The following is a 284,783-nucleotide window of genomic DNA, read 5'->3' on the forward strand; positions in this document are numbered from 1 at the left end:
CAGAAACAATATCAGATTAAGTTAAAAATAATACATATTTAATTGATTTCCTACTTTAATAGTCTACTCCTACTTCAAATATTGATTTTTACCTTTTACTATACTACTCGCCGCGGGACTTCTTTCATGAAACAAGATGTGAGGCGGGGAGTCACTGTCATGTACTCGGGCATTACTGACTTTTGACAAATTAATTCTCTTTGGCCAATAAGGCGTTAGCATCATAGTAGTCTGTGGGCATGCAAAAATGGGAAAGTTATGAAATAGGTAGGTAACCTATTTCATAACTTTTTTAGCCATAGGACAATCTTATAATTTTTTTCTTTGTTGAATTAGTTTAAATTTAAATCTCCGAATACAATGATTCCTTTTCTTTGGTAAAATGGCTTGCGTATGTGTCAAAGTTTTAGCACGTTTGATGCTGGTCGCTTATACCTCCTATGTCGATTGACAGTTTTTTTTAAAGTACTCATAAGTAATGATTGCTATCTTCACATCTTTGTCTGCACACTGGGTATCCTAAAACTCATGTTTTAGGTTCTTGTGAACATTTTTATTGTAACTCCACCACCTCTTGATGATGTTCTGTAGTTATAATAATGCGTGTAATTTGATAGACTTAATCTTACCGCTTGATTATTATCTTTGATCCAGGTTTCGTTCAAGACAATTATATGTACAATGGTTTTTAACGTTTCTATAATGCATCTTAACTCATCAAGTTTTCCGGGTTTCGCAATATTTTGAATATTGGCCTAAGAAATGGTATTTATTTTGTTGTATTTATTGTTATTTCGATTGTTGTTTGAGTCGTCTAATTGATGTTTTTTTCTGTATTTCTTAGTATTTTGCTTTCTGTTCTATAATATTAGCGTCAGTGGTAACGTCCGTCTGCATATTCCGATTCTATTCTCTGCATTTGATTTCAGAGAATTGGAGGAAGCCTGCGGCGACGACAGCTACAGCCAGAATGACCTTCCACACAAGCTTAGTGTATATAGCATAAGATATTATTATGATTGCCAACAATGTTTTCTCCGAGCACCAGCCTCGCTCTGTCAAGTGCCTGGCTAACCATGGCACTCGTGAATTCACACGACCCGCCCAAAGTGCAAGCCGAAGGCCACACTGCGAGGCTCTCAGAATTAGGAGCCCGCCTCGTTGCTGACAGGCATCAGCTCGAGGCACAGGCCTTCTACTCGGGCCCTCCACTCAAGACGTGGAAAAACCCTCCTCTGCGAACTGCGGTCTCAGTAACTAGTCGACATCTCACCACCGCGCCCGGCCTGAGAAAGTCGCACGCCCTGCACCACCAGTGCCTAAGCTGTCAAGCAGGGATACAGCCTACAAAGACAGTGTGTTGTTTCATGGAGCATGAGGTCTTGGTCCACAAGCTTAGCGACCGCGGAGCCGCAAGCATATATACAACTTTTAGGAATTATAACGTGTTTTGCATTTTAATGTCCACTTAGTTCCCCGACGTGTCATCCTATTCTTAGTATTTTCTTTGATTTACATTGTGTTACACATTAACATAAAGCAGATTTAAATAAAACGCGTGTAGTTTTAACTGTATTTTTACAGTACGTTTTTGCTTAAAGGTCACATTATTATTATTTTATTTAACCCAACGTTTCCTGACCTTTGCAGAGCACGTTTACAAGGGGACTGCGGTTGACAGAGGTCGAAATAGTATTTGTTATATTGAAATTCAGCGTTATTTCAAGACATATAGTAATTAATTGCCTTATGTCAAGTTATAAATAAAATACATAATTGAATAAAAGACATCATTTATACACGCAAGTACAGGAAATAAAAACTCATTTAAAACAATATTTAAACAAAATGTTTATTGATAAGATTTATTTTTATGAACTTCGAACAAAAGGCTTTTTTTTTGGAGCATAGCCTATTCTGGTTTGTGTTTCTTCTACAGACTTAGCTCCACCAGATGTTTTAGGTGTTTCTTCTTGCATTTCTGGTGCTGCAGATAAATTGTTAGTTTGCCCTCGGCGAAATTCTTCGTATTCTTGCAAATCTTCAAGTTTTAATTTTATTTCTGTAAGGGGTCTTCGAATCATTTTCTGAAAATAATTTTAACATAAAAATATGATTGTTCGACTACATTTTAACAATATTTTTTTCACTTAAGTCGTAAAATTACACTTATGAACAATGACATTCTATACACATATTTCCCAGTTTGATAGAGGAACGGCTAAAGTGTACTTAAAGACGATGTAAGCACAATTTTCTCCTTCGTCGTGTGTTAACTCTAACTGTCCGAATCAAACCTGAACTGCATAAATGTTTTACATTGCTGTTTCTTTAACAAGACTATTTTAAACAACTGGAGTAAATGCCGCACTGTATAGAAGACGAAGCTTATTATGGTGTAATTTAGGGCATGTTCCATATTTCAGTTTTGTTTTTACATGACGTGAACATTCGAACTTTAATGAAAAGAAAGTGAAAAGAAACTCATTGTCACTTTTTTAAATAAATTTCCTACCACTTACCAATGAGGCATTTCAAATTATATTTATACAACATGATGCAACAAAATTAGATATTAAAATGTTTCGCCTTAGTTGTGTAAATTACAAAATATTTAATTCATAAAAAAGTCGTCAATCTGCATACACTCTAAATAAATAAAAGAACTTTGCGAGTATTTAAAAAAAATTCCAATAAAGGTTGAGAAGGCACTAAAAGTGGCGGCCATTTATGAACATGGCGAATGGACCTGCAATCGCTTTTCTCATGCATACAGCTTAACGAGGTAAATTAGGTTTTCATAATAATACTATTATTTTACTTGTGTATTTTCAAATGAAGCAATTTCTCTTTTTCATAGAATATGCTTTAAGGAAGATTACTCCAAAGCAATATTAGAAAAGATAAAGCAGCTCCAGTTAAAGGTTGTACAAGAAATAAAGGAAGGATTAATTATAAGAAGAAAAAAAGAAGTTTCAGGAGCGCCAATTTCATATAATCAAAACAATACTTTAAACCGATAAAACAACACTCTATTTTTAGGTAAAGACGTTAGCAGACCCAATATCTATACAAAACTTCGTAGAACAGGGAAGGTCAACTTTTCTCTATAAATCCCAAAAAACTTATACATTGCATTAACACCTCGAACACCCCAACTTTAACAAAACAATTTTTTTCTAAAAACAAGCTAATCCTTGGGCTATTTTGGTCCTTATTGGAAGATGCCTATCATCCTCTAACAGACTCAATTGAAAATTAAACTAAAAAATCTATAAAGGAATACTGTCAAGAAGAATCAGACCAATACTCTCAATCAAATTTATTATAATCAAACTCAAGCTTTATCTCGTCAGTAGATAAATGTCTTAAGATTTTATATGCACTTCAGTGTATACAGGGTGTCCCAAAACTCAACGATAACCTGGTACCGGGCGAGAGGCCAAGGTATACCAGTTATGAAAAAAATAAGAAAAAAAATCTATGTCACTTAGTCAAGCGATGACAGACATTTTTCGAAAATGTTAAAAAATTGACACCCTTTGTCGCATTTTTAGGTACTGTGATCGCAATTTTCACAATTTTACAGTGATTTTTTTAATAATGTTATCTCAAATAACAGTGCTATTAATGGTAACCACAAATGAAAGTAATAATCATTGTTAACTAAGTAAAATAAATTAAATTTTGACGAGTTATTGTTTATAAAATTTATGTCAGTCAACTTTGACACTCTACGTTGGAAAAAAAATATACTACACTAGCAAGCAAGCAAGTTTTTTTAAAAGATGGCCCATTTAGTCTAGATTTCTTATACCTTGGCCTCTCGCCCGGTACCAGGTTATCGTTGAGTTTTGGGACACCTGTATACGCCTGTGCCAGCGTGTACATTTTTCCTATTTCCTATGGTGTTGCAAGAGCATATGGGCGGCGGTGATCATTTGACATTAGGTGCTCGTTTGTCCTCTTCTTCAATAAAAAAATTGCATAGAATAAAAAGAAAAACAATCAGAAAAAAATAACTAACATGATGTGCTAATTATTAACTAACAGGTTCTAAAACTAAAATGACAATGATCAGGATACGTTACAGGCATCACTGTCAAGAGGTGGATACCAACAATAACCTTAACCTTAACCAACAATAACAATAACCTTAAGTTAAGAGGACCTTTGGGCTTAAAAGGTGGTCCTATGATATTAAAGGATAAGAAAGACTGGAAGAGTTGAACAGACTGTGAATATTACTTATAGTGCAAAGTAAAAAAAGTAATTGCGAAATGCTAATTAGCTGATGTTAGCTGTAATTGAGTGGACAAATAAAAAGGCTTTATTATATTGTTATAATTATTAAATGACATTTAATATGAAATTATAACTAAAAGATAACCACCATTTATGTCACAAATGTGACAAAATCTTATATTGAAACAGTATTTTAATATGAAAGTTTATTATCAAATTGCATAAGAAATAAGTGAAAATTTGAATAAATAAATTTAATATATATTATTATTGAACTTTTAACAGGACCCTTTTAAAAACAATAAATTTTGAGTTGATTTTATAACAAAGTACTTTATAACCGCAGAGTAGGAATTCTATACTATGAATTCTATTCGTAATATTATAATGACGCACTACGACATATCATATCTATCTATGCCAAGATCTAATTTTTCTTTATGTTGGTATATACGAAATACGAATTCTGAAACTTAATGCTTATTGCTTATATTCTCTTTGTTCTGAAATGGAAAGATTTTTGTCGTTCTACTAATTTATCTCCGCATTTTAATTTTTACATATTTACTTTGCAATAAGCATAGCAACATATCAGTATTTTATGTAAATTTTGTAATAAAAACATAATTAAAGTTATTTAACTTACCAAAATGCTGTATCTCGAGGATTATTTGGAAAGTAAGAAATAAAGAACGTCCTTTGAGTGTATATCGTAAATATGACGCATTACTGTTGGCTGCATTGAATTCGTAAAATGTTTAAAGACAGCGGGAACTTTAAATTAATTTTTATACACATAATTAATCTTTTATTGGTCAAAATTAATTAATACTTGTGTCTTTTACGTGCTTTTACTGTCGCTTTTTTTTAGTGATTGAACATCTTCCTCAAGAGCTCAGAGACAGATTTACTGAAATGCGTGAAATGGATCTGTCTGTGCAAAGTAAGAATAACTATTATGATATATGTATAGTTCAAATATTAAGATAATTATTTAAAACTAAAATTTGTGTTATTATTAGATAACATGGACACTTTAGAACGAAGAGTTAGAACATTATTTGGAAGCTGTCGACGTGGCGATGTAAACACAGACCAAGCAGACACTGAATTTTCAGACATAAGAAAGGGATACAATAAAACATTGGAAGAAGCTGACGAGAAAGTTGTGTTAGCTAACCAGATGTATGACCTAGTTGATAGGTATATAAGAAGATTGGGTACGTTTTTTTTTAGTTAATTTTCATTGACATGTTAAATATGGTCATATAAGTATATAATTTTTGTGGCAATGATTACAATGCCTTGGTGTGCTTTTAAGAACCACTTTACTTCACTGTTTTGTCTTATTTATTTTTAAACAATTAAAAGAAAATTAATTGATGGCTAATATGAAATTTAACTAAACATTGACAAGCAGAAATTGGGTAGTGTAATAATAAATTTCAAACACTCATTTCTCAGTAGTCAAAATTAACTATAACAAAATGGTTTCATATAACAATAATGATATTGTTTCACAGCATAACTGTCAAACATCAATAAATTTCTCTCATAGAAAATATTTCCAAACAAAACAAATATTGGAAATGAAAATTATTATGGATCCCAATCTTTCAAGTTAGACACTAACGGCACACCATTCCCAATACACTATCTACAGATAGAGATAATTTACTACCTTCTACTGTCAGTAATTAGCTGTCAATAATCTTTTGACAACCTGTATAGCCGAGTGTAGCCAATCCTACCTACTATGCTAGAGGTCCCGGGTTCGAATACCTAGGTAGGTAGGTAGGTGCAAGCATTTATATGATGAATATGGATGTTTGTTTCCGAGTCATGGATGTTTAAAGGTATTTATGTATGTTTATATGAATTTATGTATGTTTAAGTAAGTATATTGTATTAAATATATCATTGTCTTGTAACCCATAACACAGGCTATATATGGTTAACTTGGGGCAAGATAATTTGTTGTTGTAAAAAGAGTGTGTCAAATAAAAAAAAAATCTGAAGCTGTCCCAATAGACCCGAAAATTCATTCTTATTGCCTTATATGGGTACAAGTGAATTGCAATTTCCATACAAACTTCTATTGCTGGTAAGCTATATGTCGTCCCATTGACAGACATATGTACAGATGAGGTGAGTTATCGTCGATAAGTTTATTGGGACAGAAAAGTCAACAATAGTTACGATTTTTATCTAAGTAAGAGATAGACTTATTATTGATTATATATTATTTAGATATTGGGAACGGCAGTAATCTGCACTCCATAAAGTAATCCCCATTAAAATCTGGTAATTTGTTACGAGTTTCACTGGAAACAAACACCATGACACTGGATATACATATTACTATAGGTACTCTGCACATAGCAAGACCTCAACATGCATCAATCCATATAATAAAAATCTTTACACATGAAGTAAAACTTAATAATAATTAACTTTAGGAATAATCAACTGATCTATATATATATATTTTATATGAGTTTATGACTCATTACATTATTTTTAATTAAAGCCATGTTACCAACTAACCACTCATGTATTGCTGGAGAGCTAGGAGCATCATTAGATTTTTTTTCATTCAAACACTGACAAAATAACCTCATGTTTTAAACAACATTGGCATTTTCTCTACCTAGGATAGAATATGTCCTTATACCATTATACATCTTACAAAGAATGATATAATTTTAAATTGATATTATTTATGACTAGAGACTTGCTTTTTATATACATATTAGTTAACTAAGCTGAACTATTTAACCTGCTATCACATAAGTGTGGCTGTTTAGTAAAAAAGCTGTTACATGAAAAACTGGCCAAGCGGTCCTCCACAGTGCGGTTTTCAAGGAGCTTTCTTCCACATACCAAGCTGTGGAATGAACTTCCTTGTGCGGTGTTTCCGGGGCGATACGACATGGGTACCTTAAAAAAAAGCGCGTACACCTTCCTTACAGGCCGGCAACACTCTTGTGATTCCTCTGGTGTTGCAAGAGATTGTGGGCGGTGATCACTTAACAATGGGTGACCCGTACACTCGTTTGTCCTCCTATTCCATAAAAAAAAACTAGTGGGTTGCAATCCGCAACTAATCATCCAACTCAGACCATTGTTTTACATTTTTATTTAACTTGTACCTAGTATGTAATGTAACCTCGAACTTCTTTCATTAGATATATTAACTGTAGATATTCTGCTGCTGAAATTGAATTATTTTTGAATTAAAAAAGGCCTAGCAGTTTTAAATAATCAATGCATATTTTCATTTAATTTATTAAAATTACCATACCAATGTTTGTTTAAAGTACAAGTTAAGGATATTTTTGTTTCAGAAGAGGGCTATTCGGGTTATTTAAAATAAAGGGCCTAGAGAAACATTAAGATTTTTTTAATCTAACATAATTTGTATGTGATACATGTAATGGCAAATGATGTATTGCTATATGCATAAATTAATTTAAAAATAATGCAATAAAAAAGTTTTTGCGGTATAAAATATTATTATTATTATATCAAATATACATTTCATGTGACACGAGAATTGTTATTATTAAAATTATTATTATTATAATAAATTGTTTGAAGTATTTTTATAATGAGTCTTAATTATTTTTTGAAATGAAATGAAATGATTTATTTGTATGAATCGTGGTAACATAGTTCTTAACAATTGATAGGTGTACAGCACAATTCGCCAATACAAATATTTGATTGTTAATATAATTTCACCAAATTATTTTATCAATATTTTCAGATACTGAGCTGCACAAATTTAAATGTGAATTGGAGGCTGATAACAAAGGTATAACAGAACTGCTGGAAAAGAGGTCATTAGATCTTGATACTAACACGAACCATAACACATCATCTGGCAACAGTCACTATAAGGAGAACAGGTATTGTTTGCTATTTGGGTATATTTTGAATCAATTTGCCAATTGACACTAAATGGTTTTAGTTGGATGGATGGATCAACAATTATTGCAGTATTCTGTTGTGAATATACTTTATTGAATGTACTTTATACAGGACACAATTGCATAATCATTTTTGCACAAACTCTTTATGCCTACTACTGGGTTAAGGCGAGCTAGTAAGTCTTTAAAAAAAACATAAAATGTATAACACAAATGTTTTAATTCAAATGAATTACATAAAGCATTTAAATGTGGTAAAGGTTATTATTACATGAATGACATTCATAATGATACCACTGATTGGGAATGGAGTACCTGAGGGTGTCAGGCTATTAATTTGAGAAATTTTATTGTAACAAAATTTTATAAAAAAAAAGAACCCCAATGAGTTTCTTACATCCATTCTTCTCAGGTCTAATATATAAATTTTAGACTAGGTCGAATGGGTGTTAGTTTTTGACATTTAATATGTAATTTAAAATCCTATATTGATTAAAAATTTGGAATATATATGAAAATTTGAATTTGGCTTTGTATGGTGCTTATTTTCATGAAAATATGGGGCGAGACGAGCAGGACGTTCAGCTGATGGTAATTGTTACGCCCTGCCCATTACCGCTCAGAATTCTTGAAAAACCCATAAATTCTGGGCGGCACTACAATTGCGCTTGTCACCTTGAGACATAAGATGTTAAGTCTCATTTGCCCAGAAATTTCACTAGCTACGGCGCCCTTCAGACCGAAACACAATAATGTTTACACATTACTGCTTCACGGCAGAAATAGGCGTCGTTGTGGTACCCATAATCTAGCCTGCATCTTGTGCAATAGAGCCTCCCACTGTTATTTAAGTTATGCTCACACGGGATTGCTAATTACTTACAGGTATTCATCTATTTTTTTGTCGGATTTGCTTATAAATAATTATATGCTTAGTGTGAATATGAGATTTGAAAATCCACAAAATAATTTGATTTATTTTATTTGTTTCTTAACATATTAAATTTGTTTGCTAGATATCGAATTAAAGCTGAAAAACGTCGTGAAAGCTGGAACAATAGAGATTCCCGGAGCCATGCATCTAATGGAAATATGTCGAGGACTGATTCTGCTATACAGGTATTAATGTATACTATTAAAAGTTAATTAATTTTATTTTAAAATGCTTTGCATGATTGTCTGAATCTTAATTGAGATGTAAAAAATGTGAATTGTGGATAAGTAGGTTTTAGTTGGAGGCTGAAGTAGTTTCCAATCATATAAGATAACCCACCATTATCATTATCAGTGGCTGGCTCCACATACCGATATCGATTGACGGCAAGAGAAATTACCCTTGTTTAGATGTAGTTTAAAATAAACCTCACCCCAAGTAGATTGTTTTTTTAATGGAACAGGAGGATAAATGAGCGTACATGGTGTCACCTTATGGCGAGTGATCATCCCGCACACACTCTCCTCTAGGACTTGGAAACCAAAGAAACATTCATAGAGACCTTTATATTCGGTTTTGTACCACCTTTTACCACTATTTAATGGCTTTTGGTTATTTTTAGTAGTAGTACGTACTGCACTATTTTTCCCATGATAGTCACGTATGAATATGAATAGACAACCAAAGAGACGAATCAGGAAGCCATGCGATCCGAATAGCACCCGGCGCTGCACTGCGTCCGGGGCAGACAGTGTGAAATGTGCTACCGGCCATGTGTTTGTAGGCGACCAGGCTTCACATGGAAAGAATGCTACTGGAAAACCAGCCATTAAAATGAGAAGAGGCATTAAGATCGGGAACTGGAATGTACGTGGGATACTTTAACCGGGTAAGCTGGACATTGCAGAACAGGAACTCACACGGTATAGCATCGATATCTGTGGCCTAAGTGAAACACATCTGAAGGGAAATGGGCATTTTGAAACTACACAAAACATCGTATACTATTCTGGTCATGACACAAAAAGTATAAATGGAGTAGCAATTGTACTACCGAAAAACATCAACAACTGCGTAATGGGATATAAGTCCTATAGCGACAGAATCATATCGATTAAAATAAGATCTAATCCGGTGAATCTAAACATCATACAAGTATATGCACCTACTTGTGCGGCAGAGGATGACGAGGTCGAAAATTTCTACCGCACCTTAGAAATCGCGATCAATGAGACTTCTAATAGGGAATTACTGATGGTGTCAGGTGACTTCAACGCAAAAATCGGAGCAACGACAACGGATAATGAATTGCGAGAGGTTATAGGAAGATATGGCCTTGGTCAACGAAATGAGCGTGGCACAAGGTTTATACAATTCGCGGCAGATAATGGTCTTACCATTACGAACAGTATGTTTAAACACCATCACAGAAGACTCTACACGTGGATTTCACCAGACGGGCGTTACCGAAATCAAATCGACTATATACTGATCAGGTCAAGATGGAAATCATCCGTTAAAAACACCGTTACTAGGCCGGGCGCAGATTGTGGTACAGATCACCAGTTGCTGGAGGCAGAAGTTAAGGTAAAACTAAAGGCCGCGAGATCCACTGAGAAACGCGCTCGTATAAGTGTCGTGGACTGCGAAAATTTTTCCAAAAGTGTAGAGGAACAGAAACACAACTGGGTAAACCAGAAACCTGATCAGTGTACAGTAGATGAGGTCTGGTCTCAAGCCAAATCGATTATAATAGATTCCGCAAAATCTGCTGACCGAACGAAGGACGTGACGACAAAACGCCAACGTTGGATGACGGACGACACTCTCGCGCTTGTCGAAAAAAGACGTGTTTTAAAAGTTACTGGGGCTGACATTACGCAGCAGAACCGTCTAAGTTGCCGAATTCAAGCGGCTTGTCGTCGTGATAAAAATAGGTTTCTTCAAAATATATGTACCGAAATACAAATCCATGGCGAAAAGCATGAAACCAAAGACCTTCACAAGAAGATTCGTGAAATTACAAAAAACTTCAGTTCTAAAACATGGACCATCGAAAACTCGGAGGGAAAGGTTGTGACTGAACTGAAAAATACTCTGAAAGTCTGGAAGAATTACTGCCAGTCGCTCTTCTTTGACCCTGATTCGCGCAGCTATATCTCCACTGAACCTGAAGATCAGGACTTGGAACCTCTTATTCTTAGAGAAGAAGTTAAAGCTGCAATCAACCATCTAAAAGGAGGGAAGGCAGTTGGAAATGACTGTATTCCAATAGAGACAATCAGATGTTGCGGAGATTTCGGAGTAGATATGTTTCACACCATATGTAACAAAATTTGGGTGACGCACTCTGTTTTCATACCATTACACAAAAAGGGGTCTACAACGAAATGCAATAACTATCGTCTTATAGCGCTCATACCACATGCCAGCAAAATTTTAATAGTAAACGAAAGACTGAAGGCTTATATTCTGAAGGAAATAGCACCAGAGCAGGCCGGTTTCGTAAAGGGCAAAGGTACACGAGAACAGATCCTAATTGTGAGACAAATAATAGAGAAAGCAAAGGAATTCAACAGACCGACTTTCATATGCTTCGTTGATTTCCAAAAGGCATTTGATTCTGTTAAATGGCCACAACTATGGAAGATCCTCATAGAGATGGGAGTGCCCAAGCACTTGGTGCAAATCCTCAGAGCCCTTTATGAACATGGTTCCGCTTCAGTCAAGGTGGATAATGTCACGTCCGACCCACTTCATCCCTCTGCAGGAGTCAGGCAGGGCTGCATTTTGTCGCCTCTTCTGTTCAATATTTATACGGAGCACATTATGAGGATAGCTCTAGAAGATTGGACAGATGGCATACCAATTGGCGGCAAAAACATATCCAATCTCCGATATGCCGACGACACCACGTTAATAGCGACAAGTAAGGAAAACATTGCTGAATTATTACATCGTATCGAGCATACCAGCCTCCAGTATGGCCTTAAAATAAACCGGCAGAAAACAAAAATGATGATTGTCGATCGAAGTCAAAACAATGCACCAGATATAGTCGAGATTGCTAATTGCGAGGTTGTACAGTCATACATATACTTAGGATCACTGGTCGCTAATACTGGTGGCTCGGAAGACGAAATTAGAAGGCGAATGGCTATTACCAGATCTGCAATGCAGAAGTTGACGAGGATATGGCGGGACAGGAATATCACCAAAGCTACTAAAGTTCAGTTAGTAAGATCTCTAGTGTTTCCCATACTACTATATGGTGCCGAAACATGGACAGTCAAAGAACGAGAGAGACAAAGGATTGACGCACTAGAAATGTGGTGTTGGAGACGAATGCTACGAGTATCTTGGACACAACGCCGCACAAACGTCTCGATACTTGAAGAGCTCAAGGTGAAAGAAAGGCTTTCATCTATAGCCAGAGCCCGTATCCTCAGATACTTCGGACATATCACGCGACGTGGAGAGCATGCCATAGAGAGACTTGTTGTTCAGGGAAGGGTCAACGGCAGTAGGACAAGAGGACGCTCCCCTATGCGCTGGACAGACCAGATCAAAGCCTTAACCATTGAGGGGAGTCCTCAACACATGTGCCAGAGAAGCAATAGCCAGGGATAACTGGCGTAGAATCGTTCGTCGTTCGACGTGACCACGACTGCTCTGTCAAGAGTAATCCGACGAAGAAGAAGTACGTACTGTAGTTCTAATAAAGGTTTCATTGCATAAACCTGTTTGCAACGGTTGCTCCACGCATCTTTATCACAGAGTCGTTTGACAGAGTAACACCTATTGGCCGCACCAGATGAGCCAACGGTCTACGGACTGACTCTCGCCTTCTTAACCGAATAGTAAAGGACTCCTTTAATGTTTACACTCCAAACGAAATACATAGTTGCAAATAGGCTGAAAACAAAAAACGTTAGAAAGTAAAAAACGTTAAATTATAAACCAGTCTCAACTCTGGTTTCCTTGCAACACCAAAGGAATCATGGGAGCTTTTGCCAGTAGTTAGCACGCGCTTTGATGGTACCCATCAAAGAGGATGTAAATACTACGTAATAAGACCTTTTATTCAACTAAAAATAATACAATTTCTTATATCTAACTTATATAAAATCCAGGTAGTCTTCAGCTGATTGCCAATTCGCATAGGCCTCCTCCAACCTTTTCCACTCCTTTCTGTCTTTGGCAACCCGGCTCCAGGTCACTCTTGCTAATTTGGACAGGTCATCCTCCCATCTTTGGCGGGGTCTTCCCCTGTTTTTTATGCCATTCCTAGAATACCATTCTGTGACCTTTCTGTTACACTTCTCCTTCCCTCTACTCGTATGCCCAGCCCATTTCCATTTCAGTTTTCTGAATATTTGTTCCTATGTCTCGATCTTTTGTGCTTTTCCTGATGTCTTCTATACTGGCTCGGGGGCAGGAGGGAGAGGAACAGGCGGGACTGCCTTAGTAAAAACTGAAATTTAGTTAAGTATGAAACGCGCAGTGATTTAACATATGTTTGTACAATACGGCGACGAAGTATAATCCGGCTAAGTTTGAAAGCCAACACTTGCTTAAAACGTAGTGGATTTCGGCTTTCTCCGTTTTTTACCAGATTATAGCCGTCATCTGTCAATCTATCAGTGACTGCACGTTTCATACAATCGCTTTTTTCTTAGAGAGTTTCGCTAGGCTGGTACCCATATCTTGTCGTACCTAAATTAAATATCTATAAGTGGCGGGCTTTTATCATGACACTTGATATTCCCTTCCAGGCGGCCCTGGGTCGTGACTCGTACGGTCTGGGTCACGCTGGAAGCACAATAGCGGCCGCCGCGAGCCAGGCTATCGCCGCCACACAGCAGGTGCGTTGATAACTCTCACTGGCGTGTCACTGCTGTAAACTATGAAAGACATTTTATTAAATGGAACCATATGTGCTGTCCTTATTTTTTTATATCTAAGTACCCATTATATTAGCTTCTTCTGTATCTTTGTATTTGGAGCACGTGCTTAGCACAGTAGGTACGATCATGATGAGAAAGTTGCCGGTAGAAGAGGCGTAGGTCGCAGAAAAAAGTCTTGGCTGCGCGAAATCCGAGAGTGGACAGGAATCGCAAGTACGGCAGAACTATTTCACCTCGCGAAGAACAAAAAGATGAATTTACAAAGCTGACACCAACTTTCGCTAGTCTGAGAGGCACGCGAATAGAAGTATCTATATATGAACGTGATTGTCCCCCATCTTTCCCACTTATTACCAGTGGGAGGCTCCTTTGCACAGGATTCCGGCTAGATTATGGGTACCACAACGGCGCCTATTTCTGCCGTGAAGCAGTAATGTGTATACATTACTGTGTTTCGGTATGACGGGTGCCGTAGCTAGTGAAATTACTGGGCAAATGAGAATTAACATCTTATGTCTCAAGGTGACGAGTGCAATTGTAGTGCCACTCAGAATTTTTGGGTTTTTCAAGAATCCTGAGCGACATTGCATTTTAATGGGTTGGGCGTATCAATTACCATCAGCTGAACGTCCTGCTCGTCTTGTCCCTTATTTTCATTAAAAAAAAATTAAGACGTAGATTGATTCATTTAGTATTATTGTTACTTTGGCTTCGTATGACGTATCTCAACCATCACTAGGATTAATTATAAAATGACAAATTCATAAAAAAAAACAGTTATTTATTTATTATGTTCAGAACAACTTCTGTCGGGTCAGCTGGTTATGATATACATAATTTTATACGTTAATTATTTGACTACATTTCACTGCTCTTTGATTATTTTTAGTATAATATTGTGCATTATGAGTTGTGTGAAACGCGTGTGTGTGTTGATCATAACACTCTCGGTTTCCTAATCGCTAATATTAATTATAACAATGGCACCTCGAGCATACTGACCGGTATAGCACACTAGTTTATGATTAACAGTATACTAGCTGACCCGACAGACGTTGTACTGTAGATAATAAAAAAAATACTGTTTTATAGGAATTTGCCAATAATATTTCAAAACATCAAGAATTATTTCGTAAAAAATGCTCCCTGTTGTTATAATGAAATTGTTTCATAATAGAACTGTCTGCGTCACCAAATTATCTCATAGAAAATATGTCCATTGAAAACAAATATTGAAAATAAAAATAATTGTCGGTCCCAAATCGAAATAAAAACTATCCTATCTAATTTGGACCAAACTGCACTCCATGTAGTAATCCCCATTAGAATGCGTTCATTAGTTTAGGAGTCCATCGCGGACAAACAACGTGACAAGTAATTTATATATATTAAGGTTTTTATAACAATATCTAGATGCAGCATGGTCGTCGCACGGCGTCTCTGAAGGCGTCGTACGAGGCGGTGACGGGCGAACTGCCGCACCACGCCTTGCACCAGGCCCACCAGTCGCACCACTCGCATCACCCGCACCACTCGCACCACGACCACGGTACGTTGATAACCCATCATATATTCTCAGACGTCTTAAAACTTGGTGTTTAGTGACCCAACTTTCAAAATTGTTTGCACTCCTCTGAAGGAAAGCCATTTGTTTGCGCCGTTATTGTTCGCATTTAATAGCATATAACGCCATCTGGAGCTGATGTACAATCCGAGCATTGGTATCACCCTGGACTTCGCATCGGGCGCTAAGCTACTCTCTGGCCGTTTACAACGCGACACTAACCGATTGAACTTGATTGATTGGACACCGCTGACCAAGCACGCGCCACGCTACGCATTCGTTCGTCATTGTCGCATCATCGTAGTGCCAAGTGAAGTGCTTGACTGAGGAAAGGGCTGACCAGAATCAGGTGAATACTTCAGCCACTTGACGCTTTATGTTTATTGATTGTGAACAGGCCAAAACAGATTCCCCGCAACCACAGCGAGGCCTCCAAGCCATCTTGCATTACACTGCATCCCATTTTGACTCCCTCGCATCACCACCATTTATTTGTTTTTATGGTTTCTTTTCGATCATCCTCCTGTCTGTTGACAGAATGTTGTACGTATTCGTAATTAATTTTTTATAAGGTTATTGTGTGCTAGCGGGAAACGCACTTAAGACTATTAGTTGTTTTGAGCAGACCACTGAGGCGTGTGTAACAAACACGACACGGATTGTTATACAGTCCACTAGGACGTTATCACTAGCTAGTTATTATACCCATGTATAATGAATTTAATGGCCTTGCCATAATAATGGTTTTAATTCTCTCAGATATAGTTCAACCGAGTTTTTGCTTGATACAAAAGCATAAGTGCTTGAGTCCGTAGATCTATTGGGGCCCTACCTTTGAGTCTATTATTACTTAGGTATTAAGTTTTCCCTTTCTACGCTGGTGTTTAAATCACGTCCGTAAGGTCTATTACATTTGAAAGGCACAGAATCCTCAGGGGGTTTATTTATTTATTATTTATTTATTTATTGTTAACAAGAACAGCTTATTAACACAGAATACGGCTTATTAACCAATTACACTTATTAATACAGAATATTATATTGTTTACAAATAAAATTAAAAATAACATAAAATTCAGTTAGCAATAAAATTTATACAATGTCAAAAGTAATAAGAAAATTTTAAATATACACTGATGTTGATACAACACACGAATCAAAGTCGTCTCAACTGTTGTCAATCGTCGTCTTAAAAAAAATAACATAATGGATTAGTCAAATAGAACAATTAATAATAATAGCAGAAAAATAATAATAACAATAATCATTCCTATTTGTAACATGTAGTCAAAGTGTCTCACTGAACCTCAGGCAAACATTCAAGACTTCCTTCCATGCATCCGCAAATAAGTCAAAGTCAGGAAAGGCTTCCAGCAGCGCATTGAGGGCAGGTAGGGTGCGTGGAATGGGGGAGCTGGCCCGTGCAACTGTCCGACAGAAAGGGACAGCAAGGGCTGTCTGTGCTTCCGGGATCGGCAATAGTTGTCTGGGGTATAGAGCCTGGCCAGCTCATCATGTAGATGCGGAGCATCCATCAGACCTCGGATTATTTTGCATACCATGACTAATTGATCATACGCTCTCCTGGTCTTAAGCGAGTTGTAACTAAGGCAGCTCAGGAGAAAAGCTGTAGGATACATGAATGGGTAGTATCCAAAGTTGTGTTTGTACACAAACCTGAGAAAAGTTTTTTGGACCTTTTCAAGTAGCCTGTCATAGGTGGAATAATGGGGGTTCCAAACACATGAGCTTGCTTCTAATTTACTGCGAACTAGCGCACTATATAGAAGGCGAAAGACGCATTCTGTTTTAAAATTGCGTGCGTTTCTCAAGACAAATCCCAACCGCTGGAAAGATTCCTTTGCAACGCTTGTTATATGATCTTTAAAGGTGAGCTGTTGGTCAAATGTGACACCCAGATCTCTCATTATTAAAGTTCTGGTAACTGTAGTGTTCCCAATTGTGTAGTCAAATAAAATCGGGTATCTCAGACGTCCAAAACTCATTATGTAACATTTGGATATGTTAAATTCCATGTCATTTGCTGTACTCCATTCATGTATCGCATTTATTTTTATATTATTATACATATTTAAATAAGGTGTGTCCTCTTCCTAAAGTTGTTAGTCTTTAATGACCTTGCTCTCACGGTACCAATAGCCTCATACTCCAGCAGGACTCGTTTATGGTCTTGATAGGGAATAGTCTTAGATAGATATAATAGTCTCGCAGAGATGCTCGAATTTTCGGGGACCCAATGCTCTGCGAACGGCTGGATCACATCGCGTTGCGTAGAGATGTCGCTTCATTGTGTGTCTTCTACCGCATTTATCACAGGTAGTGTTCCGAAGAGCTATTTCACCTGATTCCTACCGCTATTAGGATATCATCCCCACCATCTAGAACTATGGCGGTCTTCCACAAAGCTGTGGAATGAGCAACTTTGTGCGATGTTTTCGGAACGAAACGACACGGGTACCTTCAAAACAAGTGCGTACACCTTCCTTAAAGGCCGGTAACGCTCCTATTTTTTTTATTCCTCTGGTGTTGCAAGAGAATGTTTGCGGCGGTGATTACTTAACACCAGGACCCATACGCTCATTTGTCCTTCTTTTTCATAAAAATAATAATTATAGTAAATGCGATGAATTAAGGCTAGGTAGTAGGTACCGATTTAGCTTCACTGTTAGACAATCCCAATGTTATCTTCTAATAGAGTTAAGATAGTCGATCAAGTGCTGCCATTGCCGTAATGTCTGTCTTTTATGTAGACGTCCTTCATGTGTCACTGTCACCCTCACCATCTGGATGTGTGAGGATCCTTTACAGTGCATATCTAAATTTGAGCTGCAATGCGATGACATGGATTCGTCCAAAAATAACACTAAAATAAAAATAACCTTAAAACCATTGGTATTACAAAATATCTCGGGTGAAGGTGATCACTTGGCATTAGGTGCTCATTTAGCATGAAAATACATTATGTATATCTTTTCAGATTAATATTTATTCTGTTTGTATTTTAAAACATGTTTTTATTATCCTAGCATTCGTTATAGGTAGGTATAGGCCGAATGTTTAGCGAAATTAAATACATAATCGTTATTACAATTAATATACAAAATACATTGCATATGCTCATAAATACGCTAGTTTGCACCTCGTCTTCAAATCTCCTAAACTTGTTACAGGGCACAGTGTGGTAGCTGGTCACGGTCAAACCGTCACCGTCCACGGTCACCATACTACTTCCCACGGTCACTCAGGGTCGTCATCTTCCAACAGGAGACATAATAAACAAAAGTAAGGTTTTGTTATAATTTCGTAGTGTATTCCAACTGTGTGGTGTTTCAAAAACTGTTATAGAAACGAGTAGATTTTTATTCACGAAGGGGGAAATGGTTGTGATATATAAGTACTTATATACGCATTTATTTAATTCTCGTCCATTGGTTGTGGCTAAGTAGACATATGAGTTAAAAGAAGCTTGATAGCCATTAGATGATACAAATAGACTAACGGCCGTTCCCAATATCCAGTCTATCTCTTACTTGAGATAAAAATCGTAATTATTGTTGACTTTTCTGTCCCAATAAACTTATCGAGGGTAACTCACCTTATCCGTACACGCTGTCTGTTAATGGGACGAGGTATAGTTTACCAGCGATAGAAGTTTGTACGGAAATTCACGCGTCCCAATATAAGTCGATAAAAGGCATAAAAGGCATTTATTTTCTCAAAATTGATTCCTTTAGAATTCTTTTTGATGTCATTTCTTATACTACTAGATACTACTACCGCTTCGGAAACAAATGGCGCTCTGAGAGAGAAGAAGCGGCGCAAGAAACTCTCCCAGCATTCTTTTTTTTGCGCTCTTTTCAATAAAAATATACAATATTGTACAGTCGCTATAAAATAATCACAATCTAGTCCCAGGCTGTTCGATCATTTAGATATTCAGCAGTGGAGTAGTAGGATTTACGACAGAGCCATTTTTTTATAAAACATTTAAATCTATTTATAGATAATGTCTGAACAGTGTTTGGGACTTTATTGTAGAAGTGTATACATTTACCCTTAAAGCTATTATGTATCTTATGAAGCCTACTAGAATTAGTTACAAGCAATCCCTTATTTCTAGTGTTATAATAATGAAAATCACTATTAAGAGCAAAAAGGTGACGATTTTTGTGAACATATATTAAATTTTCATAAATGTACTGACAATAAACAGTCATAATATTTATTTCTTTAAATTTTTCTTTGAGAGACTGTCTATAACCAAGCTGCTATATAGCACGAACAGCTCTCTTTTGCAGTGCAAACACTATATCAATGTCAGCAGCATGACCCCATAGTAATATACCGTAAGTCATGATGCTGTGAAAATAACTAAAGTACACTAATCTAGCGGTCGCAACATTCGTGTACTCTCTAATCTTTCTAACTGCATATGCCGCAGAGCTGAGTCTATCTGCTAGATGGGTAATATGTGGACCCCACTGAAGCTTTTTATCTAACGTGATACCCAAGAAGACCGTAGTGTCCACAAGTTCCAATCTCTGGTCATTTATAAGTACGTTGGTTTGTACCTGCGCTGTGTTTGGTGTAATGAACCGTAAACACTTTGTTTTTTTACTGTTTAAGTGCAGATTATTCGTCTCAAACCAACGCACTATCACGATAAGAATGACTTATCGGTTATATTGGGACAGCTTCAGATCATTGACAGCTAATTACTGACAGTAGAAGGTAGTAATTTATCTCTCTGTAGATACTATATTGGGAACGGCCGTTAGTAGTTGACCAGCTAACGTCACGGTGTCGAATTTGCGTGACGGTGTGCGCGCTAATGTTTAACCTCAATTCCATTGTTATTGTAAGTTCTCTACTTTTAACAAAATATTTAAAAAAACATATATTTAATCTTATTTTTGCTATTATTGTAAAGAGAAGTCTATGAAAACATCGATGTGTGAATATTTGTTTATATTTCAGGAAGAGTAGCTACAGTTCGTCAGCGGCGGGGATCACGGTACACGCGCAGCAGGCCGGGAGTGCTGCCGCCAGTCGCTCTTCCTCGCCCACCGTCGTGTGAGTCCCGGGCACTGCTCTTGTTATACAGCCTAGCGAACTTCTCTAAGAAAAAAGCGATTCACTCGATTGTATGAAACGTGCAGTCGTTGATAAATTGACAGATGACGGCTATAATCTTGTAAAAAACGGAGATTGCCGAAATGCAATACGTTTTAAACACTGACCTGTATAGGACTGGACAGGCTGTCCCATATATCTGACAGGAATTTTTATGTGCCTAATTGAAGCGCCACTCGCGAGCGTCCTGATAACTAATTTTGACGTATAATACAAATGGCTGCGAAGGAACGTACAATACTCTGAAGTATTTTTGCATTTTGAATTAATTTCGATCGTTTTCCATGCTATTTATTATTCAAGAATCAACGTAATAAAGCACACAATTTTTCTATTGATGTTTGTTTAGTTGAGATCGTCATGTTGTCGTGCCGCAGACTCTCGCTATATCGCCAACAGCAAAACAGGACTTTGACAGCCGCCAGTCTATAGTAGAGGTCAATGGTTTTAAACAGCTGTTCGCTTTCAAACTTAGCCGGATTATACTTCGTCGCCAATTGCATTCATGTAATTACTACTATTTCAAACTTGTATCAAATCACTGCATGTTTCATGCTAAACTAAATTTCAATTTTTATTTAGGCAGTCCCGCCTCTTATTACGTAGTATTTACATCCTCTTTGGTGTTATACCGGGGTCTACATAGCAACAAAAAAAGCTAACGATCGAAGGAGATAAAGTGTATTGTGAAAGAGATGAGATACTTTGTTGACTTTTATTCTTCATTATTCTTTATAACTGAACAAGGCCTTTATTAAATAGCCCTTCTGCGGACACCCCATGTGGTATAGAATATAAAGTATACAAACATAACATATTGCACCAACACTTGGTAAATTTCATCAAGCTACATAGTTTTTCACGACGTGGGTGACGTAGCTTCATTTAGTGAGAAATTCTGTAAACACATATTGCGTGAACGGAATTGCTATTTATTTAGGCGTATTTGCGAAACGGCGGTTAATTTATTATATTTGAATTTAAGTGGACTGTATATAGGTAGCCTTACCTTTACTGATGCGCACGTCGAGATTAAGATGGCCGCCTGTGTTCTGGGTCCATGATGACGAAAGAGTGTTAATCACGAGCGTCACTCACTGGTGGTTCAATTGTCTCAATAATTAGTAAATTAAACTTAATAAAGTAGAAAATAAGCATTTCGACACGAGGCGTGTGCGCAATAATTAGCGGGCTTGATTCGACATTCATTCGCGGTGACCCTCAGCCGATTACTGTAGGCATGTCGAAGGACGCGGGGAAAGGCGGGAGGATAAAGAGGTGTGATCGCATCGTATACTTTTTAAATGATACTAAAAGAAACACAATTGGAAATGCGTGGAGGAGGTTCTGGTCACTAAAAGTTATTCTAAAAAACGAAAAGACAAACATACTTATTAAAAAAAAGGTTTAACACATGTATATTGCCAATTCTTACCTATTACTGCCACACAGCAGCACAATGCAATATGTTGAAAGGAAACCAGCGAGCCATGGAAAGAAGAATGATCAACAAAAAAAGAATAGACTAGATAAGTAGTAAAAATTTGAGAGACAAAACAAGTAGTCGATTTTGCTTATGCTATAAAGAGTCTAAAATGGAAATGTGCTAGATAAGAGGACCCGATATATGGAGCAAAATTATCACTACATGTTACCCAAGAGGTTGCAGGAGAAATAGAGGCCTGTTAGTAGATGAGCAGATAAAATAGTGAAAATGGCTGGAAGAACCTGGATTAGACTATCTGCAAATAAAGAAGAGTGGAGAAGAACAGGGGAGGCCCAGAGGCACACAGACAATTAAGTATTTACATAAGAGTTATGTATTAGGATTTAGTTTTTGTCTGAATAAAAGGCTATTATTATCGTTATCTTTAAAAGAAACAGATACCGTTATCTAATATATAAAATTCTCGTGTCACGGTGTACGTAATTGAACTCCTCCGAAACGGCTCGACCGATTTTCGTGAATCTTAGCGTGGATATCGCTTAGGGTGGAGAATCGGACAACATCTATTTTTCATCCCCCTAAATGTTAGGGTGGTCCGATCCACCCATAAATTTTATTTTTATTTTGTTGGAAGTGATTTTTTTGTTTTTCAAGAAATAGACACAACTTCAAATTTTCGCCATTCTACGATCTACAACTATTTTTGTATCGTGATTTTTATATTATTCTGTTCCATCCACAAATCCGCTGTAGGGTTGCAAGATGGCAATCGAATACAATAATTGTAGGAAGATAAATTTATTTATGGCAATACAACGTAGGTATGCTGGGTCAGCTAGTTATTAATATATATCTGAGTCATAAAGCCCATTGTCGTGTTATAATAAGGGGGCTGTTCATCTTGTTTAGCGGGACTCAGGCAGGAGGCAGCAAGCCGGGCCGTGTGGAGGAGGTGCTCGAGGAGGAGTGGACGTACGACCCCAACGAGCCGCGCTACTGCATCTGTAACCAGGTGTCGTACGGAGACATGGTGGCCTGCGACAACCACGACGTGAGTGAACCCACCTTACACCACCTTCCTAGTTCCTACACCTACACACCTACCTACCTACACCTAGTTCGTACACATTGGAATTCAAAATGGCCGCTAAGCTTGTACCGTCAGCATGTCAAATCAAATCAAAACCACTTTATTCATGTGGTCACGGAAATGACAGTTGCTGATATGAATGACAATATTTTTTCTTATTGAATCTACTGCTACTTAAAGGGTTGAGCTTTTTTTTTATTTAATCCACAAAACTGACTAACATTGTATGGATTGCAAAATAGTAAATATACAAAAATACTGTTTGTCAATTGAGTCTACTGGATGTGGACGTGGCATGCATGATTAAGTGGTAAAATAACTACAGCGCAACAAAATACGATTAACAAACAAGCTTGATAAAAACAGGACTCACACTGAGCTAATGAGAAGAAGTACTAAGAAACTCATTGCCAGTCTTAATTGAAGATTTACATTTTCATCGTTTTACAAATCATTTGTACAATTACAATATAATATGTAAAGTGATGCAACAAACATCAAATAGTCAATGCCATGTTATGGTTTACTATATATATATATACTATACCGCACCTAGATATATATATATATAGACTATACTATCTATTAATTTACTAATATGCATCACGTATTTATATCTTTTGAATGTATACCGGGATATTTGTAGACCAGTCGATTAATAAACTATAACTTGTTCGCGTGACTAGTTATGATTTAGATCAAAGTCAAATATTATAGTTTAGCATTCTTTATTATTTTAGCATTACGATCACATCAATATTTTTGATATTTTTATTGAAAAAATAATAATTTTCAAAAGGTGCAATACAAACAAAAACTGAATTTAAATATTTGAAAAACAACACAATTCGTCACATGATATAAGTGGTAAACGAACTACATTAATTAAAAATCACTCCACTTTGTTGCTATAAACTATGACGTCATAGTACATGCGCATGCAAGCACGCAAAACAGCAGGCGTTTAAGTGCCGCGTCGGTAACTATATTTAAAAAAAATCTTCTTGAGTGTTAAAAATATTTTTACTATAATAAAGTTATATCAGAGCTAAGGATAATCACCTACCACAAAATCTGTCAATGCATATAATGACTTAAATATGCCTGCTGCAAGTGTCATGGTATGTCGGGAGCTTATTAATAAAACCGCTAATGGTTGTTTCAGTGTCCGTACGAGTGGTTCCACTATCCTTGCGTGGGTATCACCGCACCGCCCAAGGGCAAATGGTACTGCCCCCAGTGCATCACCAACATGCGACGGAACCGCGCCCATCGCAAGAATTAGCTGTTCCACCACACCTGCGCTGATAGCTCTCATTTGCATCAAATTTAGTCTTGATTTGTGCAAGAGCTCAATGTAGTCAAGCCTGCTCAAAAGCGTTGACGTCATAATAATACTACCGTAAAAGACAAACCCTGTATGAATGTGAGGTAACTATCCTTATATAAAAATCTAGGTGCGGAAAAGAGACGGAATAGATGAAGACCATGAAACCGTTTTGAAACGATTTAGTGTCCATTAGTCTCCTGTCAAATTGGACCTCGTTTTAATTTTAGTGTTTTCTATCGTTATTGTTCTGTGTTTTAACGGATATTAATAATTAATAACATAGAGATTAACCAATAGTTATTTATGCTACTGTTGTGTAATACGGGGTATTAAAACACGAATGTGGGTTTATCACACGAGTGTTTTAATATCTAATTATCAACAGTCGCATACAAGACTTTTTATAATACCATAATATGAATCCCCTGTAATGGTTATTAGAACATTGGGTGTTTTAATATTGGCAATAAGCTTACTATTTTAGAATCTTTAATAGAGGCTTTAAAGCATGTGTGTAGATGAAAGTATAATACTACACACTACTAACTCACTAACACATCTGTAAAACTAGCACACATGAACATTTTAAATTTAGTCTCGCCGTAATGAGGAGAGTGTTTGTCTATTACGCTTATATAGCTTGTGGTTGACGTGATATTTGTGTGTGAAAGAAGCTGAAGACAGCTCTCTATAAAAGTTGCGTATTTTAAAAGCGCTGTCATTAGAATATACATTCAATTGTCAAATTGTATCCTTTGAATGCTTTTCTAATGGATATTGAAAGAAATATTCAGCCTAGCGAAACTCTAAGACAGAAGCGATTCACTCGATTGTATGAAACATGCAGTCATTGATAGATTGACAGGTGGTGGCAATGATATTATAGTATTAAAAGAGGTAGATATGTCACTAGCGCGCCGAAAATCAATCGCCTAAATTGAGTCAATTGGTTCCTTTGGTCGTAGTCGCTCTCTCGATACGAAAACGGTACGCACGCGTTTGTTGTTGACAGAATTGCTTACAATTTGATATAGGTACACCATTAAAATGCCGTCTTGTATTATAGGAATATGCAGTAATTACAAGAGTAAAAAGAAATCATAGATTTACATACCACAGTTAATAAATCATGAATTATAACATTTTATTTGATTTCATTTATTCATTTACTATCCTTTATTTGATGTGTAATCGTAATGTAGTGTGCTATTGCAATGTAAAATTATTCATGTGTGCGTTAGTGTATCATTTATAAACACCGAATGTTGTCTACGTAACCTATCTATATTTTTATATATCGTTGGGTGGCGGTCATAATCTTGTAGAAACAGAGATAGCCGAGATCCGCTACGTTGAAGCAACTGTTCGCTTACAAATTTAATCGGATTATTCTTCGTCGCCAAATTTGTGGAAGGCTACATTGCACAGGATGGCGGCTAGTTTATGGGTACCACAACGGCGCCTATTTCTACCGTGAAGCAGTAATGTGTAGTAGGTGAAATTACTGGGCAAATGAGACTTATCATCTTATCTCTCAAGGTGACGAGCGCAATTATTGTAGTGCAGCTCAGAATTTTTGGGTTTTCAAGAATTCCGAACGCTCTGCTCGTCTCGTCCCTTATTTTCATGTAAAAAAAATCGCCATACTGTAATTACTACTATTTCAAACTTATGTCAAATGACTGCACGTTTCATATTTAACTAAATTTCAATTTTTACTTAGGCCTTCCCGCCTCTTATGAGTATTTACATCCTCTTTGAAAATATTGTGCAAATGAGGCTTTACATGGCGTAGACAAATAACAAAAATATCGTGTAAACACAGGAACACTTCAGTTTGTTTTGGTTTTGCAAGAATCTGATGTAAGTGATCTTTATTTGTATAAAATAAGAGGTAAGTATATTATATTCAAGTCGATACCTCAGTTCTAAAGAGAAACAATTTAGAAAATGCTTCCAAAAGAAAAATAAACACGTGGTAGAAGTGGAACCTTCAAAAATTTTGGCTGCAAGATAATTAGACGCATGTAAAATTTCGGGAAGAGGATAATTGTCATGATGACACATGATTACTATCACCGCTACCTTGTTTATGTTCTCCTGGTGTCTATGTAGTAATACGTCGAGCGCATGACGTCAGAATATATTAAGGTATATCCTTCAACTATGATCGCCTGGTACCAAAACACAGTATAATGCTTTCTATCTCATTCTCTCGCCCGCTGAATCCTATACATTTACCTTTTTGTGTCTCTATCATCTCGCTTTGTTGTTTCATCGAGTTTTCAAGTCACAACGATTCTAAAGAAGTTTCTCGTCAAAAACTCGAGTTGTAACTGTATGAAACGAAAATATTCTAGACTTATGAAGAAATGTTGGAAGTCAAGTGGGTTATCGTTTATGGAACAATTTCTCACACTTATCTCAAACTTACTGAATTTCAGACTTTGGAACTGAGGTATCGAAGTAATGTGTAAGTTTCCTACTATAAGGTACCTACCTACGTAAGTCACGTATCGACTGCGCGTTTGAGACGGCCTCGAAAGTCGGTAAACGGTTTCGAAAACAATTTTAATACCCAGGAGGTCTACTCGCAAAATCGACAACGATACATTCGGTACGATACGATAATACTCCGAATATATCGCAACTACCCTACTCTAACAAATGTCCGAATTCCTCATCGTTTATCGTTACCATAGACTAATATTTTGATTTTTTTACGATGTTAGTGTGAATGAAATATGTTCAAACCTAAACATTATCTGTGCTACGTCGCTGTTAAGTGTCAAAAGTCAAAACATAGTTTACGCGCTAAGGACCATACCAAACTGCACCACCAATTTGGTATCATTAACACAAAATGTACCTAAATGTTAAAAAAATATGTAAAGAATATAATATGACCATTTAAAATTGAATTAATAATACAAAATTCGCGGATAATAAAATATAAAAAAAGTAACTCAACCCTTCTCGCCGACTTCCTATTTCTCTGGCGGCCATTTGCATTATTTCTACGCATAAACGATCAACAAAATCACTTAATGACTTAGCAGTAAAAAATCCTGTTGAATAGTAAATCACATATAATTATTTCAATAATATTTATTAAGTATGTATATTGTATGGCAAATATATCTATACAACTTGAAACGATATTAGCATCGACAGCCTAGAAGGTGTCGTTGAGTATATCGTAAAAGTGACGTTTGATTATTTGTCGAATTCGAATATTCGTCTGACATTTTCAACTAAGAGTAGGGTTAGGACCGATAATATCGAATAATGTTTCGTTCGTTCAATCATCGTTTCGACCTTGAATACGATGCAACTAAGAGTAGGATTCGACACGACTAAGCCACGATTTATCGAATATCGATTTAAGGAGTATTTAATGATTATGTAACACCCTAAGAGTTATTTTTATTTCCTCACGTAGCAGTGAAAGTTATTAATTTTTATGTAAAAATTGCTACTCCTAAAAACTTGTTTTCGCATGAAAATTTATTCCTACCTAAGTTTATTTTTATGGCAATAAATGAGTGCGGGAAGATGATCCGATAAATCCATAATAATATTAAGCGTCATATAAAGGCAGGACCCCACTAGAGCGGCGCCGCACTGCGCGTCGCTTCACGTCGCTAGACGGTACCTATCGCATTACAACTGCAGTAAGCGGCAGCTCTATACCAGTTTGCCTGCGAGCAACATTACAAGATGAGTGATAGTAACGAGGATTTGGTCATTATTTCTTTATTGTGTGAAGTTATGGTAGAGAATAAAAATAAGAATAAATGGATTGCTGAATACCAAGGTCACGCTATCAATGAGGCGAATATCACTATTTATTTCCTTCCGCCTTCTTAATGACTCTGCACAATTTCAGACTTTCAGAATGTTGAAGACAAAATTCTATATCCTTTACACTTAACATACTGAAGTGACGCGCCGCTTGCTGTGTCGCGCTGCGCGTCACAGTATTCTCTCGGAGGCAACTACGCCGCGACGCGCAGTACAGCACGCTCCATACAAAACGATTGGAAAAATACTTTGACGCAGCGTCGCGATAATGCGTTCCGGCCTTAACAGTGTCGTAACAGACTACAAAACGACCTAAGATATAATATATTATGGTATGGCCCCGATAACATCACACTACGCCCGTTACCCTTCTACACAGACAGAAACTGTATTAACGAAAAACGAGAGCATCGGGTAGTTTCGGAAAAAAAATAGTTTTGTACCGTGGTGTTGTGGTTATACCGTTTTTAAACCATCGCTATATCAGGCGTCCCTAGATGGTACTGTTTTTATATTTAAGATAAGTATTCAGGGTGGTTAAAACATCTTTCCATATTTTTGCGACTTTTGGCTCTGAATTTCTCACTCATTTTGAGTAAAATCTGCAATTAGCAGCAAAATATGCTATGACAATTTTAACTATTTATAAAACAAAGTAGCCGTTCCCGCCCGCTTCGCTGGGCGAATTTTAAAAGGAAATAAATTAATGAAGGAACGTTGGATTTCGAAAAATAAGTAGCCATAAACCATCTAGGATAAATTTCGCATTGGATGGTGGTAATTTCATGTCCATACGATCAGTGGTTTAGGCGTGATTGAGCCTCTAACAAAGACCATTTTCATTATATATAAATATTCAAACTGGATTCAAGCCTAAATAATTCAGCAAAACTTCATACTCTAACACTTGCAAAGTTTTCTGAGCTATACTGAATACCTGTAATTTACTCGATGACGTTCTAAACATATAGACAATGCACCTCATACAAAATCAAAGCCGAAATATGGCACATGCCACAAATGACATCATAATAACCTTCGACTGCTATGTCTATACATTTCTGATTGTGTTCTTTCATCTTGCAAATTCTGACAAGGGGGACTTGTCAATAATATTGTACCATATTTTATGAAAAAATATTCGTGTTATTAAATTACTTCCGCTTTTTGCATATCAATCTTATGTAATAAAATAACCTTACCGATGATAAGTCACACAATCTTTTTTTTAATCGTTAATGTATTATTTAAGCACTTTTTATTGCACACTTAGGCTTGTTGACACACGACTAAGGAGAAAAGTGTGCTTACATTGGTTTTAAGCACACTTTTGCTGTTCCGTTATCAGACTGCGAATGAAATGTCCATATGTATAGAACGTCATTGAATATACTAGATAAAATATTTAAGTAAGTAATAATAATTTTCCTCAATTTTTCTGGATAATGTTATGTGAAATGTGTGACACATAAACTTTGTCATGTTGTACACATTAACTTTTTACTCAATTATTGTAGACATTAATGCCAATAGTTTCTATATAAAACAATAAAGAGGTTTTCTTTTAATTGATTATTTCTTTTGGTTCCTTATAGTTATACTGAGATTTGGTCTCCGCTGCGCTGCGGATCTAGCTCCAACTAGATTCCGCGCTACCTAAGAACAATAGCCTTTTTTTTTACGGGAACTGTATATTGTAGTGTGTATTGGCTATTTGTAAAGATGCTTGTGTACGTAGCATTTTGAAATTGAAATTAATAAAATACAAAATACTTCCTTACGATATGTGATCCCAGTGTCTTTTTTATGTCTTGTATTATTTTTACAAAGTATTACTACGCAACCCGACATTTTTAGTTTCAATTATTACCAATGTTTAACAGAACGTGTGCCACGTCAACGTCACACATTGTTCAAGACTTGCTCGAGAACGCTCATTTGGGTTGTAGTAAAAGTTTCCGTATTTTGCCATTACACCTGCGGTATCTAGGGCACAGCGGAAACCAATCTTGTAATCTAAGCTTACATCCTTGCTAGTTCCAGGTTTATATGACAACGCGTTGGTACTCATGTACTCATGACCTTCAACAGCGAATCACTCACTCGTCTGTCATTTGTTAGTCCATTAAAAATAAAACTCTTCAATGTAAGCAAGATTTTAATGGATCTTTATAATTTTTAGTAATCTGTTTTATATTTGCAAGAGTGTATAATGACGTGTATAATTAATTATAAATGATAACATTAAATATTCGTGCTTAATCGACATTCAGTGTTTTGAGTTTCTTATTCGCTCCGTTAAGTTCCGGCGAGGCGTACAATATGTTTGTCTGTGGTCGACGTTTCCGCGCCAGAAGGCACCATACTCTGAAAATGTCAAATATATTGCCATTTAAGTTCCAAAACTCTCTTCAGGTTATGCGAGTATCACACGTTTAAGTTAATACTTTCTACAGGTACGCTTGTGATTAAAGCTGACTTTAAGTGGATTCTTATGGCAAAACATAAATACAATTTCGTTTGATATAGATTTAGCGAGCGCAGTTTTATGGTGAATTTTGTAGTTTTGACTTTTTTTTTATGATATATGTAGTGATAAATGTATGTATTATCAGATAAGGATTGAAACTCTAGTTTTAATCAATGTATTGTGACCAGACCACCAGACAAACGGTGAAATTGTCAAAATTTTTACATGGTAAAGTAAGTATTATTCAACTCTCAGGTTGTGGCTTCATCTATAGGATCTAATTTACAGTTGATAAGCTGCTCAACCCCAATATATGCATATTAGGAAATTGACTTGAGATATCGCTCTTTCATATCTAAACAATTTGTTATTTTTAAAATTTACGACCCATGTGTACTCCAACGGTGGGCTCAGTTGGGAAGAGCGCTCGGACAGAACCCAAGAGTTCGCGGGTTCGAGTCCCGCATCGTTCATAAATCTTGGTTAAAAATTTTATTTGTATAATTGCACATTATCAAAAACATAGGCTGATGAAAAGGCGAATTGTTAACAGTTGTGCTACCTCAGAGTGGATAAGTAGTTTGGTGAGGACTGAGGGATAATGGGTGTAGTATAACTCCACTCTTAATGATACGGTTGGTATCATCGTCATCAGCCGGAAGATATCCACTCCTGGACAAAGATCTCCACGACGATCGGTCCTGCGCTGCCCTCATCCAACGTATTCCGGCGATCATGACCAGATCGTCGGTCCATCTTGTGGGTGGACTACCACCACTACGTCTTCCGGTACGTGGTCGCTATTCGAAGACTTTACTGCCCCAGCGGCCTGTCCGTCTGTCCGTCAAACTATGTGCCCCGCCCACTGCCACTTCAGTTTCGCAATCATTTGGGCTATGTCGGTATCTTTGGTTCTCTTACGGATCTCCTCATTTCTGATTCGATCTCGCAGGGAAACTCCAAACTCCGGGTGGTATAACTATATAATATTCTGTTTGCACTCTTACCTCAAAGTTAAGAAATATAATATTTCAACAACGCTTAGTATGGAGAAGCCCATAAAAAGACCGAGAAGACCGCCGCAGTTCGCGAGGAAATCCGTCGGACCGTACAACTCCGATCTCCTCGATGTTATGAATTGTGCTTCCTTGAAGAATATCATCACTCGGGCCATGAGAAGGCTGAAACAGGTAAAATTACTGTTGTTTAAATATTTGGATTTCACAGGAATGATAAATTAATAGCAACGCACATTGGATCTTACAATATTTTAGTATTTTGGTTTACTAGCCGCTACCATAAAAGATATTTTTTATGGAAAAGGAGGACAGACGAGCGTACGGGTGGCGTGGGTTGGGTTGTTAAGTGATCACCGCCGCCCACATTCTCTTGCAACACCAGAGGAATCACAGGAGTATTGCCGGACTTTAAGAAAGGTGTACGCGCTTTTTTTGAAGGTACCCATGTCGTATCGATCCGAAAACAACGCACAAGGAAGCTCATAGCTTTGTAGTACGTGGAAGAAATCTCCTTGAAAACCGCACTGTGGAGGACCGCCACACATCGAGATGGTGCGGATATTATATATTACAATGATATATGATGTGATTGCAGATTTTACGAAGTAGGTACCTATCTACACGAATATTTTGATATGAAGTTTCATTATTTATATCTTACAAAAAGTAAAAAAAGATAGTATCGTTTTTGGTTTGGTGCAAGGAATGGTTGAATAGCGAAACGAAGGACACTCGAAAGCGGTGTTTGACATCGTCACAGATGAACAGGCATAGAGGCTGCCGATAGAATTGAAAACGGTGACTCGAACCCATAAGATTTTCCCCTACCAAAAAGTTCCCATCGCGGCTCAAGAAGTTTTCACTTCAAAAAGGAAAATAAAGAAAAAGAGCTTAAATATAGATAGATGTCTGATATCCCGTAATCTTAGAGCAGGGGTGATTGTTTCAATAGCATGGATTGCTTTGAAAGAAAACCTGCCACAAAATAAAACTACACTTGTAAGACAGTTCGCAAAATCGATCTCCCTTAGATTAAGGATTGGTCTCCGCTGCGCTCCAACTAAATACCGCCGGCGTAGTCGTAAAGTGCGGCAACTAATACTCGAACCAGTCTCGAACAATGTTGCGTGGTAAGACTTGTAAAAAGAATATCTACTACATGAAATAAAAAGACACTGGGATCACATATCATCAGTAAGTATTTTGTATTTTATTAAATTCAATGTAACATAACACGAAGCGTATGTAACAAAATTTGAAAGATGCCTTGTGTGCGTGGCATCTTGACCGAGTGTCAAGATGCATCGCACACAAGCATCTAATAGTTGCCGTAATAAAAAAGCTATTGTTCTTAAGTAGTGCGGTATCTAGTTGGATACTTATCCTTAATCTAAGCGATCTCCATATATAAGTACTAAAACCTACTCCTCTTCGTCGGTAGGTAGTTTATAAGCTCTGAAAAGGGCTTTCCAGTCAAAGTCTGCTTGAGAAGTCTCCGCCTCATATTCGATGGACGTACACGCTGGTAGACACTTGCATTGCGCTGCAACTTTGCGAGCGTCGCCCAGAGTATCGTTCGAGTGGATATCATTCTCGAGACCCGATTGTATTTCAGCTGTCACTAGCTCCGCTGAAAATAAAAAAAGTGTATGTGTCAACACCGACGCACGACTGGAGTTTACTCCTCAAGAACGATTGTCTTTGAACAGGCACTAAACAAAATCAAGTCCAATGGAGTCGGTTACAAACAGACATACAGCAGAAGCTAATAAAAGCGTATTAATTAAAAAATCAAATAAATCCTTAACGCTCAAATATGTCAGGAATTGCCCAAACACAACTCCTGTTAAAAGTGGAACTCAAAATTCCAAATTCCATTTTGGCACACCCTAATTAGGTATATTATACTACTTGCGTAAGCTATCACGCAGTTATACTGTGTATGCTGGCTACACACAAGTATATAATATATGTGTATATACACACACACACAATTGAAAAGTGAATGGTGCGCGAGAAATGATGCGCACCAAAAACGTTACTATCCCATTTGATGAGTAGGTTTTACTCTCCATATTTTTCTCATACCGAGCGCCTTATATGAAAATCGATTCTTAAGGAGTAAACTCCAAAAAAACACGATTAGTGGTTTACTAAGCCCCTGGTGCCGCTTATGAAGTGGGTGATCCGCACGTCACCTTTCGTACCAGGATAAGGAGAGAATTGTTACCGGATATAAAAAAATCGGTACGTACGAAGTGCACTGAACACCGGATGCCGGCTAGATTATGGGTACCACAACGGCGCCTATTTCTGACGTGAAACAGCAATGTGTAAGCATTACTGTGTTTTGGTCTGAAAGGCGCCGTAGCTAGTGAAATTACAGGACAAATGACACTTCACATCTTATGCCTCAAGGTGACGAGCGCAGTTGTAGTGCCGCTCAGAATTTTTGGGTTTTCCAACAATCCTGACCGGCACTGCATTGTGTAGTGCACTGGGCAGAGCGTATCCGAATTACCATCTGCTGAACGTCCTGCTCGTCTCGTCCCTTATTTTCATAAAAAAACACACCGCAAAAGTATTATTACACTGTAATTTTTAAATACTATATAAATAAGTTTACGTTTAAGTACAGAAAAGAACATCGTGGCGGCCATTTTGGATTTCGCCGTCATGGTTATTATTATTTTACACCAATTGTAATACACATTGCCAAACTTTTACCTGTTTCGGCTCTAGACTTACAGAACCGTCCGTGCGTCGGACCGAAGGGTGTGCGGGTACTAAATAATATTATAAATCTGTGTGTAGTATATAATCCTAAAATTTCCCACTAAAATATTAAATTTACAACATGCATATGTTTATAATATGACGCTGGAACTGGCCACCGACGACCGTTAAATTAAATAATAATAATATGTAATATTAACAGCTACACGACTAGCGCGCATAATGCCTCAACCGTCTGTTTTACAGGGGACACACCTCCCATTATTACCCTGCGTGCAGCGAGTCTATGAGCCTGGGGATGAATCCATGCTTTGGTTTTTCATTATTAACTTTTCAACTTCACATTTAATGAGTCTTCAATTAGGATACATAAGATTCTTTGGTGCAGCAATTGTCGATCCCTCGGGATCTCGGAATACGTGGGATCTCGCACTTAGAAATCAAAATAATTTATGGCATTTTTAAGTGAAAGATGTGGTCTCTGCCTACCCCTGTAATGATTCAGTACATATTCGAAAGTATAGAAACCAAAAAGGGACACACTTTTTGCCGGCAGTACACAAAATGTTCCATCATCACACAATGCTTGGTAACTCCAGGGATTTAAAAATAAATGAACAGTACAGTTTTTGTTTGTCGATGTGAAATATGTTGGCGCAAAGATACAGCTAGTTTTAAAGCTAACGATGAATGATTGTCTTCCAGTTTCCTTATTAAGAATTTAAGCTTCTTGTTTTGCTTCTTGAATTGTTGCTTCAGCCGTAACAAGATTACGTATCTACGTACATTTTGCTGACTTGATTATTGATAATGCATAAAGATACTTAATCCCGCAAATTACGCGGTATCTCCGGTTCCTTTTTGGGAAATATTTGGCACAGAATACATAGACATACACAGGACACAATAGTACAAGCTAGGTAAAATAGGACATTCGGTAATACTTAAAAACAATTCTTTATATTTCTATGACAAAGAATAACACCTATTAAGTTATCTTAGACCTTACTGCTGACTCATGGTTTAATCGAATAAATTATAATACCATTATACTTCGGTACTGAGATGTAAAGGTAAATGTGAAGGTTGCTTTGAATCATGACTTTGTGACTAATATGAGGCATTTATTACAATTATTTTAATATTATTCTATGTAACAAGTGTGATACATACTTTGTGCGTTCTTCATACAAGGAACACTTCCAGCGTTACACACCGTCATATTGGGTCCATCTGAAAATATATTGCTATTACAATTATTGTTTGCCACACTTTTATTTTGATTTGCATTTGGTATATATGATCTGTATATAAGATCGCTGGAGTAGGTTGGGTGAGGACAGCGCAGGACTAATCGTCATGGTGATCTTTTGGGGAGGCCTTTGGACTCCAGCAGTGGACGTCTTCCGGCTGAAATGGATGGATGGATGTATCCAACATTCTGTAATAAAATACTTTATAAACGCGTGTTCAATTTTTTTTTTTGGTTTAAATTAGGTACATGGCGGCGATTTTGTTTTAATTTTTATTATTTTTTCAATTTGTGATTTTTTAAGTGATTTCAACTGGAATTAAATACCCAATTATCCCGCAGTAAAGAGTGATGCAAATGAATTTAATATTTTTTTAAAACGGCAAGTACAGCTCGGGAAACAAACTTTCAGCTGTCTGACAACAGGGATACTCGTGTTTGTTACCAAACTCGAACGGATTTGTATTTTTTTTTTTTTAACTTGTATGGCAATACAGCGTTTGCTAGGTCAGCTAGTTTATAGTATATAATCAGAGTCTTAAATGTTCGTGGTTAGTGAAACTATTACTTTTATTTTCTAATGTTACCTTTAGATTATTTACTCTTCATTCATAAGGTAGTCAAACATTCATAATGGTCCACCCAAACCTATACCCGAGATCTAAAGTCTGCCTAATACAAAGGTAGGGTAGAATTGAGTTATACATTAGATCTCATTAATAGCCTCTCTTTAATACCTGAATGATTATTAACTTGTCAGTCTTTGCAACTCTCACAGACAGTTAGTTCCACATTAAAATAATATGCTTTTAATAACATAGACGTTTCATTTCAAAACTCATAACATTTAAGATTAATAATTGTTATCATTAATTATTAATTAATTAATTTAAAAAAAACAGATGAGTATCGAGTGCTTTAAAAAAATACCGTTTTGCTCTACTAAAAAAGCAACTTGCTGCGGAGAAACTGGACCACTTCCATTGGAAATAACTTTCTCTAAAAGATTTTTTTCTGTGTACGGACTTAAACACACGCAAACACACACATACACTTGCAAGGGTAATCATAACACTTTTTTTTAAATTACATTTAAAAAAATATATAGCTTAAGTAGGTAATCGGGGAGCCACAATACATCCAATCCCACTTAACACCTTAGGGAGGAGGGGATGGCTGAAAAACAGCGCTGCATGGAAACATAAATCCATGATTCCATGTCAGGTGAAGCTGAGCCTTTTCCTTTTGCCTTTTTAATATACCAATGTCTGAATATCCACAGCGAAGCCTGATGTTCCATCTAGTTCCATTACATCAGAGGCGAAACATATCTGACATCGCGTTGTTACTGAAATTAGCCCAAAATAACATTGATAGTCCGGAGCTTCTTAGCAAAATTAATCTTAATGTTCCTACTCGTAGTCTTAGGATACCGGCTTTGTTTGGCATCGATTCCAGCCACACTAACTACCGGAAAAATAGCTTTTTTCCTCGTTGCATGCGGCAGTTCAACAAGCTTAACCATGATAACCGTTTTGACCTCTTTACTTGTAGTCCTCGTGTAGCTAAGAATGTGCTTACCAAAGACAGTGTCGATGTAAGTCTAACATAAAAAAAAAGCACTTAATCTCATATGTTAGAACCTATTTTGTGTTACAGTATTGTTTGTGTTATATATTAATCTGAGCTTAAGCAATTTAAAAACATATGTGGAAGCTTGTAATAAGCATTTATTAATCTATTTGTTGTGTAAAATTTGTAAAAATGGCTGTAAGTTTCCCAAATAAAATAAAAAAAAATTGTTTCATCGCGTAGCCTCATTATTCATTTTATATTTGTAATGTTTTTGTATGGCAATAAAGAATTTATTAATATTATTATAATTAAATACTGATCATAAATAGTTACGCGGCATCCCAAAATGAACACATCCGCATCTGGCGTCGGTGAAGTTGGTTAAACACTCCATTTCACAATTTGCTTGAGTGTAAACTTTGAAATACTGCAGATAACGCTCGCTTGGGAAATAACACTGGCGTCTGTAAACAAAACTCTATTTTAATCTTTAACAAACCACGTTTGGTGCAAACGAGCACGTTATCTTATAACTAACCTATATAAGAACAGACGGGGAATGCAGGTTTTACGATGCGCTATCGCAATCTATGATGAAAACTGGGAAAGTTTAACGTTCGTAATCCTATACTAATACTATAAATGTAAGTTTGTTTGTTAAAAAGAAGAAAGAAAGAAAGAAAAATTATTTATTCTGCAATTTAAACCTAAGTAGTATACAAGTAGACTTATTTATTAATTTACATGAACATGCAGAATTGAAGTTCACCTCAGCATTATGCTGAGGTGAACTGAAGCGCTGGTCTTCCGGAGAACCCCAGGTGGTCTAGTGGATTGTCAAACTACTTAAATGTTATACATATTATGTGTTACGCTTTTACGTCAGAGCTACTAAACCGATTTTGATGAAATTTGGTACAGCGATAGACTATAGCTTGAGAAAGGACATAAGCTACGTTATCCTGGAAAAAATCGAAGGTTTAGTTTGCCATATCAATCTTCCTCCAAATAATATTCATATAATATGTTGGGAACGGGAGCAAAAACGGGAACCGGAACTGGAATAAGGACATGAGAAAATCTTCAATTCCAAATTTGCTTATTATTTTAAAAAATTCATTATCGACGCGGATGAAGTCGTGGGCATCATCTAGTATAATAATATATCTTTCAAGTTGTATTTAAATACATTAATATCACAATTGTGTTTGGTTTCTTACCTCGTTGCATCATATGGTTTTAAACCTTCAGACGTGGTCATCATTTTGGGCTTGACTGCGACAACAACTTCCTGTGACAAAGGGGATCGGAAATATTGCTGCGATAGTCGTGGTAACTCCGCAGGATTGTGGAGAAGAATCTGAAATATACATGCTAGATTAGTTGGTTATAAATTTTACGACTGGCTCTTTATATGTAAAACAGATTGAGGAACGAAATTCGCGTGAAACAGCGAGGCAACTTGCAAAAACTGTTTCCATTCCATAGTATTTTCTTTAATTAACGCGAGTGTTACACATTTAAATAAAATACTTTTAACGGATTAAAACGCTTGTAATTGTAACTGTGTTTTTACATTAGATTTAAGCGTAAAAGTTACATTTTTATTTTTATTATAATTAACCCGACGTTTCAAGACTTTTCCAGATCTCGGTTAGGGGTTCAGTCCCCCTGAAAACGAGCAAAAATTATGCAAAAATGTAATGTAAAAAGACAGTTCCAATTACACGCGTTTTAATCCTTTAAAAGTGTTTTATTCCATCAAGATGACCTGGCTCACAGGTCCTTGAGAGATGCTGGCTTCTAAATAGATACTTGAACAACCTCCAAAATCTCTCGACCTAGGCCATATTGATTTCTATGTATTTCCAATTTTTAATGTGCTGGATGGAGAGTTTTTTAAGAAAGCAAGTTTAGAAAAAAATATTTTCCAAATAAGTTTAAGTAATGCTTAGAAGTTACCAGCAACCTTTTCATTCAAATTTTTTTGTGAGCCAATATATTGCATATTTATAATTTTTATAATTATCAATAATAATTTTAGAGTCTAGCACCATAAGTAGTAATTAAATATGTAACAATACTATTCAACGGTCTTTGGTGTAGCAACTATGGGCGACGGTGATCGTATAGCATTCCTTGACAAAAAATCTGTTTTTTTTTTTAATGAAAATCATGGATGAGATGTGTAGCACATTCAGCTGATGGTAATTGATACACCCTGCCCATTACAATGCAGTAGTAGCAGAGGCACTACTACATAAGATGCCAAGTCTCATTTCCAGTAATTTCTCTAGCTATAGCGCCCTTCAGACCGAAACACAGTAATGCTTACACATTACTGCTTCACGGCAGAAATAGGCGCCGTTGTGGTACCCATAATCTTATCGGCATCCTGTACAAAGGAGAGGATGCTTTTATAGTCATCATTATTTTGCTCAGGCTTTATATAGGCACCTTCTTCCACGAATCTACTAAAAAGTAGTGCAATGAATTTTTCAAGTCATTTTGTAGAATAATAGGGCTTGTACCTTAAAGCTACAGCCATAAATCGTAAGTAATGAAATTCAGATACCTTAAATCCTTGAACTGGCCCCTTACACAGATAATCTAAATCAATTTGTCTTGCTTTTAACAAAAATGTTAAACCAGATTTTGCACCATATCCCTGAAAGGCAACAATGCTCTTAGTTTAATATAAGGACGCAAATGGTTAGTAACTAGATTAAGATTACTTAAAAACTAAAGATGAAAATTAAAATGGATTCAATTAATATCTTTGCTAAGATTAACAGTCTAGAAAGGGAAACATAGAATGGAAATGTTAATTTATAACTAAGAAAGGTAGAAAGACTTAAATAAAACTCATCATCAACGAACGTTTGATGCTTGGAAAAAATGTAGGTACTTAAGTTTTATGTATTGTATGTAACCCTTTTGATTTCTAAACAAATATCTCACCTAAATAATATATTAATAACTCAACAAATATTCATACATACATGTTTTATTTATATACTCGAAACAAACATAAACTCGCAATTCCATCTACTAGGCTCCGTAAAATTGCTAAATGTTTTAAAGTGAATTGTGTTATATTTTAAAAATATACTCCCAAATGATATTAAATTAAACCAATTAAAAAATTTAATGTATCGTAAAAAATAAATTAACATCGAAGGCCTATTATAATGTGAAAGATTATTTGAATCGTATAGTTGGGATTAATGTTTCTAAAATTATTGTTAATGAATTTTGTTATACATATTTGAATGTTAATGTAACTTTTATACTTCATCCTGACTTGCACTAAATAATTTTATAAAAATACTAGCTGACCCAGCAAACGTTGTATTGCCGATATTATAATCGCGATACAAAAGTACCTAACTGTTGATCGTAGATGGGTGAAAATTTGAAGTTGTATGTATTTTTTAATGCGGGCTCATTTTATAGTATATATATATATATATATATATATATATATATATATATATATATCATAATCAAATAAATTTAAAAAAATGTAAAAAAAAATAAAAAAAGGGTGGTCCACGCCAAATTTTGCGTCGACCACCCTTAACATTTAGGGAGATGAAAAATAGATGTTGAGGAGGAGGAGTTTAACTACAAACACCGCGACCTGAGAATTTTATATATTAGATTATATATAAGTTATATATGTATCTAAGTCCCTACTCTGTGGTAATACGTACCTGATGTATAAAAAGACATATTCAAGGGCAAATAGATAAAAAGATTTAGAAAATGTCAAAGCATAAATGGCAAGGGTCAAAAACCTGCATTTGCTATTGTGGCAATGCAGTAGTTTTTTTGGCAACCTTCCAGAAAGCATTTAGTTTGCACTTACTTTTAATTTCGAAGGTATTCGACGTTTCGGGTGCAGATTGCTTGTTCAACAGCTCCACTGGTGTTTTATTTTAACCATACATATGCAGACTTTTATTATTTATTATTTGTAAGATACTCTTTTGGCGAATCAGGTTAGAAATATGTTTTACCCACCACTTGTCCGCATCACCAGTTACCATATGCATGTTTTATGTAAAATTTCACATGAATTCGATTTTATCTTTTCTTTTTCCAGCGCACCTACTTCGCACTAATTTAACTACGTTCGTCAGAGAGGTCATATCGTCCTTTATATGTAAAGTATGTAAAGTTACATTTCGAGTTTTAAGTGAACATACACATACAAAAATTGGATTTTGATCCTATAATATCTTTCATGCTAGGCATACAAATTATCAAAAGTGATTTGAACTTGCTGACCGCCAAACGCGAATCCATAATAAAGCTGTTTTGAAAAACCTTTAGCTGCAGAATAAAAGTATTTTAACTAAATGATGATACTGTCGGCGTGTGAGGCAGAATAAGGTATACCGCATGGTGCCGTTATCAACAAAACTTCTCTCATGTTTTCTTATTCTAGAAATAATAGTAGATTCCTGAAGGTCAGTCCAACACTTATGAGTTGGTTTACTTACAGATCCACGATGGGGGTAAGTCTCTAGCGGAGTATCAGGTGGATAGCCTTCTTCCAGAGTCCAGCTCTGCGATGTGTTGGTGAACTCGAGGTAGTTGTACGCTTTGTGCAAGCTGAACAAATTATTAATAGTTATAGCAAGCTAGAGGTTCTGGGTTCCCGGTAGGTGCAAACATTTATATGATGAATATGGATGTTTGTTTCCGAGTCATGGATGTATTTATGTATGTTTAAGTAAGTATATCGTATTAAATATTACGTTGTCTTGCAAATTAGGCATAGCACAGGCTTTGCACATATTAAATTGCATACCAGAGGAAACGCTATGTCAAATATACCAACTATATTATGAAGGTACCAGTGGGAGGCTCCTTTGAACAGGATGCCGGCTAGTTTATAGGTACCACAACGGCGCCTTCTGCCGTGAAGCAGTAATGCGTAAACATTACTGTCTTTCGGTCTGAAGGGCGCTGTAGCTGTTGAAATTACTGGGCAATTTAGACTTAACATCTTATGTCTCAAGGTGACGAGCGCAATAATTGTAGTGCCGCTTAGAATTTTTGGGTTTTTCAAGCGGCACTGCATTATAATAGGCAAGGCGTATCAATTACCATCAGCTGAACGTGCTGCTCGTCTCTTCCCTTATTTTTATAAAAAAAATATTAATAAAACTAATGAACTACAGGCGTCTTCCGCAAGTCTTACTCAAATAATGCAATAAGAAATTTCAACAAAACTTACTTTTCCACTCTGAACAACTGATCAGCATTGAGCGTGTTGAAGGTGTAACATTGTCCTTCTTCTGTCAGGATAGGAGAGAACAGGTCAGTGCAGCTATCTTTGGGTATGTCCTTCCACTTGCATCCCAAGAATATTTCAGTTATGTTCGGCGACAGCTAAAACACGGAAAACTTTAATGTTTATACTCTTCAATATAGCTCTACGAATATGATGCAATTGGTACTGTATTTGTGTCTCAATGGTCTTTATATACGAACATCACCTGTGGGAGGCTTCTCTGCACCGGATGCCGGCTAGATAATGGGTACGGCAACGGCGCCTAATTCTGCCGTTTAGCAGTAATCTGTAAGCATTACTGTGTTTCCGTCTGAAGGGCGCCGTAGCTAGTAAAATTACTGGGCAAATGAGACTTGTCACTTGACATCTTATGTCTCAAGGTGACAAGCGCAGCTGTCGCAGTTGGGTTTTTCAATAATCTTGAGAGGCACTGCATTGTAATGGGCAGGGCGTACCAATTACCATCAGTTGAACGTCCTGCTCGTCTCGTCCCTTATTTTCATAAAAAAAAGAAAGATAAAAGTACTATCGTCATTAGGAACTTAATACCTGTTCCAGTTTTCTACCACAAATATAATAAGTACTTACACTTAGGTTAAACGTCACCTTTTTGTAGAAGGGCAGGCCTTTTAAACAGTTGACGTATTTCTCCCATCGCAATATTTCGTAAATACTCAAAGATGAACGATAGTTTTTGATAGTTCTAGTACGAGCACAAAATCCAAACGCCCCGTTCGTAAGATTTCAAGTAGAGACAAATTAAAAACTTAACTATATCATATTCACCTCTTTCAAGTTATCAACAGTCACATTTCCCAGTGAGAATTTTCTTCCAGTTTTTGGGGCGAGATGGTCGTCGCATACGAGGCTCACATCTTCAAACAGAAACCGTCTAAAATGAAGTCGAAAACGATATCATTTAGTGTGTATGTCACTGTACAAGGTTTCGCCGGTAAATCTCTGATCTCGGCCCTCAGAAGTCACCTGCTGTTTTGGCGCCAAACCCAACGCCGGCCACTTGTGAGGCTATATCTACTTGTGTTTACAATAATCGAGGTATCATTATGCGGTTTATGTTACGGGTTTCTAGATAAATAAGCTTGGTAATTGCGGGCCAAAAAACGTGATTTATGATAGATTCGTGCTGTGATATCGCCGCTCTTTTAGAGTTAAGATTAACCGACATTAAATTATTATTATTAGAATTTTATTATTATTAGAATTTTACACAAGACAAGATTTAACAGTAATGGTTGGTTAATATTGGTTTTGGGAACCAAATTCTCTTCTTCGTCGGATTACTCTTGACAGAGCAGTCGTGGTCACGTCGAACGACGAACGATTCTACGCCAGTTATCCCTGGCTGTTGCTTCTCTGGCACATGTGTTGAGGGGAGTATTGGTTAGGGCTTTGATCTGGTCTGTCCAGCGCATAGGGGAGCGTCCTTTTGACCTACTGCCGTTGACCCTTCCCTGAACAACAAGTCTCTCTATGGCATGCTCTCCACGTCGCGTGATATGTCCGAAGTATCTGAGGATACCATCATGGATGGGGAACCAAATATACTGCAGATTTTAGTTACAAGTTCATTTAACTCCGTTCCGCTTCGCTTCCGCCTCAAACAAAAATACTGAAACGTTACGACTTTCACGAGTAAGCTAAAAACATTAATATATTAAATAAAATACAAGAGTAATCGAATCCAGTAGAAGCGTCAGTTCACACACAACATAAAAAGTAAAGAAAAGCGAGCATTATATTAAAATACCTTAGATCGAAAAATATTGAGTTTAGAACTAACCTCTATTTTGAGCAATTCATGCACACTAACACAAAATGTTATACAAATTGCGAGTGTAAGACGTAGCTGAACTAATATTCCTGGCCTGTTTTTATCGGTTGTCTAACAGCAAGATAATCTATCTCGACGTATTAATTATCTAAGTTTCTAAGTTACGATGTCGAAAACAATATATTAGTAAAAAAAAACACAGGTAAAAAGCACAGTTCCGCGTTAGTTTCGGATATACATCATAGCACCTTGCCCTCGACAAATAACGCATATCATGTTACAACAAATTTTTCGGAATTATTAGGAAAATTAAAGAATTCGGTTCCAGTAGTAAAGCGAATTCCAAAAGGGGCTCGCATTACTGTTGCAACTGCACTCTCCAAAGTCATTCGATCTACAGTCAACCAAAATTCAAAAGATAGTTGGGAGCATTTGTTCATGTTCGCATATTCAACTTTACATGCAAAAAAAGATGACCACAGTTCACTCACACAGAAAATAAAATCAAATTGTTCTGACCCAAATATCTTTGGCAATATTTTAAATAGTAACCAAAATTCAAAATTCAACATTTTTCGAAAAGTAGAACAGAAAGTTAATGACGGTGACGTGAAAGGTGCTGCATCTATACTTTTTTCAAATGATATCCTGGCACCCGACTCAAATGAAACACTTTTGGCTTTACAAAGTAAACACCCATTACCAGATGCTAATTGTGTTATTCCGGAACCATCTTTTTCCGATAATCATCTACGGGCTAATGATGGTGATGTACTAAAAGCAATAATGTCCTTTAAGACTGGTTCTGCCGGCGGCCCCGATGGACTGACACCCCAGCATCTGAAAGATCTGGTATGTCCTTCCACAGGGGATGCGGGTAGAGCGTTGCTTGAGGACATTGTTCTCTTAGTAAATCTCATGCTTTCTGGAAAAGTTAATACCGAAATTACCGAAATTTTATATGGTGCAAATATATGTGCTCTTAAGAAAAAAGATGGTGGTATTCGTCCTATAGCCGTGGGCTGCACATTTCGACGCCTTGTTTCTAAAATTTGTTGTAAACATATTTCTCCTTTCCTATCAACTAAATTCATTCCAACTCAGTTGGGTTTCGGCTGCAAAAGTACTTGCGAAGCTGCAGTCCACGCTGCGCGAACTTTTTTGGAGAAGAACTCTGGTGATGTCTTTTTAAAATTAGATGTGAAAAATGCTTTTAACTCTGTTGATAGGGGAGCTCTGCTGAGAGAAGTTAAAAATTCAATTCCTTCAATATATCATTATATTTGGCAATGTTATAGTAAACCATCCAAATTATTATTCAAAAATCATAATATTTGGTCTTCTGTTGGCTGTCAGCAAGGCGACCCTCTTGGTCCAGCAATATTTAGCCTTGCCATTCATTCCGCCATAACAAAACTAAAATCAAAATTTAATGTTTGGTACTTGGATGATGGTACTTTGGGTGGTGAAGTGGACTCTGTTTTAGATGATTTGAAAGTTGTAATAGAAAGTTTTAGCTCAATCGGCCTTGAGTTAAATTTTTCAAAATGCGAGCTTTTTATCGGCGAAAATTTCCAAATTTCAGACCGGGTTGATATTATCAATAAATTTAATGTTCTGGCCCCCAATATTAAAGTTTTGGATAAGGATTTCACTTGACCTTCTTGGAGCTCCATTATTTCCTGTTTCAATTCCAACGATCTTAAACGATCACATTAAAAAATTTAATAATGTTTCGGACAGATTATTAAAAATTAATTCTCATATGGCCTTAACTATTATTCGGTCTTGTTTATTTGTTCCAAAATTTACGTACCTCTTAAGGTCTAGCCCGTTATGGAAATTTCCAAATTTGCTTGATGTGATTGATATTTCACTTAAAAATATTTTAGAAACCGTTTTGAATTGCGCGTTTACAGATCGTGCATGGTCTCAAGCCTCTTTACCGATACGGTTTGGTGGTTTGGGTACTCGCAAAATTTCGGGCGTTGCCTTACCAGCATTTCTATCTTCAGTTCATAGTGCGCAGCCTTTGGTTACTAGAATTGTAAATCATGTACCAGGTAACTCAGAGATTGTGTATTTGAACGAAGCTAACAATGCTTGGCTAAATATTGCAAACATTCAAAATTTTCCAGACGATTTAAAGTGTCAAAAAGCATGGGACGCACTTCTTTGTAAGCCAGCCTTTGATGATCTATTGATCTCATCTACTGACATAACAGAGCGTGCTCGTCTTTTGGCCGTGACACAAAATGAGTCGGGCTTTTGGTTACAAGCCTTGCCTTCTGCGCCGATTGGAACGCTACTTGACAATATGACATTGTCAATATGCGTATCACTCCGGCTAGGTATAAAACTGAATGAACCACATCAATGTAGATGTGGCGTTCAGGTAGATGCTCTTGGACGCCACGGGTTATCCTGCCTAAAATCGGCAGGCCGTATCAGTCGTCACGCCAGCATTAATGAAGTCATCCGCAGGGCATTTGCCGCTCTTAATATACCAGCTGTTTTAGAGCCAAATGGTATTACCCGCCGCGATGGCAAGCGTCCTGATGGAATGACGCTGGTGGCTTGGGCACGGGGAAGGGCGCTGGTGTGGGACGCTACTTGCGTCGACACTCTGGCTCCTTCTCATGTCCATGTTACGTCAGTTGGTGCTGGGGCTGCTGCTTCGACTGCCGAAGACAGCAAGCGTCGCAAATATGTTGGTCTCAGTGAGTCATACATCTTTGTGCCGTTTGGTGTCGAGACACTTGGCCCGTGGGGCCCAGAGGCGCGGAGAATGTTCAAAATACTATCTTCGCGCCTCAATAAGGCTACTGGAAACCCAAGCGCTGGCAGCTATTTCGGTCAACGGATCAGCCTTGCTATCCAACGGGGTAATGCTGCCAGTATTCTTGGTACGCTTCCCCGTAATGATAGTTTTAATTTTATGTAGTCGTAGTATTGTAAATATAGTTATAAGATTTGTTTTGATTAAATAAATATTCTAATATATTAGTACTACATATAAGTTATATAATGTTATGTGTGTGTGTGTGAGATCTCATAATACAGCAAGAGACTATCTAGACATATAAGTTTTCTAAGTAAAATTGTAAAGATATACAGATCAACTATGAGGGTAGCGATTTCGATAGAAACTTAATCTGCATCATTCGATTTTTGAAAATCAATATTATCAATATAGACAAAAATCAATATAATATAAGGAATTTGTCTATGGCCCAGATTCGTATTAGGCCATCAACGCTTACTTGAGAATGTCACCTGTTTGTAACCATAAAATTATAAATTATTTTTTTAACAACAAGCTGTTGACAGGATCATTCAGCGATCACACATAGCGCTGCACAAGCATGACGCACGAACCAGCAATCGCCTCTCTCGATTATATTTTAGGGAAAGGAACGACTAGGTAACCGACGAACGCCGCGAGAAGCAATTAAATTATGCGAGCATAACGGAGGGAAATAACTGGGATGGATGTTTAAAATTACCAATCGAATGGTGATTAAAGTTCAAAATAAAGATGATCGCAGGATCATTATGTTTACTTGACAATGTTTGGGTATATTGTGCAACTAGTGTGACAAATTGTCGATTGGGTAATCGACAACGTTGCGCGATTTGCACATACTATTTCGTATTACAAATGCGAAGATTTATGTATTATTTCCGACTCCTTATTCGTTTTTAATCTTTTGTAATTTAAATTATAGAGTTATTTATTAAATTAAACTATTTAACGTTAGCGTTAACCTAAATTCACTTTTGATAATTCGATAGTGTTGTTTTTTGTTATTATTTTATTTATTTTAGCAATTTTATCTGAATTTGCGTGTGCCAAGTATAATTTGCGTGCGACCGCACTCAAACAACAGTTTCATTTCCAAAAAAACTCACGTGTAATTTTAAAATGGGCAAACTGCTTTTTCCTCCGCAACAGCGAGCGCCAAAATACTACTTTTCCCGCATAAGTAATACAATAAACGCTTTTTTCATCGCTGTCACATGAGATAGTACTACAAATTACAATAAATAATTTGTTTGCAATCGCTTTACCACGCAATAACTGATAATGTTTCGGTTTTAATGTTTTGGATATTTCTAGAAACAATAGACAATAGAGTTTAGTTAACATTCCGGTCTCCAATACTTACTCTTCCTCGGTCAGGTTCTGGTAGGTGGACTCGTTGTTGTACTGGTGGTAGTATTCCGTGAAATTAAATACTGTTTGCATGGCCTTCGTCTCAAAGCACACCGTGACAGCGGGGTAAGGAATCTAAAAACAGCAGACGTAAAAGCTTATATATATATATTATGTTTTCAAAATAATACATTATTCCTCGAAATAATCTAACATAGGTACTTATTTGAAAGGTATATAACTAATTTCTATTATATAAGTTACGTATACGTAACTTATATAATAGAAATTAGTTAATATAATAATATATACATTATTTAAAAAAAATCATAATATTAATATTTTTGTTTATTTATGAAAAAATGGTGTATCAGTTCCTCTTACTTACTTGAAAACTTAGATTAAGGATTGGTACTTTATCAAATCAAATCAAATCAAGTCATTTATTTGCATAGATTGAGTGGGTACATTGGTTAATGTAACCATTATAATATTGAAGTATATACATTGAAGGATTGGCGAACAGACTTAGTTCTGCAGCATACGCGGTTAAAAAGATTAGACAATTAACTGACATAGATACGGCGCGACTTGTATACTTTAGTTACTTCCATAGTATTATGTCGTATGGTATATTGCTGTGGGGTAGCGCTGCCGACATTAATACAATATTTGTGCTGCAGAAGGGGGCTATTCGCTATATTATTATTTATAACCTAGGCCCTAAGGAATATTTGAGTCTGACTGTTGCTTCTCAATATATTCTTGATAATGTAATGTATGTTCATAGGCACATAAGTGAATTTACCAGAAACTGTCATAACCATAATGTTAACACCAGGAACAGACATAAGCTTATAATGCCTACTACTCGACTTAGTCGAGTTAGCAAATCTTTTGTGGGGCGATGTATATGCTTTTACAACAGGATCCCAGAAAATGTTCAAAGCAAAAGTATTACGTTATTCAAAAGAATTGTTAAAAAACGTTTGTGTGGTAAAGGTTACTATAAGATAAATGACTTTTTTAATGATACCACAGATTGGGAATGGAGCGACCGCCCTCAGGCTAGTAAATAATAAGTTTAATTGTACAATGTTACTTTGTAAATGTTACTTTAAGTAATTGTAAAACATATTTTTGATAAAAAAACAAGCCCGCTGAGTTTGTTGCGCCCATTCTTCTCAGGCCTGAGGCATTCATTTTGGAATGGGTGGTAGTTTTTTGACTTTCAATAAGTGATTTCACATCCTATTATGAATCAAAATATTTGAATTTGAATCATAGGTGCTAATAATCTGCCGGGTAGGCATGCAAAAAAATTATCTCGACCCGGCTTTATGCAACTCGGTAGATACCTAACTAAAAACATAGTCATACACGTATACAACTTTGTTTTCGTAAGTAATGTAATTCCTGCTTAGGTGTGGTGAAAAACAGAATAAGTATGACGAGTTATCTACCACTTTCGCAGGTAACCTTAAGTGTAATCTAACAAAAAGTAGTAACACACCGTATTGGCGCGGCCAACGTAACAGAACCTTATTGACTCACTTGCCAAACAGGAGTAGAGGTTTCCGCAAAGCTCACAATCACTGGACTTATGTTCCATTTGATCCACACTTTCCAGATCAATATGGAGCAGAGAACAACGCAGCACGTGAACATGATCAGCCAGAATATTCTAGAACATTAAAACTCGTTATAACTTCTTAAACAAAAGCATTGCCTTAGATCATTTACGGCCGTTCCCAATATTCAGTCATCTCCGGTTGTGGCCTACTCGAGATAAAAAACGTAACTATCGTTGACTTTTCTGTCCCAATAAACTTATTGACGGTAACTTACCTTATCTGTACACGCTGTCTGTCAATGGGAGGACGTATAGTTTACCAGCGATAGAAGTTTGTATGGAAATTGTAATTCACGCGTCCCAATATAAGGCGATAAGAATGACTTATCGGGTATATTGGGACAGCTTTAGATTATGGACAGCTAATTACTGACAGTAGAAGGTAGTAATTTATCTCTGTAGATCTGTAGATTGGGAACGGCTATTATACGTCTAGAATCTAGATAGACTATGACAGCTGTGAAAACGTCGAAACAAATTGAGCTTAGAACCAACCTCTATTTTGAGCAATTTTTTTTTTTTTATGGAGTAGGAGGACAAACGAGCGTACGGGTCACCTGTTGTTAAGTGATTACCGCCGCCCACACTCTCTTGCAACACCAGAGGAATCACAGGAGCGTTGCCGGCCTTTAAGGAAGGTGTACGCGCTTTTTTTGAAGGTACCCATGTCGTATCGTCCCGGAAACACCGCACAAGGAAGTTCATTCCACAGCTTTGTAGTACGAGGAAAAAAACTCTTTGTAAACCGCACTGTGGAGGACCGCCACACATCCAGATGGTGAGGATGATATCCTAACTTGTGGCGTGTCGTGCGAAGGTGGAATTCGGCGGCAGGAATTAGGTAAAACAGCTCTTCGGAACACTCCCCATGATAAATGCGGTAGAAGACACACAATGAAGCGACGTCTCTACGCAACGCTAAGTGATCCAGCCGTTCACAGAGTACTGGGTCCCCGACAATTCGAGCTGCTCTGCTTTGCACGCGGTCAAATGGATCGACCTGATACTGGGGTGCGCCAGACCAGAGATGACAGTAATACTCCATGTGTGGCCGGACCTGCGCTTTGTACAGCGCTAGAATGTGGGCCGGCTTGAAGTATTGCTGTGCTCTATTAATGACGCCCAGTTTCTTTGAAGCCAATTTGGCTTTGCCCTCCAGATGGCCACGGAATTGGCAATCGCTCGAGATTTTAAGACCCAGTATTCCGATACTAGGCGAGGCTTTTAGGGAAGTGTTGTCGAAGAGCGGTGATGCGACAAATGGGGTTTTTTTAGTGGTAAACGCGCAAACTTGAGTCTTCTAGGGGTTAAATTGGACAAGGTTCAATTTACCCCATTCCGCGACCTTCTCAAGAGAGGACTCGATAGAAGACACAAGTTTCTCCCGGCACTGGTCGACGATTTCCCGAGAGAGACGTGCATGGCCCGTGTATACGGCATCACCAGTGCTGTCATCTGCATAGCAATGAATGTTGGAGGTGTCCAACATATCATTGATATGCAGAAGAAACAGCGTAGGAGATAGCTCACAGCCTTGGGGCACTCCAGCATTCACGGGCTTCGGGTTCGAGCAATGTCCGTCGACAACGACCAGTATGCTGCGCCCAGTGAGAAAGCTGGAGGTCCACTTGCACAAGCTCTCGGGAAGCCCAAATGATGGAAGTTTAGAGAGGAGCGCCTTGTGCCATACACGATCAAAGGCCTTCGCTATATCCAAGCTAACTGCCAGGCCTTCCCCCTTGCTTTCAATAGCCGCAGCCACTAGGATCATCCGAAGGGAAACAAACCCTGCTCCAAGGGTAGGATGCAAAAAAGGAACGCACCCTATCCCAATCTGCTGACTTGTAGTGCCAAACGCGGCGGGTCTCTGGTGGTCTGCGACGTGAGCGTCGGATAAGCACTACACTCCTGACCAGGCAATGGTCGGACGTTCCGAGAGGGGCGTCGACAATGACCTGGTAACCATCGGGATGTGTAGTCAGCAGAAGATCTAATAAGGACGGCATGTGGCTATCCACATCCGGGAACCGCGTTGGCGACGCAACCAATTGGGACAGACCCTACGCAAATGCAAAGTTATGCACAGATCGCCCTGCGTAGTCTGTGGTACGTGATCGGGAAATGGCCTCCGGTCCTCGACACTAACCTATACGAAACATAGCGGCACTAGGCCGCTACTTCACGCCGGTATTCTGTGCGAGTGTGGTAATTAACCCGGACGAGTCTGGCCCGATTGTGCTGGCGTCAAAAGACGGCTGCGTGACTCTCCCACTTCTAAAAAGCCCTTAGTCGCCTCTTACGACACCCATGGGCCTGGGACTCCCCTATTCTTTTTATGCCCCGGGGAAAGTACAGGGCAAATTCTAACACAAAGTGTCATACAAATCGCGGGTGTAAGACGTAGCTTGTCACGCACATTAAACTAATATTCCTGGCATGTTTTTATCGGTTGTCTAACAGCAAGAGACTATCTAGACGTATAAATTATCTAAGAGTGCGGCAATCAGCTGAGCAGCCTCAGGCCTAAGCTTGAGATCTATACAGTGTATTTAGACTTTACTTAGGTAAAACTTAGCTAAGTGCGATAAAACGCGAACTTTGAGATCTATACTGTGTACTTAGACTTTACTCAGACTTTACTTAGGTAAAACTTAGCTAAGTGCGATAAAACGCGAACTTTGAGATCTATACTGTGTACTTAGACTTTACTCAGACTTTACTTAGGTAAAACTTATCTAAGTGCGATAAAACGCGAACTTTGAGATCTATACTGTGTACTTAGACTTTACTCAGACTTTACTCAGACTTTACTTAGGTAAAACTTAGCTAAGTGCGATAAAACGCGAACTTGACCTTTGCTTTGTGTTGTCTTAGCTTAAGCACAATTACAGCTGTCAAATGACAATAAAAACGAAATTAAAGATTATCTATGCTTACACTTAACTAATGTTTACGTAACTCTGAGTAAAGTCTAAGTACGCTGTATAGATCTCAGGCTAAGGCTGATATATCTTATGTAAAACTTAGATGAGTTTGATAAACCGCGAATTTGAATTTTGCTTTTGAATAATTTCAGCTGTCAAATGACAATAAAAACGAAATCAAAGATTATGCTATGCTTACACTTACGCTAAGGTTTACGTAAGTCTGAGCAAAGTCTAAGTGTAGGTTAGACTTTGCTCAGACTTTACTTACGTTAAACTTTCCTGAGTTCAAGCTTAGCACAACCATTCATTTACTATTTATAGTCATTTGACAATTGAGAAAATACTGCGAACGTAACAGTGTAATGAATGTATAAACAGGCGTCCAGTAAGGAATTCCCACCGATAACATTTCTATTATCTTCTTATTTAGATTTCGAAGGAGCGGCCAGTAAAGTAACATAAATATAACCGGTTAACCTAATTAACAATAAATAGACAATTTTCTTGACGTAAAATATACGTTCGCGTGTGTGTGTGTGTAACAAAAGTTAAGCTAATAACACATATTATTATGATTAAAGTTAAGTAAAATTTAAGGTATCTACTCGATATTGTTTTTTTTTTAATAATGGTCCATGAAGTTCAACGTTGCTCAAAATATAATAGCCAAAAAATTTCGCTTAGGTATACAAAAGATATGGTGTGTGATGAAGTTATCACTGGTGACGTTCGGTTTCAGACTAAATCTTCATCAGAGATTTTTTTTATATTCTTTCTTACCTAAACGAATTTTACTCAACCTTGCTCAAAAGGCCTGTAGTAGCTTTCATTTCAATAAAAATAACTCAAATTCTTATATTCAATTGGAACACACTCTGTTGTAAGTGTTTATTTTTTTAGTTTGAGTTCCAAGTTTTGAGTACAGACATCGTTTTTATAAATAACTAGCTGTTACCCGCTGGCTTCGTTCGCATTTACCAGGGCAACCTTTGATAATTTATACGTCTAGATAGGGCCTCTTGCTGTTAGACAACCGATAAAAACAGGCAAGGAATCTTAGTTTAGTGTGCGTGACAAGTTACGTGTTACACTCGCGATTTGTATGACTCTTTGTGTTAGTGTGCGTGCATTGCTCAAAATAGAGGTTAGTTTTAAACTCAATTTTTTTCGTCGCTCTCACAACTGTCACAGTCTATCTAGACGTATAAATGATCCAAGAGTGCAACCATATTAGTTGGTTCTCATGCTGTAATACACATATATACAAAATTTCATATCAGTATGATCTATGACCATAGCCTATGGTTCAAAACATAAAAATAACTGCTACCAGCGCCACCTATCCGGCACTAACGTAACGTTTAAATGTGTGCAAAGATTCAATCCAATTTGGCTAACGGTCATAGAGTTTTAGGTGAAAATACATACAGACACACATCTCTTTTTATACGCTTTTTATTAGCTTCACTTGTGTGTATGTTTCTTTGTAACCGACTCATTTGGTCGCGATTTTGACCCACTTTAAACGGGACGATTTCGTTCAAACTTTGTAGATTTATCGAGGACCGATGACAATACATTAATTTGATAGAATTATTCCATTTTTCAAATTGCATAATAAGATTTTTGTTAATTTATATAATTTTCATCTATGCTCTGTAAGATAGGAAATGATGTTAATTTTAAATTTCAATATAAATGATCTTCTTTTTTAGTTCGGTTTTCTACAAAAAGCGTGTTTTTTAGTTTTTATAACTACAATTAATGTATCTAAAGATTATAATCTTACTTTTCTACAAAGGTTCTCTCCTTTTCGCCAATATACTTCAGACCGTGGAGGTTTGAGTTTGAGCTGTAGTCAACCAAATACTCTTTGATCATTAAGAATTTTGTTTTCTTTTTCTTCGGCGACTCGTTGCCATTATTCGCAGTTTTCTCTGGATCGTCGTCTCGAAGATTACCGATGCTACCAGTTCTAAAACAATATGTTAACAATAGCCATAAATAATTAAGTATTTTTTGTTTGCCTAAGTATAAAAAACTCAGTAATTTACATTTCAAATATGATATACATTTCAAATCAATATATATGCGTCTTATTTTTTCTCAGTTTAAATTGAATATAAAAAAAATCAAATTACAGATTTCTTTACTATAATTGTAAAGCAATTAACAATTTAGGCCTCATATTATGTAGGTATCAGAAAACTTATTTCTATAACCCTATCTACAAGTTAAAGGATCACACTTTATTAAACTTTTAAGTTTATGCAATATTATGTGGTCTTAGGGGAAGGATTCCAAGAAAACTGGGGAAAACTGGCTATTCGTTGATAATATGAACTTACATACTAACTTATAGCTATCTTAGAATTAATTACTAGTTAATACAATAAATACACAGTTTAAGAAAATTATTAGAAGTGAGTGAGATAGAGGGACCTGGCGAAAGGGAGAGAGACTGGAAATAGGAGACCGTTTTGGACTACATAACTTAATTAAACCAATTTACAAATTTGGTTTTCCATAGGTTTGGTTAATCCTGACTAGAACTCTGAGTGCGTGTGTAGTTGTGGTTTGATGTAGTTGTGGTTTGGCGTTTGGTATTTGTGTGTTTGTACTTATGACGTAGTCCGTGAGTGATCTGCGGCTGCAAGTCGATCGAATATGCCTTAAAAAGAACCATTTATAGTTCCTTCTAGGAAAACCAGCGACAGAGCATGCTGGTACTTATGCCGTAGTCCGTGAGTGATCTGCGGCTGCAAGTCGATCGAATATGCCTTAAGAAGAACCATTTATAGTTCCTTCTAGGAAAACCAGCGACAGAGCATGCTGGTACTTATGCCGTAGTCCGTGAGTGATCTGCGGCTGCAAGTCGATCGAATATGCCTTAAGAAGAACCATTTATAGTTCCTTCTAGGAAAACCAGCGACAGAGCATGCTGGTACTTATGCCGTAGTCCGTGAGTGATCTGCGGCTGCAAGTCGATCGAATATGCCTTAAGAAGAACCATTTATAGTTCCTTCTAGGAAAACCAGCGACAGAGCATACTGGTACTTATGCCGTAGTCCGTGAGTAATCTGCGGCTGCAAGTCGATCGAATATGCCTTAAGAAGAACCATTTATAGTTCCTTCTAGGAAAACCAGCGACAGAGCATGCTGGTACTTATGCCGTAGTCCGTGAGTGATCTGCGGCTGCAAGTCGATCGAATATGCCTTAAGAAGAACCATTTATAGTTCCTTCTAGGACAACCAGCGACAGAGCGTGCTGAAGACATATGGGGGAGGCCTACGCCAAGGAGGCGACTGCTGTATTAGTTAATCATAAATTCTTTATTTTAATTTGAGATTTTAGTGCGATTTTCTTTCAAACTAATTGAATAAAATGTAAAATTTTTTTAGCGCTCTTTTTAATCATATATTTAATATTTTACTATCATTGCTATTGCTATAAAATAATCCTAATCTAGTCCCAGGCTGTCGGATCACTTAGATATTCAGCTGTGTTCTAATAAAACATTAAAATTAATTTATAAATAATGCCTGAACACTGATTAAGACTTTATTATAAAAGTGCATTTACCCTTAAAGCTATTATGTATCTTATGAAGCCTACTAGAATTAGTTACAAGCAATCCCTTATTTCTAGTGTTATAACAATGAAGATCACTATTAAGAGCAAAAAGATGATGATTTTTGTGAACGTATATTAAATTTTCATAGAGAAGGAGAAGAAGAGGAGGAGCAACGGGCGCATGACACTCTGCAACTTCTCAACATCATGGAATCACGGAGCGTTGTCCGCCATTTTGATATTATGTGTATACGCGCCTTTCTGTAGGTAAGTCGTATCGTCCTGGACACACCTTCATTTAATTATTGGAACACCAACAATAGATACATTATCTTACACTTTATTAAGAGTCCATATAGTCTAGTATATCTATTAATTAAAGGAGCACACAGCATTTCATAATAGATATTTATAGATATACAATAGGAAAAACAAGAATTAAAAATTAAATCAAAATACTAGTAAATTAAATTAAAGTTCTTACAAAATATGTTTGAAATTAACAATTTATGAATATATTATACAAGAAAATCTGGTGACAATATTAAGCTGTTGTTGTTGAAGATATCTAAATCAGCATCATTTAAAAGTATGGAGTTGTGTGAGGAATAAATTCTATAGCTAGGTGCATTCCGTCCAATATTAGTTCTCGTAACCGGTAGATAGAAAAATTCATGTATGAAAAGGAAAAGAAGAAGCCCGCTGAGTTTGTTGCACCCATTCATCTCAGGTCTGAGACATGTCTTTTTGGAATGGGTGGTAATTTTTGACTTTCAATCAAGTGATGTCACATCCTATTTTGAATAAAAATATTTGAATTTGAATTTAGTTGTGGAAGATGTCACAAATCCAGCCGGTGAGGGTGATAAAGGTGGAATTGGGCCGTCCGAATCCTCCGTGATAAATGCGAGAAAAGAAAAACAATAAAGTGAAGTCAATAAGATATATAAATTATAGAATAATATTAATAAAATGTGTCCTACTACAGAAAAATATAATTTCATTGATGACAGGGTACAAACCTGGCGCCCCTACTGTTTCTTATCGTCCAGTCCTTACCAATATTATTATAAAGCTAAAGAGATTATTTGTTTGTCAGAACGCGCTAATCTCTACCGATAGAATTAAATAATTCTTTTTACATAATATAAGAGCCAGATTCATGAGGAAGATATAAGATTTCGCATACTTAGATTTGGTTTGAAAATTTCATGCAAACATTCATGGGTATAACGAACATCTTAATTTTATTTAACTATCCAACGCGGAAATGATGCTGGTATTTTGTTTTGGGAATGATAGTTATCAACAAAACATTTAAATATTTTTTACTTTAATGTACACATAATTATTTTAATTAAGCATTCACAACTTACCTGGAAAGTCGTCTCATCGCGTCGGTGTCAACTCACATCTAAATAGAGTTTACAGTATTTTTCGTTTCTCGTAATTAAAACACGACGCTTTGAAACATCCCAGGGGAAGAGCAAACAATTATGGAATTAATTTAACTTCACAGAAATGTATATAATGTGGTGATATTTGGTCAAAAGTACAAAATAATTACGCAGTCATGAATTATAATGCATTACATTACTTATATTAATTAATACATTTAGGTTTAAAGAAAGGAGTGTCGCGAAAAGTAAATTAATATGATGTAATTAGTAAATAGTAGTTATTTAACTATCGTGGGTATTACGTAGATAGTATACCGAGGGAAAGTGTAAACTAATTATTTAATAAATTTATATAATTATTAAATAAAATAATTAGTATATTACGCACCTAGGGAGAAATGTAGATCTTTCTCACCCGCGGAATATTGACAATCTCGGATGGCAATGTCCTACTTATCTCACGTGGTGCGTATACGATTTTTTTCCCCATCTGGATGAAAAGCTCACTCTAAGTCCCTGTACGAGGGACAAAAGTCATCTTGCCGGGAGAGAATCAGCCACTTTTGTCCCTCGTACCAGGGACTAAAAGGCAGCTTTTCATCGAGGTGGGAAAAAAAATATTTCAGTGACAGCGCAAATTATTTGTTTGTCTACTTTTTATATTTCTCCTGCGAGTGATCACCGTCGTGTTGCCAGTGATGACATACGGAATGCAGACGTGGCCGCTAACTATGGGCCTTATGAGGAAGCTCATTGTCGCTCAGCGGCAATGGAGAGGGCTATACTCGGAGTTTTCTTGCGAGATCGAATCAGACATGAGGAGACCCGTAGAAGAAACAAAGTTGCCGACATATCCTAGATAGTTGTGGAACTGAAATGGCAGTGTGCAGGGCACATAGCTCGACGGACAGATGGCCGGTAGAACAGTAAAGTCCTCGAATGGCGACCACGTACCGGAAGACGTAGTGTTGGTTGGCCCCCGACAAGATGGATCGACGATCTGGTCAAGATCGCCGGAGTACGTTGGATGAGGGCAGCGCAGGACCGATCGTCGTGGAGACCTTTGGGGGAGGCCTTTGTCCAGCAGTGGACGTCGTCCGGATGATGATTTCCGGAAGAAATATACTTAAAATGTTAATGGCAGGCTAAATTGATTGAAATTATGAGTACCACAACGGTGCCTATTTCTGTCGTGAACCAGTAATGTGTAAGCATTACTGTGTTTCGGTCTGAAGGGCGCCGTAGCTAGTGAAATTAGTGGGCAAATGAGACTTGACATCTTATATCTCAAGGTGACGAGTGCAATTATAGGGCCGCTCAGATTTTTTGGGTTTTTCAATCATCTTGAGCGGCACTGCATTGTAATGGGCAGGGCGTATCAATTACCATCAGCTGAACGTGCTGCTTCTCTCGTCCCTTATTTTCAAATAATAATAATAAGATGAAGATTCTAGGATATGCCAACTTGTACTATTATATATACTTTGGCTATATGCAAAGGTATACATATTCGGCCTTACAAGTAAACTTGGTATAAAGTTATAACTAAGCATAAACAAAGAAAATGCAAAATGTTTACAATATCGTTGACAACACTGACAATACAATGATAATTCTGAAGTTTTCCGAATGACAAGCAGCCTTGCAAATAAACGCGGGAAACGTTTTACGTCGGAATACACCAATTGTACGCAAAATGTCTATTTGTAAACATTTGGCATTTTCTTGGCTTATCATTAGTTATTACTTTATGCCAATTTTATTTGTAAGGCCAATTATGTTTTCCTTCTTACATACTTTTCACTTTAGAGCTAAATAAGTGTATCAAATTACAAAGTTTTGAATGATAAATTTCTTTTATGTGTCTGTAATACGTAATAGAATATTTACATCAAATTTAACAACAATTTGATTATTTCAAAACACTTTTCAGTCTATTATAATATTATGTATTGTGGCTTGGTTATTTAATCGTTTGTGGTGCGGTCTCTCTATATTCGATTTTGTTTTTACACTATTAGTATTAGGAATATGAATTTGCCGATTTGTACAGAAAAATCAAAATTCGTTGTTTTATTAATTTTACATATTTATTCATTTAAAATAATAATAATAGGAAGGTCATTTATGCCTTTGCGATAGAACTGTGGTGATCTAGATTCGACAAACTGTAAAAGCATTTTGTACTGCCTCCTGAGAACAAAACTTTTTATCACGTAGAAAATTGTCCAAATCACGAAAAAATTGTACGAAGGGTGACGAATGGTTTCTAATTGTCGTTCCTGTAGAGTTAAAACGGTTTCTCATATAAGGTCTCGCGTTTTCATGGTATAGCAATAATGGTGAAGATCGATTCATGCGTCGCCGCTGTTTCACTGCTAGTTTTGCTATTATTGTTCGGAGTTCGGCACAGTAGACATTATTGCTTGACCAGATCTGAAGAAGCTATATTGATAACACTATGCTGAGACCACCAAAACAGTAACCATTACTTTTATTATTGGTAAGCTTTGCTTTAGGACACTGGTGCGGCGTTTGACCTGGGGTCAACCTTACATTATTCCCTTACGGTTATCGTAAAGAATCCACTTTTCATTGCATGTCACTTTTCGATCCAATATTCCTTCATTTCTGTATCGATTCAACAAGGCAACACAAGTTTTAACACGCGTTTCTTTCTGCAGATCAGTCAAATAGTAAAGCACTAAATTTTTTATACTTTTTTATTTTATTGTTTTGATGCAAATTTGTCAATGTTGATGGTAAGGTAACGTTAAACCATGCCGCTAATTCCTGGGTAGTTTGGCTCGGTTCTTCTTCCACCACCTCTTTCAATTCATTGTTATTCACCTGTGTGGGCGGTCTTCCACATGGTTCGTTCATTAAATCAAAGTTTCCACGGTCCACCACTAAAGCGATTAAACCAAAATCACACGGGTTGTTCATTATCAGTAGCATTCCCCTCTCCAAACGCAACATTGATATTGCGAGCTGTTTCTGCCGTTAGTTCCGCGTCGGAACTCGTATTCAAAAATCACTCGAATTTTCGAAGTATCCATCTTTCTTTCTTTCAGCTTACTGATTTAAAAATATAACCGAAAGTCGATACTTGAATGTTACATGTAAATATGTATATTTTTAAAAGAAGAACTACATAGGTACCACCGTGAAAATAGTTTCACTCAAAAATCTCAAACCACGAAGGTTCTATCTCAATTCGAAGTACCTATTACAATAAAACGGCAATTTTATACTTTAACCCCTATTATTAGCAAATAATGTATTATTATGTATAATATTAAAAAGAAAGATATTGTGCCAGTACAAGTAGTATTGGCACAATATTGTAGTAAGGCATTGATTCATCCTGTGCGGTTGAATCATTTTATTATAGACCTGTCTATAGCGTCGTCCCGCGACCCGCGTCCGCGTGGCTTGTCTTGAGATTACGTTTGCGTACAAGACGCGCGCGAACCGGCCAAACCGCTCGGCGCCCGGCGGCCGCTCTCAGTTTCATTTCAGTATACGTCAGGTCGTCCTCAGGCGAGCGCGCGCGGTTATATAAACACACAACTTTTATCGTTCGTATTAACCATGGCTACCGACGAACTAAGCGGCATTCTCATGCGAAGGCAGGAGATCAACGATAAACTTGAAGAAGGGGTTGAGATAAAACCGAAATATAAATTCACGAATGTTTATACGGAGTTCCACGAATTCTCCAGGAAAGAAATAAAACAGTACGAACAGACCTTCAACAAGTAAGTACCTTCTAAGTTTATTGCATACATACATGTAAATAATATTTAGCAAGCCTTTACTGCAAGCCTTGATATTAAATTTAGCACCACATTGCTAAAAGTTCGTTAAGTTACAATGCAAAAATAATTAGATAGAATCTTATCTCCGGTTGTCGTCTAAAATATATTATTTTCTCGTTCTCAAATGAATATATTAAAAAGTAATCGAGCGAAACAAAATACCTACCTCAATATAATTTTATGACAAGATAAACATTCTAGGTCGTTCTCCTTGCTTATCGTATAATTTCGAGGTATCAGTTAAGTGTTAATAACAACACAATTACATTAACAGATATTATAAATTGGTAAAATGTAGTATCATTTTTTAGTAGGTAAGTATTTAATTATCGATATATTTTGAATGCGTGTGCACCCATACATCGTACCCACACAGAATTGGCGCGTCGTGGGAGATGTTGAATGGTTTTCAATGGTCTTCAAACTTAGTTTTATCAGAACAGTTTGACTTTCGATTTTATTTATCACACGATATTGTTTGATGTTCACACGGTTGTTATATGAGTGGATTGTTATCTTTCTTTTATAATAAACATCAATTTAGTTTATAAGCGTCAACGTTTGCACGGTTTATTTTAAATTTTATGCTTGGTACCTACCTTCCAATTATTGGATTTGCTTTAAATATACCTTACATCAGCTCCACTTTGGGCTAATAATGACATGGGTAATGCAAAGTTACGATAAAAAATATCCTCATGCTATATATAAATTTATTTGCATCGTCTTTATAATTATAAGTATAAGTTACCTATGAACAACGTACAATCTTATTTTACAAGATTCGTATGCATTTAAATTAGAAAAAAATCTTAAAATCTATATAAATCTTTCATCTATCTTTGGATCTATCAATGATTTTATTTAGTATAATATAATATAATCCAACTTTAAATGTGCCTCATGTGATATTAATAAACTTGCAGTTTCCAGTTATGTTCTAACTTAATATGATAATTTTAAAATAAGATAAAATTAAAAATTTCTTAATAGTTAAATTTCCGGTCTCATAAACATACGATGTTGTTGGATCGTGACACACAAAATTTAGGAAGTAAATAATAAGTTGGTAGATAGGTAGGTACATTAACATTCATGATATGAATTATTCATAACATCGAAGCCACACGCCGTATTCTTGTAAATTAGTCATATTTACTACTATGTAATACGAAATAATATAAAAACACGGTCAACGTTTAGTCATTCTTGAACGCGATTCATAACGCGAGTTTACGTAAACTTAACATCGAGACCGTAATCCGTAACATAACTAAGTTCCGTAACAATGTAGTAACAACCAATATTGGTATTATCATAATAATATAATAGTAGACGTCTTGCAAGAAACTTTTTGCCCCACATATTATATCTAAGGTTTTGTGAAATCTAGTATAGTATTCCCGGAACCGATATGACTTAGAGACCTTCAAGTTCAGGCGAAGGTTAGGCAGAAAACACGCAAACATACTACCAAAGCCAAGGACCAATAATTATAGACTGAAAACAATTACCTATAAAGGTGCTAGACTCTACAATGGACTATCTTCGGATATCAAAGATGCAGGCACTTTTAATTTATTCAAGCTCCGTTTAACCAAATGTATTACGGATGACACTTCCTTTGTCTAGTGCACGCACTTATATTTAGTTTTATACATATGTGTATCATACGGACGATTCATAGATTATCTATATAAATAAAAATGAATTGCTGTTCGTTAGTCTCGCTAAAACTCTAGAACGGCTGGACCGATTTGGCTAATGTTGGTCTTGAATTATTTGTGGAAGTCCAGAGAAGATTTAAAAGGTGAATAAATTTGAAAATCCACGGAATTAAATAAAAACAACAATTTTGTATTTACTTTGATGTGCCCTCGTCGTTCAAAAATCAAATTGAAAGAATAGTTTAAAATGAATAACTAATTAGAATCTTTGTTTCTCAGGAGGTACTACATCTGTTAACTATGATGGCAATACAACGTATGCTGGGTCAGCTAGTCTAATATATAAAATTCTCGTGTCACAATGTTAGTTCCCGTACTCCTCCGAAACGGCTTGACCGATTCTCATGAAATTTTGTGAGCATATTGAGTAGGTCTGAGAATCGGCCAACATCTATTTTTCATCCCCCTAAATGTTAAAGGTGGTCCACACGATTTTTTTTTTAATTCTTTGACATTTTTTTTAAATTTGTTTGATTATGAGTCAGCATTAAAAAATACATACAACTTCAAATTTTCACCCATCTACGATCAACAGTTACTTTTGTATCGCGATTTTAATATCGGCAATACAACGTTTGCTGGGTCAGCTAGTTATTTATATATATTGTTCTCATGTAAGTGACAGTTTATATGTTTTTAATGAGAATAAGTTATCTTTAAACCTAAACAAGGTGCTTTTAGACAAGTTTTGTAGTGAATATATAAAATTTTGAGTAATGAACACTGTTTTATCCGGTTACACATACCCTTAAGTGTTATTTGTAGGTTGCTTATGTTTGCTGTTGATTATAGTTCACACTCCAGAGCTATTTTGAACTACCACTTTTTTTTGCAGTAAAACATTTTTTTCTCGGCATGACGCATTTGTTTAGAACTACTCTCAGAAAAATTATTCTTATTGCTTGTACTTTTTTGTGTAGGTAAGAATTGTAAGCATATAAATTATAAACTGTTCTCTGTATAAACACTCTTGACAGAGCGATCGTGGTCTATACGAAGTGAATTTTTTTGGGGAAGATGTGATTCGCCCCACGAGGATTCGCCACTTTTATCTGCTGGCCGACAATCTGGTACATTCGTTCAATGGTCCGCCCACAGCAGACTTAATTTTGTCGGGGTTGGTCTTTGGTCATCGCATGGGTGACCTTCTTTGCCCTCTGATGCCCTCCACCTTGCCCTGCACGACAAGGCGCTCAATGGACTCACTCTCGCGCCGGGAGACGTATCCGAAGAATTTAAGAATGCGACTCTGTATTAACACCGTTAGGCGTTGTTTTAAGCCAAGTTCTTGGGGAATAGAGATGGTTCTCTCAAGACGTTGCCAACGTCTCCATAAACTGTTTGCGCCTGTTAAAATGTTACGTTTTCCACGCAAGAATTTTGACGTCTAGTGTTATTCCATGGGCAGTTGTTTTTTCACTGTACCTACAGCACGTGAGCTTTTTGTCTGTTTGTCTCCTCTTGTACATATATATATAAATATTAATTATACAAACAATTAAGTAAATACACATTTTGATTTGATATTATATTTTTTCTACCGCCTAAATTATAGATATTACCTACTAGCTGACCCAGCAAACGTTGTACTGCCACATAAATGAATAAAAAAAATTGCAATTATAAATTTGGGTATGAAAAATAGCTGTTGGCCGATTTTCAGACCTAACAGTAATGCACACAAAAATTCATAGACATCGGTTCAACTGTTTCGGATGGTTTGGTAACAAATACGATTATTACATAACTGTAATGTCTGTCGTATAAGAATTTGTAGGTGTCTATTAAAATTATGAATTAATTAAGTAAATGTGTTAAACCATTTGTTATCAGGATTCATTAATTTTATTTTATATACCGTCCCGTATAATTATATAAATATAATTTATTTAATTATACGGGACTCGAACCCGCGACCTCTCGGGTTTCGTCTGAGCGCTCTTTCCAACTGATTACAAATGTATTATGTATATTTAATACCAGAAGTAAGGGATATAACTTTAAAAATAACAAACTGTTAAGAATTGAAAGAGCGACATCTCAAGTCAATAATCTTATATGCAATTATTGTGGTTGAGCAGGTTATCAACTGTAAAGTAGATCCTGTAGATGGAGCCACAACCTGAGAGATCAACAAGAAATACCACGATTCACGAACCATACGAAGTCACTCGAACGGTTGGCTCAGTGGAAGAGCGCTCGAACGGAACCCGAGAGGTCGCGTGTTCGAGTCCTGTATCGTTCACAAATTTTGGTTACAAATTTAATATGAATAAAGATATTGAAATTTTTATCGTACCTACATTGGAATACAATAGTTCTCAAATGTGATTCAAAATTTGACAGAATAAATACTACGTAATAAGAGGCGAAACTGCCTTAGTAAAAATTGTTTAGTATGAAACGTGCAGTGATATGACATGTGTTTGAAATAGTAGCAATTACAGTATGGCCATTGGCAATGAAGTATAATTTCGGCTATCTTTGTTTTTTACAAGATTATAGCCGTCATCTGTCAATCTGTCAATGACTGCACGTTTCATACAATCGAGTGAATCGCTTTTTTCTTAGAGTTTCGCTAGGCTGACGTGGCAATCAGATTTTGTTGAAATTTAAATAACCCAAGTTAATCATCCCTTCAAAATTGGCCATACCGTTTCAGAAGAAGACAAAAAATTAAAAAAAAAAGGTTTTCTAGTATATAATAATTCGTTAAGTACTGGTACTGTTATAACTTATTTGAAAATTATAATGTACCCACCAACACATAGGTACTTTTTTTTACATGCTTTTTTAAGCTTCACCTGTAACTATGTTTGTTTGTAACCGACTCATTTGGGCGCGATTTTGACCCACTTTAGACAGCCAGATTTCGTTCAAACTTCGTAGATTTATCGAGGCCCGATGTCAATACATTAATTTGATAGAATTATTCCATTTATCAATTTGCAAAATGAGATTTTTATTAATTTGTATAATTTTCATCTACCGTCGATAAGGCAGGAATTGATGTTCATTTTCTTTCTTCAATTTCAACCAAAGCGTTTCATTTTATTTTTTTAAACTTCTTTTATAACTCATTTCAAAATAATTATACTACCTATACCAACACATACGTACCTATTTCCTTTTTTGTTTTATAGTGTAGATTACAATAAGTGACAGTACTTTATCTGTCACAAATGATTTAGCATATCCGTTGCGAGTTGTGATAATGTGGCTTGACAGCCGGTCAACTAAACTAAACAAAATTGATCAGTTGCGGGAAGTGGACGGAAGTGATATCAACACAATCAATGTTTGCTCATGAGTCATGACTCACCATTCACGCAAACTAAAGGGTGATAATAGGCAACCCCACACGTACAAGCTCGGATAAATTACCATATTGTAATTTTATATATTATTATATATATTATATTCGGTTGGTAATCCGCATTCCTGAATGCGTCTCAGTGCGAAATCAAGGATCAAGTAAATGTGATTGCTCTATTTTAAGTACATTTCTGACAGTGACAACTGACAACATCTTCTACTCTACGTACTCTAGCACATCTCGGAGAATCCAATAGAGTCCGTTCAAGCTAAGATGTCATCCTCACCATATGATTACGTACCTTTTTTTTTTTTATGGAATAGGAGGACAAACGAGCGTACGGGTCACCTGTTGTTAAGTGATCACCGCCGCCCACACTCTCTTGCAACACCAGAATCACAGGAGCGTTGCCGGCCTTTAAGGAAGGTGTACGCGCTATTTCTTGAAGGTACCCATGTCGTATCGTCCCGGAAACACCGCACAAGGAAGTTCATTCCACAGCTTTGTAGTACGTGGAAGCAAGCTCCTTGTAACCTTTTTTTTTTCCACAATTTTCTTCTACGTATATCTAAAATTATACTCTTGTCTGTTCTCTGGTGTTAGAAGACAAAAAGGATGTAAATACTACAAAAAAAAAATTTACTATAAAAACAACCGCCTTCAAAAACACTATTCCAAAACAATAGTAATATGCACTAATAAGTATAAAAATAATTGCGTATTTTTATACAATCTAATTAATTAATCAATTTCTAGATACGATTATTTGAGTTTTGAGGTAACAAGCATAAAATAAAAATTACATACCAACGAATTGAGAACCTCCTCCTTTTTTGATGTCGGTTAATAAAAATTTTTTGCTCTTAATAGTGATTTTCATTATTATAACACTAGAAATAAGGGATTGCTTGTAACTAATTCTAGTAGGCTTCATAAGATACATAATAGCTTTAAGGGTAAATGTATACACTTCTACAATAAAGTCCCAGCCACTGTTCAGGCATTGTCTATAAATAAATTTAAATGTTTTATAAAAAAATGGCTCTGTCGTAAATCCTATTACTCCACTGCTGAATATCTAAATGATCGGACAGCCTGGGACTAGATTGTGATTATTTTATAGCAACTGTACAATATTGTATATTTTTATTGAAAAGAGCGCAAAAAAAAAGAATGCTGGGAGAGTTTCTTGCGCCGCTTCTTCTCTCTCAGAGCGCCATTTGTTTCCGAAGCGGTAGTAGTATCTAGTAGTATAAGATATGACATCAAAAAGAATTCTAAAGGAATCAATTTTGAGAAAATAAATGCCTTTTATGCCTTTTAATTTCTAGATACGATTATTTGAGTTTTGAGGTAACAAACATAAAATAAAAATTACATACCAACGAATTGAGAACCTCCTCCTTTTTTGATGTCGGTTAATAAAAGGTGGGACTGCCTAAGTAAAAATTTAGATGTAGTTTAGCATGAACCGTGCAGTTATTTGCATAATTTTAAAATCGTATAGTAGAAGTATAATCCGGCTAAGTTTGAATCTCCGTGTTTTACAAGACTATAGCCGTCATCGGTCAATCTGTCAATGACTGCACGTTTCATACAATCGAGTGAATCGCTTTCTTCTTAGAGAGTTACGCTAGGCAATTGATCACAGACTACCTACGTACTAAGAATAACACGTCTTCTGGAATTCAGACCTTAGTAAGGATATTAGCTATCTAATGGCACAATAATGTTAGAATTACATACCTAATCAGGTACCCTTTGAGGACCTTAAAAACAACAATAATATAATCTCGCCTCAATTGTTTATTAAATAGGTACGCTGCATGTTCTATTCTATGCTGTATAGACAACCTGTATAGCCGAGTGGTTAGCGATCCTACCTACCCGGGTTCGAATCCCGGTAGGTGCAAGCATTTATATGATTAATATAGATGTTTGTTTCCGAGTCATGGATGTTTGAATGTATTTATGTATGTTTATATGAATATATGTATGTTTAAGTAAGTATATTGTATTAAATATATCATTGTCTTGTAACCCATAACACAGGCTATATATGCTTAACTTGGGGCAAGATAATTTGTGTAAAAAGTGTGTCAATATTATTATTATTATTCTATACTTTCTATTGTGGCTTCTGTGGAATAAATACCACAATTTAGCCAATGTCACGTTAACGTATAAAGGTATTCACGGGTGCAAAGATTGAAACAACTTTTATTGTCTTATTTTATTCGTGAAACAAATATACAGTACCTACCTAAATGCTGTTTTAGCAGTTAGACTATAAAGGACATTATAATATATCAAAAGTTATTAATAATTTATTTATTAAATCATTAATCATTGTTTATTAGACATTCACAAATACAATTACTTTTAACTATTAAAAATAAGTACTTATGACCACTTAAATGTATTTACAAACGAAGTGAATACTAGGAATACATAGTACTTAGGATACATTATGTATAAAATTGTACTAAAGAAGATTGCAAAGGGCAATTGAAGAACAAATGATCCACATTTCCCTCATCTAAGCCACAATCACAAAGGGAGTACCCTTACCCTAATTCTAAGTTTAGATAGAAATACTGGAGTACAAGTGTGGTTTAGACGTAAACAATGAGAGACTAGATTTGGTTTAATTAGGTAATAATAGAAAGAGTTATCGCCATTGTTCTTAAAGGTTCTATTAATGAAATTTATGTAGCGCCTAGCGTGTATTTATTAAAGACAGACAAACACCAGTGGGAGGCTCCTTTGCACAGGATGCCGGCTAGATGATGGGTACCGTAACGGCGCCTATTTCTGCCGTGAAGCAGTAATGTGTAAACATTACTGTGTTTCGGTCTGATGGGCGACGTAGCTACTGAAATTACTGGGCAAGTTAGACTTAACATGTTATGTCTCTAGGTGACGAGCGCAATTGTAGTGCCGCTCAGAATTTTGGGTTCTTCAAGAATCCTGAGCGGCACTGCATTCTAATGGGCATGGCGTATCAATTACTATTAGCTGAACGTCTTGATCGACTCGTACCTTATTATAAAAAAAAAATGATAAAAAAAATACAAAACAGAACATAACATGTAGATAGGTAGATGTATTGCCAATTGTCACGAATCAGGAAATTCGTGGTCGTTTTATGTTACAATTTACAATACGCAAGTGTTTATATAAAATTGTTCAATTTCAACAAATGTTTGAGCATTTATTACAATAAACAGATTATTACAAAGAATCATCAACATTAACACAGTTTTTATATTTAATGTAGTTAAATGAGCCAGTAATTATAATTTAATACCTATAATTCAACTTACCATGAACACAATAACAATTTTTTGTAGCCCCGAACCTACGGTTTGATGCAGACTTGTGCAGAACAGTGGGAGGCTCCTTTGCACAGGATGCCGGCTAGATTATGGGTACCACAACGGCGCCTATTTCTGCCGTGAATTAGTAATGTGTGAAACAGTACTGTATTTCGGTCTGAAGGGCGCCTTAGCTAGTGAAATTACTGGGCAAATGAGACTTAACATCTTATGTCTCAAGGTGACGAGCGCAATTGTACCGCTCAAAATTTTTGGGTTATTCAAGAATCCTGGGCGGCACTGTAATGTAATGGGCAGGATAGATTACCATCAGCTGAACTTCCTGCTCGTCTCGTCCCTTATTATTATTATTAAAAAAAAGAAAACAATATTTATTTGTATAATATTTTGTGTTCACTATAGATCTCCAAATGGTTGTAAGTACGTGCTTATAAATATAATAAAAATTATAATAAAAAACTCAAAGTGACATAAAGTTTAAAATACCTTCTTAGGACTCCATTTTGTAATAAAATACAGACAGGGACAATCGCTAAAGCTCCACTGTAAAGTACGTAGGTACAAATTAGTCCTTCGATGTCAGTTTCCCAGGCTTCATGTAATGTAGATATTATAATATTGACGCTGTAATTGAATAAAAACTTGAATCCCGACGAGGAGCGAGTTTCGTCCTCGGATCACCCTCGTAATTTGCTCTCATACAAGATGGAGGTCGATTTTATTATAATACGATACGATACATTAACGTGCGATTTTGTCCTTTAAATTTCCACCAATAAACCACACATTTAACGGTTAAAGAGTAATAAAAAGACATTGTAGGGTTCTGTTCCCGAAGGAACCCTATTACTAATACTCCGCTATCAGCCTCGCCCCGTCCGTCTGTATGTCAAGGGGCTGAAACTCATAAACCGTTAGGTATATTATAATATATGTCTTGGATGATGACTTCAACGACAAAAAAAGTGAGATAGATCTAACGGGGAATAAACTAAGATCATTTATACGTCTAGATAGACTATGACAGCTGTGAAAACGTCGAAAAAATTTAGTTTAGAACTAACCTCTATTTTGAGCCATTCGCGCACACTACCTATTGTAGTGCCGCCCAAAATTTTTGGGTTTATCAAGAATCCTGAGCGGCACTGCATTGTAATGAGCAAGACGTATCAATTAGCATCAGCTGAACGTCCTGCTCGTCTCGTCCCTTATTTTCATAAAAAAGACAATTGCGCTCGTCACCTTGAGACATAAGATGTGAAGTCTCATTTGCTTAGGAATTTCACTAGAAACGGCGCCCCTCAGACTGAAACACGGTAATGCTTACACGCTACTGCTTCTCGGCAGAAAAAGGCGCCGTTGTGGTACCCGTAATCTAGCCGGCATCTTGTGCAAAGGAGCCTCCCACTAGTTGGTCTAATAGAGTTTTGTTGCAAGAGTGTACAGTTATATTAAAATCATAATCTATTTTTTTTTCTTCTTGCTATCTCTGCGTAATGACGCCTTCATTATGAACTTATAGAATTACTTCAACGAATCCAAATGACTGTAAGTAATCCACATGGTTGTAATAGTTTCCCTATATGATGGATGTATCGTCAACTTAATGACGCTGACAGATGACTCACTCATAACTGTTTTTTTTTTCTAAACAACCTCACAGTTATAATGAGTCTATAAGTTATAAACATTTTAAGATTCTTAGATTCATTCATTACATTCAACACTACTTATACTAAAGTAATTAAAAATCTGTAAGTAGAACATCTTCGCGAAAAATTAGCGACGCAAGAGGAAAAAGGCGGTACGATGTTGGTGGAGGGCGACAGAGTAGTCGTAGTACACTTCTGAGTTGAATCATGCTAATTTAACATTAAAATGATTTTTCAATCTGTATATAAATTTATTAATATCTGGACGACCGAGCCTTGCTCGGATTTTTAAGAATGTACAAAACTTGAAAAAAAAAATACTATAGGACATCTGGATTCGAACCAGGGTCTTCTGCTTTCCAGATCACTCAATGTCCCATCTGAGCTATTATAGTCTTGTGTATATAATATATATTTATATATATATAAAACACGGATAAATTACATTTTTTAATATTGAAACCTAGCTAGGTCGAATTCTCGCCTCCGGAACTACCAGTATACTAAATTTTATTAAAATCGTTGGAGCCGTTACCGAGATTCAGAATATATATATATATATACAAGAATTGCTCATTTAAATATATTAGATAAATTGTTTTCAAACTTATATACTCGTATATGTATATTATATGTCAAGTTTATTTCTAAATTTCATTAGGTAGGTGTATGTATGTATGTTACAATTTAATAGGTTAGTGACTTTAAAGGTATTTTTAAAGAGTTACAGAAGTTTACTTGTGTCTTATTATAGATTATTTAGCTAACCCGACAGACGTTCTCTACATAATAAAGTATTGTTTTTTTATGAATTTGTGAATAACATAACATAACTTCATCACAAAAAGAATTATTTCGTAAAATATGCTCCCTGTTATTATAATGAAAATGTTTCACCGCAGAACTGTCAAACTGTGCGTCAGTAAATTCTATCATAGAAAATATGTCGATACAAAACAATTATTGAAAATAAAAATTATTCTAGGTTCCAAATCGAAATAAATACTATCCTATGTCTAAAGTTGTACTAAAATGCACTCCGTGTAGTAATCCCTATTAAAATCGGTTCATTAGTTTAGGAATTTACTGGAAACAAACATCAGGACACTGGATTTATATACATTAACGGCCGTTCCCAATATACTATCTACATATTGAGATAAATTACTACTTTCTACTGTCAGTAATTAGCTGTCAATAATCTCAAGCTGTCCCAATATACCCGATAAATCATTCTTGTCGCCAGTTCACTGTTGCAATTTCCATACAAACTTCTATCCCTGGTTAGCTATACGTCGTCCCATTGACAGACAGCGTGTACGGATAAGATGAGTTACCGTCGATAAGTTTATTGGGACAAAAAAGTCAACGATAGTTGCGATTTTTTATCTCAAGTGGGGCACAACCGGAGATAGACTGAATATCCATTAAGGGGGAATGGCCGTAAGATGATGTTAGCGACCGGTAGATACGATGTCGGCATCCCTTGACGACGTAAAATGTTTCAAAGTGTGGGCAATATGGCGTTACATTTAAATATTGACGTTATCGCTTCTTACTTCGGTAAAAAAATCAGTAATCAACATAGTTCAATAGCCATTAACACTACAATAATTAATTAGCTTCACATTTTAACGTTACGTAATGACAAATGAATTAAAACTGCATGCCAATCCGTATTTTTTTCGAGAGGAGTAAAATACATTTACGTATTGAAGACCCCGAAACAGGGCCCATATGTCGGGCTCGGGTGTAAACGGCCCCTACCGACTAAAAACCTCCTCTGTGCTGATAGCCCTGAAGGCTTTTACAGCGAAGCCGGGCGGGGGCCTTGGAGGCCGAAAATGTAGCTCACAGGCGCGGGGCGTCTCGGAAGGAGACTCGAACCTCGGACCGCCTACTCACTAGGCTGGATGGAGAGAATATCACTAACGATCTAATAAATCTGTTAGTGTGCCAATCCGTATAGTTACATACATAATAGACGGAATTGAGAATCTAAACCAATCTCAAATTCATAACATACAAAAAATATCATCAAAATCGTTCCAGCCGTTTAGGAGGTGGTTCAATTGTGAATCTGAACCATTCTCAAATCCACCTGAAGACACACAGAAAGTTTCATTAAAATCGGTCCAGCTGTTTAGGAGGAGTTGAATTACAACAGACGCACAAAAGAAATATACATATACTAGTGGAACCGACAGACGTTGTCCTGTACACACATCTTAAATTTGAAAAATCGGTCCAGCCGTTAGGAGGAGTTCACTAACATACAGATGAGCAGGAGAATTATATTATATGGACGGAATTGAGAATCTAAACCAATCTCAAATTCACCGGAACACACAAAAAAATCATCAAAATCGGTCCAGCCGTTTAGGAGGTAGTTCAATAGTGAAACTAAACCATTCTCGAATTCACCTGAAGAAACACACCAATCTCAAATTCACTGGAACAACCAAAAACGTCATCAAAATCGGTCCAGCCGTTTAGGAGGCAGTTCTATTGTGAATCTAAACCATCCTCGAATCCCCTTGAACTCACACAAAAAATTTCATCAAAATCGGTCCAGCCGTCTAGGAGGAGTTCAGTGACATACACACGCACACAAGAAATATGTATATAAAGACTAGTGGACCCGACAGACGTTGTCCTGTAGACACGTCTAAAATCGGTCCAGCCGTTAGGAGGAGTTCACAAACTTACACATGAGCAGGAGAATTATATTATATGGACGGAATTGAGAATCTCAAATTCACTGAAAGAAACAAAAATGTCATCAAAATCGGTCCTGCCGTTTAGGAGGTAGTTCAATTGTGAATCTAAACCATTCTCGAATCCACCTGAATACACACAGAAAGTTTCATTAGAATCGATCCAGCCATCTAGGAGGAGTTCAGTGACATACACACGCACACAATAATTATATATATAAAGATATTAAGATATATAGATATACTGCATCTCTTAATTATATTTAACTTCCGGACACCAAGTAGATACCCGCGTAATATTATTTCACCTTTTCGAAGAACAGTTCTGGGGACATATTCTCTAGTTTATCGAATGAGCAAACTCCTAAATGTACTCGTAATGTCTGTACATCATATATTGTTTTAGTTTTAACCTTCTCTTATCTTATAAGTTACAGGGGGGGGGGGGGGAACAAACATTTTGGAAGTGTCTCTCGCGCAAACTATTCAGTTTAGAAAAAATATGAATAATTTTGTGATTTCAAACCGGATGCAACGGAAAAATCGACAGGTAAGAGACACAAATACAAAAATGTGAAGGATGAAGCCGGCAAAGAATGAGACAGAAATATGCATACTATTTTATTATTATGCGTGACGCGAGCAGGTATACCTTAATATATTCTTATGTCATACGCACGACTTATAACTGCATAGACAACAGGAGAACATAAATATGGTAGCGGTGTTAGTAATGTCTTTCATAGCGGCTGAAATCATGTGTCATCCTAGCAACATGTACCAGGAATTCATATGCAGTTTAGAGGTTCATGCACAATGCATGTTTCATGTGTACTTTGTACACACGCAATTTTTTTTTTTAGTTTCTGTACTAAGTATAGGGAATCCCCAAAATTTATTGTTTTTTTTTTTTCTATTTTTGCGTGTAAATTTTAATGCGGTTCACAGAATACACCTATTTACCAAGTTTCAACAGTACGCATAGACAGACAGACATGACGAATCCATACGGGTTCCGATTTATGCTATTTGGCTAGAAACCCTAAAAAGCACTAGCATTAGTAGATTTCAATAAAGAACACTAATCATCCAGGTATCAGATTGTGCATATTTCATGAGCATGACTGATGAATACGGAAAATATTTATTGATTGTTATTACGAACAATTGATCTGAAGCATAATATTTATACTTTTAATGATCTGTGCACGCGGAATGACACGCCGAGGGCACAATTGCCAGTTGATTTAAATATAATAAAATACAATTAAAGCGGACGCGTAGTCTTCAAGCTGTTTTCAATTATTCAATAAAAGAACTATTGTCTATGGCAAATAACTAGAGTTCAAGTGTCAAACACGGACTAGTAAAAAAAGAAGGACTCCGCGACGTGATATTAGCAAGTGAAGCACCGTTATGCTAGTGTGTGTGCGGTTACGGGGGATACTAGTTACACAATTTTTTCTCCCTTAAATAATCATATATCCACAAATACTTTTATAGTATTGTTTTTAGACATTTTCACAACGCACGACGGCATTTTTAAAATATTTTATTGCGACGCAAACTGATCCGTCACAGACGATGGCAAATCTCATAATGGCGGCCGATCGGCTTGTATTTTTGTAAGTGTATGCATGGGGCTATGTTTATCGGCTTGTTTTTTTGCTTCACTGTTATGTAAGGTGACACGGAGTCCTTCTAATGTTACTCGTCCGTGGTGTCAAAATAATAAATAGCATTATTTGCACTTTCTGTAATGACGAGATCAAAGAGGTTGTAAATACTACGTAATAAGAGGCAGGACTGCCTAAGTAACAATTGAAATTTAGTTGAGTATGAAACGTGCAGTGATTTTCTTTTCAGTGAGTTACTTTGATAATCAAAGATAGCATGTGATATAATGAAACATTAACTTCAAGAGTGTTTTCTGCAACTAGCGGTATAATAGGAAGCGAGCATATTGTTGAGTTCACTCAGTAAAACAAAAATATTGTCCTTGCGTGTAAATAACGCATAATATTTCGATCCGCCATTGCCAAACGATGCCGCCATGGTGTAAAAATCAATGCTCTATTAGCAAATGATTCTAAGTGGATTAATATGTTAAGTCAAGGTTGGTACTACAATTGGAAATAAACAATCGTTTGTTAGGAAATTGTTACGTTTCACGTCAAATTTTTTATATGCTTGTGTTGAAACAATAGGAAATCGTACGCAGAACTTGTTCCATTGAAATTGAAACTCGTGTGCCTATTAAAACATAATTGGTAATTATGTCAAATTAATGTTTATACATTACTAGCTGACCCGACAGACGCTGTTCTCATAATAGAAAATGATAAGGATTTATCGAATTGTCGGGGACCCAGTGCTCGGTGAACGTGTGGATCACTTGGCGTTGCGTAGAGACGTCGCTTCATTGTGTGTCTTCTACCGCATTTATCACAGGGAATGTTCCGAAGAGCTGTTTCACCTGATTCCTGCCGCCGAATTCCTCCTTACGACACACCATAAGTTAGAATATCATCCCCACCATCTGCATGTGTGGTGGTCCTCCACAGTGCGGTTTTCAAGGAGCTTTCTTCCACGTACTACAAATTGGAATGAAAACGCTGTGGAATGAGCTTCCTTGTCCGGTTTCCGAGACGATACGACATGGGTACCTTCAAAAACAGCGCGTACACCTTCCTTAAAGGCCGGCAACGCTCCTGTGATTCCTCTGGTGTTGCAAGAGATTGTGGGCGGCGGTGATCACTAAACACCAGGTGACAAAAAAAGGATTAATATCGTATTTGTGCAAACAGATGTTACACTACCGCTTTATAATTTCCAATTTTGAAAATATTTAAAAGGATATAGTATGTTATCCTTAATTGATAGACGTATACCCTAGCGGACTTTTCTGTAGACCTATATAAGATACACAATTCCACCATACATTATTTTGTTATAACTCAAAGGGTAGACAGGGTTTTCGTTCAAGGCAAGAGCCGTCTAAGAAGACGGCTTATTTTATCCTACATATCCAACCAATTTCGTTAATATGTACAAAAATGTATAACTAAAACTATGTTTCCTGCATATTCCCGGAGCTAGAACTAATTATAGACAAAATAGCTATCAATTTCAGGCAGTCCTTTAACAACTTGTCAAACAATTAGAGTTGGATTTGTTCACCACCATAATTAGGCAGATGAAACAGCTGCTAACCGACAACTTTTTCAATCAGGTTTCATTATAAAATTTAATTACCGTGTCACCTTACATAACAGCGAGGCACCAAAAACAAGCCGGTAAACGTGTAATAATAAATACATAGCCCCACGCACACACTTACACTAATACAAGCCGATCGGCCGCCATTATGAGATTTGCCATCGTCTGTGACAGACCAGTTTGAGTCGCAATAAAATATTTTAAAAATGTCGTCGTGGCTTGTGAAAAAGTGTAAAAACAATAATATAAAAGTATTTGTGGATTTATGATTATTTAAGGGAGAAAATAATTGTGTAACTAACTATTCCCCGTAACCGCATACACACTAACATAAAGGCTTCACTTGCTAATATCACGGTGCGGAGCCCTTCTTTTTTTATTAGTCCGTGAACTCTTATATGATATGTCCATTCCTATTTGTGAAAACTTTTAATTGTCCTTCTGTAACTTATTTTTTAACATAGCTGTAGTTTTCCTAAAATTCAGCCTAGCGAAACTCTCTAAGAAAAATGTGATTATCTCGATTGTATTAAACTTGCAGTCATTGATAGATTGACAGATGACGGCTATAATCTTGTAAAAACGGAGACAGCCGAAATCCATTACGTTTTAAGCAACTGTTCGCTTTCAAACTTAGCCGGATTATATAAGTCGCCAATCGCGGTGCTGTATTTACTACTATTTCAAACTTATGTCAAATCGTTTCATACTAAACTAAATTTCATTTTTTACTTAGGCAGCCCCGCCTCTTATTACGTAGTATTTACATCCTCTTTGTAAAATTTTATAATAAAATAAGGACCATAGCAACTAGCTTAATACAAGTCATGTTTATTAGTTATTACAACGGTTACCCTTGAATAAACTGGTGACTAGTCTTAGTGTAAGGTCCGACTAAGGCGGAAGTATAATATTTTATTAAAACGACAGCTAAGTCACTTACGGCCGTTCCCAATATTCAGTCTATCTCTTACTTGAGATAAAAATCTTAACTATCGTTGACTTTTCTGTCCAAATAAACTTATCGACGGTAACTCACCTTATCCGTACACGCTGACACGGGAGGACGTATAATAGCTTACCAGCGATAGAAGTTTGTATGGAAATTGCAATTCACGCGTCCCAATATAAGGCGATAAGAATGACTTATCGGGTATAGTAGATTATTGAGAGCTAATAACTGACAGTAGAAGATAGTAATTAATCTCTATCTGTAGATACTATATTAGAAACGACCGTTAGTATAGTTCCGTATTTACATCTGTCATTTATGATTCAGTTGAGAGCAAATTAGATATGTATGGCATACTTTCGATATTCAAATGAATATATCAATTAAATATTATGCAATTAAAGAAATATTTGAATGTAAGTGTTGGATTATGTAACTAATGATTGGTTAGCTAATTCTTAACGATTTTAATATTGGAGATGAGGGTTCGAATCCTTTATCGTTTATAAATACTGGGACAAATGATTGGATAGCGAACATTCGACATCTTCATCGTAAAGACATCTGTTGAGTTGAAGCTGTGAATGATTATTTATATTATTATGATGTTATGTACTTATGTATGTTTAAATAGGTGTATATAAAATATTAAATATATTGTTTTCTGGCATCCATTTCATGGCATATACAATTTAGGCCTATAGGCCTAACTATCTATAGTTTGTGAAAGAGAGTGAGTATTATTGTTATTATTTACATCCGGAAAATTAATTATAGTCCTAGATTAGGTAAGCATAAAACTGTCTAACGAGACTTAGGTATGAGAAATAGCCATGATATCAGCGCACGGGTTAATAATAATAATAATGGCCCGGGAGCGCTTTTTCTTCCATCTCACTTCACGATAATCAAAAATCTATATTTTAAAGGAACCAATTGCAGAAAGTACTATGCCCCATTCTGCCCCACCAATTTACATAATTTATCTACATTTTACACAAAATGTAAATAAGTATCAAAAATTATGTAATGAACATTAAAATTAAATATGACCATTTGAAATTGAATAAATGAAACAAAACCTGCGGATAAAAAACGTAAAAAAAAGTAACTCAACCCTTGCCGTCGACTTCCTATTTCTCAGGCGGCCATTATTTTTATTATTGCGTTACTTTCTAAGCATAAACGATCAATAGAACTACTTAAATTACGTGGTAGGAAAAAAAGTCCTGTTGAATATGTAATAAAAATAATGCTATTTTTTAAATTTAATTATTACAATATGTTGTTAATTATAGTCAATCACACATAATCATTTTAATTATATTTATTAAGTGTGTATATTGTATGGCAGATATAACTTCGCTTCGCGCAATAATTGTTAAAGCAAACGTCAAAAATGTCAATGCCATCGTATTATATCATCTTTGTTCCGCTGTGATTTACTGATTTGTATATTGTGTGGCCTTGCATTTCGTTAGAAGTCCGGACTTTTTAGTTGCATCTCGTTTAAATTTTGTTTCTCGTAAAGATTGAAGAGTTATTTGATGTATGTCGTTTTATTATTCTATTCCATCTAGTTAATAATGAAATCCGGACAAGTTAGAGATCCGGACAACAGTCTAAAAGTCCGGATTAATCCAGACGGATGTCAACCCTATTCCTAACAATGATTTTGAAACTTTTTTAAACAAGTTTTAAAGGCATGTGTTTAAATGTTTCGTAATCAGTTATAAAACAGCAATTAAATGCTGCATTTGGAATGCTTTTAAACGAATTTTAATTGGTGGGGCAAAGCTCTATATATCTAGATTTGTGGCATTGTCTTTTATCAATACAAACTCTCTCGTTCGACGATTCTCTTAACTCCAGATCAATTTTTTTTCAAAAAATATTAGTATTGTCACGGACTAGCAAAAAAAAAGGACTCCGTGTCACCTTACATAACAGTGTAGCACCAAAACAAGCCGATTAACTTGTAAATACATAGCCCCACGCACACTGCTACAGGCCGATAGGCGGCCATTATGAGAATTGTCATCGTCAGTGACAGATCAGTTTGCGTCTCAATAAAATATTTTAAAAATGTTGTCGTGCGTTGTGAAAAAATGTAAAAACGATACTTTATAAGTATTTGTGGCCATATATGATTATTTAAGGGAGAAAAATTGTGTAACTAGTATGTAACCGCACACACACTAGCATAAAGGTGCTTCACTTGCTAATATCACGGCGCGGAGTCCTTCTTTTTTTACTCGTCCGTGAGTATTGTAAAAAATTGTGTTTATTTCTAGCTTTTTTTAATATTTTGCTTACACTTTGATTACTTTGAACAGTACCTACTTAAAACGTGTATAGGCTGTAATTAGAAGCGTATACCTAGTCTACTTGTTCAAAAACGTGTTAATTCCTGATAAAACTCCTAAAAATATGAGCAACTGGTCATTCGATTCGGAATGCCGTCTATAATTTAAATAAAAAATTGCGATTGTTTTTCACAAATTAAGATGATGTGAATAAATTAAGACAGCATTTCGTTTTTCGTTAATAACTCAAAAACTATAAGTATTTAAGGAATATTTGAAAAAAAATCTTAAAAGCAGAGACAGAGAGAGAAAGAGAGAGTTTTCATTTAGATTGGTTATATATAATTATTATTAATCCGTTTGCCGATAAGTGGGTCTTGGGCTACCGGTCATTTAAAGCTATCAAACGTTCTTAACCGACTGAAACCCTTTAAATAGGTAGCACATAAAAATAATAGTATTTTATTAATATTGAAAGTATAACAATTGCATAAGAGGTGTATTAAATTAAATCTTTATTAAGTTATTTATACTTTTTAGTTTTTCAAATCCTTTTTTATCTTATTTTTTTATTCTAGTACATTTAGTTCTTATTAGTTTTTACTGAAGTGGGTTTGACTTGGCGAGCGTTTCAATCAATAAAACAGTCTAGACTAGACGACACACATCACTGCGAGAATATTTCGAAGGACAGTCGAATTTACTCCTAGAGTTACAACTTTTGGGGAAATACATTTAGAAAGTTATGAGTTTTCTAAAGTTTTTCTTAGAGTTTGCTTAGTTTTGTTAGTCGTCTACATGTAGAGTCATCACCTCCCGCACGCCCGCACGTCCTAGAGTTGGTGGTTAAAGCCGAAACACATGGTCGGATTTGGTTCGACCGAACCATGGGACGCGGACCTGTAGCGGTCCGTATTCGATGCTATGTTGCATTGTTCATCGCACAAAAGAAAAAATATTAAATTAATGTATTTTAAAATTATTACCGTACCGAGTATGACGCCAGACCAAGTAATGCGAGCCGCTCACCGGACCGTCCGATGGTCCGGCCGTATCAAATTCGAGCATGTGTTTAAGTTGTTATACGCGTCCTCCGCCGAAGACTCAATAGACTAAGTACTAACAAATCTTAGCCAAATTAACAGTTAAGATAATTAATAAATTAAAAAATATAAAAAAAATCGGTCATGTAAACAATATTTTAAGTTTTACTCCGTTCCGTAACATCGTACAGGATTTTATCACTATTTGATTTTCGCCCATTTTGGAGTTCGGCATCTTCGTTTATATTATTTGTTATAGTAGTGGTAATAGTAAAACACATTCTTTGACAATTTCAACTGTCATAACTATTGCGGCTTATGAGATACAACCCGCTGACAGACAGCGGGACGGACGGACAGTGGAGTCTTAGGCTGAGATCTGTAGAGCGTACTTAGACTTTACTTACGTAAAACTCAGCTGAGTGTGATAAAATGCGAACTTGGCTTTTGTATTGGGCCGTTTCGGCTTAAGCTCAGCATAATTTCAGTTGTCAATTGATCTCAGCCTAAATTGGCATAAAAAAGGCATAAAAGACATTTTATTTTCTCAAAATTGATTCCTTTATAATTCTTTTTGATGTCATTTGTAATATACTAGATACTACTACCGCTTCGGAAACAAATGGCGCTCTGAAAGAGAAGAAGCGGCCCGAGAAACTACCATCATTTTTTTGCGCTCATTTTAATAAAATATACAATATTGTATTGTCATTGCTATAGCTATAAAATAATCATAATCTAGTCCCGGGCTGTCGGATCACTAAGATATACAGCTGTGGAGTAGTAGGATTTACGACAAAGACATTTTTTAACAAAACATTTAAATTTATTTGTAGATAATGCCCGAACAGTGGCTGGGACTTTATTATAAAAGTATATACATTTACCCTTAAAGCTATTATGTATCTTATGAAGCCTACTAGAATTAGTTACAAGCAATACCTTACTTCTAGTGTTATAATAATGAAAATGATCATTAAGAGCAAAAACGTGACTATTTTTGTGAACGTATCTATACTATATAATATTATAAAGCTGCAGTGTTTGTTTGTTTGTTTGTTTGAAAGCGCTAATCTCTGGTACTACTGGTCCGATTTGAATGATTCTTTCAGTGTTGGGTAGTCCATTTATCGAGGAAGGCTAAGGCTATGTTTTTTTTTCAAAATTAGGGATCCGTAATAAAATTGCTATTTTGTAACACAAGGTGTAAAATCGAAAACCTATTTTTGCGTGCGCTGCAAAAACTATTGACAATAGAACAAAATGATGTACAGGCTATAATATAGGCAATATTTTATTACTTATAAAACTATCGCGTGAATTATACTTTATATGGCAAAACAACGTTTGCCGGGTCAGCTAGTATTAAATAAGTTTTAAGGGCTTCAATTACTTACCCTGACTCGTATTATAACCCTGCGAAGGGTTTGCTATAACCATTATCCTTTTATCCACATCCACATTTCACAACTTAACTAGTCCCATTAATCTAAAGCTATCCTGATGACCTAATTAGTATAAAATATATTGGCAGCCGTTTACAGGGAGTACAGTACAATTCCTCGTATGAGTGAAGACATGTTGTATTCGCTGTAGGGGACACATTGTTAGTTATTCTTGGATAAGTTGGAGCTATTTTTTGATACTATTCCAGATTGGTGTGTTTGAAATTACCTTTCTAGCAACGTTTCGCAGCTTTGGTCTGCGCTTGGAACTAATGCATTGATATAATGTAATAATTAATAACCAAGATAATTTCACAATTCCACAAAAGTTCAATTTAAAACTCTTATCAACTGTTCATCCGCTATAATTTATAGGCAGCATTAATTCTAATGACGTGTTATATGGTACGAGGGGTGGCTGATATAAAATCTACTTTGTTAAAGAAAGTTTTGAAAATCGAACTGGCCACTGCAAAATCATATTCTATATTTATTCCTTTTTCAAAATTATGACGCTTATTTTTTTTCGCTTGCTTTTGTTTTTTTGGCGCGGCTTTGATTTCACCATGTCGAAAGAAAATTTTAAAATGATGAAATTTGAGCATCGAGCAGTGATTAAATTCCTAAGTAAAGAAGGAAATACGCCTACGCAGATCAGAGAGCGCATGTTAAAGGTGTTTGGTGATTCAAGTCCTTCTGAATTCGTCATAAAGTTTTGGTCGAAGCAATTTAAACATGGCCGTGAGAGCCTGGAAGACGACCCACGTAGTGGAAGGCCAATTTCTGCTGTTACCGCAGATAATGTTGAAAAGGTGAAGAACCTGATTCTTGCAGATCGGCGAATCAAGCAGTGGGAGATAGCCAGAGATGTGGGCATTAGCAAGGAACGAGTTCATGAAATTATTCACGAACATTTGGGCATGTCCAAGGTGAGCGCGCGTTGGGTCCCTAGAATGTTGACCCCCTTTGACAAACAAAGGCGAGTAGAATGTTGTCAGGCATTTCTAGACCTGGTCAAAGGTAAAGAAGAAGAGACTATCTCTCGAATTGTGACCTGTGATGAAACTTGGATTCGCCAGTGGGATCCGGAAAGCAAACAAGAGTCAATGCAATGGAAATTTAAAAGAGAAAAGCCGCCAAGGAAGTTCAAGGTTCGGCCGTCGGCTGGAAAACTAATGGCCACCGTATTTTGGGATGTCGAAGGGATTTTGATGATAGATTATTTGCCTAAAAATAAAACAATGAATGCTGAATATTATGCAAACTTGCTTGACCAGCTTCGTGAACAAATCAAAGAAAAGCGGAGAGGCAAACTCAGCAAAGGTGTTCTGATTTTACAAGACAATGCTCCTGTACACACAGCCTTAACGGCGAGGTCAGCCCTGAGCAAAAACGGCTTCACAGAAATTAACCATCCACCTTATAGTCCAGATCTGGCTCCCTGTGACTATTTCTTATTCAAAGATTTAAAGAAAAAATTGAGGGGTCGCAGATTTTCGACGGACGAAGAAATGAAGGAGGCTGTGACTGACCATTTTGACGAGCAAAATAAAAATTACTATTATAACGGCATGATGTCACTTATTTGCAAATGTCATAAGTGTATTTCACTTGCAGGAGACTATATAGAAAAAAAAAACTAGCCATCAAAGTCTTTTCTTTCATAGTTAGGTAGATTACTTATCAGCCTCCCCTCGTATTTATCACACGTCATATTGAACACGCAGTCTCCATCACGAACTAATCCAAAAATATTATACGATACCTTATTTAGTAAATTACAATATAGTGATAGAAATTATTTTATTTTAGCTAAAATAAGAAACTCCCAAGTGTTTGTGTCCTAGAAGAGTGATTTTCACCAGTGAGACGAAAACTTAACGACTGTAACATATTGGACGCCTCATAAGCGAAGCGTGAGGTAGTGGTCTACTGTCGACATGTCAAAAAGAATCGGCTAAGTGCGAATAAGAGCCCATAAAGGGTTCCGTAGCAGCAAGTAACATAATACAAAAGTTTTAAATAAAGGAAAATGATATTAAATTATTTAAATGGAAAAGGCAAAAAATCTTTGCTCAAAATCATACATACAGTGTAAATGAGCTCTCATCATTTACGTATTAAAAAAAAAACTACTTATTAGATCTAGGGGCACACATTTTACCACTATGAAAGTGTCTCTCGCGTAAACTATTCAGTTGAGAAAAAAATTATATTCGAAATCTGAATGTTATTTTTGAAGAGCTATCCATAGATTGAGTTTCAGTTCTAAGTAATTTCTTGTTTTTATTCTATTTTTGTGTGAAAATGTTAAAGATGTTCACAGAATACATCTATTTAACAAGTTTCAACTGTATAGTCTTTGAAAAAAGTGGCTGTGACGTACACGGACAGGCAGACAGACATTACGAATCTATAAGGGTTCCGTTTTTTGTCATTTGGCTATGAAACCTTGTAAAGCAGTTTTCTCGAAATAGAAATTGATATTTTTATTATTTATGTCGCACTTACAGGCTAATATGAGTGCATTTATATGAAGTCATATATTCTGTGGAGCAAATAAATATATTTCAATAACAATTTTACTGTATGACATAGTAAATAATAACATATAAATGATCTTTTCTGGACGTCACACTGACACGACCTTTTGAGCATGTGTTAGGGAAATTGGCCGAAAAAATTATCGTACCGACATTTTTTTTTACTATCTAATCATCTAATGTAACACTAAACACATTGATTTATCTATCTATCTATCTATATAAAAATGGTTTGCTGTTCGTTAGTCTCGCTAAAACTCGAGAACGGCTTGACCGATTTGTCTAATTTTGGTCTTGAATTATTTGTGGAAGTCCAGAGAAGGTTTAAAAGGTGAATAAATATGAAAATGCACAGAATTAAATGAATACAACTATTTTGTTTTTCCTTTGAGGTGTGACCCGTCATTCAGAAATCAAATTGAAAGAATAGTTTAAAATGCATAACTAATTAGAATCCTTATATCTTTCTCCAGAGATAAAAAATAAAATTTAATTTTAGCTAACTATAATAGTTGGCAGATTTTATGTACGATTTAATGTTTGGTAGGTCTGAGAATCGGTCGACATCTTATTTTATACCCCAAAAAATTTTAATTATTAATATTTTTCTTATTACTACGTTCTATATGGCAATACAACGTTTGCGGGGTCAGCTAGTTATTTATAAAAATTAAGACACACAGTTAGTATTTTTTGTATATCTATTTATACATTTTATTTTAGTATTTTGTGAAGTGAAAACTTCTTTAGCGGCGTTAAGTACTTTTTTTGGGATGGGTATAAAATGTTAAACTCGCGTCAGTAGGTACACGTGGCCTGATCGAAAATTCGTAAGACAATTGTTGAAATTGTGGATGAAAGATTTATCCTTTAAATAATAATAGTGTGGCTATTTCAACTTAATGATTATACGGTCATTGGACCAGTGGTTAAATGATTGTAAATGCATTGTGAATCAAAAGGGATCGAATTTCAGCCGCGAAATATTGTCTAAGAGATAATTGTAAAATAATTGTAGTCGTTCTTTGTTAAATTTATGTGATTTAAATTGTCATTTTAATATTGTGTTGCATAAACCACACAGAACTTTTATTCTGATAAATAAAGCAATTTGTGCGAAATTATTCCCAGAACCATTCCAAGATATTCAAAAATGCACATCGTTAATTTAAAAGTTTTCACTTCTGCCAACACTCCCGGAGTGCAACCCGTATTTTTTTCTTCACCTTAGAATATTGTGGAAAATGAGATTATGAGGCCTTCACTTTTCGAATTTCCAAACTTTATTATAGAATTTGACGAATCATCAAATTAGGATTTACGACGGCAGCTATTATTTGGGTCTGTGAACTGGGCCAGTGTAGTGAAATAGCTTGGCCCACTATTCCGACTAACGAACTCGTAGTTGAGCCTTTGTTGGTTGAAACCAATTAGACAAAGCTGCTTGAATAGGTGCTCTAGAAAAATATAGGACAATCATATTGCGAATAGTTAGGAGACAGACGCTGTTCTGTCCATGGAACAGAATTTCTGTTCTGTGGTTCTGTCAATAGAAAAATAAATGATGTAAGTATTCGGGAATAATGTAGTCTAAAGGTATGGGAAATATGTAATCAAAGTTAAAACTGAAACAAAAACGTATTTCCGAATGATTTTATAATATTATGTAGTAATCAAATGATAAGGATTAATATCGTATTTGTGTAACCAGCTTTTGCATTACCGCTTTTTAATTGGCAATTTTTAAGGTATTAAAATGTATATAGTATGTCATCCTACCTATACTCGTATAAGATACATTACAATCACATTTATCAAGACTTCTGTCCAAGGTCAATCGATGCTTGTTTTCGTAAATTCATGTTGATAACTCTACGTATTATAAAACAAAGTTCTCCGCCGCGTCTTTCTGTTTGTTCACGAAAAACTCACAAACTACTGCACCGATTTTCATGCTGTTTTCACCAATAACGATATTTTTTGGAGGTGTCGGAAAATAATAAGCCGTCTGGGAGCTTTCAACGAAAACGGTGTCTAAACCCTTTGAGATATAATAAAACAATGTATGGTGGAATTATGTATCTTATTATTATAGGTCTACATAAAATCCCGGGATGGCATATATCTATCTTTTTAGGATGACATACTTTATCCATTTTAATTAAAAAAAAATGGAAATTATAAAGCGGTAATGTAATAGTTATTTATGCAACTGTTGTGTAATAAAGAGTATTAAAACACGAATGTGGATTTATCACACGAGGCGAAGCCGAGTGTGATAATTGTATCACATGAGTGTTTTAATACCTAATTATCAACAGTTGCATGCAAGACTTTATATACACCCAGAATATGAATCCTCTAAAAGATTCTGGAACAGTTAGCTTACTGCTTACATTAAAACACCAGTCCTAGTAGTAACCTAATATCATTCATTACTGATTATATACAAATAAACTAAGTATTAATGAAACAATTATTTATTTTAGTAGTAATTTACATTTTGTATAGTGCAATAATTAAAATTCACTCGAATATAATGTTCTTTTCCAGCGTTTAAAATGAATCGCTCATTTTTTGTAAACAAAACAATAATAATAACGAAGAAAAATGGCGGGGATTCGAATAACCTTCTTTTTTTTACGGCGCGCGACGTTCTGGCAGTGTGGAACGCGCGTAAACGAAAATGTTCTTTTTTTGAAATTCATACAGATACCACGCATCAAGCAATAAGAATGTTGCTGTCTGTTGAAACTCTTTGCGCATGAAGGGATCGAAAAAAAACATAGGAGTGTTGTTATGAAATTCAATACAACATTACAACACTCGTTTGGATGATGTAATGGTTATTAGAACATTGGGTGTTTTAATGTTGGCAATAAGCTAACTGTTTCAGAATCTTTAATAGAGGACTTAAAACATGGGTGTAGATAAAAGCTGATATTTAAGCCTTATATTTTTTTAGGACAGAGCAGCGTCTCTCGGTTACTTATAAATGAGATGCATATAGGGAACGCAATACAAAACTACATAGACAGTAACTAAGTTATTTTAGTTGAAATGGAGTTACAGTGTTACTCCGGAAAGTGGACTTACTTACACAACATGTTTGGTCGCATCCGTGTCAGCTATTGTCCTATTGTCGCTCAATGAATGACTTAGACATAGCAACAACCTTCTGGTTTGTAAACTATATGAATACAGCTCTTAGCAGTAAACTTGTGAACCTTGTAAGTACATATACTTAGATAGTTAATAGTTATTTGTTCAGCAAGTGAGCAAAGTTTGTGAGTGCCGACTTTAAATCACGAATTGGCGAAGTAGTCTAGAATTGAATCACGAGCGTAGCGGGTGATTCAATTCTAGACTAGAGTAGTGAGTGATTTAAAGGCACGAGACTAAAAAAAATTTGCTCTCGTGTAAAACATACAACTTTTCACCTCGACTACCGAGAAAAGTGTTATAGGTTATAGTAAGAGAAACAATTAAGACAATATTTAACAATGTTAACTAGTATTTATTTAAAATATTAAGTGTTTAAAAAGGCAATAGTAAAATTTATAAATCTATATTTCGATAAGTAACATATAAATTTTTGTGACAATGAGATAATACGCTAGGCTAAAATGAGTTTCGGAACGCACCGGATCGCATTGTTTATAATTTTTTTAACGCGGAGTAATTCCCGGATGTATGGTCACGTGGGGTTCGAAATTTTTTTTTTTGCTACGAGTTTTCACGTAGCAATAGCGCCCTTTTCATGCTGGAGAGGTGAAAGAACATTATCTACTAAATCTACCATGTTTGTACATTTTCGATGCTTGTAAATTTGTGCGTAACCACAGATTTATTCACGTCGGCTGTTCAGGTGAATGCTAGCAAATAGAATTTAAACACTACGTAATGCTAGAGCAACAAGACAGCCGCATAGACTGGTTTTGAAACATTGTCAAAAACACTTTTTCTTAAAAACAGCTATAACATGTGTATCCTGTGTGTGTGTGTGAGGCTCCCTTGCGCAGGATGCCGGCTAGATTAGAGATAGGGTAACACAACGGCGCCTATTTCTACCATGAAGCAGTAATGTGTAAGCATTACTGTGTTTCGGTCTGAAGGGCGCCTTAGCTAACGAAATTACTGGGAAAATGAGACTTGACAACTTATGTCTCAATGTGATGAGCGCAATTGTAGTGCCGCTCAGAATTTATGGGATTTTCAATAATCCAGAGCGGCAATGCAGTGCCGGCAGGGTGTATCAATTATCATCAGCTGAACGTCCTGCTCGTCTCGTCCCTTATTTTCATAAAAAAAATATATCAAATTTCCTGAGGACTTGAAAATACTGTCAAATGAAATGTTTATACCAAGTTTATAACAATTCATTTCATTTCATAGAACTGATATTGTATGCTGCCTAAATACGTGACTTACGTTGATTCTTGTACGTAGGCCAACTTAGGATTTCAAAATGCTGTATATAAAAATGACAAAAACTGCTTTAGGAAAGCATAGGCAATTTAGAAGCTGGATTTTGAGAAGCTGAACACCCTGCTGGCTAACGACTCTATTGTTGTATGACTTACAGCAAACTTAATATATCTATAAGTAATTACTGGGCAAATGAGACTTAACATCTTATATCTCAAGGTGACGAGCGCAATTGTAGAGCTGCTCATAATTTTTGAGTTTTTCAAGAATCCTGAGCGGCACTACGTTGTTATGGGCAGGATGTTTCAATTATCATCAGTATGAACGTCCTGCTCGTCTCATCCCTTATTATCATAAAATAAAGTGTATCTGCATTATAATTGGTCTGCATTATCTATCTATGTATCGCTACTTAAAAAAACATTTTATTTAATAAATTTCAATATATTTTTAATTAGCTTCAAAAGCGTAATACTATCCACAGTATATCCTAAAATCCTCTAAGTTTAACAATAAAATTCATGAGAAGACTTTTATCAACACTATAATTTAGTAATCTTGAGGTAAAAAAGAAAACCTTCGCCTATCTAAAGCAATTATCATATTTAGAAACGAAGAGTCTACTGTAACCTACTCACTATGAATTACACACCCATGTACATACACACACACACAAACACATTTAGTTTTTATTTATTATAATCACATTATATTTCATTTGTTATTGTTATTTATCGAGGAATCACTGAAGATTCAATTTTTACTGATTTCGGAGTCAGAGGTCCACCCCTTTTATCACTGCAAAACCGTTTTTAAAATAAAAAAAAACACCTTGCTGACAGATGGGTACACTTAAGTGTAGGTGTAGAACATCCACATACAACATACACAGTAACCATCCTTCTCCTTAATATGCTCTTCTATCACTAAAGTCTTCCGTTGTTCGAAAATTGAATTTGAAATTAAAATTGAACTTATTGATGACAGACTGGATACGAGTACCATCGTGTCCACCTTTGTGTTCATCCCTTTGTTCATTACGAGGTCAAGAATCTTCAGCATTCAAATTTTTCTTTACAGTCAAGTGTAATAAGGTTACGTTCCGCTTTTTACACTTTTTCAAATTACCTACTTAAAATATATTAGAATATAACGACGTAATAATCAACCGGGTCATATGAACCTTATTTAAATAATACTACGCATATATTATATTTGTACATTAAACAATGAGTTTTTATTGAAACTTAAGGCCGCTATCCTAACAAATCGCCAAAAAAGACCATAATTTTATATGAGCTTATATTTTTACAAAAATATTTATATATCTACAGAATATGAAAAGAAATTAAATTTTTGCTTTACATTTCTATTTTTTATAGACAGTGCGAAAAAATATCACCAAAATAACTTTAACTTTTACAGTTGGAGCCGCATGGCATCATTCAATCTAGATAAAAATTGTACGAAAATTTATTAATTGTATATAATACATTAAAAATGCTTCTAATTCTGATTTAAAACTATAGCGCTCTTGTGCGAGAGAGGTAATTTAGCTCCGCTCGATTCCTCAAGGCCATTGGCTCGGTTTCCAGCCTTAAATGGGCATAGGTGGATCATAAACCGTGGCACCGAATTCTGTCATTGCTCAAAAAGCCGAAACTTTATGCATAGAATATCTATTTTTTTCCGAGAATAAGTATAAAATAAATAATAATTCTATTCAAGTGATTGACGAGTAAGTAACTGGAACTCAATTAACTATTCTTATAGTATATTACTTCTATATTACTATGGTAATTACAATGTAATCTTCAAATGTGGGTTAGTTGCGAAAATAATATTTTTTTTTAAAACTAAACATTTTACAAGATTTATTACTAAGCAAACATAATCTATTCTCTGTGGATTATCTATAGGTGCTTGAGATAGTGCCCTTTTCCCAACCAATATCGGGGCAGTTATTACATCACAGGGAGTAACTTATTCAGTAGCTTCTAAGGTCAAGGCTGTTCGACATCTCATAAATATTCGTGACTATAAAGCTCAAGTAAGCTCTTAAGACTTGGCTTAACGGTCTAAGATTTCCATCAACTGAATGAATACAGTTTAATATTGTTTGAAGTGATAAGTATTATAAAAAAAATTCTAATGAAATATTTGAATAAAAATATGAGAGGTTCATATTTTTTTTTGCTTGTAACTCTATCATATTTATTTCTTCATTTTATTGGCTCGTAAAAAAAATATAACAAGGTAAAAATATCCAAGATATACGTAGACCTCTCAGGTTCGGTCCAAGCGCTCTTTCCAACTGAGTCAACCGTTCGAGTAGACGTGTATCATAAATTTTGGTATATTTTGTCAATTCTCAGGTTGTGGCTTCACCTTCTAGATCTACTTTACAGTTGATAACCTGCTTAACCCCAATATGTGCATATAAGAAAATTTACTTTGATGTCGCTCTTTCAAGTCTAAACATTTTTTTTTATTTTGAAGTCGCGGGTTCGAGTCGCGCATCGTTCATAAATTTTACATTTATCTATTTATACGTAACGTAGGTATATCTACATATAGAACGGAATATTACATTATAAGAATACACAATCAAATGGTCAAATAACTGTTCCAGTTCAAACGAACGTGAAGAGAATAAATAATAATTTCGAAGCATAGCCACATTCAGTACATAGCATTCACAGCATGTTTCGAACTTGCCTTATGAAATTGCATTGTAACAGATTCCTTATTATGTAACGGTACTTTTGCGATAGTCAATTATACGTCTGCAATACTTCAAGCCGGCCCACATTCTAGCGCTGTACAAAGCGCAGGTCCGGCCACACATGGAGTATTGCTGTCATCTCTGGTTTGGCGCACCCCAGTATCAGCTCGATCCATTTGACCGCGTGCAACGCAGAGCTGCTGTAATTGTCGAGGACCCAGTTCTCTGTGAACGGCTGGATCACTTGGCGATGCGTAGAGACGTCGCTTCATGGTGTGTCTTCTACCGCATGTATTCCAAAGAGCTGTTTCACCTGATTCCTGCCGCTGAACTCCACCTTCGCACGACACGCCACGAATCAGGATATCATCCCCACAATCTGGATGTGTGGCGCTCCTCCACAGTGCGGTTTTCAAACAGCTTTCTTCCACGTACTACAAATCTGTGAAGGAATGCGGTGTTTCCGGGACGATACGACATTTTCAAACCATCTCATCATACCTTCAAAAAAAGCGCGTATACCTTCCTTAATGGCCAGCCTGTGATTCCTCTGGTGTTGCAAGAGAATGTGGGCGGCGGTGATCACTTAACACTAGGTACGCTCGTTTGTTCTCCTTTTAGGAACCAATACAAAAAAAGAAATAGAAAAATAATACGTTATACCTAATATTGTGTTAGATACATCAAGTAAAATACGTTCTCCTATCGAGCAATGTCAGAACTCACTAATTCGAAATATACACCTAAGACCTGAGAATAACAGCCGCCAAAATCTAAGCGACCTATCTTTTTTAATAAAATTTTACTTATTATAACATTAATATTTTCCTTCGTAGAATATAAATTTCGTAAAATAGTCTGAAGATAATTTTTACCAACCTCCTTCCTAAAGATTGGGGTTTTCTATATTTATATAAGTAGTTCACAAAACTAGATTTTTATCTAGGATCTACTTTACAGTTGATAATCTGCTCAACTCCAACATTTGTATATCAGGAGATTGACTTAAGGCTCTTTCAAATCTACACAATTTGTTATTTTTTTTAAAGTGCTAACCCTCGCTTCTGGGATTGTGTAATAAATCCCAGAAGTAAGGGTAATAATATAATATTATAGTATGTATACATTTCTCTTAATCAAGACATTGTCTTCCAATAATCTTCCTGTAGAGGAATTATAGTGGCCATCTTCATAACTTCTATTTCACCTTGTTAGTGAAAATAGCAAAGTACCTATGTATTATGGTTCCCTATAAAATGGACCGAGATGTAAGGAAAAAAAGACAAAAAATTTGCAGTTTTGACGTGAACAGAGAAATATACATTTTATAAATGATTTCTATTTCTTTTCCAGATTTGACGAAGGCTGCGACGGCTACTTAGATCTCACCGAGGTAAAGCGAATGATGGAGAGGCTGGGCGCTCCACAAACACACCTGGGTCTGAAGGCGATGATCACGGAAGTGGATGAGGACGGGGACAACAAGATCAGTTTTAGAGAATTTCTGCTCATCTACAGGTAAATGTTTATATGTAATATATCTATAGGTGAATGGTTATACGTAATGTTACTTTAATCCGAGCCTTTAAATGCGTTGTTGACATAAAATTATTAGTAGATATAATAGCCCTCCTCAATAGAAATCTTCTCCTTCGCGTGCCTCTCCGACTAGCGAAGGTTGGCAGTCAGCTTTGTAATTTTAATTTTTTGTTCTTCGCGAGGCGAAATAGTTCTGCCGCACTCGAGATTCCTGTCCACTCTCAGCTGTTGCGCAGCCAAGACTTTTTTCTGCGACCTACGTCTATTCTTCCGGCTACTTATCCCATTATGATGAGTTGTAGGTGTTCGTACCTCTCGTGCCTAAGCACGTGCCCCAAATATGCGAATTTCCTCATCTTGATGGTTTGCACAGTTCGCGTTTCTGATTGACCCGGCGCATTTCAAAAGCTTCTATACTTTTCCTGAGGTCTTTTTTATTAGTCCACGCCTTACATCCGTATAGAAGAATGAGCCAGATGTAACAGCGCAATAAACGAGTGCGCAAGGAAGTCTTAAGACGACGGTTGCAAAGTACTTTTTTCATTTTACTAAAGGTGCCTCGAGCCACTTCAATTCTGGTCTTGATTTCTTGGTCGCTATTCCAGTTCTGATTTAACCACTTACCTAAATATTTGTATTTGCGTACTCTTTCTAGTTTTTGGCCTACTAATGTAATGTCAAAGTCGTCAATTATATTTTTAGATATAACTATGAGTTTCGTCTTTGAGATGTTCATCTAAAGACCAGCTCTTTCGCTGCACTCATTTACTCTGATGACAAGTGTCTGAATATCTTTAGCAGGTGATGCTATGAGGACTGTTTCATCGGCATATCTAATATTATTTATGTTCTGGCCATTTATTTTGACTCCACAGTCTAAGTCCTCGACTGTTTCTGCTATTATGGTTTCCGAGTACAAATTAAATAGCGTTCTACTATTTATATAACTATAACTAGTATGTTCTACTATGCGTAATACAAAGAATGCGCTGTTGGAATAAAACTCTCTATTACTACTTACAAACCACGCCTTTTTTGACATAGAAAATAATAAATTTAAAATGTTATTTTATGCCTAAAAAATAAATCACAACAAAAAGTTATTTTATTTAACATTTTTATAAAATTCTTTTATTTATTTTTACTTATACAGCTATCTATAACGTTACGTCTTTAGAATAATTTTTGACCTCACCTTAATCACTTACCGCTTGGGAGAGAGAAGAAACGGCGCAAGAATCACTTCAAGTGCTATTATTTATTTACGCTCTTGTAAATAATGCAATTTTGAACATAAGTTATTCCAAATTCAACCAGAAAAATACTCTCCCAGGCTGTCTGAGCGTTTAGATGATCTTCAGATCAGTAAAATCTAATATTTACAGAAGAGGCTTTACTAATTTAAGCCTTTTATAATTTAATGATTGGATTGATTGATTTCGGCTAAGATTTCATTATAAAAGTGCAATACCTAAGTACATTTACCCTTAAAACCACTTTGAAACAAGCAATTCCTTATTTCTTCTAGTTTAGAACTATGAAAATCCCTGTTTTATCACGTTTTCTGTAATAAGATAAGGTAAGATTTTTGTGAACGTAACAAAACGTCACTAAATACCTAACTCTCAGTGAACATAAACGATTGTTGATTAAATATTTATGTTGCATGGCAGTACCTACCTACATGACCGGGCGATTTTTTTTTATTTATTTTATTAACACATAGGCCGCGGCTTACTATTATTAAACTTCTTTATTGGCGTGCCGTATCTATGACGTAGGTATATTGTTATAGAAAATTTAACAATATACCTGCGTACCTATAAAAAGCAGAGATTTCAACGAACAAAAAGACCACCGACATTTTTGAAAAATATTATCACATAAATTTTGAGGTTAAGTGAAAAAAGTGTGAAAACAAAAGTTGTAATCCTTTTTACTATCTACTTTGGAAATTTACTTTTTTCCATAGGACTTTTTACCCTTTTTCACTTCCCGACCTCAGATCGTCCGTAAATTATTTTTCCTTTCATTTTTGTTATATTCTCTTCCTTTTCCAATGGGTTTCATGCTACTATATTTTTTTTCACTTTTTATTATTTTCAAAGGCTTCAGCACTGTCTGTTAGTAAATTGTATTTTATTTTTATTTATTATTACATGGTAGCAACAAACACATCACAAGAACTGAACATCCTAACATGCGTCCTAACACATTTTACCAGTTTCCTTTGCACAAGATGCCGGCTAGATTATGGGTACCACAACGTCGCCTAATTGCCGTGAAGCAGTAATGTACTAAACTAAAACTAAACATTACTGTGTTTCGGTCTGAAGAGCGCCGTAGCTAGTGAAATTACTGGGCAAATAAGACTTAACATCTTATGTCTCAAGGTGACGAGCGCAATTATAGTGCCGCTCTGAATTTTTGGGTTTGTCGAGAATCCTGAGCGGCACTGCATTGATTGTAATGGTCATCAATTATCAGCTGAACGTCCTGCTCGTCTTATTATAATAAAAAAACAGATTCAATGTTGTAAATCCAGCGTAATATATAAGTAAATACTTAAATATTTTTCAGGAAAGCTCGAGCAGGCGAACTCGAAACAGATTCTGGTTTGGAAGCATTAGCAAGACTTACAGAAATAAACGTAGACCAAGTAGGTGTAAACGGAGCGAAAAATTTCTTTGAGGCTAAAATAGAAGAGTTAGCCAAGACAAATAAGTTCCACGACGAAATAATTCAAGAACAAGAAGAAAAACGCCGGGAAGCTGAGGAAAAGGCCTTAAGAAAACAGAGGTTTAAGGAAAAATCTGCAATATTTCAACATTAATGTGCAATCTAGGTTGTTGTTTCTAGTCTTGTAAGTTGTTACCAGTTACAGATGTAGAACTATCTTAGGTGGTACTAATACTTGACATGAAAATGTCATTGATGTATAATCTTAGAGTATGTTCCGATATAGACAGCCAGTGTAATGCCGAAGTGCTCTAGGGAAATATATGACGTCAAATCGCCTCCATATTCTACTGTGAGCGCTGGCGTATTCGAGGTAAGGTACCTACTCGCAGTACTTTGATCACGTGATCAGTCAAAACCACTCGAGTGCCTAACGTTTTATAAACAATACCTACAGTTTAATCCAAAAATTATAAACTTCTGTAATTAGTTTGGATTAATACATAAAACAATGGAAGAATTGCAAAAATTAACCTTATTAGACTGTGTTAAAAATGTTCAAAACAAGCTGAAACTTACGCAGGAATTTTTGATCGTGCAAAGACAGCAGTAAATGTGCCATTAATGAACTAGTAAACTTAAGTACACTCATTTGAATGCTGCGTCAAAAAATGCGGCTGACAGTAACCAGTATAACTGGCTATAAAGGAACGGCTTCATAGTATACTAAATTGGCGTCACACTGTACAGTCACAGTAGACGTACATACACTGACCTTTATAAATACCACTGGACAGGCTGTTCCATAATGTTTCACAGCAAATTTTTTGTGCCTATTTGAAGCGCCACCCGCGAGCGTCCAGAGAACTTATTTTGACGTATACGTATAATACAAATGGCTGCGAAGGAACATACAAATACTCTGAAGTATTTTTGCATTTTGAATTCATTTCGTTCGTTTTCCGTGTATACAATTTTTTTTGTAAATAGTTTCCCAGCATCTATCGATGTTTCATTGTTTGTTCTCATCACTAGTTTTAGTACCGCAGACTCTCGCTACATGGCCAACAGCGCCAAAATGGCGAATATCAAACAGGCACAAAATCACTTTGTCAGCCGCCAGTCCAGTGGTATATACTAAAGCCTAGAGGTCAGTGCGTACATATGTCTACTGTGGCACATTGGTCATCAGCTGTCGCAGTGCATTTCGGAACATACACTTAATATAAATCAAAAAGTTAATATAGTGAATGAATAAAAAAATAATTATTTCTGCAGATCTTAATTAATAATGTTAAAATGTAACAGTCTGCAGGCAAATTGATTACTTTGGCATTTTTATTTAGAAGTGAAACTAAAATTATTATATACTTTGAATAATTGAGTATCTTTGAAATAACAATACGTTGTTGGGTACGTGAAGTGGCGAAAGGGGGTAACTATGGTAAATACTAAATTGCATAATCCCGTATTATATATACGGTATATTCATCAGACTAGCCATATTTATTTATGACAAATATATTATGTTATTTATGTATCTATTGTAAGTTTGGCATAGTTTTTTGGAGATCAATTTAACAAATTAAATTTATAAACGATGTGGGACTCAAACCCGCGACCTCTCGCGTTCCGTGTGAGCGCTCTTCCACTGAGCCAACCGTTTGAGTGACGTAAAGTTCATAAATCTTGGTATGTCTTTGTTCAACTCTCAATGGATTCACTGGACATTCTTTAGAAATAATGTTGAACCCTAAACAACAGAAAGACAAAGATTTGCAATAGAACTTTTTTGTAATAACATAGTTTCTTGTATTTGGTGTGACCTCGTGTCCCCGTCATGCCCTCTTATCCCATACTACCGATAATGGCCAGATTGATTGATAATTGATATTATAAATAGGACCCCTTGTTGCTTTTTTTATGGAAACAAATATAGCCAATACTAAAACTAATGAGTTATACAAAATGCTTAAATAAGTTTGCTTAAGTTATTAACGTATGTCTAATAACTATCCATTCTGAAAGTGATTCCTTCAAACCTTCATAGTAGCCGCATGGATCTATCACATAGTATTGTGAGTACAAAAAAAATAAAAATTGTTGATTATTTTAAATTTATTGCAATTGCGATCATGAAAGAAGCTTGCGTATTTAACAGTGAATCTGTAACACGTGAAATATATCATGTTCTTAGATCTATTGGCATTGTTAATAAGTTGCATTATTCAATGGGCCATCAAATGCAATCAAACTATTAAATATAATAAGAAATTCCTACAATTGAAGAAGGTATAGACTTAGAGACCCCGCAAACTGCAGACTTTTGATCGGCCGATAGTTTGGTTGGTTTCTTTGAAGATGTATGAGAGTGCGCACATCATAACGATTCGGTATTGGCCGACAAAAAAGTTTGATGGGCTACACGATTGTCTTCAAACTGAACCGTCGGCAAACTATCGGCCGAGTGTTAAATCAATACGGCGCTCTTCTAGGCGCGTACACCACCGATCGTTTAGTCGGCCAGACTCGGCCGATAGTTCAGTTTGCACCAAGATTTGGCACCGGACGGTCATTTTTGTTTTTCATGATGGCGCTATCCTGTTCTACTCCCGCATTGATTGTTGAAACGTCGATCGAAAATTTGATAGAAGAAGTCGAAAAAATGCCCACGCTTTATAAAAAAACGAACTTTTCAGAATATTCAGATGCAAACTGTCGGCCGATAGTTGTCTAGTGTGTGCACTCATCACAGATCCAACTGTTTAGTCAGGCCAGTGTGCGCACTTAACAGCCAAACTCAACCAAATTATCGGCCGATCAAAAGTCTCCAGTTTGCGGTGTCTCTTAAAACCGAAACACAATATCGGATTTGGTACGGCCGGACTATCAGACCTCGCACCAATTGGTATAACGTCGTACTCGTTACGATCCGGACGGTGATAAATATGTTATGTTTTTAAATTGATAACCCTTACTTCTAGGATTAATACACAAATAAAATTTGAAAAACAAAATTTTATGAACGATGCGGGATTCGAACCCACAACCTCCGGCGTTCCGTGCCGGTGCTCTAATCAACTGAGCTAACCGTTCGAGTACCGCCTCGTTATAAAATTCTGTTTGCTTTGTTCAACTATCAGGTTGTGGCTTCATCTAATAATATAATAATAATAATTTTGTGTGATGGACAATGCGAACTACCATCGAATATGGTCCGAACTGCACCGCGTCCGATGGTTCGGCCGTACCAAATCCGATCATGTGTTTAGGATATAAGCACTTACAGTAGATAAAAGTAAAAAATACCAAACAAGATAAATATATTGTGAATGTTAATCAAATTGTAATTTTAAGTGTTAAGGAAATACCTATATTATATTTCTCATCAAATAATATAGCTTAATAACAGAAATGGTGTTTATAATTTTCTATTAATTTTAATTGTTTATAATAAGAAAATACCTGGTAAGTTTTGATAATAAATAAATTATAATCAATGTTCTCTTTGTTAACTCATTTTATCCTTCAAATCAGCCTAGCGAAACAAGAAAAAAGCGATTCACTCGATTACGAATATGTTATGTGCAAAGAGAATTTAAAATGTGTGTATAAATCTTAGAATATGAAACGTGTAGTCATTGATAGTTTGACAGATGACGGCTTTAATCTTGTAAAAAACGGAGATAACCGAAATTGACTACGTTTTAACGGCCGTTTTCAATAACGTATCTCTAGTTACGGATGCTATATTATACGGATATTGCTATCGCAGTTTAATGACAAGATCTTATCTATCCATAGTTATGTCCAATGCTATCTGTCGATAAGTTATTGACATGTAAGTAAACGTAAAAGGATGGATTTGTCTATATACCTCTAGGAAGTTAAACTAAGGATAGATAGGTTAGGTTAAAACGGCCGTTAAGCTTTCGTTCGCTTTCAAACTTAGCCGATAATACATCGTCGCCAATCGCCACACTGCTAATACTACTATTTCAAACTTATTTGAAATCACTGCTCGTTTCATACTAAACTAAATTTAAATTTTTATCTAAGGCAGTCCCGCCTCATATTACGTTGCATTTACATGCTCTTTGCTTCAAATCATTAAAGCTCAGAATATTAATATTCTAAGCTTAAAAGGTATATTTATAAAGCTTTTTTTTGGTCTTTTTATTTTCTTATCGTCAGCCAAGTCATGAGAGTGTAGCAATTAGTATAATTATTGAGGGTAGATCTAATTACCTACCCACGTAAAGGTAATAATTGCGATGCGCCACTGAAGTTTATTTGCAATTTTTACTAATGTATTGTAAGTCATTATTATGGTAATCTACAATTCAAGATCAAGGTTAATATTACGTTGTTTGTTTCCCAATGACAATTATTCATAAATTCAAATAAAACACAGGTATAAAACAATTACCTATTTTATTCACTTTTTTATAGAATAGGAGGATAAACGAAAGTGTTACCTGATGTTAAGTCATCACCGCGGCCCACATTCTCTTGCAACACCAGAGGATTCACAGGAGCGTTGCCGGATTTTAAGGAAGATGTACGCGCCTTTTTTTGAAGGGACCCATGTCGCATCGTCCCGGAAACACCGCACAAGGAAGCTCGTTCCACAACTTTGTAGTACGTGGAAGAAAGTTCCTTGAAAACCACACGTAGAGGATCCATGATGGTGGGGATGATATACTTATTTGTGGCGTGTCGTGCGAAGGTGACCGCAAAGACACACAATAAAGCGACTTCTCTACGCAACACCAAGTGATCTAGCCCTTCACAGAGCACGCGGTCAAATGGTTTGAGCTGATACTGAGTGCGCCAGACCAGAGATGACAGCAATACTCCATGTGTGGCACTGGCCGGACATGTGCTTTGTAGAGCGCTCAAATGTGGGCCCGCAAGCCAATTTCGCTTTTCCCTCCAGATAACTAGTGGTGTCTTTATGTTATTAAATTTATACAATTTAATAATAACATCTTATAGAGAGAGAGAGAAGAAATTTATCAGTTAGGGCGAACATGATAATAAGATTTAAGTGCAGTAGGAATGTCAAAAAGCTACTGTTCACCACCTACTGTCAGTCCTTTTATACAAGTAACATTTTTAGAGTTCAATATAATAATGCTTTTAGGATGTTCTTGGGATTACCACGTTTTTGTTGTGCATCTCATATGTTTGCCTTATACAGAGTAGATGATTTTTATGCTATTGCGAGGAAAAAGATTTTTTCAATTAGGGATAGAATTAATAAAAATGAAAAAAGAATATTAAGAGTCTTAAATAATGTACATAATTTAATTAATGGAAAATGGAATATTATTCTTAAATCTAAAAATAAATCCTTGTAATATTACTAATCCTAGAATAAGTTAATACTAACAATATATGGGCGATGCTGCCTGAAATAAATTTATTATTATATATTAATAATTTTACAAACAGGTGTGAATAGCAAAATCGTGAACACAGGGTGAAATATAATGCACTAAAACAAAAATACCTCATTGTTTTAGTGTTTTCAAAATTTAGTGGCCCAGCAAAAGTATGCATTCAAAGAAAACTAAAATTTATTTGAAAACATTAATTGGTTTATTTTTAAAATATTTATTGAGTGTCATCCATATTACTGGAAGTGTCATTTGGTAATTGGTAATCAATAATTTCACTAGTTGCCTCCCGATTGTGGTTCTGTAATCTGTCAAAAGCTGGCAAAGTTTTTAAATTGATGTGTTTCATTTTAGCAAGTTTCGCTATTAAAGATGAGTTCTGAAACAATTAAAAACACACTTGAATATTTAGTTACACATTGGTTATTACTCAAAAATGGTAGTTGCATGAAAATGATTGATTAGTAGAAATAGTAAAAACATATCATAAAAATAAAATAAAATTTGAAAACAAAATTTAATGAATAATCAGGGACTCAAACCCACAACCTCTCACATTCCGTGTGAGTGCTCTTCCAACTGAGATAACCGTTCAAGTGACATATCGTCATAAAATCTTGTATGCTATGTTCAACTCTCATGTTATAGCTTCATCTACAGGACCTTACAGTTCAGCTCAACCCCAGTATTTGCATTTTAACTTGAGACTAGGAAATTGACTTGAGATGTCGCTCTTGATAATATAAACAATTTGTTATGGTTTTAAAGTGATAACCCTCATTTCTAGGATTACAAATAAAATTTTTAAAACAAAATTTTATGAACAATGAGGGACTCGAACTCACAACCTCTCGCATTCCGTGCAAGTGCTCTTCCATTATCACTTTAAAAACGTAACAAATTGTTCAAGTAAAATAGCTGTATTGCTGATCACAAAGTATATCTTAGTGTGATATCTTACTGAAAACATACTTAATCTAAAGTAAACTTATAAGGTTTGTTTTAAACACCTTGTAAATGTAAGAATATTTTATAAGGTTTGTTTTAAACACCTTGCAAATGTAAGAACATTTAGGCCTAGTATGAAGGGCTTCAGGGGATTTCAAATTATTATGATTTAAGTGACATTGTTTATTCCAGCATGGATATAATTGAATTTGAAGAATCCTATGTGATAATGCCATAATATCTATTTTTAAGGCAATAAGGGATGAGCAGGATGTTCAACTGATGATAATTGATACGCCCTGCTTATTACAATGCATTGCTGCTCAGGATTCTTGAAGACCCAATAATTCTGAGTGGCACTACAATTGCAGTCGCCACCTTGAGACATAAGATGTTAAGTCTCATTTGCCCAGTAATTTCACTAGCTACTGCACTATTCAGACCGAAACACAGTAATGCATACACATTACTGTTTCACGTATGTGTACGGGTCACCTGGTGTTAAGTGATCACCGCCGCCCACATTATCTTGCAACACCAGAGGAATCACAAGTGTTGCCGGCCTTTAAGGAAGGTGTACACCCTTTTTTTGAAGGTACCCATGTCATATCGTTCCGGAAACACTGCACAAGGAAGCTCATTCCACAGCTTAGTAGTACGAGGAAGAAATATCCTTGAAAACCGCACTGTGGAGGACCGCCATACATTTACACACACATACACATTGAGAAGAAACTCAGGTGCACACTACTTTGAGACCCCACATTGTATACCTAATATCCCTCAACTTATTTATTAACTACAAAATGCTTAATAATTGAATAGATAACAATATGAGTATTATAAAAACATTTCTTACCTGTGATACATTTTTTTCGAATTCACCATCCTCTTCAGTTATTTTCTTTATTTTCTGAAGTTCTAAAGAACTGCAAAATTTTAAAAAACTTTAACTACTTGGTTGTTGTACTACAAAACGGTCAAATGATCAAAGAAAGTTAGGCCGTTTTTTTGTACTAGTACAAAAATACAAAAGCAATTACGAATCAGAAAAACTAGTAGTTCTGGGAGTAATGTTATGACTTATCCTTTGTATATCATTGATTAAAATATTTTATGTACTTACATTGATTGTAAAAGATGGTTAGCTGTGTATAATTCATTTTGTAAATCTTGCTGCAACTGTGTTTGCCGCTCACTTGTTTGTTTTTTTGTTGACATTTTTCTTTTAAATCACGACTAATTACTATATTATTTTAAATTAGAAGGTACTTTGAGAGTACTAAAATCGATTGTTGGTAATATTAATCACTGGGCTAATACCATTTCAAATCATCCTATGGTATAAAAAGTAAACTGAAAATAAGTTTGTTTTGTTATGGTTTTGCAATTTTCGTAAAGCCGACAGCGGTTAAATTTAAATAACTTGACAATTTACAATTGACACCTGTCAGCAATCGATTATTTTTGAATCTACTTACTTATCTTTTAATGGGAAAGTCAAAGTCAGAGCCGTGCAGCCAATACAGTACATTCGTTTTTTTTAAAGCCTCAAATGAGAAAAGCATTGGCAGAGCCATGCAACCATAGTAAGGCACAATAGAAAATAATATGAAACAGACTGGAAACTACCTACAAACGTTCAAAACAGCACACTTACACAAACATGCGCATCGACAGGCCTTATAAGTGAGGTCATATAAGTGTATTATTATCTATGGTGTTTCAGTATCGAACAGCCTAGCGAAACTCTTTATGAAAAAGCAATTCACCTGATTGTAATAAAGGTGCAGTCATTGATAGATTGACAGATGGTGGTTATAATATTGTAAAAATCGGAGATAGTGAAAATCCACTACGATATAAGCAACTGTTCGCTTTCAAACTTAGCCAGATTATACTTTGTCACCAATCACGATACTTTAATTACTACCTTTTCAAACTTATGTCAAATGATTGCACGTTTCATACTAAACAAAATTTCAATTTTTATTCAGGTAGTCCCACCTCATATTACGTAGTATTTACATCCTCTTTGTAGCGAGTGCCGCGTGAAGACGAATGATCACGTTGTTATATTTGTTTCCGCGATGTACATTAGGGTGGCGCTGCGTTTAGTAATCATCATGGTAAATCTTAGAAGAAGCGCCAAATATAAGATAATACTAATCATTTGGGATGAACGCTTCCCTATAATAATTCTGTAAGGTTATATTTACTGCATTATTTTGTTCAACGTAATTTTTTGAAACTTTCAATAATTCACCACTTTAGACGACAATGCTATTAAAATTTAAAATCCGCATACTTCAGTTCATCTTCATTAGTATATACATGATTTTTAAGTTTGATTTTTTATGTTTGTTTCTGTTTCTTTTTCTAGATTCTAAAAGTTATCAAACACATTAAATAATACATAAAAATATTCTTATTCAATTAAAAAATCTATATTCTTTTCCGGCAATATATTTCGGCTATTCAAATGCGCAATTTTGCGCGAGGTTTCTGTGACGTCAGAGTCTATCTCAATAATCTATATTGTACTAATAAATGTATGGCCAGTTTTTTCCTTCGGTTATACTGGGAAAACTACTGAACCTATCGGATAATTCTTGTACCATTAGATGCAGCGTGTTTCGGAGAATTTTTTAATAAAATATATAATGGTGATGGTGGTACTTATCTCCCGCTTTTTTTTTCTTTAGAAAGCCCAATAAATTCACAATATAACTAATTCAGTCAATGACATTCCATTACATATTATGATAATTCATACAATGAGTGGGCGCTGGGTATTGCCTTACAAACTTACTTAAAATTATTTTATGGTGCCAAAAATACTTAATTAAATTGAAAGATACACTAGGTAAAGTATTTTTCTAGTCCCAAGAGACTCAACTATCAGAGCAAAGTGGTGTAAGCAGTAACTATTTGACCGCGTGCAACGCAGAGTTGCACGAAATGACGAACTGTTTGTGAGCCGCTACACTATTGGCGTTGCGTAGGGACGTCGCTTCATTGTGTGTTTTCTACTTCGCATTTATCACATCGCATTGGTTCCGAAGAGCTGTTCGATTGTAGCACATTCGTGTGGCGTTCCTCTACAGTGCGGTTGTCAAGAAACTTTCTTCCACGTACAACAAAACTGTGAAATAAGCTTCCTTGTGTCCCCAGGACGATATGACATGGGTACCTTAAAAAAGCACGTACAATTTTTTAAAGGGCTGGCAACGCTCTTTCTTTTCTTCTGGTATGTGGAGAGAATATATATATAAGGAGGAGAATGTGGATGGCAGTGATCACTTAACATCAGATGAGCTGTACGCCCGTTTGACCTCTGTTCCATACAAAAAAAAATCAACTTACGAGTAGATTTAGATGTAGAGTATTATATACAGAAATATTCAGTTACAGAAAACATAATTCCGTATTAGCACATTTTTCTTAGTACAAGAGAAGTGAATGACAAGCAAGTTAAATTGTTTTCATGGTGGCACATTGTATCTTTAAAAAGTCACTGTAAATAATAATTATACAGAGCATTCAATAATAAATAACCCACATAAAATGTAATATTATATTGCTTACCAGCGAAATTAATATCTAGGTATAAGAAGAAGAAAGAAAGAAAACATTATGTTTATCGAAACTTTGACGTCACACTGGGCTTCAACCAATAGCATTGCGTTTCGATGTTTTATTTTTTGCGTGTATTTATTGCACTTTTGTTTATTTTAGCAAAAATTTAATAAGAAAAAACTATTTACTTAATATACAATAAATAATAATAAGATTTAAAAAAATATTTGACCTAATAATTGTTATATTCATACCATATCCTGTGCCTACACCAGCGCCAATGTTGAAGCTTTTTGAACTGTTATTTACAGCATATTCTTCTGGATACTTTTTAACCTTTCCCCATATGAGATGATTCTCCTTGCCTCTCTACCCTGCATTCTTTGTATTGACTCATCACGATATCAGTGGAATCTTGAGACGTAGAGATTTGAAATTTGGTAGGAACTAGGAATATTCCTTTCGCCGACTACAGGTCAGCTAAGAACGTATAACTACGAAATTCCACTCGCAAGAGTTTTTTTTATTGTGAACAGGACAACTTCTCTCAGGTCAGCTGTACTATAAGACATAAAATAAATCATTTGACCAGACAGTTGATATATTTACTCTACCGACATTTGACATTTGAGAAAGCGAAGATTTGTTATTTGTGGTTCGCAGTTTCCACCTAATAACAGTGTACCTAACTCTAATCTTTGTTCCATCTTCTTAAATAAATCATAATAAATAAAAATGGAAGAAGGTGTTTCTGTTAAACACGAAGATAGGAATGTTGATATAAAGCAAGAGAACTTGGAAAGTTACACGTTTGAATATGATTCTGGAAGTCAAGATAGTAGTAAAAGTGGCAGTGGGGCCTACCAGAGATGGGCGCCTAATTTAAATGGAGTTAGAAAGAGTGCATTTACGCCGTACAAATCGGTCCAGTGTACTGCGCTTACAAATTTACAAAGGGGTAAAATCAATTAATAATTTTTATGGTAGTAGTAATAAATTACTATTGATTATCTATTTTAGAAGGATTAGAATTAGTGTTCAAGTAGTCAAGGTCGGTTTTGTAGGTAACACGCAGGCGCGAGTTCCTGAGCTGCCTCAGCCCGATTCTAGCTTTCATGCGAAGGCTGGTCGTGGTGAAATCACCCGCGACGACGTTAAACTGGAGCAGTATGTTGATATTACTGATGAACATGGACTCACTGCCCTGCACTGGGCAGCTAGTTATGGACAATTAAATAGCTGCCAGGACGTTGTTTGGTAAGATCTTTTGTTTCGAATGAATTGCTTTGTTTGCTGTTCCTAAGTCCTCAGACCTACATAAAGTTTGAAAGAGATAATTTTGTGTTGATTACTAAAATGTATTAATATGATAATTAATAAAATTAGTTAGCCTCACAATTTGTATGTGGATTATAGGTTTTGTTTTAAATGATTGGGTTGGGTATTTGGGTAGACAATTCCATCTTTAAATTCTACAGTTATCATCTTGTTTCATCATCAGTATCTCAAGACCTTATGATTTGTGTTTGCATCTTTGAGCTTGAACTACTAGGAAGAACCTCTTTGCCTTTGACTAATATTCTGTGCCTCATATTTTATGATGAAGGTGTTAATCATTGGATGAGGGTGGGGATGGGATACATTTGATAATGTTCTTTGTGCCTTTATCTGTAGCAGACAGCGACTTGGTGGTATATGTGCAACCACTCTTGGATTAATGACTAAATTGCTGTCAATTTACTACTCATTTGATACAATCTTATGATGTGAGACACCATAATATTATTAGTGTATGTATATTTTGTATAATCCAAAAAGATGGAATGGCAAGCTATACCTGGTCTGATCCTGTACTTTTTAATGACTAGTAGACCCAATGGACATTGTCTGTACATATAAATAGAATACTGCTTTTTTGAATGAATTCGTCAATATTATTTTGGGGAAACTAGAGAGATCACATTGCTAGGTTGGGGCTAAGAGTGGGTGATGAGTTGTACTGCTTCGGAAGCTAAAAATGACTTAGTGTTGTTGGCGGTGTGTGAAGTAGCGATGTCACAATGTAGGAGAATGCGGCTTTTTGGTCGTCTTTTGCAAACTTTTTTAACACCCTGGGTAAACAAATGGTAGAATACCACTCGAACTTTACACTCTTTTGATCTTCAAGTGGAATTGTGAAGATGGGACCTGTAGCTGAGAAAAAAATGTGATCATTTTTTTATCAACATTTCTTGCCTGCCTCACTTTTGTTGGCCTGTTCTCATTTTCAAACACTCATTCACAAGATTGCTGTTTGTTTTGGGTTCAAAATTATACAATAAATCCATGTTTCGCCTTCTGTGCCAATGTCATAAACAGCATTAGAATGTAGTGGTCGTATTTCATTAGCATCTGTGAGCACCATTCCATGCAATCCCTCTTCTGCTCCGCTGTCAGTTCATGAGGGATCCAACAACAACAAAGTTTTCAATTCTTTGTGTAAAATTTTCTGAAGTTGGCTCATACCAATCCTCCTTAAGTGTTCGAATTGTCTCATACCATAGGTAGTCTGCTGGATTTCTTCAATTAGCCGCTTAACAATAGCCACATTATTTTCAATTGAAGGCCGCCCTTTGTCATGTAAACAAACCTGACCTCTCTCAAATTCAGCAAAACATCACCGGTGCTCAAGGTGCTTTTCTCCCTAAAACATTTTGAAGACAAGCGGCACAGTCTTGCGGAGAGAGAACTTTTGAAATCATAAAAAATCAACACTCTAAAATCTTTTTGACTTAATTCCATTTTCATTGCGTTCATAGAACTTTGATGTGTGATAAAACAAAATTGACAAATGATTTTTGATTGACACCAATTGTTTTTTTATTACTAAGAAGGTTGCAACATTTCAAAAAATATAACATTCATAATTCAAATATTTAGCATTAGCTAGAAGTGCAAAACTTTTAGTGTGCCCCATGTATAATATAGTTAGTGCAATTTCTCCAATCTGGTGTTGAACATGGCCATAGAGTCTTGAGTCGTAAGCAAATCTTATGGACCTCGAGTAATGTTTAGTAAACCCTGTCAAATTCCTATATTTGTAGAGAGCAAGTGCAAGGCAGTAAACAGTCTCTTAGTTTCCTGTATAAAAATTCACATTCAAGACATGCAAGATAAATAAGATTTAAAAAAAAATTGTTTGAATAATAAAATTAATATTTAAGGAATACATTTGAAAAAAAGACAAATCATGAAAGATGCTTTTTGCATTATTTGTAAATTAATATTTTATGTGTTGTAAAATATAATAAAATGAAACAAAAAGATCTTGATTCTTAGGAGCCAATAAAGCATTCTAGAACATTAACAAATTGTGTGAGTGGAACTAGTAACATTTAGATACACAGAAAAAAAATCATAGTAATAATAATAAAGCAATACCAGTGGGAGGCTCCTTTGCAGGTGATGGTAGTAGTCTAGTAGGCTAGATTATGGGTACCACAACGGCGCCTATTTCTGCCGTGAAGCAGTAATGTGTAGGCATTACCGTGTTTAATCTGAAGGGTGCCGTAGCTCGTGAATTATTATGGGCCAATGACCCAATACCAAAATATTTTCAATATTAATAATTACTGGGCCAATGAGACTTAACATCTTATGTCTCAAGGTGACGAGTGCATCTGTAGTGCCACTCAGAATTTTTGGGAATTTTCAACATTCCTGAGTGGCACTGCATTGTAATGGGTAGGACGTATCAATTACCATCAGCGGAACGTCCTGCTCGTCTTGTCTCTTATTTCTATAAAGAAAAAGGAATATAAAATTACTAAATCTACATGCGAATATTGAAAATGTTTTGGTAAATCTGAAAAATTCATATTATTCACACTAAACTGTTGGTATACAGTATTAGAAGCAAATTTGTTGCCTCGGTAGACCAAAAACTACTACTAATGGTAAATCCACCATTGCATAAATCTGAACGTAAACACTCAAACCATACAAACATGTAAAGAAATGTGTAGGTCTAATAAATCTGTCCCCATCTATCACACTATAACTCTGTGTAAAAACAAACAAATAAAGTTCTAGCAGTTAATGTGTAATATATAAGTATGTGTTATCAGGAGTGGCGCCAATGTAAACATGCGGGGCCCTGAAGGAGAGACAGCCCTCCACCTGGCTGCAGCTGGTGGGCATCATGAAGTTGTTAAGTTTCTACTGAACGAAGGTGCCGATGCTGATATACAGGATGATGTATGTTTTTATAATGTAATAATATGTAATTATTTATTTAAAGTACTTAATCACTTATTTTGGTTTGACAGAAAAGGAGGATAAACGAGAATACCTGGTGTTAAGTGATCACCGCCGCCCACATTCTCTTGCAACAAGGCCGGCAACGCTCCTGTGAATCCAGAGCGTTGCCGGCCTTTAAGGAGGGTGTAAAAAATTAAATATAAACATCCAGGAACATTCTTGTTACAACTTTTTTATATATTATGTGCATAATATATATTTTCGACTTGGTAAGTCCTTTGTGGGACAATTTTAACTATGCTTTTACAATATGATCCCAGAAAAAGATATAAAAATAAATAGTAGTTAAAAAGATACTAAAAACACGCTTTTTATAGAAAACCGAGCTAAAAAGTAGAAAATATTTCCTACTCTTTAGTTTGGTTAAAAGTGTTTTTTAAAGAATTATTTGTATTGTAGAATTACAGATTCTCTTTGGTATTAGAAAATTTCCTAATTAATATTAAATTATTAATTAACCTATTTATCATTACAAGATAATGGTTGAACTTTAAAATTAACATCAATTCCTGCCTCATTAACGATAGATGAAAATGATATAAATAACAAAAATTTTTTTTACAAATTGAAAAATGGAACTATTTTATCAAATTGATATCCTCGATAAATCTACGAAGTTTGAACGAAATCTGGCCGTTTAAAGTCGATCATAATCGCGCCCAAACGAGTCGGTTTCAATCAAACACACATACAGGTGAAGCTAATAAAAAGCTTGTAATAAGACAATAATATTTATATGAAATTTTCGATACGCAATCTATCGTCACCCCAAACTAACCCAATAATGTATGCCCATTATTTTAGTGTTCCCACTGATAAACAATGCACGTGTTCCGCTATTGGTATTGTAAGAAAAATTAAATATCTGGGTATCGTGTTAGATGAAACTCTTCCGTTCAAATATCACATCGAAGCTTTGTGCAATACAATTCGTAAGTTGATTTATTTCTTTATAAAGTTAATATAGCAGATACAAAAATAATTAGAGGATTATCTATGTCAATCGATTGGTGGAGCAGGAAAAACATTGTTATCAACTATCGAGAGAGAGAGAGAGAAATAATATGTACTACGAAAATGAGACACCGATACTACATATGGTTCAACGACGAAATCCTTACGACCTCATTCGATTTCTGGCCTTATTTTTGCTATTAAGAATTGCTATTTCACTTTGAACTTATAAAAAGAGTCCGTTAAATTCTGTACAAATTAGAACAAAGACAATGGGATGTTGGCATACAAAAGTTAACGAAGAAAGGGTGTGGGACTTTAGTCTTTATGTGCGCAGTATTTTTGTTTTTTTTTTCGAAGTATTTTTTTAATATTATGTGGTAAGTTGCTGTTTTTATATTACATCTAGACTATATTTCCAAGACATTAGCATAATTATAATAGCATGATATATAGGATTTGTTGATATAAAATAGTGTCCATTCAAACTTAATAAAGACTGAAGCGTAAACGACGTTTTTGGAATATGTTTACTTTACTTGAAAAATTATCGTAAATTTTTATTACAGTACTAGTTATTTTGCCCAAATATAGCACAGTTACATTTTATACGAGGGCGGCACTGAAAATTTAGGGAATCAAGGAAGTGACAAAAAATTACTATTTAAAAATGTATTTATTGCTTTTCGAAGTATTTTCCGCGAAATTTGACACATTTTTCCATACGATGGAACCAATCATTGAAGCAACCATTTCATTCGGAAGTTGGGGTCTCCAAAATGGCCGTTTTGTAGGCGTCCACAGCTTCTTCAGGTGATGAAAATCTTTGACCGGGCAATTTATTCTTTATTTTAGGGAAAGTACAGAAAACAGTCTAATAATTCTATGTTTTCTTGCTCTAAAAACTCTTTTGTTGTGTGCGCGGTGTGAGAGCTCGCATTGTCGTGATGGAGGATGAAGCGGCGGTTGCAGTTCTCTTTGCGGAGTTCAGAAACGACCTGTGGCAAACAAATGCTAGCATTCTTCCTCCATTCTGTATTAACTGTTCTTTGTCCCTCAAGAGGAATAGTCGCAACATGGTCGGTTTTGGAGACAAACGTGGCCACTATTTTTTTTGCAACATCCGTGAACGATCAATTTTTGTTGGCTTTAACTCAATTTCGAACACCCAAACTCGTGACTAGTTTTTTTTTTCGGGTTCGTACGCGTATATCCAGGATTCGTCACCTGATATGATGTTGTATACAGCATTTGAGGATCCTGCGTGGAATCTTTCGAGAGTTCTGACGCACCAACGCACGGCACCACGCCTGAATTTCGCGGTATGTCACATGTCGATCTTCTTCAATCAGCTTACGCACAGCATCAACGTTTTCTTTGGTGACTGTAGTTTTTGGACGACCTTGACGGGGATCATCACTGAGCTTGACACGTCCACGTTGAAATTCAGCAAACCAGCGATAAATTGTGGTTTTGGATGGGGCTTCATCACCATATGCAGAAATCATCCGGTCAACACACTGTTTTTGTGTTAAACCACTTCGAAAGTCATAATAAATCATCGCTCTAGAATTTTCTCGAGTCAATTCCATTTTCTCAACGACTTAACAAGTTTGACAAGAACTTGTGACAAGACCGAGAATCTTTTTTTAAATAAATAAATGGTATTCGATTTTTAAAACCAAGGGGTTTTCAATTAAAAAGATTTTAAAATGACAGGAACAGTGTAAATATTCCATTCCCGATACTTTTAGTGCAGCCTATGTATCACACACAAGCAATCTAGCGATCTTCAAGGTCGAGGGATTCTTCCCACACGTCCCAAAATAAGGCGATAAGAATGACTTATCGGGTATATTGGGACAGCTGCAGATTATTGACAACTAATTACTGACAGTAGAAGGTAGTAATTTATCTCTATCTCTAGATAGTTTATTGGGAACGGCCGTTTGTCTTTCGGAATGAATATCTCAAATTATTACTATGAGAGCATATTTCAGTTTTAGGAAGAGCATATTATAAAGTTGATGACTATTTGCGTTTGGTATTACAGGTATATTTAAAGTATTTTAAAATTATCTTGGAGGTATGTTTAAGTTATAGTAAATGTAACAATTTAAGTTGGAAAAACACCTTATGGAAATGTATGATATATGTTATGGTAAATAATAATTATTATTATTCTGCATAAATGAAAACATCATTGTGCATTATAATAAGATTCAACAAGGAAATCATGTATCTGTTTAAAATAACTTTTCAGGTGGAATTGAGCCTGCAATCTGTTGCTTTGACAATAAGATACTAATGCTATTTCTAACGGTTTCTTTATCTTTACACAAAAACAGTTCCTGAGTAGCCATGCATATTTATTAATACAATTCCAGCAAACTTCGGAGAGAATCGTTATTATAATAACGACACACTCTTACTCAAATTATCTTGACCAAAACTATGCATAGCCTACTCAGGGTGCAAGACAACAACATATTTAATACAACATACTTACTTAAAAGGTGGAACGCTGCCAGTATCTTCGGAACCTTGCCTAAAGGGACTCCTTTTAATAATATATTTTAGTTATTATATTATTTTTTAAGGTTTTTAGTTTTATTATTCTAGTATATATATATTTTTTATTTCTGTATGCAATTTCTGTATGTAAATATATGCATTTTACTTTTTTTTTTCATTTTGGATTATAATATTATGTTGTTTTTCAGTATGTCGCTATTGTACACAAAAACTTACTTAAACATACATAAATACAAATAAACATCAATGACTCGGAAACAAACATTCATATATTCATCATATAAAATGATTGCACCTACCGGGATTCGAACCCGGGACCTATAGCTCAGTAGGCAGGGTCACTAATCACTGTGCTATAGGGGTTGTTATGAGCCCAGCAACTATAATTCGTGAGCATTGAGTGTTGCACGGTTTACTATGCTGAGGAATGAATAACTTTTGCAAATATGCAGTGAACAGCAGATTACACGTTTCCGCCTTAAGTGTCATGGATCACCACCCATCGTATTATTACTCGAAGTTAAAATTAAAGCAATCGCTGGCGTATTAGTTGTAATCCGGGCTGACCTATTATCATGTTAACCCCATGTCGTTGATGATAGACATAAAATGATATAACAAACCAATGGGCTCCTAATATTACAACAAGTCGAGGACCCCACAGAGACTGGTGTTATTTATGTGTGTGTTAAAAGGGGATGTGTATATCGGGTATTGTTTCCAACAGTTCATACTTTTTATACAAACGCCCGTTCGTGATTATGGCGTTGTGACACATTTTTTTTTATGCAATTTTGAAATAATAGGTATCTTGTGGACTGTATCTAGGGGGGATCCAATCTCGTTTTCGTCTTGTTGATCACTATGTTATTCAATATATTTCAAGAGTCGAAACACGAATAAAATATCTATAGAAAAACAACATCACACCTTTGAGCTTGTTTCTTCGTGATTTTGTGCACTTGCTCTAGTTATGGTGTAGGAGTGAAAGGAATCACCATGGTGTTCACCATGCCACTATTTATTGTATTGTGAATGTAAGTGGTTAATATTATTGTTTATATTCCAGTCCGGCAGTACCGCCCTCATGTATGCAGCAGCGGCAGATTTCCCCTACACTTGTAACGAACTCCTCATCCGAGGAGCTGATCTCACACTCACCAACGACTATGATCAAGATGCTTACACTCTCACAACTACCAACAACTGTAAACTTGGTAACTATCACTTTCTATAGTTTAGATTACTTCATCATCATCAGACAGAAGACGTCCACTGCTGGACAAAGGCCTCTCCCAAAGATTTCCACGACGATCAGTTCTGCGCTGCCCTCATCCAACGTATTCCGGCAATCTTGACCAAATCGTCGGTCCATCTTGTGGGAGGCCTACCAACATTACGTCTTCCGGTACGTGGTCGCCATTCGAGGATTTTACTGCCCCAACGGCCATCTGTCCGTAGAACTAAGTGTCTTGCCCACTGCCACTTCAGTTTCGCAATCATTTGGGCTATGTCGGTAACTTTGATCAGAGATACGGATCTCCTCATTTCTGAGTCGATCTTGCAGGGAAACTCGAGCATAGCCCTCTGAGCAACAATGAGCTCATAAAGCCCATAGTTTGCGACCACGCCTTGATACCGTTAGTCATCACTGGCAACACTCTGGTTAAAAACCTTCGTGTTCAGTCACTGTGGTATTTGGGACGAGAAGATTTTACGGTGTCAGTGATTCACTTACTGTGAATGTATGAAGTAATCCATTATGTAATTACTTATTGAATGTAGACACAGAGTGAGTCACAATAATAACCATCATTAGTTTTGTGAAGTGAAAAAATCTTGAAAACATTGAGCACTTCTCTTGGGATGGGTATAAAATGTTAAACTCGCGTCAGGACACGTGGTTTGATCGAAAATTCGTAAGACAGTCGTTGAAATTATGGATGAAAGATTTATACTTGTAACTAATTATAGTTCGGCTATTTAACTTAATGATAATATGGTCATTGGACCAGTGGTTGAATCATTGATTCCGAAGCCGAAACACCTCGAGTTCTAGGGATCGAATCTCAGCCGTGAAATATTTTTACAGTTTAATTATTTGATCATTATGTCATTTAATAAATACTAATATACTAGAGACTACTACCGCCTCGGAAACAAATGGCGCTCTGAGAGAGAAGAAGCGGCGCAAGAAACTCTACCAGAATTCTTTTTTTTCTATTTGCTATTGCTATAAAATAATAATAATCTAGTCCCAGACTGTCCGATCACTTAGATATTCAGCTGTGGAGTAGGAGGATTTACGATAGAGCAATTTTTTGCGGACGTCCGAATTGTATTTGTAAAGTTTTTGTAATTACACTTAATAAAATTTTATGATTTTAATTATTTAAAATTCTGTATCTATTTCAGCACAAACTGTGATAGAAAATTTTCTTATTGGCTGCCTCAGCAAAGTGTGAAGAAGTGTTATATTAGTGGATGTTCAGTTTGCTTTGGATCACCGATCACAACACAAGCCAATTCGTTTGCTACAGTGAAGTAAAATAATAATACAGGGATTTAGTTTATAACAAATTAATATATATTGTTCGACATAATAATATACAAAATATGACCCCATGTTGTTATGAATAACTCAATAGACAGACAATATAAAGTTATCCATATCACAATTACTTTTATTTACAAACCCATATGTTAAGCACCAAGTATGAAATACCACTACCTGTACACAAATCAAATTTGAAAACAAAATTTAAGAACGATGCGGGACTCGAACCCACCCGCGACCTGTCGCGTTCCGAGGGAGCACTCTTTCCACTAAGCCAACTGTTCGAGTGACGTATCGTTGATAACTCTTGTGTGTCTAAAAAATAACAAATTGCTTATGTTTGAACAAAGAAATCTTAGTCGATTTCCTAATATGAAAATATTAGGATTGAGCAGGTTATCAACTGTAAAGTAGATCCTGTAGATGATGCCACAACCTGAGAGTTGAACAAGTTGAACGGTTGGCTCATTGGAAAGAGCTCACGGAACGCGAGAGGTCGCGGGTTCGAGTCCCGCATCGTTCATAAATAGTATTTTCAAATTTAATTTGTGTAATTAATCCCGAAAGTGTGGGTTATCACTTTGAAATATAGCAAATTATTCACCACTGCCTGTATCAAAAATATCCAAAATTCGTATAAAATATTCGCAGATTAATATCACAGCTTGGATTCTGTAAGCCAATTGAACGTCTGTGGTTTCCTGTTTGCTTGTGGACTTATCAAGATATTGATGATACTGGGTCTGTCGGTCAATTTGATTGACTCTTTGATTGCTTTCTCAATGTCTTCGACTGTTCGACAGAGGTAGCCCGAGCTGCCAAACATTTCCATCATCTTTTCATAGCGTACTTCGGAGGAAAGAGCTGTCGGTGGTGTACTGTAAATTATAGAAAAAGGATTGATTTTTCTGGAACTGAGATATGATCACATTAACACTCTATTGTAACTAAATCTAGTACTAATCTCAGGAGTGTTGCCACCTTTCAAGCTATTATTGTTATTTTAAGTAAGTTATAAGACCCTCATACTAAGAGCGCCTTCTCACTACGTCCGATCCGAATCCAAGAAAACACGGTCCGAAGTAGTCGTAGAACTATTTCTATGGTAGTTTACGCACTAGATCCGGCTTCCGTCATCCAATTTCTTTTCGTCAACCGTAACATACCGTATCCGTACCCGTGAAAACCGGACCGTTTTTCACGGGTACAGATAGGACGTAGTGCGAAAGCGCTCTAACGGCCGTTCCCAATATACTAAAACTACGGATAGAGATAAATTACTACCTTCTGCTATCCCAATATACCCGATAAGTCATTATTATCGCCTTATATTGGGACGCGTGAATTGCAATTTCCATACAAACTTCTATCGCTGGTAAGCTATACGTCCTCCCATTGACAGACAGCGTGTACGGATAAGGTGAGTTACCGTCGATAAGTTTATTGGGACAGAAAAGTCAACGACAGTTACGATTTTTATCTCAAGTAGGCCACAACCGGAGATAGACTGAATATTGGGAACGGCCGTAAGCCTCTGAGAAAGGACGATTCTGAGCTTATAGAAGAGCTGTAGTTGTTTTGAGTATCTGGCGGTTTGGTATCAGTTTGTATGTCAGTCATCAAATCGCATCAGATGAGTACATTGAACAGTGGACATTACATTTTAATAGGTTTTATTTAGGTGGTTTATTGTTCTAACGGTAGCTACCATTTTTTAATAATATTGTGTAAGTAAGTTTATCTAGACCCATGCTTTAAATCCTCTGTTAAAGATTCTAAAGCAGGCAGCTTATTGCCAATATTAAAACTAGTGTTGTAATGCAATTCAGTACAACATTACAACACTCGTTTGGATGATGTAATGGTTACTAAGACTGGCTTTTTTAATGTTAGCAGTAAGCTAACTGTTAGTTGTTATAAAGTCTTGTATGCAACTGTTGATAATTAGGTATTAAAACACTCATGTGATACTATTATCACATTCGTGTTTTAATACCCCTTATTACACAACAGTTGCATACATAACAAATAAAGGTAGTATATACTGCAATGTTTTACCATTGCCCCACATCTCCGGCCGACTGCATATCTCGCAGCATCTCCTTGTCAAACCCGCCGTAGATCCCGCTGTTGTTGACGATAATGATGATCACCGGCAACTTGTATCTGAACATTGTTTCTACCTCCATTCCTGAACAATTTATTGGGTATTTATAACTTATACAATATTTATTAACGATACGAATTGGATGCACTGATCCTTATAGGAACAACTGTGATGGAGATCTTCTAAATGGGAGATTCTTGTCTTAATGGAGCAAACGAGCGTACGGATCACCTGGAGTTAAGTGATCACCGCCGCCCACACACTAACGCAACACCAGAGGAATCACAGGACCTTTGCCAGCCTTTAAGGATTAATTATCATTAATGACTTAATATTTTTAAGAATGGTTATAACTGTAACTTTAACATTAATTATGTGTAAATCTGCGGTCGATCTTTTTTATTCGTAGATTCGCTAACATAAATTTTAATTAAAATTACCTACACAACACTGAAACTTAAAAACACATCAGACCACACTTTTTGAAAGTAATTATAATTAATTAAACAGATTAAAACAAAATTCAAATTGAAATCGGCCCTTCTTATATCTTTAAACGAGCAATTCTTGAATATATATATATATATATATTATATATAATCTGAATCTCGGAAACGGCTCCAACGATTTTCATAAAATTTTGTATACTTACAGGGGATTTCGGAGGCGATAAATCAATCTAGCTAGGTTTCAATTTCAAAAAAATGTAGTTTTATCCGTATATTAATGAGAAACAGCTACAATAACATTACAATAAATGTAAGGTAACTTTCGGCACTTGTTATATTGCCTATAATAGCTCAGATGGCACATTGGGTAATCCGGAAAGCATTTGAATCCAGATGTCGTATTAGTTTTTTTTTGTTCAAGTTTTGTACATTCTTAATAATCCGAGCAAGGATCGAATGTATGAAATGAACGTACCTGAAAATCCGAAAGCCGAGTCTCCTTCAACACATATCACTCGCTTGTTCGGTTCGTAGTCCCGGCAGTACATCGCTGCGGCCACGGCAAATCCAGGACCGACCTTTAAAAATTATTACAAATTTTTATTATTATTATTTTATAATTAATTTTCACAACTCTTTTTCCGAACACCTTCTGTCCAATACAAACAAACATAAAATAATGATACATAATGAAGTTGAATGGAATGACACCCTGGCCCATACGGCAAAAGAGAAAGCCGATCTCTTGTGCACTCTTTTCGCCTCCAACTCGACTCTTGACGACAACGAAAAAACACCGCCGACCATCCCGCGGTGTCAGAGCTCTATGCCTGAAGTACAGTTCAGACAGAAAACTGTTAGGTGAGCTCTGTTTTCGTTGGACGTCAGGAAGTCGAGCGGGCCGGATGGCATTTCTCCAATCGTGCTTAGAACGTGTGCCCCTGAGTTGACGCCGGTGCTAACTCGTTTATTCCGGCACTCTTATTCTAAAGGCGTAGTCCCTGACTTATGGAAGTCAGCCCTTGTCCATCCGATCCAAAAAAAAGGAGACAGTTCGGATCCGGCAAACTACAGGCCTATTGCTATTACCTCCCTGCTCTCCAAAATCATGGAGAGCATAATTAGCCGTCAGCTCTTGGTATATCTAGGGGGTCACCAGTTGATCAACGACCGACAATACGGGTTTCGCCATGGTCGGTCGGCAGGTGATCTTCTGGTATACCTAACACATAGATGGGCAGCGGCTATTGAAAGCAAGGGGGAAGGCCTGGTAGTTAGCCTGGATATAGCGAAGGCCTTTGTTCGTGTATGGCACAAGGCGCTCCTCTCCAAACTTCCATCATTTGGGTTTCCCGAGAGCTTGTGCAAGTGGACCTCCAGCTTCCTCACTGGGCGCAGCATACAGGTCGTTGTCGACGGATATTGCTCGAACCCGAAGCCCGTGAATGCTGGAGTGCCCCAAGGCTGTGTGCTGTCTCCCACGCTGTTTCTTCTGCATATCAATGATATGTTGGACACCTCCAACATTCATTGCTATGCAGACGATAGCACTGGTGATGCCTTATACACTGGCCATGCAGGTCTCTCTCGGGAAATCGTCGAGTCCTCTCTTGAGAAGGTCGCGGAATGGGGAAAATTGAACCTTGTCCAATTTAACCCCCAGAAGACTCAAGTTTGCGTTTACCACTAAAAAAAAACCATTTGTCGTATCACCGCTCTTCGAGAACACTTCTCTTAAAACCGCGCCTAGTATCGGAATACTGGGTCTCGAAATCTCGATTGCCAATTTCGTGATCATCTGGAAGGCAAAGCCAAATTGGCTTCAAAGAAACTGGGCGTCATTAATAGAGCACGGCAATACTTCAAGCCGGCCCACATACTAGCGCTCTACAAAGCGCAGGTCCGGCCACACATGGAGTATCGCTGTCATCTCTGGTCTGGCGCACCCCAGTATCAGCTCGATCAAAACGACACACGAAACAGTCAGCCACACTTGGTATTAGCAAAATCTGTGACGCAATATGTTAGGTCGATAATATAACTAGTAATTGTAATCAGATAGTTATTTATTGAAATAAACACTAAAATATTACAAACACCAGTTTGCCAAAATGGCTAAAATTAAGGACTTATATTATATAAATACTATGTGCTGTTTCTTAATCAAAAAATGTTACCGGAGGCTGGGTTGTGTGTTGCCTACCGATTTATGAGAATAGATTGTGAATGCTTTATACTTTGTTGTGTACATTCATACATACACAATAAAGTTAACTGATAAACCAGTTTCTTTTTGGTTATAGTTTTTAAATGAAGTGATGCATCTATCTGTAATAGTATCTAAATGTAGTGATGCATCTATCTGTAATAGTTCCTAAATGTAGTGATGCATCTATCTGTAATAGTTCCTAAATGTAGTGATGCATCTATCTGTAATAGTACCTAAATGTAGTGATGCATCTATCTGTAATAGTTCCTAAATGTAGTGATGCATCTATCTGTAATAGTTCCTAAATGTAGTGATGCATCTATCTGTAATAGTTCCTAAATGTAGTGATGCATCTATCTGTAATAGTTCCTAAATGTAGTGATGCATCTATCTGTAATAGTACCTAAATGTAGTGATGCATCTATCTGTAATAGTTCCTAAATGTAGTGATGCATCTATCTGTAATAGTTCCTAAATGTAGTGATGCATCTATCTGCAATAGTTTCTAAATGTAGTGATGCATCTATCTGTAATAGTTTCTAAATGTAGTGATGCATCTATCTGTAATAGTTCCTAAATGTAGTGATGCATCTATCTGTAATAGTTCCTAAATGTAGTGATGCATCTATCTGTAATAGTTTCTAAATGTAGTAATGCATCTATCTGTAATAGTTCCTTAATGTAGTGATGCATCTATCTGTAATAGTTTCTAAATGTAGTGATGCATCTATCTGTAATAGTTCCTAAATGTAGTGATGCATCTATCTGTAATAGTTTCTTAATATAGTGATGCATCTATCTGTAATAGTTTCTAAATGTAGTGTTGTATCTGTCTGTAGTGATCATCTTTATAATTATGTTTAATTAAGCTAAACTTACACCCATAGTACCAAAAGTGCCAGCATCCAGGCGATGTCTGGGTAGATTGTTCAACAATAGACCTCGTCCGATGTCCATAGTGTTCGCACCTTCACTCACTATGATGGAGTCTTTGGGAATGTTTGCTTGAACTGTTTTAAATACTGCGAAGTAGTTCAGTGGTACACTCTTATCATTTGCTTGTGCCTGTAAGAATAATAAAACATTATTTGGTGAAGAAAGTTTTTAAGATTGGTATGCTAAGTTAAATATGGTAATATAACACAGGCAGGGCAGTTGACCTCCATCCTTAGCAGAAGTCACAACAGTATCGTTAGTAATAAATTGGGAATTTACGATTTAAAACACTTAATGCTTTGAATGCATAATATTCAATTTTTTTTATCTATATACACTGTGCTGAATTATTCCTGTACCATATTTGACATTGATATGCAGTAAAATGCAGACAACACTCTAAATTTAAAATCAAAATAACCCTTAACATACAAATTCTTCATATTAAATGTTGTCAAAAACCTTTTGGACCCCTTGACTTATTTATTTTACCAGTAAACTAGGGTCATTGACCTGAACCTGGTCCAATGGCGGATAGCTTGCATCATCTGAGCGGCGCCGGTGGCGGTAGAGAGCACAGCACTGTCATTGTTATTGCTTTTACATTAAAAATTTCGTGCTCGCGTGTGAGTGATAGTTTTAGTATATATATATGTGTATATATATATCTTATATATAAAATTCTCGTGTCACAATGTTCGTTCCCGTACTCCTCCGAAACGGCATGACCGATTCTCATGAAATTTTGTGAGCATATTGAGTAGGTCTGAGAATCGGCCAACATCTATTTTTCATCCCCCTAAATGTTAAGGGTGGTCCACACGAATTTTTTTGTCATTTTTTTTAAATTTGTTTGATTATGAGTCAGCATTAAATACATACAACTTCAATTTTCACCCATCTACGATCAAAAGTTACTTTTGTATCGCGATTTTAATATGGGCAATACAACGTTTGCTGGGTCAGCTAGTATATATATATATATATATATATATATATATATATATATGTCTTTGTTTGGTGCAGCTCCCAACTAGATAAATAATCTTTATTCAGAAAAACGACAGTTTAATTGTTGTGGGAAGAAGTACAAAAGTAGGAAACTTCACCGGCGCGACCGAGTTAAGGCACTTTCTGTACTTTAATATCCGCACATAATACAATACCTTACCTCCACAAATTCAGTATTTTTCTTCTGTTTCTCTTTAAGTCCTTGCCACCAAGCGCCGTCTCGTTGCAGTGAAAATTTCTTGTTGGACAGTCTCTGTGTCAGCGCCTCGACGAAAGGCTTGATATCAGAATGTACAGCAACCTCCGATCTGACGCTGTTGTGGAACTCTTCAGGCGAAATATCCACCTAGAAAATATTGGAATTATGATATGACAAGAGTGCCAGTAACTGACCATAAAGACCGTCAGAACTATTTTTGTCAAACAAATAAAAAACAAAATTATGATATAAAGATTTTTTAATTTGCCCAGAGTCCAATAAATATTAAAATTATGAAAACGAATTTACTCCACAAAAAACTTGTTAGTTTAAGTGTACCAGAGAATATGGCGTGTCTAAGTAGTACCTTTAATAAAAAAATTATAACATGATCTAATTGTTACGTACCGGTTAAGCAATATCATTTTTAAAAGGGTAATATAAAAACTGTGGGCTGACTGCCCATTGAGTCTAGCTACAAGTGAAAAAATAAAACTTCCGTTGAATAAAAATTCAATAATAATTGATGTATAACAAGATAGCATGTCGGTGATGCGACCTTGAAGGCTTTCCTCTTCTTGTTACAATTAATAAACATAATCGGTATTATTACAATAAAAAAAATTTAAACATGGCTTTAGGCACGTTTTTGTTAAACAGTGACCAACTATAGCAACGTCAGTCAATAACGCAGTCTAAAGGTGAGCCGGACGTTCAGCTGATGGTAATTGATCGCCCTGCCCATTACAATAAAAGGCCCGTTCAGGAATCTTGCAAAGACCCAAAATATTTGAGCAGCACCACAATTTTTGAGCTCGTCACCTTGAGAGATAAGATGGATATATAGAATAGGCGCTGTTGTAGTAGTATGTACGTACGTACGTACATCAACGGCAATCATGGAATCTAGCCGGCATCCTGTGCAAAGCAGTGTCCCACTGGTAAAAGTTGTTGCAACGGGGCTAGATCAAGTTTTACCAGAGGGAGGCTCCTTTGCACAGGAAGCCGGCTAGATTATGGGTACCACAACGGCGCCTAATTCTGCCGTGACGCAGTAATGTGTAAACATTACTGTGTTTCGGTCTGAAGGGCGCTGTAGCTAGTGAAATTACTGGGCAAATGAGACTTAACATTTTATGTCTCAGGGTGACGAGCGCAATTGTAGTGCCACTCACAATTTTTGGGTTTTTCAAGCATGCTGAGAGGCACTGCATTGTAATGGGTAGGGCGTATCAATTACCATCAGCTGAACGTCCTGCTCGTCCCGTCCCTTATTTTGAAAAAAGAGTTCGCTATACCTGTATTCCTCCTATGTATGCCTGCTATATGGCTGTCAAACCTGGGCATTCACAAAAGAAATATAACAAAAAATAGAAAAGACACAAAAAGCAATCTAGAGAAGCATATTGCGGATCAGAAAACTACAAAAAATACGTAGTGAAGACATTAGAAAGAAAACCAAGCTTACCGATGCACTAAGACACTCGCTAACATTGAAATGGCAATGGGCTGGTCACATTGCACGCTTCACAGGCAGAAGGTGGACAATAGAGACCACCAAATGGAAAGGACCACCAGGTGAAAGATGCACTGGTAGACCAAAGCAGAGATGGGCAGATGACATTGTGGAGTCGGTGGGGAGAAACTGGATCGATCAGGCCAAGGATAGGGAAAAATGGAAAAAGTTGGGGGAGGCCTATACCCAAAATGGGGTCCATAACCAAAATTATATAGAATAAATAATTAAACTGGCCACTTTAAATAAAATTAACACTAGATTTTAAGAACTTTAAATTACTAATATTTGATTGTATATTATGGGTTATGGAATAAATGGCTTATTATTATACCTGTATTATCTTGCAATCTGGCGCGTATCTGGGTGACTGACCGAAGTGCAGCATCCAGTTGAGACGAGCTCCCAGCAGGAGAACCACGTCTGCCTTCAGCAGGGCCTGCGTGCGGGCCGCGGACACGCACTGAGGAGACTCGTCCGGGACTACGCCTTTACCTGGGTTGTACATATGTCACGGTAAGGTTACTTTCAATGTGTATTTACATCAACAAACTGTCGCATTCATCACTTTAACCTTAGATTAAGGATTGGCCTGCAACTAGATACCGAACTACCGAAGAACAATAGCTTTCTTATTACGGCAACTTTTAGATGCTTGTGTGCGTGGCATCTCGACAATCAATGGCATCTTGAAAATTTTGTAACATGCGCTTTTAAATTTCAATTATTAACAAAGTTCAACAGGACATGCGGCAACGTCACACAATTATCGCACTTTACGGTCTAAGACTTTAAACAATTTTTGATAACTAAAACATTTAAATACAATAGATACCTAAAAACTGAATTAAAAAAAAACATGCTAACAATGATTATGTTCACAATGGAACAGACATGCATTGCATTTTTTTTTTTTTACTTTTCTTTCACATATATAATAGTTAAAGTACTCGTATGACTAGTAAAGGTGTTTTCTACGCTGTATAGCCTCAAATTCTGGTAAATATTAACAATGATTGATAGTCTAAAATAATTTTCAATTTATCACATTAACCAATTGACTTGAATGTTCTTATGTTTTCTGTATAAGATAATGTATATATGGGCGCAAATCGCCACCTACCGTCAATTGTTTGCAACTATTGATATTTATGTTTTAGTTTAGGTTAAAATGAATATATTATTATAGATATATCTTAAGTATATAAGATTTAAATACAAATAGCTATGTGTAAACATAAAACTGTTATTTATTAAGGTCTAACTTATTTAATAGACACTGTTTTGACTGTTTGAATTGTTTGAAGATGTTTGATGTTTCATTTATTGTTAAAATACTTAATTGAATGTGAAAATGTTCAAATTAATTTGTATTAGAATTAATATCATTATTCTGTATCAAACTTTATTATTTTATGCATTAAGTCTTTCTTAATTGTATTTCGAAACTTGCTTGAAGCGCCATCTTTTTTTTACCTCGTAATGTTTGTTCAAATTAAATGAACAAACTATTATATAAATCATTTAAAGTTATATAAATTCACTTATACATTTATTGAGCTGTATTTACGAATTATTTTACAATACCTTATTGTATTTGTGTTTTTAAAGAAGTTGTATCTACTCTGTTTCATCAATTGTACGGAATCTATAAAAGCGGTTGTTTTATGTAAAGATGGTTCATATCTATACTAGTAGTTGTGCTTCAATAAACTGAGATATTCTGAGTGTTGTATTTCTTCATGATGGACCCTGATCAAGGAAACCCTGGCGTAACGCCGACAAATATGTATAAACAACATTTTTGACGACCTTTTAGCAGGCGATTGTGGTCTAGTGATCAACAGTGATCACTTATCAGGTTACCTTCAGTGTGATGAGATCGGTCGTAACAAGGTTCGTTACATCTTAGTTAGTTTTGTGTTGCATCTTTTATGAGAAAATTATGGTGACAGGTCAGATCCATTAACTTATTCCATAAATATACCAGTGGGAGGCACAGAGGTTATACAGGATGCCGGCTAGATTATGGGTACCACAACGGCGCCTATTTCTGCCGTGAAGCAATAATGTTTAAGAATTACTGTGTTTCGGTCAAAAGGGCGCCGTAGTTAGTGAAATTACTGAGCAAATGAGACTTAATCTTATGTCTCAAGGTGACGAGCGCAATTGTAGTGCCGCTCAGAATTTATGGGTTTTTCAAGAATGGGCAGGGCTCGCCCTTACAGTCATAAAAATAGTAGTTTGTTTTTCAGCCAAATAAGTTTACCCATAGGTGTTGGTAAGAATGGTATCTTGGTATCATCCACAAGTTTCCTCAAGGCCTCCTCTGCACGGCCATACGCTGCGCCTTTCCCAACGATCACGAGCGGCCTCTCGGCTTTCGACAGCAGGTCAGCCGCCTTCTCCACCAGAGCTGGATCCGGATGAGCCAGTGTCAATGGTCCGGCGTTGTAATAATCCAAAGATACCTTTTCCTCGTCCACCTCTCCCTGTAAAATAATTTCCATCGAGTTATAAATGTAACTTTCCATACTTATTAATGAAAAAAAATATTTGTAATTCGGGTCAACTTTGTAATCAGCAACTGTCAGCTACTTTCATAAATATTGTGTTACACAAATTAAATTTGAAAACAAAATTTCTGAACGATGCGGGTCTCTCAGCTGGTGGTGAAAATTGAAAAGGGCATACAAGATTTATCAACGATACGTCACTCGAACGGTTGGCGTAGTGGAAAGAGCGCTCGCACGGAACGCGAAAGGTGGGCGAGTCCCGCATCGTTCATAAATTTTGTTTTCAAATTTAATCTGTGTAATTAATCCCAGAAGTGAGGGTTATTACTTTAAAAAATAACAGATTCTATATTGTGTTTTATAAGGCTTTAAGGCTTTCATCTATAGTCAGAGCGCGTATCCTCAGATACTTCGGAAATGTCACGCGACGTGGAAAGCATGCCATTGAGAGACTTGTTGTTCAGGGATGTGTCACAAGCAGTTTGCAAGAGGACGCTCCCCTATGCAGTGGACAGACCAGATCAAAGCCCTAACCAACACTCCCCTCAACACATGTGCCAGAGAAGCAACAGCTAGGCATAACTGGCGTAGAATCGTTCGTCGTACGACGTGACCACGACTGCTCTGTCAAGAGTAATCCGACGAAGAAGAATATTGTGTTAACTAGTGACCTACCATGAGGAGTGTGGCAGGCATATCCAGATAGGCGACACCAGGTCTTCCAGCACAGGCCGTGCGCACAGCCCGCTCCACGTGGAGAGGGATCAGTTTCTGAGACGGAGGTCGCACTGCGTACTTACAGTATTGACGGCTTGATTCCACCTGAAATATTTATTTATTTCATTTATTATATACTGATACTTTATCGCATACTTGTGTAAGAACAGTATACAAAAAGGAACATCACGAAAATTATACGAACTACAGGCCAATTACTTTACTTTCTGCAATTGACAAAATCATAGAAAGAATCGTGAGTGATCAGGTTCATCAATTCTATCAAAAGAAAGAGGTAATTAGTAGCAATCAATTTGGGTTTCAAGCGGGTAAAAGTGCAACAGACCTCCTATGTTCTTTCACTGACGAGGTAAATGCTCACTTAAACAACAAAAAAATTGTACTGGCCCTATTTATTGACTTTTCGCGGGCATTTGAAACATTGCAGCATGAACAACTAATCCAAAATCTAGATGATTGTGGAATCAGGGGTCCGTTACTAAAGTGGTACAAAAATTATCTCACAAATCGTACATTTACTGTTAAAGTACAAAATACATACAGTGACCCCAAAATGGTGACTGAGGGAACGGCTCAAGGATCAGTCCTGGGTCCCCTACACTTTTTATCGTATGTGAACGATTTGGGAAACTGCCTAAAATACAGCACGTGTTACCAATTTGCAGATGACACTTGCCTTATTTTGTCAAGTAAAGATATCCATAGAGCATATGAAGATCTTCAGTCTGACTTGGACACGATAACTAAATGGTGTCATGATGCTGGTTTAGTACTAAACATTAGTAAAACTAAGCTCATGATTATCAAATCACACTACATCAAGCACCCTACACCAAAATCTATAATTTCACACAATCATAATTGCCTGCATGGGCTAGAAACCTGTAAGTTTCCTGCAATTGATATAGTGGATACACATAAATACCTTGGCCTAATAATTGATTCAAAATTCAACTGGAGCTACCACATCGAACACATTAGCAATAAGTTACGCCAGTTCCTAGGAAATATAAAAATATTACAAAATAGAATTCCCTTTAAAGTAAAAATTATGCTTTATAATTCATTAGCGGAATCCTATATTCAATATGGCCTAACAAGCTATGCCCGTACATATTCCTCATATCTGAAGCAAATATACAATTTTCAATTAAAAATTTTAAAAAATACATTATCTGCAAATATGTTTCGAAATTTAAAACAAAACGAAAATGAAATATTTAAACATTGCAATATCTTGCCCATTTATCATAAAGTTAAGCAAATGCTATTGAGCCAATACTTTTTTAATGAAAAAATAAGATTGCAAAAGATAGAACATCCTATACAAACAAGAGCCATAACTCAGAGCCGGTTGTCGATTCTCCGGGCCTGCAACGTGTACGGCGAACGAACTGCCGATTACCTAATACCTCGCTTGCTAAATGAGCTGCCCTTCAGTGAGCAGCAAAATTTAAATACTAAAAACATTAATTATAGAATAAAGGACTACCTATTAGATAAATTATAGCAGCTAAGAGAATTTGAACCTGCTAAGTCATATTTATTCGTTTTTAAGTCTTTTAAAATATTTTCACTGTGTTCATTTAATTAATAGCATAAGTTGTTGTTGAGTTGTGACGTATTATTAAGTGTTATTAGCATTAGTTGTTAACCTTTGTGGTTTTTTTAGATGCTAATTAAACCTAGTTTTATATCGGTATATGTAATATGATAAATAAATAAAAAAAAAAAAAAATATATGTATGTTAGTAAGAATGGGCTAAATCTACTTGCAAATATTGTATTTGTTGTTGGTATTGGAATCTTGTACGAACGGCTATTAAGAAGGTTTTTATAATTAGGCAAATTCAAGACCTCTTTATGCATGCTTGTCGTAATACCCAAGATAAATATACTTCAGACAGAAAGAAGTTCTAAGTCTTTATATAGTTTACTAGCTGACGCAGCAAACGTTGTTTTGCCATATAAATTATTTTTAGAGATATAGCCTAAATTACTCCTTATTACATCAGCTACCTGCCAGTAAAAGTCCTGTCAAAATCGGTCCAGCCATTTCAGAGATTAGCCATAACAAACAGACAGACAGAAAAAAATTGTAAAAAATGTTATTTTGGTGTATATATATTCATATACATGTAGTAAAAAACGGTTATTTCAATATTACAAACAGACACTCCAATTTTATTTAATGTCAAAGACCTTAACCGAAGAGTGGTTCGACCGAAACATTTGCTGCCCTGATATGCAAGTGAAAATTTTAGTGTATATTCAATTTTAGCTATTTTTATTCAAAATATGATATAATATCACTTATTATACAAGTCAAAAACTACCATACATTCCAAAAGGTATGCCTCAGACCTGAGGACAACGGGCGCAAAAAAATCAGAGGGATTTTTTTTATATAAAAACATGGTTAGAATGTGAAATCGTACAATAAAATTTATTATTCAATAGCCTGTGGGCGCTCGTTCCATTACCAATCTGTGGTATCATTAAGAAAGTCATTTATGTTATAGTAACCTTTACCACACAAACATTTTTTTTTACAATTCTTTTGAATTTCGTAATATATTTAATTTGAACATTTTCTGGGATCTTGTTTAAATATTTGTTGTATATGACAACGCTCCACAAAAGACTTACTAACTCGACTTAGCCGAGTAGTAGACATTATAAGTTTCTGTTTGTTCCTGGTGTTAACATTATGGTTATGACAGTTTCTAGCAAATTCTCTTATGTGCCTATGTGCATACATACCTACCATTATCAAGGATATATTGAGAGGCAACAGTCAAGATGTTTAAATTGTGGAATATAGCAGAGGTGAATACAGAAGTTGAGAGGCCAACATGGATAAGTTGCAGTACGAGGCAGTCAGTATTAAATCGGCCTTGGCTAATTTGTTTTAAAGAATAATTTGCTATTTTTTAAATTGATAACCCTCCCACCTAGGATTAATTACATAAATAAAATTTGAAAACAAAATTTATGAACGATGCGGGACTCGAACCCGCGACCTCTCACGTTCCGTGCGAGCGCTCAGTCAGGAAGAGGTTGCGTTTGAGCAGGTTATCACCTGCAAAGTAGATCATGTAGATGAAGCCACAACTTGATAGTTGAACAAGACATACAAGATTTATAAACGATACATCACTCGAACGGTGGGCTCAGTTGGATGGGCGCTCGCACGGAACACGAGAGATCGCGGATTCGAGTCCCACATCGTTCATCAATTTTGTTTTAAAATTTTATTTGTGTTTTAAATAAATACAATTTTCAAATAGTTTGCGTTGTAGGGTTTAAAATAAAACAATGTGGGTTACGTCACTTGTACTGACTGCCAAAGTCAAGGTCGAAAGCATCTAAGCAAAACCTGTGAATATCTCGGAAAAACTCACAGTTTTTCTTGACTTGCATGAATAAAGCAAACTTAATTACATCTGGCATACATTATACGTTATAGATCAGAGGGTCACATCACTACGTGGCAAGCGAAACATTAATTTAGAACTATAAAATATGTTATTCATAAAATATTGTATTTAAAAACATCTTTCTAAGCACAGAGCTATATTTATGCTTACGAATATAAGGGGCAATTAGTAAACAACACCAGAAGGCCTACCCATCAACTTATAATTAGCGATTCAATTCCGATGTTAATTTTTTATTAAAACTAACCTTTGTTCGTACAAAGGTTAATTCAAGTAATGATTATTATATAACACAAATAATACTTGTGGTTAAGTAATATCTATCTGCAGTTCAAGGTTTAGCTGTTTAATAAAAACTAGGTGCTGCCCGCGACGTTGTCTGTGTGGACGTCTTATAGCAGCAAAAATACTGTCCGCATCTAGCGTGGTATTATTTAGCGTTTAAGTTGTCCTGACCTCTTGTTAATAATTTTTTTAATGAAAATAAGGAAAGAGATGAGCAGGACGTTCAACTGGTGGTAATTGATACGTCCTGCCCATTTAAATGCAGTGCCGCTCAGGATTATTTAAAGTAATGGTCAAAGTTCTTTATTTGCCAGAAACATTCACAAGTTAGGAATTCCACCTTCGCACGACACGCCACAAGTTAGGATATCATCCTCACCAGCTGGATGTGTGGCGGTCCTCCACAGTGCGGTTTTCAGGGAGCTTTCTTCCACGTACTACAAAGCTGTGGAATGAGCTTCCTTGTACGGTGTTTCCAGGACGATACGACATGGGTACCTTCAAAAAAAGCGCGTACACCTTCCTTAAAGGCCGGCAAGCTCCTGTAATTCCTCTGGTGTTGCAAGAGATTGTGGGCGGCGGTGATCACTTAACAACAGGTGACCCGTACGCTCGTTTGTCCTCCTATTCCATAAAAAAAGTAAAGTTGTTACAAATTTAAGAGTAGGCACATGTTTCGTCTTGACAGACATGCAAATATTTTAGTGGTTTCGTTTTATAATATTATAACCTAACACAATTAAAAATTACTGATACTTATCGGTCAGCAAGTGTCCCTACCCACCGTGAACCGTACTCATTACATGATAAATCTATCTTTGATAATATTTACAAATCAATATCATGAAACTTATTCATCAAATATCTTGGGTAGCGTCGCAGGCAGCTACATTTAATTTGACCAACGTAAAGCTAAACCTAAAAAAAACTCGACAATATACAATCACAATAATTATTGAAAAACCCAAAAATTCTGAGCGGCAGTACAACTGCGCTCGTCACCTAGAGACATAAGATGTCAAGTCTCATTTGCCCAGTATATTCACTAGCTACGACGCCCTTCAGACCGAAACACAGTAATGTTTACACATTACCGACGACCCATATAGCCGAATGGTTAGTGATCCTGACTACTAAGCTAGAGGTCCCGGGTTCGAATCCCGGTAGGTGCAATCATTTATATGATGAACAAATGAATGTTTGTTTCCGACTCATGGATGTTTATATGTATTTATGTATGTTTAAGTATGTATGTTGTATTAAATATATCGTTATCTTGTACCCATAGTACAAGCTATGCCTAGTTTGGGGCAAGATAATTTGTTTAAAAGTGTGTCAATATTATATTATTACTACTGCAGAAATAGGCGCCGTTGTGGTACCCATAATCTAGCGGGCATCCGGTGCAAAGGAGCCTCGCACTCCACTTAATATTCATGCAAAATTAGAATTTAATCTATTCAACAGTTTTTATTTATTGCCGGACATAAACGAAGAAACAGATAAAAATTCTATGAAATACTTTTTTGGATTCAGTGCTGTTCATTGTTATTTACTTATTTATTTGTTACTATTTTAGTTTAAATAATATGTATAAGATAAAAGGAAGTGTGTGTGTACTTATGTATGCACACAAGCAGTTATACTTCTTTGGCCTAAAGAAGCAAAAATCATTAAAATGATCTATTCCTCGTGCTATTCTACGTTTTTAGAAAGAACAATTTTGTAAAAATCTTGCAAAGATGGCTTTGACAATTAATTATTAAATAATGAATACGGCTATATGGGCTTGAACCCTTTGCCTGACTTAATAATGGACGAAGAAACGTCAGAAAATTTTAGGAACTAACTTCAACCTGTTGCTTTTGTGTTACAGTAATGCGCGCGCATCTTTAAATAATGCGCCTACAGAAGTTTAACTTCAAAAAGTTCAATATGGTTTGTTAGTGGATTAATTCTACTCGTGTTGTTAAGCAGCGAAAATCACAGATAAATAGGCAATTCCAGGTGACTACTACATAATATATTATCTTATCAAATGATATTGAAACCTAGCAGGTGATTTCGATAATAGTTTTGATAATATTAGCATTAAAAATTATTAACAATGTATATAAATTTATCGAATTTTCTTTTTTAATCAAGACAAACCCATTAAAATATTTTTTTAGTCCTACAAACTAGTCCAGTACGAGTTGTCATCACAACATTAATTATGTTTTAGAATAATTAATAGCTCAGCCATTTTTCTTAATATTTTACAACCAGCGGGTTGATTCCAGCGCGGCGGCCTAATTCCACCACCGGACTTTACGTCTAAATGCAAAATACCACACGTTGACGTTTTGTTAGAAATTTCTTGCCTCGCACAGCCACTTTGTGGAATAAATTACCGACTGTTGTATTCCCGAACCGATACGACTTAGGGACCTTCAAGAAAAGAGCATACTCCCACCTTAAACGGCGGCAACGCATCTCTAGACACCTGTTGTTGCGGATTTCCATGGGCAGTTGTTGCCTAACCACTTCCATCCCGTGAGCCTCTTGCCCGTTTACCCCCTCTTATATAAGAAAACCAAAAAGTTTGGGAAGAGCTACTGAAATTGTTATTGTAAAATACTCAGCCTTTCGTACGTTCTCTCAAAAGCTGTATTTTTTCCGAACATGTGATAGATTCGGTAATTTAAATTAAATACCTACTTATAATAACGATTTAAAATCATAGTTTAAAGCCTATTTGAATAAAGCTTTTTTTTGCTTTGACTCACTGTCCTGCAACAATCGTTAGGTAAATAAATATTAATTATAATGAGAACACAAAAAGAAGTTACGTTACTCGAACGGTTGGATCAATGGAAGAGAGCTCGCACGGAACCCGAGAGGTGGCGGGTTCGAGTTCCGCAACGTTCATAAATTTAGTTTGTCATAAAGCTCATTAACCTCCATCCTAATTTATGTGTATGTCAAATAATGTTCCGTTCATATTTACCTGCAGCCATTCTTGGAATCCACCAATACCCTCATGATCTTCAGGACATGAACCAGCAATGACCAACAGAGGCCAGCAGTTAACTTGAGCATTTGCCATGCCACCAATACAATGTAAGAGCCCAGGGCCTGATACTGCTAAACACACTCCAGGCTTGCCTAAAAATATACAATATATTATACGATCAATTCTTACTAATATCTAATTGAGGCAATGAGTTTTTTGCCACTTCTTCTCATTAGCTTGACCCTTTACAAAGTGGTGGTAAATTCAATAAAAATAAAATTATTGACATTCATTAGTTTCATTTCCGTGACGTACATGAATAAAGCAATTTTAATTTGATTGATTTTATTCGCCAATACAATATTTTTATTTACAATTATAATATTATGCTTTATTTGTTAAATTGTGAATGAAATTTTCATCCTCACTAGTTGTGTGGTGTTCCTACACAGTGTGATTTTACAAGGTACATTCGTCTACATGCAACCAAACTATGGAATAAAGTTGTTGTGGGGTGTTTCCAGGAAAATGTAATATTAAATAGTCTGCATTCAAAATATTACTTTACAACTATATATATATTACGAGCTGACATGACACACATTGTTCTATTCGTAATAAATAAAAACTCTTGCGAATGGAATTTCATAAAATCTGTTTTTAACTGACCTCTGCTTGGCGAAAGGAATATTCCTACCAAATTTCAATTCTCTAAGCCTTATGGTTCCAGAGATATTGTCATGAGTCAATATAGGTGTGGAAATCTCTTATATATAGATATACTTATTATTCAAAATAGTCTCTAAGGGTGGTGTCAATCACTTACCATAAGAAGTCTTCCAATTCCATAAAATAATGGGGATACACTGTCTTGTTTTTCATTGAATATATACTTTAATAAATACTAGCATATAAAACATCCTATCTTTAAGTATGTGGACAGGCTCAGTGTAATGGGGTCATATCATAGTAACCTGTCTAGTACAGATATGGCTTAAGTTTTGGTCACTTATATGATGATTCTGTCATTTTTGAAGATCAGCTGATGGTAATTGATACACCCTGCCCTTTACAATGCAGAGCCACTCATTCATGAAAAACCCCAAAAATTGTGCTTGTCACCTTGACACATAAGATGTTAAGTCTCATTTGTCCAGTAATTTCACTAGCTATGGCACCCTTGAGACCGAAACACAATAAAGTTTACACATAATAGCTTTACAGCAGAAATAGGTGCCATTGGTGTATGGTACCCATAATCTAGCCAAAATCCTGTGTAAAGGAGCCTTCCACTAGTAGTGAATTTAAATAAAAACAAATGCTGGTCAAGTGCCCATTTTAAGATCGGGTTTTTTCTTTAGAAATTTCATAGTGGAAGTACAAGTGCTAGTAGAACTAGCTAAATTGACAGTCTACCAACTATATTGTGAAATTTGCTTCCCAATAATATGATGTCATATTTTTTAATGTAAAATATTTAATTTTTTGTATCACATTCTGTTATTCCAATTATCATAATCTCATAAGTAATTGGTTATGACAAAGATTATTTTACTTAATAATAAGTAATTATTGATCTCAACATTGATTATTTTGATAATATGGTATTCCATTCCTATTGGAAACACCATATTTTTGTGTTCATTCGTATGATTTATCTGTAGGTACATGCAACATACATTAAATAATGTAAAAAGTAATGTAAGGACAGTCTTAATAATAGTTCAGAATTATTGTGTAAAATTTATAATAGTAGGTGACCAGGTATAATTGCGAGTCTGTAGTCATATTAATCTAAAAGGTAACATTAACCTCACCTGTAAGATATCCTACTGCTTGAGCTGCATAACAGGCTGCCTGTTCGTTTCTCATTCCTACATATTTTATTCCCACTGATTGAAAAGCTAACGATGTTTCTATTACTGGGATACCAACAATGCCAAACACATATTCCACACCCTAAAATATAAAAAAGAACCTACAAAGTTTTGAATTAAGCCAAAGATCGATAGCCATACATTAAGTTATTATTTCATTTAAAAAAAATCCTGTTAAAGTTGGCTATTTAGAAATATTTGAAAGGTTCTACAAATTATAACTAATTTTTAAATGAACTACTTCATACCTGTTTCTTTAAACTCTCCGCTAAAATATTATTTCCATCGATCCCCATACCTTGATTTAGCTTTGGCGATACGTGAAGAAATCTTCTTGTTGTTATTTGATTTACAAACCGTAGCCGACTAAAAAACATTATTGTTAATTATTATAAAAACACAATTTGCACTACAAAGTTCAGAGATTACAAGTAGAATTACTGAATTAATTATCAATATTACAACATGATCAAACTTTACAACCATAAATGTAGGTTTAAAATTGTATTAAACTTTACCTGTAATATAAAAATGTCTTATGCGATTCCTAATTTAATTCAAACTTTATGATTGACACGATAAGAGTACTTATTGAGCATACGAAGTTCCTTTCACTGTGCGCTCCTCACGATAATGTTTTCACATTTTATCTAATTTACTATCAGTGCTCCGTCTATGTCGTTATTACTATAAAGTTTAAAGTTTCACGTTTGTACTTTGTACAGTGTTAATTTGAAGTTGGAAATGTTTTCGTCATTGTAGACAGCTGTCAAAGTCATACACTTGACGAGCTTGACGTTGTCACTATATTTTTTTAATTCACCCTTTATGGGCTGGCTACGTCTATAGACCATACCGCCTTGTATTTCGTATACGTTGTTATTAGTTGATAACATCCTAAAAGCAATCCAAGATGCTTTTTTTTTATTTATTTCATGACCATGGAACTCCAAGTTGATAATAGTAAACACATTAACAAATATAAAAACACACAGAGTACTTTTAGTTATACTTGAGTCTACTTTAACGTGACAAGGCTTTGTGGTGTATCTTGAATCTTCCACAGAAGCCACATTAGGAAGAATGAAAGAGATCCATATAAAATTTAACTATAAAGCCGTTAGAATATTAACACAATATCCTAAGATTAAGCCTAACCACATTTCTAACTAAGAAGAACCAATGACAAACTCGAATCAGGAAATTGGAAGCTAGTGATCAGACTATACTTATTTTTTTATAAATATCTAAGTGCATTGCCTAACAGCAATTGGCTCTATCTAACGTGTAAATTATCTAAGGAACTCCTATTCGTATCTCTAAGTCGGAAACGAATAGAGAAGGCGGACTTAGAGATTGATTTCGTACGTTAAAAATAATTACCTACCATTGGGCAAGCAATTTTATAGCACTACTATAAGAAATTCGCTAAATACATACTTACCTATTATTGTTTTTTAATTAGATACTTTTATTTATAGTGTGCAGTGACTACAGAACAACGTTGAGCAGGAGAGCTGAGCGATCAAGTTCAAAGACGAGTTCTTAACTTTCATTTCATTTACTCATTATTAATTATAATTATAAACATTGCTTCTTGATTCCAAAATAAATTGTAAAACGTACCCTTATTTCATAAGTATAACAAAGCGGCATCTTCAATGAATTAATTCCTCGGGATGGCTCACTAGCCTTTCCGCATCGGACGTGCCCGCGGGCACTGGTAATTCAAAAAACAATTAGAGCGGCTGTGCCGCGGGGCACTCTTTTACCTCATCCAGTTTTCACCCTTTTTAGGTGTACAAGATGGTTTATTTGCCTACGCAGTTACGAACGAGTGAAGTCCCATACACATTTCGATCCGATACGATTCAAGGCCACCAATATTCGACGTCATAGCTTTACGGACAAAGCACTTATGTGTTCACTTGTTCCCGGGCGGCGCAGCGAGCGGTCGTTATCAAGACTTTGCACGAAGATTGTTCTTTGTGGAGAGTTTGGCTTTATTTTATAATGAACATATAATGTTCATTACAAAAACATAAAAGGAAATAAATAAAACAAGTAATTAACAATAATAACAATATTTATTTAAAAATATACTATTTTTACACTTATTGTCGAATGAAAAAACTGTGTGAAATAAAAAAGAAAGACAATATGAATAATTTATACATGGTCTTATAGCTTGTTTCAATAGCTTTCAGCGACAGTCACTGAAATCACCCTAGTTATAAGCATTTTATAACTACACGTAAAATAATACGCACGGCTAAAACGCTGCGCAAACGCCGAACACTTGCCGATCTAAGGTGTACATCGAGCGGCGGAGCGCGCCGATCCGGAAAGGCTAGGGAACCAACCTAGAGCCAACGTACTTACCGTCTGCTATGTAATTTAATTTAATGCTCATGATTAAAACTTTTATTTTTTTTAATGGAAATAAGGGACGAGGCGATCAAGACATTCAGCTGATGGTAGCTGATACGCCTTGCCCATTACAATGCACTGCCGCTAAGGATTATTGAAAAACCCAAAATTCTGAGTGGCAGCTACATTAATTTACTAATAATGGGACAGATGAGGATTTATTCTTTCAAAATTGAAAAAAACACTCCTAATTATTCACCCTCTCAAAGGTAAAATTTAGAAAGACGCTGCATACATGTACATTGATTTCTAACCAGCAGCACGTTTTTGAAATTTGGTTATTTTTTTGAAAATAAAGCAGCAAGACGTCCAGCTGATGGTAATGGATATGCCCTGCCCATTACAATTCAGTGCCGCTCTGGATTCTTGCAAAACCCAAAAATTCTAATTGCGCTTGTCACCTTAACTTAAGATGCTAAGTCTCATTTGCATTTTTATCTTATCAATTTGTCATGTTTTAAAAGTGATAACCCTCACTTCTAGGGTGATAACAAAATTTTTTGAACAATGCGGGACTCGAACCCACGAACTCTCGCGTTCCGTGCGAGTAGTGTCCCAACTGAACTAACCGTTAGAGTGATGTATCGTCATAAAATCTTGTATGCTTTGTTCAACTCTCGGGTTGTGCCTTCATCTACAGGATCTACTTTACAGTTGATAACCTGCTCAACCCGAATATTTGCATTTCAGACAATTTGTTATGTTTTTAAAGCTCTCACTCAAATAAAATTTGAAAACATTTTTTTTAATAATGCTATCATCTCAGCCATTTGTTTTTGTACAGTGTTCACTGATCATTTGCATCATCAAGGCAATGTTTTCGCTTATTGCGGATGGTATTGGAACATGAATCCGAAAAAGGGCATACCTCGAATGTCTATGTTCGGTGATTTCGGTTGAGAATGCGCTCAATGTTTTTGCCACTTCACGTTTTATGCAGCTTATCTTTTTTTGCGCTTGCTATGCATTCTTACCATGCACAGGTGTGGGATGAAAAATCAGAACCAGTCTCTTTTCCTCGCTGGGGTGAGGTAAGCTCGTACTTAGTGCTACCAGCTCCGGGTGATCTATAAGCGTACTACAGGTACAGCTATTAGTTTATTTTATACCCTTGTGTGTTAGGTGAGCTTAGTTTACAAAACTGTACAATTATTGACCCTAAGATTGCCTAAGCTGTTTTAAATGTTGGACATGGTTTTGTGCTTAGATTTTTAATCTAGATAGAGCATGTTGCTGCTTGACCAAACCGATGAAAACAGGCCAGGTTTATTACTTTAATGGGCGTGAAAAGCTACGTCTTACACTCGCTATTTGTATGTCAACTTTTAATTTACTTGACGATTTCATAGGTGTCAGTCTATCTGGACGTTCATGATCTGTGCGTTTATGTTTTGTCCTCTACTGTTTGCCATTACTGAGTCCGACTTGAGAATAAAGAGTTGCCGCTCTGAGGGTCGTTTAGGATTCCGGAGTGGAGAACCTACAGCGTGGCTAGCGTCTGCTTGCGGCGCGGCCACATGACACCTACACATGCTTATTTACCTGGTGTGCTGATAGACGCACATACTTTGGTATGCTCTGATGGTTTGTCACGGCAACGTGTACGGTGAGAAATTTTTCATTATGTTCTGTTGAGCAGCAGGAGAGGAGCTCGTTTGAAAAATCCATGTGTGTATCTTATTCTTGCTGCAGAAGGACAATTGGAGAACGAGCGATGATGGGCGCGGTTGTGGCAAAGGCGTGGAGAGAGTGCTTTCCGCGATCTTGTCATTTGATACTACGTGTGCGAGACATAGTTGAGAATACTAGTCTCATGGAGGTATTTGTTTGTAAATTTGCAAGTATTTTACTTATTTGCATGTATACCCATTAAAAGAGATATTGACGGCCCTGATGAGGACGTCAGGATGTCAGGAGAGGCCGTGTATGTTACACTTGCGAAGACTGTGACTGTGATTCGTTTTACCGAATGTTATCTTTGGAAGTACTGACATTATGGATCATCCCCATCTATTTTATGACTGTTTGTCAGACTGCAAAGACGTGGTAGTTAGTAGTTTAATACAGGGGTTAGTCTGCTACCGATCGACGTGCCGAGTGGAGCTTGGTGTGGTGGAGAGGAACATGGTGTTCATCAGTGTGTCGGAGCGGATACTATGCCGGTGTAGGTATAAAGTGAAGGCTATGTGAGAATTATTTTGTGTCTCGGGGGAGGGAAGCTATGATAGTGAATGCGATAAACCGTGTGGTGCGCTAATTTATGCTCCGGGGCAGGGCACCCACTTCCATAAGTTTTTTTTTACAACAATTGTATAGATTATAGAACCCGATGAATATACGAATTAATACGGATTTGGGCCATTATTTTAACAATTATATTCTAACAGATTTCCTATAATATTCAGAAAAATTGTCACTGGCTGAAGTGAATTATATTTATGAACATATGGATAACGTGTAATCCACTCACTAGGCTAAAAATCGGATTGCTGGTAAATAAAATGAACCCTACCATCTAGTTTTTTACTGTAATCAATCAATCGGATCTAAAGTTTAATTTTTATTAATTTTTGAAGTTATACTTCTTTTGGCACGTTATGAAAAAATCATGAGAGTGAAACTTTAAGATGCGCGCGCATCACTGTAACACAAAAGTAACAGGGTGAAGTTGGTTCCTAAATTTTTCTGACGTTTGCGACATTCGTTTTTTTTTTTGGTTTCTTCGTCCATTTCTCGAGCGGTCATAGCTCGAGAAATGAATAATTTTAAATTTTTTTGCTTTGCTAGGCCAAAGAAGTACATAAGTACACACACATTTTTTTAAATTTTGAGACATCATTTGATTTGATCATCATTTTGAGCACCGATTTTCATGCTTTTTGAAGTGAAACTTCTTTAGGCGCATGAGGGTAAATTTTTTACAAATGAAACGGAATAGAGCGTCACGGAAGATGTTTTTGTTCAAGAACAGGAGGAGGTTTTTGTTCAAGGGAGAGAGCGATTGTCACCGATTGAGGAAGACTATTTCTTACTCTCGGGCTTTCCTACTAGCCTTGTATCGTGCAGGTTTATCACGCGGCCGCTACTTAGTATTTTCTTCTTATCTCTTATGATTTCAGAGAACAAATTTGGGATTATTTTTGAAATCCAAGATGGCCGCCGCGCAAATTTATGATTTCTATAATATGGATTTCGAATTCCAGGTTCTCGAGAGTGCAGAGAACAAATTTGGGATCATTTTTGAAATCCAAGATGGCCGCCGCGGAAATTTATGATTTCAACAATATGGATATCGAATCCGAGTTTCTCGGGGGTGCAGAGAACGAATTTGGGATCATTATTATAAATCCAGTGTCCAATAAAGTGTGCATGAAGCACATGGCACCGCTATTAAGTAGAACAACTTCACTACTAGCGTTGTATCGTGCAAGTTTAGCGCGCGGCCGCGAGTAAGTAGAACATCTTCTCTACTAGCTTTGTATCAGGCAGGTTAAGCGCGCGGTTGCGAAAAAGTTGTACATCTTCCCTACAAGCGTTCGACATCTATATCTAGAACATCCATCATAATTTCTAATATTGCCAAAAAACATATAGTTTAGAGAACAGATTAGGATAATTGATATAAACGAGATTTAAAAATTAGTTTTCCAAAGAAGTTTCACTTCTGACATGTGTACTTTGTACGCACGCCATTTTTTCATCCATGGATAGCGTGATTCTCGAGGAAGGATATAATTTGTTTTTGCATACATTTTTGTATATTTTCACTAACGATATTTTTGGAGGGGTCCGAAAAAATAAGTAATCTGGGATATTTCAACCAAAGCGCTGTCTAAGCCCTTTGAGATATAACAAAATAATGTATAGTGGTATTGTGTATCTTATATCTATCTCTTAAGGATAACATACTATATGCATTTTAATACTTTAAAAATTCGCAATTATAAACCGGTAACGTAAAAGCTGTTTACACAAATATGCGATATTAATCTTTATCTTTTTATGATTACATATTATATAATCATTCATTTCCCATGATTACTAACGTATATCATTTTTTTCTACTAACAGTGTAGCGTCTGCTGGGTCAGCTAGTTATAAATAAGTTCAAACTAGAGGTGCAAAACATTACAATAGTAGATCTCAAATATTTAAACATTGGCACGGTACATTAAGTTTACAGTAGAGTCAACAAAAGATGACGCAATATTTGTCTATAGGCATGCAAATATTTTAGCAGTTCGGCTAAGATTTATGTACTGTATCTAATTATTAAAAAATGTTAATTAACGGATATAATGGAACATGTATCTAGTGGAAGGAAAAGTTTTTATGCTCACAGGTTTTTATTTATATTTCATCATCATATTTTAGGTGAAGGGGAAAGTTAAAACGTAACTTACTACCTACATGGAGAGAGAGAGAGGGATTAAGAGAAAAAAATTATCAGCTGCTGTTACACAAGCTTCGAATCATCGGGGCAGTGAGTTGTATCTCACGGTGTACTATCGATGGACAATACAAACGACATGATGGAATGGAACAAAACAAGACAAAATAGGAATTGAAAGAAAAGAAAAGATGTACAAAAGGAAAAAAAGAAGACTGTATAATAGAATAGATGAGGATTAGTTCTTTCAAAATTGAAAAAAAAACTCCTAATTATTACACACCCTCTCAAAAGTAAAATTTGGAAAGACGCTGCATACATGTACATTGATTTCTAATCAGAAGCACGTTTTTGAAATTTGGTTGTTTTAGTAAAATGGTAATTGATACGCCCTGCCCGTTACAATGCAGTGCCGCTCAGGATTCTTGCAAAAACCCAAAAATTCTAAGCGATACTACAATTGCGCTCCTCACCTTAACATTAGATGTTAAGTCTCATTTGCCCAATAATTTCACTAGCTAAGGTGCCCTTCGGACCGAAACACAGTAATGTTTACACATTACTGCTTCACGGCAGACATAGGCGCCGTTTTGTTACCTATAATCTGGCCGGCATCCTGTGCAAAGGAGCCTCCCACTGGTTCGTACTTTGAAAATGATAGACTTCCATACGGTTGCATGTTTATCTATTATTTTATCCTCTTAGGGGTGAAATTTCAAAAATCCCATCTAACTTAAGGAACCTTGTACAAACCTTGTTGTTAAGGAACTGTACAACATTTACAATTATTATGTGACTAGCTTCTGCCCGCGACTTCGTCCGCCTGGAACTCGTTTATATCGTAGCTCTTTACAACGATGATACGACTCGCTTGACAGACTCTAGCAGGCAGGTTAGTGAATAAGGTTTATTCGCTATTTTCGCTATGGTGGTAGAATTGTGTTGAAGTTTACCAACAAAGTGATATTACAAATTACAATCCATTATTGTAAATGCATGATATTATTATATTGACAGACTTTAAGGGGGAACTGCAACCTTTTAAATTCAAACGGGTAGTCAGATGGTATTAGAGGTATGCGTGGTATATACATGGATTCACCTCTAGCGCAACCAGTAATGACAGTGGCCTCTACCACATTGTTATGTAACGCTTTTATACGCAACCTGGTCCCGTTGTACAACTTGATAGGGTTCAGATTACGGAGTAACATTACTGGAGCACCCACTTTAAGGACAAGTTTATGAGTTAGTAGTATAGGCGGGTTGAGGGCATTCAAGAATTCCACAGGATACTGAACAGCATCATCCGTATTTACTACAGATTCCACAGAGTTGTATTGAAGTTCTGCGCCTTCGAACGCCTTCAATAAAGTGTCATTAATGACAGAAGCTTGGTCGTTCTTAGGACTCAGAATAGCACGGTCACACAACCACTCCATGGGTTTATTGGGCAGGTTTTGGACATCTGGGTCAATTCGGACTATTAGGTCTTGAACGGTTTGCACAACTGACGCAAGTTCTGGTGGAATTACAATTTTGCCCTCAGTTATCGGATATTCTCCATTCCCTACTTTAAGCAAAGATCGGAGAATTCCCCGGCGCACACGTCGCCCTTAAGATGCACTCGCATGTTTTTTGTAATGTTTGGTTTTTTAATTAAGGCGCCAAATATTTGACGCGTTAATGCATGCTTTGACTACGTCAGCTCGAGTTCCCCTCGGCACTATGGGCAGAGTCTGACGAAAGTCTCCAGCTAATTAAAGTGTGACCCCTCCCATCTTGAAGTTGTTCCCTTGGATGTCTTTTAGGGTTCTATTTAACGCTTCAAAGGCCCCCTTGTGCAACATAGTGCTTTCGTCCCAAACTATAATTTTGCAATCGCACAAAACTTGTGCTGCGTTGCTTTGTTTTGGGATGTTGCACAATGGAGTTTCAGTATGATTAAGATTTAATAAGTCTGTAAGTAAAGAAAGTAATTCAAGAGGCAGCCTGAAAGCCGTGTGAGCAGTTTTGCCTCCCTCCAGTAGTGTGGCAGCGATTCCTGATGACGCGACAGCCAAAGCGATACACCGGGTTATTTCTTACTTTTGCTAATATTAAATTTATAAGAAAAGTTTTTCCAGTGCCACCAGGAGCATCTAAGAAAAAAATGTCCCCAATCTCTCTTTCAATGCAGGCTAGAATTTGTTGACAAACATTTGCCTGTTCGTCTGTCAATAATTCCTCGTGATGCGACTACCTCTCCCAGGGCGCAAGGGTCATAATTTGTCTCTCGTAGATATTCGCGATTATCCAGGTTTACTGCGGATCTTTTTGGTTTAGGTAAACCGAATTGATCCAAATATTTTCCAGCTTGTGCTAAAACTACATCTTCGATCAATATCAAGCATCTGTTAAAGACCTAATTCATGAATAACTCCGCACCATTTTTCAATTCTCTTTCAAATTGCCATTTAATCTGGTCCGAAAAACTATCCCTATATTTTTCCCAAAGGCATAAGGGATCAGTAAGTTGACAAAAACCTATTATTATTGTGAACAGTTCGCGCAGCTAAAAAGGAGAATCGCACAATGCACCTTTATCTAAAGTTGTGTCCCAATGTTTATCATCCTCTAGCAGTCCAAGGGTGTAACACGCTAGTTGAATTGTTGGATGGAGGATACCGTTGACAGTTTTAAAATATTCAAAGGATGTCGGCCCTCTAACCTCATGTAGTAATAAGCGTAGGTAGCACTCGGTGTTATTTGGATGTATCGTAACGGTAGGGTTTACCGAGAAAAACGGCAAAAAAACACTTTTGTTTTATGGAAGCCACCTTAAATATTTATTTTATTCTGTTTTTAGTATTTATTGTTATAGCGGCAAAAGGATCTGTATACATTTCTACTTTCTAACTATCACGGTTCATGGCCTGGTGACGGACAGTCAGATAGACAGACGCACGGACAGAGGAGTCTTAGTAATACTGTCCCGTTTTTGCCCTTTGGGTACGGAACCCTAAAATAATTGTTGTGGGCACTTCATACCATACATGTAACCAAATGTCAAAAAAATCTATTTAACCCCCTATTTTTATAGCTCAAAAAAAGAGTTTCCCCATACACACTTTGCACCCCTACTTAGCTTCTGCCTGCGACTCCGTCGCGTGGGTCTAGTTTAAATATTGTAGCGCCATTCAAACCTCCACACCCCCCATTTCATCGTTAGGGGATGATTTCCGGGATAAAAACTATCTTATGTCCTTTCCCGGGTCTCAAACTATCTCTATACCAAATTTCATCTAAATCGGTTCATACAAACTTTGCACCCCTTTTTAATCCCTTTAGGGGTGAATTTTTTCAAAACGCTGAAAGTTATTTTCTTGTATTGTAATAAGGAGTCCATACGCAAAGTTTCAAGTATCTTACTTATAATTTTACTCCATCCCCATACCAACTTTGCACCCCTTTTTAACCCCTTTAATGGTGAATTTTTTCAAAATGCTGAAATACATTTTCTTGTATTGTAATAAGGAGTCCATACGCAAAGTTTCAAGTCTCTTACTTATAATTTTACTCCATCCCCATACAAACTTTGCACCCCTTTTTAACCCCTTTAAGGGTGAATTTTTTCAAAATACTGAAATACATTTTCTTGTATTGTAATAAGGAGTCCATATGCAAACTTTAAAGTCTATTACTTAAAATTTTACTCCATCCCCATACAATCTTTAAACCCCCGTTTTACCCCTTTAAGGGTGGAATTTTCAAAAATCCCTTCTTAGTGGATACTTGCATGTGTTATGTAAACTACCTGTTGTAAAAATCAGCTTTCTAGGTTCATCGGTTTTGGGCTGGGCGTTGATTTAAGTGAGTGAATCAGTCAGTCCGGACTTTTACGTTTATATATATAGATTACAGAATAAATAGTGCACTTCTCATCAAAAATACGAAACACTTCTGAAGTTTGCTTTTAAAATATGAGTCTTATTTTTTTATTACATTAAGGAAAAAGCATAAATGATGCCAGTTAATTTCATATATTATAATATACTTACGTATGCAATGTTTCCAATTAAAATTCTTTAGCTACCATATCCGGAGCTGGGTTAACCGCTTTGCCTCGTCTTTTCAACTATCTGGGCTTCTTGCTGGCTAGCCCAAAACCATAATACCGTTTTCACTTATAATGGCTGCGAGATAAGCCCTGGCATGTCCTTATAAATGAACTATTCACAAATAAAATGTGCGTAGGGTGCGACGTAGATTAGAACGTCGATATGATGTGACCAATTTAATGACTGTAAGTGGGGTCCAGATATAAAAGCAAATTAGGTTTTTCCATCACCGCTTATGCCTCCCCAAACCGTTAATGAACCACCACCATAACTGACTCTTTCATCAATAGATGGCTGTGCAAAACTTTCGTCCTCTGTTTTATACTTATCATTTCTTCTATCGGTAACATATGCGATGATCTGACCCTCGTTAGAAAAGAGAACTGTGTTCCATTGAAGGTATGGCTAATATAAGTGCACCCATGCAAAGTATGCCGCGCTCTGTGGGGGTATACTGTCAATTTTGAGTCGGTCAATTGGGCGTTTAGCTTATTTATGAGTTACTCACGATTCCGTTACTGCAGTTGAAAAGAGTGGAAGTGACGTTACAGAGAATCTAGCACAATGTACCAGTCACTTTGCTCAGACGTGAGTCTATTATTATATCTACCAGATCTTAGACTGCTAGTATACAGACCAGTGTTCTGAAAATGCTGCTACTCTCAGCTTAGCAAACAGGCTAATATGCAATGCGACCAGCCATAACACGCTGGTTATGGTATGAAGCTGGCAACCAGTGATGCAGCGGAAGTGTCTTAGAGAACCAGAAACGTAAACAGATGTCAAAAGTAAATCTTAGCAGAAACGGAAACGGATGCAGAAATGGAAGTGTAAATAATGTGAAAAAAAAAAAAAGTACAAACATATTTCTTTATTGAGTATCAAATACATTTAATGATAACAATCCCTTTTTTAACCGACTTAAAAATAAATAAAAAAACATTGCGTGCGTACAAAGTACACATGTCAGAAGTGAAACCTGCATGGTGCATGAACCTCTAAACTGCATAATATGAATTCCTGGTGCGTGTTGCTAGGATGACACATGAATTCAACCGCTATGAAAGACATTCCTACCACCACTACTATATATAATAATATGTTCTCCTGGTGTCTATGTAGTAATACGTCGTGCGCTTGGAGTCAGAATATATTACGGTATACTTGTTTTGAATGTATTGAATTGAGAACCTCCTCGTTTTTTGAAGCCGGTTAAAATACAACATGTTGAGTTTAGAAACGAGGCGTATGCAGTTAGAGATTATATTGTTATACGACTTATGCAACAATAAAAATGACTGTATTGACTTAAAACGTAAAATTTGTTATCGTGAATCCTTTCGACACCAAAAATGAGAGCAACACGTAGACATCAATTATTTGCTTTAACAAAATGTTGCACTAACGCCGGCTGTCGCTGCCCTATCTATAGGGCAGTAGATTTATACAATAAATATTTTGCACAAGTTCGACATTTTTAAATTTTAATGCAAAAAGGCATAAATACAGGCGCTTAGTCGTAGATAAACTAAAATTGTTAAATAATGTTTAAAACTGTTTGCTTCAGGAAACATCTCGTAAACTTAGTTTATACATACTACCCCACTATCATTAGTAAGTCGTGGATAACGGGGTTGATTGTACAAATACTTAATTATTTCAACAATTATTAGTTATAAGTATGATTGTATGTATGATTGTTTGTTGTCCTAAATAAAATAAAAAATAAAATACCATATGTTCAACTACTGTATTTAAGCGAATGGACACATAATATAATTTATTTATTAAACTAGCTTACTCGCCAGACGCTGTTCTCTCAATAGAAAAAAAAAGGATGTAAGTATTCGGGAAGAATGTAGTCTAAAGCCATCGGAAATATGTAACTAAGTTGATTATGAAGTAATTAAATGATAAGGATTAATATCGTATTTGTATAAACAGCGCTTATATTACAGCTTTATAATTGCAAATTTTTTTAAAGTATTAAAATGGATATTCATTACGACCTATATAGGCCAATGGTAATGACCTGCCTACTGAGCTAGAGTTCTCGGGTTCGAATCTCGGTAGATGCAAACATTTATATGATTAATATGGGTGTTTGTTTCCGAGTCATTGATGTTTATATGTATTTGTGCACATATAAGTAAGTACACATATAATATTAAATATACCATTGTCTTGTACCCATAGTACAGGCACAGTAGACACATGTATGTCTGCTGTGGTACAGGCTATGCCTAGTTTGGGACACGGTAACTTGTGTTAAAGAGTGTCAATATAATTATATTATTTATTATATGATATGTTATCCCTAAGAGATAGACATATGCCATCCCATATTATTTCCAAATCCCTACATATTTTCTTTTCTATTGACAGAACAGCGTCTGTGAGGTCAGCAAGATTAAAAATAAAATAATTAACATAACGTGGGAGGTAAAAGGAGGCAAACTGCCGTGAAGCAGTAATGTGTAAATATTACTATTAGTCTGAGGGGCACCGTAGCTAGTGAAATTACTGGGCAAATGCGACGTAGCATCTTATGTCTAAAGATGACCAGCGCAATTGTAGTGCTCACAATTTTTGAGTTTTTTAAGAATCCTGAGCGGCACTGCATTGTATCAACTACCATCAGCTGAACGTCCTGCTCGTCTCGTCCCTTATTTTACTTCCGTACTTATGTATGCACGCAAGAAGATATACTTCTTTGGCCTAACGAAGCAAAAATCATTAAAATGATTTATTCCTCGTGCTATTCTACGTTTTTAAAAAGAACATTTTTGTAAAAATCTTGCAAAGATGGCTTTGACAATTAATATTAAATAATGAATACGACTGTATGGGCTTGAACCCTTTGCCTGTCCTAATAATGAACGAAAATACCAAATAAAAAAAATTACGAATCACGCAAACGTCAGAAAATTTTAGGAACTAACTTCAAGCTGTTACTTTTGTACTACAGTGATGCGCGCGCACTTTAAAATTTCACTCTCATCATTTTTCATAACGCGCCTAAAGAAGTATAACTTCTAAAAAACCTATCCTAGGCCAGGATCTATTTAACACATTAGTCCTTTGGGCAAAAATGTAAGAATTACGTAAAAGAACAGCGAGACAGTACAGTAGGTATACATAGGTAGCAGTAAACTTGTGCGACGTGCATGAAGCGGATAACCGTTGGGTAAAACACAGGTTGTTGTTGACAAAGCTGTGTCCGGCAGGCTGTTGCGAGCGGCGCGCGCGACCATCGTCCGCGGTCGACACTCGCGCGTTCACTACCGATACCGCAGCATGAAACAAACGCTCGTAAAACTAAAGTGAAATTATTTTCAGTTGAAATCATGGCATTTATCAACATTAAATCTTTTGGTGAGTCATTTACAAATTTTAATTCACAACTAATGCTGTTTTTATGTTAGATTTTACATTACTCCTAAATAACAAATGACTGATAATATTTTGTACATCAAATTTAATACGCTTAAATAAAATACTTTTAAAGGATTAAAACGCGTGTAATTGTAACTGTTTTTACATTAGATTTTTGCTTAAAAGTTACATTTCTATTTTATTTTAGTTAACTCGACGTTTCAAGACCTTTCCAGATCTCGTTTTCAGGGGGACTGCAACATTTTACGCAAAAATCTAATGTAAAAACAGTTTCAATTCAAATGTTTTATTTAAATGTAACACTCGCGTAAATCAAAGAAAATACTTAATACGTTTAGAATACGTATGACAAATAAATGTTTTTTTTCTATTTAAATACACGAAGGAACATACAGAACGATGGCATTATGATTTTAAATTTAAAACTCATAAAGTACAATAGAATTAAAGCGGTTTCTTATTAGGTAGGTACATATTATGATAGTTAGGATTCTAAGCGAACTTTTTGCAAGTAATGTTAATAATTTACTTTATAATTAATTTACGTGATTTTCATTAGGTATTTTAATAAATAAGGGATTGCTTGTAATTAATTCTAGTAGGCTGCATAAGATACATAATAGGTTTTAGGGTAAATGTATACAATTTTATGATAAAGTCCCAGCCACTGTTTAGCCATTAGCTATAAATAAATTTAATTGTTTTATTTAAAAATGTTTCTGTCGTAACTCCTCCTCCTACTACTCCACAGCTAAATATATAAGTGATCGGACAGCTTGGGACTAGATTATGATTATTTTATAGAAATGACTGTACAAGTATATTTTATAGCTGACCCGGCAAACGTTGTTTTGCCATATAAAGTATAATTCACGCGATAGTTTTATAAGTAATAAAATATTGCCTATATTATAGCCTGTACATCATTTTGTTCTATTGTCAATAGTTTTTGCAGCGCACGCAAAAATAGGTTTTCGATTTTACACCTTGTGTTACAAAATAGCAATTTTATTACGGATCCCTAATTTTGAAAAAAAAAAGATAGCCTATAGCCTCCCTCGATAAATGGACTACCCAACACTGAAAGAATCATTCAAATCGGACCAGTAGTACCAGAGATTAGCGCGTTCAAACAAACAAACAAACACTGCAGCTTTATATATTAGTATGGATTAAAAGAGCACAAAAAATTAATGCTGGGAGAGTTTCTTGCACCGCATCTTCTCTATCAGAGCGCCATTTGTTTCCGAAGCGGTTGCTACCGCTGTTACAGTACAGTAGTATCTAGTATATTAGAAATGACATTAAAATAATTCTTAAGGAATCAATTTTGAGAAAATAAATGCCTTTTCATGCCAAGCCTCTTCCAAACAAAATTATGTAAATTTTATTATTCATATTATTATAATTAAATTATTGTATGAAAGTACCATTATTTAGATTGGCCTGTTAGATTAAAATAAAACTGATATTCCGAGAAGAGTTAACAGTAAATCAGTTAAACAATAACTTTAACTTTCCACTTATTAAGTAGTTATTTTGATTTTATTCGATATTTGGTATTTATTACGTATAGATTTTTGAATTGTGGTATTTTTTTTATAAAGTTGTCTGTTTTAAAAAACCTACTTGGAATTTAGAACTAGTTTTCTTAAATATTGGAAAATACAGATAATAGAATAAAAAACACCAACTGAATATGAGTGTAAATGGTTGCGCTGTTTGACATTCGGTGTTACCATGTACACTTGGTTTGATAAAATATAATTAAATAGGTACATAATAACGCATTTGTTTTGGATAGGAGGAAAATACATTTACGTATTGAAGACCCCGAAACGGGGCCCATATGTCGGACTCGAGTGACCGCGCAAGCGGACACCTCCTACTGACTAAATACTTCCTCTATGCTGTCAGCCCTGAAGGCTTTTACAGCGACATAGGACTTGGGCCGTGGAGGCCTCAAAGACTACGCAACAACAGTCGCGGGGCTTCTCCTTAGGAGACTCGAACCTCGGACCGGCTGTGTGCTTGTGGGAACTTAATAGCAGCCAGCGACATAGCTAACATAACATATGGGTAACTGGACCTAAGGAGGACCATAGGGTGGGTTTGGTGCCACGCCTTAAGCATGGTGGGTTACCTGGGCTGTTTTATTTTCTTCTTTTTTTACTTACGCCAATTTAATAACAATTTTAACGTTGCTCTATTAGTATCCCATGCTTCTATCACGAGTTTCTTGCGCCGCTTCTTCTATCTCAGAGCGCCATTTGTTTCCGAAGCGGTGGCAGTGTTCGAAATGACATCTAAAAGAATTCTAAAGGAATCAATTTTGAGTAAATAAATGCCTTTTATGCCTTGATTAGCCTCGACGTTATGCCTGTGTTACAGTTAAACTTGAGCTTAGCGAGGCTAACTTATGCGTTATTACCTTCGATATCCTGAAGAGAAAATCAAAAGTCAGGCGTAGTACATAATATGTAGAGCATGGATGTGCTACAGATATTAACAATGTTAAAAAAAAATGAAACTCTTAATTATAATTATTACTAGCTTTTACGCGCGACTTCGTCCGCGTTGAATAGTTTCTATGGGCAATTTTTTCATCTTTTCTAAAAGACTACCTACTTTTTAACTAATACACATACAAACTGCTCCGCTGGTGGCAGCGCTCTTCTATGATACAGCGCATATCTCTTGTCGTAGGAGACAGACACTTTAATAGTATTTCCCTGTGAACTTTAATCTCTCTATTTCATCCCCATGTAGGTCACACAACATTTCATACAAATCGGTTTAGCCATTTCGGAGGAGTTTGGTAACAAACACCGGGACACGAAAATCTATATATATATATACTGGCTGACCCAGCAAACGTTGTATTGCCGATATTAAAATCGCGATACAAAAGTAACTGTTGATCGTAGATGGGTGAAAATTTGAAGTTGTATGTATTTTTAAATGCTGACTCATAATCAAGTCCCAGCCACTGTTTAGCCATTAGCTATAAATAAATTTAATTGTTTTATTTAAAAATGTTTCTGTCGTAACTCCTCCTCCTACTACTCCACAGCTAAATATATAAGTGATCGGACAGCTTGGGACTAGATTACGATTATTTTATAGCAATGACTGTACAAGTATACTTTTTAATTTTTTTTATTTTTCTATCAAAGCGCCATTTGTTTCCGAAGCGGTTACTACCGCTGTTACAGTACAGTAGGATCTAGTATATTAGAAATGACATTAAAATAATTCTTAAGGTATCAATTTTGAGAAAATAAATGCCTTTTCATGCCAAACCTCTTCCCAACAAAATTATGTAAATTTTATTATTCATATTATAATTAAATTATTGTATGAAAGTACCATTATTTAGATTGGCCTGTTAGATTAAAATAAAATTTGAAGTTTGAAGTTGTATGTATTTTTAAATGCTGACTCATAATCAAACAAATTTAAAAAAAAAAGTCAAAATAATATAAAAAAAATCGTGTGGACTTAACATTTAGAGGGACGAAAAATAGATGTTGTCCGATTCTCAGACCTACCCAATATGCACTCAAAATTTCATGAGAATCGGTTAAGCCGTTTCGGAGGAGTTCAATGTTTAACACAATGACACGAGAATTTTATATATTAGATATATATATATATATAAGAGATTTCCACGTATATAGTTACTCATCACGATATCTCTGGAACCATTAGAGCTAAAGACTTGAAATTTGGTAGGAATATTCTTTTCACCGAGTAGAGGTCGGCTAAGAACACGGATTTTACGAAATTTCACCCCTAATTATCTGTATTTCCAATATTTGTTTTGTATGTACATTTTTTCTATGAGAGAATTTATTGACGCACGGTTTGACAGTTCTGCAGTGAAACAATTTCATTAAGATCTGGAAGTATATTTTACGAAATAATAATTCTTGATGTTATGAAATATTATTGACAAATTCATAAAAAATCAGTATTTTATTTATTACTAGCTGACCCGACAGACGTTGTTCTGTATATATAATAAATAAAATAATGTTTTTATATGAATTTGTCGATAATATATCATAACATTAAAAATTACTTCGTAAAATATGCACCCAGCTGTCGTAATGAAATTGTATCACAGCAGAACTGTCAAACCGTGCGTCAATAAATTCTCTCATAGAAATTATGTATGGACACATCAAAGGAAAAACAAATTTGTTGTTTTTATTTAATTTAGCAGCATTTTCCTATTTATTTACCTTTAAACCTTCTCTGGACTTCTACAAATAATTCAAGACCAAAATTAGCCAAATCGGTCCAGCCGTTCTCGAGTTTTAGCGAGACTAACGAACAGCAATTCATTTTTATATATATAGATAGAAGAAGATGTACAGAACAACGTCTGTCGGATCAGCTAGTTTTATATATAAGATATTGTTAGCAAATGGCTACATTTTGTTGAGACGTTGCGAAATCATATCCTGATCAAAATATCGAAAATCCATCAAAGTTTAAAAAAAACTAGGAAAGATATTTAGGTATTTTACGTTTTTTTTTTGGAGAGGATGAACATACATTTACGTATTGAAGACCTAACTCGGGTGACACCCTCTACCGACTAAAAGCCTTGGCAAGGAGAAAAGATGATTATGAAGATGAGGTGATACTATAGTATATATACATATATGTATATAATATAACGATAGATAACTTGCGAAAAAAATTACGTTTCTGTTACTGATTTCAGTTCGTGTTATCGTCAGTCAGTACTGTGTTATGTTGATAGCCAATCAAGCGATATAGTCGTAAATATGTTGTCGCATGTTCTGACTAAGATAATTAAATTCTTACACTTCGCACAGGTTCTTTTAATTTCTAATGGACTCATGGAATCAATTACGGCTTGGATTTCATTTTGAAATCGAAACAAGGCTTGGTTTTTTTTGTCGATTTTTTTTATAGAAGTTTTTAAATATAGGGCCCATCGATAACTGCAGACTACTATTTTTAAATTTAATATACTTACTGTTACCGAAATTTATGTACTAGAGCCTAGTTTTTTTGTTTTGAAAAATTTAAATTTATTCACTCGGCTGGGCGACTGATCTTTGTGTCCATCGCGTGATCCTACTAGACTTAGAGTACCCCACATTAGAACCAATTTATACCAAAAAAAAAACTGTCATGATGTGTGTAAAAATATTTAATAAATTACAAAAAGAAATAAGGAAGGAGAAAGTGTTAGAAAGATTAAAATTTAAATTATTAACACTATTAAAAATACTGTCTTAACTCAATAAACGAATATTATCAAACGAAGTGGTAACTGGCACCAATACTATATTTACCAATAATATTATATTTTTTTGTTATTATTTTTACTACATTATCTCTTAGCATTTCATTAATTATTGTAATTGTGTATTGTAGGGTCTTTTAGGTATGGCTTTACGTTGGTCAAAAATTTTTGCATGTCTGTCAAGACGAAACGTTTGCCTGCTCTCTTAAATTTGTAACGACTTACGAATGCTTCTGGCAAAAAAGAACTTTGACTTTGCTAATATTTGTATTAGCGCGTGCGTAGGAAAACATAATTTGATATTAAAAATGCAAATCAGTTATGGCTAAACAACAGACATACCTACCAGAGATTCCGAGGTGAAATGATCAGTAGCTGGGAACCCCCTTTTAACCCTCCAAGAACTCCTGCTGCTAAAGGGGGTGTTACTGTCCTCTCGGAGTTGTATATGATTTATGAGTTGCTTTACATTGATTATTTGATGCGATGCGATTAGGCCGCTGACCACTGATGAAGTATTAAAATATTTTATCACTTGTATGCGTATTGCGTGCGACAACTCGCCTTAGATTTGCCAATCAGATACCAATCCGTCTGTTTTCTTTGGTATCTCTTTATTTTTTTTTACAGGCATCGTCTGCACTATAGTTTGCCATAAGAAAAAAATTTGAAAAGAGAATTGATAATTGCGGCGCATCCATAATTACGAGCCACCAGTCGGAGGCTTCTTTGGACAGGATGCCGGCTAGATTATGGGTACCACAACGGCACCTATTTCTGCCATGAAGCAGTAATGTGTAAACATTGCTGTGTTTCGGTCTGAAGGACGCCGTAGCTAGTGAAATTACTGGGCAAATGAGACTTAGCATCTTATGTCTCAAGGTGACGAGCGCAATTGTAATGCCGCGAATTTTTTTTGTGTTTTTCAAGAATCCTGAGCGGCACTCATTGTAATGGGCAGTGCGTATCAACTACCAACTATTATTTTCATTTTAAAAAACGATATAACGCGTTAAATTTCTTACATCTAAATTTTAATATTGATTATTAAATATAATCAAATTAATTTATGCAGAACAGCGTTTTAGGGGTTGACTGCGGCGGCGGAGTCGTGAAAGTAAATAGTCTTCTTAAATTTTACACTGTAGTGATAATATTTAAATAATACGATACTTCATGGTATTTTTATATTTAATATTTAAATATATAATATCTAATTTTATAATATCTAATAAAGACCTTGTGCACTTAGTGCACTAGAGTTGTGTTGCAAAAGTAAACCTATCGATGTATCATTTATTTATAAACTATCTGTAATGGGCAACAGAAAAAAAATATACTTTAAAGAGGTGGGTGATTATAAAAGGATTTCAAAAATATTATTTCTAAAAGTGATCATTATTTATTCCGAGATTTGAGTTTATTGTCCAATCAGCGTATCCTGTCTGGGACCACCCAAAAAATTGTTATTGATGTGTTTTAACGATAAAAATAATTACTTATTAGCGAAAATGTTTGCAACAATATTTAAATAACTAAATATAATTTACAAATAATAATAATTAACAGGCTAACTAAACTCTCTAAGAAAAAAGCGATTCAATCGTATATACATTATATTATGTGTATTAAAGTGCAGTCAGTGACAGATTGAAAGATGGCTGCTATAAGCTTTAAAAAAAAGGAGATAGCCGAAATCCACTACGTATTAAGCAACTGTTCGCTTTCAAACTTAGCCGGATTATACTTCGTGTGCAATCGCGATACTGAAATTATTACTATTTCAAACTTATGTCAAATGACTGCACGTTTCATACCAAAATAAATTTCAATGTTTACTTAGGCAATCCCGCCTCTTATTACATAGTATTTATATCCTCTTTGATAATTCATGTTATTTAAATCGAATATAATGCTAATATTCTTAATTGATTATTTTGTATAATTATATTTCTTGGTCAAATTAACGCAATTTCCCCGTTGGATTGGCGCTAATGAACGTTCAGATGTAGTTTATATATATTTTAATAGAACGAACAATGATAACTCTTGGATATAAACTTCATAATCTGTCCATATTTTCTTAATGCATACATAGTCTCACGTGTTTCAAACGTGCCGCTATGAAATTATAAATATGCATGCAGGCATAATTAATTTTCTCTGTCAGTGTTGGAAAACAATATTAGAGTAGAGTCAATTAAATTGATAAACATTAATATCTCGAATGTTGATATTTTTTATAAGCAGAAATCAGAAATTACGAGGTTATATTAGTTAGATGGTACTTCATAACTTTTGAATATTTTATGTTTCAAAAGGTAACTTGGATTCAGGGGCGTAGGTACCGCCTTATCAATTATATGGGGCAACGGGCCCCCAACTTGCGTAAGTAAAAATTTATAAAAACTTTTGTTGCTTGCCGAAAAAAAGAAAAGGAGAGTGTATAATTCATTTGGAAAATTTGACAGATAGATAATTATGATTAATAAACATTTCTTTTAATTTTGTGCAAACATTTTTTTTCATTTGTGAGAAATCCTCGCCAAGGCATGCTACGCCACTGCTTGGATTCAAGATAATAATAAAATATATGTGTAATGGGCATATTATTACATACCGTTTATTGTATTTCCAACTTTTTTTCAAGAAGAGGAAAATACATTTACGTATTTAGGCTGAATGCATATAACGCTTAGGCTCGGTTTTCATACGCGGGCTCCTCCTATCGACTAGAACCTCCTCTATGCTGGTAGCCCAACAGCTTGTCCAGCAGCAAAGACGTGCGGGTGCGTTAGAGGCCCTTGTATTTTCAACTAAATATTAAACATTTATATACGGAAACTAGGTGGTATATTGCTAAAGCGAAAACTGGAAGGAAACGATACTTAAGAACCATGAGTTACAGATGCTATGGCAATTACAAATGATTTGAGTTTTCTTTAGTGTTATACAAATGATTTGAGTTTTCTTTAGTGTCAATTCCGTCTTTTAACAATTCGACACGTGTTTCGCCTCTACACGAGGCATCCTCAGGACGTGTTGTCTCGCCAAAATCTGGCACGAGACTGAATGAAGTGAGTTTTTTTTTTTTTTTGCGCCCAAGCAAGGGAATGGGCTACCCTCCGGGATAACGACGGGAGGGAGGTGGTGAATGCTCATGCATACCAACGCAGCCTAAGTCTGCGTTGGTTATGTGGGACTCACGTGAAAACTTAGGTGCCTACCCACTAAACACCACCTGCAGTTGGCTTTGGGCAGGTGCCCTCTAAGCCTACATCGAAGGCGACCTTCTCATGGGGAGAGAGAGGCGCAAGTATCAAGTGAGTCGGAAGCCGCTCTTTTATACCCTCATCCCATGAAATGACGCGCTGTAGTTGTTCGACTGTTGTGACGTATTACCCCCGGAAGAGATACGCAACAAAGGTGATGGGACTAAATTTGTTTGTTCATTCAACAATTTAAACATGTTATTTTTGTGTTTTATTATTTCTAACCGGGGTGTCCGAGTGACCGGTATCAATTAAGTGTTTCGCGAAGTGTTTTTTTTCGGGATGATTATTCCTAAATTCGGCAATATGTTCCTTTAATCTAATTTCGAAATTTCGACCTGTTTGAAGTATATATACCCCGTTACAATTAAGTAATTATTTAATGCTATGGCAATTACAATATGTCGAACGCAGATTTGATAGATTAGTATAAACTACTATCCCTTCAATCAAGGCGCAAACTTCTTCAATGTATGTTTCTGCATGGCATTATACATAACGAATTTGATTGTACTGTATTGACCAACAAATTAAATTATGTTATTCCTAGAACAGCCCATATCCGAGGATTGTGTAATCGTAAGCTTTTTGCAACTGGTAAATTTCGTACTAATACTTCCTGTAAGATCACCTCTGCATCATTTACTTCACAATTACAATAAAGAATTCGTTAGAGCTGATATTTTCCATTTAGCCAAGCAGCCAGCCAAGACACTTGGTCCTAAGTTCCTAATAATAAAAAAAAAGTGCTGAAGTAGACCAAAAATGTCTTGTCAACTTATCACGTCAGTCTTATGGATGGCGACAAGATAGTAAATAGATTGATATACCTAGTCTTGCCATAAATGCTGAAAGAAAGAAAAAAAAATTCTATTGCAAATAATATTTATTACTTTTACAGTGTGTTAGTTTAATACATAAATATAAAACAATTTAAAATATAAAATGCTTATTCGAAGTGGTCTCTTTTGGCTGCAATATAGTTCTTAAACGTTGAGGCCAGTTATCAATAGAAGCACGCACTCTTTCCGTGGGAAATTTCTTCACTGCCAATCGAACGGATTGTTTTAGGGTCTCCAAATTATCATGCCGCTTAGAGCAAGTCATGCTCTTTTATACTGGCCATAAATCATAATCCAGCGGATTAAGATAGGGACCAGACGACGGCCAGTCAGCTCTCATGAAGTCCGAAACGTTCGTTTCCAACCAGACTGCGTAGACCGAGCATTATGACCCGGCGCCGAGTCTTGCTGGAAGGACTACTTCTTGGTTATTGAACATGGCGTTGTTAAGGGGCTACACTTCCTTCTAAATAATGGTAACTTGATACACTTGTGCCGATGTTTTGATACTTTTTTCACAAAGGTATGGCTCAGTCACTCCTTCATAGTTAATACCCCACCAAATTATCACTGAAGTTTGTGAAAGTTTGTTAAAATGTTGCTCAATTGTAAAAAAATCTATTCTTTTTTAAATTATCGGTTAAAAATGTCTAGTACGTCTCTTATTGGCTGAAACTCCTAAGTCATTATTTAAAAAACGCGATATGGTTCTAGGAGCTATCTTTATCTCCCGAGATCTTTACCCGAATTTTTTCCCTTACACTAGTAAGCTTTGACCACCTTTTTCGTACCAGGACTACGTGGACGGCCAGATATTTTTTTTACAGGGGAGGTCTTATTGTACCTGTTAATAGCCCGGTACACAAACATTTTACTAATACCAAGCGTATTGAGAGTTTAAAAAATTGCATTTGGCTCAATACAATAATGTAATACAATCACAGCGATTCGGTTCTCTTTATCACCCCACTCCATTTTAATATCGCAAAATATTGTACAATATATTGGCGCCAAAATGAGAAAACTCAATGAACAATCATATAAAAATTTACAGATTCCAAATTCAAATGTAATATTTTGTTTATTTTTTATTGTAGCAGTATTTACAGTTTCTCGTTCCGAGCATTGAACTCTTATTAATAATTTCATGTAGATATTCCGAGACACCACAAGTCCTCGTGAACGTGTCTTTTGGACGCTGATGCAATTCTTCTTAGCTTCAGATATCGCACTCAACGGAGTGTAAAATAAAATAAAATAAATTATTATAAATTCTGTGCAAAAATCCGTAACTCATTGCGCACTCATTTCATTGAATTACATTATAATACATCATCATAGTGTTAATGTATATTATATTCAAGGCCTGCATTAAAAAATAATATAAATTGTTTTATAAACGACTCTAATAGAGGTTATTTCCGGCATAATATATTTAAATTATACATTGTAATTAATAAAAGATCCACTTAAATGTCACATAACGTTTGTAAATCTTAAACATCCTAAATTATGTTTGTAATTTATGGAACCTATTACACATATGAAAGGAGGTGATATTTCAATTTTTGCATAACTATGGCGGTAATATCGAGTTGTATATTACTTACTACAATAGGTTCGCCAGTTTGTGTTATTACGGAGTCTGTGTCGCACTTGAACTCTACGAGTCCTTAAAAAATGACTTTAAAGATGGCGCGCAATCCACTAGGCACTTAATGGTCTAATTATTATAAGACAAGAAATTATTTTAGCTTCAACTGTGGCTTATTACAAAGAGGACGTAAATACTACGTAATAAGAGGCAGGAGTGCCTGAGTTAAAATTGAAATTTAGTTTAGTATGAAACGTCCAGTGAGATTTGACATAGGTGTTAAATAGTAATTACAATAGGGTGACGAAGTATAATCCGGCTAAGTTTGAAAGCGAACAGTTGCATTAAAAATGGAGTGGATTTCGGATATCTCCTTTATTTACAAGATTATAGCCGTCATCTGTCAATCTATCAATAATTCCACGTTTGATACAATCGAGTGAATCGCTTTTTTCTTAGAGAGTTTCGCTAGGCTGGTTTAATAGTGGTTTTAAGAGGCAGTGGGAGGGACTTCTTTCGAGTATGTAGAAAAATACGTCTACCTTGGCAAACAGATCTCGTTTAGTAAAGGAAGAGGTGCCCAAGAAATAGACAGAAGAATAGCGATCACCTGGAAGAAGTACTGGGCTCATAAAGAAATATTCAAATCACAGTTTCCGATGCCTACCAAGAAAATAGTTATGGACTCTGAAATTCTTCCATGCCTCACCAATGGCTGCCAAACCTGGACGTTCGATCTAAAAACGAGAAACAAAATACAGACTACTCAAAGGAGAATGGAGAGAAGTTGTCTAGGTTTAAAAATTAAAGACAGGATGAGAAACGCAGACATCCGAAGCAAAACTAAAATAACCGATTCACTTACTTTCTCCCTCGAAAGAAAATGGAAGTGGGCAGGGCACGTGGCCAGATACCCCGACGACAGATGGACACACAGAATAATTAAACGGTCCGGCCCTCGAGGCATTAGAAAGAGAGGCAGGCCTTGTGGTAGGTGGACAGATGAAATAGTGGCGGTGGCGGGACAAAGTTGGATAGAGACTGCAAAAACAAAAACTAAATGGAGTTCTTTGGAGGAGGCTTTTATCCAAAAGGGGTCCATATAAAACCAGAGATAGAGATAGTAACTTAGAGTAATATTAAACATTTGTTATTTTTGCATGCAATCAAATAAAGCTTCATTATTATTATTATTATTATTATTATTATAGGGACTATATCAGAGGTTTTAAAATCCATGTATTGAGATCATAATTGTAATAATATTTGCCTATTGAAAGGCATAACTTACGCTTGTCTGTCAGCATATATTTTCCTAATGATAAATTTCTTCGTCCTTTAGAATGTTTTTAAGGTATTAAATAAAATTAATAAACAATCAATAAGAGAACTTTCAGAACTGTTGGCACAAAGCATATAAAAAGGTATAATATTTTAGTTAGCGAACAGGTTAACTCACGAGTCTTAACGTAAACACAAAACGAAAACGAAGACATTGGAATCCAAAATGATTACATCATCCGATTGGCTAATAATACATTATGTACCGCTATCCTGATTTCTGAGTACAGCTGCACAAACCTAGACGTTACAAAGCCTGTAAAAATAATTAAAGGATGAGACGAGCAGGATGTTCAGCTGATGGTATTTGATATGCCCTTTACAATGCAGTGCCGCTCAGGATTCTTGTAAAAAACACAAAAATTCTGAGCGGCACTACAATTGCGCTCGTCGCCTTGAGAAATAATATGATGTTAAGTCTCATTTGCCCAGTACTAAGACATGAGAAGGAACCAGAGTGTCGATGCAAGTCGATTCCAACACCAGCAACCTTCCCCATGCCCAAGATAATAATAATAAAATAACGGGGATAAGATCAGGGGGATTGCCCCCTGAAAACGAGATCAGGAAAGGTCTTGAAACGTCGCGTTAACTAAAATAATAATGAAAATGTAAATTCTACGCAAATATCTAATATAAAAACACAGTTACAATAACACGCGTTTTATGCCTTTAAAAGTATTTTATTTAAATATGTAACACTCGCGTTAATCAAAGGAAATACTTCCGAACACTGTAAGGGAAGCGATTTCGCTCAACTTCTTTATAAAAGGCTGCTATATCATACTCAAACTAATGAATAAAATTATCTTATAATTAATATAATAATAAGAATCTTAATTATACCTATGCAACCATATCTTGTAACTTGTACCTCCACCTTAAAACCGGAATGCAGCAATGAGCAAATTCGCTTCTCAATTCTCATTCACTGATTTTATGTAACTAAGTGATGACTGTCTTATCTATACATCTATACATAAAAATAAAATTAGAGTGTCTGTTTGTAATATTGAAATAACCGTTTTTTACTACATGTAAATAAATATATTTACGGTACATATACCAAAATAACATTTTTTACAATTTTTGTCTGTCTGTTCCGGCTAATCTCTGAAATAACTGAACTGATTTGGACGGGACTTTTATTGGCAGGTAGCTTATGTAATAAGGAGTAACTTGGCTACGTTTAGCAACTAAAAAGTAAAATAAATTATTGTCTATATTTTGAAGTATGTAGTATTAATCGTATTGAAAATCTATATAACCCACTATGTGAATATGTACCCTTATAACTGTAATAACATTATTGGTGAATTTTCGGTTTAAGAACTTAATTTCTCATGAAGACAGTCGTCACTTAGGTACATGAGAACATAAAATCAGTGAATAAGAAGCGAATTTGCTCATTGCTGAAATTATTCTACGTATGTATGTAGGAATCATAAATACGCAAAGTTTTGTGATTAATAAAATAGTTAGGAGTAATTGAATTCTATGATTTTTGTCTGTCTGTGTGTATTTTGGTTTGAAAATTGGTGTTTAGTAAGATCATGTGATTGGATCATAGATAGGCTATAAGTATATTCTGCCCGCGACTTTGTTTGCAGTTGTCGCTTATTTTTGAAAAATTTTGAAGAAATCGAGATAAAATTAAGTTTATGTTTTTTCCTTTCCCAACCAAGGTGGATGTAAATTTTTATGACTCCTGTGTATTTAAGGCGTGAAAGTCAAACTTACCAAATATTATTTATTTTGAGTTATCTTTTACTGACTTGACACTAGTCGTTTGTAAGCTTATAACAAACAGCTCAGTCAACAAAGAATAGTGCCGTGCCGCTGTAGTTATCGTAACTATAAGAAATAAATTCCAAATATAATGAAGTCATCCGCAGGGCATTTGCCGCTTCCAATATAACAGCTGTTTTAGAGCCTAATGTTATTACACTCTGGCTCCTTCTCATGTCCAAGTTACGTCAGTGGATGCAGCGGCTGCTGCTTTGAATGCCGAAGAGAGCAAGAGTCGCAAATATGTCGGTCTCAGTGAGTCTGACATCTTTGTGTCGTTTGGTGTCGAGACACTTGGCCCGTGGGGCCCAGAGGCGCGGAGAATATACAAAGTACAATCGTCGCGGCTCAATAGGGCTACTGGAAATCCAAGCGCTGGCAGTTATTTCTGTCAACGGATCAGCCTAGCTATCCAACGTGGATATGCTGCCATTATTCTTGGTACGCTTCCGCGTAATTTTTTTTATCAAAATAAGGGACGAGGCGAGCAGGACGTACAGCTGATGTTAATTAATACGACATGCCCATAGCAATGCAGTACCCAGTATTGTACTCAGGATTTTTAAAAAATCCAAAACTATCGTCACCTTGAGACATAAGATGTTAAGTCTCATTTGCCCAGTAATTTCATACCGAATCACAGTAATGTTTACACAATACTGCTTTACGGCAGAAATAGGCGCCGTTATGGTACCCATTATCTAGCCTGGTGAGTAATGATAGGTTTGTTTTAATGTAATCATATTATTGTAAATAGAATTATAAGAGTATTATTATTTTTTGAATAAATATTCATATAAAAATTCCAAAACGGACATTGCATAAAACGTAAATTATATACTTTATGAGGAAGGTGATGTCAGAACCTACCACAGTATTTAGCGTTATTTTGATACACGTAATGGTGACAAACGTTGGACATTTGCGATTTCATTATTTGTGTGATTTGTGAGTTACAGTGTCGAAAAACTTGTTTTTGGCAGTGTGGAAAAGTTTTAAATATTTTCAAACATAATAGTTCAAAATTTCGTATATCTAATATATAAAATTCTCATGTTGCGGTGTTTGTAGTTAAACTCCTTCGAAACGGCTTGACCGATTCTCATGAAATTTTGAGTGCATATTGGGTAGATCTGAGAATCGGACAACATCTATTTTTCATCCCCCTAAATGTCTTAACATTACTCTTCGACCACCCTTAGGTGGTCCACGCCATTTTTTTTTTTATACATTTTTTTTTAAATTAGTTTGTTTATGAGCCAGCATTAAAAAATACATACAACTTCAAATTTTCACCCATCTACGATCAACAGTTAATTTTGTATCGCGATTTTAATATCGGCAATACAACGTTTGCTGGGTCAGCTAGTATATGTATATATATAGCGCGTACGATTTCAGCTCAGTCGAGGGTACCTACCCAAAATAACATAAGGGCATTTTTTATGGAAGAGAAAACCATAATTGCGGTGGCGTTAGGATCAACCTAGCGAATCTCTCTAAGAAAGAAGCGATTGACCAACTGTTCGCTTTCAAACTTAGCCGGATTATACTTCACCGCCAATCGCCATACTGTAATTACTACTCTTCAAACTTATGTCAAATAACTGCACGTTTCATACTAAAATAAATTTAAAATTTTTACATAGGCAGTCCTGCCTCTTATTACGTAGTATTTACATCCTCTTTGCATTCATTTACCAGAGGGAGAACTGGATGCAGGCTAGGTGGCGACGCCTTTACTGACATGAAGCAGTCGTTGGAATAATTTTCGGTTTCAACATCTAATGTCTCAATTTAACGAACTCAATTGTGATACCGCAATTTTGAGTTAAGAATCCTGCGCGGCACTGCGTTGTGCAGGGCGTGTCATTGACCATCTGGTGAAGCCCGCAACACCACATTCTCACTTTTTAATGCTTCTTCAATCTCTGTGGGGGCCGTTAATAATCATCTTAATGAAATAATCATTGAGAGAAAAATTTAAAGAAATTAACATCTTGACTGCTGCCACTCAATATATTCTTAAAAATGTTATGTATGTACATAGGCACATAAGTGAATTTGCTAGAAACTGTGATAACCGTAATGTTAACACCAGGAACAGACATAAACTTATAATGCCTACTACTCAGATAAGTCGAGTTATTTTGTGGGGCGATGTATATGCTTTTACAATAAGATCCCAGATAATGTTCCAAACAAATGTATTTCGAAATTTAAAAGAATTGTAAAAAAACGTTTGTGTGGTTACTATAACATAAATGTCTTTCTTAATGATACCACTGATTGGGAATAGAGCGACACATGCTATTAAATAATAAATTTTATTGTACGATTTTAAATTGTAACCATATCTATATAAAAGAGAATGTATGTTTATATGTTCCCTAATAACTCCTAAACTATTCGACCGATCTCAATGAAATCTTTTGTAATAGATTCGTTGAAGCTCAAGGAAGGTTTACATATATAGTTTGTCGTGTAACGATCCCACCCACGCACTCACCCACGTATTTACCATATCTCTCGAACCGTTTATTGACAGAACAACGTCTGTCGGGTCAGCTAGTTTTTATATAAAAAAAAGCCCGCTGAGTTTGTTGCACTCGTTCTTCTTAGGTCTGCGGCATACCTTTTTGAATAGGTGGTAGTTTTTGGCTATCAATAAGTGATTTTATATCCTAGTTTGAGTAAAAATATTTGAATTTGCATCTGCTACATATAATAAACTTACGTACATTGTACAGTTAAACGACAATATTATGTAAAATCTTACTGTAAACAAACATCAAAGAATCTCATCAAACTTTGTAATGAAGCGGCTGTTTTGTAAACATCTTTGTGGTACAACCGTTATAATTGTCCTCGTTGCGGTCGCGGACTCTCCATTTAAAAATATTTAAGAAATATGTTTATGAAACTCAACTCGGTAACGTCAACACAACAGTTGAACACGCTATCGAACTGTTATCGAATATTCTTTTTGCAACACCTTCTTGGAATAGTTGTGTATGCTTTTACAACAAGATCCCAGATAATGTTCTACAATCTAAACAGATGTATTAAGAAATTCAAAAGAATGTATGTGTAGTAGTAATATGTGTGTTTGTATAAGGAATAACATAAATGACTTTCTTAATGATACCACTGATTGCGAATAGAGCGATCGCCCACAGGCTATTAAATACTAAACTTTATTGTACTATTAAAATAGTAATGTCAATATTGTGACTATATTTTTTATAAATAAAAAAGAAGCCCGCTAAGTTTGTTGCGCTCGTTTTTCTCAGGTCTGAGGCATACCTTATAGTACTGTAATTTGAAGATGACTTCTTATTCACGTTACAACTGGGCCAAAAGTGCGTAAATTACTGCTACCAAATATAGGTGGGTGGAAAACTTGTATTAAACTACATTACTAACGTGGTTTAGCGGATGAAGGGCTAATTGCACGTGCAAGTTATAAATAATTATTACTTTTAATTATTGTATTTGGTTGCGCCAATTAGCATCATTACGTTTCCTAACTTGGATCGCGACGTCATTCGCGAAGCCGAGAACAGTGTTGTCGACCCCCGCATCAAAAACTTCCTCGTATTTAAATTATTATATAATTTTTGAGTTCTTCAGAATTTAGTTATTATTATTAATAATGTCTTCTACCGCATTTATAACGGGGAGTATTCCGAAGAGCTGTTTAACCTGATTCCTGCCGCCGAATTCCACCTTCGCACGAGACGCCACAAGTTAGGATATCATCCCCACCATCTGGATGTGTGGTGGTCCTCCATAGTGCAGTTTTCAAGGAGATTTCTTCCACGTACTACAAAGCTGTGGAATGAGCTTCCTTGTGCAGTGTTTCCAAGACGATACGACATGGGTACCTTCAAAAAAAGCGCGTACTCCTTCCTTAAATGCCGGCAACGCTACTGTGATCACTTAACACCGGAGACCCGTACGCTAGTTTGTCCTCCTATTCCATAAAAAAAAATTAGAATGATTGACGGAAAACGAAAAACAGATGACTTGAAAAGGAAATAACACATCTCGTGCTCAAAGTTTTCGCAATCACAATTGAATAATAGAATAATAATAATACCTGTCGAATAATAGAACAATAGCTTTCTATTTAGCACATTACATGTGAACATTTTTAAGAAAATAAAAAAGGGTTTTGTAATTTATCGCAGAGCGGCGTGGAATTCTTTTTTGTTTTTTTTTTCATAATAGGTGTAGTATAAAACTATATATATAAATATCTCTCAGGGGAAATTCGAATCCACTACTTCGTCTTCGTCGACTTTATCTACAAAGTACAGCCTCGCTAGGAGTCGCTTGATTTATCTCCTGACATTTGACAGCTGGGCCGAAAGTGCGGTCCTTATTACTAACAAAAATGCGGACACAAATGTTGTACGATAATCCATTACTTATGACAGCGGGCAGAAAGTCGCAATGTAGATGTATTTCGAACGTAAACTTGTCGAATTTTATAATATTACTAGCTGACTCGACAGACGTTGTTCTGTAGATATTAAAAAAATAATGTTTTATAGGAATTTGCCAATAATATTTCAAAACAACAAGAATAATTTCGTAACGTATGCTCCCTGTTGTTAGAATGAAATTGTTTCACAGCGGAACTGTCAAACCGTGCGTCACTAAATTCTCTCATAGAAAATATGTCCATACAAAACAAATATTGAAAATAAAAATATTTATGGGTCCCAAATCGAAATAAAAACTACCCTATCTCTCAAGTTGGACCAAACTGCACTCCATGAAGTAATCACCATTAAAATCCGTTCATTAGTTTAGGAGTCCATTGAGGACAAACATTGTGACACGTAATTTATATGTATTAAGATGTTTTGGAAGTGGCTAACGCCTAATAGGCACTCTGAGCACAGCAGAAGGTAAAGCCGACCTTGACCGAACCAGCGTGACATGACACCTCCCGAGTATGACAGCTCCGTCTCATTGAATAACCAGAGAATACATACTCAGCGCGCCTCAAAAAGTTTTCACTTCTAAAATGTACTTCTGTAAAAAGTTGGCTGGCTTACCGCATTTCAGTATTCCCGATTCTAAAGCAGAGATTATCAAACTTATTTCATTTACCGCCCCTTTGAAAATCAATTATTTTTCAACAGCGCCCGCAATTTTCTATACACTCCTAGTACAAGTATTCCTAGTTTTATATCATCATACACGGCAGAAATATAAACTAATTATGAGTGCACAACTCATTCGTATCCGTGATTCTACAAAGAGGCCGTCATACGAAAACGTACAGTCAGATCGTATTTTTATCATGGATCCATAAAATCACGGATGAGTGCACAAACACTCTTATTCGACATTTTATATATAAAGAATCTAAATGACATAACAAATCGCTCCCCTAAACCACGCCAATGCCCCTTTTTTCTGAGATATCTTATTTTTTATTCCTATTAAAAAAAAGAAGTACAATGAAAACTTGACAGTAAGATGCTCCACAGAAACCTGTCCAGGTTTATGCGTGGTGCAAATGTATCACTTCGCTCACAACGACTATACTTAAAAAGTATTTATATAAATATTTTATTTTTAAACACAAGATAGAATACTGTTAAATAATAAAACATGAAAAAAAAACATAGTAAACATAAATATCAAGAGCAGTTAACAACAGCCATTATATCTTCTTTTACTATTGGTGTATACATATTTTTAAATCCGTTTTTAAACGAATATTTATTTTTGAGACTGATTTTGCATAGAGTTTCAGGTAAGTTATTTAATATGCTAGGTAATATGTATTCCCACGTTATTTTGCCATATAAATTAAAATACATCGGTAAAATACATATAATTAATATCTGGTTTGATTAACTCCGGTCTGCAGTTATTTACGCCTAGTTTTTTTTACTAACAAGTTTATTTTATCATACTCTTCCAGAACTACTGACATATTTATTTTATCAAATACAGTCATAACTTTGCAGTGTTTAAAAAGCGGCCAAGTTCGAGTTGGACTCGGCCATGAAGGGTTTCGTAGCAGCAAGTAACAAAAACGATATAGGACGTATTAAAAAAAACTACTTACTGGATTTTGTTCAAACCAATTTATGGTGGAAGGTTTTTAGTTTTATCATTCTCTTATTTTAGAAGTTACGGGGGACACATATTTTACAACTTTGGAAGTGTCTCTCGCGCAAACTATTCAGTTTAGAAATAAATTAAATTCGAAACCTCAATTTAATTTTTGAAGACCTATCCTAACCATACGATTCAGTTTGATGAAAAAAAAATTGTTGAGTTTCAGTTGGGGAACCCCCAAAATTTATTGTTTTTTTTCTTTTTTTTGTGTGAAAACCTTAATGAGGTTCACAGAATACATCTACTTACCAAGTTTCAACAGTATAGTTTCGGAAAAAAGTCGCTGTGACATACAGACAGACAGACATGACGAATCCATAATAGAATAGTCTGCCAAAGAAAGGAATTGAAGTCTTAGTGTATTATTGGGTAATTTATGTTTAAGTTTGTCTATTTTGGAACGCAGAGATCGTAGCTTATTATTATATTCAATGTGGAGTTTCCAGTTTTTATTTTTATCAATTATAATTTACAAGGCCAAGGTAGGTGTGCTATTTCACGAGCTTCGGCGGGCCGTGCAAACAGATGTGCGTATGAGCAATAATTGTAGGGTTGGCACATTTTGAATATGTGAGCGCATGTGTCAAAGTTTTGTTTTGCTTGCATTAATAACTAAGCCCATTTCATGGACCCACTTGCATAGAATGTCAAAATTGCTTTGCATAATCTCTTGTGCCTCATAAGCATATGTCATCGGCAAATTGGTATACAGAGCCCGTCGTGAATAGGTTACACATTTCGTTGACGTAAGTTAAATATTAAGTAGGGCCCAATATCGAGCCCTGTGCGGTGCCTATCAGCGTAGGTATTTGATCACTGTCTTGGCCATTAATGCGCACGACGATGTTTCGTTCGTTGTGATAATCGTGGAACTACTCCAGCAAGGGCCCATGTATACCCGCCTGTTAGAGCTTAGAAAATAACGTATGATATTGTAGTGTATCAAATGCTTTTGTTAAGTCGACAAAGACAACCAGCACCTGGTTACGGTTGTTCAGTTGTTCTAACAGCAGAGAAGTATTTCAACCGTTTTGGAAACCATATTGTTTATCATTTATTATATGATTATTAGCAAGAAAACTAGTTATTTCACTACCGATATACCTCTCAACTATCTTATCAATACACGGTAATATAGTGATCGGTCTATAGTTATTCATGTCATTCTATGTGAATAGGCCTAATTATTATACCAATTTTAACTGATCTGGGTACGAGGACGTGGAAATGCACGCATTAATAAGGTGTGTAATTACCGGCGCTATTTCTGAACTGATACATAACAATTATCTTACCCGTATGTTGTCAAACCCCGGGCTTTTTTTTATTCAACTGGTTTAAAATTTTAAAAATAACATTAGCTACCAACGAACAATAACAACTTTGTTGCCTTTTTTAGCCTCATGGAAAAGTAGGTTCCCGGCAGTACGACCCGCCGTGTAATATTTTTTACATTATCTTGAAAACCGTAGGTTTTGCCTACTGTATTACCGATTGCTATTACAATTACGTCATCTATTGATTTGTAGCATTTTAGGACTATTAGATGTATTATAACTGATTAGAATACTGTGTTTTTTTTGTATTTACATATTTGTAGAATGAAGCGTGAAATGCCAGGAATAAGCTGAATTTGCCCGAAGTGGAGTTGACCTACATGAATAAATAACTTTTCTAACAAAGTTTGAGTCTAAAATACTTATATTATCGACTTAAGAAATAAAAAAAAATATTTTAATTTCCAAAACTAATCACCAATACAATATTATTTGCTAGGCATTTAATAAATTTTAGTACAGCAGTTATTGGGAAAGAAAATTTCCTAAGTAGATAAACCATGTTCTCGTAAGCTATATCAGACATAAGAATTTATGATAAGGTCCTAATGGCGTTTTTCATTGACATCGTTTGTGCTGACTAAAATAGATATTAGGTTAAGAAGAATATTTATGTAAAAGTTGGATTCTGTTATAAAGAAACACGTGGTTTGAGTTGTATACTTTGCTGAATTCAATAATAGAATTAATAACTTTATTTATTTTGAATAAAATATATTTTACGTTCATTAATAGCCCACAACATATTATAAGTATTATTTATGTGTGCAATATTTTTAAATTTACGATAATCTATTGTAGTGTAGTGTGTAGTGGATTTCTGCTATCTCCGTTTTTTACAAGATTATAGACGTCCTTCTGTCAATCTATCAATGACTGCACGTTTCATACAATCGAGTGAATCGCTTTTTATTTTAAGTTATTAATGTGTAAAGTTACCCTAAACCAACACATTGCAAACAACGTGGTCTTCCTACTAAATAAACAAAAAATAAATATACAGTCCACTCTCAATTTCGCTGCTTCATGCGGTTCGTCACGCGTTAATCACTATGTCGTCTGCTACTTCAGTCGCATGCAATTTGTCTCAATCTTGCGCCTCATATATATATATATATTATATAATTTAAAAAGCCAAGTCTTCCTTATTGTAAATTGACCAATTGAGCGCGTAGGGAAACAAATATGATGATATCTGTAACTACGTAACCACTCCATAATTATTGTACAAAGCTATTAAAGTTGATTAGGCATTATTTGCGGTAAGCTGAGAGAATATAATAGCTGGTACATGGTTGGTACCAGTTGGTACGCTACGCGATTACCCAAAAGTCTTCCTTAAGTAAATGAATGATTATATTGTGACAAATTGGCATATTTATTTTTGTCACTAATTATCAAGACGGTATTTATGTTAATTTGTATAAATAAAGACACACCAATTTATATTCCGCATGGTCCCTTACATATGGTCACTTTGACTCACTTTTTTCATATTTGTGGACAATTGCTGTAATTGCTATAGCTGTAAATAATCCAAATGATAAATTTTTAATTACTAGAGATTTTAATATTTCTAAAGCGCAGTGGCCTGAATCTGACATCTGATCAACAAATGCTAACAACTGCTATTTAGTTCAAGTATTGCGCGAATTCATGTCTTTCTCCTGTATGTATCACTGTAACAACATTTTTAATACCAATAAACGTAAACTAGATTTAATCCTGTGCACGTGAACTGTGAACGTTGCATAGTATCACCCAGTGACTGTGATTTTCATTGGGTCTTCGAAAACTCGGCCATAAATTAATTTAAATTAGCTGAAATTTCCTTGGCTAAAAATAAATTTTTTGATATAAGTTCTATTTTTATATCCAAAAAAATTGTCTACAAATATCTTAAATCTGTAAATGTAACCAAGGGTGGATGGTATTCATCCAGTATTGATGAGAAACTGCTACGAATTTAGCGTTACCTATCACTTTTTTATTCATAAAATCATTTAGAGAAAGTCGTGTCCCTGCCATTTGGAAAATGGCAGTGGTCACTCCGATACCAAAAGGAGATAATAGCCAATTTATAGGTAAGTACCTATCGGCATATATCAAAATCATGCCAATGAAAAATTGTCACAGTATTAAGCCAATTATCATGGGGTGTGTGGCGTCATATAACTCCACGTCAACATGGTTTCTATAAAGGTCGAAATGTTGACACGAATTTAAATCATTCTCGATGCTTTGGGTGATAACGCACATGCAAACGCTGTGTATACTGATTTTGCTATGGGTTTTGACAAAATATGCCGTAAGACTTCTACTACTTCTTTGGATACAATCCTACATAGAGAATCGTTCTCAAGCTGTTGTCTTCGGTGGTTACATCGCGTTACAAATATATTCCTTCTGAAGAGTCCCATTTGGGACCATTACTGTTTTTATTATATATTAACGATATGAGTGACTAAGTGACTATATAAAAAATTCTAACTTACTTTTATATGCTGATGACCCAAAATTTTTTAGAGTTATTTAAAATGTAGAAGAATATAAGTCTCTTGAACTTGATTTGAGAAGCTTTGAATCTTTTTGTAAAACAAACATCTTTTTTTGAACCCCGATAAGTGCTTTGTCATCACTTTTAGCAGGAAGCGAATACCAGTAATGTTCAATTACAAAATGTGTAATAAAAAATTTGCTAAAGTCACTCAAATTCGTGACATAGGAGTTATCATGGATTCAAAGCTAAGTTTTTTGCCTCACACATATAAAATGTTAAGCAAAGAATATAAACAGTTAGACCAACCAGCGTCAGGGTGTCGAATTTGGGTGTCGGTGTGTGCGTATCATAATAATTTATTCTGATTATTTTTCCCTAACGATAAAAAAAATCTACATATTTAACTTAGAAACTTATATTTTACTAAAATAAGGGATGAGACGAGCAAGGCGTTCAGCTGCTGGTAATTAATACGCCCTGCCCATTACAATGCAGTGCCGCTCAGGATTATTGAAAAACCCAAAAATTCGGCAGTACAATTGCCCTCGTCAGACATTAGATGTTAAGTCTCATTTGCCCAGTAATTTCATTGGCTACGGCGCCCTTCAGACCAAAACACAGTAATGTTTTCTTATTACTGCATCATGGCAGAAATAGGCGTCATTGTGGTACCTATAGCCGGCATCCTGTGCGAAGGAGACTCTGGTGGTGAATTTCTGCTGACACTGACACTGTTAATTTTCAGCGCAATAATCAGTCGCATCATAATCAAAGTTATTCAGAACAAGGAATTGAACCCCACACTAATGAATGGAAGAGGAGATTTGTAGACGTTCACTCTGTGTCTTCGCTAAGGATTCTTGAAAATCCAAAACTGAGCGGCACCGCGATTGCGCTCGTCATGTTGAGATATAAGATTTTAATTAAGTACCAGTAACTTCATTAGATAAGGTAGGCTACAAACCTAAAATATAAAAAAAGGCGTGCTGTGGTATTTATCTATTAAACCATGTGGCAGGGTAGCGAAACGGCGTGACGGCTATAATCTTGTAAAAAAGAGAGATCCACAAACCGAAATCCACAAGTTCCACTACGTTAAGCAACTGTTCGCTTTCAAACTCAGCCGGATTATACTTTGTGGCCAATCGCCATACTGTAATTACTACTATTTCAAACTTATGTCAAATGACTGCACGTTTCATATTAAACAAAAAAACTATTTTTACTTAGGCAGTCCCACTTCTTATTACGCTGTATTTATATCCTCTTTGCCTTGTGGTAAGAAGTTTCCTTCTACCGGTATTTTCGAGAAGGAGGTTGCAATATGTAAAAATAATGATTAAAATGTGATTTGTCAATGCCTCACGTACCTGTCCGGCCTCAGTAAGGCTGACCTTAATATACCTATTCAGAGAAAGTGTGAGGATGCGCAGCATAGTAAAACTTTAGAAGTAAAAAAGACACAAGAGAAGTACCTACCGCTGTCATACTTAAAAAATTCCGTGTATGACATAATCCAGAGAGAAGTAGGTATATTAGTAAGGCACACATCACGTGACTTCGACTAGTATACTTTAGTTATTTTCATAGTATTATGTCCTATGGTATAATGTTATGGGGCAGTGCGGCCGATATTAATACCATCTTTGTGCTGCAGAAGAGGGCTATTCGCGAGATTTATAACCGAGGTCCTAAAGAATCATTGAGAGAAAAATTTACAGAAATAAACATTTTGACTGTTGCTTCTCAATATATTTTTAATAATGTTCTGTATGTTCATAGGCACATTCAGGAATTTTCTAGAAACTGTGACATTCATAATGTTAACACTAGGAACAAACAAACTTGTTAAGCCTACTACTTGGTTGAGTCGAGTTAGGAAGTCTTTTGTTGGGCGATGTATATGCTTCTACAATATGATTCCAGAAAATATACAAAACAAATGTGTTACGAAATTTACCTATACGAATTGTTAAAAAACCTTTGTGTGGGAAAGGTTACTATAGCATAAACGATTTTCTTAATGACACCATAGACTGGGAGTGAAGCTACCACCTTAAGGCTCTTTAATTATAAATGCTTATTGTACGATATCACATTGCAATCCATATTTTTATATAAATAAAGCGCGCTGAGTTTCTTGCGCCCATTCTTCTCAGGTCTGAGGCAGTCTTTTTTGAATGGGTGCTAGTTTTTGACGTTCAATAAATGATTTTGTATCCTATTTTGAAATGTTTAATAGAAATATTTGAATTTCAAAGCGTCCTTATTGGTTTTAAGCGTTTACACATCATAGTACGTGCAAGTGCGCACAAACGGCAAACACTTTCTATCTTCTATTTAACGGGAAACTTTTAAAATAAATAGTACGTGTAGGTATGTATCAAACCGTCGTTGACGCAATAGGTCGAACCGTTGAGTCTCACCACAGAACCCCCAGTTCGATGCTCCCCCGCCACGTATCAATGTCTTTTCGGTTCGGACTTCATATTACCTAGGGGCACGGCAGGGGCACCAAGTCGAGCAAACACAAGTGGCACCGCCGTACCATCCTTTTCTCGAAGCTGTTCAGGCCATTTTTGATTCAGGGAGTTACAGGGATTATGATGATAATGTAATTAGCTAACTTAACAACATTTATGCACCTTGAAAGTGGCGCGTAGCGAAAAGGTTAAATTGTTTTACCTTAATAACTATAAAACGGTTATTGAATTTAATCAGAACCAATTGATAATCATAAATCACTCTTTCAAAAAGGTGCATAAACAAGACATAATATGCTTGATCAAGGCCCCTTAATTGAATTAAGACCCCTTTTGGAATATAGTCCATAATTTCCAAATTTTGTTGTTTTTTTTTTATTTTGGCACGCTCCGCAAGCAACGCTGTTATATAACAGGCATTTTAGTATTTATGTTCAAGTTAAGCAATATTTCTGCGTCACGGGATACCCTTCCGTTGATTCGATGTCGCATTTCCATCCTTGTATTGCCGAATTGTAGAGAAAGGAATTTGGTTACATTTATCCCCATTAGAACCCGGCTGAGAACCGGGGGAGATATCAGGTACCCGGTAGTGTTGGCTACTTTAATAATAATAATAATAATATAAGCCTTTATTCAGATAGTATTATTTACATATATACTTACAAACTATCCTTAACTAAGTATCTATCACTATCTGGTTGTCTATTGACAAAGGCCTCTTCCAACTTCTTCAACTCTTTTCTATCTTAGGTTAGCTACCTATACCATGTCTTGCCTGCTATCGTCCTAAGTTCGTCTGACCATCTCCTGTATTGTCCCCCCGGTTTCCTTTTGAAGTTTCTGGGATACCAATCTGTGATACATTTGCTCTATTTGTCTATACCCCGAAGGTTGTGTCCCGTCCAGCGCCATTTAAATTTTCTTATAACATTAGTGAAATTAGTGATTTTTGTTTTCTCTCTTAAGTCTATGTTTCGAACTGTTTTTTTTTTAATATTCATCATACTCCTCTCCATGGCTCTTCGGTAAGTCTCTAGTTTTTTAATCTGTCTTTGCGTAGGCGACCAAGTAGGTCAATACTGGAAGTACACAAGTATTATAGAGTTTTCTTTTTATGTTTATTTTGATATCTTTGCTTTTCATTACTTCTTTGAGTCCCCAGGATTTTTTCCAAGCATGTCCTATTCTTGTATCAATTTCTTTGTCTTGATCTTTTTGTGATATAACTTGTCCTAGGTAAGTGTATTGATGTACATATTCGATATTGTTATTGCTTACTACAATTAGTTGTTCTGACCTGTTTGTTATTACTTTAGTTGGCAATATTCATAGTCAGACCCACTAGGCGACTTTGTTTTTCGAGGTCATGTATCATTTCCACTAGTTCCAAATGAGAGGAGGCAAAAACTATTAAGTCATCCGCAAATCTTAGATTGCTTAATTTTATACCATTAATATTAAGGCCCTTTTCCATCCAATTAAGATTTCGGAAGATATCTCCTAGAACTGCGGCAAAAAGTTGTGGTGATAGGGGGTCACCTTGGCGTACACCACGCTCTATATTTATTTCTTTTCCTTCTCTGTCTAGCTTTACTTTAGCTTTACTGTTTTTGTAAATATTTCTTACAACTTTTGCTATACATATACAACTAAACTACATATACAACTGTTTTTGAGCGCCTGCCTACTTGTTGGCTACTTTAATTGATCACAAATTATGACAAATAAATATTGAAGTAAATATTTATGTAATATATATTGATTTAATTGAAAATGCTGATATATTTTTACACTAGCTTTTACCCGCGACTTCGTGCGCATGCCATAGCTACATAATATAATATACTCACTTTGCAAATAATAGGTGCACAACAAACTGCTGTGGTTAATATATTTTTATAAGCTACCGACTATAGTACTTTCATCCCCTTTTTCACCCCACGCAGGGCTAAATTTTAAAAACGCTAGAACAAATATTTAAAAGTTTCATGGTGTTATATTCGATAATGACTAACATTCATACATACTTCCATCCTATTTCAACACCGCCAAGCCTTTTATTCGTGATAAAAGGTAGCCTTTGTCAAGCTTTTGTCTATCTCTGTAATAAATTTGATTATTATTACACATATTATTATTACATTCACATTTATAATATTGGTAGGGATTTATTTCTAGACAGAAACAAGTATATGCAATTTCGTCTTTTATCCCTTATCTATACCTATCCTTTATCCCTTGTTTTATCCCCTTCTCTTGTTAGTGCAGACAGATTTGTAGCTCCAGTTGCAGTGGTTGAATCAGTAAATGACATCGAATATTGTATTTTAAGGGAAATGGGGGAATATTTTATTAAAATTCAGAATTAATTAGCTCAAACAATTTATGACTTGGGCCAATCCCATTTCTGGATAAAGAAAAGTATTGGCAGTCGCTTTATCGTCTTCTTGAAGTGAAAACTTCTTAAGCGGCGTTGAGCACTTTTATTGGTATAAAATCTTAAACTCACGTCAGAACACGTGAACTGATCGAAAATTCGTAAGACAGTCGTTGAAATTATGGAAAATGAACTTTCGGTGTAAGGTTATAGGATTCAAATTAGATTGTCAAACTTTAACTTCAGTTGATATATTAATATAAACATGCAGAGACGGAGCTCCTGTACTATTACTCTGGATTTAGTAGCTTATTTTTTATGGGGTTATAAATTATAATGCAATCGATATCCAATTGATCTTTAGCGCCTTTAAATTTGCGCGAATTAAACCGACCGACCGAAGGAGGAGGTTCCTCCCTTTTTGAAGTCGGTTTAATTCGTAGGTATTTTTTTATGTTTGTACCCTCAAAACTTTCGACTGGGTGAACTGAGTTTTATAATTATTTTTTGAAAGCTGGTGCTTCCCGTGTAGTCTCATTGTAATTCGGCCCAGTTCTGACAATGGCATCCATGAGAAAACCATAAAATACTTAAATTTGCTATACATATTATGTGGATGATAAATTTACAAATTTTTTATAGTTTTCAATTTTCATTGTTGCATTGAAAAAAATTGTATATCTACACATATTTAGACAAATTGTTGTGATTTGATTTGTATCAATAACATGACACGCATATAGGAACTTACTAAAAATTATTTGTGTTAGTTCCTGCTGCTCACCGCTGTCGTTGATGCAATGTTGTAAATATCCCTACTCTGTGGTTATAGCGACCAAAGAGCATTTAAACACTACGTTTAGTGACACTGTGCATGACAAATCAATAATGAACATAATGGGATCTTTATTCTATTTATATCGAATAGTAACGATGATAAATCGCTAATTCTAGCGACATTGTCCACAAATAGCATCTATTGTAAAACCAAATGTGAATGTCATGGCGTTTACCATATTGTGACCTCGACAATCTGAATGGGTTTTATATTATAGGAGCGGGCGTTTTATAGCGCTCGTGGCCTTAACTTTGGCCAAGTATTAAAGGTAGTTTTCAGCATTTTATGACAATTACGTAACCAGTGGTAGGCTCCTTTTCACAGGATGCCGGCTAGATTACGGGTACCACGACGGCGCCTATTTCTGCCGTGAAACAGTAATGCATAAGCATTACTGTGTTTCGGTCTGAAGGTCACCGGACCTAGTGAAATTACTGGGCAAATGAGACTTAACATCTTATGTCTGTAGGTGACGAGCGCAATTGTAGCGCGGCTCAGAATTTTTGAGGTTTTTCAAGAAAACAGAGCGCCACTGCATTGTAATGGGCAGGGCGTATCAATTACCACCAGCTTAACGTACTGCTCGTCTCGTCCCCTATTTTCATAAAAAAGTAACCAGTTTGAGGCTTCTTTGTATCTCACGCAAGCTACATAAGTGATCGGAAAAGTGGCCTTCGTCCAGCCCTTATCTGAGACGTTAGGACTACAAATTATATTTAGTTTTACAAAACATGGTCTGATAAAAGCGAAAAGCTGATTTCGAGTCTTTTAAGAAATGTCTTAGAACAAGCAGTGACTAAGGCTGAGATCTGTAAAGTGTACATAGACTTTGCTCAGACTTTACTTACGTAAAACTTAAGTGTAAGCTAAGCATAATCTTTGTTTTCGTTTTTATAGTCATTTGACAGCTGAAATTAGACTGACCTTAAGCTAAGACAGTCCAATGCTAAAGTCAAGTTCGCGTTTTATCCTACTCAGCCACTGATCTCTACTATTTACCACTGGACTTGCGGCTGTCAAAGTGCTTTTGTGCCTGTTTGATATTCGCCATATTGGCGCTGTTGGCCATGTAGCGAGAGTCTGCGGTACTAGAACATATGTCCTCACACTCTGTTATGTACTAGCTTTCGCTAATATGTGTAATATGTCTAATTTTGCAATTGTAATCGTTTTAGTTCTAATGTATTATCAATGATTTATTTGATGAGCTCTTTTTCCATAGGACGAATTTAATTTATTTTAATTTAAATTTAATTTCTCACAGTTTTAATTAATTTAAAATTCTGAAATACTATTTTTTAAATATATATTGCTTATTAATTTTGCTAAAACGTAAGCAATGCTCTGTTTGTGTTCGTTTGTTAATTGTTCTTGTTGCACCTATAATTGGGGTGTCACTTAAATAGTTATATCTGTGTTAGTTATTAAGGAATTGTATTGGTGTTCACCCTGTTGGAGCAATAAATAAATAAAATAACGACCTCAGCCAAACAAACATCGATAGATAGAGGGAAACTATTTACAAAAAAAATGTGTACTTTGTTACGTTGATTCCGGAAGTATAATTAACACGGAAAACTAACGAAATTAATTCAAAATGCAAAAATACCTCGGAGTACTGTACGCTTCTCTCGCAGCCATTTGTATTATACGTCAAAATTAGTTCTCTGGACGCTCGTGAGTGGCGCTTCAAATAGGCACAAAAAATTTGCTGTCAAACATATGGAACAGCCTGTCCAGTGGTATTTATACAGGTCAATGCACTCAGCAAAGTCTTACGAAAGTAAAATTTGAGCAATGTCTAAGTACGCACTACAGGTTTCAGCCTAAATGAGCCTTAGAAAATGTGCGTGAACCCATAGAGCTGTGGCCGGGTGTGTGTTGACGCCAAAGGTAGTCATTTCGATTGTATTCTGTACACACATATAACTTTTATTAAGATAACATTACGTCATAAAAATAAATGCATTTTTTAATGGCCAGACACGGTTGTAAGTTTCTGTGTTTAAATAGTGGAAACTGCGTTGATAGACTATCTATATTGCCTTCCGAAAAATCTAAGTTACTCTCTAGTCACGCCAAACATAACTTACTTGAAAAATTCGGCAACTACAAAAAATAAATTTGAAGGCAAAATTTATGAACGATGCCGGACTCGAACCCGCGACCTCTCCAGTTCCGTGTGAGCGCTCTTCCACTGAGCCAACCGTTGGAGTGACAAAAATCAAAAGAACAAATTGCTTAGACTCGGTAACTGCTGTGTCTAGTGTCAAAGGTTCGCGTGCATCGTCCTATAATGATTACGTCATAGTCTATACGTATGATTCTATCCCTACTCTGTCGTTATAGTTTCAAAATTTTCAGTATTATTATATATTATGTAACATGTTGTGGGAGGCTCCTTTGCACAGGATGCTGGCTAGATTATGAGTACCACAACGGCGCCTATTTCTGCCGTCAAGCAGTAATGTGTAAACATTACTGTGTTTCGGTCTGAAGGGCGCCGTAGCTAGTGATGTTACTGGGCAAATGAGACTTAACATCTTATGTCTCAAGGTGACGAGCACAATTGTAGTGCCGCTCAGAATCGGCACTGCATTGTAATGCGTCTTGCCCTTGATGTCATAAAAATATTACCAGAGAATGTCATTATTTTGTTTCACAGTTAGATTTGCTAAAAAATGGAAAATTTCAAGAAACTTTCTTTTTATGGCCAGTAAATATAGTATAATATTTAATACAACATACAAGTCTGACCACATTTGTAATATCTATGTTACGATAGCCTACTTCAATAAAATTAATGTGTTTTTATTAAGATTACAGTTTTTTATTAATTTAATAGCTGTCAAACCAGTGTTATTTAAACTAATAATATATCAAATATTCCGGTCATCTGGTTGTAAATGCGTCTCACTCTAATTCGTATTCCTCCAATATTTATTATAGCGTTTTTAATTAAATAATTAAATTAAGGTGGCTCTTTAACTAGTCCTAGTAACACAGCGTCCATAATTGAACTATAGTGTTCGCCACTGAAACTTATAAGCTGCATTTTCGAACCGCAGTATCTTGACGCGAGTATTACAAACAGTATCTGGGTGCAGGGTATTAGATGCCAATGATCGTTTTTGATTAAGACCACACTTAGGTGCCGGTTTAGGCGACAGTGCCCAGTTAGCATCCTGGTAAGTATGGATAAGTTTTTTCTGTTCAATGATAGGGCTTCATTCGCGAATCTATTGTTGAATGCCGCTTTGGAGTGGTTTAAACCTGTTGATTTGTTCCAGCTTTCTAAGTGCTTCTTGTTGACATTGGTATGTCAGGGTGTTTCGGATGGCGCTCTTATGCAGTTCAGACCACAAATAGGTTCCTGACAATATATTAGCTCCAGCTGTTGAGAGCTCATCGGCCATTTCCGGCATGCCCTGGGACCCATCTGAGAATCACTCTGTTCTTCAGGCAGTTTATGCAATTTTCGACAAATTTTGACGCCGTCAAGTCAGCGTTTAAAGCTATCAATGCTGCCTGACTGTCAGAGTGAATGTATATGTTTCGGTTGAAGTAACCTTTTTGGATATTGGTTTCCACGCATTCTAAAATGGCGTATACCTTTGCTTGAAATATGGAGGCAAAAAACCCCAGGTTTCTGCTGGATTTAAACATGGGGATTTAAATTAAGCACCTACTTACTGATTAAAAAACTTTTGACGAAAATACCGACATGCAAAAATTATTTTGGGAGTTGGTGCGACGTGACGTCTTACAAGTGGGAAGGCTTCTTTATGTCGTAAAGCATTATTGTGTTTCGGTCTGAAGGAGGCCGTAGCCAGTGACATTATGGAGCTAGAGACAACATCTTATGTCACATAGTGACGAGCGTAATTGCGATGTCGCTTAGAATTTTGGCTATTTTTATGATCCTTAGATTAAGGATTGGTCTCCGCTGCGCTCCAAATAGAAACCGTAGTCGTAGTCGCAAAGTGCGGAAACTAATACTACGACCAAGTGGGTGTACTCGAGCCAGTCTCGAACAATATGTGACGTTGACGTTGAATAGAAACTATAATGCCGGGTTGTGTATTAAGAGAAGATATTCCGATTGTTTATACTTCATTGTTTCAAAAATTTCGTGACATAAGGAAATAGCGTACCAAATGTCTCCTACATAAAGAACAAAATCGATTAAATAGAAAAAAAATAAGACAAATAAAAATGTATCAACAATTTCTCCACAGATCCGAGAAAATCTGACCTTCACCTTCAAATCAAAATCACTTTATTTATGTAGGTTAAGAAAATGAATATTATGTCAAAAGTTTTATTTTTACATTTACCACCACTACGGGAAAGGAAAACTCTTTTAAATTAGCATTTACAGCTTTATTATTTTACAGATCATTTCAATTACCTTCAATATATTCAAAGTGATGCAACAAAAATACTCACACGTCAAAAAATCGTGTAAGTACCTATAAAACTACTTATTTTGACTTACTCGTGTAAGTAAAAAAAAAGTACTTAAATGTAAATTAATTAGTAATAACACAAGAGTTATTGAGTACAGTATCAATCCACACACACACCGTAAATAAATAAAGGTATTATGCGAGCATTTTATTTGCGATTGTAAAAAAAAACTGGTTGCACTCCGGGAGTGCCGGCAGAAGTGAAAACTTGAACATTAACGTTGTTCATTTTTAAATATCTAGGAATGGTTAGGGAAAAATTACGCACGAATTGCTTAACTTATCAGTATTAAAGTACATACATGCATTTATGGGGTTAAATACAATGTTTATTTATTGTGCTACCCAAAAATGACAATTTGTTAAAAAAATTAACACTGCAGAACTAATACAATTATTTTACATTAAAAAGTTAATCTCCCATAAAAATCAACTTCCATCCATAATTTCAACGACTGTCTTACGAATTTTCGATCAGGTCACGTGTCCTGACGCGACTTTATGAATTTATACCCATCCCAAGAAAAAAAAAAGATTTTGCTGGACCATTTGACCATCCAAAGTACGCTGGACCTACGCAAACTTCTGGACTCGGGTGCCTGCTGTTGAAGTAGGTACCAAGTTGTTTATTGTACGTAAATGGTGGGCGCGATTTTTCGTGGAATGGCATTTTCTGTTAGATCATTCCACTGTAAGTAGCGTAAAAGTATTTCGTTTCAAATCATACACTCACAATAATGGTTTGGCAGAAGAACAGTCCAACAACATTCGGTCCCTGGGGCGTATCAATAAGGCCCGCGATCGCATTGTGTCATAGAAAGAAGAATCATGTTTTTTAGAGCTTTTAGACTTTACTCGATTCCTCTACGGATGTTTTAAAATACGAACACAATATATGTTAATAATAACGCTCAGAACGTGAGTAGGCCCAAGCGAAATGAAACAATTCCAATGTGGCCTTTTAAGGCTACATACACGTCACGCTGTCAAGTTCCACGAGAATCAGCGCGCGAAATTTAATTGAAAAATGACTTACTGTGCAGCGAAGGGTTGTCACAACGCATCTCATAATAATAGTAACGATAAGAAAATCACATTTCACAACAAATAATTTAAGCTAATACATTCGTCAAAATAGCAAAATATTTTGTAAATAAAACAGATACCATTAAAAAATTTTTGTCAGCTATGAAAGTATTATTTAACCCGAGTTCCTCTGTTGGGATATTTTTTGTGTTTATTGGTAGATATTGATAGGAGTCTATAATGTATGTCGCCACATGGTGTAGCAGGTATTCAAAGTCAAAGTCAAACAAACTTTATTCAATTACGCTTAAACTAAGCGCTTTGAATAGTCACTATAAATATTTCTTTTAAATTACTGAATTTCACCAAGCGGAAATATCCTATTATTTTTGTCGAGAATAATAGAATCTTCCACGCGCTTCGAGACTAGTCTAGAACCTTCCTTAACCATATAAAACTAAATACCATAATATATTTCTAGATCGTAGATGATACAGATTACGCCGATGTTATGTAATATGCGAATCTACATAAACACGTCAATTATTTGCAAGCTAAAAGAAAAAACGAAAGACACGGAACAAAAATGGCGGCGCATAAATCATTTCATTAGATACATCGGATCATTTCATTTAACTAAGATAGCGTGAAGAATACAGAAGGACATTGCCTCTGTAATATATACAATATTATTTAATACGTATATTGACTGTACGTAATGAATTTAGCAGTACACAATGTAGGTGGATGCTTCACAGAAATGGCTATTATTGTTCGTCATTATGTGTGGTTCGTTGATCGACTTAATGTTTCAACAATTCTGTCAGTAAATACGCGTTAGTGTCTTATTGATGTCTTTAAAACAATTTAAAAAGTAGTTACGTAACTTATAAACTTTGTATGATATGTCCTTTTCCGAACTTTATTTTATTTCTGTACAAAATAACATCAAAATAGGTTCAGCGGTAGACTTGAAAGGGCACACATTCGCATTTCTATTGTAATTCAAATATTTTTGATTCAAAATAGGATGTGATATTACTTATTGAAAGTCAAATTCTACCTATTAACGGGCGCAACAAAATCAGCGGGCTTCTTTTTTTTCCTATAAATTTGGTTACACTGTAATATCGTACAATAAAACTTATTATTTAATAGCTTGAGGGCGGTCACTGCATTTCCAAATGTTAAGAAAGGTCATTTATGTACTAGATGATACGTAAATATCTATCCCTTCTCTTTGGTTAAAGTAATCTTTACCACACAAACGTTTTGCAACAATTCGTTTGAATTTCGTAATACATTTGTTTTGAACATTTTCTGGGATCTTGTTGTAAAAGCATATACATCGCCCCACAAGGTATTAACAATTTATGAATAAAACATGATATAAAAAGATGATGCAAAATTTCACCAAATTTACTTAATTCAATGTCCATTTTTAGGTCCTGAATTGAAATTTGCCAAACAAACTAGAAATATAAATTAACATCCACCTCGTATAGCACGCCTTTTGCGAAGCGTTGAGGTAGCGCTCTACTCTCGACATGTCAAAAAAAGCGGCCAAGTGCGAGTCTGACTCGCCCATGAAGGGTTCCTTAGCAGCAAGTAACATAATATAAAGGTTATATAGAAAGGAAAATTATATTAAATTATTTAAATGGAAAAGGCAAAAAATCTTTGCTCAAAATGAGCTCTCATCATTTATACGTATTAAAAAACCTACTTACTAGATATCGTTCAAACCAATTTTCGGTGGAAGTTATAGTAATGTACATCATATTTATAATATAATGCATACTTATCATATTTTTTTTAGTTTTATCATTCTCTTATTCTTGAAGTTCATTTGAAGGACATTTTACCACTTTGGAAGTGTCTCTCGAGCAAACTATCCAGTTTAGAAAAAAATGATATTAGAAACCTCAATATCATTTTTTTATCGATGGGTAAGAAGAAAAAAAAATCGAGTTTTAGTTCTTACTATTTTGAATCCACATTTTTTTTTTCTATTTTTGTGTAAAAATCTTAATGCGATTCACAGAATACATCTATTTACCAAGTTTCAACAGAATTTTCAACTTATAGTATTGGAAAAAAGTGTATGTGACATACACGGACAGACAGACAGACATGACGAATCTATAAGAGTTCCGTTTTTTGCCATTTGACTACGGAACTCTAAAAAGCAATTTAGTCGAAACTTAAATTGATTTTTTTTTATTATATCTTACTTACAGGTTAATATTAGTGCACTTATCAAGTAAAATAAACTGTGAGGTAGGTAAATAAAATACATTTCAAGAACAATAATTATTCTGTTTATCATAGTAAGTAATAACATTAAAAATAATCTTGCCTGGACGTCAGTGTGTGGATGTGTGGATATGTCGCAGAGAAATTGGTGGAAAAAATTATCGTACCGTTATAAATTTTTGAAGTTAATTTTTTTTAGCATCATTATGATTTGAATTTCGATAAAATGCGCGTTTCGATAAGTGGCATTATTAAAAAGAGACAGACACATAAATTCATATGATTTAACGTGGGAGAAAATGAGATAGGAAGCATTATACAGTCTTTGGTACCAGGCGATCATAGTTGAAGCAGAGATTGTCTTAAGCATGACATCATGTGCACGACGTATTACTACGTAGACACCAGGAGAACATAGATAAGGTAGCGGTCATAGTAATGTCTTTCTAAGCGGTTGAAAACATGTGTAATTCTAGAAACATAGGCCAGGACTTGATATATGAAGTAAATAATAACATTATAAATAATCTTGTCTGTCAGCGGTTTCTCAATTAATACGAATATTGTGGAAAATGAGGCGTGCACTTTTAAATTTTCCCAATGATTTTCCAAACTTTTATAACTGTCTTCTTTACGTATAGGGATATCTGTATCTACTGGAAACGGTACAGATAATAATATCAAATAAAAGTTAGTTGACAAATTAGGACATGAAGTGACATAATATTATGTTGTGAAATTCTGTTTTGTAATGTTTGTAAAAGCAAAATGTAAAGGTTTAAATGGGGTTTATTTGTAAATGTGTGGGTAAGGAATTAATAAATTATTCTTTTGTTAACAAAAATAAAGGTATTTTTATTTAGTGGATGCCAACGTTTGGGCTTAGAGTTACTTCTCTATTACTGAGTATCTGGTTGGGTTCAATTGAGTTCTTATGTTTATATGGAAATATGTACCTATTTTTAATATGACAACAAGGGACGAGATGAGCAGGACTTTCAGCTGATGGTAATTGATACACCCTGACCACTACAATACAGTGCCGCTCAGGATTCTTGAAAAACCCAAAAACTCTGTCTCGTTGCACTGACTCAGAACGGCACTACAATTGCGCTCGTCTCGTCGCACTGTCTCCTTTCAATTCCTTTTGGTTATTTATTAAATATTTTTACACACATAGCATGACACTTTTTTGGTACAAAGTGATTTATATTATTAAATATTGCAGCTTTCTATATATATGATGAAAATGGTCTTTGTTTGAGGCTCAATCACGCCTAAACCACTGATCGTATCGACATGAAACTTGGTAGTTTCATGTCGATGGAGGTCCATTCGATGCGATTTATCCTAGGTGGTTTATGGCTACATTACGAATTCCAAAGTTCCTTCATTAATTTATTTCCTTTTAAAATTCGCCAAGCGAAGCAGGCGGGAACGGCTTTTATAAAATTAGATTTAATTTTTGTTACAGATGTGATCCCGGTGCGAGTTAACTTATGGCTTATGATTTTTACTGCTTGTTGGGTCATTTATATGTTAAGGGTAAATATGAGTTTAAATCTCATAGCCATGGTTCCGGAACAGTCGAAAACCAATACTGCGTAAGTATTATTTATGAAATTATATAAGAAATAAACATTGAAAATTATTAAAAATTCACAAATGCATGCACTATCGACGTTTTTTTTATGGAATAGGAGGAGAAACGAGCGTACGGGTCTCATGTTGTTAAGTGATCACCGCCGCCCACAATCTCTTGCAACACCAGAGGAATCACAGGAGCGTTGCCGGCATTTAAGGAAGGTGTACGCGCTTTTTTTTATGGTACCCATGTCGTATCGTCCCGGAAACACTGCACAAGGAAGCTCATTCCACAGCTTTGTACGAGGTAGGTAGGAGCGTAGTACGAGGAAGAAAGCTCCTTGAAAACCGCACTGTGGAGGACCGTTGAATTGGGCATCCAGGACGATACTTTAGGAAGAACACGCTTTTCCAAAAAATAACTTAATAAAGATTTAATTTAATACACCTCTAATGCATAGGTACTTCCTTTTGATAGGTATTGATAGTGTTTAAGTCGGTGTCTGCCCGCCTGGGTTGTTTTGTTCTAGAAGAAACTATCCCGCTCAAAGTCACGCATGACGAGTGTAGGTACCTGTTATTTGGCTTGGCAAATTGATAACCTCCTCCTTTTTGAAGTCGGTATTAAAAGAATAACTACCTATTTGAGTATGCATGTTTGAGTACCAGCTAAGATCTTATCAACACTCTTTAAACCTGCGCAGCCCTCTACCGAATATATTGCTCTGAATTGGTGTCGTTTAACTTATTGTAATCATATTATAACCAAAACTTATATGGCGCCAAAAAATTATTTTGAACGGCTTTTCGCATTATTATTTTATTGTTTTGGGGTGAAAGGGATTACCACGCGGCGGCCCCGTGCATATCGGCCCTTATTATAATTATTATATTAATTAAGGCCGACATGATAAGAGGCGAAGAATAACTCAGCAGCAGCGAAACTCTCTAAAAAAAAGCGATTCACTCGATTGTATGAAACGTGCAGTGATTGATAGATTGACAGTTGACGGCTATAATATCGTTAAAAACGGAGATAGCCGAAATCCACTAAGTAAACAAAATTATGTGAGTAGTAGCAGAAAACTGATCCTGAATGAAGCCCCATTTCGTCAATTTTGTGTGAAAATGTAACGGATAATCGTTTTTACGACAAAAAATATCAAAATTTCAAAGCAAAAATTTGCCGCCAATTGGAGATAAAGAAGTAATATATTTGTGGCAATTTTTAGTTTTGTAAGATTTAGTTTCATTTCATCACAAACTCTACCGAAAAATATCTTATTTTTGTCGGATTAGTAAACGCGTCCTTAAAGCAACTGTTCGCCTTCAAACTTAGCCGGGCTATACATCATCGCCAAGCGCCATACTGTAATTGTTTTTTTTTTTATGGAATAGGAGGACAAACGAGCGTACGGGTCACCTGGTGTTAAGTGATCACCGCCGCCCACATTCTCTTGCAACACCAGAGGAATCACAAGAGCGTTGCCGGCCTTTAAGGAAGGTGTACGCGCTTATTTTGAAGGTACCCATGTCGTATCGTCCCGGAAACACCGCAATTAATACCATTTCAAACTTATGTCAAATCACTGCACGTTGCAAGCTAAACTCTACAATTTTTACTTAGGCAGTCCTGCCTCTTGTTACGTAGTATTTACAATTTACATCCTCTTTGCATATTAACATTCTAACAATATTTTTTATTGCAGAAGGCTGTCTCAATGTAGTGAAAATAAACCTGTGAGAAGTACTAATTACGAGAATGAAAATATTACAGCTGATGTCGGAGTAGTCCTCACTCGTGTAAGTATATATTACGATGTTCTAGTTTCGGTAGTTGCTATTTTTAGTTTAGAATTCTAATGAATTCTAAGTTTTTTTTATTTCCAGCTTAAGATTATTTAGAATCCGGATATTGGGTTATCCGTCAGTCGATCTAGAAACGTAATAATACAAATTAAATTTGAAACCAAAATTTATAAACGATGCGGGTCTCGAACCCGCGACCTCTTGGGTTCCGTGCGAGCGCTCTTCCACTGAGCCAACCGTTGAACAAGGGATAATATCAAGATTTTATGAACGTGACGTCACTCATATGGTTAGCTCCGTGGATGGCCGCTCGCGCGGAACGGGAGAGGTCGCTTAGAGCTAACCTCTATTTTGAGCAATTTACGCACACTAACACAAAGTGTCATACAAATCGGGAGTGTAAGACGAAAATTTGTTCTGACGAGTTCTGACGGATTCGTCAGAAGAAACAAACGCCTGGTATCCAATGACAGTGTTTACACTGGCAACGACGAATGCGTCAGAACATGTACGACGTCGTCAGAACCACTCGAGCGTTCAAACGAGTTTGATTTTATCGCACGACCTGCGTCTGCGATTTTAGAGTGATTTGGTTTCCACCATGGATAACGATAAATTGATCAGTCTCGTGTACGAGAACAGGTGTTTGTGGGATATAAGAGGCAAAAATTATCACAACAGAGATATTTCTCGGCAAAAGTGGGAGAAAGTTGCTACAGAACAAACACTCTACATTTGAAACTCTCCTTTGTCATCTCTTCTAGAAAATAACTAGTTGACATGCTCTGTCTTTCCATCATTTAACAATAATAATTTAAATAATGGACTTTCAAGAAAATCAAATTCATCAAATTCGTCCATCTTCGCTGGACGGCAGAAACGAACTGACTATCAGAATAATAGAAAACGTGCACTGTGTAAACGCCTTGTTCTGATGAGGATTTCGGACGTACTCATCAGAACAAATTTTCGTCAGAACTCGCATCCGTAATAACCCTAGCCTAACTAGCGCTATCAGGGTTTTTGTGTATAATACAATTCATTTTATGAGATAAAGTGAATAACAGCTGTTTCACCTGATTCCTGCCGCCGAATTCCATCTTCGCACGTCACGCGACAAACCACGCGGTGATCACTTAACACCAGGTTACCTGTACGTTCGTTTGTCCTTCTTTTCGATAAAAAAACACTACCTGGAGCCACGGACTAGTAAAAAAATAAGGACTCCGTGTCACCTTACATAACAGTGTAGCACCAAAACAAGCCGATTAACGTGTAAATACATAGCCCCACGCACACACTTACACCACTACAGGCTGATAGGCGGCCATTATCAGAATTGTTATAGTATGTGACAGATCAGTTTGCGTCTCAATAAAATATTTTAAAAATGTCGTCGTGCGTTGTGAAAATGTGTAAAAACAGTAACATAAAAGTATTTGTGGATATATGATTATTTAAGGGAGAAAAAATTGTGTAACTGGTATACCCCTTAATCGCACACACACTAGCATAAAGGTGCTTCACTTGATAATATCACGGCGCGGAGTCCTTCTTTGTTTACTAGTCCGTGCCTGGAACAAGAATCGTTTATTCATCATGGCAACCTCTGCTTGCGGCCATTTTGAAATTGGCAACCCTGGTTTATCGTGAAATAGTAAATGTAAAACTTAATTTTTTTATTAAAATTAAAAATAAACAGGTGCCTGTAAATTATCAAGTCAATTATCAATTCTAGATCTATTTACACCTGGCAACCCTAATGTTGCGGCTGACTGAGAGCTGACAATCACTTTTTTTATTTCAATTATTTTCATAATTTCCTTTAAAATTAATTAATTTAAAAACATATAGTTGCATTTTATATCAAAAAATTAATTATAGGTAGTTGTAACCAATTTTTTATAGGCAACCTGTCGCTAATACATTGTATACTCCCTAAACGTTCACTAAAAATTAGTTTAATAAAAAAAAAAACACGTACTGCAGAATCGAACAGTGGGATCTTATTCTATTTTGAGCTACCAGCAAATGAGCTATTTCGAAAATAGAAAAAAATTGGTGACACTCTTAGATTAAGAATTGGTCTCCGCTGTGCTCCAACTAGATACCGCAGACGTAGTCCCAAAGTGTGGCAACTGATACTATGCCCAAGTGGGCGTATTCGAGCCAGTCTCGAATAATGTGTGACGTTGACGTGCCAGGTTGCGTAGTAAAACTTTGTTAAAATAATACTACAAGAAATAAGAAAGAGACTTGGATCACATATCATCAGCAATTATTTTGTATTTATTTTATTTCAATGTAAATAAAACTAAGCGTATGTTACAAAATTTGAAAGATGCCATTGAGTGTCAAGATGCCACGCACACATGCATCTAATAGTTGCCGTAATAAAAAAGCTATTGTTCTTAAGTAGTGCGGTCTATCTATTTGGACCGCAGCGGAGACCAATTCTTAATCTAAGACGAAACTTTATAAATTGTCAATGTTTTCTTTCTATCATATCTAACAAACGAACGACGTGGTTTTAGTGTTATGTGTTAGCTTATCGCGTTCAGAGATTGTTAGTGTGCTAATGAAAATTCTTACGGTCATAGAATTTCAATTACTTACGTTTCACTTTTGCTTTTCAACACAAGATATTAAAAGTGAAAGGTAACTTAGTTGATTTCTAGATTATTCTAAAACATTTTCATTTGATTAGAATAAATGCTTACGAAACATCTCCAAACAACTCCAAATAATTCTAGAAATCTCTAGATCATTCTAGAATTTTCTAGAACAGTCCAAATCATTTTAGATTAGTGATAGTCATACATTTTGGGAGAGTTTCTTGCGCCGCTTCTTCTCTCTCAGAGCGCCATTTGTTTGCGAAGCGGTAGTAGTATCTAGTAGTTAATAATTATTATTAGAAATGACATCAAAAAGAATTCTAAAGGAATCAATTTTGAGAAAATAAATGCCTTTTATGTCTTTTTTAGAAATCAAATGTTTCAATCCTCGTATCTTCTACACCATAGTGCACGATGGGAGCCATGTACCTAATGCGACATGAAAACACTTTGCGTCTGCGACATGCAGTATAGCTGTCAAGTGAAATATAGGGACACAAACCTCTATTTAGATATTTTTTTTGGAGTTTATGGCCTGGTATCTAGACCTTTAGGCCATATTTAGATATATAGACGACAGACGTTCGTGCAGAACGCACATAATAAATAAAATACTGTTTATTATGAATTTGTCAAAAATATTTCACAACATGAAGAATTATTTCGTAAAATATGCTCCTTGTTGTTATAATAAAAGTAGTAGTTGCCCGTTACATTCGCAACTAAAGGTTTTATCTCAATAAAATGTTTAAGTAAGGATAACAGAGAGAGTTGTTATACTGAAACATGCAAGTCAAGCCTGTCAGCCATTAAGTTGGCATATCATTCCGTCATCGACCTTCCGACATTCCGACATCCCATTCTGCACTCACAGCAGAACTGTCAAACCGTGCGTCAATAAATTATCTTATAGAAAATATTATGTCCATACAAAATAAATATTGGTGATAAAAATAATTATGAGTCCCAAATCGAAATAAAAACTATCCTATCTCTCAAGCTGGACTTAACAGCACTGCACTGTAACCCCTATTAAAATCCGTTCATTAGTTTAGGAGTTCACTGGAAACAAACACTGGATTTATATATATTAAGATAGAATATAATGGTTCACATTAATCAAGTGATATTTCGTGATTACTGTTTTTATTTCCGTCACGTAGCTCATTTTCGAAATAATTCTCAGTATTGTTTCTTGTACAGGTAAAAGATGAACGCTTTAATTGGTCAGCTGATCAGCAGGCAAACATCTTGGGCGCCTATTTTTGGTGCTATCCTATTACATCACTGATTGGCGGGATGGCTGCCGAACGATGGGGTCCGAGATATGTAGTCCTTATATCATCGCTAGCTAGTGGGGTTTTAACCGCCTTAAGTCCAGTAGCAGCTCGAATGGGAAATGTTGCTCTCGTCATTGTAAGGTTTTGGCTTGGATTCGCAGGCGTAAGTTGTCTAAGTATTCTTATTTAACTTATGTTGTTAGTTTAATTGTCGGGGACCGAGTGCTCTGTGAACGGCTGGATCACATGGCGTTGCGTAGAGACGTTGCTTCATTGTGCGTCTTCTACCGCATTTATCACGTGGAAGTATTCCGAAGAGCTGTGTATCACCTGATTCCTTCCGCCGAATTCCACCTTCGCACGATACGCCACAAATTAGGATATCACCCCCACCATCTGGATGTGTGGTGGTCCTCCACAGTGCGGTTTTCAAGGAGCTTTCTTCCAAAGCTGTGGAATGAGATTCCTTGTGCAATGTTTCCTGGACGATACGACTTTCAAAAAAAGCGTATACACCTTCCTTAAATCCTTACTTCCAAAAGGAAACACAAAAGTGTTGCAAGAAAATGTGGGCAGTGATGATCAATTAACACCAGGTGACCAGTACGCTCGTTTGTCCTCCTTTTTCCATTAAAAAAAGTTGGATGTACACTAATTTGCTTAAATTTTCTTAGAATTCAGATATAAGCGAATATAGTAAAAATTTTGAACGGACTGATTTTCCTTAATAACGTTGCCAAGCAATAGGTGTGTAAATACCATACCTACAGCATGACTTGTTGTTTCATAAACATTTCGCACGTGCCTGCAACTTACGTGAAACAATAATCTGGCTGATTTGTGATTGTTCTATCCATTTATTGTTTAAGGATAATGGTAATAAGTAACGCAATGTAGTCTATAAAAATAATAGCTCGCTGTGAAAACAAAATGTTATTCAAATATCTACTAAATAATTACATCAATGTGTGAATTAATACCAAAGTTATTGATTAAATTAATTTATTTACCGTTCTAGGGCTTTATATATCCTGCTCTTCATGTTTTGGTAGCAAGATGGGCACCACCAGCGGAGAAAGGCAAATTTATAAGTGCAATGATGGGTGGCACATTGGGCACTGTAGCCACTTGGTCGCTCACGGGACCTCTCATGGAAAAATACGGATGGGCTTCAGCGTTTTACCTACCGGCTGCACTCACGTTTGTTTGGTGTGCCTTATGGTGGTATCTCGTTGCTGATAAACCGAATGAGCACCCAAGAATAAGTGATTCTGAAAAGAAATATATAAATGATGCACTTGGTGACAAAGTACAGGATTCAAAGGTGAGCAATTGTCAATATGATAGACAAACACAGTACTGATTACATACGTTCCATATTAAGATTTGTCATGTTTGGATTGTTCAGCAGGTTTTGTAATTTACATTTGTTTGCTAATTCTAAAACGTCACCTTACCTTGAAACATCGTTTCCTTTTGCAGCAAATCTCAGCCCTGTGTTTTTATTGCTGCATTGCCTTAAAAAAAGTTCTTTCTGCTACTTTTTTATGTAAAATCTCACCGATTTAGATTAGATCGCTAAGGAGATTGATTAACATAACTCCCTACTCGGATGGAATCGCAAAATACGCATTTCACAAACTTTATTTGTGAACACTTTCATTAATAAATATTTAATTTACCAGTGGGAGGTTCCTTTGCACAGAATGCCGGCTAGTTTGTGGCTACCACAACGACGCCTATTTCTGTCGTGAAGCAGTAATGTAAACACGAAGTATGTGTAAGCATGAGTGCCGCTCAGAATTTTTGTATTTTTCAAGAATTCTAAGCGGCATCAATTACCATCAACTGAACGTCCTGCTCGTCTCATCCCTTATTTTTATAAAAAAAATCTTTCGGATCAAAATGATTAAACAATTATCTGCTATTTACAGAGGATAGCGTGTAATGTCAATGTATTTTTTCGGCAGGGTCTACCCCCGTTTAAGAAGATTTGCACGTCTCTCCCGTTTCTGGCAATGGTTGTGTTGCATTACGGAAATCTGTGGGGCTTATACTTCATAATGACTGTTGGACCAAAATTTGTTTCAAGTGTACTGGGATTTGAACTGAAAGCAGCCGGTGTGATATCGGCTCTGCCATATTTAGCAAGATTGTTATTCGCAACGATGTTTGGAGCCATCGGAGACTGTATATTGGCACGAAAGTTGATGAGAACCACAATAATAAGAAAATTTTTTTGCTTATTCTCTCACATCATACCTGGAGTGTTTTTAATTTTAATGATGTATTCAGGATGCTCCACCGCTTTGTCAGTGGCGTTAATCACTTTATCTATGGGATTCAACGGGGCGGCAACTTTGACTAATCTACAAAACCACCAGGACTTGGCACCAAATTACGCGGGCACCCTGTACGGCATTGCCAACTTTGTCGGAAGTACAGCGGGCTTCGTAACTCCTCTTATAACTGCGTATTTTACAAGAAATGGGGTAAGATATTAAAATTTAATTTTATTTCATACAAATATATTCTTTAATTATAAGCTGAAAATAACTAATGGTAGCCTATACCTACTACGTAGACATAAGCGACAGCTGGCTACTGTAGTAGCTTATACTTATAGTCAACACACAACTTCCTCTGTAGTGATTTTTAATAAACATGCCTCGCCTTGGGCACAATTGTAAAATAACTGACATACAAGCCTCTATTGGGCAAAGTTGTAAAATAATTGACAAAGATTTGTTGGCAATTAAGTTGGCAAGTATTTGTAAATGAATGTGATAAAAGACCACTCGAGACTTTTTAAAAGCTTCGATGGCGCGATAGTTACAGCCGCTGACTCTTACCACGGAGTCCCTGGTTCGATCCTTGCTCGCCACGTTCCAATGATTTTTCGATTTTAGGATTCATTTGTACGTTTATTTGATGCTTTATAAGGTTTGCAATGCTCTCGTGATACCTCTGGTGTGACAAGAGAGTGTTGCGGTGTTCGTTTACCATCAGGTGACCCCTATTTATAAGCTCGTTTGTCCTTCTCTTACATAAGAACAAGAGTTCATGAATCATTTGGTGGTAATATAAATCAAGAGTTTTAAGAATTTTCGTCGAAAAACTAATACAATATTTTTCATTTTTTTATCAATCCTTAAACTTACATACAACCAGCCGCCTTCAGTACAAATCTTTAAAGTCGAAAAAAATGTAAAGTACATCTAGCCTGAGGTCCAGCCTAGCGAAACTGTCTAAGAAAAAAGCGATTTACTAGATTGTATGAAACGTGCAGTCATTGATAGATTGACAGATGATGGCTGTAAAAAACGGAGATAGCCGAAATCCATTACGTTATAAGCAACTGTTCGCTTTCAAACTTAGCCGCATTATACTTCGTCACCAATCGACATACTGTATTAACTATAATACATATTTCAAACTTATGTCAAATCACTGCACGTTTCATACTAAACTAAATTACAATTTTTACTTAGGCAGTCCCGCCTCTAATTACATAGTATTTATATCCTCTTTGCTGAGGTCATTCAGGAAAGGAAATGAAAAACATTCTATATATTTTATCATTATTCCTAAAGTTAGGTAAATTCTACTTTAAACAAATATAAATTCCATTGGTTTGATATCTTCTTAGACCATAAATTATTTTTCAAATAACTCTATGATTAAATAAAAATTTAATTTTCAGGATGACTTCGATCATTGGCGCCCGGTATTTTACGTTGGTGCTTCAGTATATATAGTTTCTGCCATCTTCTTCATTCTGTTTGGATCTGGAAAAACCCAATCATGGAATTATGCAGTTAAGCCCGTAGAAGAAAATAGGGGTAATGATTTGAAAGACATGAGTAATGCGCCCAAAAATGGCAAAGCAAGAGAGACTAAAGAAACACCTATAAGCGTCAGCGGTGCCTAAATTTGTTTTAATTAATTAATTTATTAAATTATTATATTGAAATGGCATTGTAATTATTGTTTTGACTACATTACTCTTACAAGGAGTAATAAAATTATTAAAACAAACACTAATTAGTATATGACATATGCAGAAGTTTAACTGAAATGTGTAAATTATTATATTGAAATTGCATTGTAATTATTGTTTTGACTACATTACTCTTACAAGGAGTAATAAAATTATTAAAACAAACACTAATTAGTATATGACATATGCAGAAGTTTAACTGAAATGTGTAAATTATTATATTGAAATGGCATTGTAATTATTGTTTTGACTACATTACTCTTACAAGGAGTAATAAAATTATTAAAACAAACACTAATTAGTATATGACATATGCAGAAGTTTAACTGAAATGTGTAAATTATTATATTGAAATTGCATTGTAATTATTGTTTTGACTACAATAACTAAAATAAATAATTTTATTACAAGGAGTAATAAAATTATTAAAACAAACACTAATTAGTATATGACATATGCAGAAGTTTAACTAAAAAGTGTAAATTATTATATTGAAATGGCATTCTAATTATTATTTGACTACAATAACTCTTACAAGGAGTAATAAAATTATTAAAACAAAAACTAATTAATATATGACATATGCAGAAGTTTAACTGAAATGTGTAAATTATTATATTGAAATGACATTGTAATTTTTTATTTTGACTACATTACTCTTACAAGGAGTAATAAAATTATTAAAACAAACACTAATTAATATATGACATATGCAGAAGGATAACCGAAAAGTGTAACTTTAGCATTGACTTAATACAAAAGTCACAATAAACTTTCCATTGAATATACTATTGTAAACTACAATAATTTATAATATTAATCAGGACTATTGTTACTATTATATCGAGATTACTTTTCATATTTAGTTGCTATTGAACCACTGTCACACAGTGAAGAAGTTTCAATGTTGAACAAAAAAAATATTTCAGAGAACGAATCAAACATCTTCAAGAATTATTAAAATATCTGTAAAAGTGAATAAGTAACGCGGCTTTTAATTTTCTTATGGTTTGTGACGTCATTTCACCTATTTCTTCCTACACAAGGCGACTAGTATTATTAGTTAAATAATTACTTACAATTTAATTGGTCTTCCAGAAAACATTCTTTGTTAAAAACTTGACAATTACTAAGAATTAAAATACTAAAATTAGGTTTGTTGTATTTTGTAGTGGAGTCGTGTAAAGTTACCAGTTACCAGTGGGAGACTCATATGCACAGGATGCTGGCTAGATTATGGGTTCTGAAGGGCGCCGTAGCTGTGAAATTAATGGGCAAATGAGACTTAACATTTTATGTCTCAAGGTGACGAGCGCAATTTTAGTGCCGCTCAGAATTTTATGGGTTTCGCAAGAATCCTGAGTGGCACTGCATTGTAATGGGCAGAGCGTATTAATTACCATCAGCTGAACGTCCTGCTCGTCTCGTCCCTTAAAGTCATAAAAAAAGAAGTTCATGACATGTTTTTATTTTATTGTTGTGGGTAAATAATTGTAAACGTAAAACTAGTCCATGTACGTCAGGAATACCAACGTATGCCCTTTGAGATGCGTTGCCACTCCTTAGGGAGTATGCTTCTCTAATTGGTATCAGTTCGGGATAACTATTTGAATATAGTACAAATCGATATCGAATAGTTATGAATTTTTTGTATGCTGAAATAAAAACTGCAAAATCTCATAATTGTTTAAGAATATGCGGATATCGAAAATAAAACCAAATAGTGCAGAAGTATGATTCTCTCGACTAGTTGAAATGACGTCATAGGTGAATTGGATAAAAAAAAATACTAAAATTAACAATTAAAATTAAACTAAAAAAATGCTAAAATACTAAATTCAATTTAACTACTTTTCAAAAGCTTATTAATGGATTATATTTTTTTTTCTGTATTTTAACGGTTAATCTATATGACAATACCTTTTATTGAATATTAATTATCAATACTAAGTACTTACAGTAATCTACTCTATAACGCGCCTTATAAAATGTTACGCGATTTCAATCCTCTATATAACGGGGGATTTCCCACAGTCATATTTCTGTACTGTGAAATATTATAATGATTTATACAGTTCATAAGTAGCTTCGCGTAACTTTTCACGTGTGTCAATTGCGTTAATGCAAAATTGAATTATTTTATTAAATTTGTGAAAACCTTAATAAAATAAGAAAATTAGGCAAACAATTGGAAATTCTTGTTACGAATTGTGATTAATCATTATTACGAGTTCGTAAAAACGCTTTATTGCGGATGAATCGTATAACGCGTTTTCATATAATGCGGAACCACTGTACCGCGTTATATGGAGAATTATCTGTAATGTCTTCAGCATTAACACTACCAAATAACAAGCGAAATAATAGAAATTTAAACAAATTAAAAATTCCCCGAACAAGTATGTCATTAGTGTCATCGAGCCCTCACCACATGGCAATAAAAATTTATAATCACATCCCAAACGAAATTAAAAATAAAGAGAAGCCTCCTCTATTTAAAAGACATCTTAAAAAATTTTTAGTTTCAAAATGCTTCTATGATTTACCCGAATTTTTTAATTACAAGTGTGAGAATAAGTTACAATATAGTATAAGAATGTATAAAATGTATAAGACTTATTTATTTTATGTATAACGTTGCTGTGCCCTTGCAGGACGTCACATATTGTGTACCCATTAATGTACCAACCATCCTACTGTAAAATGTGACTTGCAATAAAATATTTTGATTTAATTTGATTTGAAACTTCTCCATTGGATAAAGTGGACATATACATTTTATAGTAGTTATATAACTGTGATGTGCATTGCCAAATATGTAATATTTATTAATTCGAGATTTATATTGATCAATAATCTCTACAAGAATCTCGTTTCTTACAAGGTATCAGTATTATCACAATTAAATATTGTTTGTATAAATTAAGCTCTCATTTTTTTTGCATTTACTTTTAGATAATGGTTTTATTGTAATACGAAAAGTTAATGTAACTATTGTGCTGACATATGTAAAATAAACAAACAATTTAAATAACGTTTTTTACTATAGATAATAATCTTAAATATGCCCATAATATAAATCAGGTCGGCTATGATTTGCGATCGATCCCTTTTACAATTCAACCCATTTTTTAATATGTTTACAATATGTGTTCGCGCCATTGTAAGTTTTGGCGATTAGCAAAATTATTTTGAAATTATAAAATATTAACTCAAAATTCTAATTCTGTATAATTGCAGATAGGAATTATGATTTTCTTCGGTTATTTTCTCATCTACATCGTACGTTACAATCTTAGTGTACATATTGTTGACATGGTGGAAGCGGCTCAACAAATACCAAGTTATTTTGTAAATCACACAGATTTAAGGATTACGAAACCCGATGCTAGATATGGGGTTAGTTCTAACTACTTACTTAACTAAATATTTACTATTGTTACCGCTAGTTGCAGAAAACATCTTACATTTCGCGCGAGAGCTTCGTCCAATCCGAATCCGATCCGTACCCGTGAAAACACGGTCCGAAGTGACCAGTGGGAGGCTCTTTTGCACAGGATGCCGGCTAGATTATGGGTACTACAACGGCGCATATTTCTGCCGTTAAGCAGAAATGTGTAAAAATTGCTGTGTTTCGGTCTGAAGGGCGCCGTCGCTAGTGAAATTACGGGGCAAATGAGATTTAACGTCTTTTATCTCAAGGTGACGAGCGGCGATACAATTGCGCTTGTAAGAGCGAGAATTTTTGAGTTTTTCAATAATCCTGAGCGGCACTGCATTGTAATAATAATAATCATTTATTTCAGGCATAACCCATAGAAAATACAAATTAAAATCAAAATTACAATTAAATTACAACTAAATCGAATTAACTAACCATGCAAAAAAAATAAATTAAATAAATTACAAATTACTTACTTATATTAAATATCTTATTTTCTATTTTAATTAAGATGGATGTCCATCCATCTTTTGAAAATATCGTTATTATATACATTGTTAGAGACAGTCATCAGAATTCCGTTGGTGGAGCGTCTCATTCGATCCCAAAAAGAAGCAATTCTTGTGCGAATTATTGTCGCAATAAGTCGGGCACTCTCGCTCTCGCAAACATACTTGCAGCACTGCAATACCTTGGAAGTTTCATAAGAGCTCGATAGGAATCATTATATTGCACTCTTAGTGAACTTAAGGTCTTGTTTGAATAATTACACCACAGTTGGCAGGTGTACATACACAGGCAATAAGTTGTAATGGCCATGGCGTATCAATTATTATCAGCTGAACGTCCTAGAACTATTTCTATGGTAGTTAGCGCACTAGATCCGATTTATTTCCTTGACGATAGAAAATTCCGTTATAATAGTTCTACGACGACACCGAACCGTATTTTCACGGGTACGGATCGGATTCTAATCTGACATAGTGCGAAAGTGCTCTTAAAGTTAATATTTCACGGCCGTTCCCAATATTCAGTCTATGTCTTACTTGAGATAAAAATCGTAACTATCGTTGACCTTTCTGTCCCAACAAACTTATCGACGGTAACTCACCTTATCCGTGCACGCTGTCTGTTAATGGGACGACTATATATTAGATAGCTTACCAGCGATATAAAGTTTGTATGGAAATTGCAATTGACGCGTCCCAATATAAAGCGATAAGAATGACTTATCGGGTATATTGGGACAGCTTCAGATTATTGACAGCTAATTACTGACAGTAGAAGGTAGTAATTTATCTCTATCTGTATATATTGGGAACGGCCGTTAATCACATGCTATCTTTGACTGTCAAAATGCAAAAGAAAGTGACGGTATTATATTTAATGAAACATTTACTTTAAGGTTGCTTTCTGCAACTAGCGGTTTGTTGTGTTGTTGGAATATTAATATACTATATATACCTAACCAGTAGTAGTAATAAATTTTTAGCGTGGCCTAGGACTGACGGAATGGAATGATAACAAAATAGCTCTTCTATTAGCTGCCTATCACATTGGATATTGTATTTGTTTTCCAATTTTCCATAACTTTGGAGATCGGTAAGCAAATTAATTGATTATGTCATGTAAATAACTCATGTATCTATTTTTTTGGAACGAAGTTTCTTACGGCAGGCTTGGAGGGGATAGGGATTTTGCTGCGCGACCGAACTGAAAAAAATGTGATCGTAAAACCGTAAGAAAAAATCCGTGGAAAAAAGTGCGTGGAATAAAACCGTTAAATGAGACGTGCGCAGGCGCGACAGTCGCATACACAAGCGAGTAGTGTATAATACCTAATTGAGCACGATTTTTTTTTGCAATTTGTGTCGATTCTACCTGGTGTCCCACGACACCACATGATTTTTTTTTTTCAAAATCATCTTTATTTCAGATATGGCCCTACTTGGGTTGTGGGCATTGCAGGTATCATGTCCGGTGTGGTGAACTGTCTGATACCTTCTGCAGCTTTATATAGCTTTTGGTTGTTCTTCGTACTGCGCATTATAAATGGATTCTGTGCGGTTTGTAAACAATATTTAATTTATTTATTAATACCTTACTCATGATTTATCGGTGTTTGGACATTGTGAATACATTTTGTGCACCCGTGGACACAGTGTCAGTGATACCGTGCTCGTCATCACCGGCGCACACCGCGCCCCGCCCTGTCCAGCCGCGCACTACGAGTACAAGTCCGCAGTAAGAGGTGGGACGTTGTACGTCACTTCGTAAAGGGTTGAGCTAATAATAAGTGGCAAGATACTCATTGCCGCTCTTTTAAATTAACATTTACAAGTTCATCGTTTATATATGTAATGGATGCAACAAAAATACTCAAACGTCAAATAGTCAATGCCTTACACGAGTAAGTCAAAAACGTAAATGTAAATTAATACAAAAGTTATAGAGTACAGTGGCTGCATCATCCACACACACCGTAAAAAGATAAAGAAAGGTATTCTATTAGCGACTATAATAAAATACAATAACTTTAATTTTAAAAATCTGAAAGAGATATATAATATTGCAGTTTATTTTAGGGTGCGATGTTACCAAGTATGACGCAAGTGCTGCGGTATTGGGTCCCTCCTACCGAACGTCACTATTTCATGTGGGCTTATTGCGGTAGGTGATAATTTTATATTTTGATTAAATAATTACAATTAATGTGTCGGTCATAGAATGAAATAGACAAATTAGACATTGGCGTAGATGTTTTAGATTCGTTTATTCGAGACTTTCATTATTTTTTAATAAACTAACCGCTAGTTGCAGAAAGCATCTTTAAAGTTAATATTTCATTTAATATAATACCGTTTTTCACCAGGGGGAGGCTCCTATGCACAGGATGCCGGGTTGATTATGAGTACCAAAACAGCGCCTATTTCTGCCGTGAAGCAGTAATGTGTAAGCATTACTGTGTTTCGGTCTGAAGGGCGTAGCTAGTGAAATTACTGGGCAAATGAGACTTAACATCGTACGTCTCAAGGTGACAAGCGCATTTGTAGTGCCGCTCAGAATTTTTGGGTTTTTCAAGGATCCTGAGCGGCACTGCATTGTAATTGGCAGGGCGTATCAATTACCATCAGCTGAACATCCTGCTCGTCTCGTCCCTTATTTTCTTAATGAAATTTTGAACTACGAGTGTAGGTAAGAAATTATTGTGATCTTTTTTGATTGCCTACATAAATAAATAAATCTCTTTGTAGGTTTGTATTTGTTTCTTTCCCACAGGAATCACTACAGGCACATGTTCGACGTTCCTTATTTGTGCAGCAGTGCAGTATTACTCCAAATGGTCTGTCGGGTTTTTGGTTGGCGGGACCATTCAGGTTCTATGGGCGACGTTATGGCTCGTGGTTGTCAACGACTCTCCGGATAAACACTCGTTTGTATCCAAATATGAGTTGGATTACTTGAAAGATACGATTGGCTCCGTCACCACTATACATGTACGTTCACGTAGTATACCACTGCAAACCACCAGTCTGCATTAATTTTATTAATTTGACATGATTTACTGTCCGACTAACTGGCTCCATTGTTTGGTTAAGTATTGACAGATTTATTTATTACTTTATCCCACGAACGAGTAAAAAAATAAGGAATCCGCGATGCGGTTACGGGGGATACTTGTTACACAATTTTTTCTCCCGTAAATAATCATATATGGCCACTAATACTTTTATAGTATCGTTTTTACACTTTATCACAACGCACGACGGCATTTTAAAATATTTTATTGCGACGCAAACTGATCTGTCACAGACGATGGCAAATCTCATAATGGCTGCCGATCGGCTTGTATTAGTGTAAGTATGTGCGTGGGGCTATGTATTTACTCGCTTGTTTTGGTGCTTCACTGTTATGTAAGGTGACACGGAGTCCTTCTTTTTATACTCGTCTGTGCTTTATCCGTAGACTGGAAGACGAAGGTAGTAAGGTCGTATGGAATTTTTATCTATTTCTGTATATATAAGTAATAGTAATATATATAAGTGTTTGAAGTGAAAACTTCTTTAGCAGCGTTGAGCATTTTTCGCGCAATTATTGAATATTGTATATAACCACATAAATGCTAGTACTTTTATACTGATAAATAAAGAAATTCATGCGAAATTATTCCCTTACCATTCCAAAATATTTAAAAATGCACAACGTTAATGTTCCAAGTTTTCACTTCTGCCGGCACTCCCGAAGTTGTGTGTTTTTTTTTGAGATCATATTACTTACGTCAATATATGCAATTTAATTTGTAACAAAACTTATGCCCAGTCTTGATATATTATGTAGCTCTCTATTATTCCTAAAAACTTATATATAATTTATACGTCTAGATAGTCTCTTGCTGTTAGATAACCTAGAAAAACAGGTCACGAATAATACTTTAGTGTGTGTGACAATGACACTTTGTTCTAGTGTGCGTTAAAAAATAGAGATTAGTTCTAAATATAATTTTTTTTCGACATTTTCACAGCTGTCATAGTCTATGTAGACGTATAAATAATCTAAGCGTGAAAGTAATAATAAAAAAAGGATTGTGTGGTTTTATGAAACCACGGAAAAAGCGAAACTTTTTTTCAAATTTAACTAAAAATTTTTGGAATAATATTCCATTAAGGGTATAAAGATCGCTTTATCAATCTTAATTTTATGCTTGGAAAATTGGAATGATAATGGGAAATAATAAAAGTAGACTCTAAGTCTCCAACTAATATTTTTATTGAACTCTGTGTCTTAGCCCTGGTTAACAATATTGATTGAAAAGGGTTAAAAATGATGAAATTTGAATACGGTCAGCTGCTGCGAACTATAGGCGCCATCCGACCATCACGCGTCACACAGACGAAAAAGTTTGAGACAATGTAATAAAAGTTTCACTTTAAAAAAAATCTTGTATTCCAGCGAACAAATTCACAAGCACCATGGAAGTTAATTTTGAGATCTGTACCGTTTTGGTGCGTGTGTATTCTAAATTTCGGATTCGCTTGGCTGATTATTGCAGTATGCTTACATGGACCGCTGTATTACAGTTCAGTTTTGAAATACACCATTTATGAGGTATGCTTGATATATTATGCAGTGTGTCTTATGTTTACTCAGCGACAGATAATATTAAATAGTAGTTTTGCAGGCATCAGCACTTACTGCGCTGCCGTTTCTACTGCGTCTCATATTTGGCACATTAATAATTCAAACCTACCATTGGTACAAAAATACGTCAAGACCGAAAATGCTGCAAGATTTGTGGAAATATGTCGTAGTTGTTTGTAAGTGCCTTTGAATTGTTTTTATTTTCGACATTTTCTAGTAAAATATGCCCTCTTTTCATATTGTTCTTTACATCTCTTCATAATAATTCAAAATTACAAAAATACGTCAAGACAAAATATGAGAAAACATTGGTTCGATCGAGATTAGGGCGGTGCTTCACTTTCTTCAGAGGTGCCCCAGTGATTATCGATATATCGAAGCGTTGAAGTGTTTGTATTAAAACGCCACCATGTCAGTCCATCTTCAGGATCAGTTCTCAAAGCCTATCCGACTGCAGCGGGGAGTCAGACAAGGCGATGTCGTATCGCCGAAGCTGTTCACCGCTGTATTGGAAGATGTCTTCTGGACTGGAACGGAGTGGGCATCAATATCAACGGCGAATACATCACTCACCTTCGATTCGCAAACGATATCGTAATCATGGCAGAGACCATATAATAGTTATGCCATATGCTCGATAGCCTCAATACAGCTTCCCAAGGAGTAGGTCTCAAAATGAATATTGACAAGACGAAGATATGCCCATGTTGCCCCTACTCCCATAAAAGTTGGGACCTGTTCTCTCGAAATTGTTGACGAGTACGTCTACCTTGGACAAATTGTTGGGCAGGTCCAATTTCGGGAAAGACGAAGAAACTCGTCGATTCCATCTCGCATGGGCAGCGTCCTAAATACCACAGTGTCTGAAGATGAAAGTTTTCAACCAGTGATGACATCAGGAACGCAGACGTGGTCGCTAATGGGCCTTATGAGGCAGCTCATTGTCGTTGAGAGGGCAGTGGAGAGAGCTATGAGTTTCTCTGCGAGATCGGATCAGAAATGAGGATATCCGTAGGAGAACCAAAGTCACCGACAACGCCCAGTTACGAAACTGAAGTGGCAGTGGGCAGGGAACATAGCTCGACGGACAGATGGCCGATGGGGCAGTAAAGTCCTCGAATGGCGATCATGTACCGGAAGACGTAGTGTTGGTAGGCTCCCCACAAAATGGACCGACGGTCTGGTCAAGATCGCCGGAACACGTTGGATGAGGGCAGCGCAGGACCAATAGTCATGGCGATCTTTTGTGGAGGCCTTTGTTCAGCAGAGGATGTCTTCTGGCTGAAATGAATAATTCAAACTAACCACTGGTACAAAAATACGTCAAGACCGAAAAAATTACATGATTTATGGATATATGTCGTAGCTGTTTGTATATTATGTTTGGAAATAAGTCCCTTAGACTATGATTGCTGTGGAAACGTTGAAAAAAATTGTGTTTTGAACACACACATACTAAGCAAATATTCCTGGCATGTTTTCATCGGTTATCTAACAGCAAAAGACTCTATCTAGACTTATAAATTATCTAAGAGGTGATCATTATTTCAACTCAACCGAGTCAAACTTATCAGGTCGTACGCTTGTATTACGACTTGTACGTTCAATTTGTCGTTTGCGGTTATTAACCTATATAATGTGATGGAAATAATATTAAATTACTATTTTATGGTTATAGCTCACGTGGTGCCTGGCCTTCTTATATCGATGGTGTGGGTGATACCAGTAAACCCAGGCCCAACTATGCTGACCATAGCTGTCGTTCTTACTGCCGCAGCAATGGATATCACTTTAGACTTGTGTTATGTAAGTTGATGGTGGTGCTATCTCAGAAGGATGCTGCTGCCCATCCTCCGTTCTATATATCTTTTTTATGGAAGAAGAAGGATAAACGAGCGTACGGGTCACCTGGTATTAAGTGATCACCGCCGCCCACATTCTCTTGCAAAACCAGAGGAATGACAGGAGCGTTGCCGGCTTTTAAGGAAGTTGTACGCGCTTTTATTGAAGATACCCATGTCGTATCGTCCTGGAAACGTCCCACACGAGGAAGCTCATTCCACAGCTTTGTAGTACGTGGAAGAAAGCTCCTTGAAAACCGCACTGTGGAGGACCGCCATAGATCCAGATGATGGGGATGATATCCTAATTCGTGTCTTGTCGTGTGAAGGTGGAATTCGGCGACAGGAATCAAGTGAAACAGCTCTTCGGAACACTCCCCGTGATAAATGCGGTAGAACACAATGAAGCGACGTCTCTACGCATCTATCCCTTAGTCGCCTCCTACGACACTCATGGGAGGAGATGGGGTGGTGTTATCCTGGTGCGATTCCGCACGCACATAACAGTATATTTACGCCATTTGTTCGATGACTTATTGCCATCTTGTAGGTTTAGCTATGACTACATCACTATGAACATGATCTCATTGCTATAAATGTTTGGTACTTCTGATTAAAAACATGACTTTTAGTTTTTGGTCCTAGTCTTTACTAGATGCCGCTCTGTCTAGTGGTACTGTTCGTATTTATTATACACACGGTAGTATCTTGTCCAAAGAGGATGTAAATACTACGTAATAAGAGGCGGGACTGCCTAAGTAAAAATTGAAATTTAGTTTAGTTTGAAACGTGCAATGATTTGACATAAGTTTTAAATAGTAATTACATTAGAATGACGATATATAATCCGGCTAAGTTTGAAAGCGAACAGTTACATAGAACGTAGTGAACTTCGGCTATCTCCGTTTTTTTCAAGATTATAGCCGTCATCTGTCCATACTATTAATGACTGCACGTTTCATACAATCGAGTGAATCGCTTTTTTCTTAGAGAGTTTCGCTAGGCTGAATAGAGTAGATAACCATCTACTGTATTCAGACATACGGTGATATTTAAAATAAGGGACGGGTGTTGTCCCTCACTACCACGTGACCTGTAATCCTGTAATTCCATGAAATAAACATAATTAATGTCTATAGGAATTGTCGCCAACGTATGTTAACTCAATGAATACTTTAATAAAAATAATTGGAAACTTGCCCGGAATTGTGATACCATTGTGTGTTGGAGAGGTTACTAATAAATTGCAGGTATGACTAAAACATTTAGCAATCATAACCTTATCTATATACGATATATTTTATGTACTCAAATATCATGACTCTCATTCCCCACAGCTTTGTAGTACCGCACTGTGGAGGCGGGAGGACACATCCAGATGGTGGGGATGATATCTGTGCCATGTCGTGCGAAGGTGCAATTCGGCGAGAGGAATCAGGTGAAACAGCTCTCCGGAACACTCCCGTGATAAATGCGGTAGAAGACACGCAATGAAGCGACGTCTCTACGCAACGCCAGGTGATCCAGCCGTTCACAGAGCACTGCGTCCCCGACAATTCAAGTTGCTCTGCGTTACAAAGCAGTCAAATGGATCGAGTTGATACTAGGGCGCGCCAGTTCAGAGATGACAGCAATACTCCATGTGTGGCCGGACCTGCGCTTTCTAGAGCGCTAAAATGTGGGCCGGCTTGATATATAATTGCCATGCTCTATTTATGATGCCCAGCTTCTTCGAAGCCAATTTCGGTTTGCCCTTCAGATGACCGGGAATTGGCAATCGCTCGAGAGTTCGAGACCCAGTATACCCATACTAGGCGAAGCTTTAAGGAGTTTATAAAGTGTTGTCGAAGAGCGGTGATACGACAAATGGTTTTTTTTAGTGGTAAACGCGCAAACTTAAGTATGCTGGTGGTTAAATTGGGCAAGGTTCAATTTACTGCATTCCGCGGCCTTTTCAAGAGAGGACACGATAGAAGACATAAGTTTCTCCTGGCACTTGTCGATTATTTCCCAAGAGAGACCTGCATGGACCATGTATACGGTATCACCAGTGCTGTCGTCTACATAGCAATGTATGTTGGAGGTGTCCAACATGATGTCACTGATATTGCTGAAATTTTGCTAACATTACAGATTGTTTTACTATCAAGTACTATACTTGCAGAAATCTCTACGAATCTGGAAATATGTTTGGGCTTTTCATGGAACTATATTATTATTAAGTGGAATTATATTTTTGATGTGGGGAGATATCACAATTCAGGAATGGAATAACATAAGACACAGGTAAGAACTTATCGTACGCCCCATGTATGCCCTAATAATAAGTACCTACTTCTTGACAAACACGTATCTTACGTTTTTTAGTAAAATTTAATTCAAACTGAAAAGAACAACCTATCTTATATCCATTCTGAAGGTTTCTTCGCCATCAAGTGACGAAGTAAGAAAATTAACCACCTAATGTTTAGCGGCGTAATTTTTTCCAAAACAGTGACACGATAGTGCGATTATCATTCAAGACGTAACGCACCACCAATCGCAGCTCAGGAAAGTTAGCCCTCCAGATTTATTTTTTATTTTTTTTTATTACATCGTTAGTTCGCCATTTGTTCTTGATTGTTCTCTATAAACATTTGTTTGTTCTCGATTTTTTTTTTAAATTTGCAATTCATTAAAATTGGTAAGGTTAGGTTATGTTAGAACAGTTAAAACAACGCACGAGCCTAGCGTAGCGTGGGGTAGCGGCCGGCGAGTGCCAGAACCAAATAGTAGGCGTTTCCCCCCATTTTTAATTAATTGTTTTTAAATAAACAACAAAAGAACAAACAATTATTTATAGCGAACAATTAAGAAGAAACTACGAACTAACGATATGCGATATTGAAAATTCAAAAATAGAAAAAATTTTTTTTTTGGGGGGCTAAGTTTGATGAGCCACCAATCGCCCCACAAGCAACTTAACAAAGAGTAAAGCACACGACCCAACATACCGCTCTGTGTTCTTTGAGACCATGATACTAAGGTCCCCATCGCCCGAGGTATCTCGATACGTAATACACGTCCAACGTTGACGGAATTTGTTATAGATTAGATTCCTTTAGAATTCTTTTTTATGTCAAGAAGCAGTGCAAGAAACTCTCCCAGAATTCTTTGTTTGCGCTCTTTTTTTTATAAAATATTCAATATTGAACTGTCATTGTTAATGCTATAAAACAATCATAATCTAGTCCCAGGTCCTGTCCGATCACTTAGATAGTCAGCTGTGGAGTAGTAGGATTTATGACAGAACCATTTTTTAATGAGACACCTGAACAGTTGCTGGGACTTTATTATAAAAGTTATAGTTATAATCATTTACCCTTAAAGCTATTATGTATCTTATGAAGCCTACTAGAAATAGTTACAAGCAATCCCTTATTTCTAGTGCTATTATAATTAAATATATATTATTAGAAAGTCACTATTAAGAGCAAAAAGGTGACGATTTTTGACGTATATTAAATACTGGAAAGCAGCTGATATTGAAAAAATATTCATTTAGCAAAAAGGGCCATTAGGACCATCTATAATCTTCTTGTAATAACACGAGCTCAACGTTCATCGTAGTCTTAGTTTATACCCATTTGAGTAAAGTTCATTTGTCTATAACTGTCTATTACAATTCAGGAGAATGTGGGTGGCGTGGTGAGCGTTTTCTCTTAACACCAGGTGACCTGTCGCTCGTTAGTTCCGACTCGCCTCGCCTCGGACTTAAGATTCAATCGCAGTTTTGCGGCAGATAGGACAACACTACGATACAAGTGCGCAACGTGCTACGTTCGCACTAGTATTGTATACTATTTTTCCTATTAAGTTGCGCAAGGTTTTTTTTTATGTAACCGCACGCTCAGCTACATTCCCGCACGCTCGTGTCAACGTGTGGGAAAGTGGTACTTTGCGAACGCAAATGCATGCGCAAAATCGAACTTTGTGCACGATAATAGGAAAATAAATTAAAGATGTTTTGATTGTAAACAATTTGTTATTTTTTAAGTGGAAACCCTCACTTCTGGGATTAATTCCAAAACCCTGATCACAAAACAGATCCTGTAGATGAAGCCACCACCTGAGAGTTGAACAAGACATACAAGATTTATCAACGATACGTCATTCGAACGGTTGATTCAGTGGAAGGGCGCTCGCACGGAACGCGAGAGGTTCCGGTCCCGCATCGTTCATAAATTTTGTTTTCAAATTTAATTTATATTTTGGTTGTATTTAAATAATAGACCCAATCGACTGAGGAAAGCCACAGTAAGACCATCAGTAATGTCAAACATAACAGAAATTGATGAGGATGAATCTTCGTAAGTTGTATTTTTTCTGATAGAAACGTAGGGCGTTGAAAGTTGGAATGCGTATGTTGCCTGTTATTAATTAATTTTTTTTTTCGTAATAGTCGCCTTTAATACTCTTGGAATGTCTCTTTTCAAAAATTAAAACTAAAAATCTTGACGTGAAACAGAACACAGTATTATTGTACATATCATTCTTACATTAACTCTGAAAGAGCGGCGTCACTCACAGCACGAATCTATCATAAATCACGTTTTTTGTTTACAGTATGGTTATTGTAAACAAAAAACGTTTAAATAAGCTTGTTTATCTAGCAACCCGTAACAGAAACCGCATAATGATACCTCGACTATTATAAACACAAGTGGGCTTTAGTTATCAACACTAGGCATATCTTTATATTTGCGAAATACTTTTCAACAATAGCTATTACCTGTTTGATGACTCATATGAATACTTCTATGAGAGATAGAAACCTCTCATGCTTGAAATGCACCTTCAGCTTTTTGAAGGAATAAACAGCATCACAACCAGTGAGTAAGTAAAAAACAGGCAAGAAAGGCTCTTGTTCTTCCTAGGTATGTGAAAATACAAACAAATTATTGTGACATGTTTCATACTTCGTTTATTTATGGAAAAGCAGTACTTGGTGTTAAGTGACCACCGCCCCCCACATTCTCTTGCAATACCTGAGGAATCACAGATGCGTTGCCAGCCTTTAAGGAAGCTGTTGCAATCTCATGGCAACATACAGATTGAGATATTAAGGTAAGTTTTGTACCTGTGCAAGTGCCAGCACTATTGCTTCTGTATCTTCAGTATGATCTTCTTCAGAGATTGAGTGACAGCACCAGACACATGCACCATCCTGCATGTATCTGCCTATAATGTTACATATAAGTAGCCCAGGTAAATATAGCTTTCCATTATGAGTTTGTATGGGTTTTGCCAAATATTTACTTTAGAGAAAGACAAGTCTGTTATAAAACGCTTCCCATACAGAATGTTGCACTATTCCCAAATATAATTTGCTACAATTTTGCAAGTGATTAGTGGATTTATGGAAGCCATGTATGGCAATACAGCCTGTATTCCATAAATTGAGCAACCTTCAGTTTCGCGGTCACCTGGAACAGAAGGACAAATTACCCTCAGCTTGGTGCAAGCAAACAGCTTGGTGTTCTCCCTGCTCAGTAAAGCGAGACCATCTGCTGTATAAAAGGGGCAAATTCAGCCTTACATGTACTCCATGTTCTTGTAGTTCATTGTTATTCTCAATATAAAGCCTTATGAAATAAATCTATTGGATGGATTCTAATTATATTTGCACAAGCAAACCAGTTTAACACATATGCTTGTATTTGCAGAAATCGAGTATCGTTTACGCCAAAGAAATCTAAATTAGTGATGATATCTACAAGGTGATCTTAGCGATATCGAGAACTCAAGAAAATGTTGTAAAAGTACAAGAATACGAATGTAAATAAATATTTTGACTAAAAAATATATTTTTTTCTTTTAACTTTTAACCCTTGCGTACCGACTAAGCCTGCAGTCGTGCAAGTCGATCGGAAGTATGACAACCTCAGTTCATTTCTAGCCTAATGTCGATAGTAGGAAGTGCTTTTTCTCTTTGAAATTATAATAGAATGAAGGCGAACAATGTAGGTATACTTTTGTACAAATAGAAACACCGATTTTTTTAATTTCTGATAGCCCGATTGTTTTTTAAAATAAAAATAAATATCGCAGGCATAATATTATGAGTAAATAAATAAATTACATAAAAAGAAAGTTGCACCATGAAAGTAAGGATTGAGGGTGTGATTCCTGTACCCGTGTCTTGTTTGCAGTTGCTTTGTTTTAACTGATATAAAAATAACGTACTAACATTTCTTATTTTTAAGAATACGGTCTACACAAAATTCATTCTTAAATTAATTTTTTGCCACTAACTTGGTATCAAATATGTTGATTTTTAGAGAGCAAAAAACTATATTCTTTGTAGTGAATTGGTTGCCAAGAAAATACACATCATATATTATGATGATATACATAACACATATAATTATAAAGGGTAAGGGGTCTTAAGTTCTGTTATCGATATAGCGCCATATCCTTAGAAAGACAAAATTACAATTCATGCTTTTATGTCCGTGACTGCCATCTGTCAGTCATTTTGTGTCTTCTAAGATACCACGTCTCTGCACAACGCCAAGTGATAGAAATTTTGACAGAGTACTGGATCCCCGACAATTCGAGCAGCTCTGCGTTGCACGCGATTTAATGGGTAGAACAGCTGATACTGGGGTGCACCAGATCAAAGATGAGCACGATACTCGCTATGTGGCCCGAACCGCGCCTTATAAAGCGCTCAAATATGGACCCGCTTGAAGTAGTGTTCCACACTACTTACTGCACAGTGCACACTACTACATACAAAAAAATGTTGGTAAAGACTAAAATAATGACTTATCTACTTAGAACACCAATACATGGATTACTCAATTTTTGGGTAAAGTCCCTATTTATTTTCCGGTCACACTGGATGTTACACGCGTAGCGGTGAGTGATATGTTAAAAAATAGATCCTATTATGTCTAGATACCAGGCCATAAACTCCAAAAAAAACTAGTGTAGCGGATATTTAATGTTCCAAACATCGAATTAATTTGTATTATGAAAAGAACAAAAAATAGTGTGTTAACTACTATTCTATCTGTGAAAGATAATTCCTTGACACTTTTATTGTACCCTAGCATTGTTTTTACACAATTTCTCAATACACGGCAGCATTTTAAAAATATTTTAATGCGACGTAAACTGATCCGTTAGGCCGGGTTCCCACTATGCCGGACCGGCAGATTTACCGGTTTGGTAAAACTGCCGGAAGAGCTAATGGCTAAAGAATATATATGAAGCTGTTCACATGCCGGATCCGGAAAAAATACCGAGACCGTCATTTTTACCGATCGTTTTGTCACTGCGAAGTGCCGGTAAAACCACCGGACCCGAGTAATCTGAACGAATTTGCGCCATCATCGGTCCCCCGCTCGCCCCGCCCGTGCTCCCCTCACGTGATTCGGCTCGCATTTTCTGATAAAACGAAGATATGCAGCATGGACATTCAAGCAGAAACTTTAATTACGCTTGTCCAAGAGATACCTGTTCTCTTGGATAAGACCGAAGAAGATCCGGGATCCGGTGTAATGTGAACATTCTGTCCGGTGTCCGGTTTCCGTCAGATCTACCGGTCCGGCATAGTGGGAACAAGGCCTTACAGACAATGGCAGATGTCATAATGACGGCGGATCGGCGTATATTAGTGTAAGTGTGTGCGTGTCGCTATGTATTTACACGTTAACTGGCTTGTTTTGATGCTTCACATTCATCATCACATTGCTACATAACAATGTAGGTGACACGGAGTCCTTCTTTTTTTACTCGTCCGTGACGCACTCAATATGGCATATACATAGCAATACGTATACTTTTTCTTAGATAATGTATACGTCTAGATAGTCTCTTGCTGTTAGCGAATGCATGAAAACAGGCCTGGTTTATTACATTCGTGTGCGTGACAAGCTACACACAGCTGGCACAGTCTCTCTAGACGTATTCAATATTTTTACTTAGTAATAGGGACTAGATGTACTTATAAGAAATTTTTCAAACCCAAATATAACTAGAATTATTATAAAAGATTTGAATACTGATTTTTGTTCCACTGTTTTGTTCCTTGATTAACTCCAACAGGGAGGTAATTTTGGAATATCATTGAATCCTTTTCTAGGGGATGCGTGACCCGCGCTGTCGTTTGTTTTCATCTAGCATAAAAAAAATCCGTGGTCACTTGGAAGAGAATTGTATTTGTTCATGAAAATTTATTGTTTGTTCGATTAATATTTATTTTTAAAAATGAGACAACTTTTTTCACAAGATAGCGCATTAAATTAAGTGTTATTAGCATTAGTTGTTAACCTTTGTGGTTTTTTTTAGATGCTAATTTGACCTAGTTATATGTCATATGATATATGTAATATGATAAATAAAAAAATAAAAAAAAATCTGATATGTATTTTTTTCTTTTTTATTCGATAGATATTTTTTTATTGTTTGTTAGATTAATCAAATTGTTTGTGCGACTGTCTTTATATTTTTATTTGATAGTTTTTATGCAAGCAACTTCGAAGCGCCATCTGCATTAATTCTTCACTAGTTCTATACATTATACAATGTGGGTATACAATGTATATCCACCTACCTATTAATTCATAATATATTATTTCCCAAATCGGCAGTCCCTAAGGGCACTAGATTTTTCGGATACACCAAGTGTGCCGTACGGCAACCTACCCCCTCACCAAGTTCTGATCCTTATTTTGTTTATATGATGGTTTATTTTGCATGGTCTTAAAGCTTGTTTCAAAAGCTTTCTGATACATTCACTCAAATCATCCTGATTACAAGCAATCTAATGCTACACGTAAAATAATACACATTGACAGAACGCTGCACGAACGTCAAAATGGTTGCGATCTGAGGTATACCGCACGATCAGAGTTTTCCAGAACGTATGGCGCTTCAAAGTTGCTTGCAAAACTAGGCAGGTATTAGCTCAAGAAAGTTAGCCGCCCAGATTTTTTATTTTTTAATTTTTTTTTAGTACATCGTTAGTTCGCCATTTGTTCTTGATTGTTCTCTATAAACATTTGTTTGTTCTCGATTTTTAAAAAAAAAAATTGCAAATCATTAAAATTTGTTAGGTTAGGTTGGTTATGTTAGAACAGTTAAAACAACGCACGAGCCGAGCGTAGCGTGCCGCGGTAGTGGCCGGCGAGTGCCAGTAGGCGTTTCCCCCCATTTTTAATTAATTGTTTTTAAATAAACAACAAAAGAACAAACAATTATTTATAGCGAACAATTAAGAACAAACTACGAACTAACGATATGTGATATTGAAAATTCAAAAATAAAAAAAATTTAAAATATTAATTAAAATATTTTTAATTTGACAGTATTCCAACAACAGTTTTTTATTAATGAACTAGAAAACTTTATTACACTCATTTGAATGCTGCGTCTAAAAATGCGCCTGACAGTATACGGAATTGCGTTCCGTTTTAAATATAATTATAGTAACCAATATACTGGCAGGAACGGCTTCACAGTATACTAAATTGACGTCACACTGTACAGTATACAATGGTCGCAGTGCATATCGGAATATACCCTATGATTGATCGAACAAACCTTCAAACCTTGAACATAGTGGTTAAATTCTCTTTGTACCCTACATTCTTGATTCTTGCTTGATTCTGTAAACAGTGTATCGGTCCCAGTTACGTCTTACTCTTTTTGAAAATAAATAATAAGTTATTTGAATGTGATTTGTGTACTAACTAAGACTTTATATAAATATTAAATAGCTATTATTGTAAACGTAGTTTTCAGCCATTGAGGAAGATATGGCTAACAGTATTGTGGAATATTTTGCTGAACATGAAAATTATAAATGTGGTTACTGCAAGAAAACAGACACCAATTTTGCTCATGGTAGGTAGGTCGTTAAAATAGCCTTGCAATTACTATAACATTAATCATAAAAATGTTATTCAGGAATGTGGGCCCATACTATGAGTGTAGAAGACTATCAAGCACTTATCGATCGTGGGTGGAGACGGTCCGGAAAATATTGTTATAAACCTACATTAAATATTATTTGCTGCCCTATGTATACTATTCGGTTAGTATTCATTAAATTTCTTTTTTTATAAATTTTATGAAGTAGGTATTATAACGAAATTACATTAAAAAAAACTTATCAGTTGTAGAGCACTTGAATTCAAAGCTACAAAATCACAAAAGAAGGTATTGAAAAGGTTCAACAAATACCTGATGGGCGAGGAAGAAGTTCTTGGAAAAAGTAATAGAAAACTTTCTGAATCTAGTGATGATATGAAGCTAGACTATTGTGGAGGAGGTGATGAATTTGTAGAAAGCAAGCAAAAGCCACAGGAATTAAGTTTCGAAGGAGTTATCAAGTATATAGATGACCAAAGTACAGATCCAAGTGGTAAATATTATTTATTTATAATTCAATACAAGGACACCTTTACCTGAGGAGGTAATAATATCCAAAAATAACCCATACAAATAAGTAACATTTAAGTAAACTTAACAGTAAAAATATGAACTAACATTAAATAACAATATCTGAAATGTACATTTATTAAGGATATGAAATAAAAAGGCTTTATTACTAATTCCATACAAACTATTTGAACCTAGAAAAATAAATTAAGTCCAAGTTTCAATTCTGGACAAAATAAATATATATGTATATTGTATAATAATAAAAGTAAAAGCTTTATTTTCTAAGATTACCATACAATATTAATAATATAATAAGTAAAAATAAGGTGTTTCTTTTTCTATGGAATCATAGAACCCAACTGGGTGAAAGCCTCCTCCATTTTAGTCCATTTCTATCTGTCTCCTGTTACCTTAAACTAGTTTTTTTGGATCTACCTTGAAACCTTAAGAATTGTAATTGTCCTAATAGTTTAATTTTAATTTTTGCGGATTTTTCTTATCTTAAAGATGCTCCTTTCTATTTTCTCCAGTAATTTATTTTTTGTAGGTGCAGAGCCATGTCTGGCTTGTATAGGTTAACAATGCATAAATGATGTATCCATTATAACCGTTTTAAATTAATGTCAAAATCACCTTCTAAGACCTAGTAGTAACATTTCCAAGAATTATTTATTCTTCTCTCTTTCGTTATCTTCTGGACTGATGGATACTTGCCTTACATGGTGTATATACTCATTCACATAGTAAATACTATTTCCTTCAACTTTTATGTTAGGTTTTCTGATACAATTTTTTCAGTTCCAATAGTTTCCAATTCAGATACCAATTTTTTCCAGTGAATTTTTTGGAATATTTCTTCTAGTGCCACTATAAATAATTTTGGTCACTTTAGATATCTCTTTTTGACACCCTGTTCTAGTAAAAATTCATCTCCTCTCCTCTCCAGTCTTATTCTGCTGGTGCTTTTAGAGTATATACTTAGTCTGGCCATAAATACTGTTACAGTTAAAAATAAACAAAAAATTACATTTGAATTTGGAATCTGTCATTTTTAATAATAATAATCTTTATTTGCGAAAACTGCCACCAATATTTTTACTAGTACAAGAGATTTGGACAATTAACATTATATAAACAAAAGAAAAAATAACAATACAAATATTAAAAAACAATAAAGAAAAAGAGATATTAATGCTTTAAGACATGTAAGGATTATTTAATAACTAGAATGATAACAAATGAGGCAGCAGCGTGATTGGCTAAAAGGAAACTTCTCAGCAAACATTAGGCCTTTTTTTACTTAACACTGATATTATGAACTTCATAGATTTTTTCTGTGTAAGCTATTTTTATATGATTACTGCCAATGCATTGTACAATATTTTGTGATATTAAAATGGAGTGGGTTGATAAAGATGAGCCAAATACAATTTATAAAACTCTCCATATGCTTGGTATTAGTAAAATGTTTGTGTATCGGGACATTAATAGGTACAATGAGACCTCTGTTTGTGACAGAAAAAGATCTGGCCATCCAGTTTTAGAGAGTGTGGCTTGCTCTAAATGCCATGATAATTTAGAGTCCCTTAAACAATTCGTACTTTTTGAACTTGTTTATGGTTACTATATTTGATGTTTTATGTTTTAAAAGCAGTATAATAACTATGAGCTGCCAGTATGGTAACAAATTTCATTGATCAGGATATGGTATAACTTATAGTCAAATGTAATCAATGTATCTATTTTAAAGTTACAACTGACAATTAATAAAATAGATAAATAAAATTAAAATAGCCTTTATTTGTGTGGAAGTCTACAAAATATTAAAATTCATTTGTTTTTGATGTAAGGTTCAGGTCGAAACATGTAAGATGTCATTTATATAGTGTCTAATGATGTGCTTTTTGGCAAAGGCCCCCTGATACAATATGGGCCCAGTATCTGGTGTATTTCATCCTATATCTGTTTTTTTTTTTTTCAATATATTCATTGCTAGCTGAAATACTGCAAGTTTCTATCTGTGTTGGTGGGTACAAGCCCAATGTCCCGATAGTATACCGATACGCACGGATTAGAACGTTGCATTGTGCTTAAATTTTGGTATTAAATTTTAATCAGCTGTATGTTTATTCTCAAGTGAGGAAAATCACTAATGGTATTAGTGATTAAATATTAATTTAATATTAAATATAAAATATAAATCAAATATTTATTATTTAAATATTTATTTGTCCATATAATTTTTCCAGGTCAATCAATTCTGAATGTTCATTTTTCAATATGTCAATTTTAATCTCCAAATCCACATTCCATATAGAAAATGCCTATCTATCACATATGGACAAAAGTAACTCTCTAAAATACTAATATAGTAGATGGTACTATGTATGGAACACTTTGGTGACATCTTCTTTCAATCCTTCTATGGCATAGTTTCTCAACTTTATTTTGCTCACCACCCACTTTGAGAATATGTTTTTTTCTAGAGTATTTTCGTGTATTTTTTTGCCTTTTTAGACTATATTTTTTAATCTACCCACGCGCCATCTGCGCCATCTCAATGCCCCCTAATTTTCTCTGGGTCTTCTACTGCTGGTTGTTCTACGGCATCCCATAGAAGAATTGAAAGAAGATATCACCAAAGTGTTCCATACATAAAATTTTATTGAAATGTAAACAGCATGAACAAATTTGAGAGAATTTATTTATTCAACTAAGAATTTATATCTGGACACAAATAAAAACATCCTAAAATTATAAACATCCTAAAATTATACTAGTTTACTGAAACATATAAGACTATTGCTTTAAATGCAATTTCAGATATATATTTGTGTGATGGAACAGAAAATTTAAATGAATCCTCATCCTCTGGAGATGTTGGTCCTTCATCTAGTCATGATTTATCTTTGACAACAGAAAGTATAAACAAAGGTAATTTTCTCTTTAATCTGACATATTTATATTTTAATCATATCAGATCAACATTCCCTTCAATATTTGACTGATAAAAACATTCTAATACATTGCTTTAAATACACAATCTTGTAACAATATTTTTTTGTAAAACTAATTTATTGTGTATATCATAGCGGAGGACCTAGTGCTCTGTGAACGGCTGGATCATTTGGTGTTGCGTAGTCTTCGCTTCATTGTGTGCCAAAATAGAATATTATATTATCATAAGATTATATAATCTTTATTAAAGAAATATTATTAGGTGGACCAGGAGCATCTATTTTCCATAATTCTTTATCCTCTATATATTATTTATTCATATAGAAATTTGTTTGTTTTGTATTATAATTCTTTATTACCTTTTTTGAATTTACAAGTTGTTAGACATTTAATATTATTTGAATTTCGAAATGAATAAACAACGAATTATTATTATGTATGTGTTATACTTACTAATTTCTTATACAGTGAACGAAATAGAGAACTTGACTCCAGGGCCTATGTGTGCTTCATCAAGTAAAGAATTGTCTGCATCAACTACCAAAGAAATAAAGAAAGGTATATTTAATAATAAAATACATATCTGTAATAAATAGTAAGAGAGGCCTTTTTTGTTTTGCCACTAAATACCTACAACGGTGCTCGACGACTGATGTGCAATAGAATGAATCGGTACGACTGAGGACGGCGCGGGCGGGAGGGAGACGCCGCTCTGTCTAATGGCCGAGTTGAACTACTGTTTGCATTAATTCTTACACTTATACCTACTTTTTTACATAATATAAAAGAGGGGGCAGAAATGGCAAGAGGCTCACGTGATGGAACGAGGTTAGGTAACCGTAGCACCAGGGGTCAAGAGATGTGTTGCCGGTCTTTGAGTAAAGGTCCCTTACTCGTATCGGTTCAGGAAAACTGCAGCCGGTAATTGATTCCACAAAGTGGCTGTGCGAGGTAAGAAGTTCCTCGCAAATTGCGCGGTTTTAGAATGGCAAATGTCAAAATGATGCGAAAAATGTGGCATGTAGACGTAATGTCCGGTGGTGGAATTCGGCTGCTGGTAAATTTTATAAATAACAGCTGATTAAATTATAATAAAAAATATATATCAGTTGCTCGAATTATGTATACCTTGGATTTAAAGAATGATCCCAAATTCTTTCTAGGCCATTCCGAGCTCCTCGGAAGCGATTCTCTTATTTATGGAATCTTAAGAGATCTTGGCCTTTTGGAAATGTGTATATGCATAATAAAGCATGTTTGTGGCATTTAACCAATCATTAATATGCAGAAGAAATAGTGAAATAGAATGGACACAGTTTTGTAGAACTCAAGGGTTAACGGGTTTCTGGTACGAGTGATACGATTTTATCCAATGATCTGTATGCTGTGCTCAGTGACGAAGCTAGTTGTCCACTTGCGTAAACACTCGGACAAACCAGATCGATCGAAGGCCTTCGCTATATCCTGAATAACTGTCAGTGCTTCTCCCTTGCTTTAGATCACCCACACATCCGACCATCTATTTGTTTGGTACATCAGAAGATCGCCAGCTAATCAATCTTGGCAAACGCTGTAGGTCGTTGATCAACTGGTAACTCTCTAACACTGACCACAAAGCCCTTGAGGCTTCTTAACGTGCAAGAAACAGAGCGCGCTGAAGAGTATTCTATCTGAAATATATTTTTTAGAAATGGTGCTCTGACACCTTAGGATGGTCGGCGGTGTCTTCCAATCGTCGTTAAGAGTCGGTTAGAGGCAAAAAGAGTCCCCAGAGAATTTATTTTCTCTTTTACCGTCAGGGTCAGGTATTTCCCATGTGCATTAGCAGCAAAAGCGTCAGAACTAATTTCTCGTCACCAATGTGAAACAGCAGCGCTAGGCCGCTTCTTCACGCCGGTTTTCTGTGGTAGTGTGGTGTTAATCCGGTCGAGTCTCACCCGTTCGTGTTGACGTCATACAACGGCAGCAGGACTTTTATACATCTTAAACCCCCTTATTCGCCTCTTAGGCCATTGGTGTGGGACTTCCCTATTCTTTATCTCCCGGGGAAGAGTAGGACTTTACATTAGTAGACCTTTAATTTCATTGCTTTATTTCGCCGTCATTAGTTACGGCATCAGGACTGTTCGACATGTAAAACCCCCTTAGTCGCCTCTTAGGCCTTGGGTCTGGGACTTCTCTATTCTCTCTAGCACCTGGCGAAGAGTAGGACTTTACATTAGTAGACCTTTAATTTCATTGCTTTATTTTGCCGTCATTAGTTACGGCATCAGGACTGTTCGACATGTAAAACCCCCTTAGTCGCCTCTTAGGCCTTGGGTCTGGGACTTCTCTATTCTTTCTACCCCCTGGCGAAGAGTAGGACTTTACATTAGTAGACCTTTAATTTCATTGCTTTATTTCGCCGTCATTAGTTACGGCATCAGGTTTGTTCGACATGTAAAACCCCCTTAGTCGCCTCTTAGGCCTTGGGTCTGGGACTTCTCTATTCTTTCTAGCACCTGGCGAAGAGTAGGACTTTACATTAGTAGACCTTTAATTTCATTGCTTTATTTCGCCGTCAGTAGTTATGGCAGTAGGACTGTTCTACATCTAAAACCCCCTTAGTCGCTTCTTAGGCCTCGGGTCTGAGACTTCCCTATTCTTCCAACCCCCTGGAGAAGAGTAGGACTTTAGTAGACCTTTAGTATCATGGCTTTATTTCGCCGTCATTAGTCAAAGGACATAGATTAATTTTGGTATAAAATTGACTCTATGTCCTTTTCTGAATTCCTAACAATGTGTGTGTCATGATGATCGTTGGAGTAGTTCAAACGTAAACAAACAAACTCACTATTGCATAATATCATAATATTGTAAGGGTTATAAATCACAAAGTAACTATGTCTTGTCTGTAAGTTAATTTTCTTGCTATTATTTCTTGAAAATATTCCGTCATGAAGTTTGCCTTCTTATTTATGTAACGGGATTTAAAATATTTTTGTTATTTAAAGGTTCCGGCCCTGATCCTACAAAGATGCCATGCAGAAAAGCAAAGGATATAAGAAAAGAGCGCAAACTAGAAAAACTTAAGGCTCAAGGAAAAGATATAACTATATTAGAGAGCAAAGCAAATACCAATGAAAAAGATTTTGAGCTCTTCATTAAGGAATTGCCGGCGGAGACTAAACATCGATTAGAGGTGATATTTGAAATACCTTAAGTTGTATGAAAATAGTTTAAACTTTAATAATTTTAACAATTGAAGAACAGGTTCATCTGTTTTTTTGAACTTAGAATAATAATGTCCTTATTAACCAAAAATATTCCTCGTTTATGCTATGAATCTGTTAATAGAATATTATATTAATAAAACTTTTCGCAAATTGATCGCCAGATCTTATTGGATACACCATACAGGTTTCGCTGGTGAACGCCGGTGTTCCCTAAGGCTGTGTGCTATTTCTTACACTGTTTTTTCTGCATATCAATGATATGTTAGATGCCTCCAAAATGGGCACGGGCCTCTTTCAGGAAACGTTGACCAGTTCTGAAAAAAACTTGTATGTTGTATCGAATACTCCCTTGAGATGGTCGCAGAATCTGGTAAAATGAATATAATTTAATTATAACTCCTACGACTCAATTCCATATTCTGGAGCGCTATAAGGCGCAGGTTGGGCCTAATATGGAGTATTGCTCTCATTCTTGCTCTGTTGCACTGTAGTACCATCTCGAACCATTTCACTGCGTACAACGCAGAGATAAGCTCTGTTCAAACTGAGGTGGATAACGCGCGGGAAGCGGGACGCGTTTAAGTGTAATTCGCTCACTCGCTTAGCCTCTCAAACTGACGCGACTTCCCGCGCGTCATTCTTCTCCGCGCTGGTTCTTCAGTGGAGAAACATTATGCATTGTGAGATCAAACTATCCCACCGGGCGTCACGCTCTTGTTTCGCTTCAACTTGAGCGACTAGTCGCGTCAATTTGAACACGTTCATACAACTTAGCTGACAAGATGCGCGCGAGCGACTTCCGTCCCGCGTCCGCGCGTTATTCGCCACAGTTTGAACAGAGCTATACTTCCAGCTGTCAGTGATCCAATATTCTGTGAACGGCTCAATCGCTTGGCGTTGCCTAGAGATTGTTCGAGTTTCTTCTGCTCTATTATAAACGGAGAGTGCGACGAAAAGCTGTTCGACCTTATGCCTGGCGCCGAATTTCCACCATAAGTTCTAAGACAAAATTCTCATCATCTGGATGTGTGTAGTCCCTCAAGAGTGTGGTTCTTCCACTTATAATCAATGTGTAGATTCTACACTGTAGAATGAGAGGTGTTGTCATAACGATATGGCATGGGTAGCTTAACCCTTCGCGATCTGATCACTGTAAGGTTCAATTCCGTTGATTTCCTAGCGATTTTGGATTTTGTCTTTATCCTTTGTGGAAATATATTTATATATTAATATGTTTTATTATTCAAACATATTATTGTGTTTAGATTAGACTAGTGAGGACTCAGCCGCCAAGTGAGCAGTGGTTGCGGACCGCGAAAGAAGTCCACAGAGTATATGTTAAATATCAGATGACGGTACATGGTGATACTGAAGATAAATGCACAGAGGACAAATTTCAAGAGTTTCTAGTACACAGTCCTCTTGTAGTAAGTTTTTCCTAAATTGCTCAAATATTGTTTGATAGATAAGATACATAACGGCATTATCTATAAATAAATTTAATGTTTTATTTAAAAAATAGCTCTGTCTTAAATCTTACTACTCCACAGCCGAATATCTAAGTGATCGGACAGCCTGGGCCTAGATACAATATTGTATATTTATTTAAAAAAAAAGCGCAAAAAAAAGAATGCTGGGAGAGTTTCTTGCGCCTCTTCTTCTCTCTCAGAGCGCCATTTGATTCCAAAGCGGTAGTAGTATTAGATCAATCATTCATCGAAAATAATTCTAAAGGAATCAGTTTTGAGCGAATAAATGCCTTTTCTTCCTTCTCTAATTATAATCAGGAATGATTTATTTATTAACTAACAAATGATATTTCAAATTCTACAGTGTTTTGGTACTAGGCGATCATAGTTGAAGAGAAGAGATTGTCATATGTATGATGCAAGTATACGATAATATATTCCGATGTCAAGCGCACGACGTGCGTGACATGCGGTGATAGTAATGTCTTTCATAGCGGTTGAAATCATGTGTCGTCCTATCAACATGTACCAGGAGTTCATATGCAGTTTAGAGGTTCATGCACAATGCAGGTTTCACTTCTGACACGTGTACTTTGTACGCACGCAATTTTTGTAACAGTCGAATATTTCAGGAGGAGTATACAAGCCGAGGACCTGCTTGTGGTTTTGGTTCCTTCCAACAGCAGTATTGTTTGGACGGCAGGATAATAGCTGTGGGAGTGATTGACATCTTGCCGAAGTGTATCTCTTCCGTTTACTTCTTCTATGATCCTGAATACCGGAATCTGAATTTGGGGACTTACGGTGCGTTAAGGTAAGAACATTACATAGCTAATGTTTGAGCACAGTTGTACAGGCTCCTTTGCACAGGATGCCGACTTGATTATGGGTACTACAACGGCGCCTATTTCTGCCGTGAAGCAGTAATATGTAAGCATTATTGTTTCGGTCTGAAGGGCGCCTTAGCTAGTGAATTGACTGGGCAAATGAGACTTAACATCTTATGTCTGAAGGTGACGAGCGCAGTTGTAGTTCCGCTCAGAATGTTTGTGTCTTTCAAGAAACTGAGCGGCACTGCATTGTAATGGGCAAAGCGTATCACTTACCATCAGCTGAATGTCCGGCTCGCCTCGTCCCTTATTAAAAATTCCTTTAAAATGACTTACAATGACACAATACATAGCATACTCGCTAAACGTCAATTTTAAATTAGTTTATTAAAAAAAAAACACCTACCTGCGGAATTGAGCGGTGGTATCTTGTACTATAGCTACACATTGTTTTTTTCAGAGAGCTCGAGTTCACAAGACATCTGCATACTCAGTCCGCAGATCTAAAATATTATTACATGGGCTACTATATACACTCTTGTCCTAAAATGAGATACAAGGGTCGCTTTTCGCCATCAGACCTGCTCTGTCCTGAGACGTACAAATGGTTTCCGCTGAATGATTGTTTGCCGAAGCTAGAAGCTTCCCCATATTCAAGACTTAATCCAGACCTTGATGCGTTGGATGACAATTATCCGAACAGCAGAGACATCAACCACATACAGGTTCTGTACAAAGGCTCCGTGTGGCTATTTGGCGCTTACAAGCGGAAACATTTGAGAAATATTGAGAAAATCGCAGCGGTTATGGAGTACGCTAGTTTGGTTGGAGCTCGAGCGGCGACGAGCATAGTACTGATAGGGTCTACAAAGAGATTCATTTAAATACTAACAATAGATCCTTGTCCTATACTTGATGTTATTGGTATTTGATGTGAATATACACCCTAGAGCAGTGTTTCCCAACGTGGTAACGGCCCAGAGGGGGGCAATTTGAAAGTTAAGGGGGAAATTCAAAAAGTACTCGACATGATTTTAATCCTAATGTTAAGGTCGGGCATGGCCTAAAAAAGGTTGGGAAACTCTGCCCTAGAGGTCAGGGGTGGACAATCAGGTTGTGGGGCCCCGGGCTAATACTACTCAGGGACTTGTCTAACTAATCAATTAATTAGGGAACGATGGCTGGTCCATGTGTCAACTCGTGAACGGGTTGCTGCTGCTTGTGGTTCCAGGTTGACCTGTTATAGTAAAAAATCATTGTATTTGTTGGATGCAATTACTAATTATGACAGTAATCACGACCATCGTGTTCACGAAGCATCCTTACACAAACAATGAATTCAAGATCTAAAGGTTGGAATCCAATATACGATAATTTATATTTATTCAGTTTATTATTTATTTTCATTCCTTTTTATGAAATAATTTATATTATTTAAACACGATTCAAATATTGGATGCAGCACCTTACAAACTAATTAGCTACGTTATATTACAGCCATTGTAAAATACTCTATTTGATTGAAAACGGTGGTCTATGTTTCTTGTATGTTCTTCTCACAAGCTCAACTTTTTCCGAACATATGGTAAATCCAGTTATTTAAAAGAAATATTTATAGTGACTATACAAAAGCGTTTAGTTTAACCCTAATTCAATTAAGTTTATTTGACTTTGTTTAAATAGGTTTTAGATAATGTTTCGACATGGAAGAGGAAAAAGATGACCATAAAAATATATTATATTTATTTAGTATGATTTAAACATACAAACTGTACGATATTATTGTAAAAGAAATTTATTTTATTTTGTGTAGTGTATTCTTCATATTGTTGAACTTCAGTGAGCGTTAGGGCCCTTTTATATTATGTGTGAGGCCCTAAATTGCATCCAAATTAGCTCTCATATAAATCCGCCCCTGTACAGAGTTGTATTTTTCGCACTGACCTCTACTATATACCACTGGACTGGTGAATGTAAAAGTGCTTTTGTGCCTGTTTGATATTCGCCATTTTGGCGCTGTTGGCTATAAAGTGAGAGTCTGCGGTACTAAAACTAGTGCTGACAACCTCAACAAAAATCGATAGATGGTGGGAAACTATTTACAAAAAATAATTGTGTACTATTACGTTGATTCTTCAAGTATAAATAACACCAAAAACGCACTAAATAAATTCGAAATGCAAAAATATTTCAGAGTATTGTACGTTCCTTCGCAGCCATTTGTATTACACGTCAAATTAGTTCTCTGGACACTCGCGAGTGGCGCTTCAAATAGGCACAAAAAATTTGCTGTCAAACATATGTCCAGTGGTATTTATACAGGTCTGGGATTTTTCGGCAGCGCAGTAATAACAGTTCACTTAACCGGCAAAGGTATAGGATAATGTTCCTAGATTAGTTATAGTCTAGGAGCTAATATAACTTTTTGTGAACATCGAATAAGGTTTTCGAATCTTTCCCTGCTAAATGAGAAAATTTCTGATTGCAGACAAAAAACAAAGTTATGATGTCTGCCTTTATTGTACTGTCGAAAATAATTCAGTCTTGAATATCTGATCCCCCAGGCGATCTCTCGTTTCATATTATATATATTGTACTTACCTATGTAGTAATGTTGAACGCGTGTCCCACCTAGTATTGTAATTCATCATCATATTATGTTAGCCAATGTTCGATGTTTAGTCCATCGGCGCATGAGTACCGAAAACTATTACATCTCAATTTTTTTTGCGATCCTCTTCAAATTACTGATTTAAATGTATGTTGCCATGTGCCCCATTTAATTATCTACAATTTGTCAAGTCTACAAAAGTTATTTAAGCATGAATCGGAACACGTAATAACTATTGTATAAATAATTTAAAAAATACACTATTAGTATAAAAAAATTGAGGTGGAATAGTTCTCGGTACTTATGCGCCGATTCCTCGTGGACTAGTATGTATAGATGTCTATTTATCTGATTAAATCAGTAACTAATACACTTACCCAGTGTTTTATCATTTTCTTCTCATCGATTGCTTCGTATCTTGTTTGCGTCTAACATTCTACAGTGCTCCCAAATTAATAATGCGCTTACAGATCTTCGCTAATAGGCGTATTCCCGGAAACACCCGAATCATTCAATCGTAAGAGCCCTTAACAATGCACTTGCATTTTGCACCTTGTGCGAAAGATATAGGAGTCAAATCATGTGTTCACAATACGAAAACAAATCGGGCGGTCGGCTGTGGTAGCCGGTCAGTCAGTCGCAAAGAGTATAATAATATGGTCAGTCGTCTTTAAGTATTGGTGCCGACTGCACGTGTTCAGTCTATGTAGAATTATATAGAGCTCCTATTACACACCCCTCCTGTTATTATTATTGTAATATAATTCTACTAAATTATGCAAAAGTAATGCATTTTACCACTCTATATAGATATCGTCTCCCGACGGTCGGGAAATACGACCTTTGCCGAAAAGTGGCGAAGATCTGTATCCGCATTATTAATTTGGGAGCACTGTACAACGGTGCGTTTTGCAAGTAATTATTTGCCTCGTACACGCTACTTTGGTGAATCAATTACCGACTGTAGTTTTCCCGAACTGATATGGTGCTGATACTTCAATGTTAGAACATACTTTCAACTAATAGATCAGTAACGCATCTCTTGAGACTGATGACACGTCAGTCTCTAGTCTGTTTTATTTATGACACTAAGGGATGAGATGAGCAGGACGTTCAGCTGATGGTAATTGATACGCCCTGTCCATTATAATACAGTGCCGCTCAGGATTCTTGAGAAACCCAAGAATTCTGAGCGGCACTCAAGAAGACCTAAGATTATGTCTCCACATTTAACAACATTAACATCTGTTAAGTCTCATTTGCATAGTAATTTCACTAGCTACGGCACCGAAACACAATAATGCTTATACATTACTGGTTCACGGCAGAAATAGGCGCCGTTGTGGTACCCATAATCTAGTCGGCGTCCTGTGCAAAGGAGCCTCCCACTGGTAACTGTTTGCCCCTCTCTAACCTGCTTTTAACCTCTAAACCCCTCTTTAAAAAAAGGTATAAAATATTGTAAGTTTTTAAAATATGATAGGTAAATAAATTATTAACTAATCACAATAATCAGTGCCATAGTTATATTCACGATTTTATTATGAATCGCCTTTAAAATTTTAATATTTTTTTATGGAGAAGGGCAAACGAGCTTACATAGGGTTCACTTGATGGTATGTGATCACCGCAACCCATATTATCTTGTAACACCAGAGGAATCACAAGAGCGTTGTCGACCTTATAAAGCGTCAAGAGCGAGAATCGAACCGGGGGCTCCGTGTTGAGAGTCAACGGTAATTTATTCCTATTTTTACCTATTCCGCTACTGACGCTTTTATTAATAATTTTTAACTAACTGTTGTCACTGTTTGTGGCGGCGACAAGGGGCGGGTCGTCACCTGTTGTTAAGTGATCACCGCCGCCCACAATCTCTTGCAACACCAGAGGAATCACAGGAGCGTTGCCGGCCTTTAAGGAAGGTGTACGCGCTTTTTTTGAAGGTACCCATGTCGTATCGTCCCTGAAACACCGCACAAGGAAGCTCATTCCACAGCTTTTTAGTACGTGGAAGAAAGCTCCTTGAAAACCGCACTGTGGAGGACCGCCACACATCCAGATGGTGAGGATGATATCCTAACTTGTGGCGTGTCGTGCGAAGGTGGAATTCGGCGGCAGGAATCAGGTTAAACAGCTCTTCGGAACACTCCCCGTGATAAATGCGGTAGAAGACACACAATGAAGCGACGTCTCTACGCAACGAAAAGTGATCCAGCCGTTCACAGAGCACTGGGTCCCCGACAATTCGAGCTGCTCTGCGTTGCACGCGGTCAAATGGATCGAGCTGATACTGGGGTGCGCCAGACCAGAGATGACAGCAATACTCCATGTGTGGCCGGACCTGCGCTTTGTAGAGCGCTAGTATGTGGGCCGGCTTGAAGTATTGCCGTGCTCTATTAATGACGCCCAGTTTCTTTGAAGCCAATTTGGCTTTGCCTTCCAGATGACCACGAAATTGGCAATCGCTCGAGATTTCGAGACCCAGTATTCCGATACTAGGCGAGGCTTTGAGGGAAGTGTTGTCGAAGAGCGGTGATGCGACAAATGGGGTTTTTTTAGTGGTAATCGCACAAACTTGAGTCTTCTGGGGGTTAAATTGGACAAGGTTCAATTTTCCCCATTCCGCGACCTTCTCAAGAGAGGACTCAATAGAAGACACAAGTTTCTCCCGGCACTGGTCGACGATTTCCCGAGAGAGACCTGCATGGCCCGTGTGTATGGCATCACCAGTGCTGTCGTCTGCATAGCAATGAATGTTGGAGGTGTCCAGCATATCATTGATATGCAGAAGAAACAGCGTGGGAGACAGCACACAGCCTTGGGGCACCCCAGCGTTCACGGGCTTCGGGTTCGAGCAATATTCGTCGACAACGACCTGTATGCTACGTCCAGTGAGGAAGCTGGAGGTCCACTTGCACAAGCTCTCGGGAAGTCCAAATGATGGAAGTTTGGAGAGGAGCGCCTTGTGCCATACACGATCAAAGGCCTTCGCTATATCCAGGCTAACTGCCAGGCCTTCCCCCTTGCTTTCAATAGCCGCAGCCCATCTATGTGTCAGGTATACCAGAAGATCACCTGCCGGCCGACCATGGCGAAACCCGTATTGTCGGTCGTTGATCAACTGGTGGCCCTCTAGGTATACCAAGAGCTGACGGCTAATTATGCTCTCCATGATTTTGGAGAGCAGGGAGGTAATAGCAATAGGCCTGTAGTTTGCCGGATCCGAACTGTCCCCTTTTTTTTGGATCGGATGGACAAGGGCAGACTTCCATGAGTCAGGGACTACGCCTTTAGAATAAGAGTGCCGGAATAAACGCGTTAGCACCGGCGTCAACTCAGGGGCACACGTTCTAAGCACAATTGGAGAAATGCCATCCGGCCCGCTCGACTTCCTGACGTCCAACGAAAACAGAGCTCGCCTAACAGTTTTCTGTCTGAACTGTACTTCAGGCATAGAGCTCCGACGCCGTGAGATGGTCGGCGGTGTTTTTCCGTTGTCGTCAAGAGTCGAGTTGGAGGCGAAAAGAGTGCACAAGAGATCAGCTTTCTCTTTTGCCGTATGGGCCAGGGTGTCATTCCTCATGTGCAACGGTGGCATGGACGGCTGGCTGAAGTTACCAAGAGCAGCTTTCGATAACGACCAGAACTTGCGTGTTCCGGTCGGGTAACTGGAAAGCTGCTCGCCGATTTTGACGACGTGTTTTGACTTTGCACGGGCGATTTGCCGCTTAAAAAATCTGGAGGCACGGTTGTATTTCCTCTTAAGAACTGTGCAGTTCGGATCCTTTGTGCCCAGCGCCGCAACCCAAGTTCGATACGCCTGTTTTTTGCAGTCAGATGCTGCTTTAACTGACGCATCGAACCAGGGCTGTGATCTGCCACCGATGGGTACTACAGAGTTTGGTATAAAAATATCCATACCCTGTAGTATCACATCGGCTACTACAACGGCGCAGGCACTAGGATCATCCGAAGGGAAACAAACCCTACCCTAAGGGTAGGATGCAAAAAAGGAACGCATCCTATCCCAATCTGCTGACTTGTAGTGCCAAACGCGGCGGGTCGCTGGTGGTCTGCGACGTTGGCGTCGGATAGGCACTACACTCCTGACCAGGCAATGGTCGGACGTTCCGAGAGGGTCGTCGACAAAGACCTGGTAACCATCGGGATGTGTAGTCAGCAGAAGATCCAATAAGGACGGCATATGGCTATCCACATCCGGGAGCCGCGTTGGCGACTCAACCAATTGGGACAGACCATACGCCAATGCAAAATTATGCACAGATCGCCCTGTGTAGTCTGTGGTACGTGATCCAAGCCATTCGGCATTGTGCCCGTTGAAATCACCCAAGACTACGATTTCAGCGGAGGGGATCTGTGCAAGTACGTCATCAATTGCCGCTTGAACGCAGCCCATGAGATGATCGGTTTCTGCGTTACCACTATGGGACCTTTAGACACACGCATAGATAAATCTACGCGGAGCCACCATGGCCACCGGTCCTCGACACTAACCTATGCAAAACATAGCGGCACTAGGCCGCTACTTCACGCCGGTATTCTGTGCGAGTGTGGTAATTAACCCGGACGAGTCTGGCCCGATTGTGCTGACGTCAAAAGACGGCAGCGTGACTCTCCCACTTCTAAAAAGCCCTTAGTCGCCTCTTACGACACCCATGGGCCTGGGACTCCCCTATTCTTTTTACGCCCCGGGAAAAGTACAGGGCAAAAAGTCATGCTCGTGAACGGGCGCTACTTGTGGTGGCAGGATAATTCTGTTACCAGAAATTTAATTTAATTCCATAATTTAGATTGAAAAATTAATCCTTTGCATCTTTGCGTTTTTACCAAAGAGGATGTAAATATTACATAATAAGAGGAATTGAAATTGAGTTTAGTATGGAACGTGCCGTGATTTGATATAAGTTTGAAATAGCAGTAATTACAGTATAGCGACGACGTATAATTCGGCTTTGTTTAAAAGCGAACAGTTGCTTAAAGTTGCTTCTTCGTGGCCAATAGCGATACCGTATTATTACTTACTAAAATAAACACCAAGATCATGATAGGTCTGAGGTATTACCATCATCATCAGCCGTAAGACGTCCACTGCTGGACAAAGATCTCCACGACGATTGGTCCTGCGCTGCCCTCATGTAACGTATTCCGGCGATCTTGATCAGATCGTCGGTCCATCTTGTATTACCGGTTGTTTAAGTATGAAATTGCCGTTGTGTTTTTTTATATAATATTTAAATACGCAAACGGAAGAAAGGGTTACGTGATGGGGAGTGGTACAATCGCCCATGGACATCCACAACACCAGGTCTCAAGAGATGTATTGCCATGAGATGATGTATTGAAAGATGAGTATGCCTTCGGGAACACCGCAGCCGGTAATTGATTTCACAAAGTGTCCTTGCGAGGCAAAAGTTAGGTTCCTTGCAAAACATGATGCGGTTGAAAGTTCGCGTATTTCAGTTGATGACTGGCCTCAACGTTTTAAAGATTGTATTAAGTACTCGTAGAAGCCCGCCCTGATTATGATCTATTTACTCACAGACTTGAGGTGTTGGTGCAGTTGCTGCTCCAACTTTATGAGTCCTCGCATAATAGTGTCTAGCAATGGCAATGTACCTCATTAATGTAATTAATCTTGCAACCGTTTTAATCAAAATAAATAAATAATAATTAAGGTCACTGGGATACCTTTGAATGAGCTTCATGTTTTAATGCGAGTGATAATTTCTGAAAGAAAAAAAATACGGGTTGCACTCCGGCTGAAGCGATAACTTGAACATTAACGTTGTGCATTTTTGAATACTTTGGAATGGTAAGGGAGTAATTTCGCACGAATTGCTTTATTTATCAGTTTAAAGTACTAGCAATTATATGGTTAAATACAATATTAGCTTATTGCGTGCGCTATCGTGCACAAAAATTATAATTTATAATACAAAAAAGTTTATCTCACAGAAAAATCAACTCTCATCCATAATTTCAACGACTGTCTTATGAATTTTCGATCAGGTCACGTGTCCTGACGCGAGTTCAACATTTTATTTTTTATCCCAAGAAAAATCTCATCCTTGTAAAAAGATTTATGACATGACTAAGTCTTATAATTCACTCGTTTAAATATTTTTTGTTAAGTATCTCCTACAAGCAAAAATATCATAATAATAAATAAATATCATAAGTTCAGTGCAAATTAAAACTTGTTTATCAATTTTATAGTTCACGGATAGAATTTCGCTCGTGCAGGTGTAAGTGAGGCGATCAAATTGTATTGACAATCTAAAGGGTCAGTAGAACGCAGGCTTTAGTCACGGTTGGAGGCTTCCAGGCATTGGCAGTTGCGATTCACACGTACCAAGTTGAGCGCGCGCGCAGCCTGCGGAAGCCTCAAGCGGATTTAGTGTTTGTTTTTCTTTTATTGGTGCCAAATAATTCAGAATGAAAATACATTTAAAAATATTTGGTGAGTAAATTATTATTTTAAAATTAAGTTATCTGAATATGTTAAAACTAATTATTAACTTAAGATTCTCATTAATATAATTAAAAACGGATAATTCAATTAGGTTTACGTATCTCACATAATTAGATATAATAATTATACATTGGTATTTAGCGAGACATTAAAATAATTAAAAATAAATATTGTTATCATTTCCAGTATTCGATTTTCCAGATTCTGGGAACTTTTATTTGCCGATGCAATTTTAATGCAGCGTACCTACATGTACCTACATATTAATATAATGTAACATTTATAACCCCATCTCACGTCTGTATTATTAACTACACACTGCGCAAATCTTTCAGGCGAAGCCTATATTATCGTACTACAGCCTTGAATCACACAATACTAATTGGAAATAATTGTATTATTATGTTGTGCTGTATTTTATTGAAGTAATGAAACAGTTGAGCAAATACACTGTTTCCGTCATATTGTTCTCTTAAATACGGCTTACTGTGATTAGTACCTAATCACAGTTTTCGATTTTATCATTAGTTCAATGCGTGTGTTGTTCAAGATATTCAAGATATACATATTGGTTTCAAATAGTTTGATGAAAATTGTAATTTCATAATACTAAATTAATAATACAATGACTAGGTATTTAGAATTATTACGATAAGGAATGTTTTGTTAATTTTATGACAAATTCTATTTGATTAGTTCCGTTTGCTTAAATGTTTCAGTCATTTGAACCTTTGAATATTATTTTTATCAGTTGAATGGACTTACGACTAGCTCTCATAAGAAATACCTACGGGGCTCCGGGGTTGGGCACTTTACACAGAATTTGTTCCATAAAACTGCTAAAATCAAACCAAGTTCTTTTTATTAAAATACCTACGATTTCAATTTCATATTTGAGCTTAGTTTGTTTGGACCCAGCAGAAGATTGAACTAGTCACAGGTTGAGGTTTAAGCTTAAAATGCAAATGTATTTGTGTTAATAATATAAATAATACAGATGTTATACAATGATCAGAATCGATAACATTCCTTCTTGATAACTGCATATAAATGTTGAATATTATTAAAATGTTAACAATGTTTTATTTTGCACATTTCCAAGGTTTTTTCCTTGAATTCGTTGCGGCCTGTGGCCTATCAAAGCCTTGCTGGCGTGGTGTCAATCTGAAGATAAATTAAGGCCACATCTCGGCTCCTAATTGATAAGTTAAAATCTTCGGCCTTATAGCACAATAAAGACGTAATATTTTTATATTTGCAATGCAAACAGTTCGGTGGTGCAAACGGTGAGCGGTCGCGTCGTACCGATTGCTCATTGGTTAGATTAATCCCGACACATCGTAATTATGGTCAGGTACCTAATAATTGTCAAATAATCATAAATAACTGCTGTCTGCTGGGGATTTATTTTAAGGTCTATTTTCCTAATGTGATGTCTGAAAACTTTTAAATTTTATTAGGTACTATCTGACGCCGTTCTGTATATAATAAATAAAATAATGTTTTTATGAATTTGTCAATAATATAATATCATAATTAATAACATCAAGAATTATTTCGTAAAATATGCAACCTGTTGTAATGAAATTGTTTTGACAGCGGACATTTTTTTTTTAAATTAAATGGCTCCGTCGACTGAATGTCTACGATTCGGCCAACGTCAAGGTGGAGAGATTTTTTATTTTAATTTAGCTGATTAAAGTATATAAAGAGCTGATTAGAAGGAAATGATCGTTTGACTCGGTTTGACAGCGGAACTGTCAGACCAAGCGTCAATTAATTCTCTCATAGAAAATATTTATTAAGTATTTCAGTATGTATATGTACAAAACAAATATTGCAAATAGGAATAATTATTATAATAATGTAAATATTATGGTTGCGTTCAGAAATTTAATTTGTGACAAAACTTAAGATTTATCAATCTACTTACATACAAATAATCTGATAGATAGTTAACAACTGTAGTTAATCTACCAACTATAGTTAGCTAAAATTAGGTTTATTTTATACCTCCTGAGGAAGTTAGGAAGATATAAAAAACTTTTCTTTCAATTTGATTTCTGAACAACGCGACGGGAGACACATCAAACGAAAAACAAAATTGTTGTTTGTATTTAATTCCGAGCATTTTAAAATTTATTCCTTTGAAACCTTCTCTGGACTGCCACAAATAATTTAAGACCAAAATTAGCCAAATCGGTCCAGCTGCTCTCGAGTTATAGCGAGACTAAGAAACAGAAATTTATTTTTATATATATAGATAATTAATAAGGTTTTATGGGCTATTAGCTTTTAGCCGAGACTTTGTCCGCGTTGAATAGTTACTTTGGGCAATTTTTACTATCTTTTAGGATACTTTTTCAATAATACACATACAAACTGTTCTTTCCGCTGCTGGCAGCGCTCTTCTATGATACAGCGGATATCCCTTGTCATTGTGGACAGTCTCTTTAATAGTATTTCCCGGTGTAAAGTTCACCGGGAAATCTATTTCATCCCCAAAAAGTTTCAAAAATGTTCAAACAAATGCTTATGAATTATTTCTTATAAAGTGCCAAAATACAAAGTTTTATCTTCGATAATGACGAATTTCCACACAAACTGCCATCCCCTATTTCAACCCCTCAATTTTTTTTGCAATAAAAGGTAGCCTATGTCCTTTTTCTAGATCTAATCTATCTCTGTACTAAATTTAATCAAAATTTAGGTCCGGTGATTTAGGCGTGATAGCGTAACAAACACTCTTCCATTCACATTTTAATATTAGTAGATACGGATACGTCGCTTGGTAATCTATAACTAATCTATTTAAGCAGGCTGTATCTCATACATTTGAAATGTTTACAAACTGTTATTGCTGTTGCCCCTACAACAGCAATAAATTAATAATTACTTATTATTGTTTTATTTGTTTCGAGAATTGGCAACGAGACCATCTGCAGCTCTAACTAAATTTCTTTTTTAAATGTCTCTTTCGAAACCATACTACGGTACTCCACAGCTGAATATCTAATTAATCGGACAACCTAGGACTCGATTATGATTATTTTATAGCAATAAAAATCACAGTACAATATTGTATATTTTATTAAAAAGAATGCCGGGAGAGTTTCTTGCATCGCTTCTTGTATCTCAGAGCACCATTTGTTTCCGAAGTGGTAGTATTAGAAATGATATCGAAAAGTACAACGTAAAAATATAACTACGTTTAATAAAATCGACTTCAAAAACTGAAAAGTATCAAATAACTAAAAGTTTAATTTAATACACCTTTACCTTTAGTATTAATAAAATGCTATTATTTATATGTGCTACCTATTGATTGGTTTTAAGTCGATGCACTCTAAACTCTCTGAGTACATCTGTGTACATACATAAAAAAACCGATCGAATTGATAACTTCCTCCTTTTTGAAGTTGGTTAAAAACAGATAATTCAGCTGCATAAAGTGACGAGCGAAACCGCGATGCCGCTCACAATTTTGTATTTTCTTACCATCTGAACCGCTTAGCCTATCATGATTAAGTGTTTTATTTTTGCAATCGGTTGGTTTATCAGTTATGACTTCAATTATTGTCTTATGTTCAAAGGAGCTGTCAAGAGTATATTAGTTCTGATAAGAACTGAATCCTTTTATCCTCTTAAGTGATCCGCTCACAATTTTGTACTTTCTTACCACCGCTTAGCCTATCATAACAAAGTATTTTATTTTTAGCAATCGGTCGGTTTATCAGTTTTTATCAATGTCTTATGTTCAAAGGAGCTGTCAAGAGTATGGTAGTTCTGATAAGAACTGAATCCTTTCATCCGCTTATGTAAACAATCCATTTTGTAATTTTGTAGTCAATCCATTTTGTAGTCAACACAAGAAAATTCACCGCCATTTCGATACATTTGACTAATTGATTAGCCTGCGATAAATGTATAGTAGCCTACGGTAGGAATATTTTTTAACATTTATTCCGAATCACCTACAGTTATTCAAACTATTCATTATTATGTTTTCTAATTATTTGGACATGCTCCATTTCTTCAAAGTTTAAAATTGTGACCCAACACCGATTCTCGTCATTCGCTATTCCTCATTTATATACTTTTAAATTATTAAATGTGAGAGACATCGCTTCATTGTGTGTCCTCTACCGCATTTATCATGGGGAGTGTTCCGAAGAGCTGTTTTACCTGATTTCTGCCGGCGAATTCCACCTTCGCCACAAGTTAGGATATCATCACCACCATCTGGATGTGTCCTCCACAGTGCGGTTTTCAAGGAGCTTTCTTCCACGTACTATAAAGCTGTGGAATGAACTTCCTTGTGCGTTGTTTCCGGAACGATACGACATCCGTACCTTAAAAAAAAAAGCACGTTCACCTTCCTTAAAGGCTGGCAACGCTCCTGTAATTCCTCTGGTGTTGCAAGAGAATGTAGGCGGCGGTGATCACTCAACACCAGGTGACCTGGTGTTGAGTGATCACCTCTCTCAACCTCTCTCTCTCTCTCCCTACCTGCTCAACTCTTAGTTCACCTCTATTGATGCAGGTACCATCGGTGCTGAACTTCACTTCCCCGAATGAATCCCAGGGATGAATGCTTGAGCGTTTGATCAATTTCAAATTTTGTTTTTTAATATGAGAGGGGGCAAATGAGCGAGAGGTTCACGGGATTGGGTGTGGTGAGGCAACTGACCATGGACATCCGCAACAACAGGTGTCAAGAGATGCGTTGTCTTTAAGGTAGCATGCTCTTTTCTTAAAGGTCCCTAAGACGTATCGGTTAGGGAAAACAGCAGCCGGTTATTGATTCCGCAAAGTGGCTGTGCGTGGCAAGAATTTCTTGCAAGACGCACGGTTGTAGAATGCCAGACGTCAACGTCATGCGGGTGATATTTTGCGTTTTGGCGTAATGCCCGGTGGTGCAATTCAGCCGCTGGAATCAACCCGAACAGCTCCTCTGAGCGGTCGCCGCGATAAACACATCTCTACACAACGCCCAAGAATCAAGCCCATCGGAGATGACTTGATCGTCGATGACTCGAGCCGCTGTTCGTTGTATGCGGTCTAATGGAAGAAGCTGGCACTGGGGAGCGCCCGCCAAGAGATGAGAACAGTACTTTATGTGAGGCCGAATTTGCGCCTTATACTGTCGCAAGTAGTGGCTTCTAATGAAGTGAGTAGTTAGTGAGTACACCAAGCTTTTTAGAGGACAGTTTGGCCTTCTCTTCCAAGTGACCGTGGAACTGAACATCGCTTGATATATCGGCGCCCAGTATGCCGATACAGGCTGTGGCAATTAGAGGAGTGATCTCGATTCGAAAGGGAGACTTTTTAGCGATGAACGCACAAACTTATGTCTTCTTGGCGTTGAATTGGACTAAATTTTGTCGGTCCCATTGCGAGATATTGCAAAGCATAGTCGCGATTTCAGAAGTCAAGTAATATCTTAAGTTTGTTTACATTATGAACTCCAACTACCGTTTAAAATATTATTATCTCTTTATCTCGAGTATTTGCGCTTCGTTGGTGTTAAGGAAAAAATTCAAGGTTGAAGTTGTGCGTTAAAGAATCTTGTTTTCGTTGTTTATGTATCATGATGCAATATGTCGTTTATACTAAAAGTACACTTATGAATGTCATGAATGAAAAGTCCCACATTAACCAATCGGTACCAGCACTTCGGAAAGCCTGAAAGAGGAGAAGAGCCAAGACAGTTATTACTCCTCTATGAAATCTTGTACTTAATACAAATATTATGCTCAATTAAGGCCTATAGTGCCGAAAAGTCGATTAAAATCATCAAAAATACTTCACACGCGAATACAGCTTCACGGATGGGCGAACAGTGCGCAAACGGCCACCTCGTGTTCGCAGCGGCAGTGGAGGCCTGTCGTTTGTACAGACTGGCATATACTATATATATATATATTTGTCGCAATTTCTAACGAATTTTAAAGAGGTATATTTTAAAGTTTTGTTTCAAGCAATGAATTCGGATCACAAAATAGCTTATTAGAAAGGTAAATACGACACAAAATTTATTTATTGCGTCGAATACAGTATACATTATAGATTTTAAATGTATTTTAGTGTCTTCTATTCGGCTAATTTAAATTAGCATGCAACATTTTAATGATTTTTTGTGTTTCAGTGAATTTGAGATTGGTTTCGATTCTCAATTCCGTCCAAGTCTTAATATAATATTTATTTTGTGCGTCTGTTGTAACTGAACTCCTCCTAAATGGCTGGACCGATTATGATGATTTTTTTGGTGTGTTCCAGTGAATTTGAGATTGGTGTGTGTCTTCAGGTGGATTTGAGAATGGTTTAGATTCACAATTGAACTACCTCCTAAACGGCTGGACCGATTTTGATGACTTTTTTGTGTGTTGCAGTGAATTTGAGATTGGTTTAGATTCTCAATTCCGTCCATATAATATAATTCTCCTGCTCATGTGTATATTACTGAACTCCTCCTAACCGCTGGACCGATTTTTCAAATTTAAGACGTGTGTACAGGACAACGTCTGTTGGGTCCACTAGTATTTTTATGTTTAATACTCTAATAAACACATTTCTATAATCTAACTGTCACTGTGTTTTAAAAGGCAATGGGTTAAGGTTCCAGAATTATCTCCGAAGTCAATTCTAGAACATTTTCCTATATAGTGTATTATAATAGTACATTGTACATAAACGGGAAAGTTAGCGAGTCCTAAAAGTAGGTTGCTGTTTGAAGGCGCGAGAAGTAGTCGAGGGCCTCAATACCCCGAGTAGTGGAATCTCACTTCGCCAGGATTGATACATACGACCTATAAAGAAAATTTAAATTCTAGCAAATAGATTGAAATTATTATAGCTTACAAGTTGAACGCAGAAACCTATTTGAAATCACGGACTAGTAAAAAAATAAGGACTCCGTGTCACCTTACATAACAGTATAGCAACAAAACAAGCCAATTAACGTGTAAATACATAGCCCCACGCACACACTTACACTACTACAGGCCGATAGGCGGCTATTATGAGAATTTTCATCGTCTGTGACGGATCAGTTTGCGTCTCAATAAAATATTTTTAAAATGCCGTCGTGCGTTGTGACAAAGTGTAAAAACGATACTATATAAGTATTTGTGGCCATATATGATTATTTAAGGGAGAAAAAAATTTGTAACTAGTATCCCCCGTAACCGCACACACACAAACTTAGCGGTGCTTCACTTGCTAATATCACTTCTTTTTTTACTCGTCCGTGTTTGAAATATTTTTTTTTATAAAAATATGCTTGCAATGTAAAATCGTACACTAAAATTTATTATTTAATAGGCTATGGGCGGTCGCACAACTCCCTATCAGTGGTATCATTAAAAAAGGCATTAATGTTATAGTAACCTTTACCACACAAACGATTCTTATCAATTCTTTTGAATTTCGTAATACATACACAATTTTGAACATTATCTGGGACCTTGTTGTTAAAGCATATAAAACGCCTAACTAACTCAACTTAGACGAGTAGTAGGCATTATAAGTTTATGTTTGTTTCAGGTGTTAAAGTTAAATGTTAACGACCCCTCATTACAGTCTGTAAAAATATTTAATAACCAATAATAAACAAATGAAGATAGGTTAAGTGATGGACAGTTATGCATGTTCGTCTCTGTAGTTATTTGTACCTACGTAACAAATGACGCACTTTCGACCCACTTATCACGACACTTTCCAAGAAGGTGTAGCAGGTATTAAAGATATTTTAGAGTCAAAACTCAAACTGTCGAAACAAGACAGATACCACCATAAGATCTTGTCATGTAGTCAATACACGAGCTGGTTTTCTCAACATTAATTGTTGAGATGTGGATGTTACACAATCTACTGCAGACGTTATCATCTCCGTGGTTGATAGCACACAGCTTACTGATAGTGCGTGTATACCTACGCTCCTTGGTATTGTTTTTAATTACTATTGAAATGAAATGAAGATGATTATAATGTCTGCGAGATCGAATCAGAAATGAGGAGATCCGTAGGAGAACTAAAGACACTGACATAACCCAAATGATTGCGAAACACAGGACAGTTGGCTGGTAGGGCAGAAAAGTCCTCGAATGGCGACTACGTACCGGAAGACGCAGCGTTGGTAGGCCCCCTACAAGATGGACCGACGATCTGGTCAAGATCGCCGGAATACGTTGGATGAGGCAGGCAGGACCGATCGTCGTGAAGATCTTTGGGGTGGCTTTTGTCCTGCAGTAGACATCTTCCGGCAGATTATAATGATGATGATTATAATTTAACTTTTCATAACATTTAATTAAGTATAAGTTACACTTTTGTAAAAAACAGAAGGCCCACAGGAAACTATCGACAAATTAATTCCCTTACGAGTGTGTACAAACTTTTCTTCATAATATTCAACTTTACTACAATATACATCGAACAAGCACGCCTCTCAATCTCTAGAATCTAAATGTTCTTCACGTAGAGCAGCCTCGATTAAAAGCATTCTCGAAGCCATTTCGAGCTTGCAACAAAATCCACACAAACGAAAATCTTAAGGCTATATAATACCTATGGTTTCGTCAAGTTTTGGTTATAATTCCGAACAAACAACTGTCAAATTCAAATTTTCGTTCGCAACGTAAATAAATTAGAGAAAGTTTTGGGTATGTTCCGATATGCACTGCACAGTGCTATCACTGTAGAAAAATTCGTTCCGTTATGGACTTACAAGTGACAGTATACTGCCGCAGTACCCTAAGGAAATATATGACGTCATAAACTGGCTTTCTGGCTGTACCAAAAGCTAACACCAACTACACACTGAACTCTGTTCTGCAAATTCTGGCTCTCACCTAGAAATATACATCTACTGTAATGATTATCCAAACTAACATACACACATACTGCATACTCCCTCAAATACACAACACACAACCTTACATACACGCACACACACTCCTGTAACCTTATTTTGTTAAGTTTATTTTCTAAAAAGCTTATTATAGTAATTGTAAATATTTTGTTGCCTTATTCTGGCTTGTTAAATCATAAAATGTTACTTCTTTTGTTTTATACCTGTATAACTACTGCAATCAGTTTTGGGTTTTTTTTTCTACTTTATATAATAATTAAATTGTATAAACATTGTGACGCTGTAGATTACATGAAAATAAATAAATAACTGACAATAAAGGAACGGCTTTACAGTATACTAAATTGACGTCACACTGTACAGTGGTCGCAGTGAATATCGGAACATACCCTTAGAAATTTGAAATGTCAAACAATGACGTTCGGGACGAAACTTCGTAACGAATGGAACCGTAGTAGGAAACATCCGAAACTTCGATCGAATTTTTGGTTTTTCGTTGAATAAGAGTAGACCTATTGAACCATCAATTTGTGTTACAAGAATACGAACTTGACATAAGGTCATATTCTCGTTTTGTTACGAGAATAGGTAAAAAAAAACCTACTGTTAATAGGTTACCGTGGTCTCCGGTCAGTAGTTCACACTACCTGAACCTCTCATACCCATTACTAATGCTACAGCGCTGCAACTTATCTAGCGGCGTGTGCCTTATCCATTTGACGTATTTTCTCTTATAATCTCACCTATTAGCAACAACACAATCGTTAAGCACGTACATATGAATGAACGAATATTTACAAGTATTTGTTGTGGTTTCTGAGATGTTTAATAGCTTCTTAGTATATGTAGTAAGCAAAGATTGAAGTACAGTGGCGGATTTACCAGCCTGGAGCCTAGGGCGGCAAATTTAGTTCTTATATTTTTATTTCGATTTACAAATTGAAAAAAAAAGTATAGACACACAATATACGATTTTCGAAAATTGGAGAGAAATTAAAATATTTCATAAAAATCAAAATATAGCTATATATATGTAGAGATATTTATTATATAGCTATATAAACAATGCTAAATAATAAATATCTCTACATAAACAATTGCTAAACGCTTTATTAATTAAAATAACAATTTCTCGTTAGATCCGATATGAGTCTATCTATGACAACGAGAAATGTGTTAACCCTGAAATAATATCGAATCGCTACTGGGTTATTCTAAAAATTAATGATTTAACACGGTACCATAGTTCTCAATGATACTAACCATACGGGAAAAGGATGATGGAGCACAAATTATAAAGTTGGAAATTTATTGATAGAAAATTGATATGATTTTGTGGACTAAGATATCAAAATTTTGAGGCGGCAAAAATTTAATAGCCTGCGGTCGGCAAATCTGTAAATCCGCCACTGTTGAAGTATCTATTTGTAATGTTGAAAAATTGCTTGTTATAAGTTGCCATGAATGTTGAAACGCAGTCTTCGATACTTATGCAAAGTGCAGTCTTTGGCATTGAAATACGACACATGGTTTAGTTGACCAACTAACGTCAGGTCCTTTAATTTGGGTATCCGGTGCGCGCGCATCGTAAATATTCACTCTGATAATTTTCCTTAAAGCCAAAGAGGATGTAAATACTACGTAATAAGAGGCGGGACTGCCTAAATAAAAATTGAAATTTAGTTTAGTATGAAACGTGCAGTGATTTGATGATGACATAAGTTTGAAATAGTAATAATCAGAGTAAGACGATTGGCGACGAAGTATAATCCGGCTAAGTTTGAAAGCGAACAGTTGCTTAAAACGTATTGGATTTCTGCTATCTATAATTTTTTACAAGATTATAGCCGTCATCTGTCAATCTATCAATGACTGCACGCTTCATACATTTGAGTGAATCAAAAATAAAACAAAACACACAAATTCAATATTATAATTAGTTACTCGATATTATAAGGTTCTCATAATAAAGATTTAAAAGGAAATTGATTCAAATGAGCGTAAATAGCAAGAAATGAGAACGGTAAAGTTAATCACATACTGCGGTATGTACGTAGCAGGCGACACGTTGACGCGACGACACGGATCCGACACGGCGCCGCAGCCGTCGCGACAGCCTCCACAACAGTAATTACGTTTTATTTTGAACTTTCACCGAAGTTTCCAGGCGGTACAACTAACACCGTTGCGCAGACTGTGCACTTGTGTGCAAACTAATTAAATACTTAACTGATTTGAATAATTCGAATAATAAACTTTAAGGCCGGTATTCCAATAAATCGCCAAAATAGCACATAATTTAAACCATTTTAAAACGGTTTATATAAAGTTTTCCCCCATATTCATAATAGTCTACTAACTTAAAGCATTGCTAATTCTCACTCTTCTATTAACCTAAGTCAGAATGAGAAAAAACACTGCTTAGCGACTGTTTAAAGTTAGCGGACCATTATGAATAAGGGGGTTAATGTATACAAAAAATAATTACATATCTACAGAATACTTATGAGAAAAAAAATCATTTTTTTCTTTACAATTCTATCTTTAATAGACATTGTGGAAAAAAATTACCAAATTACCCCTAACCTTCACAGTTGGATACATCCATGCTAATCATTCAATCTATAATATATCTATATTATATATATATAATAAGCTATAATTTTTAATTGTTTAACAATACTATTTAACATGACATAGTTTTGTTATTTTTGTAAAGAAATATGTATTATGTTTGTAATAAATTGCTTCTAATTCTGAATTAAAACTATGGCGATCTTCGCTCGATTCCTCAAGGCCGTTGACTCGATCCCCAGCCTTAATATGATGTTGCCACCCATTTATTTATTTATAGGTATTTTTTATTTACTATTGTATATTTATAAATAAAACTGCCATAAAATAAAACAGCTTAGTGCACAAACCATTGTTTAGATATTTCTTGTGGTTAAAGTTTGTATTGCAATAATTTCGAATCGTTGTTTATAACAATGTATTTATATGCCAACCTCTACTATATACCACTGGACTGGCGGCTGTCAAAGTGCTATAGTGCCTGTTTGATATTCGCCATTTTGGCGCTGTTGGCCTAAGCGAGCGTCTGCGGTACTAAAACTAGTGATGACAACCTCAGCAAACATCGATAGATGGTGGAAAACTATTAACATAAACAAAATAATTGTGTACTTTATTACGTTGATTAATAAAGTAAGTATTAAATAATATGGAAAACGAACGAATTTTAATTTAGCTCAAAATGCAAAAATATTTCAGAGTACTGTACGCATCCGTCCGCATGTATCCGTCGCAGCCATTTGTATTATACCTACGCCAAAATTAGTTCTCTGGACGCTCGCGTGTGGCGCTTCAAATTGGCACAAAAAAATTGCTGTCAAACATAAGGTACAGCCTGTCCAGTGGTGTTTTGACAAATACCACCGACCTGTATATAAATATATACAGGTCGGAGGTATTTGTCATAGCTAGCTGTCATTATGAAGTTTAATGCCATTTGTTTCCTCGAAGGTGGTATTTGCTGTAGACAGATGGTGTCAACTCCTTTTAGCAGAGAATCACGTGGCGCAGTGTTTTTCAATTTTTGACATTATTTTGTTGTTTTATATTTTATTATAAACGTCACGCCTGGTTTTACATTTGGCTTGGCACCGACTTATCGGGACACGGGTTAAAACTTAATAATTATATTATATAATCAACCTACATGAAAACTCGTAAAAAAGCCGTACACAAATTATACTTAAATCATCCACGTAAACAAAAATATTCATAAAATGAAAAGTACCGGGCCAAATTATGCCAAATTTTTATGAGGCCAAATGGCAATAATTCCGCATCAAACATAAAAAAATACCGATCGAATTGAGATCCTCCTTCTTTTCGAAGACGGTTAAATAGTGAGCAAGTCCAAGTATTTTTATTTAGAATAATAATAATTAATGTAATTAATAAAGAACTTTTAAAGAATCCGAGCAAACAGGATTGCATTCGAGTTCAACCACTCCTTCCAGAAATAGAAAGTGCGTGTATCACGCCTGTAATAGGTATAATGAGTTGAGGATAAGGTTATTAGATGTTATAATCTATTCAATTAGTAATAAATCGTACTGACTGACGAATGGAATAATTCATCACGGATTAATTTAAAATTTTAGACAGTTTCCATAAATGGCGTAAGCAATACTACGAGTTGCAATGCAGTGCCGCTCAGAATTCTTGAAAAACCCAAAAATTCTAAGTGGTACTACAATTGCGCTCGTCACCTTGAGACATAAGATGTTAAGTCTCATTTGCCCAGTAATTTCAGTAGCTACGAAGCCCTTCAGACCGAAACACAATAATGCTTACACATTACTGCTTCACGATAGAAATAAGCGCTGTTGTGTTGCCCATAATCTAGCCGGCATCCTGTGCAAAAAAGCCTCCTACTGGTAAAAGCGTTCAAGAATGTACGCTTAAACAGGTGTATTTGGAGTTGAGCAGTTTGTGTATTTACAGTACATAGTCGTAGGTACTACCTTGGTCTAAAATATAGGTTTCCTTTCACATAGGTTTTTGTTTTACAGAAATTTAATAATTATTATAATAACAATAATAAACTTTATTGGAGACATAATTACACTGATAAAAATAGGTACTAAGGGAACCTTTAACAATAAAAAAATTTTAACATGAAATATTAAACTAAAATTATAAGTTAAGCAAACTAAACTTAAACTATAAAAAGAAAAATGATGTGGGGTCGTGGGACACCAGGTAGGAATGAAGTTCCTTCGGCTATTGTAGAATCGACAGAAATTGCATAAAAAATCGTGCTCAATTAGGTATTATACACTACTCGCTTGTGTATGCGACTGTCGCGCCTGCGCACGTCTCATTTAACGGTTTTATTCCACGCACTTTTTTCCACGGATTTTTTCTTACGGTTTTACTATCACATTTTTTTCAGTTCGGTCGCGCAGCAAAATCCCTATCCCCTCCAAGCCTGCCGTAAGGACCTTCGTTCCAAAAACAACTAAAAAATAATTTAAACAGATCTAGTAAAATTGAAATAAATAAAACAATTAGATTGAGCAGCAGTGCAATCACTATTGCCAATCGGAGGCCCACTCAATATAACGTCAAGCCTTCAGAGCCTCGACACTGACTTTCAGTAGGCACCGTGTTTCGCAGCACGGACATCGACTGCGGTATACAAATACTACCCCACGACACCAGGTAGGAACGAAGTTCCTTCGGCTAATGTAAAATCGACACAATTTGTAAAAAAAAATCGTGTTCAATTTTATGTAGATTTTCTTGATTGACATGACATATATTTTAAATACATAAAAATAATAAATATATTAACACAGTAAGTCATTTTTCAATTAAATTTGTCCTGGAAGTTGAATAAATATTATTATTAGCGTAATTTTAGCTGTTGTAATGCAATGTAAAATTACGAAATAAAATTACACTAAAATTTCGAAAGAGAACGTACAGCCTGAAGAATATATTAATAACTGTATTGAAAGTAACCTTGCTTTTCTTCGTTTATAAATAACTTTTATAATATTTAAATATTATGTTACAATAAAGAAATATAAAGTCCATTAGAAAGAGAAAGGTATACACTACTCGCTTGTGTATACGACTGTCGCGCCTGCGCACGTCTCATTTACCGGTTTTATTCCACGGACTTTTTCTTACGGTTTTACTATCACATTTTTTTCAGTTCTGTCCCGCAGCAAAATTCCTATCTCCTCCAAGCCTGCCGTAAGGAACTTCGTTCCAAAAATAATTATGAACTAACCCCCTTATTCATAATGGTCCGCTAACTTTAAACAGCCGCTAAGGAGTGTTTTTTCTCATTCTGACTTAGGTCAATAGAAGAAGACAGAGTGAGAATTAGCAATGATTTAAGTTAGCAGACTATTATGAATAAGGGGGTAAATGTTAGCAATTACAAATTAGTTGTCTACTTAGCTTACCACAGATGAAATTATATTAAAAAACTTGAAATACCTCTTCTTTAATTATAACAACCGGCCATTTGCAACTCTTCCCGCATAGATCTTTTGTGGCAATTGGCTCAATGAATTGAATTTTGTCAGTATTTTATGCGTGGAATCTAAAAACATTCAATATACAATTAAAACATATATAGCCTAACTACTTATCATAACATAAGAAATATGCTTGAAAGACTTATAAAAATTTGTCAAAACTTTCAGAGGTAAAATTAAAAAAGGTTTCTTGCACAAATACCTTATTTGCGTAAACATTTATATTTTCATATTCCATACGCATGTCTCCTCCATGTAACTTCTATCTAACGAACATTATTATCACAGTAAGTCCGGTGATAGTGCGATGCGGTTGACCGCGGTGCTTAGCCGGTCCGGTTGGCTATAAATCTATGACGATGTATTGGTTATTGACGCGGTTGGCCGATTAGGTCTGCAAGGCTTCATATATAGGTTTTTTTTTAAATGAATGAATGAATGAATAAGGAACAAGAGGAGCAGGACGCTCAGCTGATGGTAATTGATACGCCCTGTCCATTACAATGCAGTGCCGTTCAGGATATTCTTGAAAAACCCAAAAATTTTGAGCGGCACTACAATTGCACCCGTCACCTTGAGACATAAGACATGAAGTCTCATTTGCCCAGTAATTTCACTAGCTATGGCACCTTCAGACCGAAACACAATAATGCTTACACTTTACTGTTTCACGATAGAAATAGGCGCCGTTGCGGTACCCATAATCTAGCCGACATCATGTTCAAAAGGAGCCTCACACTGATAAGTCGTAGTAGATATAGCCGACCGGACCGGCCAACCGCTACGGTCAAAGCATAGTCCTCCACAGTGCGGTTTTCAAGGAGCTTTCTTCCACGTACTATAAAGCTGAATGAGCTTCCTTGTGCGGTGTTTCCAGGACGATACGACATGGGACACCTTCAAAATCCGGCACTGGTTCAAATGTAACAGTTGCGTCATGTAGCAACACCGACTGCCTCATGTACTCTGTGGACTCCAATAAAATCAAAATCACTTTATATATGTAGGTCACGAAAATGACACTTATGAATGACAAAAGTTTATTTTTCTTTTTACATTTATCGCCACTTCGTAAACGATTGAGCCTTAATGAGAGCAAGAAACTCATTGTCGCTCGTTAAAATCAACATTTACATCTTCATCGTTATGCAAATCATTACAATTTCAATATATGTAAAGTGATGCAACAAAAATACTACATTGAGGATTGGTCTCCGCTGCGACTAGATACAACAGCACTACCCAAGCGCCGGCAGCTATTTCGGTCAACGGATCAGCCTAGCTATCCAGCGCGGAAATGCTCCCAGTATTCTTGGTACGCTTCCACGTAATGTTAGTTTTAATTTTATGTAGTCATAGTATTGTAAAAATAGTTATAGGATTTGTTTTGTTTGAATAAAATAGCAATTGTGTGGTTTTATGAAAGCACGATGCAAGTGAACCTTTTTTTTCACAAAATAACATAGTTACCTATTAATATCAGCATAGAAAAAATTTATATATTATGCTTTACATTTTCATAAAATAAAAAAAACTTTATCAAGTGTGTGGGGTTCGAACCTACACTTCCACCCGAACGCAATTGCATCCAATATGCGAACTATAGGCGCCGCCCTACCGTCACGCGACATGCAACACACAGACGAAAAAGTTTGAGACGATGTAACAAAAGTTCACTTTAATAAACTTATAATTGTAATTATTAGCAAAGTTGAACAGAACATATGGCACGACAACGTCACAAATTGTTTGAGACTGGGTCGAGTACGCCCACTTGGGCGTAGTATTAGTTGCTGCACTTTGCGACTACGCCTGCGATATCTAGTTGGAGCGCAGCGGAGACCAATCCTTAATCTAAGACTACAAATGAGTTTTTTCTCATTTTCAATTTTTTTTTATAGAATGGAAATGTTGACATGGTTTGTTCTTCTCTAATCTTCTTTCTATTGTGGTTTTTGTCAAAGGTATACCACAATTTAGCCAATGTCACGATAAAGTATACCTCCAAGCTAAGAATATTTGTTTTCTAATGGTACTAATATTGAAACGAGTTTTATTTATTATTAACATAATTTATACGTGAAACAAATATACATGCTCTTAGACTATAAAGGACATACACAAATATAATAACTTAAATTATTACTACTTGTTGATATTTACAACTTAATGTTATTCTTGTTAATATGTGTATTTACACAAAATATTTACAAATATTAACTCAAAAACTACTTAAGCGATGTTATTAAAAGTATATAGATATAAATATAATCAGCTAATACCAATATAAAATAGCTGTGATTTATATTTATTTAATAGATCTCTACGAAAATTGCAGTAATCTAACCTTGAGTTATTTTAAAATCGTCCGGAGGTGAAAGTCTTCTGATTGATGAAAATATGTACCCAATTTGACCCAATAATCAAATCAACGCATATTGTATAAAAATAAGACCATAAATAAAAAATCTGTTAATCCGATTGCTACCAGTCGTCACTGGCTCAACTGATTTTGATGAAATTTTCAGACAATGTCAGGTTTTGCCCAGCGAGTGATCTGAAGTGTGTAGTGAAGGGATAACTATATCTTTGGTTTTCTGGCAAGATGTAATAATGCTATTGGAATGAACCACGGTTAGGAGTGAATGTCCTCTGAAGAATAGCGTTTCACACTCTTTGATATCGATAATACAACCTACAATGAGGTCAAATTACTTTCGCCATTTTACCTCTGTTATTATTTATGTTTCGCCTTCTCGGAGGTGTTTTTGTACTCGTGTGACAACTGATCTGAAAGATCGTCAATTATGGCGTACAAATATGTGGGCAGAGACGTCGCTTCATTGTGTGTCTTCTACCGCATTTATCACGGGAAGTGTTCCGAAGAGCTGTTTCACCTGATTCCTGCCGCCGAAATCCACCTACGGTATGCCACAAATTAGGATATCATTCCCACCATCTGGATGTTTGATGGTAAGAAAACAAAAGAAACAGAACTGCTGTGGAATAAGCTTCCTTGTGCGGTGTTTCCGGGATCATCCGACATAGGTCCTTTAAAAAAAGCGCGTACACCTTCCTTAACGGCCGGCAACGCTGCTGAGATTTCTCTGGTGTTTCAAGGGAATGTGAGTGGCGGTGATCACTTTATACCGGTGAACACACACAGGTGAACCGTATGCTCGTTTGTCCTCCTTTTCCATTAAAAAAAAAGTAGCATGAACACCCATTACTGACGCGGCTTAGCGGAGAGAAAAGTAATTTGATAATCTATTTTAAACGTGTTCTTTATTATTTGCATACTGCATATTGGACAGACTGTAATACTATCCACTAGGCTAGATATATTTTAGATTGCCCTGTGCTTCCCCGGGGAATAAAAAGAATAGTCCCAGGCCCAAGGGTATCGTAAGAGACGGCTAAAGGCATTTTACCAGTGGGAGGTACCACAACGGCGCCTTTTTCTGCCGTGAAACAGTAATGTATAGATATCTTATACACACACACATATTACATATACATCTTATACACACAGCCCAGATCCCAAGCTTGAACGGAACCTTGTCACATTAGTGTTTGCGGCAACTCCGTATGCAAATCTAAGTCTCCTAGTCCTTCACTCAATCGACACTTAAGGAACTTCTGTGTAAAATTTTAAATTTATAACTCCGCTCTGAGTTGATAACACAGTTAGTACAAGTATGTAGTATGTGTATAGATAGCGTGTATGTGTTTGTCAATATTGAATATAGGACGGTCACACGAAGCGGAAATGTTTCGCAAAGATATCGAAGTCAAGTGTACGGCCTCGCAGAAACCTGAAAGCTAGCGGAAGATGACTTTCAAACACAATGTCAACAGACCAACCTAGCGCAAGCATTGAACTGGAGAATGTTGATCTTATTGTACGTTTTAGATATTCTCCCGCGAATATTGCCTTTTTGTTTCGTATTAAAAAAGTTAATCTATATATTCTTTACAATTAAATGTGTTTACCAGTGGGAGGCACCGATGCACAGAATAAGTATAAGCATTATTGTGTTTCGGTCTGAAGGGCACCGTAGCTAGTGAAAATTACTGGGCAAATGAGACTTAACATCTTATGTCTCAAATTGAAGAGCGCAGCTGTAGTGCCGCTCAGAATTTTATTCAAGAATCCTGAGCGGCACAACATTGTAATGACCAGGTCGTATCAAGTTCAGCTGAATGTCCTGTTCGTCTCGTCTCTTATTTTCATAAAAAAAACCTTGCGGATTCTTAATTAGGATTAGCTTAGCTGATCATATCACATAAACATCAACTTAAAGATCGGCAAAACATTTCGTGGCTCCTGGTGGTCCCTTAGGCGGTTGCTTCACTAATCCCATCACGGGATCTTTTGCCCGTGTACCCCATCTTACATAAAAAAAAACTTTTTGAAATACGGAGTACAATTAAAAAGCCACCGCCTGCAACTTTATAAGGCGCAAATTCACATGGAATACTGTTCTCACCTCTAGCCTGGTGCTCCCCAGTACCAGCTTCTTCCATTTGACCGCATACAACGAAGAGCGACTCGAATCATTGATGATCAATGTGGGTTCTCTCTGCATCTTCTACCGCATTTATCACGGGGAGTTCTCAGAGGAGCTGTTCGGATTGATTCCAGCAGCCGAATTCCACCGCCGGATATTATGTGCAAAGTACCATCCGTATCACGTTGACGTCTGTCATTCCACAACCGCGCGTTTTGCTAGAAATTTCTTGCCTCGCACAGCCACTTTGTGGAATCAATTAACGGCTGCGGTTTTTCCGAACAGATACGACTTAGGGACCTTCAAGAAAAAAGCATACTTCCACCTTAAAGGCCGGCAACGCATTTCTTGACACACGTGTTGTTGCGGATATCCATGGGCGGTGGCCTCACCTCTCCCCATCTCGTGAGCCACTTGCCCGTTTGCCCCCTCTTTTATAAAATAAATTGTTGCATAAAGAAGCTGTTATTTTGAGAGTAATAGAGAATTTAACTCTGTTTGTGTTTAGTCGTTAATAATTATTCAAGTTCGATAACAAAGTGAAAGCAGACTAACGACAAATCAAATACCTATTTGGCCTAGATATGCAATTGATATTTAAAACGAGTGAAATTAAAACGTCAAGTGTCACTGGAATTAGAATAAACCCATTAGCATGTTACTGATAAGTGATAACTTAAATATGACATCAATAATTAGAAACAAATAATTTTAATTTGATGCTATTAGAAAAAGTATGACACCAATAAGTAGAAATGAAAGATTACGAAGTTGCAACAATTTCCTTCTTTAATAAGTTTACCTGTTTCTATCATAAATTCGTTGTACGCATTACCACTCTTTCTTTTGAAAGATAATTTTCTTGAATGTAATAAGTAATGTAATAATTATATCTTTAGATTTGATCATGTTTCTGGCTGTGACTTTATTAAAGCTATAAAATTAAATATAAGTAAGACCAAAGATGATCTTTTGGAGTAAGACGGTTAAATTTAAGTCATTGATTGATATTGTGGCACTTGAGTTAGCTGTAATATTTAACAATTGTATAGACGGGTTAATTTCCTCAGCTAATGAAACATAGACAATAGTTTCGCTGCTTTAATCACTAGTACCATTTCACAGGCATTGACTTTTTTTTTTTTTATGGAATAGGAGGACAAAGGAGCGTACGGGTCACCTGGTATTAAGTGATCACCGCCGCCCACACTCTCCTGCAACACCAGAGGAATCACAAGAGCGTTTGCCGGCCTTTAAGGAAGGTGTACGCGCTTTTCTTGAAGGTACCCATGTCGTGTCGTCCCGGAAACACCGCACAAGGAAGCTCATTCCACAGCTTCGTGGTACGAGGAAGAAAGCTCCTTGAAAACCGCACTGTGGAGGACCGCCACACATCCAGATGGTGGGGATGATATCGTAACTTGTGGCGTGTCGTGCGAAGGTGAAATTCGGCGGCAGGAATCAGGTTGAACAGCTCTTCGGAACACTCCCCGTGATAAATGCGGTAGAAGACACACAATGAAGCGACGTCTCTACGCAACGCCAAGTGATCCAGCCGTTTACAGAGTACTGGGTACCCGACAATTCGAGCTGCTCTGCGTTGCACGCGGTCAAATGGATCGAGCTGATACTGGGGTGCGCCAGACCAGAGATGACAGCAATACTCCATGTGAGGCCGGACCTGCGCTTTGTAGAGCGCTAGAATGTGGGCCGGCTTGAAGTATTGCCGTGCTCTATTTATGACGCCCAATTTCTTTGAAGCCAGTTTGGCTTTGCCCTCCAGATGGCCACGGAATTGGCAATTGCTTGAGATTTCGAGACCCAGTACTCCGATACTAGGCGAGGCTTTAAGGGAAGTGTTCTCGAAGAGCGGTGATACGGCAAATGGGGTTTTTTTAGTGGTAAACGCGCAAACTTGAGTCTTCTGGGGGTTAAATTGGACAAGGTTAAACTTACCCCATTCCGCGACCTTCTCGAGAGAGGACTCGATAGAAGACACAAGTTTCTCCCGGCACTGGTCGACGTTTTCCCGAGAGAGACCTGCATGACCCGTGTATACGGCATCACCAGTGCTGTCGTCTGCATATACATATGACATGATACATATGTTTCGACCATACAATATATTAATTGTATATGTGTATTGTGAGGGAAGGCATAGGATGTTTATTAACTTGGATTTTTCCTGAAGCGGATTCATTTATTAAAATTGCTATAATGGCCCTTTTTTGGGGCACAGACATACTATGAACATCCGCAGCATTTCCCCACAATAACAAACCGTATGATATAATGCTATGGAATACGGAAAATATACCAAACGAACTGAAATCAAATCAGCAGTCAACTGTCAAGATCAACGTGCCATTTTCTATAAAGACTCACTTCATACAATCGAACGAATTTATGCCTGCCTAAAACATAACGGAGACCCTACCATAGGGTGTGATTTCATTAATAATGCCTCAACATCGTCAACATATAGATGATGTTGAAGATGTATACAAGTGTAGATGTAGAACAAGTTGAGTCCATAAATTTGAATCTGGAGCGAACCTTTTTAAACACCTTTGTACTTTTATAATCTGCCAGTAACATTTTCAAGCGAATAAAAACTCTAATAAAAATTTTTTCACACATGAGGAACTAAAACCGCCTGATTTTTGTAGATTTATATAATATATAAATCTTTCAATCCATTTGCACACATAATAATATCCTACAAATATTTCACATGAAAGATCGTAGCACAATTACCTACTTAGCACTTGAAATGACTTCATATCGATTCTCAGTACTTTGATCTTATGAATTGTCCAAACAGGTTCTTCGTCCATTTTTGTTACAAGTAATAAGAACAGCAATGATTTCAACACGTTTTTTTACATTCAAGTCCAGTTTTTCTTGTCTTGCTTTGAGACTAAGGTCGATATGCCAGAATAAAACTAAAAAGGTTGTTAATCCTGTTAAAAGCCGGAGTTCGCCGAAATTATGTAAGGAAACAAAAAATTTAATTGCGAGAAATAAATATTCCTGCCTTTCATCAAAGAAGACTAGCGTGGTATTAATCGTCCACTGGTCGTTACTGTGTGACCTATACTAACAGAAAACGTTTGAAACCAAATGGAAAATAAACGGAACGCCGGAGGTTCGAGACCCGCATCGTTCATAAAATTTTGTTTCCAAATTTTATTTGTGTGTTGATCCTAGAAGTGAGGGTTATCACTTTAAAAACATAACATATTGTTTAAATGGAAAATAACTAGGAATTAGATAAATTCGAGGTTTGAAAACACTATTTTTTACCAGTCGGAGGTTCCTTTGCACAGGATGCCGGCTAGATTATGGGTACCACAACGGCGCCTATTTCTGCCGTGAACCAGTAATGTGTAAGCATTATTGTGTTAAGGTCTGAAGGGCGCTGTAGCTAGTGAAATTACTAGGCAAATGAGACTTAGCATCTTATGTTCAAGGTGTCGAGCGCAATTGTGGTACCGCTCAGAATTTTTGGGTTATTCAAGAATCCTGAGCTTCACTACAGTGTAATGGGCTGGTCGCATCAATTACCATCAGCTGAACGTCCTGCTCGTCTCGTCCCTTATTGTCATAAAAAAAACTATATGCTATGGTGCAAACAGTCAAAATCTTTGTTCCTCTCGACTTGCAATCCAATGCCTTGATTTAATTTTGAGAAACCTAAATTCTGCTGATGTCATCTTGAGACATAAGATGTTAAGTCTCATTTGCCCAGTAAATTCACTAGCTACGGCGCCCTTCAGACCGAAACACAGTAATGCTCACACATTACTGCTGCACGGCACAAATAGGCGCCGTTTCCATAATCTAGCCGGCATCCTGTGCAAAGGAGCTTCCCACTGATAAAAACTTATAAAATGGTATTAAGGAAAACAATGACAAAAACAAATTAGCACTGCTATCTCTTGGTAGTTGAGCCGGTCTGATTGTCATGAGCGTGTAAACGATAGCAGTGCAAACATAATAATATAAAATATTTAATATAACATAATATTATGTTTGTTTGTTTAATATGTTTTGTTAAATAAAACTAATTTAAAAGATAAATGTTGATTAGATAAATATATATCAAGTAATATTTTACGGAGCACAATGGCGACATGTATTAGATATATTAGCAAACTCAAATAAACTTTATTCAAATAGGCTTAAACTAAGCGCTTATGAATCGTCGCTAGAAACATATCTTATAATTTACTGAATCCTACTAATATTATAAATGTGAAAGTTTGTATGTCTGGATGTAGGTATGTTTGAATTTCTTTAACGCAAAATCTACTGAATAGATTTTGATGAAACTTTACAATAATATAGCTTACACACCAGAATAACAAATCGGCTATAATTTATAAAACTATAGTGTGAATTATACAAAATATAAAAGAAGCGTGATTGTTACTAATGAATACAACTAGCGCCATCTCTTATCAACTAGCAAGCACAAGATCAATGTCAGCTAGTTTATCATATGTTCGTAAAGAGTTGAGCTCGTGAGAAGAACATACAAGAAACTCAAAGGCTACTCTTTTCAATCAAGTAGAGTATTTTACAATGGCTGTAATATACATAACAAATTAGTTTGTAAGGTGCAGCATCAAATATATAAGTCGTGTTTAAATAATTTAAATTATTTCATAAAGAATCAAATGTATAACTATAAATTATCGTATATTGGATGAACCATAGAGCCTGAATTCATTGTTTGTGTAAGGATGCTTCGTTAACATGATGGTCGTGATTACTGTCACAATTAGTAATTGCATCCAACAAATACAGGCTTGTCAGATGCTAACTTTAACATTCTTTTAAGCCTTAGCTACACAACAACCAATATGAAATATTATTAATTAATACTTACTTTACATTAATTATATATTAAAAATTCTTAAAATTTCACAAAGATGCGTGATTACGAATATATAGGAATGATGGATAATGACGGGGCCAGAATATAGTCATCATATCATCTTATCCATTATGCAATCACAAAATCTTACTATATAGCAACTTATGTCCGTAGGTCGTAAAACATAATAAGACACTAAAGAATTGTAAAGTAGCCTTCATTTAGATTAATAATGTAGTAGGCTGTACCTACCATCGAGTGAACCTTATCCTCAACCGCTGATGACCGACTATATCTTTACTACTATGTAAATCTGTAACGTCCGACTGTAACTTCATCCTTTTTGTAAAAAGAGATTTTAGCAAAGTACCTAGATAGTGTTTTATGTATAGGAGTCATCTGATGGCTAATAATTCCCCATTTAATTTTTAATCGCGTACAGTTTCCTTGAGGCTGTATTACGCAGTTACCATAAGATGCACGAGAATCCTCTTTCCATTGGACTGTGAGTTAGATAAATAACTTCTGGTCGCACATTCATGGAAATTCGACGTCTATTTGAAATAATACAAAAAAGTGTTATTAAAGATTATAAATAAGTAAAAAAATATGAGTTACACTCTGGGAGTGCCGGCAGAAGTGAAAACTTGAACAAAGAAATACGAGTATAGGGAAATACACCTTAGGGAGAGTCTTCGCTGTTGACAAAGCTTAAAAAACTGTAAAAATATTTCACGGCTGAGATTCGATCCCTCGACCTCGCGGTGTTTCGGTTTCGCAATCACAATAATTCAAGCACTGGTCCAATGACCATATGATTATTAAGTTGTAATAGCCAAACTATAATTAGTTAAAAGTTATAAATAAAGTTATAAGTAGTAATCTTTCATTCATAATTTCGACAGTCTTACGAATTTTCAATCAGACCACGGCGACGCGAGTTTAATATTTTATACCCATCCCAAGAAAAGTGCTAACGCCGCTAAAGCGTTTTCACTTCAATAAATTGCGGGTATACCTAGTACATATCAGATTGACACCAGCCAGTACTCTATGAACGGTTCGACCGCTTGGCGTTCCTTTAACAGGTTGCAATCGGCGACAGGAATCCTGATCTTGATCCTTGCCCCACAATCGGACCTAACGCTGTTCAAGTAAGGATGATGTTGAATGTGTCCTTCAAAACAAGCTAAAAACAAGTAAGGATAGTGTTGAATGTTTTCTTCAAAACAAGCTAAAAACAAGTAAGGATAGTGTTGAATGTTTTCTTCAAAACAAGCTAAAAACAAGTTAGGATAGTGTTGAATGTTTTCTTCAAAACAAGCTAAAAACAAGTAAGGATAGTGTTGAATGTTTTCTTCAAAACAAGCTAAAAACAAGTAAGGATAGTGTTGAATGTTTTCTTCAAAACAAGCTAAAAACAAGTAAGGATAGTGTTGAATGTTTTCTTCAAAACAAGCTAAAAACAAGTAAGGATAGTGTTGAATGTTTTCTTCAAAACAAGCTAAAAACAAGTAAGGATAGTGTTGAATGTTTTCTTCAAAACAAGCTAAAAACAAGTAAGGATAGTGTTGAATGTTTTCTTCAAAACAAGCTAAAAACAAGTAAGGATAGTGTTGAATGTTTTCTTCAAAACAAGCTAAAAACAAGTAAGGATAGTGTTGAATGTTTTCTTCAAAACGAGCTAAAAACAAGTAAGGATAGTGTTGAATGTTTTCTTCAAAACGAGCTAAAAACAAGTAAGGATAGTGTTGAATGTTTTCTTCAAAACAAGCTAAAAACAAGTAAGGATAGTGTTGAATGTTTTCTTCAAAACAAGCTAAAAACAAGTAAGGATAGTGTTGAATGTTTTCTTCAAAACAAGCTAAAAACAAGTAAGGATAGTGTTGAATGTTTTCTTCAAAACAAGCTAAAAACAAGTAAGGATAGTGTTGAATGTTTTCTTCAAAACGAGCTAAAAACAAGTAAGGATAGTGTTGAATGTTTTCTTCAAAACAAGCTAAAAACAAGTAAGGATAGTGTTGAATGTTTTCTTCAAAACAAGCTAAAAACAAGTAAGGATAGTGTTGAATGTTTTCTTCAAAACAAGCTAAAAACAAGTAAGGATAGTGTTGAATGTTTTCTTCAAAACAAGCTAAAAACAAGTAAGGATAGTGTTGAATGTTTTCTTCAAAACAAGCTAAAAACAAGTAAGGATAGTGTTGAATGTTTTCTTCAAAACAAGCTAAAAACAAGTAAGGATAGTGTTGAATGTTTTCTTCAAAACAAGCTAAAAACAAGTAAGGATAGTGTTGAATGTTTTCTTCAAAACAAGCTAAAAACAAGTAAGGATAGTGTTGAATGTTTTCTTCAAAACAAGCTAAAAACAAGTAAGGATAGTGTTGAATGTTTTCTTCAAAACAAGCTAAAAACAAGTAAGGATAGTGTTGAATGTTTTCTTCAAAACAAGCTAAAAACAAGTAAGGATAGTGTTGAATGTTTTCTTCAAAACAAGCTAAAAACAAGTAAGGATAGTGTTGAATGTTTTCTTCAAAACAAGCTAAAAACAAGTAAGGATAGTGTTGAATGTTTTCTTCAAAACAAGCTAAAAACAAGTAAGGATAGTGTTGAATGTTTTCTTCAAAACAAGCTAAAAACAAGTAAGGATAGTGTTGAATGTTTTCTTCAAAACAAGCTAAAAACAAGTAAGGATAGTGTTGAATGTTTTCTTCAAAACAAGCTAAAAACAAGTAAGGATAGTGTTGAATGTTTTCTTCAAAACAAGCTAAAAACAAGTAAGGATAGTGTTGAATGTTTTCTTCAAAACAAGCTAAAAACAAGTAAGGATAGTGTTGAATGTTTTCTTCAAAACAAGCTAAAAACAAGTAAGGATAGTGTTGAATGTTTTCTTCAAAACAAGCTAAAAACAAGTAAGGATAGTGTTGAATGTTTTCTTCAAAACAAGCTAAAAACAAGTAAGGATAGTGTTGAATGTTTTCTTCAAAACAAGCTAAAAACAAGTAAGGATAGTGTTGAATGTTTTCTTCAAAACAAGCTAAAAACAAGTAAGGATAGTGTTGAATGTTTTCTTCAAAACAAGCTAAAAACAAGTAAGGATAGTGTTGAATGTTTTCTTCAAAACGAGCTAAAAACGCCACACTCAATGTGTGGATTGATAATCTGAGTTATTAACAAATCGTTGAGATGACCTTTGCGCAGGATGCCAGGATACCACAATGGTGCCTATTTCTGTTGTGAAGCAGTAATGTGTAAACATTGTTGTGGTCTGAAGGGCGGCGTAGCTAGTGAAATTACTGGGCAAATGAGACTTAACATCTTATGTCTCAAGGTGACGAGCGCACTTGTAGTGTCGCTCATAATTTTTGGGCTTTTTAAGAATTCTGAACGACACTACATTGTAATGGCAGGGCTTATCAATTACTATCAGCTGAACATCCTGCTCGTCTCATCCCTTACTGTCATAAAAAAAGATATTTAGATTGTTTTTTCTTTCGTTTCAGACTTGGTTCCCGCGAGGCTCAATATAGGAGTGATGATGTTCTTCGCGTGTTGGATCAACTACATGCTGCGAGTGAACATGAGTGTGAACATCATAGCCATGGTGCCAGAGAATAGGACCACATCGTGAGTACCAACCACCATCATATTTTAATTTTAATAAGAGTGAGCATCGCTCTTATTTTTAACTTCATGATGCGGTTAGTTTTATTAGACTACTAGCTACCCCGACAGACGTTGTTCTGTAGATAATGAAAAAATACTGTTTTATAGGAATTTGCCAATAAAATTTCTAAACATCAAGAAATATTTCGTAAAGAATGCTCCCTGTTGTTAGAATGAAATTGTTTCACAGCGGAACTGTCAAACCGTGCGTCACTAAATTCTCTCATAGAAAATATGTCCATACAAAACAAATATTGAAAATAAAAATATTTATGGCTCCCAAATCGAAATAAAAACTACCCTATCTCTCAAGTTGGACCAAACTACACTCCATGAAGTAATCACCATTAAAATCCGTTCATTAGTTTAGGAGTCCATTGAGGACAAACATTGTGACACGAGATTTATATATATTAAGAAGATAATTAATGATGTAATCAATTTTGTTGTGTGACAATTATTATTCATTATTATTTATTTAGGTGAAATATTTGTTTGCTCAATAACAGGCACAACTTGGTGAGCTAAAATGCTTTTAAATCATCTATAATGTATTTCCCTTGTCAAAAAATATAGATCTTGCTTGCTCACCACAAGCGCATGCAATTTTAATGAATAAACAAATAAAAAAGGTGACAACTGTTTTGAATTTATTTCATATTTTATCGACTTTCAAATGATTTTAATTAATTCAATAAAATATAATTTAAATATATTTTTTTTATCAAAAAAGGAGTTTATCAGTTACCAATACTGATTAATAAATTACCAATATTTATGAGTAAAAAATGTTAATAAATAATCTGAAAAAATATTGTTAATTTCGTTCCAGCCTAGCGAATATCTCCAAGAAAAAAGCGATTCACTAATTAACGTGCAGTCATTGATAGATTGACAGATGACGGATATAATCTTGTAAAAAACGGAGATAGCCGAAATAGCCACTACGTTCTGTTCCCTTCAAACTTAGCCGGATTATACTTCGTGGCCGTACTGTAATTACTACTATTTCTAACTTATTTCAAATCAAACTAAATTAAATTTCAATTTTTACTTAGGCAGTCCCTTTTACGTAGTATTTATATCATTGATTTCGTTCAATGACTAGTATGTGTTTGTACAATTCATGTATTAATTTTAGTTTTATTTATATTGTGATTTATTGGCAAACTTGATCTCGCGCCTCTGGCGTGTCTGTCCCCGTACTTCTCCCTCCCTGCTCACTAAACACAAAGTTAGCCCATTTGGTAACCAAAGTAAAGTAAACTATCTCAGTTTATGATTAATTTAAAAATGTTCGCATCTGATGGTCTGTGGTTCTTTGAGATTCAAATCAGCAACCTGTTCGTGTGACGCCCGTACCGGTAAAGTCGACTTGCGTCGAGGAAGGGAGTGCGATCAGTGAGAAGAGAACAACGTTTACCATAGTAATATATATACATAACTATTATCAAATATACTTTTAAACTAGATCCCAGAAAATGTTCAAAACAAATGTATTACGAAATTCAAAAGAATTGTTTAAAAAACGTTTGTGTGGTAAAGGTTACTATAACATAAATGACTTTCTTAATGATACCACAGATTGGGAATAGAGTGACCGCCCACAGGCTAATAAATAATAAATTTTATTGTACGATTTTGTAAAAATGTGTTGTATAACCATATTTTTATAAAAAAAAAGCCCGCTGAGTTTGTTGCGCCTGTTCTTCTCAGGTCTGAGGTATTCAATAAGTTCCAATAAGTGATATTATATCCTATTTTGAATATAAATATTTCAATAGGTTAATAATATTGTGAATGTTATTACAAACATTTTGAAGTTTTCACTTTTGCGGTATTTACTAAGCAGATAAGTACCTACAGTTTTATTGTAATCAATATGAATTTTAAATGGTCAAATTGATAAGAAGTTATTTGTTAAAGTCCTTCAAACGTCCAATGCGGGTTTATTGGTCATAGATCATTATAGCACCATTTCTCAGAACATAATTGAGGTCATTACGATAGTGAATACAACACAGTTAATACCACGAAGGTTTTGGTTGATGATCACAGAGTCGATACAAGAGTAACCTTTACCAAAGATGAGGTTAGGTTTATGTAATTATTACAAAATCAGATTTGTCATAGAATATTTAAAAACACATTGAAATGAAATGTTTTAAGAACACGTTTTAATCTTCTAAATGTATTCTATTTAACTATTATCATAATGTTGACAATAAATAGTAACTTTAATTTTATATTTATTTTTATACGTGCATTTTAAAACATTCTTGAGCTAACCAGGAACACATCTCAAGTGTCAAGGGACAAAATGACATAGCTATTGAAAAATTAAACTCACATTTTTCACGAATATACAACAAGAGGTCGGGAAAATATATTATAGGCTTTTATTTAGATTAAGGATTGTTCTCCGCTGCGCTCCAACTAGATACCGCAGGAGTAGGCGGCAACTAATAATACACGCCCAAGTAGGCGTACTTGAGACAGTCTCGAACGTTGTGAAAAATGTTTGACGTTGACGTGCCATATGTACTGTTAAACTTTGCTAATAATAATTGATCTGTATCGGCCTTAAAAATAAACAGTTAAACTTGAGAATAAACCATGAATTTTGAAATACGCTAGAATAAATAAAACCTAATAACGTAACTAATACAAATAAAGATAAAATTTTGAATTTCATATACATTCTGTGGCATGAATCTATTCATATTTCATTATTATAACACCAGAAATAATGGATTGCTTTAAACTAATTCTAGTAGGCTTCATAAGATACATAATAACTTTAAGGGTAAACCGTAAATGTATACACTTTTATACTAAACTCCCAGTCACTCTTCAGGCACTATCTACAAATAAATAAATGTTTTTTAAAGTCCTACTACTCCACAGCTGAATATCTAAGTGACCCGACAGCCTGGGACTACATTATGATTATCTTATAGCCATAGCAATGACAGTACAATATTGTATATTTCATTAAAAAGAATGCTGGGAGAGTTTCTTGCGCCATTTCTTCTCTCCCAGAGCGCGATTTGTTTCCGAAGCGGTAGTATTATTAGAAATGACATCAAAAAGAACTCTAACGAGAATCAATTATCTTTTATGATAGATGAACACAATAGAATCAAAGTCTGCAATACAATGGTAGGTAGGACAATAGTTAAATGAGATTACCAAATGTTGAGCGCATGTCATTTAATTGTTTGCAGGGTGCAGAGCGAATGCAAGGCCATAGCGAACACTGATAACTCGTTACATAATGAAACGTTTGTGGTTGTCACAAAGGAAGCACCGAGACAGGTAAATATTGTTGAATAGCGTGTGTCACTAGCATTGAATCACGTGCAGGCTGTAGTAGATACGACTCCGGACCTTCAAGTATAAACCTCCTCCCACTATCGCCGATAATCGTTACTTGTATGATCGTCTGTCATCGGGAAGTTAATCGTTGATCATCGTTATGAGGTGGAGTAAGCTTTGAAGAGTGTCATTTTTACTGGCAAGGTACAGCGAGTAAATCTGGTAATCATATTCGCCCTAACAGACAACGCTCTGTTCCCTCTCGATATCTGCATCATCCTTCAAGTCAAAGCTTGATGATATGACATGCTCTAGATATTTAAATTGATCCACTCTCTTCAGTGGTGTCCCATACAATTTGATTGTCGGGATAAGGGATGGGAGTCGTTTTCCCTACGCCTGAAAGACTATGCACTCGCTCTTTTTTACGTTCAGATCAGACCATGACTGAGGGCAAAGTTTTTACATATCCCCATCAGTTTCCTCAAGCCACAGACAGCGCACTCAACAGCACCATGTCATCTGCGTAATTGATATTATTTAAACATTTTCCATCAATATGACAACCAACACGTGTGCTGATGATCTCGCCTATCAGTCCATTGATGTAAAGGTTGAAGAGTTTAGGCGAGGTTAGACCGCCCTGCCTCACCCCACACTCCAACCTATACGGTCTAGAAAAGCCTTCCGACCATCGCACGACATTGATCTGTTTCCGAGATCAAAACGTGAAGGTTTTTATAAGATCGTCAGGCATACCCGTTAGTTTTTGCCACATTATATCATTGTATTATGTACACCATTATATTTCTAATAAATTAAAAATACTTCTAATTCTGAATTAAAACTATGGCGATCTTGTGCAAGAGAAGTAACCTGGCTCCGCTCGATTCCTCAAGGCCGTTGGCTTGGTCCCCAGCCTTAACAAATATTTTTATAAGGTTACCTTAAAAAGTCTTTTTAAGTTTATTTTTATTAACGTCAATAATGACCATGTTTGGTTGTTTCAGCCTGAAGGTGTGGAGACTTTAGAATGGACAACTCAAGAACAGGCTTATGTACTCTCGGCATACTTTTGGGGGTATTCAGTGACCAGTTTCCTCAGCGCGCTGACGGCTGAGATATGGGGTCCCAGGAAGGTGGTGTTTGTAACAATGATAATTTGTGGACTTCTGACTATACTTTCTCCTCAAGCAGCGAAATTTCATTACATGGCCCTCGTTGCAGTCAGATTAGTGATTGGACTTTTGGCGGTAAGAATTTTTAATATAATTACAAATTTTATTCTGTTTTGTGTTGTTGTTGTTTAATTATGGCCGGCTAGATTATGGGTACCATTACGGAGCCTATTCCTGCCGTGAAGCAGTAATGTGTAAGCATTATTGTGTTTCCGTCTGAAGGGCGCCGTAGCTAGTGTAATTACTGGGCAACTGAGACTTAACATCTTATGTCTCAAAGTGACGAGCGCAATTAGGGTGCCGCTCTGAATTTTTGAATTTTTCATTAATCCTGAGCGGCACAGCATTGTAATAGGCAGGGCGTATCTATTACAGTCAGCTGAACGCCCTGCTCGTCTCGTCTCTTATTATCATAAAGAAAAAATCTACTTTACAATGAAAATTGTTAGCTTTCTTGTGGATCAGAAAGTAGGCCATTTTGTTGCACTTTTACTAACCATTTTCAGGATTTTCATTACACACAGATAATACTTAATAAAAGTGTGTGAAATTTATGCTCACGAATTTTGTCTCCTCTTCCAGGGTTTCTTATTTCCAGCATTACATGCCTTGGTGGCTCACTGGGCACCACCAACAGAGAAGGGCAAGTTTGTGAGTGCGTTGTTAGGAGGTGCCATCGGCACTGTTGTCACCTGGTCTCTCACAGGACCCCTCATTGAAAACTTTGGCTGGGATTACGCTTTCTATGTACCAGGTAATATCCTAATTTTATAATTAACATTTTCATGTCAGCGATCTCCAACACGATCGGTCCTGCGCTGCCCTCGTCCTACGTATTCCGGTGATCTTGAGGTCCATCTTGTGGGGGGCCTACCACTAACAACACTGCGTCTTCCGATACGTGGTCGCCATTCGAGGACTAATCTGCCCCACCGGCCATCTGTCCGTCGAACTATGTGCCCTGCCCACTTCAGTTTCGCAATCGTTTGGGTTTCGTTACGTCGGTGACTTTGGTTCAGCTACGGATCTCCTCATTTCTAATTCTCGCAGGGAAACGGAGAAGCGTACCAAGAATTCCCGGGTTGGATAGCTAGGCTAATCCATTGATCGATATATCTGCCAGCGCTTGGGTTGTCAGTAACCTTATTGAGGTGAGAAGATAGTACTTTGTACATTCTCCGCGCCTCTGGGCCCAACGGGCCAAGTGACTGGACACAAAAAAGCACAAAGATTGGCAAAATACTCACTGATTTGCGCTGACCGTCATATTTGCGATGTTTGCTGTCTTTAACCATCCCAACGTGGCCGCAATTAAGTTTAATAAACGTTATTTTGCAAAAGTTTTCCGACTCACACTTGACTGTTTTTTTAAGTACAAGTAAAAGAACTTATGCTATATAAATATCTAAATTTAATAAGTATGAAACTGAAAATTAAACATTTTACCACCGAACACCACTTTGTAGAGGTTGAGCACCAAGCTCATGGAAGATGGAGTAATGAAGAGGTGAAGAAGTTGCGAGAAACTCACCTCTCTGCTATCCATAACCCAGTTAAATAGCTAACCATTTACAGATACAGCAGCATTCTACAAATTATTTATTTACAATTATTATAAAAGAACTTCTGTGCACAATAATTGATTTATGACCCTTACAAAGTCGAATCTACAATCCGTTATTCCGTGGAACCTGTAGGTCTACTCGCAAAATGTCGCTGTTAAGTGTCAAAAGTCGAAACATAGTTTAGGCGCTAAGGACCATGCCAGACTCTGCACCACCCAATTGCATCATTTACATAAAATGTAAATATTCAAAAATTATGTAATGAATATCATATGACCATTTTAAATTGAAAAAATAATACAAAACTTGCGGAAAATAAAATCTTAAAAACAGTAACTCAACCCTTCTCGTCGACTTAATATTTCTCAGGCGGCCTTGCATTACTTTCTACGCATAAACGATCAACAAAATGACTTAAATTACTTGGTAGTATAAAAATCCTGTTGAATAGTAAATCACATATAATTATTTAAATAATATTTATTCAGTATGTATATTGTATGGCAATTATATCTATACAACTTGAAACGATAATAGCAACGACAGCCTAAAAGGTGTCGTTGAGATTAACTTCGACTACGACTAATGGCACGATATATAGAATATTCATTTTAGGAGTAGGCCCCATTATTTACGTTATGGGTAGCTCGATGTAAGGTACTCTTAACACTTTTGAAGCTTTTTATAATTTATTTAATTTTCTCAATTGAATGTTTCTGACGATCGAGTTTGGTTATTGCATCACATGGCACATAATGTACCTAGGTAACACTGAAAATGTTTACAAAATGATAAACGGCTTAATGTAGAAAGTTGCCAATACTTTTATTGTTTTCCGAAGTAATCTCCGTTCCTCTCTACACATCGTCGCATTCGATGAAAACACTGAGAAAAGCAGTGGGCCCATTCTTCCTTAGGGGTCTCTTCTATGGCTTTTTCCTACGCTTTCACCACATCTTCAGGGCTCGTAAAGCGAATACCTCGAATTTTTTCTTTAGTTCTCGGGAATAAATAAAATTCGCAGAGCGCCAGGTTACGACTGTATGGCAGATGACTCATTATCTCGACACCTGCCATAGTTAAATATTCAACAGTCCGTTTTGCGGTGTGCGCTGAAGCATTGTCGTGGTGAAGGAGAGTCCAGCTTCAAGGGCGCTGCTGTCGAATTTTTTTCAAGACAACACGCAAACAGCGATTGACATACCAGTCTGCAGTAATTGTACTACCACTTTCTAGCACAACTGTCGCGAAATGACCATTCCGACCAAAGAATGAGGCAATCATCTTTTTTCCTTGACTTCTTCCTTTCTTAACCTTAGTCGGCCGATCCTCAAAAGGAATCACCCACTGAGCTGATTGTCTTTTGGTTTCGTGTTCATAGCAATATAGCAAATACAGCATTTGAGTCACCGCCGTTGAACTTATCTAAGATTTGGCGACACCAGTCCATGCGAAGGTGTTTCTGGTCGTCGGTTAAAGTATGGGGAAACCATCTGGTACAAAGCTTTCTGACGCTAAATGTTCGTGTTATATTTTTTGAACTTGACTCATACCAATGCCTAGGCTTACCCGTATCTGCTGATAGGTCACTCTAATAGCTTTGTTGTTGAGTTAGCCCACAACGAAAGTCATAATAAATTATTGAAAAACAATTTTCTCGTGTTAGGTTCATTTTCACGTGTAACAAGAGTTTTAGAATTGCCGCCAATTCACAAAAACAAATGACAAATGAATGCATTTACCAAAAAAAAAGTTTTCATTAACATGTTGATTTAAAAGTTTTTTTTAGGAGTTTATTGTGACTTCTTCTCTTTTAAGCTTTGATTTATATTTTAGGAATAATTTCCATTGTATGGTGTGGTGCGTGGCTTTTGCTGGTATACGATTCACCTGAACTTCATCCCAGAATAAGCGATCAAGAAAAGGAATATATTTTAAAGGCGATCGGCGATAAAGTAAAGCAAAGATCGGAAGACAAGGTTTGCGGATACATTTTATATTTCTAGCTTAGCTATGATGATGGTGACCTTAACTGTACTGCTTTTAAATAAAACTAATAAGTAATAGTAGTAGGGATTCGCCGGTTCTGGCTCACAGTAGTAGTGGGGATGAGCTGGTTCTGCCTCCCCGGTTCTGGCTCACTTGTTCGTGATGCCTACTAAAAAAAAAAAAAAAAGAAGTTTGGTGTCAAACTGGGGGTTTTGATGTATTTCCGAGCGATTGCGCTGATCCGTTTTTCGATATCTCTTATAGTTTCAAAGTTAGCTTTTTAAGTTAAACAGATCCATACTCATTACTAATCAGTGGTAATTAACCTAATGATTGGTGAGCGCCTCAATGTGAATTCTATGAATGTGATAGATGTAATTAGTAAATTACCTCTCACATTCGTTACTAAGATTAAAACGACAGTATTGTGGTGTGTGTCTTATTTATGTTAAAAGATTATAAAAATAAAGTATATAATAAAACATCGTTGCAGATTGTATCATTTTCAAAATATTTGATGAAATCATTCAAAATCTTCTTATTAAACTCAAAGTATAGATACATTAAACAGTACTCGCTAAATATTCTGCGTCAAATAAATTCTTTACTCTTGTAGTATTGTAGATATACATTCTGCAATTGCTTTGTAAAAACCTCGGCTGGAATCCCTAAGCTGGACGATCATATGAATCGAAGTATTGTCCCATATCATGTTCATCAATGTGTACAATACACAACCCAGTGAGAGCCTGGCTTATTTTCAATATCTATATCAAGTCAAGTGAAAAAAATCTTTATTCACTGTAAAACATTATAAGTTATTTAGTGCAAGTCAGGTTGAAGTACAAAAGTTACAATGGCATATAACAATATTCATTAACAAAATTTAGAAAATTAATTCCAACTATCTTTATCATTCAAATAATCTTTCACATTATAATAGGCCTTGGATGTTAATTTATTTTTTACGATACATTTAATTTTCTTAATAGGTAAGATTTAACTATCATTTGGGAGTTCATTATAAAATATAACACAATCCACATTAAAATATTAAGATATTTAATTTTACGGAGCCTAGTAGATGGAATTGCGAGTTTATGTGGAATTGCGAGTTTATGTTTGTCTCGAGTATTGACATTATGTACATCACTGTTCTTTTTAAATTGGCTAATATGTTCATGAGCGTATAGGAGGTTCTCGTATATGTACTGGCAGTGTAATGTCATAATATTAATTTAACTAAACTTTTCTCTCAATGAACCCCTTGAACGCATTTTATATATTGCTGACAATATAACAGGGCGTAACAACGTATATCGACTTTCGGTTTGCTGCGTAAATATTATTTTGAATACTGAGATCAATTTTCTTCAAATAATTCTGTATCTCGATTGTATTCAAATTAGTTTAGAATAAGCTCTTGTCAGTTGAGGGATTGAATATTTATGCGGTTCATGTATTTTATTCATGTATTTAAAAGTTATTGTGTTACAACTTACAATAAAACAAAACATCATTTTATGTACTTATATTAATTCAAAATTATAATGCAATATAGTAGTAAGTTTAACCAAAAATAATACACAGCCTTACAAACGATCAAACATAAACATAACTGCGGTAATCTATGGAAATATTGTGATTTTTATCAATTTTATTGTATAAGAGCTTATTCAAAACGAACTTTGGTTTTTGAAATATGTAACTTGAGTTAAATGATATAGCTCTTTGTCATTATCTTGATGTAACAAATTTTGAGATAAATAAAATAAACTTTGGTTTCTGTGATTACTTCCTTTCGTGAATATATCAACAATCCGACAATCAGACTTCCTCATCAGGTCATCAATTATTATTAGGATTAGTTTAAGATTTCCGTCAAACATATTATAGAGATCAGGCAGTTATATCTTGAAAGTAATTAACATGGTTGAGATTTTATAAAGGTTGCTATATATCATCAAAGCATCAAGTGATTTAGACAAAATTTGTGTCACTGACATCATTCAAAAATTTTATAAAATTATTTGCGAAAACTGATTATCCACATCCACAGACTCATCAGACATTCTACTACAAAAAAGGTTTCAAATAATATAATGAGACGATTTATTGTTAAACAACCATTTATTGATTATATTTCAATATAATAATTTATAAGTAAACCAAAATACAGTACCTACATCGTAACTTACTCCACAAGTTATGTATCTAATCCTATTCTTTTCAAAAAAATTAATTCAACCTTAAAACTTATATAATATTTTTTTATTTTATGATGACTCCAAGCTAATGTATCAATATAATTTGCTTAGATATACCGTTTGGTATGACAAACTAGATTTATTTATTCGTTGAGTGAAAATATTATGCTTAATGACTTAAATCTATGCATTGAACAATATTCATTCTTATTTTCAAATAGGCATATCTTTTAATTTTCCATTTTCATATACTTACTTAGTTACACTTTTATTAAATTTGAATGTGAATTGTCCAACAACATCTAATGCATGCGTTTACATCTAAGTACTAGGAATTCATTAAATATGTTAACTTTGTTTTCATCTTTATAATTATGGTACCGCACTCTATTTATTGACTTTTGGATAGCAAACAATTTTTTCTGTAATCAGAGGTTTAGAAACGCAAATGTAAATCAAGTTTTATATCCATGTAAAATTTTTATATATCAGTGTACAATAATTTTAATTTATTTCGAAACTTATTTAACTAGTGAAAGTCATTGCATTAGAGTTTTAGAAATATTCAATATATAAAATCCCAAATTAATAGGTTTATTGAAGAACAATTTAGTTTTTCGTAATTGAACTGCAACCAAATTCTCATTTTAAAATAGATAAACTATGGAATTCTATCTTGGCAATTAAATCTTGTACAATTTTACATTTACTCTTTTTTCAATCTTTTCCATTGTTCTTTATACACTGATTTATTCATTAATTTATAAAAATATTTTCGAAATCAGCTGTAGGTAGCTTGTTTATGCATGTTCCTATTTAAATCTATGTAATATTGTAACTATGAGCTTTGTTTGAATTTTAAATTTCTATCAATATTTTGTAATTTCTGTGTGTGCGCGTGTGAAGGGCCCATATTGGCACACCTAAAGTTCTTTACCCGAAATTGTTCTTCCTAACTCTTTGTAATCCGAATGATCATTCTTCCTAAAAATTTTCATCCTAAAGTTTTCATTCATACTATTTGTAGTGCTACCGGCGATGCTCATATCACTGATGTTTCCGAAAATTGTAATTAATAACATCATTAATGTAAATATATTTAAACTCCTACTGTTTTTTATCATAACGCTTTTATCCTTAAACATACTCACCATAATATTTTCACTCATACTCAGAATGAAACATTTACCAAGTGTAATAAAAAATATATGTGGGTAGAAGATTATATTTATAGTTTCAATGATTATTATTTTAGCTTGGTATACCTATAATCTTTTATCTTATTTAGATTTTGTTTTCTGAAATATTACTATAAATAATGGATGTTGCCCGGCCTGCGGCCGGGCTCATATGTATTTATGTTCTAACTTAACCTAACCTACCTTTAGTTTCTAGAAAAGGATATGGTTATAAGATCTAGATTCTGTTTTCTGAAATATAACTATTAATACTAGAGTGAAAAGAAAATACATCGACAAAAATGATAGAATTAAAAATATATTGATTATTTGAAAGCTATAGCCGCTAATATTAAACTTATTTAATTGAAATGTATATATGAAAACATGTATTTAACTACTTGTACCATGGTACTATTATTCTTATATGTCATACCTACATGTTATGTGAAAACAAAGTTAGGCAAAATTTGTGTATATAATATTGATTATTATGAATAAAAAGAAAGCTAAAAAATCATTATTATTTGGAAAATTTAGTCTTAAAGTTTGAAATTGTTCTTCCTTCAAATATTTGACAAGATTGTCTAAACTGAATGAAAAAAAAATTTAATCGAATCAACATATTGTCAGTTGAATTTTACGATTATTTAATTTTATAGTTTTTGTGAATGACTTGTATTTTTCTTACGTTTGTGGAATAATATCAATTACTTTTTCAATAGAATTTAATGCATGAACAACGGAAAAGATATTATTCAAATCATCTTACAAGTAACATCTGTAAAAATAACGTAATGCAATTATATAGTACTTTAAAAATCGTCACAGTTAATGAATCAGCTTTTTGTAGTAGAATAATTTCATATTATAAATAATAATATATATAATAATTCATCTAGATTAACCTAACCTAACCTACCTTTAGTTTCTAGAAAAGGATTTGGTTCTGAAATATCTCTATCAAAAATGGTATGATATCAATATGAGGAATCTCTTCGATTGCTCACAAATTTTTATGTTAATTTTATTCTGCACACTGATTTTTTTCAAGAAATAAAAATATTCCTAATGAATCTTAATTTCAAAAATGTAGTTGCACGGTGTAATGTACGGTGAGGATTTTTTTTTTCTTTTTTAAAATTACTTTTGATTTCTTAAATACTGAGTTTCATCTTACAATAAGTACTCAATAACTAAGTTTGCAAAATCTTTTCAGTATCATTGGAGTCAAAGTTTACGTATAACGACACAAGTATTTTTATGGAAATTAAAAAAATTGTGTGTAAGCATGGTTTTGATGAATGGTTAAATCATGTCCGAATTGGATGGAGGAAAACTTCAAAAGCGTACCTATGTAACAAACGGATATAATAATAATAAAGATATCAAATCATTTTTGATAGAGTTCAAAAACATTTCTGGTGATTCTAATGTTTGTAATTGGTAAGATTTACTTACTTTTAATTTAATATGAAATTATTCTACTACAAAAAGCTGATTCATTAACTGTGACGATTTTTAAAGTACTATATAATTGCATTACGTTATTTTTACAGATGTTACTTGTAAGATGATTTGAATAATATCTTTTCCGTTGTTCATGCATTAAATTCTATTGAAAAAGTAATTGATATTATTCCACAAACGTAAGAAAAATACAAGTCATTCACAAAAACTATAAAATTAAATAATCGTAAAATTCAACTGACAATATGTTGATTCGATTAAATTTTTTTTTCATTCAGTTTAGACAATCTTGTCAAATATTTGAAGGAAGAACAATTTCAAACTTTAAGACTAAATTTTCCAAATAATAATGATTTTTTAGCTTTCTTTTTATTCATAATAATCAATATTATATACACAAATTTTGCCTAACTTTGTTTTCACATAACATGTAGGTATGACATATAAGAATAATAGTACCATGGTACAAGTAGTTAAATACATGTTTTCATATATACATTTCAATTAAATAAGTTTAATATTAGCGGCTATAGCTTTCAAATAATCAATATATTTTTAATTCTATCATTTTTGTCGATGTATTTTCTTTTCACTCTAGTATTAATAGTTATATTTCAGAAAACAGAATCTAGATCTTATAACCATATCCTTTTCTAGAAACTAAAGGTAGGTTAGGTTAAGTTAGAACATAAATACATATGAGCCCGGCCGCAGGCCGGGCAACATCCATTATTTATAGTAATATTTCAGAAAACAAAATCTAAATAAGATAAAAGATTATAGGTATACCAAGCTAAAATAATAATCATTGAAACTATAAATATAATCTTCTACCCACATATATTTTTTATTACACTTGGTAAATGTTTCATTCTGAGTATGAGTGAAAATATTATGGTGAGTATGTTTAAGGATAAAAGCGTTATGATAAAAAACAGTAGGAGTTTAAATATATTTACATTAATGATGTTATTAATTACAATTTTCGGAAACATCAGTGATATGAGCATCGCCGGTAGCACTACAAATAGTATGAATGAAAACTTTAGGATGAAAATTTTTAGGAAGAATGATCATTCGGATTACAAAGAGTTAGGAAGAACAATTTCGGGTAAAGAACTTTAGGTGTGCCAATATGGGCCCTTCACACGCGCACACACAGAAATTACAAAATATTGATAGAAATTTAAAATTCAAACAAAGCTCATAGTTACAATATTACATAGATTTAAATAGGAACATGCATAAACAAGCTACCTACAGCTGATTTCGAAAATATTTTTATAAATTAATGAATAAATCAGTGTATAAAGAACAATGGAAAAGATTGAAAAAAGAGTAAATGTAAAATTGTACAAGATTTAATTGCCAAGATAGAATTCCATAGTTTATCTATTTTAAAATGAGAATTTGGTTGCAGTTCAATTACGAAAAACTAAATTGTTCTTCAATAAACCTATTAATTTGGGATTTTATATATTGAATATTTCTAAAACTCTAATGCAATGACTTTCACTAGTTAAATAAGTTTCGAAATAAATTAAAATTATTGTACACTGATATATAAAAATTTTACATGGATATAAAACTTGATTTACATTTGCGTTTCTAAACCTCTGATTACAGAAAAAATTGTTTGCTATCCAAAAGTCAATAAATAGAGTGCGGTACCATAATTATAAAGATGAAAACAAAGTTAACATATTTAATGAATTCCTAGTACTTAGATGTAAACGCATGCATTAGATGTTGTTGGACAATTCACATTCAAATTTAATAAAAGTGTAACTAAGTAAGTATATGAAAATGGAAAATTAAAAGATATGCCTATTTGAAAATAAGAATGAATATTGTTCAATGCATAGATTTAAGTCATTAAGCATAATATTTTCACTCAACGAATAAATAAATCTAGTTTGTCATACCAAACGGTATATCTAAGCAAATTATATTGATACATTAGCTTGGAGTCATCATAAAATAAAAAAATATTATATAAGTTTTAAGGTTGAATTAATTTTTTTGAAAAGAATAGGATTAGATACATAACTTGTGGAGTAAGTTACGATGTAGGTACTGTATTTTGGTTTACTTATAAATTATTATATTGAAATATAATCAATAAATGGTTGTTTAACAATAAATCGTCTCATTATATTATTTGAAACCTTTTTTGTAGTAGAATGTCTGATGAGTCTGTGGATGTGGATAATCAGTTTTCGCAAATAATTTTATAAAATTTTTGAATGATGTCAGTGACACAAATTTTGTCTAAATCACTTGATGCTTTGATGATATATAGCAACCTTTATAAAATCTCAACCATGTTAATTACTTTCAAGATATAACTGCCTGATCTCTATAATATGTTTGACGGAAATCTTAAACTAATCCTAATAATAATTGATGACCTGATGAGGAAGTCTGATTGTCGGATTGTTGATATATTCACGAAAGGAAGTAATCACAGAAACCAAAGTTTATTTTATTTATCTCAAAATTTGTTACATCAAGATAATGACAAAGAGCTATATCATTTAACTCAAGTTACATATTTCAAAAACCAAAGTTCGTTTTGAATAAGCTCTTATACAATAAAATTGATAAAAATCACAATATTTCCATAGATTACCGCAGTTATGTTTATGTTTGATCGTTTGTAAGGCTGTGTATTATTTTTGGTTAAACTTACTACTATATTGCCTTATAATTTTGAATTAATATAAGTACATAAAATGATGTTTTGTTTTATTGTAAGTTGTAACACAATAACTTTTAAATACATGAATAAAATACATGAACCGCATAAATATTCAATCCCTCAACTGACAAGAGCTTATTCTAAACTAATTTGAATACAATCGAGATACAGAATTATTTGAAGAAAATTGATCTCAGTATTCAAAATAATATTTACGCAGCAAACCGAAAGTCGATATACGTTGTTACGCCCTGTTATATTGTCAGCAATATATAAAATGCGTTCAAGGGGTTCATTGAGAGAAAAGTTTAGTTAAATTAATATTATGACATTACACTGCCAGTACATATACGAGAACCTCCTATACGCTCATGAACATATTAGCCAATTTAAAAAGAACAGTGATGTACATAATGTCAATACTCGAGACAAACATAAACTCGCAATTCCACATAAACTCGCAATTCCATCTACTAGGCTCCGTAAAATTAAATATCTTAATATTTTAATGTGGATTGTGTTATATTTTATAATGAACTCCCAAATGATAGTTAAATCTTACCTATTAAGAAAATTAAATGTATCGTAAAAAATAAATTAACATCCAAGGCCTATTATAATGTGAAAGATTATTTGAATGATAAAGATAGTTGGAATTAATTTTCTAAATTTTGTTAATGAATATTGTTATATGCCATTGTAACTTTTGTACTTCAACCTGACTTGCACTAAATAACTTATAATGTTTTACAGTGAATAAAGATTTTTTTCACTTGACTTGATATAGATATTGAAAATAAGCCAGGCTCTCACTGGGTTGTGTATTGTACACATTGATGAACATGATATGGGACAATACTTCGATTCATATGATCGTCCAGCTTAGGGATTCCAGCCGAGGTTTTTACAAAGCAATTGCAGAATGTATATCTACAATACTACAAGAGTAAAGAATTTATTTGACGCAGAATATTTAGCGAGTACTGTTTAATGTATCTATACTTTGAGTTTAATAAGAAGATTTTGAATGATTTCATCAAATATTTTGAAAATGATACAATCTGCAACGATGTTTTATTATATACTTTATTTTTATAATCTTTTAACATAAATAAGACACACACCACAATACTGTCGTTTTAATCTTAGTAACGAATGTGAGAGGTAATTTACTAATTACATCTATCACATTCATAGAATTCACATTGAGGCGCTCACCAATCATTAGGTTAATTACCACTGATTAGTAATGAGTATGGATCTGTTTAACTTAAAAAGCTAACTTTGAAACTATAAGAGATATCGAAAAACGGATCAGCGCAATCGCTCGGAAATACATC

General features: G+C 35.8%; 9 protein-coding genes and 1 long non-coding RNA gene across 16 annotated transcripts; 7 read left to right on the forward strand and 3 right to left on the reverse strand.

Annotated features, from left to right (window-relative positions):
• Positions 1–4,748: 4,748 nt before the first annotated feature.
• On the forward strand, positions 4,749–29,975 carry LOC126966243 (inhibitor of growth protein 3). Its single transcript, XM_050810204.1, has 11 exons — positions 4,749–4,923; positions 5,117–5,188; positions 5,268–5,465; positions 8,015–8,156; positions 9,194–9,296; positions 13,887–13,976; positions 15,432–15,567; positions 18,774–18,885; positions 20,581–20,676; positions 23,093–23,234; positions 24,439–29,975. The coding sequence occupies exons 1-11, from the start codon at positions 4,896–4,898 to the stop codon at positions 24,556–24,558; spliced, it is 1,239 nt and encodes a 412-aa protein (XP_050666161.1). The 5' UTR covers positions 4,749–4,895; the 3' UTR covers positions 24,559–29,975.
• A 577-nt stretch (positions 29,976–30,552) lies between these two features.
• Positions 30,553–68,507, reverse strand: LOC126966230 (pickpocket protein 28). 4 transcript variants are annotated; one of them, XM_050810187.1, is made up of 14 exons: positions 68,493–68,507; positions 55,062–55,247; positions 50,267–50,396; positions 48,726–48,847; positions 43,551–43,656; positions 42,708–42,862; positions 41,968–42,079; positions 40,035–40,127; positions 38,680–38,819; positions 37,793–37,923; positions 35,806–35,865; positions 33,322–33,526; positions 31,885–32,058; positions 30,553–30,774 (listed from the first exon to the last, which is right to left on the reverse strand). In XM_050810187.1, the coding sequence occupies exons 2-14, from the start codon at positions 55,151–55,153 to the stop codon at positions 30,666–30,668; spliced, it is 1,629 nt and encodes a 542-aa protein (XP_050666144.1). In that variant the 5' UTR covers positions 55,154–55,247; positions 68,493–68,507; the 3' UTR covers positions 30,553–30,665. The 4 variants fall into 4 exon arrangements, with proteins under 4 accessions (XP_050666144.1, XP_050666143.1, XP_050666142.1 ...); XM_050810186.1 differs by lacking the exon at positions 68,493–68,507 and adding an exon at positions 67,918–67,932; XM_050810185.1 differs by lacking the exon at positions 68,493–68,507 and adding an exon at positions 58,223–58,341.
• LOC126966276 (EF-hand domain-containing protein D2 homolog) lies at positions 61,719–101,200 on the forward strand. 2 transcript variants are annotated; one of them, XM_050810263.1, is made up of 4 exons: positions 61,719–62,007; positions 94,832–94,996; positions 97,598–97,880; positions 97,919–101,200. In XM_050810263.1, the coding sequence occupies exons 1-3, from the start codon at positions 61,841–61,843 to the stop codon at positions 97,848–97,850; spliced, it is 585 nt and encodes a 194-aa protein (XP_050666220.1). In that variant the 5' UTR covers positions 61,719–61,840; the 3' UTR covers positions 97,851–97,880; positions 97,919–101,200. The 2 variants fall into 2 exon arrangements, with proteins under 2 accessions (XP_050666220.1, XP_050666219.1); XM_050810262.1 differs by having other exon boundaries at positions 97,598–101,200.
• Positions 101,201–102,115: 915 nt separating this feature from the next.
• On the reverse strand, positions 102,116–105,444 carry LOC126966286 (uncharacterized). The gene is made up of 3 exons (XR_007729704.1): positions 105,173–105,444; positions 104,906–104,975; positions 102,116–103,477 (listed from the first exon to the last, which is right to left on the reverse strand). It is a non-coding gene; the product is annotated as an uncharacterized LOC126966286 (long non-coding RNA).
• Positions 105,445–108,275: 2,831 nt separating this feature from the next.
• On the forward strand, positions 108,276–118,091 carry LOC126966269 (DNA-binding protein RFXANK-like). The gene is made up of 5 exons (XM_050810251.1): positions 108,276–108,583; positions 108,690–108,882; positions 111,732–111,861; positions 116,483–116,630; positions 117,829–118,091. Exons 1-5 carry the CDS (start codon positions 108,361–108,363, stop codon positions 117,876–117,878), a joined length of 744 nt encoding a protein of 247 aa, XP_050666208.1. The 5' UTR covers positions 108,276–108,360; the 3' UTR covers positions 117,879–118,091.
• On the reverse strand, positions 117,978–138,954 carry LOC126966229 (2-hydroxyacyl-CoA lyase 1). 2 transcript variants are annotated; one of them, XM_050810184.1, is made up of 12 exons: positions 138,767–138,954; positions 138,497–138,614; positions 138,189–138,330; positions 136,366–136,523; positions 129,589–129,735; positions 128,667–128,889; positions 126,732–126,892; positions 124,843–125,028; positions 123,615–123,800; positions 121,002–121,104; positions 120,029–120,161; positions 117,978–118,848 (listed from the first exon to the last, which is right to left on the reverse strand). In XM_050810184.1, the coding sequence occupies exons 2-12, from the start codon at positions 138,542–138,544 to the stop codon at positions 118,629–118,631; spliced, it is 1,707 nt and encodes a 568-aa protein (XP_050666141.1). In that variant the 5' UTR covers positions 138,545–138,614; positions 138,767–138,954; the 3' UTR covers positions 117,978–118,628. The 2 variants fall into 2 exon arrangements, with proteins under 2 accessions (XP_050666141.1, XP_050666139.1); XM_050810182.1 differs by lacking the exon at positions 138,767–138,954 and having other exon boundaries at positions 138,497–138,729.
• A 13,412-nt stretch (positions 138,955–152,366) lies between these two features.
• On the forward strand, positions 152,367–204,446 carry LOC126966236 (sialin-like). Its single transcript, XM_050810196.1, has 7 exons — positions 152,367–152,543; positions 191,599–191,728; positions 193,418–193,511; positions 197,336–197,575; positions 198,431–198,736; positions 199,383–199,904; positions 201,116–204,446. Exons 1-7 carry the CDS (start codon positions 152,516–152,518, stop codon positions 201,341–201,343), a joined length of 1,548 nt encoding a protein of 515 aa, XP_050666153.1. The 5' UTR covers positions 152,367–152,515; the 3' UTR covers positions 201,344–204,446.
• Positions 204,447–204,794: 348 nt separating this feature from the next.
• Positions 204,795–217,675, forward strand: LOC126966244 (vesicular glutamate transporter 1-like). Its single transcript, XM_050810205.1, has 11 exons — positions 204,795–204,811; positions 206,791–206,920; positions 207,440–207,524; positions 208,134–208,351; positions 209,805–209,960; positions 210,034–210,169; positions 211,672–211,799; positions 212,974–213,084; positions 213,999–214,120; positions 216,106–216,183; positions 217,540–217,675. The coding sequence occupies exons 1-11, from the start codon at positions 204,798–204,800 to the stop codon at positions 217,595–217,597; spliced, it is 1,236 nt and encodes a 411-aa protein (XP_050666162.1). The 5' UTR covers positions 204,795–204,797; the 3' UTR covers positions 217,598–217,675.
• Positions 217,676–221,362: 3,687 nt separating this feature from the next.
• On the forward strand, positions 221,363–233,727 carry LOC126966232 (arginyl-tRNA--protein transferase 1). Of its 2 annotated transcripts, XM_050810190.1 has the most exons (9): positions 221,364–221,728; positions 221,792–221,918; positions 222,001–222,248; positions 225,092–225,202; positions 225,695–225,784; positions 228,220–228,407; positions 229,707–229,868; positions 230,543–230,724; positions 231,201–233,727. In XM_050810190.1, the coding sequence occupies exons 1-9, from the start codon at positions 221,641–221,643 to the stop codon at positions 231,622–231,624; spliced, it is 1,620 nt and encodes a 539-aa protein (XP_050666147.1). In that variant the 5' UTR covers positions 221,364–221,640; the 3' UTR covers positions 231,625–233,727. The 2 variants fall into 2 exon arrangements, with proteins under 2 accessions (XP_050666148.1, XP_050666147.1); XM_050810191.1 differs by lacking the exon at positions 225,092–225,202 and having other exon boundaries at positions 221,363–221,728.
• Positions 233,728–239,503: 5,776 nt separating this feature from the next.
• Positions 239,504–275,904, forward strand: LOC126966082 (uncharacterized transporter slc-17.2-like). Its single transcript, XM_050809958.1, has 6 exons — positions 239,504–239,832; positions 267,675–267,798; positions 271,065–271,155; positions 272,166–272,408; positions 272,916–273,087; positions 275,735–275,904. Exons 1-6 carry the CDS (start codon positions 239,808–239,810, stop codon positions 275,902–275,904), a joined length of 825 nt encoding a protein of 274 aa, XP_050665915.1. The 5' UTR covers positions 239,504–239,807.
• Positions 275,905–284,783: the final 8,879 nt, after the last annotated feature.

This window comes from Leptidea sinapis, chromosome 9 (assembly GCF_905404315.1).
Source record: "Leptidea sinapis chromosome 9, ilLepSina1.1, whole genome shotgun sequence".
NCBI classification, from domain to species: domain Eukaryota; kingdom Metazoa; phylum Arthropoda; class Insecta; order Lepidoptera; family Pieridae; genus Leptidea; species Leptidea sinapis.

Excerpts from the sequence above, each read along its gene's own strand:
- LOC126966243 (XM_050810204.1), top strand. The coding sequence starts at position 4,896 with ATGCTGTATCTCGAGGATTATTTGGAAA. Across the intron at positions 13,977-15,431 it reads CTATCGCCGCCACACAGCAG|ATGCAGCATGGTCGTCGCAC; the intron begins GTGCGTTGATAA and ends AACAATATCTAG. Across the intron at positions 18,886-20,580 it reads AGGAGACATAATAAACAAAA|GAAGAGTAGCTACAGTTCGT; the intron begins GTAAGGTTTTGT and ends TTTATATTTCAG.
- LOC126966230 (XM_050810185.1), bottom strand. Across the intron at positions 48,848-50,266 it reads CCTCTACTCCTGTTTGGCAA|ATTCCTTACCCCGCTGTCAC; the intron begins GTGAGTCAATAA and ends TGCTGTTTTTAG. Across the intron at positions 43,657-48,725 it reads CAGAACCTGACCGAGGAAGA|ACGGTTTCTGTTTGAAGATG; the intron begins GTAAGTATTGGA and ends ACTTCATTTTAG.
- LOC126966276 (XM_050810262.1), top strand. The coding sequence starts at position 61,841 with ATGGCTACCGACGAACTAAGCGGCATTCTCATGCGAAGGCAGGAGATC. Across the intron at positions 62,008-94,831 it reads TACGAACAGACCTTCAACAA|ATTTGACGAAGGCTGCGACG; the intron begins GTAAGTACCTTC and ends TTTCTTTTCCAG. Across the intron at positions 94,997-97,597 it reads GAATTTCTGCTCATCTACAG|GAAAGCTCGAGCAGGCGAAC; the intron begins GTAAATGTTTAT and ends AATATTTTTCAG.
- LOC126966269 (XM_050810251.1), top strand. The coding sequence starts at position 108,361 with ATGGAAGAAGGTGTTTCTGTTAAACACGAAGATAGGAATGTTGATATA. Across the intron at positions 111,862-116,482 it reads ATGCTGATATACAGGATGAT|TCCGGCAGTACCGCCCTCAT; the intron begins GTATGTTTTTAT and ends TTTATATTCCAG. Across the intron at positions 116,631-117,828 it reads TACCAACAACTGTAAACTTG|CACAAACTGTGATAGAAAAT; the intron begins GTAACTATCACT and ends TATCTATTTCAG.
- LOC126966229 (XM_050810182.1), bottom strand. The coding sequence starts at position 138,625 with ATGTTTTTTAGTCGGCTACGGTTTGTAAATCAAATAACAACAAGAAGA. Across the intron at positions 136,524-138,188 it reads AGCAGTAGGATATCTTACAG|GCAAGCCTGGAGTGTGTTTA; the intron begins GTGAGGTTAATG and ends GTATATTTTTAG. Across the intron at positions 121,105-123,614 it reads GCACTTTTGGTACTATGGGT|GTCGGTCCTGGATTTGCCGT; the intron begins GTAAGTTTAGCT and ends TAATTTTTAAAG.
- LOC126966236 (XM_050810196.1), top strand. The coding sequence starts at position 152,516 with ATGGCATTTATCAACATTAAATCTTTTG. Across the intron at positions 152,544-191,598 it reads TATCAACATTAAATCTTTTG|ATGTGATCCCGGTGCGAGTT; the intron begins GTGAGTCATTTA and ends TTTTTGTTACAG. Across the intron at positions 199,905-201,115 it reads CGTATTTTACAAGAAATGGG|GATGACTTCGATCATTGGCG; the intron begins GTAAGATATTAA and ends TTTAATTTTCAG.
- LOC126966244 (XM_050810205.1), top strand. Across the intron at positions 213,085-213,998 it reads AGGTTACTAATAAATTGCAG|AAATCTCTACGAATCTGGAA; the intron begins GTATGACTAAAA and ends CTATACTTGCAG. Across the intron at positions 216,184-217,539 it reads ATTGATGAGGATGAATCTTC|AAATCGAGTATCGTTTACGC; the intron begins GTAAGTTGTATT and ends TTGTATTTGCAG.
- LOC126966232 (XM_050810190.1), top strand. The coding sequence starts at position 221,641 with ATGGCTAACAGTATTGTGGAATATTTTGCTGAACATGAAAATTATAAA. Across the intron at positions 221,729-221,791 it reads AGACACCAATTTTGCTCATG|GAATGTGGGCCCATACTATG; the intron begins GTAGGTAGGTCG and ends AATGTTATTCAG. Across the intron at positions 230,725-231,200 it reads GGGACTTACGGTGCGTTAAG|AGAGCTCGAGTTCACAAGAC; the intron begins GTAAGAACATTA and ends TGTTTTTTTCAG.
- LOC126966082 (XM_050809958.1), top strand. The coding sequence starts at position 239,808 with ATGAAAATACATTTAAAAATATTTG. Across the intron at positions 239,833-267,674 it reads AATACATTTAAAAATATTTG|ACTTGGTTCCCGCGAGGCTC; the intron begins GTGAGTAAATTA and ends CTTTCGTTTCAG. Across the intron at positions 273,088-275,734 it reads TTACGCTTTCTATGTACCAG|GAATAATTTCCATTGTATGG; the intron begins GTAATATCCTAA and ends TTTATATTTTAG.